Raw genomic sequence first — 226,282 nt, forward strand, 5'->3', positions numbered from 1 at the left:
ACAGGTAATCAAACTTGCCAAATCTCAAGTAAATGTAGGTTGGAGTGAGAGGGGATCAGGCTGGTTTCAGTCACACAAAAAGAACAGAACCCAATGAAAGCTTATGAATCCCTCTGGCTTGATGGCTTTACCTGCACTGTCACTGTATTCCTCATCCCGATTCTCTTTCTAAAGGAGGAAGTCAGTATTTCATTTGCATACCGGCATTTCTAGATTTGTTTCTCTAATCTGGGTAGGAAAAAACTTCAGCTCCTTTATCAATGCCTCCACCTTATTGAAAAAAGGGCAACTGATCATCCTTTTGTGTAGATGGTTGCAACATTGTCATTGGATGCATGAAGCAGTCCTGAAGTAAAGGACAACGCCAGTAGGTAACAGCTGCAGCTGTGCTACATTCAAGTGCTTTTGTATCGAGTTTAACCAGCTGTTATCAACTTGACAGGAGCCAAGTCTCAGGTAAGTTAAAGCTCAGCCGCTCACCTTTTGTATGTGCTGCTCTGGATGCTCCCACACAAGTTCTCCTTAATTTTCACTTCATGGCTATGAACTGCCTGGCATCAGAAGCGTGTGATCGCATTTTGTCTAGCATTAGTTCTCTACGTGACAAACTACTCCATTAAAACAGGCTTTACACAGCACAACCCTGGCAGACAGCAAGTTATGAATAATGTGACTTATTCTGCAATTCTGAGCTCTGTTCAAGATACCAAAGCAGAGAATACTTTTCTATGAATCCTCCTTGGAAACCTTCAGACAACCTCACTTGTGTTCTTAGAGCTCACCCAGAACTTCTTGACAAGTGAGCAGCTAACAAGCTTTGTAGGGAGTCTTTGCATAGAGGTGAAATCCATTCCCTGCCTGTGTTGTTTTCTTCTGTGTAACTCGCTGTCTCTAAGAGATGCCAAGAAACACACCATGAAACCCGCTTTCATTCTGGTCATCAGAATCCATAACCAAGTTTCAGGTGAGAAATTACAACCACATTTTAACAGAATGTGACCTCAGGCGTAAATTTCTTTGCATTAAATTTCATCAGTGATTGGAGGGAGGTGTGTAAAAAAAATGATGCTTCAAACATATGTTTCTGCCTAAGTACTGCTTCTATAAAGTACTGTCACTATAAAGGGAAGTGAACTAAAGCCCACACCATTATGGTTTTAATTTTGGGTGGTCCTGTGCAGAGCCAGGAGCTGGACTCAGCAATCCCTGTGGATCCCTTCCAGCGTGGGATATTCCGTGGTTATGGAAGAGTCTTTTTGATTAGGGAGTACAACAGGCGCTAATCACACTCTCAAATGTGCTGGAGGATGTCAGTGAAACAGAAAGGAGGTAGTCAACCAAGAAGCCAATACCTACACACCAAGAAACCAGATAATGGAGTGTAAAAAGCTTTAATAGAAGCAAACAAAACACAACTTACACTGACTGCACTGTCTGGTGAACCATGAAGAACATAGAAGGTTCCAAACTCATCATTAACGCAAATAAGAGAGGGATGTGAACAGCAGCAAAGCCTGTTTTTCCTTAGCTCTATCACTAAGCCAGGCAGCCCATTGCAGCTCCAGCCTCTACCCAGCAATACACACACCAAGTTCAGATTATAAGCTCTGAAAAAAGCCTTTCCGTACACAGTACTTCAACCCAGTCTGTTTCCTAAACCTACTGGAAGTACTTGGGTCACAGATGGGAGAGAAAAAGGGAGACACAGGAGAATCATTTTTAATCAAATATAACCCAAACGTAACGTTTAAGAATCAAGACTAAAACCAGGCTTCATTTAATGTATTTTAATAGCAAACTTACAGGAACAGCACAGAAGACAGACGACATTAAAAACATGTACTTGCATGTAGGACAACTCAGTTAGAAAAGTATAGTGAATGGATGGAAACTACTGTATGATAAAAATGCTACAAACACCATTTAGTTGCCATTGGTAAGAAATTGACTTGTTTAAAAAAATCCAAATGCTGGCATCGTCCAGAAAAATTTGACAGGCTTATTTATACTATTTTTTTTTTTTTGCCTTTGTTTTTTTATAAAGCTGAATTGTCGAAACTTGTTCACGCTGCCATTTTGGTGACCGCATTAATGTTTTGTCCCCTCCTTTATATTAAAAATCCACACACAAATGAAAATGGAAACAAACAAAAAAAAACCTTGCCAATACCCAATTCTGTCCCCCTAGTTTTCCATTTGCAACCATATACTCAGGTAACTTTGAACCCCATGGAAAAAATATCTAACGTTCATTACTACCAATAACAGGAAGAAGATTTTGCTTCGAGAATGACAAACCCATGGTGGTGAAGTTTAGGCACGCTCCCCACGGATGCGGCGTGCTAGCTGGATATCTTTTGGCATGATTGTGACGCGTTTGGCATGGATAGCACACAGGTTGGTATCTTCAAACAGGCCAACCAAGTAGGCTTCACTTGCCTCCTAGTATGGAAGAAAAGAGTAAAGAATATTTTCACTCTCCAAGAATGAGGAAAAGGAGAATTCCAAGTACAATGTAACGCGGTATTAAGTTTGAGCTTCTATCTCCATTAACACACATCTAAAGGTTGAGACTGTCAAAGAAAAGTCACTGTTTTCACATAAGGTATCAAATAGTGTCAAAGCTGTGGACTGACACCAGTTGGTGAGGACATCCTCTGGAACATGACTGAATAAACGCTGTGACAGCACGCTCATGAGATAAGGGGTCATCTTATCCAAAGATGAGTTTGTTTAGGAACTTCTCTTTTTAAAGGCTGGGTTACACCAGTTGAGTTACTCGTCTGCTCTCCCAGAGTAAGAGCTGCTGAAGCATCAGGTGCAATTGGCTGTTGCTAGGGAAAAGAGTAGGTGTTCTTTTACAAGAGGCAGTTAAGGCACACGGCTCCTCACTGCACGATGTGTGGCTACCAAGAAGGTTGCTTAATTCTTAAGTCACAAACTAACAGTAAGAACTGTATGGAGAATTATTAGATGTAAGGGGACAACACCTTTAACTAAGAAACTTCTTCTATCACCAAAAGCAGAACAGCAGTCTGAAAATCACCATTAGACAACTCTCCTCTACCTACAGTTACTTCCCCCTTGTATTTGAACCGTTGTATCACAGCCTAAACCACTGATTAACACCTGAAGACAAGACCCAATCAGCCCTGGGAGCGCAGGTGAAGGCAGTTCACACTGGGGTGGAGCCTAGCTCCACCTCTCCTGAACCTCATTTAAGGGCTGACTGCTGCAGTGGAAGGATCTCTTTCTGCAGGTCCCTTCCCTGAGGAGTTTCTTCTGTAAACCCAGATCCTTGGAGACAGGTGAGTAATCTTTTCCCTTCCTTTGTAATATCTTTCTACTGTGCTGGTCCTTCTGCCATTATGCTTTCTAAGCATCATTCACCTGTTTGGGGCACAGAGGGCACAGCCTTATTCATAGAGAAGGCTCTCACACTTGTGAATCCCAGGGCTGGCACCTTAGGAATGAAAAGGATAAACCCTGTCCTAAGAAAACCACAATCCTATCCCCATTACTGTGCTGGTGTAGGCAGGATCTGGGGTTAGACAGATGCTCAGTTAGACCTAATTATTCTCCTGGCTCACTTTAAGCTTGTTGCTAATTAGGCCTAGCACACCAATGGTAACTGTTTACACGTTCTCAGCTTGATTCAGAATTCCAGCATCTAACAGCCTCCTAAGAAACATGCCAGCAGGACCCAGCACACAGGGTGAGCAGGCAGAAAAGATGGGGCTAATTTCCAGAAAGAAGGCTGAGATCCACCCTCTCAGAATACATACAAAGCAACAGCTTGTGTAAACTGCAAAAAAGCAACTAAGTTACATACAATGCTTAATTGGAAGAAAAATATTTACTGTGGATGAGGACTGTAGTATTAAGTTATTTGATATTTCATGTTTTGCTAATCCACTACATGAAAAGTTAAGGAACTTCACCAAATAAGCCAGCCAAGTAATATGGTACTGAAAGGGTTAAGGTTGGGGTTGCTTTTCCTTTTCTGAACTAGGCAAGTAGGAAGCACTATGAACGTTCCACCAACAACTGCTTAATGCACAACCAGGAATGTTCCAGCCACTGTTCTGAAGATGCATCAGCTACAATCTACATGCTAGTAAGTAATTCCAGTCTAGAACAAAACAAACACACATCAATAAACCTCAGGACTGAAGAATTACCATATGCACAGCCAAGAGTGAAGCCAGAACACCAAGCAAAAGCAGCAACCTTGGAAATGCATGTAGTCACCTTTCAGAGCTAAGAATGCACTCAAGTATATGGGACCTCATGGTGCACATTTTGGCCCTTGTCTTGTAGAATGCCTTTCTTTTCTGAGGAATAGCTCTCCTTTTCTGATTATTGGCTTCTACAGCTATAACTAGGTTCTGGAATCGGGAATCTATTTCTATCATTCTCATAAGAACAAAGCCTTGGAGGAGACCTAACAAGACTGAACTATTGGTCACTTGATTAGGGAAGCACAACCACACAGCTGGAGTCTGCCAGTTTTCAGAACAGACAAAGCAAAGGGAACCCCCGTAAAACTAACTGAACAGGAATATCAAGTTCTAGGGAGCTTATACTAGATTCAGTTAAGACTGCCAGGAATCTGGCTCTGGAGGAGTAATCAATGCTTCACCCTCAATGTATTCTAAGTTAGTTAACTAACACAATAAAGAGTTATGCTTAGTATGAACCACTTTACACAAATAGCCATTTCATCAACCACTTTCAGATGTGGCTCAGCAAGTTGTTTTTCTTTAACCTGAATTTCAGGACATCAAGACCTTCATTTGGAAAGACTGGAACAAGTTCTACATGACAACACTTTCCATTATTCCAAAGGTAAAACTTCAGTCTGTTTTGAGCTTAGATATATATTAGATATTTATACTGCAGATAAATATCCATTGATGGATTTATCTGCAGTAGCTTATTTACTGTACTATTCTTTTGCTGGGGGAAAGGGCGGGATGGCCAGTTCAATGATATGTTGGCAGCTGTTCTAAGGAGCTGCTGACCTGTCACTGCATCATTTTAGCTGTGGCACCTGCAGACCAACATCAAGGCAACTGTAAACAGAGGATGCCCACTGGGGTGCATCCTCCATGTTGGAGCCCTGCCAGCAGAGGCTGTGCCCACCACAGCACGATGCAGCTGGAGCTAACAAAATAAAGCAGCTGCTCAACACGAGTGGGGGGCTGAGCCCTGCCTGCCGTTCCTGCATTAGGGTGGGTGGGAGCCTCCTTCTTGCAGCATTCACAGAACAGCTGTGCCCTCACAATGACCACTTTTTGGGAAGCTCTCCCAGTGATCTTGCAGATCTCTGGTAAAGCAGATGGGTGCGTGCTTTGGTACAGGTTCTTGAGGGAGCTGTTGAGTGCCACCTGGGTGAGGCGCTGCTCCCAGCACCACTTACCTGCAAAGCACCAATAGCAGCGCTCTGGAAGCGCAGGTCGGTCTTGAAGTCCTGCGCGATCTCGCGCACCAGGCGCTGGAAGGGCAGCTTGCGGATCAGCAGCTCCGTGGACTTCTGGTAGCGCCGGATCTCGCGCAGCGCCACAGTGCCGGGCCTTTAGAAATGCACGATCATAATAAAAAAAAGACAATTAGTATTCAAAACATAATTGTACATTGCCTTAACAGGGTTCGTGACCTAACCTGAACTAAACATCAAAAACACATGCAAACGTAGGGGTTGGAAGGGACTGCTGGAGATGATCTTGTCAGCCCCCTGCTATGAGCAGTTCCCCACAGCAGGGCGTGCAGGTGAGTGTCCAGGCAGGTCTTGAGTATCTCTATGGAAGATCCCACAGCTTAACCGGGCAGCCTGTCCCAGCGCTCCATCAATGTGTTGCTTTCAGTAGAAGCAGCCCAGCAGCAGCAATGATAACTCTGTTTCCCTTTCCCTGTTACTCACCACTCATCTGTGTGCACCCCCCTGCCCGGCAGCATCCCTCCCCTTGTGAGCACAGCATCAGGCCACCAGAGGTCCTGATGCCATCAATGTTGTGCTGTGCACAGCACACAGCGGCAGGCTCAGCGCAGCGCTGTCAGTCGGTGTGGGGACCCCAGAGCTCTCCCCACGTTCATCCTGACAGGGACCCGGCCGTTCCTGCCCGCTGACCCCACGTCATTCTGGGTCTGGGCCGTACGGCGCAGCCAGCGTTAGTAGCGCTGTTATTTCCCGGCCGCAGCCCGGCATCACGCGGCTGTCCCACTCTCAGCGCGTTCCGCGGCCGCTCCGTCCCGCCCGGCCCCGCTTCCCCCCGCTCCGAAGTTTCCCCTCCGCTCCGTCCCTGTCCCTCCTCATCCCCATCCCGCCGCCGGTCGTGGCGGTGCCGCCGGGGGGCGCATCGTACCGGTAGCGGTGCGGCTTCTTGACGCCGCCCGTGGCCGGCGCGCTCTTGCGGGCCGCCTTGGTGGCCAGCTGCTTGCGGGGCGCCTTCCCGCCTGTCGACTTACGCGCCGTCTGCTTCGTACGGGCCATGCTGCTGCTGCCGACGTCGCTGCCTTACACCTGCGGCGACAAGCCGCCCGCCTCACCCCGCGCCCGGGGCGCGCTTCCCCCCGCCCTGCCCGGCCCTGCCCCGCCGCCCCACCCGCTCTCGGGGTGCGGGGGGTGGCAGGGGGGGCCGCGCCGCCGTCCCGCTCCGCCCAGCGGAGCCGTTAACCCCAGAGCGCCCCCCCGCTCCTCCCCCCGCCCCTCCGGGAAGCGGCGGGGCCCGCATCCCCCCGGCTGTCGGAGCGAAGGGGGGCCGCGGTGCGGTGCGATGCGGGGACACCCCCGGGCTGCTCCGGCCTCCGTCGCCCGCCCCGAGCCGCCCGGCGCCCCTCCATCCGTCCATCCGTCCATCCCTCCCGCCCCGCGGCCCCGCCGAGCGAGCGGCCAACGGGCGTCCGCGCCGCGCTGTGTGCAGGGGAAGGGCCGGGACGAGCGCGGAGGGAGAGGGAGGGAGGGGGGGCAACTTCGGGGTGCGTGGGCCCGGTCCCCGTATCGCTCGGTGCGGGGTCGGCTCCCGGCAGCGCCCCGCTCCGCGGCGCCTCTCGCGGGCGAACTCCGGCGTCGGCCGCGGCACAAGATGGAAACGGGCGCCGAGCGCGGCCCCGCAACGAGCCACGACGGAGCCGCGGCCAAAAGCGCGGAGCCCAAACCCGGCGGCCGCTCCGAACCGCCCGGCCGCAGCCGGAGGGAGCGGCGGAAAAGTTTGAGCTCCCAAAGCCCCGAATCGCGGCGCGTCGGGGCCGATCCCGGAGCGCGTTTCGGCGCCTCGCGATTGTTTTTCACGCGATAGGGGGGAAAAAAAATATGGTCGGTGACCAGAGAAAAGAGACAAGATGGTGAAGCTCGGCAACAACCACGGGAAGCGGGGAAGGCGGCGGCGGCCGGGAGGTCCCGGGCGGTCTCGGTAACGCTCCGCCGCCGCTCCCCGGCTCCGATGCGGGGGGACGCGGGGCCCGGGAGCCGCCGAGGGCCCGGGGGAGGCCGCAGAAAGGGGACATGGGGGGAGGGGGGGTCCGGAGCGGGGCCGAGCGGGGAGCGGCGGCCGCGCAGAGCGGGGGGATCCGGCGGAGCCGAGCGGCGACGCGGGGATGGAACGGGAGGGAGGCGCGGGGCGGCGGAGGAGGAGGAGAACGGGCCGAGGGGAGAATAAAGTTTGCGGGGAGGGTCGGGGGGCAGCGGGGACAACGCGGGGGGGGGGGAGCGCGGGGCGCGGCGCCACACTTACCCCGTCCGCCTGGGCGAGCGGCTGCCGAGCGGGAGGGAGGAGGGAGGGAGGAGGAAGGAGGGCGGGCCGAGGGCGGGCGCGAGGAGGAGCCGGAGCTGCGGCGGCCGCTGCTGCTGGTGGCGGCGGCTGCGAGCACAATTGAAAGATGGCCGACACAGGGGGGACGGGCCAACGCGGGGCCGCGCCCCCGGCCCGCCCTGCCGCCAATGGGGCACAATGGAGGGGAGGCCCCGCCCCGCGCCCGGCGCCGTGTGTACAAACACAAAGACACGCCGCGCCGGGGGATTCCCGCTGCCGCCGGGCGGTAACGGCCGCCAAACGGACCCTGCTGGCGCGCGGGGCTCCGCCTCGGGCCGCGGAGCGGAGGGCGGCGGGGAAAGGCCGGGGCGGGGAGCGGCAGGACCGGCCCGAGCCGCCGCTCGCGAACCCGCACGGACGCGGTCGCGAAGCGGCCCGCGACTCCACGGGGCTTCGTCCCGCACGGCGCGGAGCCGCCCGTCACCGACAGAACGCGCGGCCGCCGCTCGGCTCGGCCTGCACGGCCTGCCCGGCCTGCCCGCCGCCCTCTGCCGCCGTCCGCCCGCCCCTTGTGCGCCGCCATTGGCCGAGCGCCTGGAATCCCGTGACGTGGCGGCGGTTCGCCCGGCCCCCAGCCCGCCCCGTGTGCGCCGCGGCCTCGCCTCGGCTGCCCTCAGCTTCCCCCGGTCGCCGGCTGGAGGAGATGAGCCGAGGCCCATGAAGCGATAAAGCGAACCGCTCCCGAGGAGAAGGCGTGAGATCAGAGCACAGCAGTTTCCAAACAGCATCGCTGGAGTCGTTAAGAAACATTATAGAAAGGTTTTTGCTCTAACCGACGTTGGCAGTTAGTTCTGTCACCACACAAACTCCAAGCAGCCTCTGAGCAAAGGAGACATCTTTGTTTCCCATCATGTATTTCTGCCTTTTGCAGGCTCTCGCAAATGGTTCACAAATATTGATATTATGTCCCCGCTGTTTAAAGAAAGCTCTTAAACACACTTAAACTATCAAGACCCTACTTAAGCTCTATTGACTTCGGTGGCAGACAGATACTCTTACATTCAGACACATACTGAAGTATCTTCCTGAAGATGAAGGCCTGATGACTTTGATTCAGCCTCCAGCTCTGTGGTTCCTCTCCTGGAAAGACTCACCCAGCGCTCAGTCCCCCTGAGCACATATATGGGCTCCTGTCTCTTGATTCCCTGCACACCATCAAGGATTCTCATATCATAATCTCATTTGTACTGCCAATTATAACATGCACACGCTGCTGGAACTCATCTCTTGTACTTCTAATGAGGTCCTATGGAACATGAAAGAATAAATAACATTACATAAAACAGCACTAATTCTTTCTTCTCCCTGGTCTGCTGAGTTTCCTTTGGAGGAAAGAGTGTTACACGGGAAGCCTGTAAGAAAAGACTATAATGACATCCCAAAGTTCCATGTTTGGTCATATGTTTTATTTACGATGGCCTTTAAAAGCTGCTTAGTATTTTAATACCCTTTAAAATATCGAGTCCATTACCTTTCACAGACCAGAAGTTAAAAACAGCTTTAATTGCCTGACGCACAGCTAAGAAGTTTCAGGTGTGTAATGGTTCATTGTAACTGTAACCATTGCCTCCATTCTTACTTATCAGCTTTGAGGAGCTTGTGTACAGCTGTTCCTTATCTTCACGTGGAAAGAGCACATTGAATACTTCACCCAAAAAACCCACTGTGCCAATGATAATGACACTATGAAAACCCTCAACAGAAACATAACTAGCCTTTCAAAGAGCTACGTTCTATTTTATGTTTTCTTCCCAACTCACACACTTAATACTGGATTATTGCACTCTCTTTTGTTATAACACATGGGACGATAAAGGAAAATGACAACAATACAGACTGGACTGCACTTTTACACAGTCATGGACCCCCCCCTTGTCAGCAGAACTTCCCCTCCTTGATGTCTTTGCTAAGCTTATACCTTTTTCCTTTTCCTAGCAGCGCTATGCTATTTTTCATGCACTTAAGCAGACGCTCTCAGTCTGGAGTGCACTGGTGGCCTTCATCCTAATGGCGACTACTGTAAAATCTTTTATGTCCCGTGTTCTGTGTTGATAGATTCATTAAAGCCGTCAAGGAGAAACAAGCTGCACAAGCTCTAATTGGTTCCAAATAAGATCCCCACCACTACCGTGATTTATTTTGAGCTCCTGTTGTAGTAGAGTTTCATCAGGATGATTTGCCCTAAGTCTCACACATGCTGGCAAATAAACCCCTGCAGGCTTGCATTAGGAAGGAGAAAAAAAAACAGCTCACTGTTTTCCACCACCCATTAGGCTCACATTGGCCTCATTTTGCAGGGCTGTTCTTGTAAAGGATGTCTTTTTCTTTCCACGCTGGTGCCGTATCTAGCCCATGCTGACTCTGTGTTTAAAAGCTCTTTCTGTGAGCTACTATTCTTGACAGAAGTAAAAGAGTAGTATTATTTATTCCATGTCTTTGCTCAGTGGGGTAATCTCACGAGATATGAATCTCCTCTTCATGAGGGCCCTGGGGATAGCAGCCAGAGCAAAACTCAGCTGTTCTTTAGTACAATGCAGACAACACTGAGCACAGAACTCAGGCTCCAACTGCAAGGCAAAGCATCTGGTAAGATGCCCGATATTATGCCTTATTTGTGACAATATTTTTTTTTGTGGAAGAGCTGCATTCCAAATAGATCTGTTTCTTCCATGTAAAGCAAGACTGTCTTGAAATGGCATTGATGCTTCACAAGCCCACCTTGTGAATCAACTGAGAAAGGTTCTCAGACATGAAATTATTATTGTGAGGTCTGATACTAACACCACTGTGAGGTGTTCCGCCATATCCTGTTTTTCTTCACAAGTACTCCCAAGTCTCAAAACCTACTTTAGGAATCCTGGTCTCCTGAGTGACAGCAGAAAAGGGAATGAGAAGGTGGAGCGGCATGCAGAACATTTTAAGATGACAGCAAAGAACGTTAATTAAGTTCCTTTCAGTCTTGGGAGGCTGCAGAGTTTGGGGGGTTTTAGAGAAATTAAAGCTTCCAATTTTACCAACGTTCTTTGTAAGTCACGTACTTTGTAGACTATACTTTACTGTGTCACATTTTAGAATCATCTTTATTCATTTCTCCTCCTTTTCTCCAATTTGCATCTCATGAGGCATCTCGGTGCGAACACTACAGTTGCTGTTAGCAGTGCTTGATGTTATTGCTGCTCGCTAGAATTTCCTAATCCTTAGAAACTTACCCAGCATAATTCACATCCGAGCCCTCTCTCAACCGACTCGTCCTTACTACACATTGCTGAGCATCTGCGATCCCAGCTGAGAATAAAAGGATTTGAAGCTATTGAGTGTTTAATCTGGCTTAGTATGACTTTAACTGCATTCCCAAACACAGGAACTACAGTTAAAAGCTATCTTAAAAAAATGCTTCAGCTATGCCCATATGCCTGGTGCTAGAGCACGAATTAGAAGTTCCAGGCTCCCAAACACACTCTGCCCACATATCTCCTCTGGCTGACACGTGAGCCAGAAGCAAACGTGCAAAGGAACAACACGGTGGCAATATGGAGTTCCTTTTGATCAAACGATGCCTTCCAAGTCTCCCTCCTTCTGTGGGCACTGCAAAGGCACCTTCATGGGGCCCAGATGCTTTAAAAGAGTTCTGAGTTCCTTGGTGTATGAGAAGAACTGTTCAGGCAGCCCCAGTTCTTCCTATATGACTTCCATGTCTCAGCTGGTTGCCGATAAGCCCTAAACCCTTGCAGACATGTGATAACATCAGAAGTTCATCTTCTATTTTTGAATGCTGAAGAAAACGTCAGGTAGTTGTGCTTGCAGAGACAGGTTTGATTCCCTAACAGCTCTAAAACCCACCAAAACAAACAAGCAGCAGAAAGCAAACACGAATGCACAAATTTAGCATGTTTCTGGCAAACCTTATGTTCTCTGGGGACTGACTACAGTTTTGTTATGCTAACTCCTGGTACTAATACTTGAAGCATACAAGCAATGTTATGATACTAGCTGAAGTCTAGCCACTAAAGTGGTGAACCCCTGCTGAGTTTAGCATGGACTGCTGGGCATGTGGCTCAAGACAAAGGCAGAGGAGATCCACTTAAAACCTCAGCAAGAAAGCTGCAGGAGGGGTTGTAAGCCCATTTCCTCTGGGCTATAAGGTTTTCAGGCACGGCTCCCATGCTGGCACCATGTCCTACATCCAACAGAGGGGCTGTGATTACACAGCCTGCTGAGGGAGGGAATAATTTATCCCGTGCTACTGAAGTCGATGCCATTACATCTTGAAGTTCCACCCTTTAGCCTGGCTCTGACCCACACAGGACATTCCTGGCAGATGCCATCATTTCCCACCTGCAATAAGCACAAAGCACCCTTCTTGCTTGGCTTGATGAAGAACGAACAGGCTATCTGGCACTACCCAATTTTGGTCTGTGGCTCAGAGGGCCACGAAGATCAGCCACATCCACAGTATTTAAGATTCTTGGTTATGAGTTCCCCAAGATCACTTTGTAGAGAGCCTGTGCAGACACAGGGCTGCCTTCTCACACCATGCAGTATCACTGTCATATCAGTTGTGTTCAAAAGCAACCATACAGGGGCATGGTTTTTCAAAGCCTCACATACATATGTCTTGAGAAAGATTCTCAAGGGGCATACTATTCTGTATGGTAAATTCCTCATAGATGACACATCATTATTTCTGTTATGGAAAGGATTAGAAGAAATACTGAGAGGAGTCCAGGATACACCGATGCTATTCCTTACACACCATGCTAAACTCAACAGCATGTGTAAGAGTTGTATAAACATGGCAAACTATTCCAATATCAAGCAAACAAGGATCTGCTCATGGCTGTAATGTTATAAAGTCAGTGCTTTCCACAATTAGATCTATTGTATAAAAGCAAAGAAAAGCATTTCCTCCCCCACAGAAAAACTCACTGTTTTATCAAGGGGTGAACAAATTGGTGATGTGAGCTGCTTTAAAATGAGATTTGTGAATACCCACAGTATGCCATGCCCAGCAAACAGACTGCTAGCACTCGTCATCTCTGATGATCGTAACTCAAAATGAGGGCCCACCTGTTTGAGGCACTACCTTAATTTTTTATCGTTTTAGGTTCTCTGTGCTCTTCCCTTTGCTGCTGTCCCCTTTTTCTCCTTCAGTTTCCTTGTAGAATTTCCCCAGGTAAACCGAAAGCAACCAGACGTGGGTGGGGTAATGTAATCTGGGAGCTCCTCCCAACTACTGGAAATACAACTTCAGTTTCAGCAAGGAACATTTCCAAATCAACTTCCGTCTCAGTGGAAAAGAAAATGGGGATACCTGACCTCTTTTCCTTCTTTCCACTTCAGCCGGTCATTTCAAGAGCAGTGTGATTTCTTTTGCTCTCGGAGCTTCTAGTTGTTGCAAACACCATCTCAACTGGATGAAAAGCTCACATTGAAAAGGCACACGAACATTCAATCTCTGCTGTTTCTTAAAGACTTTACAGTATAGAGGTGTGACACATTTCTCATGTACGTGGTCCTGCTCTCTCTTAGTTCTGGACTTTATTTAAAGCTGCCAAACATTCAGATGCCAAGTAAGAAAGCAGAATCCAGACTTTAAACAGAGATTAAGTAATTCGGCAGTGTCTCCACAGGCTATAATTAAAAGCAGTTAGCTTCATTACAGGGAGAGCAGAAGTACGGAGGCAGAGACCTACTTTTGGTATTGTTTTCCAGTAAAATCTACTGTAAACAACAAGTAGCCCGTACATTGCTCTCCCGCTGCATTCAGTTCAAATTGATCAGAACAGATCAAATTGAAGCACTAAAACTAGCAAGTAAGAGGATATACAATGTTAGTGAAATCCCAGCATCTCACTGGCAGGGAAACACCAACTGCAGTATCACCTGGGTGTCTAATGAGCCAATTTATTGCTGCCAAATTTGAACTTATCGTTGACAACACAAGCAAGGCAGGCTGTGGTGCTGATACTCGTGGCCAAACAAAAACAATCCCTGGTTTCTGGAGTTCAATATTTACATATGTAGAGCAGTACACGTTTCTCTGAAAAAAACAACCCACTTTCCATATTCTTGCATTGGATGGAGACAAAAGTATATACACAACAAGGGAGTGCTGTGATGGAAAAACAAACAAACAAAGCAGCTGTTTTTAACTCTTAACAAGTATCTGCATCATCACCGACCATGGTCTACAAGAATGAACACAGTTACCCGTAACAGACTTATTAGGAGATTGATACATAGGCTTTCACTGTGAGACAGTCAGTAGGTTCAGTAGTCACCACTGTACTCATAAAGGGTAATATAAGTAACATAATGTTTCTATCTCTCCCCCAGCTGCTACTGATGCAGTATCAGGTATCATAACACATGGTCTTGAGCCATTGTGCTGATGACACAAAAACCAAAGCAGTTGACTACTGATGTTGGCAGGAAGCTGCACCTGTGAATGTCTGCTTAGATTTGTTTGGGTTAATCACATTTTGTCAAGCACTATGATGTCAGTATCTGAAGTAAAAAGTGTTCCCTTGTGTCGCACAGTATCTTACTTAGTGTTCTGAGAACGTGCACGCACAGGTTTCTTTTCATGCTGTCCTGATCTTCGTGCAAAAAAAAATACGAAAATGCATAAAATGTTTAAGGTTTGCAAATGTACTACCTGTAACTTACACTTTGGGACACCATGGAAATGTTAAAGAAAATATAGGCAGGTGGGCCAGTCTCCGCATACGGTACAGAATGAGACAGACTGTCTAGCAGATGGAAAACCAGTTCTTAGAAGATAGGCTTTCAAATTCTTTTAGTGGCTTCAGTTCTTTAACATCTCTGTTGTACAATGTCGTAAAAGTAAAATACACGTCTGTTTCACATTAAAAACCAGAAACACTGAATTCTTATCAGAACAACTTTTGACTCAATGTTTGTTAATCTGGGTACCTTGGTGAACAACCTTTCCTGCACTCTTCCCTGCCACAGGCATCTTGTATGCACACATTTGAAGTGAAGGGCCAACGAATATCTCACAGCACAGAGTCCTGTAGAATGCGATCCTGGTCTTGACTGAGGCCATTATTAGCTGCTGTAAAGCGCTGTTACTACTATTAAAATGCATTATACTGGAAGAAATAATGAGGATGAGTGAATGAATGACCAAATAGCATTTTGATGGTTCCGGATAGTGAAAAAGAAAATCCCTCTGCTGCATGTTAGATGCAGTAAAGGATTTTAAGCAGAAAACAGTCCAACACATTGTACGTAACAGACCATAGGGCCACACTCAGTAACTCTGACATCACAGGCAAGGAATGAAACAAGAAAAGAATGGGTGCTCTGAAAATGATACCAAAATAGTACAGGACTTTAAATTCTAGCCTTGGTCCTGCCACTGACTTGAGAAAGCAGTATAACCAGTATGCCTGAGTTTCACTATTGAAAAAGTCGGAGCGCTTTCTTATTCCACAAGGACAGTGTCAGGTTTAATTAATTATGTCCGTAAAATCTTTTCTAAATGAAAAGTGGTAGGCATGATTTATTAATTAACTCTGAAACACCGCCGCACAATCAGAGACTGATCACTGTTTTATCAAGAGGATAACACTTTAATAAAATATATCTCCAACTGGAAATTACAGTAGCAGCCTTTTTGCCTTGTTTAGGTTTCTTTTGCGGAGAGCAAAGCAATAGATTTTTGATGAGTTCTAGGAGTAGAAGCGTAATCAAGAACAAGAGAAACAGGAACACTCAACCAGCCCTTCTACTGCCATGACTGTGGCAGTAGCTAAATGGCATTGCATAAATCATGAGAATAGGGACTATACACCTAGTGCTGCTGCCAGACCAAGCTAAAAGAAATCTACTCTTCTACCTATTAGATGTCACTTGTAGCCTGATGACTTGCAGGGACCCATGTGAGTCACCTACATATAGCCATCAAGAACTGCAGTGTGGCATTAACAGCTCCAAATTACCTGCAAGTGACAAAAATAGTTCAGACAAAATATTCAGACAAGACACAGATCAAATGACCTGTGAATGACACTGATTGAAGCATATCTTCTGGACAGTCCTGTGGCCCAACTCTTTCCTGGCCAGCCCCATCTATTTTTTTGGCCTGTGCTGGCAAGCTCCGCACTCTCAGTGCCAACAGCCCAACTTTCACAGGAGGAAATGAGTCATGCCCTCACAATGCAAACTGAAATCCTACAAGCCCAAAAAATGAGCTGTTCATCTGTTGTATATCAGTGTAACTCGTGTATTGACTATTATGTTCTAATCTGATATTATGTATGAATAAAAATGCCTCAAACTGGTCTAGTGGCTGACGACACTGTCCAAGGCAAAGAGGTTGAAACTGGGTGATCTTCAAGATCCTTTTCAATGTAGGCCATTCTATTATTCTCTGATTCTATGCAATCTATGAATTCATCATTAGATGGCATTCCAAAGATTAGGTACATGATTATAAACGAAACTAGCAGCATCAGGTGACTTGAAACTCAGTGTAGGCTGAATAGGGGCCCAATCCAGGACAAAATAATCACAACTCTTCATGGCTACACAGACATTGGGTTTGGACTGCTGCAACATAGCATATAATGCAGCAATACAACTTGCTCTAGGAAGTAAGATATAAGGATGACTCAGCTGAGCAGCACCTTGCTCCCCTGAGCAAAAACACAGTGGGACAGCCATGGCACCAGGCCTTCCAAAACAGCTGAGCAGCCCAGACATGAGTTTCATGTTGTTGAGGTACAGCTGGTACCGAAGGCATTGTGCTACTCCACGCTCCCATACGTGCACCCATCTCACTTCCAAGCCATCAGGGTGGCTGAAAAGCAGCCAGGGCTGGAGCAGGCAGATTACACTGCTGTGCAGTGCCAGATAAGCTGTGTCGGTTGCACCTAGAGAAAAGCCTCAGCCACACTAGAGAAGCAGGAGCACTGCGCTCTGCCAGGACATGTCGCAGCCTGCCTTCCTACACAGCTCACGGCTTCTGCTGGGGAGAGAACGGGACCAGTGCCACACTAACAGTGACAGGGGGTAGGAGGCCGCCTAACAATGGTGTCTGCAACAAGAGGCAGCGCCCTGCCTTCAGGTGTGCTCTCACTGGGTAGCTGTGCTGAGGGTGCCTAGGGGACCAAAGCCACTTGCCTGGGCCTCCATCCTGCCATTGCACAGACCCAGGGCGGGCTGGATGGGGCTGGGCAGCCTAAAGCCCCTTCTAACCCAACCCGTCCTGTGACTGCGCCATGGCAGCAGCCTTACATAACGCTTTAAGCCGCCGCTTGGGACGGCCTCCAAAGCGATAAGCTGGGCCTCTGAAGGGAGAGACATCACATCCACACTGAAGTAACACATACAGGGTGCTTGAGCCTCTAGCAGCTGAAATACGGAACCCGAGCCCCTAGGAAGCCTTTAGTAGCTCCTGTTAAATACACGCAGTGTATTATCTTTAGCACTCCGTCCCCAGGCTCTATAAGCACAGCACCACACGGCGCCGCCCGCCCCTTATCGCCCCCCCACAGACACCGCCCGTCGCCGCCTCTCACGTCACGGCTGCGCGGGGCGGCGGTTGGCGGCGGCCATTCAAGATGGCGCTGCTGGTGCGGGACCCGCTGTGCTCACGGGCGCGGCTGCGGGCGCTGCCCCCCGGCGGCGGCTCGGTGCGCGGCCTGCGGCGGGACTGCGCCAAGAGCCTGGTGAGTGGCGGCGGGACGGCGCACTGTGCGTCTCGTAGGCCGGCATCCCTCGCTGCGGCTTTCCCTATAATGGCGGGCCCGGGCCGGGGGTTCCGCTTCTCGGTCGTTCTTGTGACGAATTGTTCGTCGTTTGTATTTTTAGAACGTTCCCGAAGAATGTTTGTACGTGAAGTGCAACGGGCGGCTGGCGGACGGAGGAGACGCGCTGCGGGATGGCGCCGTGTACAGCCTGGAGCTGCGGCTGTGCGGGGGGAAAGGAGGTGGGCTCTGGTACCACAGAGTTACAGTGCTGATGTACAGTAGGCTGTACAGGGCATCAGTGTGCGGATACATTCCTGCTTCTGCCTTAAAAACAATGCTCGTTTCTTTCAGGCTGCTTAAAATGATATTAATGTTAGTCCACGTAGTGTCTCTTTCAGATGCTTGAGGGATTTTTGTCAAACTTGAGGTGTGAGGTGGGAATGAGTGAGTAAAGTTAGCAGGCTTGCCTGGGAGTGATGGCTGAGGAGTGTGTAGAATCACTAAGGTGGGAAAAGACTGCTGAAATCATCACATCCAGCCATCACGGTCTGTCTGGAGAAGCTCTGCAGCATAATCGTGGTCAGCTTGGTGACGTGGCTGGGGCTACCTCTTTAAAAATAGGTGTTTTTTTGTTTGTTTGTTTTTTAAAGGGAGTTTAAGTCTGATGGGAGCTAAGGGGGCACAGGGGAGAAGTATATTCTGCATAAATTGGGAGGGACTGAGAATGTTAAGTTGGTGGTGGAAAAGATTGCAAACCATTTTGCTGGGGGAGACCAGGAACAGGCTCTCATGTTTGAGTGCTGCACAGGTCCTGGTAACTTTGGTGCCTGACATCAGGAGAGCAGAAAGGACAGGAGTGATAAATCTTGGATGCTTTGGCTTTTTTTTCCTTCCATTTATTGTTAAAATATTGGTCCTAGTGATGTTCTGACATTGTAACATTCCAGTTACCCTGTATTTAGGTAACAGTGAAGGAAAGTGAAGCATTAAGTCGTCGTATTATATATTGTATGTATTTCCATAGGCAGTTCAGTTATGTACTAACTCATGTCAGTTTGTTTCTGTGTGTCTGATTCTTGCAGGATTTGGATCTATGCTCCGAGCGCTCGGTGCTCAGATTGAAAAAACAACCAATAGAGAGGCTTGTCGGGACCTCAGTGGAAGGAGGCTGCGTGATGTCAATCATGAGAAAGCGTGAGCATTTAGGCTTTTTCTTAGAAGTCAACACTATAAAATATATCAGTGGCAGAGTTTGCTGTTAACAGAATAGGTTACGTGACAGACTGTTATAGCAGTTTTTATTTGGAATACTAAAAGGTCTAAAACTGTAAGCACAGATAGATGAGAATCACGTCATGATTGCAGTTGGAAAGGTGGTATCCTGGCCCAACCCTGCTGCCCAAGCAGACACACCTGGGACAGGAAGCCAATGGTATCTTTTGGCATCATTATATTTTGTAAAATAGAGGTGATTGTACTGCAAACTTCTGAGAGAAGACTGAGCTGCACCTATTAGGTTCCTCATCTTGAGGGTCTGAGTTCTGCTTGAAGCTGTAAGACCATGGTACTAGTGGAAGGTGACCGTACTGCTGTTTGTGGCTTCCAGAAAGCACTTTGCTTTTAGCAGACTTCCTGTATCATCCTTCCATAGTTCCCTTGGGTGGTTTTATTGTTCTTTTCTCATTGTCTCCTATGCTAGCAAGTGCTAAAAATATCAGTAGTTGCAAAGTAATAAGCCAGTGTTATGTTCAGTGTTGGAGATGCTCTAATTTTCATGGATCTGTAATCTGCAGGATGGCCGAATGGGTGAAGCAACAAGCAGAACGGGAAGCAGAAAAAGAGCAAAGGCGCTTGGAAAGGCTGCAGCGGAAACTTGCGGAGCCAAAGCACCAATTTACAAACCCAGACTACCAGCAGCAGTGTCACGAAATGGCTGAACGGCTGGAAGATTCAGTTCTTAAAGGTACCACAGTTTAACCTCACTTTCTCTCCTCAAGAAATAAAGCAAGCTAAAAGCTCAGTTCATCAGGGAATTAAAGGAAAGAATATGGCTGACAAGAACTCTTTGAATTGAATTACATTTTAAATTCCAGTGAAACTTGTTGAATTTGTTTTTCCTCTTTGTCTGCTGCTTTTCTTAAATTGCATTTAGCAGCGTGACAAAGATCCAAGTGGTGCTTTGTCTGTGAAATATCTTGTTTCATTTACTATGCTTTGTAGCCGTTTTATTTACCTGCTAGATGTTCCCTTACTGACAGCTCATAATGGAACTTGAGGCTGATTGGGATATGGAAGCTAAAAGCTCATGTCAGGAATCCAATTGTAGGATTGACTCTTTGCCTTAAAGCAGTGTAAGAAAGCTTTTGCTGCTTCTGAGATTGCTGGATCTTTGAGTTTCCTTAAACATATACCAATAGCGATTACTTTCAGTTAGTGTTTTGGGCTGCATCTGAAATTAAAAGATAAATGGAATTCAGGGCGGACATGAGTTGTGTATCAGTGAGGTAGACTTCAGCTTTTCTTTTTAGGATTGCAGGCCTCGTCTAGCAAAGTAGTGTCACCAGAGACTGGCAGTGGGCGGAAGCGTCCGGGTGAATCTGGAAAGAAAGGAACAAAATATGGAAAGAAGAGATGTTTTTGGTGAGTATTAAATGTTTGAACACAGTGTAAGTTAGGAACATGAGAGTAAACAACATCTCATCTTAATGTAGGCTTAAATAGCGATCACTACATTCAGGTGATTAAATTGAAGAACTACAGCTAACAGCCATCCTTTCTTNCTACTAGCCCTCATTGTTCTGTTTTAATAATCAATTTAAAACAGAACATAAAGAAACAACCAACTTGAAATAAATAAATAAATCACCACTGTTATTTTTTTTCCCCATGTCATTTATCACTTCCTGTAACATGGAAGAGAAATCTTAATGATTGCAGTGGTGTTTCCAGTAGCAGTGGGCAACACACACTTGTATTGGGAATGCAAAAGAAGAAAAACAGAGCAAAATGTATCTGACTATTTGTAATGTACCGCTTGTGTCAGGCTGGGGCTGGAAGGATTGGATGATACCGACAGTTCAGATTCTGATGGCAGCAGTGAAGATGATTCCCCTCAGACATCTGATGGAAGCTGTCCGTCGGGAAGCAGGCATCATGAGAATGCTGGAAATGCCAATGAATGTTCAAGCAGCTCTGTGGATTCAGTAGAGCACAGTCCAGCTGCCAGTGCTGCTGAGGAGGAGGCAGCATCGCAGCAGCCAGAGCTTACTGGAATAGATCTGCAGGCAGAGACCCGCACAGGTGACCAACCTGAAGTTCCAGCCGATGAAAGCAGTGAAATGACAAAGGTACCTCTGAAGGAAGAGGCCCAACAAAAGAGTGAAGTAACTCAGACTCTGAAGGAAGAAGAGCAAGAAAATGGTTCTTCTAAGGCTCAGGAAACAAATCAATTACCGAGCACAGTAAGTATGAAGCGATGCAAAATGTAATACATTTTTCTTTTGCTTGTACTTGGATTGCTTTTTTTTTTTTCTGTGATCCACAAAGTGAAGAGGTAGAAAAGAGGGTATGTTATCATCTGAATTTAATGCGTTAGCTGTAAGTGCTTGAATTAGAATCAGTCTTCTGAAGAATTTAATGGAATCTTGAGAGATGGACTCAGACCAGACATCCCAAAGTTAAAAAGGAAAAGCAGCTCATCTGAAGATGTTGCATTATGGTAAAGGGAATGTAGAACTTAACAGCAGCTGCTGCTGGAAGAGGCTGTTGGTTGAGAGTCTCTTCACTGATCCCCATTAACTCCATGTGTTGAAAGCTGAATTGTAGTGAAGTAGCAGTCTTGAGAGATCCAAAGTAGAGCAGGTCAGGGCAAAACTTTTTAAGATGGAAGATTTGTAATTGTCTGTAGTTTCTATTAAGACGCAGTTGCCCTTGATTGTGTAGTGTTGTTTTTCCCAAGATCTGTGTTTCCACTGAGTTTTGTTGGATTTTTTTCTCCTTCCACATAAATAGATGATGCTCTCAGTATCACTTGTGGTTGGTGAGAGAAGGAAAATGAAACCCTTCTGTAGGATGAAAAGACTCCTACCAATGCCCTCTGAGACATTACCAAACACCTGCCAACTTGACTGATCTTGTTTATAATGTAATTTGACCATGATCTTAACTACAGCTTTTAAATTAGAAGTTGTGACATGTAGATGTACCCTAAGCCAATCAGCTGATTAATGTTTCTTAGTGTTTTATTTATAAAAGACTTGAGTTTAATTCCCAAACTGACACAAACTTCAGCTTTTATTTGACCATTACAAGTCAGAAAGTGGTGGTTCCTGTACTAGAGAATTAAGATTAATGTGTTAAGCTTCACCTGAACTTGCATAAGATGGTGGAACAATGATTTTTAAAACAGATCATCTCATGTATCAGCTATAGAAGCACTTCTGTATTGTTACCATACCATTAACCCTGCTGGCAGTTGGGGTTGGTGTCCCATCAGGAGCAGTGCTGACCATGAGATTCTTCCTCTGGCAGTAGCCAGGAGCATAAAAGGAAACAGCTTGTTCTAATATCAAACTAAAGAATGTATTTTTTCAGCCTTGAAGAGGTTGCTTGAGTTTTCTTCCGTTGTTCAACGTGAGCAGAAAGTCTCTCATCAGCTGCCATTGTCAATGGCTTAATTCTTTCTGAGTGAAAATTCAGTACAGTCAAACGGAAAAAAGACCAAGGCTGTAATCTGATAAGTTAGAACTTCATCATCTATTGTACCATTAAAACAGGGAAGCTTTGAACTGGGTGTTTACCATTCTCCACTGTTTACCTTTAGCTTAGTATTTGAGATGGCCTATTCTTAGAACAGGAAACTCCACCAGTGCTGTGGCAGATTGTTATTGCAGGTGGAAATATTTTTATAATAGTCCTTGGTGGATTTTTTTTTTGTTATTATTTTTAAAGTAGAAGTAGAATAATGTGACAGCCAGGGTTTTTGTTTGTTTCTGGTCAGCAGCACAGGTTTAATTCCGCTAGCACTAATGGCTTTTGTTGAGCTTGGAAGGGAGTGGTCTCACTCTGACCACTGGTGCTACTTGCTCTGAAGTCCCTTTGATGCAACCAGCATTATACTGACCTTAGGACTAATAGGTGCTCTATATACTGATCAATGTGGGGTTCTGTGTCCTGTTTTGGGTGTTAGTAAATTCCAGCTTTTGGGTTATCCGGTCCTTGTCTGTATGCTTCTGTGGGCAAAGCTCTGACCAACTGCAGCTGGTAGCCCCTTGTTACTGCTGTTATGGGCATATTGGTTGTATTCTGCATTAAAAAGGGTCTGACTGCTTTACCACGATGCTGGCAGCCAAGTTTAAGCTGCTAAGTATTATGTGGGGATATTGCTCAACTTTCCTAATTCAAGGGCTTTTGTGAAATGAAGCGTTTTGTCTGTACTTGTTCTCTTCCCCTTGAGGAAGAAAACAATGATTGTCATGGGATGTTTTTCTCTTTGCAGGATGTGGAACCAATCGACCTACTTGCTTTCAGCTCTGCCGCTGAAATGGAAGCGCTGGGGTTAGAGAAGCTGAAGATGCAATTGATGGCCTTAGGACTGAAATGTGGAGGCACTTTACAGGAGAGAGCAGCAAGGCTTTTCTCAGTGAGAGGTCTGTCAAGGGACCAGATTGATCCATCCTTATTTGCAAAACCTTCTAAAGGGAAAAAAGGGAAATCTTAATTTACTATGTTTCTGTGTATTTTAATTTTTCCTTATTCTACTGTCTCTCTGTACCGTCATAGAGAATTCTTTGGCATCTCTGGATAATTTGTTGTTCCTATTTTAATGAGGTTTAGTTGACATAACACAAAAGGAAGCCGTTAACTAGTGAGTTAGTTACGTGTTCGATATCAAAAGGCAGCATTTCACTCCTTTTATAAGCTTTACCAACAGTCATAACAAATCTGAGTGTAATAGAACAAACTCCCTGCAGATGAGAAGGAAGAACCTGTGTGTTTTTCAGATAATGAATGTCTGGCACCATCCTCACCTGCTTAAAGAAGAATATCAGTCCTTTCTTAGCTTTGTGTTGGATCTCCTTTAATGTATATTCCAGTTAGCACAGTTAAAAGACAAACATCAAACTTGTGGTTTGGGCTTAAAAGCTCAAGTTTCTACATATGAAAAGAACTTCATATGGAGGGGGTCCCATCTTAATAAATGCTGTTGTGTGAATGAGTGAGATGTCGGGCATCAGCACTAATAAAAATATTTCTTTTACAAGCAGTTACATAAAGAAATTCATTTTGCTCTTTAAAAGCAAATGAGTGAGGGGGAAGAAGGAAGAATTACATCCTTAAGGAGTTAAGAATAAAGTGCATTTGCTCCTTGCTGAAGGTTAGTACGTTACAGAGCATTTATCTGAACCTGAATGGGACATCTAGTGTTGGTTTTAACTTTTTTCCTGTGGCAAAAGCAATGCAGTAGGCACCTGAGGATTTGAGTATCTGCAGTGGTGGTGCTTTATCCCAGTGCACTCTGTAACCTCACAGATGGGTGAGTGGTGGCAAAGGCTCCTTTTGGGACAGTCGTGTGCTTTTATGACTGCAGGTACAGCTGCCACTTCTTCTGTTTGAGAGGCTTTGGATTGCTGCCTCAGACTTCAGATTTTGCTACCATATGCCGGCAGTCTTATATTCATGATCTCCGTATCAGATTTCCTTGAAGAGACTCGGGCCAAATAAAGGCTTCCCCCCTTTTCAGACACTGTACAATCTTTCAGACACTGCGTAAAGTTTGGCTCAAGTGAAGTTTTGAATTGCAGCACAGGCAGGAAATGGGTTTCAGCTGCTGGGGAACCAGTTCACTCGTGTGGTGTTTCATGTCTCGGACATGAGCAATGCTTATCTACTATTTCAGTTAGCAGTGACCGCTTTGCAATCTTGTAACCGTCCTTCTCAGCAGTTGATTTCCTTATACTTGGGAATTAGTTTTGGGTTGACAGTGTTAAAGCTTAAGTTATATTCTTGACAAACTGTACAGGCCAGCTGCTCCAAAGTGCTGCTTCATCTGACCATTTATACTCAGCCACCAATCAGCCTGTCACAGGACTTGCCAATATGCTGGAGAAAGTTAAGTCTGGAGAGTGGTGGTCACTTCTGCTCACACCTGATCCACTCAACATTTGGCCAAACCACAGCTCCCCTCTTGTTTTTTTTTGTTTATTTACATTTTTTTTTTTTCCCCCTGAGGCAGTTAGTTAGAAAATGGAGATGGAGGATTTATGGTTCTGGAGAGCCAGAAATTCCACCTGAATTTTCTCTGTGAGCAGCCCTGGAGTTCCTGCAGGTGTCGCTGTGGGTTTGGGACAGCTCAGATGGCAGCGAGCATCCCCAGCACACCCAGCAGCCAGGGCTTTTGTTTGCATTCATTCCTGTTTGTAGGAGATGGTGCTGGGTCGTACCGAGGAAAGGCACGTGAGCAGTGAAGTGCGATATTGGTTTATAATGCAGCCTCTGGTAGGCAAGTCGAAAGAGCTTCTTGTGCTTGTTTTTTAACTGTGAGATGGATTTGAGTCTGCTTGCTAATTGTAAGCGTGTGTGGTGCATCTGAATAAAACATTCCTTAGAAGTACAAGATAGTCCGTGCAACTCTTCAGCATCTTTCAACTGATCATCCTGAAGTTCTATACCAGCATTTATGAATGAATCTCATCAGTATCACAAGGAATTATGAAGAAGGTAGATATTTGTGCTGGTGGTAATGATACCGACATACACAAATCCAGTGCTCCTGCATCTGCTTGACACAGTGCTCTGAAAATGCAGATTGTGACACCTGGGACTGAAGTGTTTAGGCCTTTGTTTAGAGGATGGGAATCCTCTGCAATGTAGACAAATGAGTTCTTAAAAACCACTTGCTGTTTTTGGCACAAACACCGCTGTGCCTGCTCTGGCAGTAAGGATGCAGACTGCACGCAGCTATGTCTTCTTCTTTCTTAGTAGGGCAACTTCTAGGCTCGCTGCTGTAGGTGGCAGTGCACTAACAGGAGGATGGCTGCTCTTCCGGACTGTGCTGGTGGAACCCTCTGACAAAGCGTGATCATAAACGCTGTCTGACTTCTGGTGGGGTCCAGTGGGGAGTGAGAACCTCCTCAGTGAGCTGCCTGCAAGATCGGGGGAGTGGAGAGGTGCTCATCAGGCACCAGCTGACTCGTAGAACATCTGCTGCAGTTTAGTGAGCCTTTAGTGAGCGTGGTTCCCTGGATTTCTGGTGGTTACAGATGATGCTGCTGCAGTGCAAGGTCTTAGACTTGTTTGAGTTGGAGGGGACCCTTGAAGCCCATCTAGTCTGGCTCCCCTGAAGTGAACAGGGACACCTAGAGCTCCATCAGGGTGTTCAGAGCCCCATCCAGTCTGACCATGGATGTCTCCAGGGATGTGGCATCCACCACCTCTGTGGGCATCCTGTGCCAGTGCCTCACTGTTCTGATTTAGAAAACCTTCTTTCTTACATCCAATCTGAATCTCCTTTAGTTTAAAAGGATTTTCCCCTGTCCTGTCACAACGGACCCTGCTCAAGAGTCTGTCCCCTTCTTTCTTACAGTTCCCCTTTAGATACTGACAGGCTGCTCTCAGGTCTCCCTGGAGCCTTCTCCAGGCTGAACAGCCCCAGCTCTCAGCCTGTCCTCAGAGTGGAGGTGTTGCATTCCTTGGGTCATTTTTATGGCCCTCCTCTGGACACTCCAATGGGTCCACGTGTCTCCTGTACTGAGGACTCCACATCTGGATGCAGTACTCTAGGTGAGGTTTCAGAGCACAGAGCAGAGGGGCAGGATCACCTCTGTCACCCTGCTGGCCACATTTCTTTTGATGCAGCACAGGTTGGTTTTCATTTCACATTAAGTTAGTGGCAAAAACTAGATGTTGAGTCTATTAGATGGCTCCTTAAAAATATTAAGGTCTCAAGAGAAAGGGATCACGTAGTGGCCTGAAAAGCTCTTGACTCCCTGTCTGTTTGTGCTGGGTTCCCCCTTCCCAGCCTCCAGCTGTTCCCAGCCAGGGCAGAGGAGCTGCTTTGGTTCTCACCTCTGTTGGGATGTGGATTGGGAGTTTGGCTTTCTACTTACAGCAGCAATTAGGAGGCTGCCCTGAGAGGCCAAGTGTCAGACGCTATTTGTAGGAGTTTGTGAAATGCAAAGGGGAAAAAATAAAGAAGCAGAACAGAAATGAGGTCTCACCAGCAGGGCAAAGCTGCAACTTCTATACATCTTAAAAGAAAATAGAAGAGCAGCCTCGGTTTGGATGTGGAAGGATCAGGCAGGGCGATGTAGCTCAGCTGGCAGGGCTGTTTGCTGTGGCTTGAGAACTGTGCTACTCCTCCTTGCTATTATTTTTTTTCCTTGTGAAGCGTAAATGTTAGAGCAGAAACAAGCTGCTGTCATGCATGTAAGGTGTTCTGCCTCTCCTCAGGGGCTGTGCTGCTCCGATGGGAAGAATAACATGACAGCTTGACAGGCTTTGTGTCTGCTGCAGCTTGTACCAATACAAAAGCAGCAAGGCAGCATGTGCATGACATCACAGCAACCGCTGCCTGTGCTGGAGGTGGCGGCTGGGGGTAATTTCTGTGGCACTGGGGAATGGCTGAGGAAGAAGGGCTTCATCTGCAGCCTCTGCCTGCAAGTTTGTGCTATAGAAGCTATATATCCATTTTAGACCCATCTCCCACCCTGCTGATCTTCACTGCAAAGCCGGTTAGCGTGGTTCAGCAGAGATATGTGCTGTGTGTCTCGTGAAGCATGACTGCTGCACTTGTGGTATTTGGGCACGATGGGTCAGGAAGGTCAGCGCTGCCGGCCCTCCACCACCCTGACCCCCACAGTACAAGTTCCTCCCAGGCTGGGAGAAAGATGTGTGGGTTGGGCTGGAGAGACAACAAGGTTAATGCTTTTCCTCCTCAGGCAAACACCAGTTCAAACAGTTTCTTGCCCAGGAGCCAGTGGCGTGCAGGTAAATATCCTGCTTTGCTCCTCACAGCTGAGGTTCCGGCTGTGGCCTGTAGCTGAGGGTCAGGGGCAGGGTCTGCACCAGAGGGCGGTGGGCACAGCCCCAGTGGCAGAGCTCAGGGAGTGTTTTCTATGATTCTCTGTTGTTCAAAAGGAGATCACAGCTGACATTGCATGGGGAGAAGCACCAGTGCTGTGTGCTCCTCCCTGGCTCAGCCCCGTTCCTGCCTGCGTGAGCAGATAATCTTATCATTGGCAGGCAGAGGCACGCACAGCTGGAGAGGACTGTTGTTGGGTGCATGAAGGAGCTGGGCATGGAATACAGACAGAAATGTTACAGATTTTTTTCCCTCCGCTTTTACACCTAGGAATAATTATAAGCAAACAAGGCTATTTTAATAATCATATTTTATTGTTTACTTAATTTTGAAAGCAATTAAGACCAGAAAAATAGCTCTAAACTGAAAAAAAAAACAAACCCAACAACTGTAATACAGAAAAATGAGGACCTGATCCTATAAACAATTATTTGCAAGCAAACCCAAGTCCCAGTACTGGCTTCACATCTCTAAATGCTACTTAAGACTGTGCCAAATCCTTGGTTCGGGGCCAGCAATACAGTCCTTTGAGTTTGGACAATACTGTATGTACATGTATATCTACAGATATATGCATACAGTGCATACTTACATATATACATTCATTTAAGCTCTAGGCAGTATTCTATGTACATGTATGTATGTAGAAAATGCGTATATATACAGTATGCATGTATACAATATGTACATATATACGTACGTGTATTTGTGATACATGTGCATATGTGTATGTATACAACACATACATGTAAGTGCTTTTGCTCTGCTATCCACAGTAAACACAACTTGGGCAGACAAGGACCAAAACGTACAGAGCAGAGGGAACCAAGGAACTAAAGTCCAAACCCAAGTTGACTTCTGCACCTGGTTGTGATCACTGTCCTTGCCTTTCAGTTCCCTGGGGTGGGGACTGACATACCCCAGAGGCAGCCATACCAAACGCAGGGAGGTACACCTCCTCCAGGCCCACCAGCACCGTTACTCCCCTAAGCCAGCCCCTCACAGAAGCGCTGCACCATCTGCCATGCAGCTGCACTTCTCAATGATCATGTTGGGAAACTCGGTTGCCTCGATCTCGGTGTGGTTGCCCCTCTGGACCAGGTACATGATGGGGAGCGGGGAGCTCTCGGCCACAGCACAGACACGCTCCCTGCCCCCCCAGCGCTGCAGTGGGCTGGGAAGCTGCAGGCAGCCCCCCCGGCAGCTGTAAGCCTGGTATCCTGCCGGCTCGATGACCCAGTACTGTGTCCAGGAGAGCTCACGGAAGTTGATGTAGTGCTTCTGCCGGCAGCAGGTGGACTTCCCTGCTTGCATCCCATCCTTGCAGTCCCCAGGACCACTGCGTGCAATGGGAGAAATGTTAGGAAATAGGGAAGGCTGATGGCACTGCCCCGAGTCAGGAAGCTCAGACCACACTCAGGTTTCATTTGAAAACTCAGGCAACAAAGCGAGTGCAGTAACTTCAGGGCAAAACCGCATGGATGCAGGCTTTGTACTCACCCATAGTCCTCCAAGTCAAGGGTGTAGAGCACCAGCTCGGGTCTTCCCACGGCTCTGTCCCCAGCATCCTGCGAGGTGAAGCGCACCGCCTTGGCGACCTCTGCAGCATAGCTGCCCACCCTTTCCCCTTCGATCCAGACCTGCAGGACCATTGGCTCCTGCCTCTTGTTCCGCAGCCAGTAGTGCACAGCCTGTGTCACGTCAAAGTTCTTCCAGCCCGACTCTCTTATGGGAACCAGCCTGCCAGGCAGAGAGAAGCCCATCGTATAAAGCTCATGGTGCTTTTTTTTTTTGCTGTGGAATAATTTGCTTCCTGTGCATTGCCATGTGCCTTGATCACATGCTTGCTGAGCAGCTCTGGGCAAGTACCCACAGCAATTAACTCTTTAAAAGAATCATAGAACCATAGGGATTGGAAAGGACCTCTGGAGATCATCTGGTTCAGTCCTATGCTATAGCAGGTTCTCTGCAGCTGTCACACAGGAAGGTGTGCTTTGGGTGTCTCCAGAGAAGGAGACTCCACAACCTCTCTGGACTCACAAGGCATGCAAGGCTAACAGGCACCGAAGGGTGAAATAAAAACCCTCATGTCAAGGTATTCAGCCAGCTGAACTTGGCACATCCAGTACTTAAAGGGAGGTTATAATCAAGATTAAAATCAACCTTTTATATGGTCTGATAGTGATAGGACAAGGAAGAATGGTTTTAAATTAAAGAGGGTAAGATGAGTAGAATAAACTACTAAAAACTTTAAAAGAAATTGAGATTTGAGTAGAATAAATGTCAGGGGAAGGTATTCACTGAGGGGGTGATGAGGCACTGGAATACACTGCCCAGAGAAACTGTGGTTACCTCATCCCTGGAGGTGTTCACAGCCAGATTGGATGGGGACCTGGGCAGTCTGATTCTGTGCCTGATTTAGGGCATTGCTACCCTGCCTGCAACAGGACAGTTGGAACTAGATAATCTTTGAGGTTCCCTCCCAACCCAAGCCATTCTGTGATTCTATGATTCTACAACCAATTCTATGGTTCTATTATTAGAGATGCAGACTATCATCTAGCACAGAAATGCATCACTTGAACATCATTGCATACTTGCAGCCTTATCCTAAAGTGTGCTCTTACCGGGAGTCGATCAGCGAGGTCCTGTTTGTGCCGTCGTGTTGTCTCTGCACCCAGTAGATGCTGACCCTGGCATTGGAGACAGGCCGATGGGGCTGCCTGGCTGGCAGGTTCACCCTGTCCAGGGGCTTCTTGAAAAGCTTCAGTTCAGCCATTGTCACTTCGCTGTTTTTTGGTATCCTCCCCTCCATGTCAAAGATGAAGTTCTGGCGCATGGGGTCAGAGTAGAAGACTTCTGGCCATGATGCAGAGACAAAACAACAGCCTGTCATTGCCACCCTCTGCATTTCATCAGCAGTTATCACAGCACATTGCTTGCATGCTCCAATATGAACCCTTGTAGCAGGGTGCTCTGTGCCTGGGCATCTGGCTTTTTCTAACACCCCTCCTTTTCCAGGATCATGGAGTACAAGTATTTACTCCACTCTGCTCCCCCTCAGAGCCTGTCCCCAGCCCCACACCCCATGGCTTGCCCTGCCCAGGGTGTTAGTTACCTGCATTGCCGGGGATCCCCTGCAGGATGCTGGCCAGGCTGGGAGAGGCGCGACGCTTCCCCCTGTGCCGCTTCAGCATGGAGATGTACTTGTTCTTCACATGCTCAGGGATGACCAGGTCCACCAGGTCTCTCTTATGAAGCTTAGGGACTTCGGAGAGCCCCAGCTGCTTCAGCATCGCTTCCTTGAACCCTTCCTGGGTGAAGGCACCAGTCATGGCAGCCAGACAGAGAGCGTAGAGCATCTGGGTGAAGCTCACCTCCATTCTGCCCTGCTGGTGGCTCACAGGGAGGAACAGGGATGTCAGCGGGGCTGCGGTGCACTCGCTGGCTGCGGAGTGGGACAGAGGTTTTATAGCCAGCCTCATCCCACTGGCACAACAAATTCCACAAGTGGGGAAGAAGCAGGGGACTTAAAAGGCTCACCCCCGCCTTGATAGACACATGCCAGTTTAACACCTCCATGCACCACTAGGCTGACATTGGGGGCTTGGGGGAGCTCCCGGATTCCTGCACTAGGAAGACATTTCCCTGCTCTTTTAACTCCCTATAAGCTTCTGCCTAAAAATCCCGAGTGAGCAGCATCACACATCGATGGAGCTGCTGCCTGAAGTGGCCAATATCTATCAGGAGAATAAAGCTCCAGCAGAACATCCGCCTTTATGGTGGACATGACAAAATAACTTAAAATATCAGTGGGGAGAGCAGGTCCCACTATGATCTCTGAATAGATTATTGTAGCGTTGAATCAAGGTTGTTGAATGGGTTATGGCCTTTTGCATTTCCTATGGATCACAGGGAGGTAGGCGTAAGTGGCACAGTCCTGGCATTTTAGATGTAGGCTCAATAATGCCTGTGCTTAAGAGCAGATGGCTTTATGTTCAGGCAGATAATCTCTCAGTGAACACAAGAAGCCACTCTTCTTCTCCACAACCCCAATAACAACTGGTGGTGTTCTGAACAGTGTCAAAAACCAAAGAAAGCTGGCTCTGGAGAGCAAAGGTGAAGGGAAGCTGGGTGCAGGAGGCTGCTGTTTGCCTTGAAGTAATCTTAAAACCTGAAGTTCCTTGGCTCCCTTGGCCTGTACGCCTTTATCTGTCCATTTCATCTTTACTCAAGTGACTGGTCCCGCTGTATTGTGAGGGCTGCTCAAATAAACCTGCATGCAAGAGATGATAATGCCTGAGGACACCACAACACCCGGCACTTCTGGATCCAAGATGTGACTTGTCCTGCGGCTGATATCTGAACTACCAGGATGAAATCTCTTCCTTGACTTATGTGTATTGGATGGTGATTTATGGACTTCACACGTTAAAACAAAAAATTACTGAGCAAATGCAGTGGAAGTCCAGCTAAGAAATAAAACAGAGGATGTGGATTGTAGGCTTTTCACAGGAGAGTGATTATCTGGTCCCATTGGTGGAGCTGCCATTCTCCCTTTATCACACAAACAAGAAAAGGTCAGGAATTTTATAGTAGCTCTTTTTGGGTAATGTGTATTAGAGCCTCCGTGGTGCATTCAGGGTGTCAAGCAGAGGATTTATGGGGAGGGCTGCAGGGCATGATGTCTGAGGAATATACCATTTTAATGGAAGCCTGGATGCAGTGAAGAGAGAGCCTCCATATTTAAGCTTTAACTAGTTTCAAACAGATCTCTAAGACACTTACTGGGCATATCTATGCAATGACTTCTGGTAAATAAATCTAATGAGTTAAAAGAGAAAGTGTGAAAGGGTTACCCAAATTACATGGCTATTATCCTGTGAAACAGCGGTGGTTCAAACACATTTGCAGTGCATCAGTGAGGATCTGATTTTGCAAGAACTGAATTCTCATGAACAAGGTTCTGCTATATGATAGTTGGGTCCATAGCAGAATAGCCTTTGCTTGAGTGATGTGAAAGGCCATAGCTTTTGTCTGCTCCAAGAGACATCCCTAATTTGTTCAGCAGACTTTCCATATAGAGACTGGAACACATTTCTGTCCTGAGTTTGGTCTGTTGTTTTTTTTTAAACAAAATCAGTGTCCTTTGGGTCTAGAAGTATGGTTAAAAAAGAAAACCAATGTTGAGAAACAGGTGTGAACATGCCATGTTAAAGAAGAATACAAGCAGAAGTTCTGTTTCTGAGCAGTTTTTAAGTCTCAAGTCCCTTCATGCGTGCATGGCTGGGGGACAGCAATACATTTCCTGCCATGGAGGCAGCCCTGGGATTTGTTGTTGCCTTTATGCAGGGAGAGAAGGGCAGGGAAAACCTCGCTCTCCTCCTTGAGGTGTCTGGGCAGCACTGGGTGCAAGTGGTTTGGTTCTGGTGGGATGATTGCACAGGGTCTGCTCAATGACACTAAGAGGATCTGCAGCTTCTTTTTGCTTTCATCCAGGTCAGCGAGTTGCTGTGGGTCATGGTACAGCTCTTCCTTAAACTGGCAAATAGCAGTTCCCATTCTCAAAAATGAAAATGCAAGAAAATCTCGTGGTAAGCTCCTTTCTTCCCAGGCAGCAAAGGGAATGGCATCCCCTTATGCCAGAAGGGCATTTACCACACAAAGTATATAGTAGAAAACCCATTTAATTTGGGAGAGAAGTTGCTTACGTGGTCTGATCTTGAGCTCAGGTACATAATTCCCATTACTATGGTGCTATCCAACTTAGATCCCATTGACTTGCAACACATCTTCCTTAAGTAGGAAGCTTTCTTAAGCTCCTGCATTTACTCACGGGCTTGTCCTGGTCCAGCAGCCCTGACAAAGCCATCTGTTTGAAGAGGAATGGATAAAATGGCCAAAGTCCCACCATGTTCTGGTCAGCTGATGTCAGCTGTTCTGCTCACAGGGTACGTGTCGGCAGCATTTGCAGAGTGCCAGTGCTCCGGCACAAAAGAGCTCTCTGAGATATTTTTTCTTTCCTATGGAAAAGCAAACACAACTGTTTAAATACAGCTTTTTCTGTTCTTCCAGCAGCCTCCTCCCTGCTGTCCTCAGATGAGCTTTATTTCTAGCTGGGGCAGAGTGTGTGTTACCGCTGTGTTGTAGGAGAGCCACATACTTTTCTAATTAATGTATATGCTCTTTCTGAATGTTCTTTCTTCTTCAATTTAAAAATAATAATAGAGATCAGATCACAGACCTCCATCTCATTGCTTATCATCCGTTCTGTTAAAACAGAAAGAGCCAGGCACACTTGGCTGCAAACTTTGCATTATACAGCACTAACTGTTTCTGGTCATGAAGGGCTGCACAGTATTCCCAATGCATTTTAAAAGACTTTATCTCCGTTATAAGATTTCAAGTGGTTAATAGTAACTCATTCTTAAAACCTACCAAGCTCTTTACTCTTCGTGATGATTTCTTATTTCATTCCATTCCCTTTCTGTCCAAACTGTGGACAGCTTTGAGAGTCTCATAACAAGCAATACTACAATAGCTCCTGATTTCCTTTTGCCTTCAAACAGTGCTGCAATGCTATGAAAGGTGTGGGTGGGTCAGATACCTTTTTCAAGCAGTGACTTCAAGGCTGTTTCCACTTAAATATTTACATTACCATTGTGGTGTTTTTTAAACCCCTTTGGTATGTTGTTTCTTTTTAATGAAAAAGATTTCAGTAGGGAAGAATGAGAGAAAATACAGCTCTGTGTGCATTTGACTCCAAAGCAAAACACAAAGGGGCATTTTTCTTCATGGCAGAGGCTAAGTTATGTAATTTCCTGCCATGTAGCTGTATCTGTGCAATCAAAGGGTATAAAGTCTTGGATTTAACACGGCCCTTGTAAAGAGCAAAATAAAGCGGTGTGATCTGACTGGCTTTAATCCTTTTAGCATTCATACTGCAGGGCTCTGGGAGATGCATTGGATTCATTTGATTTTAAAAGGGAATCCGGCCACACTTGGCCAGGCCACTTAAAGCGTGAAACATGAACTTTGGGTTTCTGTTTTTTTCTTACTTAACCATTTGCTTATTTAAATACATTAATACAGGAAAGGCCAACATTTGCACATAACAACTGCATACATTTCTAAACCTTATTTTTGTGCTCAACACAAAATTCTGCAGCAGTCACCAGCACGGAACCCAGAGTCGTTTAGCAAATCATACACATGGAAAAGGGTTTTTCAAAGGCACAAAAAGGAAATTAAGGCTCAACTTTCATTGATTTGAGAGAAATTTGTCACCTAAGTCCCTCTGTTTTTGCTTTGACTTTAAAGTAGGCATATTTAACCTCTCTGACAACAAAACTAAACATTAATTACTGCAAGCAGAGCAGAGATGTAAATAACTTGGGGTCCTTTTGAAATACTTAGTTTGACCAGATCTGTTTGAACACCCCAGTGGCAGACTACAGGAAACTGGTGTTTTCAGTATAGCTCAAGTCCTACAAGTCCAGTGCAGGAGATGTGAAAATCACAGTGTGCAACGGGGTTCTAAAATTGCCTCCCCAAAAGCTTTGAAGAGTGCAGCACTCAGCTTGCTCTCAGCTTACTTCCATCTTCCCAGGCTGGAAAACTCTGAAATATATGCTGATTTAAATACACAAAGGCTCAGATACATGGTGGAACATGGAAATACGCGAGTGCCTGGACTTGTCTTGAAACTGGTACACAAAGCACAGCAATTGCAGAACACGGCTGTCTTGTTTCCTAGGAAAAGTGGATGGGAACTGGTTTCTTGACTTGATTTCTCATCCTCTGAGAAATACTCACACTGTGATCATTTGATTAATAAATCTGTGGTCTTATAGTGACATACCAAACCCTTCCTAATCATCACAGGAACTACAGCACAAAGGAACTACGATCACACTGCCTCGCTCTTCTCCAGAGCAGTCTGTTATTTGAGGCCTTCAACCATGGCTCTGTTCTCCTTGGGGCTCTGAGCAGAAGCACCAGCTTGCACTGACCCTCTCAGCTGTTTGCATACAGCTGTGTGTGGAGCAGTGCCAGGAACTGATTCAGAAAGTGCAAACTGAAAGGTGCTGTGAAAGCAGGAATAGCCTGCTCCAGTGCTGCAATGGGATACAGACCTTCCTCCTGCCCTGGGGCCTGTCTCACTCTGGAATCTACTTGTAACTCTGCCTGGATTAATTCTCACCACTGACCTCATTATAATCTGATATACAATCTTCACATATAAGCACCTGCTTTACTGTACAGAAGATATCAAGAGGAAAGGAGAATGGAAATGCTTTAGGCTTTCCTCCAAGTTGTGTCCCTGAGTCAGTATGTTGACCTTGAGCAAATTGCTTTGGCCAATATTGTCAAGTCCCTGTTTAGACACCAAAATAAATAACCTGATTTTCAAAGGTACCAGCCAACCACTGCTTCTATCAACAAAACTCTAATCACCAGTAGACTTAAGTTCTGTACACAAACTATATGTAGTTGTATGTATATATATTGTATGTGTACAGAACCTCCCAGCCAAGCTCTGCTCAAACCAGGCCCTGGCTGCAGGATCTTTCTATATGGATGTAGCCCTAGTGCCCTTGCTCATGGTTGTTTGTCACAGCAACAGCTTCACAGCTTCCTGCTTAAGACACTTGGCATCCTGTCACCAATTGGCTCTGCACACTTGCACCTGACCCCCTGCATGAGCTCACCATGATCATCCTGCTGCCAATAGTGCCCCCCACACTCAAACACCGTGGCATGGATGTGCAAAGGAGCCGAGCCGCTGCTGCAGTGCCAAGTGTGACGGGGTCCTTCTGTGCTCTTTGCAAAACCAAGCCCTTGAATTAACAGATCAGGCCTAATGGCTGAGTCACACAAATGTGCAGCGATAATTGTTGGTGCAAATTCCCAGGCAGGACAAAGATGCTGTGAAGTGCAACTCTCACTTCAGTTATTCAGCTTTGCTTTGAGTTAGCAAATAAGATCTAAGCTCTTTGAAATCCTCACAAGCTGTATTTGGATTTTTCTTTTTTGCTTCATATTTAAATCCAGGAGTTGGAAGGGGATATTTTTGCCCAAGGAAAATTAAGATCACTCATTTTTTTTTTATTTTGAAAACACACTTAATTATAACTATCCATATTACGACTGAAGATTTTGAGATATGTGGTCAGGATTTGTGTGGTCAGGACATCTGCTGAGCTCAGAGACAAGGACACTAGAACACCTCACAAAAGCTAACATACATTCTGTCCAGGAAAAGCAAGGCATTAGGATCCATAAATGGTTTGTAGTATTACACTGGGGATAAATACACCAGCCTTCTATTACACCTAAATCAATCCCCCCAGGTTTGGTCCTCTTCAGTGGAAAAGACCAGGTTGTGACAGATGGTTTCTCCATTCTCCTCTCTCTCTTGGAGCCACCTTAATTATAGTTTGTGCTACACTACATATGCATTAAATCCCTTCAGACAAATTAATGGATAGGCATCAACATAATGTGTATAATCATAAAACAACGATGTCATTCATATTTCAAGTCACCTCATCCTATTTTTATACCAAAATGTGTCACATCAACAGTAGTTTCATTTCCACGTGCTAATAATAAACCCAAACCTTCTATATATCAGGCAAAAGATTATCCACAGCTGTGCTGATCCACAATACAAAGGTCTGAAATCTCATGCTTCACTCAGGTGAGCAATGGGGAATTCCATGCATTGTCCATGGGCAAGTAATAGGCGTGTCTTAGTCCACACAGGGCTATGACAAGGTTTGGCAGATGGCATGGCTGGGTCTGGCAGTGTTCCCAGCTGAGGTATCATTACAGAAGTCCAGGAACACTCCCAGAGACTCCTGCTTCCAAATGATCAGGATGATTAATAACAATGAGCTCAATGAGCAAAATAGGGACAATAAGTCACCATTTAATAAATCCGTTTTAAATGAAGTGCAGCACTAAGAATTAAAAAGAGAGAAATCAAGTATAAGTTATTTTGTTACCTTAAATTTGCTTATTAGTATTATGATTAGAGTTCACTTAAATTCATCTCTCTGTCTGGGTTTTTCTGTTTTTATTGTGCACATATAACTGCTCAAGGTTTCATAGGAAGTCACCACAATGCCCAACCTGAATCCTTTGGTATATTGAGGCTTGTAAACAGATTGCAAGATGAAAGCAAAGATTAAAAGGTAGCAACGAGCTGCAAGGCTAGAAACCTGAATTAAATCCATTAAGATAGATTTGAATAAGCAAATAGGTAAGGAACAGCAAGCTGGGCTGATGGGTTTCTTCAGAGAGAGAAGCTGTAACCCTGTGAAGAGCTGCCACGCATGCTAAAGCATCAGGCCACCTCATACTCATGGCTCAGAGGCTATTGATGTCCTGTTGAAAGTTCACCCATCAAGGGAAGCCCCGCTGTGATAAATCAAACGGAAAGTGACAGCTCTGCTCTTCAGCCATAAGGACATTTAACGAAATACCTTTGCCTTATTCATGCAAGGCAAGAGTCCCACCAGTAAGTGTAAATACCCTGCACACTTGTTCGACTCAGTGCTAAAGAGCTGAGGAGTGGTTATGGAGAGTGGGAAATACAAGGAAGATGGAAGAATTTTTAATTCTGAGGACCTGCTCCCTATGTCCTGGGGCTGGACTTCCATATGCTCTAGCAACATAATGAAATGTTTGCTAACTAATGACAGTATGTGGCTTTTGTCACCAAGAGAACAGACAGTAGTAAACAAATCCCTATTTACAAGAGGTAGGGAGGAGGGAAATGTGACCCCGCTGCTGAAATTAGAGATAAACAAAATCGCACCACTTAGCTAAAGAGCCTGTCTAGACAGAGGAGAAGAGAAAAACAAATGACAAAAGCTTGATGCTATTCTTCTGAGAAAGTGAAATGATTTTGTGTCTGGGCACAAGTCTTCAGAACCAAGAACATCAGGACTGTGATGTCAAGTCCACTGAACGTCACCTGTTTTCTATCACAGAATAAGGCAGCCCAGCCATAGCGAGATCTTCATAACTCTGAAAAGTGTGACAAAAATCTACAAACAGCTAAGGAAAACAGCGAGAAAAATCAACCAAGTGGAGATTGGTTCTAAAAATATTAGAGCTGGAGAAGCAGAAGTAAGATTTAATTTCAAAAATAGTTATTCTGCTTTGAACCCCTGATACTAAATATTCTGTCCATGTAAAGATCTGTTTCAGAAAAGCCAGAATAGAATAATTATTCAGTAACGCATCAAACTTCCCCATCGCCTTAACACCAAGTAGAAAAGACTTTGCTTTCAAGCTGAAAGCTTTAACACCATCCAACACTAATTGAATTTCTTTATTCCAGCAGTGAGTCTGAGCTTTTTAAGCTCCCATTTACAATGAGGATTTTTGTTTCATTTTCTATCTAATATAAATGTTTATGGTCAGCTTAGAGTCCCAGATTGTGTACTATGCAGCTGCTGGGAGAATTAGGAAATAATTCTATTTTGAGATATCTCTTCATTGTAGTGTATAACTGGGACTTTTTCCCCTCTTGCCAGATGCAGTGGGAGAAGGCACACGGCAGATGTATAGCCACAAGGTGTCATACACTGAGCAGGTATCCCTGAAAAATGAGATGGGGACTTGACAAAGAAGCAATTCTTCTTGTATGGGTTAATAAAATGGCAGGGTAGTGGGCATGCATGCAAACACCAAAGAAATGCAGTATGAACACGTACACATGGAGAGGAAGGAGAGGGATTGCCAGCAGGAGGAGATGGTGTCTTTTAGGCAGCTCAAATGTTTATTTCTTTAAAACATAGAAAACAGTGGATGACTGAGTACTGCCCTGAGATTTTGATTGGTGTAAAATGAGAATGAATCTTTCAATGCCCTGATGGTTTGGAGTGTTTTTAGGGTGGATCACCACTGTGAAACACCACTACTGCTTCATCCCTGAGAGTGGAGGCAACATGCAGTTTCTCTGCATCCCTCTGAACGATTAATTTTCTTCATTACCTTCTCCTTCCTCAGGTATCTGCTGCCCACCAAAGTCAATCATGTCAACTGAGGGTGCAGAAATAGGAGACAATGAAGGTGGCAGTGCCAGGTATCAAATGATGGTTGAGGGAACGCTGAAATAAAGGGTAGGGAAGCAGCAGATGGCAAGGCCTTGTCACATTGTGTTTTGGTCTGCTGGCTGGGAGCAATTAACTTCTGGGAGGATAGGATGTCTTTTGTGATGGCTGGAAATCAATCTTATCCAAGACCTACTGCAGACACATTAACTTGAACTCCTTAGATTTCTTTCTTTTTTTTTTCCAGTTTACAAGATTGGAATGCTATTTCTGTCTTTATAGGTACACAGAGACAAGGGGCTTCAAATATATCACGGGACATCCATATCACTACTGTTATTGAGTTTATTTCACAGCTGTTCACCCCAGCATATGGACTGCTCCACCGGCACCTGTGTGCTTGCAACCTGGATCAGCCTGGGAGCTGGGAAATGCAGTGACCCTGTAGAAACCCCACTGCTTTCTTCTTTTGCTGCTAAAAACAAACAAACAAAAACCAACAAAAACCTTTAGGGATTATTTTTTGGGGGGAAGAAAACTAATACATACTGCTAATGTACATCATGGAGTCATAAAATGGTTCGCTCTGTACTTTAGAAAGAGCAGGGTCAGACCCCAGCCTCCACCTGAACGCCTTTAGCTGACCCTGCTGCCTGGGAATAAACCGAGTCCTGCGCTAAATAAAGCCTCTCTGAGTGAAAGCGGGTGACTGTATCTCCCAATTGCCGTGTCATCACTTTGGCACAGCTACAGAAGAAAGAGATCATGAAAGCAAGAGCAGCTTCCCCTCGTGATTCTCCCGCACCGTTCCTTCTCCGACGGCAGCGTTTCAGGCTCTGTAAGACAGGAATGAGGAGGCGGCCGCGGTCGGGAAGCAAAACCCGCCCGCCCGGCTGCCCTGACAGGGATCCCGAGGACCAACGGCTGCCGCCGCTCCCCGCCCCGCCCGTTGCCTCACGCCGGCCGCCAGCCGGGCCGCGGGGCGGCACGCATGCGCGGGGACCGGGACTTGTTGCTCGGGCCGGTAAGTCGGGGCTGTGCGGCCACGGAGGGCAGGGGGAGCGAGGACAAGGCTGGGAAGGTACGGGGGGAGGGAGGGCGGGTAGGGGCGGCGTGAGGCGTCCGAGGGGCGGGGGAGAGCCGAGCCTTGAGGGGCGGCCACGGGGCGGGAGAGAGGCCGAGCCCTGAGGGGCGGCCGCGGGGGTTGGGGCGGGTGGTACCCGCTGCTCTCAGCCCCTCGGGCTCGTTCTCGTGGGGCTGCAGGCTCGCAGCTCCACCTGCGGGAGGTGTTGCTGGTATCGTTATCTTCCCGACTGCTGCCTCGTTTAAAAGTAAAAGCTCGCTACATCGGAAAGTGATGCGCTGGGTATCTGATGAGCTGGGTGCGTCGGTCCCGTTCTAATCCCTGCAATTGATGTGATGGAGGGTCCCGCCGTATGCTAAAAACTGTCCTTCTGTCAGCACTGAGTTTCTTAGAAAGCGAGAACAGGTTGGCAGCACAAATCACATGTATGTATTTGCAGCGAGCTTGTCAGCTGGGGCACAGGCTGCCTCCTTCCTCCCAGCTTCATGAAGTCTGAAGTTTACACTGAGTACATTCTGGTTTGTGTGGAGCATTCTCTGTGCTAGCTGTACTATGGCTGGTGGCTTTTGTTTTGCTGTGTTTCTGTTTAAAAAAGGAGACCTTATGGTTAATAATATTCTTTCATTTACCTCCTCTAGAATAGCACTCTCATGCGTGGCCTTCTTGCGGTGGCATGATAACCCTGAAGTAGTGCACCTGGGCCTGTGATGAGGACCTGCAGTCTTTGATTTCAAAGGATAGAGCTTTTGGGGGTATGCTTTCTTTATGAATTTATCAGTCAGAAGCCTGTTCTACATGGAACATGTTTTTGTCCAAAGCAGATAAGAACCATCACGTTTATAATGTCCAGGAAAAGCAATGCTTGAAGCTGAATGGCTCAAAATAAGTGGGCAGTTGTATGCACTGATAAAAGAAGGAGTTTGTATCAGTAGCTGAGTCTTGTGTGATCTCATTGTCTACTAAATAATTTGAGCAAGTCAGTTAAATCAAATGGGGTGAATGGATGTTGACTTAGAAAAATGAATGTGAATATTCTTTTGTGTTAACAGCGTACTGTAGTTACTGTGTTGTTCTCTTAACTAAATTCTCCTGTTTAAAAGGAAAACATGCAATATCTAAAGAACAGAGGAATGTATTTGTGTAGCAATTCTTTTCAGGAGAATTAGTGACAATTTTGTTAATGATCTCAAGGCCTTGACATTTGATTTTGTAATTTACAAGCCAGTATGGTCTCACATGCTTATCAACTAGGAACAAAGTCTTTGAACGGCTATAATGTGTTAGAATGTCTAGTGCCCTGTCTTACCCCTGCAGTCAGAATCCAGCCTGAAATAAGTAGTTTAGTGTTATAGATTAGATGATGGAAAAGTCTGTGTGTTCTTCAGTAGCTTTTCTCAGGTGTCTATAGGGGGTGGGATTGGTTGTCAGTCGGGTACTACCAACAGCTGAGTCTATCAATTATTGGGAAAGTATTTCCCAGGTCAAGAGGAGTGATTGTCAAATATCATTGTTTTTCTCAAAGCAGTTTCCTTGTTGAATCTTCTTGCGCTTTCTGTTCTAGTAATACAGTACATCCTGCAAATAGCAAGCAGGCTTTTCACGTGGTTGCTTCTTTTCTTCTTATTAAGGGAAAGACAAGATGAGCCCTGTCTTCTTTCTGGGTGTTGGACATTCTCATCTGGACTATTTCTGGAAGAGAAGAGGACTTTTCAACTCAACAAATGAGACGTACTGCTACAGCACTGCCCGGGGCAGCACGGTGCTCCAGGGAGTAACTTTTGGTGGAATCCCAACTGTCTTGCTGCTTGATGTCACCTTCTTTTTTGTAAGCCTGGTTTCTATTTATTATATTGAAAATACTAGGTCCTTCTCAAAAGTATCAGGTTGTGCCGGATTCTGTGTTTATCGGGTAGTGATTTGTTTCTGAGAATCATCAAAAATAACAGATATGCTAAGGCCATCCTGGGAACTTTAAGGCACTTCTCAAGTATTAACAACAGTGACACTGTCATCCCACCTGCATGTGAACTGTATAAATGCATAAATGTAGGAAGCGTGCAGTATGATTTCTGTATTTAGAGTCATGGTCTTTGAAGTGGTAACTCGAACTTCTATGTTTTGTCTTAATTTTTCCCTTACTCTGGGTATATTTTTGGTAAGGGAATGCCATCGCCAAAATGCTCGTCTGGAAGGAAATGTCCTGGTTGTTTTGCAAGAGAAGTCACAATATGGAAAATCTGTCACTTCCCAAGTGTTTGAATTAGATTTCATGAGACGGACAAAGAAATAACAGAGTACTAAGAAACTCAGTCTGGATAAAAGGAAGAAATTGATTAATTTGCTAAGGCAGGCCTGGGATTCCCATAAGTTTCTTTGTTATTTTGATGAGTTTGGTCTCAGTGTTCTTAAGCCACTGGAAAAAAATAAGGGCTGTAGACTGGCAAATTGGCACAATAAATGAGGCTTCTGATCAAATCAGACTGAAGAGATCACAGTTCCCAAATTCTAGCAAACCACGTGAGGAAACTTAAAACTACCGGTGTGAGGTCTGAGCTGGTGGTTCTGTAGGAACTAGAAGATGTATTTAATAAGATTTTGTCAAGTTGTGGGGGGGAATTTCTATTTTTTTCTAAGCTGTGGTTGAATATAAAGGTACTGAGCCTCTGCATTGCACCCTCAACTCAAACAGGAACAACTAGCTGCAATGCAGAACACCTTTTCTTGTTCAGCTACTGAGTACTGCAATTTATTTAGCAATTCCTGTACTCCTCCTATGTTTATGACATGTTTATTGCAGTTCCCTTTAATAACTGCCAGTTGATGGGTTTCTGAATATAATTTCTAGCTTGGTTTCCTGGGGAAGTGAGGCTTATGTGTTGCATTATCCATCCATTTTGCCTGTTGGTTCCTCCTCCTCCTAATGGCTGGAGAACATATTAGCCAATTTAAAGCTGAGTTGTCTTGGGCTATAGAGGATTTGGAAATTTATGAACTGCATGAAGCTTAATGGACAGATAAAGGAAAAGGATCTCAACTCTTATTTCCTGCTGGGGAGATGGTTATTGTAAGAAGGCTTTCTTTATTGCGAAATGCGGAAGTTAGCTGGGTAATCTTGCCATGTATCCTGGCTGACCCTTCAGTACTTGTGTAGTGTGAGATAAGTTACATCACTGGCACGACTTACTGGCCAAACAGGTATGGGATGTAGGAGGGGCTGGAGGGTGAGAGCATACGTGTTAACGTGTGCATGGAAAATAGGCCTTGTTAGTTCTGCTTCTTACAGAACCAGTTCTTCTAAATATAATAATAATTAAAAAAATCAATGTATTTATCTCACAGATGTCTTATTAGTTTGGTTTGGTTTTTTTTTTCTTACTTAGCCTCTTTCAAAAAAGGAAAATGTTGGGAAGAAGTCAAAAAATAAACTGGAGAGATGAAATAAGCATTTCTGGGTTTTATGAGTTGTACAAATGTATTACTTATTACTGACTATAAAATATAAAGTAATTCCGGAGATAACAGTTAAACTCCCTACAGTCACTTACATTAGTGTTAAATGAAAAATAATTAAAAAACTGCATTGGAAGTCTTCCATCATAGTTTCGGGAGCAAGTAAAGGAGAACAGCAAAGAAGTGTATGTGAAAGCTTTGAATTTCTGTCTTTCACAAACTTGAATGTGTATTTGGTTCAGAAATACAACATTCAGAATTGCTTCATCAATTAGAACGGGAAGGTGGCTGTTCTGGTCCTTTGGTCCCAGTAGGTTGGTTTGTAGTGCGATCGCCATTGGGGCTGTTAACGTGTGATAGCTGGTTTAATATCATATAGCTTTTTTTTTTTTTGCTTATTTTTTTTACAGTACTTGTGCACCCAAGAAAGATGATTACAAAGTGGAATATAAAAATCTCTGTTTTTATTTTCTAGATTTTAATATTGTTGTTTTCCATTATAAGGAAGAGATTCTGGGACTACGGACGTGTTGCTCTTGTGTCACAAGCTGAATGGTAAAAAGATATGCAATCAGATTGATTTGTTGGAACCTACTGGGAATGTGGAAGCAGTGGAGTTAAGCAGGGCTTAATTTAAGTGGATTTGTATCAGATGTTGGTAATCACATACGTAAACTTGTTAAAAATATAATCCTTCTACTTTGTTTGAAATATGTCCTGTTACAAGTTCCTCTTTTTTTTCGTGTCAGTTTGAAAACTGCTTGTTTGCACTTATCATTGTAAATTCCCTTCTCCAGCTGTGGGTTAAGGAAGTGGATGTAAAAAAAAAAAAAAGAGAATAGGGTGTTTGTCTGCTGACAAGTCATGTGGTTACATATTAATGTTTACTGTGCTTCTGTGACAGAAGGATATTGACTGTTGTGCATGTCTTGATTCAGGCCCAGCATCTTCCCACAGCTCCCCTTTGCAGACTGTATCATGAAAGGTTTAAAAGAAATTTAAAATAGAATGTCTTCTAACTGGTTTCTGAAATTCCCCACTGATTTTTAGTGATAACTGCAACCAAACTTTTGATTTCTTTGCTTTTATTTTTTAATATTATTTCTACTAGGTGATGTCTTGATGTTAAAAAAAACTAGTCATCTCTTACGAAGTGGATAAGTTTTGCAAGTGAGACTCTTGCTCAGTTCATATAGCTAAGTTCATAGAATGGCCTGGGTTGAAAAGCACCTCAAATATCATCTAGTTTCAACTACCCTCCCACAGGCAGGGTTGCCAGCCACTGGACCAGGCTGTCCAGAGCCACATCCAGCCTGGCCTGGAATGCCTCCAGGGATGGGGCATCCACAACCTCCTTGGGCAACCTGTTCCAGTGCGTCACCACCTGAGTGAAAAACTTCCTCCTGATATCTAACTTAAATCTCTTCTGTCTCAGTTTAAAACTGTTCCCCCTCGTCCTATCTCCAAGCTGCAGTTAAGTCCACAATTAAGCAAAAGGAAATGGCTCAAAGTGTGTTTCTTGACTCAATCCATGTACATGTGTGAAGGAAAAAAAAAAAAGATGGGCAGTAATGGAGGCAGCTTTAATCTAGCCAGCTCAGGCAGCAAGAATGAAGATGCTCTAGTACAGGCTTTCTTGTGGGTTTGGGCTGTAGAGATCTGCATGGGACAAGCAGGTCCTTAAGCAGTCAGATGCACTGGAGTCTGTTAATATCCCTACAGCGTTGTGACATAGGCCAAAATTATTGTTAATACATTTACAAATCCCATAATTATGTGCATGTCACCATTGCAACATTTCTTTTTAGCAACAGGCTGAAAACAGATACTTTGCTGTTTTTACTGAAAGCTGCGTGCTCTCTAATTGTTTTTAGCCTTGCTACAGGACTGAATTTGAATGAGGAGGGCACCTTGCAGGTAAAGAGAAATTCTGAGTAGTGGCTCTAAGTTGAAGGGAGAGAGGTGAAGGGAAAGAAGTCGATCTCTTGTGATGAGGTATATCTGAGATATGTTGCAGAATTGATCTTGCCCAGACTTAAAAACCTGTTTTGTGTTCTTTTGTATGAGTGTGGTTTAATACCTCAATAAAACACTTTTATTTCTAGTTCAGTTACTCTCGTTTCAGGAGCTCACGGGTTCAAACTTTTTGAACATAAGGTACAGTACAAGCTTCTGTAGTTAGGCATGTACTATAAGGTGAAAACCACTGCCTTTGTAAGTAGAAAAAGTGCTTTAATATTATTAAAGGTAGTTACTTCAGAATTGTTGAAGTTGAAATAATTGTGTGAAAATCCAGCCTCTGTTATTAAAAATACTTGAAAGCATCATTTCATTTATTTCAGTGATGTAAGTAATACTCACTCATCTGCATCTTCAACATCACCTGAAGATCTTGAATATGACAGTGTAAGTATTTTAGGGTTACTGTAAGGTTTTGTTTGTTTGTTTTATATATGCAGTTATAATTTGCCATTCCACTTAGCCCAATGTACTAGTCCATACTTCTGTATATATATGGTCTTTCAGTGTAAAAGTTAGTAGTACATCATGTACTGTGGTTTTTTTTAGGACTATTAATAATCACTCTGTTTCTTGACAAGTTATTGTTATATCATGAATCAGTATCTTGAGTCAGTGTTGTTAAATAACTCTCTTAATTAGGAGAGGGATTATACGTTGTAATACTAAAACCAGTTAGTAGTGGAAGAATTTTTTGAGTTAAACTTAGCAATTCTATCATTAAAACAGCTGAGTAAAAATGTATCTTAATTGAATACTAACATGAAAGAATAGACCTTTCAAGGGAGATATGGTATTTTGTTTTAACCATACTAGAACACTGTGTGGGATGTGATCTGCTGTACTGTTTCCTAGGAGGGTTTTTAAATCTAGATGATTTCTAACTAGAGTTTAAGATATTAACTTGCATAAGATTCTCATACAGCCTCTCCTTGAAATTGGAATCTCTGAAGTGCTCTCTTTAGGGGGAAAGATCACCATTCTAAAGTTGTGCATTAGATACCAATTTTCCTAGTGAGGTTCAGTCTTGACTTTTCTTCAGTGAAGATGGGATCTGGACACGCTTTTTAAGTTTAAGGAGCCCAAGCACTAAATATACAACTAATCCCCCTCAAATCTTAAATATGCAGTGAAGGCAGACATACAGATTACCTTTTAAAAAGTGTGTAGAGCAATAGGTATTTTTCTATATGTATTTTCTATATTTTTCAGTTTCTAAACAATGATTTCAGAGTAACTGGCTGCCAGCCTTTTAGCTAAGAGACTGGCTTAATAGAAAAAGCCTGTAGTTTCTAACATGCTCAATTAAGTGAAGTGTTTCTGTGTTAACTTCTATGACTTCTTTCTTTACAGGGCTTTTGTTCTTGGATGGCGGCTGCTTTTCGGATGAAGTAAGTACAAAAAAATAAATAGTAAATCACTTTTTTTGTTGTTGTTTTTATTTGAAAAAGACTGTTTCTGTTCTTTTTTTAAAATTATTTTTATTTTTTCTTTCCCGGGTAGACAGAATTTGAATACAAAGAGCTGTACAGGTGCCTCCAGTGTGTGGGCAATAGTGGGTTGGAAAAAAAATATGAGAACAAGGTGACTATATAGGAATGCTTCTTCCCAGTACACTTAACCTTTCTGTTGACATTCCAGAGACTTCCTGATCTTGGAACAGGGTGTGAACTGAATTGAATCTGGGCCATCTGTATGGATTCCGAGCTAAAAACTTGGCTCTAGGCTTATACCCTTCAAAGGATACTGTGAAGGTGTTCCCCTGTTTGAGGCCCTTGATCAGGAAACATGGTTTCCATGCAAGGAATTCTGTGGAGGACTGGTGACTTAACTGGGGCTGGAATTACGGGACAAAGAAAAGCCCATCCCATTGTTTTCCAGAAAACGAGCACTAGATTTGTGATGTTGGTTCCTTGTGTCTCTTGGAGCTTACTAAATTATGGTTGTTAAAAATGCATTTCTAGCTTGGATACCTTGAAACAAGAAAGGAGTGCAATTGAGACTTTCTCCCCTTTTGCTAGTCTCTTCCTTTCTGAAGAACTCATATTTTACCTATCTGTCTTGCTGAAAATGAGTAGATGATAAGAGTTCTAGGGTTAAGGCAGTCCTGTTATCCTTGTAGGAAGCCTTTCTTGGGATGTGTGAACATTGTCACAGTGTGACCATAAAATTTGAGATCTAGGCTTTCCATTCTGGCTGTCCTAAAGCAAGAAGTTGTGACAGATGACTTTGTTCTCTTCCATCTTGATATAAGGAACTTGCCTGCATATTTTCACATCACTTGTTTCCATCTTAAATTCCATTGCATTTTTGTATGTTGATTCTGTGCAAGAAAAAGGCACTTCTGAAACTCAAAGCAATTATACTTATAGCGAGGAGAGCACAATGGTGTTGAAAACTAATAGGAGTTGATGGGGAAGTCATTGGGTTAAGTGAGAAAATAATCTATGTTCAAAAGCCACCAAACAAACAACCCCACAGGTATTAAGTAGATTATGATGATGTGCTTTTTTTGTCTATGATGTAGTGATGATGAGATCCATGACAGATGTGGTGAAGATGCCATACACTACCTTACCTTCCAGCGTCACATCATCTGCTTGTTGGTTGCTATCAGCATTTTGTCTGTGGGTGTCATATTGCCTGTCAACTTATCAGGTGATCTTCTTGGTAAGAATGGTTTTTTTATTCTGAAAGGAGTTAGCTTTAATGCCATTGTGAAAGCTTTCAGCAGCTTTTGTTTGTTTGCTCCCTTCTGCTCTGGTTTTGTCAAATTTTGAGTCGCAAATAATCTTGCTGAGGCTTTGTTGGTGCTGACTGGGCTGAAAGAATCATTTCATGTTTCTTGCGGTCTTAGTCCTGATCGACTGTTACTCAACAAATACAATGTGTCCTCTAGTCTATCACATATTCAGTAGAACATTAATGAACACAACTCTGACAAATCTTGTTTAAACATGTTTCTGTTTTTGATAACAAGCCCTTATTACCCATGAAAGGTGCTTATGAGCTGACTTCCTATCAGTCTTGCTAAGATCACATTTACAGGCTTCACAGTGGATCATCTTGGTTTACACTGCTATTTACCAGTTCATTTGATTTTTCGCAGGAGCTCTCAAGCAGAGTGCTTCTTTACATTTTGTCTGGTTTCTCTTATGCAGTGTTGTTTGCATGTTAGTTTGTGTACTGACTCGCTGACTTTTTTTTCCCCAGAACTTATTCTCTTCTACTGCCCTTAAAGTAACCTATATTTTGTTTTCGATTTGCTACTACCTACGTTTTAAAGAGCATTGTGACTTTGCCTGCTTTTGTAATTAGATATGTTGTCCCTGTGCCCTCAGTATTGTTTCTTTTCTAACGTTGCTAATTGGATATGAAAGGAGACAACGGGAAGGGGGGAAACATGCTGCAAAAATCCATCATTCAGATGTTTAAAGTTAGTGTTTCTTTAGATGAGCTGAAAGTGGGATGATACTGGGGTTCTTCTTTGTGAATTTTAACATGTAATACTGCCAACCAATATTGATTATGATTCTAAATTGTTTTAATGTTGAAGTAGATCAACATCTGAAAAAAAATTAAAAGAAAAAAAAAAAAGAGGAGAAAAAAATGGCTTTTTTCAGTTTGCAGGTGAATTTTATACCAGCTAATGATGCTACGTGGTTTGTTTCTTTTTCCTTCTTAGTTAAAGATCCATACAGTTTTGGAAGAACAACTATACAGAACTTAGAAACTGGGTGAGTAAATCTTGGAAGGTATTTTTATGCTTGTCTGCTTCCTGCCATAGTTCCTAGATACGTGCACTGATGATTGCAACATGGCTCTTGGGATAGGAATTACTTAACCATGCTTTGTCAACTGAAATTGGGATGTGTTCAGGCTATATGTTATGGCTCTGATAAGGAATCTATGAACTTGGCTTCTGCTCTCTCAGCTCTTACTTTTTTTTGTACTACCTGTTTGTCTTGGCTAACGATTGCACATCTGACAATATTATTTTCAGAAATACCTATGCTAAAAGAAACCATGCTGTGGAAAGGAAAATAAAACTGACAGCTTTACTGTAATGTGTAACTCAGATAACTTAAATTCTCTTAAACCAGATTTAGGAATGTCTCTCCCATTTGAGGTCACAACTGAAATTGCTACATTTAAAGAAGAAAAAAAAGAAAAATATGTAAAAATGGTTGCAATACCAATCTGTACAGCTTTTTTGTTCTTGTTGTTCAAAACTTCTCTATCTTCACTGTGATGTCCAATAGAACATTTACCAATGCGCTTTGCTTTTTTACTAACTGTGTTATGATTCCTAGTAGTTAGTGAGGATTTTATTGTTAAGCTGGGTTTTTATCTGCAAAACAGTTTCCTGTATTTTATGTTAACTTATTAATAGTACTCTTCACAAAACCAATGAGCTGCATACAGAACACTTTTCTGTTTTGAAGTTTGGAGAAATGAGCCATCAGAAGAGTGGAGTTTAGTCTCTGTATTAGGATGTTTCTGGTTTGGATAAGGATTGTATTCAAGGGGAATTCAGTTATGCATTCAACACAGTAACCACTGACCAATAAAAAATATCTTGGCTAATAGCATGGAGCTTCCTATTAGTCATCTGAATGCAAAGGTGTAAGCCCAACGTTGCCTAAAATTAGCTGTTTTTCTTGCACTTTCATTAATTGTGTATTGTAAAATGTATTGGATAACCCTAATGGCTGCCATAGAATCTGTATGTGCATGAGCATTTATCAGTTACTACCTTTTTTATTCTTTCGTGTTTAAAGAAAGGTTTTAATCTGCTTAGCATTTTGAAGACTGTGTATATTAGTAGGATAATTTTTTTTCCTGTTTCTCATATTTGTAACATTTTGTCCAACAGTAACAATCTTCTTTGGCTGCACACATGTTTTGCTGTTGTTTACCTGATTCTGACTGTAGTCTTCATGAGTCATCACATGAAAACAGTCACATATAAAGAAGAAAATATAGTAAGTTCCCTTGTTAAGGTTTGAAAAACAAACAAACTCTGTGTGTGCGTGTGTGTGTGGGAAGGAGGGTGGGGGGGGAAGAGGGCTATTTGAAAGTAGACCACGCTAAAAGCAAATTGCTAAGGTGCCTCCGCTTTGCTAGAATGATTTCTTTCAGTTATGTTACGCTGCAAATGTGAAAAGTGTCTGGAGGTTGGGATGGGTGGGGGTTGTAATAGGACCTTGTGAAATTGTCGTGCCTTTAAACAGTGCAGAAGGTGTTTTGCTATCTTGAATAGGTACAGCTCCCATTGAAATGTCCGTCCGTCCCCCCCTCCCTCCCCCCCCTTCTAAAACATAACTACTTATGAGGAAGGCAGCGATGCTGAATATTCTCTCTTTACTGATGCCATTTTTCAAAATAGGATTTTTTGCTGTTTTTCTTTTGTAGGTTAAGTGCACGTTGTTTATAACTGGTCTTCCAAAAAGTGCAAAACAAGAAGCCATTCAAGGCCACTTCACGTAAGTTTCATGCTTAATTAGGAACGAAGGATTTTGAAGTATCCTAGTAGTTTTAACTTTGCAGACAGAAATGTCTTTGACTCTTGCACTATTTCAAATCACATAAAGGTATCCATCTTCTAAAACTGTATTTCTATCCTTAGAAAGAATTGAGAATAGAATGAAAAATGCTTTATTTCAATAGAGCTAGTTAGTTAATCTTAAAATTAGAACCTAAAATATGGCTGTTTCCACACTTCCCATTAAATAATCCCACATGGCTTTTATTTGGGAAGAATTCTGCGCATCTCATACTAATGTAACTTTGAACTCCAGTCTCTATGGAAGACTCCTCTGTTTTACGTCATTCAGAAGTGACTGAGATACCATTTAGACTCCAGTGATGGTCTTTGAAAAAGTTTATTCAACGTACTTCTCTTGTATTGTTTTATTTTCAGTGCTGCCTACCCAACTTGCACTGTGGTGGAGGTTCAGCTATGTTATGATGTAGCCAGGCTTATTCATCTATATAGAAAAAGGTACTCATTTTTGTAATCTTTCTGAATTTAACATAATTTTGTAGATATCTTGCTGGTTCTTAATCAACGTTTCCTCTCAGAGCAAGGGAGTTGAAACTAGATGATCTCTGAGGTTCCTTATAACCCAAGCCATTCTGTGATTTATTCAGTGATTTTGACATTTACCATTAGTACTAAGCTTGCACATACTAGAAATGAATTCTGCTTTTAAGGTTCTGGTCTGCACTTCGGTCAGATTCAACTGTATTTTAAAGTATTTATTTCTAATGGCTTGGCTGGTAGCAGACTGCTGCTTTGGTCAGAGATCTTGGTCACGAGAGGGAAGGGGGTTTTCTTCTGGTCTATTAACAGCAACTTTTTTCTTCTGGAACCTCAGGAGTATGGACTCTTCGATAGTATTATGGGCTTGAAAGTAAATTGTACAAAGTAGCTAGAATAAGGTATATGAATGCCTTTAGTAATTTGCTTTGAGTCTTTGATGCTGTGTTTTCTCTTGGGGTTTATATTCTTTGTAAGCTTGTTGTTGATATTGTTTTCTTGCAAAATGTTCTGGATGTGTTTTTCCACCTAGAAATGAGGCAGAAAAAAGCCTGCGTTACTATAAACATCAGTATGAGAAGCATGGCCATGAAGTCAAAATCAACCCTAAGCCATGTGGTCACTTCTGCTGCTGTGAAATGAAAGGATGTGAAAGGGTGAGAGACTGTTCATTTTTACAGAGTCTGAGTAGATCATATCATGGAGTTTTTATGTAACAACTTGTGAGCTTAAAAAAAAATTGCTTATTCATTGCAGGGCACTTATCTTTCATGTTCTCATACAATAGAGAAAAGGATTTCTCCAAAACTTTTGAAATGTAATTTTAGTGCAAATCTAAATACAAGAGAAACTGTTTGTCCTCATGTGGTGACGTGGTTTGTAATTTGTGGCAGTAGTGTAAGGAAGAAGGACTTTGGTTTGTGTAGGCTCTATTTTAGTGGATGTAACAGTCATCAATTTCTTAACAGGAAGATGCTGTAGAATATTATACTAGAGCTACAAATGAACTGATGGAAGAATTCGCAAAAGAGGAACAGGCAGTTCAGAACAAACCCCTAGGAATGGCATTTGTAACGTTTCAAGAGAAATCCATGGCGACCTAGTAAGTTTTGTCTGCGATCTTCTTTGTTCTCTTTTAACTTTAATAGTACAACTGATCTTGTTTGTGTTGCTTGTCTGCTTATGTTGCTTCTTCTTCCTTTCTTCTTCTTTACCACCGTATGGATTTGTTCTGCTCTGCTTACTGGTAAGTTTTTCTGTAAGTTTGCATTTAGCCTCGGTACTTCAACTGAAGAACTAGTTGCCTAAGAGACTAAGTGGCTTTGGATACTTAATGGGATAAGAATCCCTACTCTGTGGGATCCGTTATTCTAGGTTAGTAGTAGGCCAGACTAGTTGGATCTTAAAGGGGTTATTGATTTCTACATTAGAAAATGGAGAAATGTTACTAAGCTATCACAGTGGGTGCTACTGAGTAACCTCAACAAAGTAGTGAGTTTGTTTTAAGGGTAGATTCTAGATGTTTGGTGCTGGCGAAGTACTGGGTGGAGTAAAGAGAAGAAACTTAACTTCCCAGTGTTGTGTCATTAAATATATAGAAAGAAAGCCTAATCACTTGGTCCATGTTACAGGAAAAAATGTGTGTGGACTGAACTTTTTATGTTGAGTATGTGCATATAAATGTGTGAGTATATATTAAAAAAACCCCTTCGTTGTGTTGAACACGCAAGGTTTTAGATAACCTTGGATAAGATGATTTAAAAGCCCTGTAAAATAAAATTTGTGTTGTAGAACTTACACAAGATACTCTAGATTTTGGTAACAGTTACTGCTTTTCAAGATAGGAGGTGATTATGTTGCACAAGCTGTTTTAATATTCCTTTCGCTTGCATATTGCTTATATGACCCTTAAGATCTTGACTTTATACAGATTTTACAGAGATGTGTATCTTACCTGATTCTATTGATACTTGGGTAGATTCAGTATTAGAAGTTAAGCCTCTTTTACCCCGTTGTTTATACAGAAGATGCATATAACCTGTCATTTTCTATTGACAGTTTGTGGGAATTTTTTACTAACACAAAGTTGAATAAAAGGAAATAATAGAATAATACCAGAATTGTTAATACAATACTAACAGAATGCTAGTACTAATAGAATAATACCTGTGTTACCAATGAAGCACATCATGCCTTTTTTTCTTCTTCTTTTCCCTATAGCCTTTCTATTTTTCTACATTCTCTGACCTTCCTCTTCTAATCTTGTCATGTTACACGTTGTGTTTGGGTATTTTAGAGCACAGAATAATCTTTCAATATGTGAAACTGAAAGAAGAAATAAGCACTGAGTTTTCTTTTCTGGCTGTTAACTTCCTGTTTATAATTTGGATGTGATAATTCCTCGGTGGATGCATCAGAGTTGCGTTACAGGCATCTCTGAGTTGAATCATGGAGGGCTGAAAAGATTTTTATTGCTGTTAACTCTGTTCTCTGGAAAATTAGATGTTGAAGCCATCAGATTAGAAAATTATGTGGTGTCACTAGTGGTCTCTGCTCCACAGAGCCCTGAAATAGGATGGGAGAAGCAGAAAGCCAGGAGCTGTAGAAGCTTGATTAGTGTTGGTGCTCATGTTTGTGTAGTGTGTCTGGAAGTGCTAAAGATTGCTCCTTATTTACTATTTAAAAACAAGCTATTGAATTATAATTAACTTTCTTAAATACTTGCTGCTGCAAGGTGCTGATGTCCCTGCTTCAATTCTGGTAAGAGAAAGATCTGTTTTGTCGTTTTTGCTTTGTTTGGTCCGTGTGTGTTTCTCTCTTTTCTTAATGCTATGAGCACAACTGAGGAACAAACATAACAGGAATTTTAGAGTCAACTCATTCAAATATGATATATTTCTGCTTCTGTGCTGATGTAGCAGAGAGCTTCTTTTGTACCATAGCATGCACACAATTGTACTGTGTCTAAATAAATGCTGAGCATTTCTATTGGTGTGTTCTGAGAAATCTTCAGAAGGATTTACTCTGGCTGTGTTTAAACTTAGTTTAAGTGCACTGTTAATCAATTCAGAAGAGAAGTATTGCGGATATTCTGGGAGTGGGTGAAATACGACATTTTTTATGTTGTTAGGTTACTTGCATTATAAAAATTGTGTGAAAAATCAAAATTAGTTACATTTAGTTACACCAACATCAAATCTGAGTGTAGAGTTAAGGATTCATTTGCTTTGACTTGAAAATGGCTGTAATTACAGGAGATGTTTGGGGTACTGGCTGCCTTTATTTCTAGTTTCCAATGCTCTCAGAGTTTGATTTTTAATATGAGCCGCTGGTGCATTGATTGAAGCACTGAACATTTTGATTCAAGGTTACTATTTTGTTTCCCAGCTTTGTATCAGAGGTATCAAAAGCCTCCATTAGTAACTGTATCTAAGGCTACTGCATGCATGAGATAAAGTTACAATGTTATCTAAATTCTGTTTTGATCTCTAGTTATTAAAAGGAAAAAAAGAAAAAAGAAAAAGCCTTTTTATTGCTATTGGCACTCTTCCTTCTGCATTTTCAGGTGTGGTAATTTGAAGTAATCCTATTGGTTTTCCACTTTACAGTATACTAAAGGACTTCAATGCCTGCAAATGTCGGAGTATTAAATGTAAGGGAGAACCGCAGCCATCTCCATACAGCAAGGAATTGCGCGTATCAAAATGGGAGGTTACATATGCTACGTATCCTGAGAATATATGTTGGTAAGATTCCTGTCTTTCATCCATTTGTTTATGACACTTTAGGTTCAGAATAGGGACAGGAGAAAGGATCTGCATACTTTTTTTTTCTCTAACCCAAAAATGAGACTGCTATCAATTTTGGTTTCTATTAGTGGTTCTTTGACCTTGAAGACCTCTCAGAGGCTGACTAGGGTTTTCTACCCCAAAGTTCTGGCATCTGCTTTTTCTGCTAAAATGAAATAAGTAAATAAATGCATACATAAATAAAAATAAAGCTACATCAGTCTGTACCTCAGCATTTCTTTTTTCTGAGGCTCATGTATACCTGTTGCTGAGGTCTGAGGTGAGGAACTTGATGTTAGAATGGAATATTTTCCAAGTTTGTATAGGACTGTTTTTGTTTGTTTGTTTTTCCTTTGAGGAGCTGCAGGACAAATATAGCTTGATCCACTCTGTGAGCTGTGGTCTGTCTGCCACCATCTTATATTGACCCAGTAACTTTTACCCATCACTTACAGGAGAGAGTATGGAAATGCATGAATTTGAATTAAGCTGTTTCTGTGCTATCTTCTGTTGTGCATACAGGTTAAAAATGACTATATGTTTTCTACTTGCTTAGGATTCAAAGTAATGCCCTGTTCATATGACAGTAGATTAGTTGTAGCATCTCTGTTGCAAGTTAGGCATAAACAACTGGGTTGTTTATTTTTTCCCTTGAAGAAGAGGAGAAACAGTGATTTGCTGTGGGTTCACCATGATAGTTGTCATCACTGGGGGTGATAAAGAGCTTCTCTGTCCCTGTTTGGTCTGTTTTGAATGGTTGGCTTTGGCTGAGGCTCAAATTGTTCTGGTCCTCTTGGGAACTGTTTCAGGAAATATTAAGAACTTCACCTGTGTAAGACCTTACTTTTTAAGTCACAAGTTCTTGGTAGATTCTGTCTCTGAGAGCTGTTCTCAGTATAGTTTCAGTCTCTTGTTCTAACTTTCTCAGTTTAATACATAGGTACAAAACAGAAATTGCTTCATCCCAGGTCTTAGCTACTGTGAACACTGAACAACCTGAAGGTGTTATAAAAGACTAAAAAAGTTATCCTGCTAGTTATGTTATCACTTAATGAAACCAGTGCAACCTCTCTTATTTCTAATAACAACTGGAACTTTGTTTATACAACTTGTTTGTATAAGTGAGGTGCTTTGTTTATATAACATTGAGGATATGAAAAAGCAGTGCCACCTGCTACTTGACAGGTAATACGTGCTTTTAGCAGCAAATGCTTACTGTTTTGTTTTTTTTTCTTTTTTTCCCCAGGAATAATCTTTCGGTGTATGGGCTGAACTGGTGGACCAGATGGTGGGGCATTAATTTGTCTCTTCTTATTTTGCTGTTTTTTCTTACTACTCCATCCATAATCATATCAACCATGGACAAGTTCAATGTCACTAAACCTATTCACTACCTTAACGTGAGTATTGCCATGTTTGGATATAGCTTTATGTAGGACCGAAATGTTATTAAAGGGATAGATGTATAGTTTAAAAAACTAAACATCAATGACCTTAAGCTAAATTTGTTGAAATTTTCAGAAGATGCTGACTTAAAAATAAATAAATAAAATAAAAGTACACCTGTATATACATATATATGCACAAACATGCATGTATGTCCAGAATCAGACACTGCTTCCTCTTTTATTCCTTGGTAAGCTTCCATTTCTTGTTTTGCACACAAGTGCTGAGCTTTAACTCATTCTGAACTTAATCAGATTCAAGCTTGAATCTGAAAAAGATATCCATAGTCTGACCTGCTACCATTTACAAAAAGCTAATTATTGCAGCCTCTGTTCTTCTAGCACAGCTGCATTCAAATGCCCTTAACATTTACATCCCTCCACCCCCACCCCCTTTTTTTCCTTCCCATCAGAATCCTATCATCAGTCAGTTCTTCCCGACACTCTTGCTCTGGTCCTTCTCAGCTTTGCTGCCAACAATTGTCTATTATTCAACACTGCTGGAGTCCCACTGGACAAAGTAAGCAAAATCTTCCTGTGTTTTGGCCTTATCATCTGAATTACTAGGGGAAGGGGTGTGGAAAAAGGAGAAACACTCAACTGTTTATGGTGCTTTGTTTTGTTTTTTTTAATCTGCGGACCTCTTGTAGCAGGGAATATCATCTTTTCGTCTCTTTCTAATACTGTAACCAATGTTTTGGAGTTATTCTACTTGTAGCATTGAGTACAAAACTGACCAGATGATTTACTTTTGCTCCACCTTCACACACACTGTGTTTGAAGCTTAATTAGAAAAAAAATGCCCCTTCAACAGGGGCATGGGTAGTACCTCAAATCTCCCTGAGGGATTCTTATCTCTGGGAAGGTAAGACTTGGGAGTTTTGATCCGCTATAAGCTGAGAACACTGGAGTCTCAAATCCTATTTTGAGGGCTTCAGCTACTGACACACTACTTACAAGAAAGCCATCGTTCTTGTTATTTTGCACAAAAAGTGATCTGGATGTAACAGTGCACAAATCTGTGCTGTCATATATTGCTAGTGGTGATCTGAGAAGACCTACAGAACCGCAGTCTGTCAGGTCTGTTGACATAAGATTTTCCAGATACAGTTGGGCTACTCAGAGGTGTCAAGTGATGTGTGCTGCTAACCTGGAAGAGCTCTGTATGGCCTTGATTAGTGTACTGGGTTTCATGCTCAGTTTACTTATGACACTGCATACTAAATCCCAGTTGTACTAGCCTTTGTTTAATCTTTCACCTACAGCCATTGTTTATTTTTTTTTTTATTTTAGGGTCAAATCCTTTTTATTTTTTGTACCATTCCCTTCCAGATGTTGTGTCTGGAATTTTCTGTAGATTTGTCAAAGTTGTGTGCATTTTATCAATGTTTTTTATTGATAACTGCACTTGGCTCATCGACTTTGAGCCATTTTAAATTGATTGCAAGTTGTCTAGAGTTGCTAGTGATAGCAGATCTGATTTCAAGCCTCAATATAGTTGTACTAACTGATATATCTCGTAGTACTCAAAGGCTATGTGATCCTACAAGGCCACTGTAGTTCCAAAGCCTAATTTGATACCATCTTTAAGAAAGTCTGTGTTATTTATGGCTATCTCTGCAGTTTTCTGGTGACAGTTCATCACTAGAAAGATGTTCTTGCTGCTGTAGGAGTGGTAACATGTTAGTAATGTATGATGTTCTCAAAGTGTTGATGTTTGGCACAGTAGCTTGTCTGAGTGTCTGGTTTCCTGAAGGTGGTGCCTTTCTGCAAACTGTCTAATCTCTCCTGGCATAAGGTTTGGAGAGAAGTTTGTTTACAAGCTGTTGAGAGATGAGTATCGCTGGATGACAAACCAGCTGTGTGATGGGTGCACATCTCCTTGCTTGCTGTGTAGGACTGTAGTCTTGTTAATCCAGCATCTGGATTAATGTTCTAAAATATTTTCTGTGCCCATGAAGATACTGAGAGCCTGCTTGGTCTGAATCAGTGAGTGTCTTGTTGGCATTTCTGTTGCGATTATCTTGTAGCACTGCGATATGGCGGGGGAAGCTGGATGTCATCTGAGTGCTGATGTTTTTTGGGCAAAATTTGTCATGCGTGGAAGGCTTTCATATTAATTTCTTATTGTTTTTTTGGTAGATCTGCAGAGAACAGGATAATGATGCATAAAGTCTACATATTTCTGATCTTCATGGTATTGATTCTGCCTTCCCTTGGTCTCACTAGGTAAAGTCATAATTTGGTAATGTTTGAATATTTTAATAATATTCCTATAATATTTCTGTAATATTCCTTTGTTTGCTAGTTGAGGTATAGATAGTGTACCCTCATCCTTTTTCAGAGTGTCTGCTGATCTTGTCATTATACATTAGATTTTAGTATTACGGTATCTCAATGTTCACCTTTCACCTGAGGATCTTTTAGCCCTTAATATCTCCAGAGTCTGATTTCTTGTAGTAAAGGGATCTCTGACAACAAAAGATAATTTCTAGTTGGAAGTTGCCCATACTGATACTGCCAAGAGCCAAACTTCCTACTCTTCAGTTAGTTTTTTTCTTTTTTTTTTGCACTTGTACAGTGGTTAACTTTTCCCCAGCTAATAGGGTAGCATGTATTTACCTTATCTATATGATGGCTACTAAAAATGAATCATTAAATCTAAAGCATGAAGTAGATGTTTGATTATGCATCTTTTTTTTTCCCTGCCAGCTTATGATTACCAGTAACTGTAAAGCTAAAATAGTATTCTGAACTACTGTAAGAGAAGTATTTTGACACAATGAATAACAAATAAACGCTGAATTAAATTAGTTGTCTTTTTTCAGCCTTGATTTTTTCTTCCGTTGGCTGTTTGACAGAGAGTCATCTGATTCTGCCATTAGGCTGGAGTAAGTATTAAGCAACTCCTTCTTGCATGATTATTTAAAGTGCTTTTTATCTGTGACTAACTTTGGTTAGTGTGTATTAAAGTTAGCACTGGGATGATGCTTTCAGAATGATGTTTAACTTCCAAATATGAGAAATAAGAGTAGGAGACAGTGCAAATGCCTTTGTTGTGAAGAAGTCCATACTTTTTCCTGCTTTTAGTGTGTGCAAAATTTCAATAGTTATTTTTCCATGTCCTCAAAAAATTCTGTAGAAGATGCAAAAAGGCAAGATGGGGTGAAGGGACTCAATAATGTAGTGAGGGTTGTTGCATATCATTGATGGGACAGTCTTCCTAAAGACTGCTGTGAGATAAAATAGCTGCAGCAATCCATCGACTCACTTCTGGTTTTAAGAACTACAGATTTTTTTTATGCCAGTACTGCAAACTTGCAGATATTGGTTATTAGAAGCTCTTGTGACTATGGGCTGGACACAGTGGCTGGTATGTGAGGTGACTGGAGGGAAAGAATAGGATGCAGTTAGTAAGGAATGACTTTTTTTTTTTCCCACTGCTATTTCAGATCAGTAACAAGAAGACAATTAGGAGTTTCTAAGCTGGCAGATAAGACTGCTATAGGATAATTTTATCTTGTCTTGTCTCAAGTTGCTGTTAACAGACATCAAATGATGTGCTCGTCTGCTATCAGCCACCCATCAGACTGCACTGTCTCATTTCTTGAGCGGTTTATTCCTTATCCAAACTGTGTGACTCAGCAAGTCTTCTTACAGGCTAATTTGCAGTAGCACTATAAAAGTATGCTTTTACAGTAGACTGCACTTACTGCCTTTATAGCTATATTGTATTCTTTTTTGTTTTTGTTTTTTTTTCCCAGCAAGATTATTAGACTTCTAGCTACTTCTCATGGTGTCCTGTGCTTCTCCTTATGGAGAGAGATTTCTAGAAGTGTATATATGTTCTTTCTACTTGCTTTTCTGCTTTCCAGTCACTGCCTGATGTCTTTCCTTGTAGATGTGTCTTTTTGCCTGACCAGGGAGCATTCTTTGTGAACTATGTGATTGCCTCTGCTTTTGTTGGCAATGGGATGGAGCTGCTGCGCCTACCTGGCCTCATCCTTTACACCATACGCATGATAATGGCCAAGTCCAGTGCAGAAAGGAAAAATATCAAACAGGTATTAGAGCCTTTTCCTAGCAATGGGAATATTGTCCAAAAGCTGTGGCACCTTGAGCTTCCTTTACTGCTAAAGCCAACACAGGGACCAGTATAGATACAGTGAGCTGTGCAGTGAGATGAAGGTTCTGTGTTTGGCACAGCCACTTTTCACCTTGTGGTTTCATGTAGTTGCTTCTTGTAATTTAAAACAATTTTGAGGAATTCATGTAAGGCTATGAAAGTAGTAATGTATTTTCTGTAGGTATAGCCATTTAAAACATGTAGTACTAGTGCATAATTGCTGTTAATACCTCTCAAGGAAATAAGTGATTTCTCCTAGGAGGGTTTAAGAGAAGGTGAAATGTTGCTTTAGTCTGTCTACATTAACTTCTGACATGTTGGTAGATGTCCTGAGAGATAAGAGTGCTTTGTTTCTCCTTCCTAGCAACAGGCATTTGAATATGAATTTGGAGCAATGTATGCCTGGATGTTGTGTGTGTTCACTGTCATCATGGCCTATAGCATTACATGCCCCATCATTGTCCCATTTGGTAAGTTTCCAATGAGCTGTGGGCCCTGCATAAGTGAGGTTGAGGCAGTTGGGAGCTACAGAAGACCCAAATCTGGGTTCTTAGCGTACCCTTCAGATGGTGATCACTCTTAGGACTTTCATCTACATTTCCATCCCTTCTTGTAAGGATAGAAGATGGCATATTACTTATTTCCTGTACTGTTTTGGGAAACTAAAATTGCATTTGATGAATATTAGATACTTGTTTTGAGTGCCAGCTTGTTAGCTCTGTTTTTTATCAGTTAAAATTTTCTGTTCTGATTTTTAACAGTTAAGCGTAGGATTTCAGATAGGCTTGGGGGTGAGGGATTTATTTTTATCGGTGGGTTCTTGAGGTCTTGCAGAAGCAAGCTGCATAAGGTATCTAGCTTGAAGGTCCAGTTAAAGCAGCCCAACTTGACTTGAGACATTCTGATCCCTAAATCCTTCAGATACATTTTAAGTAACAGTTAATTGTCTTGAAGTTTGACTGAAATATTTAAAGAAAGAACAAGAAATAGTTTGTTGAAACAGTAGTAAGAGACTGGAAAATTACCTGTTCTTTTCCATTGCTGCAACCTCTGTGTGTTGCCAACCATTTCTTTAAACTACATGTCCTGAATGAAAGAAGAAGTTGTGGTCATTACTGTCCTGTTGATGGTGGTGTGCTCCACAGTCCTGACGCCAAGGATGTGACCTAAGCTGTCTGCTTTGTTTGCCATGTGATCTTAGTCTTGCCCTTGGACGAGAAGGGGAATACTGTATTGCTCCCATAGCCCTGCTGGCTTAGGCTACCAGCTAATTAAGAGTGCAGGACTCTCAGAAGGTATCAAAATCTTTCAGTCACAGGCTACCTTTTTCTAGGAAGTTTCCTTTGCTCTGTATCACAAACAAAATGAAAATTTATGCCTTAAATTACTTATTTATCCAGATTTGAGTATTTCTTTGCTTTTTGTGTACCAGTCATTAAATCCAGTATTAGCATGCAGAAATCATACCACTGTCTAGAACTCTCAAATAGTTGCCCATTTTCTTTGGCTGTGATCTGTACTACGTTTCATTTTATTGCATCTCTTGTTCATAAAGATTTTTTTTTTCTGTATGAAGAACAATTTCAGCAGCTACATTTTATTTCCACTCTCAAGCATGTTGTACAGTCATTTGATAGTATTGGTATGGTCTTTTTTTAATCTAAAACTTTAGAAAGCTAGATGCAATATACTTAGCTAAATCAGATATTTGTCAGAACTATTTCAGTCTTACTGGGAGAGTGTGACCACTTTTTAAGCAATATGGTTTATATTTATTTGCACTTCTTTGTGTGCAATGTAAATATCAGAATGTGCTACTGTGTATGCGAGCTGTTGTAATTTGTAGCTGTCACATCTGTAAGTGTTTTGTTGAGGATGAAACACAGCTGATTTGAAATCAGTCATGAATTTATTGAAGGCTGAAGGGCAAACACAAAGCTGCTGTTAGACCTTTCTTCTTTACCAATACTATGTAAGGAATCACAGAATCACCAAGGTTGGAAAAGACCTACAAGATCATCCAGTCCAACCATCACCAATAGTTCTCACTAAACCATGTCCCTCAACACAATGTCCAAACATTCTTTGAACACCCCCAGAATCAGTGACTCCACCACCTCCCTGGGCAGCCCATTCCACTGCCTGATCACTCTTTCAGAGAAGTAATATTTCCTAATGTCCAGCCTAAATCTCCCCTGACTCAGCTTGAAGCCATTCCCTCTAGTCCTATCACCAGTTACACAAGAGAAGAGGCTGACACCCAGCTCACTACAGCTTCCCTTCAGGTAGTTATAGAGAGCAATAAGGTCTCCCCTGAGCCTCCTCTTCTCCAGACTGAACAATCCCAGCTCCTTCAGCCACTCCTTATAAGGCCTGTGCTCCAGACCCCTCACCAGCTTTATTGCCCTTCTTTGAACACACTCCAGCGTCTCGTTGACTTTCTTGCAGTGAGGGGCCCTTTTTCAACTTAGCCCAAACAGTGATTCCACGTGCCAGCACTAGGAAGGAGCTCTGGATGTTCCCTGAGAGCACGAGTGGGTGACGAAGTCTGAGCAGGGGGGGGGGGGGGATGGTGAGACCTTGGGGGTCTTGGCTCTGCCTCATGTGTAACTCTAGGAGCAGTCTGCTGTCATGCAGCTGTATCTCATTGGAGTTTGGCGTGTATCCACCATTAGTATTTGAGTTTTGGTTCACTTGTTTAGTGCAGGTTTCCTCACAGAATTGCTGCTTTTATTGCATTTGTAACCCCCCTTCTCCTTGTTTCTCTCTTTTTTTCCTTCCAGGGTTAATATATATGCTCCTGAAGCACATGGTTGACCGTTATAACCTTTACTATGCATACCTCCCTGCTAAACTGGAGAAGAAAATGCACTTTTCAGCAGTGAATCAGGCTCTTGCAGCTCCAATTCTCTGCCTTTTCTGGCTCTATTTTTTTTCTTTTTTGAGGTTGGGTAAGTATAACCTATTTTCACTGAGAAGGATCCCATATAATGTGTTTTACCTTCTCTGCTCTTGCAGCACTGATGGCAAATCAGTATGCTTCATAATGTTTTTCTAGCATACCAGTAGTTAAACAATACTGTTGGCAGACTGTCATTTGACTTTAGAGATAGCTCCCAGTGGATTTAGGAGGCGCTCAGAACTACTGCTTTTGGCTGTCCTTGGGTTTGAGCAGCTGTTGCTGCAGTAGTTGTATGCTTGAAAGCTTGTTTTTTCCCATGTTTCAAGAACTATTTTTGCAAGCAGGAGGTCTAACAAATTCATGTCCTGACAAACAACAGCAGAATTTCTAGAGCGTGCTTTAGGAAAAATTAGCTACAGCAATTGGTGTGTCTGTAATTGTAATGAAGGAAAACCTGACACAGTAAAAAATCTCTTTAACAGAGTTTCCTGGTTCTGTACCTGTGGTAAGACAACCATTCACCATGGAACTTAATGATGGAAAATAAAGACTGAGTTCTTATGTTTGGCTCGGTTTAGTATAGAAGTGATGGGAACTTGGAAGTTTTGATTTCACAGCTGCTGCTTGTGGCAAGGGGAAGGAAAGAGTGGGAAGAGTGCTTTGCTTCCTTATCTACAAAATACATGGCAGTGCTGTCTGCAGTCCAACCACTGTCTCCTGGGATCTTCATCTAAGTACCATGATTCTCTAGATCTGTTGACAGGGACAGTTTACAGCTGGTAAATACCATTGTAACATACAGTTATACAACCAACTCCTTCCAAAGAACATTCCAGAATACCCATAGGGAGTTTATTTTCACTTCCTTTTTCTGCTTGAACAGCAACATCTATTTTATTCTTGGTTGTTGTTGTTTTTATCTCTAACCAATCCATACAGATCTGTTCATATGACCTACTATGAACTTGTTTGTTCTGTGTCATTACCTATGCTGGTGTGTTACCACAAAAACAAAACAATAACAAAATATATATATATATATATATATATATATTAAATTTTATTAAATTATTTTTTTGGCCAAAGAAACTTAGAAACAGATGAGTTAACTTTTTTTCCTCTTAATGCTTACTCAGATAATCTTTTCTGCAAAATGTAATTTCTTCAGAACGCTTCCTGGGTGTACCTGGAGGATAATTGCTGTATTCACTGTCACTGTTTTCTTACTAGTCTCCTTCTAGATCTTTTTGTGTTCATTGCATGCTCCTACCACACCAGCCCAAAGAATCCCACCTTGCTTGTTCGTGTTTCCTCAGCTTTTTGTCTTCTTTTCCTTGGATTCTTCCTAGTTCTGTCCATACTTCTGGTGCAGTGCCTCATAGTTTGGTTTTAAAAGGCCAGTAGTACAGAAGAACTTTATTGTTTGGTATACGTACCTGAGACTTGCTTTTTTGGTAATAGGGTTGTACCACTGACTGCTAACCAGTTCGTATTCATCAGCTGTATTCAGTGGAGCTTCAGTCTTATTACTCGCCTGTAATCTGTGAAGGTCATTTTTCTCCTTTGGGTTATTTACAAGCCATTCAATTTAGTGCCATCATCATGCTTAATAAATACATTCTACCTATAATATTTCACAGATCATCAATAAAAGCATTTTAGAAGTGGATCCGGAATAGATGACTGAGGGATGAGGCAAAGGATGTGAGCTTTGGTGGTCTAGTTTTACAGCTGCCTTTCTTGACCGCTGGGAAAGTGGGTTGTTCAGCAGTTTTACCAGCCAATGAGATTTGTGCTTACCCAGGCTCTCCAAGCTGAGGCTGGAAGTGGATTGTCTGGTCCTCTAAGGAAAAAACATGAGGCTTCTGAAAATAGGGAAGACAGAATGTGTTCTTCTTGCTATGTATTTTTATATTGTATTCTCTCTATTTTCTAGGCTTTAAAGCACCTACAACAATGTTTACACTGCTAGTTGTCAGCATCACAATTGCTGTTTGTGTGGCTTATACTTGTTTTGCATGTTTCAAGTACCTGAGCCCACTGAACTACAGGGTAAGTGATGGTTTGGTAACACCTTTTGACACCAGGTTACACACATAATGTAGTACCAGCCATTTGTGTGGAATTGTTTCTTGCCTTGTCAGCAGCAATGCCCATCCACAGAGGTGCATTAGAGTGAGATGACCAACAAGGGCTGATCAGTAGAGGTGGGTTATTCTGCACAGTGGAAAGTGTGGCAATGTTAGCAAGATCTGAGAGGAAAGAGCAGTGTGGGAGTGAATGAAAGAAAGCTAGAGGCGAGTTCATTACGACTCTGCAGTAGAGAACCAGCACTGCCCAGTGATTTATTTCTGCAGGTTTTTAAATGCTTACCATTTCTTAATATTGTTTTGACTTCACAGTTTTATATTCTCTCACCCTTTCCCTCACCTGTTACTGGTTACAGATAGAAGAAGTGCAAGGTGAAATTGGAACCGCAGATGTACGAACCATTCCAGCATCTTCTGTAAGAAGTTAAAAGTTACTAACATTCTCTTACATTTCCTAGAAAAGCTTAATTTCGCACCCTGAAAACAGCTTGTGTAGGATGCATTAGTCTGAATGGACTGTAGGACCTCCTATGTGTTGGTGGGACCAGCAAGTTCTGCAGTTGGGCTCTTTGACTGTTCCAGATGGTGTTCCACAAGTACCTTCGGCTGAAACTTTAGGAGTAGTTGCGATGTACTACTTTACACTGTGTTCTGGGCCTTACATCAGCCAGTACCTAACCTCTGGACAGCAGTCAGGTGTAGGCAATTGCCACTGCTTTGTGACTTTGAAGTTGTGACGTGACCAGCAGGTCTTTGCCTTGATGCTAAAAAGGCTGTGGGACTGAGCTAGTAATAGAGGTCTTTGTGCCACAGTCTACACATTGTGCACATTCAGGTGAGTGCTGTACCAGGAAGCATCCTGTAGGATGCAAAAGGCCTTAGTTGTTAAGGTGAAGAATGGGAAATGGATGAAGAAAAGAATGGCAAGGGAAAAAATTGTCCCAAGTAGATTTTCCCAGTATACTCAGAGAGACTAGTAAAATCCTTAACGCTTGTGATTTCAGATGTACGTCCCTCGAGTTTTGCAGACTCATTCTACAGAAAGGACGATGTTTGCCCATGAGGAGAAGCAAACATACGGTACCATGGGCAACGATACTTCAAGTGCAGAAGTCAAAACCACCTACTCTGCCCAATCAGCAATTGAAAGAATAGTAGAAGGATCCATTTGAATACCAAGGACTAACACAAGATGGAGCACTTGATCCAGGGTTAGAAGAACTGATTCCCCACTATCACCTATTAAGAATTCTGATTCACAGATTACTGCCTTCAGAAGAGATACAGAAATGATTCATTGTGTGGTCTGCAGCTGTGCTTGGAGATTAAAAAGCAGATGTCTTGGGACTGATTGTTTACCCTGCTGACTACAAGCATTGCAAAATAAATATGTTGAACACGGAGCTGCCGATCCTCAGGGACTTCATGTCTGCTATTCCATTACTTTCCTCACAAAGATAACTTATGCTGCATATAGATAACTGATTACCAAAGCAAATGCAGCTCTATTACCAAATGTTGTTTATTTATTGAAAATGATTCTGATGGTTTTTTTTTTTAAGCTTTAGTATTTATAAACTCCTTGGTATGTGCTAAATCCTGAAAGCAGTATCACATTTGGTAAAAGTTCTGTTTGTGTGGGAGCTGAGGATGGTGTGTGGAAATCTTTCCTCTTGCCACCCAAAGTAGCTGGTATACACTTGAGCACTTTTATTTTCCTCAGATGAGATGAAGGAGTTACTGTGCACTTGGATACTAAAAACGCCAAAGCACGAGACTGGTATAAAGAAGGGAGACACCTACCTGATGCTGCTTTTATATGTTTTTGGAGAGCACTTACGGTATTAGGTTTTTGTTCACTGTTTTTAAGGACCTTCCACAATGATTGTTCACTTGCCAACAATAAAGGATGAAAACATTTTATCTTTCTTTTTATCTTGGTCCCTGGGTGTTTATTTATTTTTTTTTCTGATGCGAATATAAGCTGTAACATACTGAGATTTTAAATTAAATAGCAGGTGCCAATTTATTTCAGAGTCCATTGCATCAAGGTGTAACTGGTAATCACAAGGCAATAAAACACTGGGTTTAGAGACATTTCAGACTCATATTTTTTTTTCTTTGCATATTGAAAGAGTTGTTTGGTTGTTTTTGTTTTTTTGCTGTCTTCCAATGTGATCCGCACCATACGCTGTTCGTAAGAGCAATGGCACAAGGTTCACAATGTTCCATGAGAGATTTGAATACCTTTACTTTTCTTGAGGGGATGAACCTGTGTGGCTTGTGGGTAGGAAGATGATTTTGACATTCCAAAGCCCTGCTCACTGCTAGGTTATTAGTTCCTGAATGTGACCTTCATTAGTGTATCTGTGAAGCAGCAACACTGTATGGTTGGAGCAGAATTTGTGCCGCAGATAAATGTGTGCAGATGCTTATTGTCTTACAGGATGGCCTCTAATTTCTTGGGACCAGTGGTTTGGACAACTGCAGAGCAGGAGGCCTGCCATGCTGCCAGGAAGACCCTGCAGAGCTCTGATAACCCTGGTGACAATCTTATCCTGGTAGTTAGATGTGCGCATAACCCCTTCTTCATGAGAGGTAAGTGAGAAGCCCTGTCTAGCAATGGCACAGATTTGTGTCACTTTTCTTTTTGCTGTCACTTCAGTATTGTAATTAAGTGAGGGGGGACTTTCAGGGTGGTGTGGTTTGTTTGTTTCTAAGGATGTCTGTTTTTAGCAGTCATGGTCTTGGTGTACCCTGAATGCATACTGGCATGTCAGGCTGGGATTCAGACTACATTTTCTTGTCTCTGGGTGTTTCATGAAGCTTTGAGGACAGAAGGTGGAGACAGAGTCTGTTTCATTAATTTGATCTGAAGTCCAGTTGTTCAAATAGACTCCTGGGGTATGTTCTGTGGTAGAACTTTTTTTGACCAAATGGCCTTCTATATTAACTGTTAAGTTACATATATCATATGAAGGACAAAATCTCCTTGGCTATTGGATTTCCTTCTTGTGTTCAGAGGCTGCTTAGCTCTGGTGATCATGGTGCCTGTGGCTGGCATAAATTCAGTATGTGCAGAAGCAGTAACAGGGCCAACTCTCCTGTGAACTTGAATAAACTCAATTCCAGTCGCATTAACATGCTTCAGATCACAGAAAACGGAAAACCTATTAGGTAATGGAAAGTCTTGTGTTGCTAAATAGTTGTTGCTGGCCTTTAAGGAACCAGCTAATGTATCTGATGTGGAAACCACCTGCATGTTTCACCTGTCTTGCAGCAGCCACTTCACCACTGGAATCTGCAGTTAAGCTCATAGAAGTTTCTATGATGTTAGGACATGCTCTCATCCAAGTAAAGACTGGGATAGTCCTCTAGTAAATTAACACAATGCTTCCTTGTATAGCAGCACACAAATTAAGGGCTGGTCTATCAGATTTGTCAGGCTGCCCTTGCTTATGTAGTATCATTTGGGTCTCTGTTTCTGAGATCTGGAAGTAATAAACTGCACCGATCGGAATACATTCCTCCATACTGGTGGATATCTCTGAGAGGATAAAATTAGATCAGCAGGAGAAACTCCTTACATTCCTTACAGAGCTTTGGAGAAATGTGAGGGATAGAATCCTTGACAAATGTGGATATTGGCAGCACTGTATTTGAAATTCATATTTAAAGCCACTGCACATTCTTTACTGTGCTTTTTATAAATCCCTTTGGCAGAAAGCCTAAGCAAATGGCCCAGCTGGAGTTACTGATTGCAGCTCCCAGAAGCCATATTTGCTGAGATCCAGTGCCTGCTGTTTGCCTCGCTGTGCTCAGTTGGAATGGCTGCTGCCCCATGCCTCATCTGCAGAGCCCTTGCTTACATTTTGACAGAGCTTCTTTGGAATGTGAATCCTAGGCAGTCTAATGGTCAGTGTGAATAAGCCCTGCAGATTGGTTGATAGGATTCTTTGTGACACAGCTTATAGGACATAAGATCTGAAAAGCTGAAGAACTGAGCCCATCTGTGGTATTTGTGCAATTCAGTGGAGTTCTGTAAAGTCTAAGTTCCTTCCATAGTAGAGAGAACAAAAACAATAATACACAGCTTGGCTTCTTTAGATACTACCTAGCTCTGTGCCAGTTTGGGTATATGTACAGAATAAGCTCTATTTGGTTTGCCTGCCTGCTTACAACACATCCTCAACACCTAAATGGAGGTTGTAATTTCTCATTTGCATATGTTCATACCTTGTCTTCCTTTGGGCTTTTCCTGTGTCCTGAGCCAAGAGCAGGTCTCTGGGCTGAGTTTCTATGTGCTTCAGTGCAGCAGTAGGCTTTATTCTGTCTCTCTTCACAGAAATCCATTCCCTGAAGCTTTGCATACCCTCAGGTAACTAACAGCGCACTGAAAACTGTTCCAAGCCTTTTAAATAAATGGCTTTCAAGAAGCTGGTCTCATCTTAAGGCCTACAGAGGATCACAGATAATTGTTCCCCTGACTCCTACCAAAAGTAATTTAAGAAGCACAGGAAGATTTAAGGATAAAGGTTGGTTTTGTGGTTTTTTTTTTTCCTGTCACTAACGTGCATACTATTCCACTGAGTTCAGAGAAAATACTTTTTTGTCTCTAAACTGTAACAGTACAAGGAAACACACACTTTAATTCCATATGATGGCCAAGGCCATTGCTTTCTAAGAGGACAGGTGCCCATCTTCTTTAAGTGGCTCTGCAAATTCTTCTTCTGTCTAATCTGGACAAGGCTTTTTGGAAGGATTTTGCTTGTCACCTGTCTGTAACAGCTGCAAGTGCCTGTTTCAGATATTTTAGAGCTGCTGAAGTTCTTTCTCTCTGAGGGCAGCTGTCAGCCAGATCAGACTGGAAAGGAAACGACTGAACATGAAGACGCTGAATTTTGGGTCATATAATAGAACATTACTCTCTCTAATTTCTCACTTTGTTGATTATCTCCTAACTCTTGCTGCATATCTGATAATCTTACTGGTTAAGCCATAGCATCTCAGATAAAACAAGTGCAGCTTCCCAAATGTTTGTGCTCAGATACAGAGTTCCTGTGTTATCTTGACTTGTCAGCAGAACTGGTAAGAATCGGTTGTGTGGAGAGAATGTGTAGAAAGATCAGCTGTCTTTCTATCGAATATACTGTAATTAGCTTTTAATTCCATTGATTAAAGGATGAAACTATTGTTACCCCAACTGTTGTTGGGGTATTTGAAGCTGCTTTTCCCTGTTCAAATTGTATGTGTATGGAAATTCCATACAAACGTGAGAAAAATCATTGTGAGGGTGACAGAGCACTGGAACAAGCTGCCCAGAATGGTTGTGGAGTCTCCTTTCCTGGAGATATTGAAAACCCACCTGGACATACTTCTGAGTCATGTATTCTAAGGGACCCTGCTTGTACATGACCACCACAGCCTATTGTATAATATAGATGTGATAAGTGTAATTTTAGGGCCTTGAAATACCTTTATCTGTATGACTACTTGCTGTTGGTTTATATTTGGCTTTCCAGATCAGTTGCCTTTGTTATAGTCAGCTCTACTGTAACGTAAAGCACCGACTTGCTTCAAGTGAAGGTGTTTCGTGTCAAGACTTTGAATTTTACATTCTTTCTTGCCCAAGGCAGATCAGCTGTATTTGGATGGGTTTTTTCCCATCTGTATCTGTGGAGAAATTAAACCAGCAGCTATCCCAAAAATAGCACAGAAAGTGATTTAGAGAATTGCTAACCACAGTAATTTGGTTGGAGGTGCAAGTTTATTATTATTGTTATTTTTGATGACAAGGGTCTTGCTTTAAAGACTGGGGTAGGCTTTTCTTACTCTTCCATGTTTTACATCTGTCGTTTCAAAATGATTCCTCAAATAGGAAGAATTAAATCTACTCTGAGACCAGGAATTAGAACCTGCTTATTACTTGGGAAGCGCATAAATAGAGACCTAATAGTTGTGTGCCTCTAGGAGGACTCATTTGGGCAATGATTGATGTTAATTTTCCTAAAAAGGAAAAAGATGTAATGGTGAGGTTAAGAGAATCGATATCCATGTTCTGCAATGGGTTCTGCTGTTCAGTTTTGCATGAGATGTTACTTAATCCTTCTCTGTTTCTCTGGAACATGAAGGATTCTTTCTTATTACTATAATAAGCTTAAACAACCACAACCTGTGGGTGATATAAATAAACAGTGAGACAAAAATGTATGGGAGGACCTCATCTCCCTCCATGCTGCATGAGAATTCCTAGAACTCAGGAGGTGCAAATATATCTTCATCCCAGATCACCCCAACAGTGGTTGACTTGGTTGAAAATCAGCTTCATAACTGCTGGAAAATAAAATTCTTAGACTACATCCTGAAAGATTAACCTCTGCACTCTGAGCAGAGGTGAGAAGGCAGCGATGGTCATATAGCCCCAAAATGAATGGGACTGTTTAGGTCTAGCAGGAGTGGAGCTGCATCTGAAGTGTCTTACTCCTGAAATTGTGTTGAGGGAGGGCTGCTGTCCGGAAAGCAGAGAGAGGTGGAAGCTGGGCCAGGCCTTTCAGATCCTTTTGGACAGGGAGAGATTGACATTACTTGAATACCTCTGGGCAGAGCGTATCTGCATATCCTTTTGTGACAGGGGTCTAGGAGTGAAACAACTTGAGAAGGAAGGACTGGTAGCCAGCATCAGGAGGATGGGCAGAAGTTGGTTTTGCATTGGATGTGGACTGGATGCCAGTGCCAGATCAGGGATGGGAGGAATTTTGGGGCACTGGGTGTGCTTTTTTCACCTGCCTCCTCCACTGTTCCTGCCCCTAGAGCCTGTCCATCCCCAGACCCGGGGGCTGTAGTCGCTGAGCAAGGCAGACAGCTGAGTCCCAAGGTAAAGCAGTCTGCCCGGGTTGATTTCCAGACAACCAGTGCCAATCATAATGAGACCACATTTTCTGGTAGCATGGGCATAACACCACTAGAGCTGTCTGGGATACTTCCACAGAAGAGAACTCATCCTAAGCAAGATGGTTTTGGTGTGACTTATGTTCCTTCAAGTGCTATCTCAGCAAGGCAAACAAGTGACATCATTTATCAGTGTTTTCAAATAAGCAAGCCTGAAATCAATATGAGTTTACTCCTCGTATCTTCCTCCAGCAGCCAGAGAGATGTTTCCCCTCCTCTCACAGACAAGAATATATCTTCATTTAATGTATGTTATGTATTGTACTTGCTTCATAACAGCGTGTGCATTCGATTGACAGGCTTGAGCAGACAAATCCTTCCCTTTGCCCCTTTGCTGATGCGGTGGTGATGAATGGGGCCCTTTATGGACTGTGATGCTGGACTTAACAGATTTTATTTTTTACTAACTGATGGTCTGAATTCCTTCTTGGTGTAAACAGTATGGGGTCTATTCATACTGTTTTTAACTCACACTCTGAGTAAGCCTGACTTTTTCACTTGATGTGAACGAAGTCCTGTTTAACTGCATAAGGCATACAGACAGCATTTAGTGGCCCGGATTTTCAGGGCTTTATGATTTGTAGTTTAAAACATTAGAAGTTCAATTTGGTTGTAGTGGGAGTTAGTTTTGCTGGAGTGCATGAGTAGGTGATGATTTTAAATGCTTTTCTGTACCAGAAACAAATATATGCTCCATCCCCTAACTGAAGTTCTTTGAAAAGCAAGTTCTGCTTATTTTCAGTGGCATTGCTCTGGCTTTGGGATTTTCATCTGGACTCTTCACAGGCTGTAACCCCTGAAAAACAGGGCTTAGGTCACCTACTTCTGTTTTCAGTGAGGAATAGATGCTTTGGAGCAGCTTAAGGAGGAATGGTGATTTCATTCAGCAGGTACTTTAGAGGAACTGCTGTCCAGAAATGGTTTTACCAAGAAATGGCCCTTCAGCAGAACAAAATGCTTTAAATATCATCATATTCTGGGTTCTCCTCAAGGATGTAGCTGCTATTTCAGAGAGCCTTATTCCCCAGCAACAGCTCAGACAGCCCAACAACTGGGTGTTTTATGGCAGGGTATTTGGCCTCATTAGAGGAGACTTGCTGCTTGACCTGCAGATAAGTCTGCTGGCTCCCTGAAGTATCACAAAGCACAGGTTCTTCCTTACTACTTCTTACTACTGCAATAATATGATACACAGTGTTACTTGCAAAAAAGAAATGTTAAAATCATTTCTAGTTATCTGACACTCACTTTTGCACTGCTTGCTGTAGTACTGTCCCAAATAACTGTCCACTATTAAATAGCAGAGTGTGTATTAGAAGTGAGTCTGGGTTCACTAAAGGTGGTTATAATCCCAACCTCACTCTCCTGGGAGAGTTCCTGGCTGCAGGAAGAGATGCAGATGCTGTCAGTAGCCCACAAACACTTAATTAGTATTAAACCTTGTACCACAGGCAGTGCAATTAGATGTATTTTGCTAAAAAAAAAAGATGATTTTTTAAAAAAATTATTTATTTTCTTATTTTTTTTAAAGGGGAGGAGACTTGACTACAAGCTCTGTACTTGGCACATAGCTGAATTTGGCACTTGTGCACATTGCCACAGGATTCAGCTCTGTTTGTATTGAGGTGTGGATAAGCAGGTGATGAACAACAGCTGCTGATTGCTGTGGGTTTAGGGTTTGAGAGTTGTGACATTAGAATTCAGAGCAATTTTTGATACGTAACTTCCAAAGTCTATACCCTTTTATGTCCTTTTTGCTTTCTTTCTTTCAAGCAGAAGTTAATCAAACCCATATTCATTCTGGATTTAATTTCTATGACTGTTTTCTGTGCTAAGTCAAACAGACAGTGAGGACAGCTAATTTGTAGTTGGCTGAAATGCACTTACCTGGCGTGCAGAGTGGGGCAAGGACATGCTCGCTTAGCTTGTGCTCGTTACCTTTGAGCACTGTGAGGCACACTTAGAAGTAGAAGGGTCTAGGAGTGTAGGTTTTTGTTCTGTCGAGCTCTGACTGGTGCCTGAGCCTGGATGGTGCTGTAACATAATGTCACTAAGCAAGCCCTGATGTGCCTCTTTTCACTAATGCTGGCCCCATTCAAGGAGGTGTGCTCCAGAAAAGGAGACAGAAGGCAGAAAATGCCTTCTACTTGCATCTGAAAAAGGCTTTGCCAGGTATCATGTAGCCAACTTCCTTCCCACTTACTTTATCTGCACTGAAACTGAGCAGCCTCTAGGGAAGTATTCAGTTATATCTGTGTATGGCAGTGTTCCCTAGCAGCACAGCAGATGTCTGCGTGTGTGTTAAAGATGAGAGGGGATGATCTCCAGCTCTGAAATACAAGGCTGCACAGGAGAGAGAAGTAAGACACAAAAAAAAGTGGTCTGAGATGAAGAATTAGTGCAGGAGGGAGCTCAGGACCTATGGCTGTATGTCATTGTCAGAGATGGCCCATTCCTTCTGAATAAGCCATGTTTTGGTAACACTGAACCTGAAACTAGCTCAGGGATGGTCTTCTGAGAAGAGCTTAATTTAGACGGAGTGAACAACTCTGTATTTTCTTTCCTGTCTCTTCACACCAGCCCAAACCTCAATATTTAGCAGGTGAGAACACAGATTTTTATCTAATGAAATCAGCTACAAATATATGTAGAATTAGTGCTCGCTACTTATGTGGAAGCAGTCAGCTGCGTTAAAGAGTTCACGTACAGCCTGAAGGTCTAAAGTAGCACTGCAGTAAACCCTGCAGAGAGATGTGAAAGCTGTGTTTTTCTCTGCAGAGACATAGAAGGCTGGAGTACAGGTAGTGAGAGTTCTCATCTCCGCTTGGAAAAATGGCCATAGTTGGTCCACATGCAGTCTGCCATACCAAACAGCTGGCACTGAGCCCTCAGATTCCTGTGCCCAGCATCAGTGTTGCTTTACACATATCAAACCGTGGGAAGGAGCAGCAACTGTTACTTAACAGCTTCCATTCCTATTAATACTGTAAAATAAAACTAATCTACACAGGTGTTCTTAATGGATTATATTTACCCTGCAAGCATAAGGAAGGAAAGTATATAAGAAATGATGGGAGAACAAAAGCATTCTGAAATCAGTCATCTGCTTAAGAGTGCCTGAAGCTCAGCTGCACTCACTGGGGATTGCTTTAAGTGAAAATACTCAGCCCTTCAAATTCAGTTTTCTTGTAGCTGTTTGCCTTCAGCCTGATCTCTGTAACAGATACAATACAGACTCGATAGTTTCTAATTTGACATTTACTTTTGCTGCCACTAAGCAAAATCTCACCTGTTCAAAGGCATAAAACAAATGTTTATGTGCAAGCATTATTCAAAGTTTAAAGCCAGTTCCTTTTAATTTCAAATTAATGTTTTATTCTTCAATATGAGGTGTTCACAATACCCCGCTGAGGCAGTGCAAAGCTGCTGTGTCTTGAGCCTGTCCAGGGTTTTTACATTTTGGTTAAGAGCAGAAATTCAATGCAGAGGTAGTTTGGCATATAATTACTCCTATCCCTGCTCCTCCTTCTGGTTCAAGCTATGGGAGCCGATGTGGCTCAGGCACTCAGCTGATGCTTCAGCTGCTCCTCACACATTGTTTTCTTGGGAGCCCAGTGCAGGGAAGTGGAGCTTGCAGCCAGAAAGCTGCTTAACAGCACAGGCTGTAAGAGAAAGGCAGCCAGCTGGCTGGCTTACTGGGCACTGTAGATCAATGCTGATTAATGGATGCAGTCATTCAAGTTACATCTTGTTAGGCTGTTCCCATTGTTTATGTGAGGAATCTCTCACATACACCAACTCAATTTTTGCTGCAGTCATGGAGAAAAGCTGTTAGTAACAATTAAACTGAACATAATTAGTGGGAAGGTCTATTTTTCAATTTGTATGCATGAGGCAGTAGTGTTACAGAAAGGATTTTAGAAGTCTTTTCTGAGAGAGGAAAATAACCAAGCAACCTGCATGCTATGTTCTTAGCCTAGCTGCTAAAAAAATTACAACATTTTTAATATAAGAAGATTTAAGTTTCCAAAGCTGTATTTTATCCAGCTATCCTGCATTTTTCTTGCTGTCCTCTCACATCTGGTCGAGAATGTGATCTAATTATACAGATTACAGCAGACTTACTAAGGCTTGTACATGTGCTAAGCTATAAGCAATTACCCTCCTTTTCCTAAGGTGAGTTACTTTCTTTTCTTTGTCCAGAGTTGCTCTTTCTCTACTTTCCCAACAAACTGCAGAATATCTTCAGCAAGAAGTTCAGGTTCCTCCAATGCTGCAAAGTGGCCTCCTCGAGGCATGAAATGGAAGGAAACTATGTTGGTGTATTTCTTCTGGGCCCAAGCCTGGGGTGTGTGCATGACTTCATTAGGAAAGGAGGCGATGCCAGTAGGTACTTGTACTGTGAGCCTGAGAGAGAAGAGAGAATAATTTTATCTTCCAAACACTTCACTGAGCAAGAAATGGAAAGTCCCTTGGAAATGCTGTTCTTCAACAGTCAGGCGGACCTACTAAGCAATTAAAGCTGACTTCCAGGTCTTGAATTTGAATAGTAGACAACACTCCTGTTTCTGAGGGGGGAAATGGCAAAAGGCCGTAACTTTTGGCATACATTGATACAGATGGCAGTTCTGTAAGGGATCCACGACACAAGAGTTAGAAGCATGGAAACAGATCTCCGGGAGGCAATGAGGATCAAGTTTCCTCATGCTGCAATCAGGGCTCAAGAGTAATGTTCTGAGGGGAAAGCAAATTGACAATGGCTGAAGAGAAATTTACAGGACAAATTACAACTAGAATATGTTGAGCCTGTCAGGACAACGGGGGGGAGGGTGGGGGGGGTTGAAGAGAAGAACCTGAATGGTGGCTGCAAGGTGAAAGTGGGAAGAGGGGAAGCAGTAACAGTGAATCTGGACTAGCACAGAGGAAGCATTTCTTACCATGAGACTTTGTCCTGTAAATCGTCCTCCACAGACAGCTCTTGCTTTTAACTGGCATGAATGTGCTCTACAGAATATTTTCTACACGAAGAAGTAAAGAGAAGCAACTGCATTTGAAGGGAAAAGTACCTTAAAGTGGAAGTATCCACACTTGTTTTAAACAGAGTAATATGTTGAGGGCCTAAATATCCCATACATTTGAGCTGCTTTGTTGGAAGTGACAAAGATTTTAAGATTTAGATAGAACAGGATGCCTACTCTTATGTGGGTTCTTGAGACTCCTTCCTCTAGGCATGTAGAAGTTCTGTATAGCTCATCTCATGTAGGCAGAAGTGGAACAGGATACTGCCCACAGTGTAGCCACAACAGCTTCAAGAACTGTTCAAGAACTGAGTCAGCTTCCTGGGAGAATCATTTCACAGCTAAAGTAATACCATAGGAGTGAGCTGCGGTTGCACATAACTCAGGGCACATTTACCTCTGCATTTATTAACTTGCAACGACCACAAGACACAAACAACTTATCTGCAAACATAGAATTAAAGTCAAAACAAAATGTTTAATGAAAAAAAGCACTTACTTTTCATGTTTCTGTGTGCCTATTCCTTTCTGCATGTTTTCTTTGTAGAAACGCATTGAGGAGACGATGCAGCCTGACACCCAGTAGATCATGATGTTGGTGAGAAGATCATCCAGGTTAAACTTCCTGAACAGGTAAGCCCAGAGACTGCTTAGTTATTAAGTAGTGCAAAATGGTATTTAGTTCTAAGGACTTCACTTTGGTTTTGTTCAAAGAGCTGTTTAACTCATTATGAAAAGAAATGGAGAGAGGAAGTGTGTTAAATTCCTGCTTCCTGTCAGTGGCCAAATAAACATGTTAAAGGCTTTCAAACACAAACTGGAAAGTGCCATTTTAACTTCTATGTGGAAGACAGAGTCCAGCACAGCTGTCCCAGTCTGGGCGAATAGAAGCAGAAGAGCCCATAAAACAGACTGAACTATTATTCATAATTTAAAATGCTGCCATAAGCTTTCAGTACAGCAATTGCAGGTACTCCAACATATGCAATAAGGAAGTACAGCACTGTACCATTTGTAGTCTCTACAGGCTCCTTATGAGATGCGAGACCATCAGTTCAGATAGACATTCATTTAGCTTTGACTTGAGGCTGAAACACCTCATCCAAAATAGCACTTACCTCTCAAGTCCTCCATCTTCTAAGTTAAGGAATTCTGGGTCGGTCCACACAGAAAATTTCTCCAAGATGTATGCAGCCAGTCCTACAGGAGAGTCATTCAAACCACAGCCTGAAAAGCAGGAGGGAAATTTAACTAGAATAGAGATGTTCTCCTGCTGTTCTCAGACTGTTATAGATGCTGCTCATTATAGTACAGAGGAAATAACTTTATGTAGCTGTGTTCCAGCACCTGTGTTCCTAAGTAGATTAATAGAACAAGTCAGAGCCATTTATTGTTGAATCATTAACACAGTACCTGCAAGTCAGCAGACTCCAGATTAGCTCATGCTGAATGTTTTTAAAGTGATGTAACAGTATTGGATTTCTGCTGGTTTGGGTTTTTGTTTTTTCTTTTCTTTGTAAGCCAATAAGATTAAGCAGTATGTGCCAAGTAGGGCTTGCTTCCATTAATCTGTTAGTTGGCAAGTATTAAACGGTTTTACAGGGCCAAATCCCACATGCCTACACACGACCAGAAGAATTTACACCACTGTCTAATTGCAAAAACTTTTTAAGGATTATTAGAAAGTAATTAAAGAAGAGAATGGCTTTGTTAAAAGGTCCACCTTACACATTAGCAAAAGCAAACTGCCATAGTGTAGAACAAGTCTTAATACAACTTTTGCAGTTGTTTTGTTTGGATTGGAAAAAAACACACGTAATTGGAACGTTATTAATACATCCTAGTGCCATGAAACGGGGACTATAAACTGTTCAAGCTGCCCGGAAGAGTCAGTATATTTGACGTTCCACATGTGCAACCTAACTGTGATGTAAGACACTACAGCTAGCACGATTCTACCCATAACTGCTATTTAAATGTGTTAGTTGAGTTTCAGTTAACAAACAAGTAACACTTGTAACAGACAGACACTAAGTGATCCAAAAAGCTAATTTAGCATGCAGAATTGGACAAGCAATGTACTTCTCACATACTTCACTTTGATGGGAACAAAGGAGACTGCATCAGTTTACACACAGATAGAATTTACATTGATCCTCACAGTACTGTGAATACAAGCACTGCCTCTTCAATCATCTGAAAATGAACTCACACTAAGTGCAAGTAAGTATAAAACCAGATTCATGCAAGCCAGTCTGATCAAAAGCCAGCTCTGAAACAGCCAACGTACTAGTAGCAGCCAAGAGTCAGAAATGACTTCCCTGCTTAGGACAGCTCCATGTCATACTGTCATACCAGAACGCTCAGGAAGACCTTGGCAGCCTCCCTGGCCAGGCTTCTCTCAGCTCCTCTCAGCTTCCTCCTGGGTGTCATTTTCCCTGGGAGTCTTCCCCTCTGCTGTTCCCCCTCTCTTCACTGACCTCAGAATTGCTCCAGCTCTCAGAACATGAACTTGCTGCTGGTTCTCCATCTGTACAGTTCACACAGTCTGCTGTGACAGACCACAGATCACAGCTAGGGACCAGAATCAGCCAACCACAAGAGAGAGCCCACCTGTGACCAGGTACCTGCCAGCTTCCTCGTCTTTTCTTCAAGCAAACAAGGAATTAGAGATGTGTAATTTTTGGAAATCACAACTCAAAGCGAGCCAAGTTACCTTAAATCCATCAAACTATTATTTTGCCAACGTTTTTAGAATACACCCATTTCTGGAGCTAAATTTATAAAAGGACATTGAGAAATAGTTTCTACAGCTCTGCTTCTTATTAAAACCTACAGTGAGTCCTGCTGCACTAGAATGAAATATATTTAGTATTCTTGACTCAGTTTTTCAATTCAGCTGCAAAAGATGTTTTTAAAATAGGAGCACTTAATAGTTAAAACAGTTAAGCAATCTGAGCGATTAGCAGGACATTCATAGGTATTCACATTTCGTTTTTGTGAAAGTCTGCAAGTGATTCATAACAATGAGTAAGAACCAAATTTGATTTTACCTTTCAGGTATTATTTATGCCTACAAATAAACTAGCTTGCATGTTGAAACAGCTAAAAGCTTTTTGGAGTTTCCACCTTTTGACTGTGATTGATTCTCTGTGAAGAAACTGTCTTTTGTTCTCAGCATAGCTGCATTTGCAATACAATGACAGTCCCCAGCGGCAGCAGATGTGGAAAAGTTATTAAGCTATTTTTATTTATGAAAACTGAAAATGAGGTCAGTGGCACTTAGAGGGTGCTTGCTTTTGATGTACAGATGCATCCCTTTTGTATGTGAAAGCGAGATTCACACTAGATAACTACCTATCATAGAATGGCTTGGGCTGAGAGCTATTCCAAAGACCATCTCATTCCAACCCCACTCCTAGTTCTTTACAACTTGCATGCACAAGAAGAATCTTCTGTTTAAAACCTCTAACCTTCCTACTTCTGTTCCTGTGAAAAACACTCATCAGTTGCATAATTAAGTAACATGATTTGTTTGTATGACAGTACAGCTCAAGTTAAATAAGTATTTTTGTTTGTTTCTTTACCAACAGTATCAGGTCTTGTTGCCTGGATATGAGCGTAGCCAGACTCCGCCAAGATCCTGTAGAGCCCCTTCTTCAAGAAGGGAAACATCCGCCTCACATCTTCCTCGTGGAAACCAAAGAGCCCTGGAAGGTGGCGGCCCAGCAGGATGGAGAGCAGGTGGGTGAACCCCATGTTTGTAACTGAGGCTAGGTTTAAATGAAGACCATTCAGATGGCTAAAAGCAGAAACAGAGAAAGCCCCCACAAATTGCTGAAATACAATATGATTCAAAGGTGTTAAATGTGAAATACAACATTTTATGACATTTTGATAGGTATGTTAGTGTTATATTACTAATCACATATATTATAGATTAGTAATATAACAATAAAGTTGCATTTTTTATAAAGTTGTATATTTAAAATATACAGAAATGGGTGTCCTTTAACTCCAGTTTGCAAATTACATCATTGCTTATGACCTTGGTTGTACTTTGTAATGTTGCTTTTCACCCCAAAACAAGTCAAAGGGGCAGTTGCCAGTGGTCAGCACACAAACCCAGTCATTAAGTCCCAGATCCTCCTATTGATATAAGTACTCATACTATTCCAGTCCCTCTGGGACCATCAGAAAGCTACTGCACAACTGTTGGTGCAGGTGTCCAGTTCTGGATCACTGCTTTGCATAGAGCACTGAGAAGGAAAATGACACAGTACTCGCTTGTTTAAGGACTTGGTTTGGAACAGTCACATAGAATCACAGAATTGTAGGGATTAGAAGGGACCTCTGGAGATCAAGTCCAACCTCCTCCCAGGTAAAGCAGGTTCCCTGCAGTAGGAAAGTGTTGAGGTGGGTCTTGAATATCTCCAGGGAAGGAGACTCCACAACATCTCTAGGCAACCTGTTCTCTTGTTCTATCATTCCCACTGCAAAGTCCATGAGCAATAGCTATTTAAAGAATAAAACAGGTTACTACACCAGTCATGCAGCAGTGTATCAAATGAGTACTCACTTGGGAGCTATCTGGGCCAGATTGGTGCAGATGAGCCAGCCCCAGTCACCACCTTGTGCGTAGAACTCCTGGAATCCCAGTCTGAGCATCAGTTCGTAAAATACAGAAGCAGCACTTACAGAATCGAAGCCTGCAATTAATATATATATATATATATATACTATTGCATTAATTTCAGCTGTACCTCTGAATGTACAGCATTTGTTCTCCCTATCATGACAACAGTCAAATTCCAAAAAAGCTGCAAGTCCATTTTTCCTCACTTGTCTGACAGTATATGGGAGCCCTTGTCACATTGTCTGGGTAAGATCCAGGATAGCAAGCCCAGCCTTCACTACAGACTCCCTTAACCCCACCTGTTCTCCATGCATTTGGCCCACTAAGGGGTTGCTGGACTCTTTCTAAACCATGGTCATACTCCAGCTGAACCCTGTCAGAAGCACCTGGCATTGCCTGGGCAATTTCCATTTTGTCTCTGTGAGATCAGTCTTATCTTAATGATAGCTAGAAACTGTCTTATTCACAGATTTTCACTTCATAACTTTTTATAGTCCTTTCTAAATGATCTATATGTTACTCCTGAAACTAATGAATGGTGTTACCTGAAGTCTCACTCATCTTTCTCTCTCTCCATGTGACATGTGAAATCTTTGCTTCTATGTAGGAAGAGACAGAAGTTACCATCTGCCAGTAGAGTCTGTCTCGCTATGAGTCTGGACTTTTGTTAGTTTGGTTTCTTCTTATACATCTTACCTTTTTTGTGAGGTGCTTCTGAGAAGCCATACCCAGGGATAGAGGGGCAGATGACTTCAAAGACGTGTTCAGTGCTGAGGCCGTGACTGGCAGGATCCGTCAGGAGAGGGATAATTTTGTAAAATTCATAAAACGAGCCAGGCCAACCATGAACCATTAATAATGGCTTTGCAGACTGGCCTTCAGGCAAACGAGGAGGCTTTACATGAATAAAATGGATATCAATGCCTGTTTAAAAGAAAATAAATGGAAGAAAAGAATTAACATGCCTAAACTTGCTATGATGCTGGAACTAATTACACAACAGATTGAACAAATCTTTTATGATTGATTGATTGATTTGGTGAGCATGCAAATACCCTGCACCGCTCTGGATCCATGTTATCCAAGGAGCTTAAAGCACTTTGTGATGGACAGTTAAGCGTCGCAGCTCCTAAACAAGGTTGTCATGTTTCTGTTTTAAGATTAATTGGAAAAGTAAGACATAGAAGTGAAGCAATCTACCAGCGGTAACACTGTGACTCAAACAACTTAAAAGCAGACCTGGGACTATTACACCATCTAGACCAAGAGCCCTTAAATTTTACCCCAGTATCCCTCTATGGCACCAGCTACGCTTCAGTCAGTCACAGATTTTTCTTCCTCAAAGGCATACAGTTGCAACTTGAAGGCAGCAAGAGATGAGCAATCCATCATAAGCAGCAGCTGTTTGTTTGGGGCATTAATCACTTTCCTTATTTTATGCATGCCTGACTTCTCCTTTCAACACGTCTAGCTCGTGTCTCCAGCCATTGATCTGAACTTTAGAGCAAAAGGAATTTTAAAGGTATGCACTCTCTGATTGAGTCACACTTCTTAACTTTTGATGAACTAACTAAGCTGAATCAAGCATTAGAAAAATATGTTGCTAAAAGAGAGTTGAAGAGTTCAACTTCTTGATTCCATTCTACCTTTTATCCCAGCAGCCTTTCAGTATATTTTTGATAAATCAAAAAGGCCCACTTAGGGCTCTGCTTTCCAGGAAACAATTATTTGCTCTTAGTGGAGCCTGGATGCTTCATTTCATAGTGTGTTTAAGCACGTTTCGCCTGCTTCAGCTCACTTCATCCCAGCTTCTCTTAGCGACTGAGAATCTCCTTAACTTCTTTTCCCTTTCTTGTCTCAGGTGGTACTTTTTTTTCCCCCTCTTTTTTTTTTTTTTTGTCACAAATTTATTTTAAATACTATGGTCAACTGCCCCATTTCAATTAACGTACATTCATGGGGGCAAGTAAAAATAATATTGCATAATCTCAAGCGTGAATTTTACAGTCACGTAAAACAACTGTCTGCTTTGCCTAAATCCACAGCTGTATCACCAAATCACCCAAGTGAATCACCTAACTGAAGTATTTAAAACATCCAGTTTGACCGAGCTCCAATAATAACAGACCTTAACTGAATGGCCTCTTTCAAAATGTGTTTTGAATGAAAAGACAAAGCAGTCGCTTGGGCCTGGCAGCACATCAGCCCTAAGGGAAAGGCATTCTGCCTTCCTAGGACTAGGAGAGCCTGAAATGGTGCAGCAGGGCATATCGGCCCTGCCAGGCAGGGATAAATGTGAGCAGCCAGCACATTCAGCCAATGATCCTGCCAGACTGACAGTGTCACTGTGACAGCAGCAGCTGGAGAGCTGTATGGAACAAGAAGTGGCATCTGTGGGTATTTTTGTGTGATTGCATGCAAGTCAGGGAACACTGCTACATCTCAAGACGCAAATCCATTTCCGAATGCCTGTGCCTGGCTCTCTTTAACACGAACTGACAAACCATCCATGCACAAGGGAAATCTATTTGTCCTAAAGGTTTCAGTTACAAGGAGGTACTTTCTCACTTCTGCTGTCAGAGTAGCAAGGGTCCACGTTATGGAGCCACAGAGGGGAAGGTTCATGCAATGTGGCTGAGAATATTCTTACATTGAGATCCCTGTAAATGACATTATGTATTACTGTTTATTTTTAAGGAAAAAAAGCCAGACACCTTGAATCTTAGTTTTGAAGTGTGGGTACTTGTTGAGAACTTCAACCTGTTTCTTCCAGTTGAACTGGTTTTTCCAGTAGGAGACAACCTTCCTGAGATATGCTGAATTAATTCCATAATGGAAGCAACTGTTCTCCAGGGGCTCAGTGAATCTAGCCTGGTCAAGCCTTCTAAATAAGTCCTACAGGGAAAAGAAAAGAGAAATGTCATAAGCGCTTGCATCTGCTGCTGCCTTATGCTGCACTAGGTATGGTTTCTAATTATTTCCAAGTAGACAAAGAACAATGAAAATAACATCTCCAGTGATGACTGTGCTCTGTCCCTTTTATCAGTGCTTGCTTTCCTCCAGATGCCCTCTGTTCCTTTTCCAGTTCTGGCTGTTAACACTTTTAGCAACACTGGCTAATCTGTTTGCCAGGCTGACAGTCAGAGGATAGAACCCAAAAAGCAGTACTGAGCTATGAAGAATCTTGCTTATGTTATTCACCTCCATATCACATTACTACTATTTTTGTGAGTTTTTTGGTTTTCTTTTTGTCAGCTGAATACAAGACAGGGCACTTTACAAACTGATACCAGAAGTATCGAATTAACCTCACAATGCAAGTCTTCTTGCGTTTTCATGGTACTTTGTTCCTGGGGCTAACTTTGAGCCCAGTCTCACAGTGAATGCACAGATCTGGCTCATCGCCCTCCTTCCCAGACCAAGCTGCTGGCCTCCTTCACTGTGAAACACTGCAGATTTCACAGTTAGAGTTGGTGAAACTAGACTGGGGTGAACATTTCCAAACTATATGAGGTCACTGCTGCACTTTGTGGTCTTGGGGGATGCTGCCAATACTGCAAATTCAGTCCAAAACCACTCAGCAGGGAAGGACAGCCAAGAGCCCCTTCTTCCTGCAAGCAGAACCACCAAATAGTTGAGATCTGGAAATCCTGCCCTGCTCAGGCCTCTGTGGGGCTTAAACTTGGGCAGCACTTTCCAATGATTCTATGATTCTATAATTCCCAGCTGACGTAAGAGTGTATTTAAAAGCAGTTTGTTACCGATAGATTATGTTGCAATAGCTGTTATAAAACCAAACCATGCGTTCCACTAAAATCCTAAGGTTAGAAATGATGTAGCTTTACGTCTGCAGTATAAGGGGAAGCTATATTGGAGATCAGTGTCCGCTGCTATTACTAAGAAGGACAAAGTCCTAACAAATCCAGGCCTATCTGAGAAAATAAAGATGTAGAGACCCACTGTAAATGAATAATGTGAGCAGCCCCAGGAGTATCGTTTGAATGATTGCTCCATAGAGATCTATGAAATGGTGCAATCCCTGACAAGCACTCACAATCAAGGTCTTGTTATCTAGCAAAATCTGCAGTGCATGTGTTTTCTGTAATTAACGCTGTATTACTGTTGACCCAAGTAGATCATAAATTACAGAATTAGCATCCAAGGCAGCTGCAAACATAAGGCACTCAAGAAAATGAGATATTCATAATTATTCTTTTGTTTCTTTCAAAACCAAAGATATTCTTTGTATTCTGGTCTATGCAATCAAGCTGAGGAAGGTGCACAAAGAGGAGCACAGCTGAGTAATCTGTAATATGATTTTCATGTTCATTAGGCCTAACAGAGTAGGCTTATTTACTGGCAATCTTGAGACAGCCAGCTGAAAACAAAATAACATGGCAGAATGTGAAATCTGTCAATCCATTTCTATCTGCTGAAATGCTGGGAAATTCTCTTCCCCCAAATCCTCCACATTAATCTGTCATTTTAACAGATATTTCACATCAGTTCAATGTAAAAATTACTTCCAGCAAGGCCTGCATTTAACTGGCCATTTCTGACTTCTTTTTCCCCAGTACAGAGATTCGCTTACGCTCAGCTCTTCTTCTGTAGTTTCCACCTTGAATGGCCTAATTGTCGTATCTCCTTCAGTGTCAGGCTTCTGTCCCTTTCCCCACCATCCCTCTTTGAATGGGAGCCTCTCTTCTTTCTTTTTGGAAACAAAGAAGTAGATGACGATTCCCCCCAGAATCAGGAGTATCTCCAGCAGCATAGTGCCTGCAAGAGAAGAACAGAACTCTGATGAGCCCCATCAGATAGCTCAGAGACATGTGATGTACTTGGTTAAGACTATAAAGGTTTACTGGCTTTCTAAGATAGGATTTAGTCCTCTGCTGTTCTATTGCTGTTTCATGCTGCAAGTAGAAAAGAAATGGTTACTCATTCTCTTCTACAATTAGTCTTCGAGCATCCCTTTAAGTACAAGAAATGTTTGCTGGGGAACAATGCTCTCATCTTCTTAGTGTATAGTTTTAAAGGATGTCGTGATTCAAACACTCGTACGCTGAGGAACTGATAAAACATCAAGTACTTAAAAACCTCCTTAGAGCAGGCATTGTTTATTGATGGCACTGAGCAGCTCACGTTCTCTCCTGACTTGGGAGGTTTTGTTGCTTTTGCTGCTGCTGTGGAATAATTTGATGCTCCCAAATTGCTGAAATAGCAAATAGAACAGACCAGTTGTATAATATATATATGTATAAATAAGAACTGTAGCAAAAGTTACGCAAGTTCACATGTAACAAGGGTAAGAGCAACTTTATTTTGTAAGTACCTTTATATGACATGACATGTTCACTTCAGTTGAATTTTTGGAAGGTTGGCATATAATAAATGAGGCAATTAGATGGATAAAAGCATTGAAACAAGCACCCAATCAAACATCTGTAGGGAAGGCAGGCACTCTGCAGATACGACAGCAAGCTACAAAATATATATCACTTACATTACAACTGCTACAGCTTTAGAAGTGACCTGACATTCCCAAATCCTCAGGAGCCAGAGAAATGAGAATGATTGGCATTGGAAGAACTTGTTCTTTCTATCTGTTTCATGGATCTTTCTAGCCTTCTGTAATTTGAGAAAGTGCTACTTTTCCTCTGCTGGGTTCCCTGAAGTACAAGGCAAGTCTCTACACGACTCCACCATACTTGAACCACAGATTATCCCAGAATTAAAGAGCACTATTAACTTTTACAGCAGAACAGAACTCGAGGGACTTTCAGACACTTCAAAGCACTTTACACAGAAAGAATAACTACCACGGCATTCAGTAGATAGGATTTCTCCTGTTCAGTATTCACAGAGAACAGCAGTTTCCCCCTGATTGTGACATGATTCCTGCCATGTGTAGACTACAAAGGTTTGCCAGCCAAGCTATGCAAACACCACATATGAAAGAAAAAAAGAGAAAAACCCAACCAAAACGATAACAAAAACTCCAGGCCAACTGCAGTACCTTTACAAAGCCCCACTACTAACAGCTGTGCTAAGACAAGAGAGAGCTTCTGTCAGTGCCTACACCAGTGTCCACATGTCACAGAGTTCCCTCTAGAGCTCACAAGGAGGCCTGACCACGTGCGCTTTAGGAGAGGGGAGGGGAAGGGAAAGGGAGGGAAGGGAAGGGAAGGAAGGGAAGGAAGGGCAAGGGGAAGGGAAGGAAGGGAAGGGAAGGGAAGGGAAGGGAAGGGAAGGGAAGGGAGATTGCGATTGGGTCTAAAAAAAATGAAGGAGAAAAAAAAAAGTGATCTGAGAACGAACGGCAGTTTAATAACCCAATAATGCTAAACAACAACAAGAGAGTTTCAACAAAGAGAATACCAAGTCCCCAATCTCACTGATGAGCTGTGGAATAGCAGGAAGCTCCGACCGCGGTGTCTCCTCGCAGGGAGCCGGGCCAGCAACCCTGTCCCCTTCCCACAGAAAAAACTTGTCCCCTTAACTCCCATTATTCTGCATGATGTTCTGATGTGGAATACCAACACCAACCAAATTACAAAACCATAACATCACACAAGACAGCCACAGTACCCAGAATAATAGTGGGCTCTTTCTCATAGTCTATTAGCAATTGCTTTCTGATGCTGCATCAGCATCACAGCCCCAACCAACACAGACGATGGAGGTACTGCATCTAATACAGAACTGCTTTCAGCTAGGAACACAATCCAGTTCCATTCTCTGTCTGGAAACTGGTATATTCAAAGACACCGGGATACCTCAACTACAAGAACATTTCTTTTTCCCCCATTTGTCTCAATGAGAAGTCACAAGTTTTGCAGCAGAACACATGGGAAGGATTGTGCATGAATGTGCATTTTGCATTCACCCAGGTGTGTGCCTACAAACAACTCACTGCTTGAAAAGATATCAGTCCATTTCTGTGACTAATTCCAAATGCACTGTGGGATGATTTAGTTTACAGCCCAGCAGCATGTGCCAAAATCAGTTTTAGGTCGTGCAAAAATGTTGTCTCCTGTTGCAGAGAAATGGGGCCAGCAACAAATCAATTTGCACGAGTTGCTGTTTTGATTTGGAAGAAGCCAGCTCTGATAGCAGTGGGGCTACTTTTGCTGTCAGAAATCCCACGTTACTCTCTATATTCGATCCCTCTCAGTGCCCTTGGATGTCTCTATAAAAATCCTCATTGCAAAGAACACAAGAGAAGCTGGAATTTCAACTATGCTGTGTTGTTTTTTTCTCAGTGCATTTTAGACCATTTAAAAGAAAGCTTCAGAATTTCCCTACTGGATGTTATGTGGCTCCATGTTGAAAACACTTTTTTTTCCCAGCTTTTATTAATGTTTTTTTACTTCCACTCTCCTTTTGTCCATGCATCACCAGCAGTCTGAACAGCTACACAGGAACAGTAACATCATTAACATCAAAGCCCTGTCCTGTCTAATGCACGTCTTCATCAGTGTCCAATTACTCGCTCCAGAGAACAGGGCAGAGAACATTTGTTTTTTGGAGCAGCCATCTATAAGATATCGTACCACTAACATTCCTACCTTATTCTGCAAGTACTTACTCACCTGTGCCTTGCAGCAGTAGTATCCAGCTGAAATACGTAACTAGAGAAATAAGGAAGTGAAACACTTTCAACCCAGCATTTGGAAATCCCTTGCACTCAAGCACTGTGCAACTCCCACAGCTTGAATAATGTGCAGTACTTACACCTCTGAATGGTGCTATTAAACCCTATCAGTGCAAAGCAGCAAGAGCACGGGTGAAGCAAGAGCTCTACGAGACCATTCTGCTTTCAGACACACGTCAGAGATTATTGTGATTAGTGTTAATAATGTTTTTGCTCCCAGGTTGGTTTACTAGCAGATTGTGAGGTGGCTCAGAGCACTTAGAACACTACAACACCGTCAGATACAGGGTTTATTGATTAATAATTACTCTGCAGGAGAAATAATGGCTCCATTTAGAGATGATGTTTCAGTTTATTTTTGTTCCGTTACATAACCCCCCCATTAGGTTTTACTGAACACGTTCCCCTCTGCCACAGCATCTCTGTTTACAGATCGATTTGCCCAGAGAGCAGCAATTACAGGTGACTTTTCCCAGCAGATGTGGAAAGAAGAACCACTGCAGGACTTCATGATCTCACAGCACCTCTAACAGAGTCCCTTTGCACTGGCAGCCTAAAAGGGTTATACATACAGCTATATAATAGCTGTGGCACTATCCGTAAGTTTCACCTTCAGCCTGTTGTCCTACCACATTTGGGTATTCCATTCTGGCATTTCATAGCACCAGAGGCAAGCAATAATGAGGGTATTTGTATAAGAAAAGCTTCCTACTTATGTAGTTTATGGAGCACGATGAGAAACTTCAAACTAGGCAGCAGTGCAGGAACTGCTTTGCATAGCACTGATAATATCTCCCGGCTGAGCACAAAACGATCCATTAACATAGTAGGAAAAGAAGAGCGGTAGGCAGAGGGTGAAATAAAGCGTCCCACGCAGGAAAGCAAATCAAAGACAGGAAATACAAATCCAGGAGAGTTTCTGGCTCGTCTTGATAAGAAATGTAACATTTACATTTTTATTGGCACAGGGAGGTGGCACACAACGATACCTCCCGAACAACAGGAAGGGGTGATACAATCCCATTCCACAATCATTGTCTAGATTGTTTGCAGCTAGGAGTTGTGCAATACAGCAGGAACCCAGTGCCCAAGGAGAGACCTACAGACAAGGAAGGAGGTCACCTCCACATGAATGGGAGCTCTGCTGTCCCCTTGGGCCAGGGCAGCTGAGCACAACACAGGAATGGGAATGTAGGTGATGACAGGGCTGGGGATACGCCTCCAGCACCACAGAGGAACACCCAGCATCTGTGGCAATGAGGCTCCATAGCAGCTCCCCGCCCACCTTGCCCTTTGGACATCAGCAGCCAACAGAAGGACGGGTTTAAAGGTTCTGAATGCACCACCCAGAGCTTTTAGTTTGCTGCGCCTCATTCGGGAAGAGCATTTGAGTAGCTTTATAACACATTCCCACTTATTCTACCATCCTGCCATCAGACCATCAAGCAGCACATAAAAAGTGCCAGTAAAAAGTTTCTCAGGCCATTCACAGCCACTGTCCAGCCAGTTCAGTGACACCGTTCAGTGAGATGGACGCTAAAGCTTTACTCCAGTGTTTAATTTCTGCTGTGAAAAAAGAAATGATGAATAGCGCATTGTTCTGCTCTGCCTTCTAGTGATAATGAGCTTAACCACCTCTTTGTATGCCAGCATCTGCATTTTACAGATGGGAATGGAAAAATGTGCCCGTGAACCAAGAGAGTTTGATATAAACAGATAAGGAAATGAGACCGAGGCAATTGTTCCTCAGACCTCAAGGTAAGTTCAGGCTCTATTTTTAGCTTCACCAAATTCTCCAGCACTAATGAGGACAAGGCCACATCCCTCCCTGGCAGAGATGCTGCCAACTCTCTGCCCAGCCTGACCTGCAGGTCAGATGCAGATTCATCCTGCACAGCTGCTGCTATGGCCCAGCACATGGCCTGCTGCTTACAGTGGGATTTGACAGAGTAATTCTCTTGAGATTCCTCCATTAAATCAGGGAGATCTTCATTACCGAGCAGCTTTACAAGCTTTTTGTATTAGCACCGTGAGGAAACTGTTATTAAAACCTTTAATTACTAACAGATGCAGAACCGATATGTACATGGGGGTGCCTTGTGGAGGAAACAGTGGCAGCAGTTAGACATGTTGTGCTCCAAAGTACATCAGAACAAAGGACACGGTGATCTTACAGTTACAAGAAGGTTTAGAGGTGGAAATGACAAATATAAAGACTGACAGGAGATGTTTCTGGCGATCTATAAGGCAGTGAAATGAGGCATGTGGTGTAAATTAAATGAGGATCGTGACTCCAAGCAGAAAGGAGCAGCACCAAAGAGTGAATGAAAATCTATCAGAGCTTTAAAATAAGAGTATTTTTCTTAACTAATTGTGACTATGGAAACAGGAAGAGACAACAACTTGTGATCTCTCTATGAAGACTTCATTCTCAAAGTGAAAAGGAACTTCAGACGATGATGAGAGGCACAGATGGTAGTCATCATTTCTGTCAAATACTGCAACACCAAAAGGACGTGCCAGAGTAAACATGCAACGAGAACAATTCTTCCTTCTTCATCTCTCTTAATAACAACTAAATAGCGAAGTTCTCTTTGGATTTGAGGGCCTCATTCCCGAGTGCACTACCTGCACCCACCACATCGGAGCACTGAATGAAGTATGGAGAGGGCCGGGTCCTGCGAACACGACTTAGTTTGGATCCTTAACATCCAGCCACGAGGCAGCACAGTACGCTTAGCGTGCACAGGACAAGTGACAGAGCGGTAACAAAGTGTCTTCAAGGCAGAAAAGAAAGTAGAGCATCCACTGCAGCTACCAACAGAGCGATCCGCACAGACAGACACACAGCAGCGGGCAGAGAGCGCTCAGTCAGCAGCGCTGCTTCAATGTACACGGCAGCGGATCACGCTGCTCTAAACCAAACCCCGCGGCCCATCCCGCCCCCTCCCCGGCCCCATCCCGCACTACCTGCCGCGGTCGGATGGCGCCTGGCCCCGCTGAGCGCAGGGCTCCTCCCTTCTCAGACCGGGCCGCTGGGAGATGTAGTTCCGCTGCGGGACCGGCTGCGGGGCGAGAGGGAGGCGGGGGCTGCGTGAGACGGGGCGGACCTGCAGCCCTCGGGGTGGCACCGGGCGGGGTCAGCACAGAGCCAGAACTGCGGGATGCTGCCATACAGGCAATGGAGGGCGGCCACGTGGGGGGGACTAAGCCCAAAACATTTGTTTCTTTGTGTGCTGCCCTCAGCTGTCGGGTAGCGCTGCCATGGAAAACTGGCCACAAAACGAAGAAGGGCTACCAAGAATTTGAGGGCGGGCTGGATGGGGCTGTGAGCAGCCTGGTCTACAGGGGGGTGTCCTTGCCTATAGCAGGAGTTGGAACGAGGTGCGGTCCCTTCCAACACAACCCATTCACTGAACCAACTGTTAAACACTCACTGAGAAGGTCAGCCCCCCCCTCATCCTCCAATGTTAAAAGGTGTATTTTATAGCAGTTTAAAGTAAGGCATCAGCTTTTGCGCTGACATGCCTAAAGCATTAATTCATCCTCCTATCTGCTGACTCCCTAAAGGAAGAGATATCTTTGGGAGGTAACTTCTCTAAGGCTCACTGCAAACTTGGCAGAGCTCATTTGTCAGTGCCCCGAGGGAGGCCTTTCATCTTTCAGCCACATAATGATGAGAACTGTATTTTAGATGGCTCTATTTACAGGCATCAGCAACCCACTTAAACACATATTTTTTTTTTACTAGCCAGCGTGAGCAGTGGCTTCTCATTGCTCACTAACAGTCAGCAACTACTTCAGTAGGTTTCCAGAAAGCCCAACTCCCCTAAGAAAACAGTCCTTGAAACCTTGCTGCATGCGATGCTCATGGGGATACTTCTCAGTATCAGCAGAACTCGTCAGACCTTGTATGGAGATACCACTTCCACACAAGGCATGAACGCAGTGTGCTAGCACGGCTTCAAAGGACAAAGCAGCAAACCAAGCCTCTGCCAGGCCTTTCAGCATGACTAATATTTGAAGTTCTAACAAAAAGACTAAGAATCACCACAAAAAGGCAGACAGAACAATGAGTGCAAAATCAAACACCTCCTCAAAGCTGGTCTTTATTCAAATAGAAAATGGTATTTCATGAGCGCCATCAATTGCAATATAAGAGAAACAGTGTTCTTAGTTTCCTAATACCCAAATTCAGTTCTCTATATGGGAGGTGCTCCCGGGCTGAGCACTCTGGTTCTGGCTGGGAGCCTGGCCAGCTCTTGGACCAGGAGCCCTCGGAGGTGGCACTAATGACCAGAGATGACTTTATAATGTCAGAATGTCTTTGTTCCCATCAGAGCACTCCAAAGAACAACCACCTGTGACTAGGTGATAACTTAGGGGGCAAAAATGCATATGGACCACAAACAAAGATGATGTACAAAAACAGCAGCTGCACTTGCATGAAGGTAACTAGCTGTGCTATCACTTGTGTCTGTGCTGTTACAGGCTCAGTTCCCACAGACTTGTATTACGTGGTCCAATTTAAGCCCGTGTTCTCCTGCCAGTTTCTGGGCTTAGAGCAGCCACAGGCCCTACACCAACTGTCAGGGATTAGTGGGCTACCATGCTTTGCATTCTGCTGAGTAACTGCTCTCTGTCTGAAATGCCGTGGCAACATTCTCCTACCAAACCAACACACCACTTCTGGGGATTAAAAAGGCCAGATCTGCCCACAGCCCGTGGTAATTCCTCCCAGTGAGAAGATGGGGAGGCTTATCTGGAAGTCAGTCTGACTTTGCTGTGAAAGGAACAACAGATGAAAGGCGTTTCTGTGCCATCTCCACAAAGATGATTTCACTATTGCCTGTATTTAAACACTTTTCAAGGCCTGTGCAAAAGATAATGCGATTGTTGGCTTATGGAGATTTTGATCTTGAGTCGTGCAGCATCTACCTTCAAAGTTGTATCGAGGTCTGGGAATAGATCCCTCCTATCTTGGAAATGAAATCACTATTAGCTGAAGCAAAAACTAGATGTGCGTCATGGATTTAAACAACAAGTTAGAGGCTATCAGTCTTAATGGATCTTCACAGGAAGGCTTGGTAGATATGTTTGACAAAAGCAACTTCATTTCAGTCAGTGACACGTAGAAGTTCCCTCTGAAGCACAAGGGCCAACACACTTTCCAGATGATGTAACCCTTAAAATCAACCCAAGGTAACAGCGCCCATCAAAGTCTCACTGACAGCGGCTGGCAGAAACAAGGCTCCTCCACCTTTATTACAGGGAACGTTGCACAGTACCCACTGGTTTTTTTCCCCTTGCGCTGCAGGAAGGAACTTATGGAGATAAAATACAATTATTTTGACAAGTTCAAACATTGTTAAAGGTTTGGCTTCACTTCAATTCCCCATTTGCACGGACTCAGGCACAAAAAGCACCTAATTTTCCAGGGTAAGTCTGATGCTCTTGAAAGCATTAGCTCAAGACTTTGATGAAAACAAAAGCTTCTTTCATAAGCATCTCTAAAGCCATGACTTGTAACCGGTTCTCAGTTCTACAGATAATTAAAGGATCTTCCTGTAATCCACAATATGCTTACAGATCCACGGGCTGAGGATTAGAAACCCTAAAGGAAATAGAGGACCCTTCTTCTTCCTGCCTCTTTTTCTGGACGACCACAATTTAGTACATGTGTGGGAACTGTTGATCACGGCCTGAACCTCTGATTGACCACCTAAAGCAAACACTGAGTCAGCTGCAGGAGCACAGGTGAAGGCAATTCAGCTGTGCTACCAAACGGGTGGAGCCTGAATGCACCTCTCCCAGATCTCATTTAAGGGCTGACCACCACTAAGACAGGATCTCTTTCTCTGGAGATCCTCCTGCATGGAGTTTGCTGCAAACCTTCAGCATCGGTGAGCATTTCCCATTTATCATCATCATCTTTCTATCACGATGCTCTTTTGTATGAAACGTCTGTTTAACCTCTGTTTACCTATTGGCTGTATCGTTGTATAGCTGCACAGTACAGCTTCCTACATGCTAAACCAATGCATAAAATGGTCCAAAATCACACTGAGATAGCAGCAGCCTTTGCACCTGCAGTGTAAAGCTTCACTTGTGTGACTTCTATACAGCAACCACATGTATTGCCCAGCAGTAGTCTAGATTAAAAATGGCTTAATTACTTAATGTTGCTATATTGCAATTATTAAGACAATAATTTAGAGCACTGAGGAGAATTCTCACATCACAGCATCTTGTTACAGCTTAATTAGGAACAAACCATAGCCTTTTATCTGCATTTCAAAAGCCAATCAAAGCCATTACATGTAGGTCACTCCTACAGAGTAGCCACCGGCAATGTGGCACCCAGGCACTCTCCAGCTGTATGCAGCATTGCACAGCAGCTGGTTGGGTACCACCGCAGCAGCTGAGCCTGTGCTTTGTGTTAAAGAGTCCTCAGCAAGTGTGAGGATTCTGTTGCCTCCAAGTAGACTGTTTATATAATGCCAGTGACAACAGGTACCTACTGCCATATTTAAATGTTAGTATAGAAAAGTCTTCCTATGGCTCTGGCTTGTTTTCGTGGCTTGATTTTTAAGCCAAACCAGTATCTGGGCATACAGTACACCAGTAGCATATTTACTTAAAAAACAACATGTGGTTTTAAGTATGCATGGACCTGTATCAATTTCAGCTGCAGGGTCATCAAGCATATAAGTATTCACAAAAGACAGTTTTTAATGCCCTACCAGAGGTAACTGTGTGGAAAAAGTCAGAGTCTAGTGGGCATGGGTGCATTTTTGACAGTGGTATTTATTAAGCTGGTTTTCATCCATCTATTCAGTTGGCTGACAGCCGTCTGCCTCACGAAACATTTGAAAATGCACAGTTCACAAGTAGCTAAAATGATGACTGGACAGTGTTTGGTTGCGTTCCTCTATTAACATAACAGGCAAGAGCTTCTAGAATTAGTCCTGCTGACAGACTTCAGCTCTGCCTGAGGCAAGGATGGGAGAGGTTCCCCTTTCTAGTAAGCAACAGTTCAAGCACTAAAAAATGTTCTGCTATTTTTCATCAATATTTGCCTAACCAGGAAAGAAACTCTGCTGGAGTATTGCTAACTGCATGCAGCAAGTGATACTTTAACATTGCAAACAGAGAAGCTTAGTTACTTACCCAATATATGGGATCTACAAATGCATCTCTGATGTTACAGATGTGACCAAAATCAATACTAAAAGCTACAACGTCGCTAGGTGCAGAGCTAATAGACACTGGCAATTTTAACATTGCAGTTCACAAAGCATCCATTCTTCTAAACCCTGCTGCAGTATTTATCTAAATATTTATTAGATCCATTAATCACGCTACAGTATTATGTTAATAAACCTTCTCACTCTGAGAATACACCAGCATAACATACGAACGCAACAAAACCTATATGAAATTTTATTACAGCTTTCCAGAAATATGCTTGTGGCCCACCAAATTCACACCCAAGTACTGTAGATGTGTAAAGATTTCTCGTCTTAGCATACTTAGCGTGTAAGAATAGTTTCTTGTTCAATTCCCAAAAATAAATATAAGCTTTCAATTGAAAGCATTAATTTTTCTAGCTTTCCAAAGTGGAGAGTGGGAAGGAAGATGCTCTAGACTTTTCAACGGTCCATTTTGGTACGTGAAAGCATCTCCTGTCCCACTGTTTGTTCAGATCCAAGAGATGTGTTCTTCCAGTGCAACAGGACCGGAGCGCTCCTTTATTTCCAGCAGCTCAGTCTGTTTCCATGGCAGCACTGCGGGACTCCTTAGCCACCATCAGTCGCATCAGCTGACTGTGGAATTTCTCAATCTTCTTTACGTCTTGTGCCTGGTCTGTTCTATACAGCAAGCACTGCAAGAGAAAGTTGCTTAATGTCAGATTCCACTTGCGTGGTTTTGTAGCTTATAGCTGCAACAAATTTGTGTTTGAACCAATGAAACAAGTACTTCAACGCATCTGTTGATGTACATCTCGGCTCTTGTGAGGCCCGATCTGGAGTACTGTGTCCAGGTGTGGAGCCCTCAGTACAAAAAAGATATGGAGATTTTGGAAAGGGTCCAGAGGAAGGACAGGAAGATGATCAGGGGGCTGGAGCACCACCCCTATGAAGACAGGCTGAGGGAGTTGGACTTGTTCAGCCTGGAGAAGAGAAGGTTGCGGGGTGACCTCATTGCAGCCTTTCAATACCTGAAGGGAACTTACTCCCAGGAGGGGAGTAAACTCTTGGAAAGGGCTGACAATAGCAGGACACGGGGAAATGGTTTTAAGTAAAAGAGAGAAGATTTAGGTTGGATGTTAGGGGGAAGTTCTTCACTAGGAGAGTGGTTAGGTCCTGGAACAGCTGCCCAGGGAGGTTGTGGATGCCCCGTCCTTGGAGTGTTCAAGGCCAGGAGGTTGGACGGGGCCCTGGCAACCTGATCTAGTAAAGGTGTATGTTGGTGGCCCTGCAGGCAGGGGGGTTGGAACTACATGATCCTTGAGGTCCCCTTCCAACCCGGGTCATTCTGTGATTCTGTGATCTGTGGTATGTTGTTACCACGTGGCATCAGCAGTACACATCTACCTTCTTTTAAGATGCCTATTGGAATTTCTGTCATAGTTCTTGCCTTCTGTTTTCGAAAATAGTGAAGCTCAGTGTTTCTTGTTACCTCCTCTCTCAATGAGGCGCTAAAACTTGGCTTTAAAGCTGTCTTTAAGGGCACACTTGGTCTAGGTTTAATTTTATCTAGGAAAAGCAGGCTTTTGCTATCCTGTTCTCTGTATTCTGAATGCATACTCTGCTTTTAACAGTCTTTATAAGCACTGCCAGTGACATCAAATCAGTATTCCCATTGAACAGGATCCCTCCCCTAAGCAAATTCCATTTTTAAGATAGTTCTAATTAGGACAATAATATCTAATTAAGATAAAGGAATTCCTTCATGTGACGAGCCCGTAAAGGGAACAAGAGCAATATGTCAGTGACTAATCATAAAATGGCTGCTTAGCTTTCACTGCATGAGTAACTCCTTACACCTGCACAGCATCAGTGTGACTGCTCAGACCTAACAATTATGTTTTTACCATCAGAACTTGCTGCTGGCACGTACTTCTGCATGTAGATAATTCTATCTCTATCGCTGCCCTCTTCTAACCCCTTGGAAGTTTTCTAAGCATCTTCCAGGCTATTCAGACAAGAGTAGTAAGTAAATGCAGTTCAAGTGCTTTTGAATGCATAACAAATGGTTGTGGTACCATAATATTTCAGAAGGATCTCTGTGCTGCAAATGAATGTCACATTTCACTGTGATAACACTCCAGTGTCTCCTCATCACAAAGCAGCAGCTTACCCTGCGGATTAAACCTGTCACCACTTTGAGCAAAGCGAAGGGACCACGCTGAGCAGTAAATGTCTGTTTGAAGATGCTCCTGGAACACTTCAGCAGAAAGTACCAATGCAGTTCCATGACGATGGATTTTTGCAGTGCTTGGGTATCTTTGTTTCTGTAGAATCCTAAAATATAGGGAGACCTATATAGAGCTATATAAGTGTTTGTTAGAGCTTCTTGTGGACTAAGCAGAGCTGAACTACAAATGTCAGTTTTGGTCACAGAAGGAAACCTGAGCAAAACAAGGTTTTGGGAAGCAGTCAGGTATTCGAGGCAATGGCTGAGAGCTCACACTTGCAAAAAGCAAATAGTCAAAGTCCAGTAAGCCCTGAGAGAATGGTCTGTACTTACAGCTACATCATCCGTTACTTTGATACAGAGGTTCCCATCACAGTGTCGGTATTTGAGGACAACTCGCACCTGAAACAACAAGCATTTGAAGAATTAATATACTACAGTAGCATCAGGAGTGTTACTAACCACACTAAATACAGCAGTGACATGTGCAGGGACTTCAGGGACAGGTAAATAGATGACAAGAGTGCTGTCAATGTAAGATACTTCAATACCATACATCACACTTAAGGAAAACTAGATGGAAGCTTGTTTGTAGACAAGAAACACTTAGGAAAATAGTTCTGTGTGAAGACTTGAAAAGGCTTGGCTGGGATAAACGCAGCATTACTTTCTTTCTTATACAGCATCTAATTACGTATTAGGCAAGTATGATGTAAATGTTCTACTTCCAATCACTGCAGTTAACTCAGTAGCTACCTGAAAGCCAGACTTGAATCATTCTAATACTTTTCACAAGTGGAGAGGGGAGACATAGAAAAACAACACCAAACACAACCAGAAAGACTGCAGAGGGCTCTTTCAAATTGCTTTCAAGACTCACCAAGGCAAGGTTTGGAGTCAGGAAGCAAGCATTTCACTTCTTGCTCCTACCACAGTCACCTGCCCTGAGATTCAACCCATCCACAGCCCTCCTGCATTCTCCAGTTACTAAAGTTCTCAAAGCCACTGTGATAAAAATCAACTCTCTCAGCAACTGACTGAGCACTGAACGCTTCCTGCTGAATGCAGGACTGATCAAGGGGACTTCTATTGTTTCTGATCTCAGCTGGCATTAGTATCTATAAACAAAGCGACCTGTGCTTTTGAGAACATTCTGAACTAAGACAACCCATGCTATAAACAGGTCTCTGTTGACCTATGCTATGGTCAACAATCACCATGACTACAAAATATGCTTTGAGATTCCATCTCTGTGAGAGATCTCCTCACAGACTTATCTTTCTTGTTCAAGAAAGCTTTCTGACCACAGCACTTGTGTAACTACACCTCTCAGCCAGGCAGGCCCAGAAACACAACAGAGGCTGTTACGGACTGGACTAGGTAACATGCCTCCCACTAAGGACAAAGACCACTCACTATCCAGCCTCATCAGCTCCCCAAAAACCTGTCTCCCATAGTTCTTAGTTTTTTGATAAGTGCCATTACATACAAAAGCTCCTGAGGCAAGTTAGAGTATTCTAAACTGTGCCCTGAGCCTACATAAACTCTTTTGTACATAACCAAGGTTTGGTAAGCCACGGCTGAGTGTGAAGGAAGAGAGTGCCACTGAGGTCCCTTATGAAAAGAGGGGAAACAGCTCCTGGCTGCAGCAACAACCTTTCTAAACTCTTAACTGGATATCGCAAAGTATAATATACAAATTATTCTGTTTAGTTTCTTGTCAGTACATACGTATGGGAAATTGTTGATCACAGCCTGAACCTCTGATTAACCATCAGAGGCAAGCGATGGGGCAGCTGTGGGAGCACAGGTGGAGGTAATTCAGCTGTGCTCCCAGAAGGGGTGGAGCTGGCTGCACCTCTCCTAGATCTCATTTAAGGGCTGACCACCACTAAGGTAGCATCTCTTCCTGGAGATTGCTCCTGCATGGAGTTTTGCAGCAAGCCTTGGCATCGGTGAGCATCTATCCTTACCGTGATCATTAGTGAGCATTTGTTGTTTATCTTCTTTTCTATATAACCTCTGGTTATCTGTCAACTTTACAATTATAACTATATGACATAGGAAGCAATAGCATGAGAAGTGGTTATTAACGTTAATAGCAGGCATGCATCCAGGGCTGGCCCTCAGCACAAGAAAGAAGTGAGACTTGTGTTCTGCCTAGAGAAGGCTCTGGGAGGGAGACCTCATCGTGGCCCTTCAATACCTGAAGGGAGCTTATAATCAGAATGGAAATCAATGCTTTATGAAGGTAGATAGAACCTAACAGGGGGAATGGTTTTAAACTAAAAGAGAGGAGATTTAGGTTAGGTGTCAAGGAGAAGTTTTTCACTGAGAGGATGGTGTAGTACTTGTACAGCTGCCCAGAGAAGCTGAGGATGCTGCATCCCTGGAAGACCTTGAGACAAGGTTGGATGGGGCCTGGGGCAGCCCTGCCCACGGCTGGATGCTGAGAGTGAATGTGCTTTAAGGTCCCTTTCAGTTAATGTTATTCCATAATTACTCTTTCAGAAACAAAGCCCTTCCAATCTGAAGTGATGCTGTGGGCATCAATGTGACATGGGAGCTAGTCAGTGCTTTCTTTTGGCAGGTTGGTCTGGAACTCCACAAGTCCCTACCAGCAACTCTGTGATTCCTTTGATTCAAGCCGATACGGTCTCGTATGCTGTAGGCCAGCACTCAGTGTACTTTCATTCCAGAGAACTCCTTTAATCCCAGTTCCAGGATGAGCACCCGCTGTGCCGGGGTACCCACAGGCCCGGCACAGGTCAGCACGCACACAAGCTCTCTGAAATCAGCTCTTGCGGTCCCTACGTGTCACGGGTAACGCGGTTCCCTATACAGGTTACATGGGAACTCGGTTCTACCTCTCGGAGAATGGCGGTGATGTGTCAGCAAAGGAGTTCCCTTGTACCGCTCCGTTTTTAGCCCTGAAGGCCGCCAGGCTTAAACACAGGGGACTCCTCTCCTCCGCCTCACGCACAGGGGGCACTTACGGCCCCGCTTCCCTCACCGAGCGGCTGAAGGACGCGGCGGCGAGAGCCCCGTATGCGCACGTTACTCGAGGCCTTCTTCAAGAGCCGGAGGCCCGTCCCCCCCGCCAGGCCTACTCAGCCCGGCGCTGCCGCCACCACCTTCATGGGATCGGCGAGGTACAGCTTCTCGCGCGGCGCGAGTGAACTCCCCCAGGCCTGTAGTGCGGCATGGCGCGGCCACACGGTCAATCACGCCCGCCGCTACGGCCCGGCCCGCTCCGCACGGCAAGATGGCGCCGCGCGCGGCACCGCCTCTCCGAGAAAGGACGCCTCCCATTGGCCGGCGGAAAGCGGCTGGCCAATCACGGAACGAGTGACTCCGACATTGCGCCCGGTCGGGATGGCGCGGGAAGCACAGCGACCCCTTCAGGAGCGGCGGGCTCAGGACAGAAAGGCTCGAGCGGGGTGCCTCCGCGTCACAGAACACAAACCCAACTCCCTCACCTGTCCTCATAGGGAGGTGCTCCAGCCCCCGGATCATCTTTGTGGCCCTCCTCTGCCCTTTCCCAAAAATCTCCATGTCTATTTTGTACTGAGGGCTCCACCACCTGGACACATGTACAACAGATGGGGCCTCACAAGAGCAGAGTAGAGAGGGACGATCACCTCCCTATCCCTGCTGACCACCCTCTCCCTGATGGAGCCCAGGATCCCATTTGCTTTCCGGCTGCCAGAGCGCCACTGCTGTGCTCATGTTGAGTCTTTCATCCATATCAGGACCCCCAGGTCCTTCTCAGCCGAGCTGCTCTCATGGACCACTCCTCCCAGCCTGTACAGGTGCCTGGTTCATCTGGCCCAAGTGCAAACCTGCACTTTGCTGTATTACGAACCTACCATTAGGTTTACCCGACCTACCGCAGCTTTTCCAAGCCTGTCGAGGTCCCTCTGAATGGCATCCGTTCCCTCCACCGTATCGACTGCACCACTCATTGGCAGAGTGTGAACCAGCTGACCCAAGCACAGAACCTAACCTGGACGGAGCACTCCTCTACCACCTCACATCTGGGGCTGCCATTTGTAACTGCAGGGTAGGAATTGCTTTTGGTAGTTTTATAGACAAGAAGGACTGTAAATACATGAGAGTGAAAGGTGTGGGAAGTGCAAACCCTGCAACACAACCCAGTGCTCCACAGAACTGCAGCACACCTGGTTTGGAACCTGGTTTTCAAATGAGACGGGGATATTTTCTTTCTAGAGGAAGGATCCCAGGTTTGTGGTGCCTCGTCGGGAGTAACTTGAGGTTGGCTTTTAGAGGAATTCCTTCTTAGTGCAAATGGTCAAGATCCTCTGTACATTCTTCAACACAAGAGCTGGCTTAAGAGCTTGTCAGTGCTCAGTTATTAGCCTCGTTGTTCATAATTTCTTCAGTTAAGGCAACGTAGCAGAGAATGGTTAGGAAAAACACCACCTTGTGTTGGTGCTGTGTCCCTCTGTTGGTTGTATACAACGTGATGTGCAGCTCTACACAGCGTGTTCTTGGCTCCAGGTTTTAAGGATTTCCTGCTCTCTGCCACCACCACCTATGGCCCCACTCTTGTGCTGCCACAGCTGTTTGTGTCTCCAAGCTGGGGATCAAACCAATGACCTCAAGTGGATTAAAAGCAACAACATTTTTAGTAACACATTTTTATATTGAGATTGGTTTTTTCCATTTGACTCTGTGGCCATATGGGCTGTTGTGCTGACATAGCTGTTGAAAATGCACCTATTTTGGTGGCAAGGCAGGATGTGGGAATTCCTCCTGTTTTTGCTGGCTTGGCCCCAAAACCAGGGGGTTGTATGTGAAAACCTCTGGAAGAGAAGCTGTTTGCTGAAATCTCAACAATTAAAAAGATAGGCTATTTCTGGAACATGATGAATGTCAGAAACCAAGGGCTGGCGTGTTGCTTGGCCGTGTGCTCATGTTGCCTGAAGAACAGAACATTTTCTTGACACGTTGGAGAAGTAACCCAGACCGTTGCAGTCATTCATCTGTGAGCTGTATTTTATGTGCGTCCAAAAACTGTATTTTTCAAGTAAGTTCTGGTGAATGCAGTAATAGTAGGAATCTTTCAATGGGCTTTTTGTTTGGTGGAATAAAAAGAGCGGTTGTTTATCGCTGCGTGAAATATTTGATATTTAGCCAATAATAATTTAGCAGTTAGAAAGAATTCTGCTAAAACACACATACTTATCTTGCTTACTTTTCTTGAGCTCTGGCTTTCTTTCATGCAAGAAATCATTCCAGCGGTCTAGTGGCTATTCTGTCACTAAGAGAAATTTGGAATGCTACAAAACCTCACCAACCCTTTCCTCAGTCTACTTTTATATCGTTGCTATATTCCCCAGGCCACCTTAGATAATGTCTTTTTAGTTTGGATTTAAGGCCATAAAGAACTATGAAGCAATAATATAAGTACTTGCGTGATGAAGATTTTTTTGTGTGGTTTTCCCTCAGGCCTTTCCCCCTCATCCAGCGTGTATATACATGATGAATGATCTCTCTTTGATCGTGCTTCTACATGTATTGCCACTGCAAGTCCTGCTCTGTGTAGTTATGTTCAGGCACCTGGATTTCACATGGAAAGGTAGTTATGTTTTTTGTTTTTTGGTTTTTTTAATGTAGTGTCTTCCTTTGTATAAAGGAAAAAAAAAAAAAAAGGTTGAAAGAAAACAGTAGAAAAAGACCTTGCACTATGTCTTAAAATATCATCCACTGAGATATCGAGTTTAGAAAGATCATGGGAACTGAAACTGCTCAGCATCACTCAGAGATTGATATTTTGTTCCTGTTCATTCATTGATGCCTTTATTTAGTCTAAAGCAGGTGCTGTATTCCTATTTGCAAGTGTATTTTTCAGGTAAGTGTATTGACTTGCTTTAAAAAGTTCTCTATCACCATAGCATGCAGTTGGCAGTTCCTTCCAGCTGAATGTAGCTTTGTATAGAACACTGTGTGTTATCATGATGAATGATGGTTGTGATGGAAAATGATAGGACAAACTGATCTTAGATGGGTTGGGTTTTTTGTTTTCCTTTTTCTTCCTTTTTTCCCCCCCATATCTGTAACAGTTTAATTAAGAACAGAAGTTGGTGCTGAGCTGATGATACTGTTCTTGGAACAAGAGGAATATAAAGTCAGTGGAGTTATACAGGTCTAAAAAGTTTTAATAAGGAGTTAGTTACAAGGCAGTTATTACTGCCAGGAATGCTTAATGCTTTAAGGAGATACAGTCAGTTCTTTCAAAATATCTTCCCTTGGTGTAATTAAAGGAAAAGCATGGACATGGCAATCACACATTCTGTTCTTGTGTGTGTATGTTCTAAAACAGCTTGGGATTTGTACTGATGTAAACTTTAATTATATGGGCTCATTTATGTGCATACGGATGCAGGTAGATCTTGAGGACAGCGGCCTTTGACATCTCATTGGTTCCTGAGCCCCAGTACCCATGAGAACCAAGTCTGTAGTCAGAAGCAGTTGATGCTCTTGGATGGGTTTTAACATGTCAAGCTGAGCTACAGTTTTTTTACATTCTGCAGCTCTTGAAGGAGCCCAAAATACACTGCTGCTTTCTATGGGCTTTATGTTTTAAACAGCTTGGTTAATGCTTTTGCCAGGCTGCACAGTATATGATTAATTACATCAATGCTAACTTCCTACCTTTCTTGTACATAAGCATTTAATCAAGTGATTCAGACTCATCTTGTCTTAACAGCAGTGTAATTAAACATTGGTGTAACTGAGCAAAAGTGTGGCTTATGGTAAGGAAGGCTGTATGGGGATGACAGGATTCTGGGCTGTTGTTCATGAATCCATGTGCCTGTCCCAGCCAAGTCACAGCAGCTAGCAAGGATGAGGCCTGAATGCCCATTAATTTCCTTCCTTTTTCCCCAGTGGCCTTATTTCTGGGAAAGGAAACGCACTCCAATCAAATCCCTGGGTCACTGGGGAATCGGAAGCTTTGGCCACACTGTTGTCTAAGTTTGCCATACATTTTAGCTGTGGCCTTCCCAAAGGCAGCATTATCTGCTAGTTTGCTTTAACCATTTGAAAAAAGACACTCCGGGTGTTTAACATGGTTTAATCTAATCTTGCTCTATCTCAGGGTGTTTGTACAGGTACGTGTCAATAGCCATTGCACGAGCCAGAGGGCTGTCCCTACATATGGCCGTGTGGCCATCCTGGCCTTAATAGGAACTGCTGTTTCATTTTTGTATGCTGTTCTGATGCAGTTGTTGTGAAGTTCTTTGTTTCTGATAGCTAGACAGATATATCCCTTCCTGTTAAGTGGTCAGTTTAGTCCCCTCAGCATAACAGTGCATTTAAATTAATGTCTTGTTTTGCAATAGACATATGTTGGAGAGCAGACTGGATCTTGTCATAACGTTGACTGTTGAGATTTGAGAGTGAAATAGCAGTCCTTGCGATGGCCTTCAGGGTAAAGAGGAGCACATCTGGTAGACAGCTCATGGACCAGTACGTCAAACAGGAAGCAGAGGCACTCAGCACTAGCTGCTCAGATTTCGTGTCATCATTGCATACAGTTTCTGTGCATGTTTAGGATTGGGTTAGATCATCAGTTTGTGCAGACTGGAGGTGCACTGATGTCTTACATTAATCTTTTAAATAGAGGCATTTTCTACTTGATAGACATGTCTTAAGTCTGTTTTACCTGTGATGTTGATGCTGCCATGGCTGATAGGATTAATTAGTACAACAATAGACAGGTGATATTAGATGCTTATGGAGGTACCTTCTGAAGTCATCTGGACCAGAATAACTGCATAGGTGGTGAAAGCACTGTAGGTACTTCTGATTACATTGATTTCTAAGGCTAAGCTACATCTCAGTCCATAAAATGTTTTTGCACCGTAAGATTGTTTGAGCATCCTCATGAGTTTGCTGTGTTAGTAAAAGGGGTTGGTAGGCCCAGCCACCTGTCACTGCCTTTTCCCAGGATTTAATGCCCTCTCCCGATCTGTTTACAGAGATGCTTGTGTGAGAGCCCCTTAACCCACTTCAATCAAACTGGGTTAGCAAAAACCTCCCACTTAATCCATTTAAGCTAAGGCTGGCTCAGGTTGACCAAAAGTAGGTTAGGGGGTGCCCACACGAGCCTCTGCAGGCAGAACTGAAGAGGTGGTGATTTCCACAGGATGAAATAGGATGAGCTGAGCCAGGGAAGTGGATCTGAATCAGCAGCTTCTTCTCTTCCATCCCCTCAGCTGCAGCGGAAGAGGATGGAGTGGGGCCTGCTCCACACACAGGGCAGCTCGGCTGGCAGCATGACATCTGAAGCTGCAGTAGCACAGCTGTTATCCCGTACACCCATTCTCATCATCACAACAGTAAAAACAAAACACTTTGTGAAGACCAGCTGTTGCCTGCAGCGCTGAGCAAAGCCTCTGCAAGCTCCTGCACTTCCACTGAGTGCTGGTTCTTGGTCAAGAGCTGGTGCAGGTGGAGCTTGCAATTGAGTCTGACAATGTGTCAAAGTGGATGCTCAGTATTGGCATTGCCAGATCCTAAAACAACCACAGGCACACACATTGCTCCTCTGATGCCTACAGTATGGCAGCTTTCTATAAAATATATCTGATACAGAGCTCGTGTAGCTGTCAGGCTTGCAGGCCCACATAGAGCATATGCAAAAGCTGGGATCTGTGCTGGAAATGCTTCCGTACTTCCAACATATGGTGTTGCTGTTACAATCCCTGTCAAGGAAATAGCAAGCATTTACCTGGCCCATCGACTGGCTTTACTCTGCAGAGAGATTTTAACTTCAAATCTGTAAGTTTAGCATTTTCACAGCACTTGGAGCATGTTAAAAATAGGAAAGGGGATCTCAGTAGGGTACGGATGTGGAAGCAGGGAGAGTCTTGTATAAATGACACGTCAGGGCTGTGACTTTATGTACCAAAGGGCCAATTCCTAACAAGATTTGAAATGGGTCCTCACAACTGCGTTCTTGGTGAAGTATTTTCCTCTCTACATCAGCAACTTTTCGTGATCTTTTTATTATTGTTATTATTACTGTTATTACACAAATCAAATAAGTCAAAATTCAAGTGATCTGCTTCAGGAATGAATGAAAGTGTCCATTTCTTTCACGAGGCAGAATTTTAGGGAGTGCGCAGCTACCAGAAACATGTATTAAAAGGATTGAGAGTGAATGAGGAAATATCTGCTGCTCTCCTCATTTTAGGGCATGGAGGAAGATGAGAGGCCTGCAGGAAATGCACAACCTGGTGCTGATACTCCCTCCCTATCTCCCAGCCTTTTCCCTCCTGCTGGATGGGAGGGACAGGAGCTGGGAATGGGAGCTGCATGTTGTCTGAGGAATCTCTATACCAGATCTCTGTTTATCAGGGTTTAGTCTGTGTCCCCCCCTTATGTGGCACAAAGAGCTGAGGCAAGGCAGTGCAACTGCTCATACGTAGTTCAAATCCTTTATTCTTTTTCTTTTTCCACAGGGCTGTTTTTATTTTTCTTTTAAAGCTGTTAAAGAGTAAATCTCAGTGCCCTGAAGCAAACTCCTCTTCTATACAGTTTACTCTTGTTGACTTAAAAACAAGAATCATGAGGAAGATTTACCAGCATAGCATTTGCCATGCAAAATTTACATGCAGCTGCTTTGAACTAAATTCCCGGCAGAAGTGAAAGGATTTTCAGGCTTCCAGATCTTAGCAGGCTGCTGCTTTTTGCAGGCAGAAATCTGTATGATAGATACTTCTCTAGAGATCCCTCCCTGCCAGCTAGGACTGTACTATCCTGCTCCGATCCCACTGAGACATATTATCGGCTTACAGGAGGGATGCTTCTGGACCAAGAAAGTTAATTAGCTTTGCTCGGGAACGTTTTCTACTGAAGTAACTGATTATTTTCTTGAGGGGAGGAAAACTCTTATCTTTAAAGTTGAAAACAGCAAAAAACATGCTAATTTGTGCAAATCTTGATGCCCGTTTCCCTTCTGTGGGGCAGCATTCTTCTCATGTGCAGGGCAAATTTTCCAGCAGTTCTGCAGTAGTTATAGCTTGAATCATAAATCTATTCTTGCAGACTGAGGATAGGCTCAGGAGTGTTTGAAGGCCATTCTCAAATCAGGTGTTGATAGTCTGAAGTAAGATAGTCCTACCCTGCCTGAATGCACCCTCACAGTAGCTGAGAATCTGGTGATGCTGATAGCGGTTTTTTTGGTAACAAAACCATGATGTAATCCAGGATCAGTGGTAAACAGGTGGTTAGCTGTTTAGACATGCAAGGTAGCTAAGGCAATGAAGGTAATTTAGTCCACTGACTTCTCCAGTGTTGGCCCAGCGGTCTCTTCACTCTTCAGTGGCAAAGCTAACTTCAGTGTGTGGAAGCTCTTCTCCTTAGGAGCAAGTTCAATTAAGTGCCCCATAAATCTTATTATGTATTCCATTCATTCCTCAGAGAAGTATCATGAGGGTTAATTATTTCTCTGCTCTGACTCAGACAGTGATTTTGTGCCAGAGGATTCTGGCAGTAAGTATAATCCTAGTGATACCCTCTGTGAGGAAACCATTGTTAACGATGCTGGTGAGGAAGCGCTAATGGAAGCTGAACCAGAGCCTGATATAGAAATCGAGAGACCTAAGGCAAACAAAGGGAAGAGGTTGGAAACCTTGTTGTTTGCTGCCTTCCGTAGCAGATCTTGTGAAAAATAACTCATTGTCTCCTTCCCTCCCCACCCAAATGCAGACTGCAGAATGCTTCTCCTGAGGCTGAGCTGTGCTGGAGGGGGGGGATGTGCTGCACAATTCTCTTAGGAAGCTGTGCAGCAAGGAGCAGGTTTCACGCAGATTAAGTGTCTCTTCAGCAAAGCTGGGCTGCAAGGTGGGGGCTGAGTCCCCTGTCCTGCCCGTGTTCTGGAGCAAGGCATGGTCAGTCAGCACCGTGCATTATAAATACAGTAGTCATGTTACTAGTGCTGTGGAGCTAGAGGTTTCATGAATAAAGCGTATGTTCAACTCTGTTCTTCTCTATTAGCATTTTACAAATGCATAATGAGAGACCAGCGATATCTGCCTGCTGCACTGCTGTGCCACGAGGGGCAAAAGGGCTCTGTGTGAGTAAGCAGAGGTAGGTACAGCCTAGCCTGTAAAATTTCCATTGTCCCAATGAGATTATTTTCCTCTCCTACCCTCCTGTGGTTTCCAAGGCCCAGTTTAAATGCATACAATGACATAGTGTAGAGAGATATTTTCCATACATGGCATTGGTTGTTCAGCAGGAATCATTCATTGCTTTAAGGCAGTACTGGAAGGGGTTCTCTTCCACGCTCTAAAAGAGAAATGGGCAGGATTATCTTGGGTCACATCCTTCTTCTATTAGTCAAATGGTAAAACCAGACATCTGAGTTGTTTCAGTCTGTGACCTTACCCTGTGCTTCCTGACAGATCTCACAGCTTCTCTGTGGTCTCTAGTTTATATGCAGGATTTTTCAGTCCCTCTGGTGATCTGCATTCCTTCTTGAGCTTTTCCTACTATCTTGGGCCCGTGGGAGATCACAGACATGACTGCATAACTAACCACTTCTCTAATTCACTGCCTTTCTCTGGACCCCCACCTTAAAGGTATTTGTGGCCTTCTCCAATGTTTCCTGATGCTATTCAACATAACCAATATCCTTTCAACTTACATTCCTCTTGGGTGCCTCCAGAAACAGAACAGTAGTCTCTAATGTTTCTGGACACTGTGGCCCTTTATAACAACCAGCAGTTTACACATTTGTCATTCAACTCACAATCTGCTTTGCTGTTTCTGGCATCATACGGTTGCTCTCTCATTCTCTAACATGCTTAACCTTCTTTAGGCTCAGCAGCTGCTCTCAGAAGGTTCCTAAAGCTGGGGAGCTTTTCAGATTCTCCCTTACTCACTCCAGCAATGAATGTCATTAGCTCAGGTTTTTCTTTTTCCTCTGTTTCGTGATACAATGCATTTTTTTCCTCGGCATGTTTCTAAGTACTGCTGCATTTTCCTTTAGCACTCCATGATCTCCTGCAGAGTGTGTTACTCCCCATTAAATATGGACACTCTCTGACTTTCTTATTTCAAACATCCTTGTAAGCTACACCCTGCAGTTGTAGCCTGTCTTCAGCAGGCTGCATTCAGCAGCACTCCCTTGTTACTGAATTCCCCAGACAGCTGACTGCCTTCTGTCCCCAGTAGTTCTCAGCCTTCTCTGGCTTTTATCATCATCCTGAGACCCCCGTGCTTGTGTTTTGTAACACTGTGAGGCTTTCTCAGACAGCTCTGTCATGGTAGCATCTCTGGTTTGCTGTATCACCACAAGACCTTTCTTGACATACATCCCTTGTTCACCATCCCTGTTGTCCCACAGTACTACGCAGCCTTTGCCTACATCCTCAGCAACTTCCATGGTTCTCAGATGTCCCCTGGCTGCTAGCTGGCTCTGTTTGATTTTTTTTCCCCCAGCTGAACCACAAGCCTCAAGGTCTCCCTCTCTGTATCATCTACAATCTTTACAGGCACCTCTGGCTCAGTAATGGTTATTTCCATTGCTTATTTAAATGCTGATGTTTTCACTCATCTGGAAACGTTAACAATCATGCAGATGAAAAGGACTCCCTTGTAAGGCAGCAGATCAAGCATTTGCTTTGTTTTTGTTAGCAACGTTTTTTTTTCTTTTTTTTTTTTTTTTTTTTTTTGGAAGGAAATACCCGTCTGTCTCAGGGAATTTAGAGAACAGGATGTTGTTACAGCATTTCCAAGAACGTGCATTGTCAGCCTGGGTCTCTTCCATAAGTGACTAAGCATGGTGCCTTTGGTGCTGTATCACAGTGAGCTTACTCAGTGTGTAAGGACCCTGTAAAGAGTAAGACTGGCAGAACTGCTGTAAATCTGACCCATGATCTCAGTGCCTTTGCTTCTCTTTACGATGTAAATCAAGTGAGTAATATTTTTATGATACTTGCAATATTTGGATGATAGGTACTATAGAACCTCAGACTTTTGCTGTAGTTCCGTTAGACATCTCTATCCATAATAATCAATAAAAGCATCTCAGGTTGGCCCCAGTAAGGCAATTTTTACACAACCTGTTTGCTCAAAGATTTCAATCAGAAAGAAAGAAACAAAAGAAACATTTTGAACCTTACAGAGCTGTGGAATTGACTTCACTCTGTTATCACCCCTCTTGGAAATATTTGAGCCTGAAATAATACTAATTGCATTTCTTATTAGCCATTCATGCAGTAGCATCATCATTACCAGACTCATCTCTCCCAGTGTAATGTAAGCTAACAGCATCCGCTCTACATGGGCATCATTACAAAGTGAATTTTTCTTCATGAACGTTTGAACTCTCCATCGTGTTCCTGTATTTTGACTCTCTCCTCACCCCCCAGTGCTTTGATTCCAGTAAGAATCCTAAAATGAGTTTGTCCTTGTAGTTTGTCGTGTGCAAACATGCAAACTCCTTCCTGGTTTCCACTTATAAAGCTTATAAAAAAACTGAATCCATGTGACATAAACCTTGCAGTGGTGCATTATTGTTTTATTTAGTTCCTTAGTCAACCCTGCTTTTAGTTATTCCCAGTATTGAGTACCCTGTTTAACTATGTGAGGGGACGTGCTTGTTTGCTTACTTTATTCCTTTTGCTGTTTAAGTTCTAAAGCAGTCAACAGTACTTTAAATATGGATTTATTACTGTTTGTGTACCAGTGAACTGCAAGGGAGGAGAATGTTACTGAGAACAGCGGGGTCATTTTCTTTGTTGCACGAAAGCTGTTTAGCAGAAGGGGAAGAAACTGAACCTGGTGCCAGCTATTTCTGCACTCGCCAAGTCCCGTCATCAAAACTTCACAGGAACTGTGCTACCTTAACTCTTCATTAGGGTAAAATCAGCTTAAGATTGCAGACGGATGCTTCCACTGACCTCTGGTCCAGCCCTTTCCTTCCCTTTCTCCTCTCCCCTCAGCCCATTCTGAGACAAGGGCAGAAGCCATCACAACCAGGTGGATGCCACCAGGTGAGGTCTGTGATGGTCACTCTGTGACTGTCCTGCAGAAGTCAGTTCAGCACCTGACCCATGTTCAGTCACAGAATAGCTGGATTTTTTTGTAATGTGAAAGCTGGGCTGGACCTGGTACCTTTTCAAACCTGTGAGGTTTTAAAAAAGAGAAAAGCAACAAATGCTGAGTATAGTTTGTGCCGCTCTTGCTTCAGGTGGATGTTTGTTTTTCTATTTTTTCCTGGTAGGAATTTCTCTGGAGTGAAGGATTTCTTTGTGAGTGCTGAGGGGCACGGCTGGCTTCTTTCCAGGTACAGGCTGTCATTGTAGCACGGAGGCTGGAGAATAACCATAGAATAACTTGGGATCAAGTAGACCTCCAGGGAGGTCCAACCTCTACTCCAACCAGCTCCAATGATAGAAAACTGCTCTTTGATAATCCATCTAAGATAGGTAGCCCATGGAAAAAAAAATAAAGCCCTTGAGTTTACATTAGACAAACGTTTCTTAAACTTCTCGTGAGCATAAACCTCTACTGAATCATTTGTCTTCCCAAGAATTTCCTGAGCGCAGCACTTCTTCCTGAGCAGTGAACCACCTCTGATTGACAGCAACAGCTCAGACTGCTCCAAGGTGAGGGAGCTGGAATTGATTGCAATGTGCTCGCTTGCAGTGCGAATCTCTGTTTCTTGCCTTGGCAGAACCGTGCTGCAGTGAGCAGCTGGATGATCTTGCATAAGTGCTTATGGCCAGTGCTCATGGCCACAGCCTGGAAGAAATGGGCATCACCTAGTAAGCAGATTTTTCACTCTCTTCTTTCTGTACTTCACATTCTTTCTGTGATTGACCTCAGTTTATGGTTTATATTTAAGAAAGAATTTTTTTTTTCTTTTTTTTTTTTTTCCTCTGCCTTAAATATGACTGAATCCTCTTGCATTGGAAAGTGCATTCTGAGCTGCTTATGGTTAAGCACAGGACTGAAGGAGGGTGTGAGCAAGCAGGTTGAGCCATGACTTATTGCAAAGTTAAGTGTTTTATTTGTCTTGCTTCATAATTTGCCTCATGGTTGAAATAGCAGCATTACCTCTAGCAGTGCTTGCACTGCCTTCAGCCTCTCCATCAATACTGCTAACAATAAGTGAGCCATCTATTTTTGTGAGTGCCTTGTGACAACCAGCTCAAGTGACATAAGGCACCGGACGCATCTAGACAAGGCTCAGAATAATAATGTGGAGCAAGAAGTCTCCACGTTCAAATAGCAACTGCAGGTTAATCTGGACTGAGTGTTTGTCCTTCAGCTTCTAGTCTGTATGACAGCTATTCACCTAAAATAGCATTTCAGTGGGGAAAAAAAAGGTAAAGGAAGATGTCCCTCATGACAGTGCTCTCAGCCAACCCTTGGAAGGCGATGGTTTACCTTTTAATACAGAACGTGCAGCCTCTCTGAAGTACCCATCTCATCTGTCCTTGTTACCCGTAATGTTATGAAGTACTTTGGTGAAGAAAGTACAGAATAACTTCTCTGAATGCAGCTGAAGTGGAGAAGCGTTAAGGAGAGCTGGGTATAATTACCTGACTTGGAGCTCAGCCTGCACAGTGCTGATCCAAGGAACAAAAAAGTCCTGACTCTGCACAAGGGATCCAGGCAGATTTGAAAGAAATTGCAATAATACAAGTGCGATTTGAGTATCTGGGAAGGTGTTGGAGAGAGTGAATGAACCCCAGCTATGCCCTCTTGGGAGCATGACAGGAAAGAAATCAGCAAGATCAAGAACAGAGGAGTATAATAGCAGTGTACGTGGCACAGGCTGCCTCATATGCAGTCAATGCTACCTGATAAAGCTGTAAGAATTTAAAAGAACTGAATTCTTGGAGTTCATTTGACCCTCTAGCCAAGCCAAATGACACGAGCATGGAGGAAAACAAGACAAGCTATCTCTCTTGTGTCCTTAAATAGCAATGAATAAGAACTGAGTCAGAGCTGAAAATTATGGTACATCTTTAAAGGTAACACCAGGTTAATTAGCTGTCATAAAAGGAGAGCTTGTGCAGGAGGAAGAATTTCTCCCTGCTGGGACACTCCCTGATTGAGGAGGCCTGGTCTTACCTGGAAGGATATTACCTCTACCTCCACAGTCCTTAAAGGGTGATTATTCTACCACTTGGCCGCAAACTCTAGCCAGCACCAGCACCGAGCAAGCTTTTCATTTCTCCATTCAAACAAAGCCTTCACAAATCAGAAAACTGATACAAGCAACAGAAGGATGATAAGGGGTTTGCTGGCAGCTGCATTTCATTTTTAGGTCCTGCTGTGCTTTTCTTTGTACTTGCTGGGAGCTAAACATGTACTCAGGTGGCTGCCATTGATCTGATTGTCCACAAAGCTTTTTGGTGCTTCTGAACTTTCTCTTTCAGGCATTCTAAATGGTTTATAAGTTTTGCCAAAAAAAAAAAAAAAGAAAAGAAAAGAAAAGGAAAAGAAGTAGTGATTTTAAAAGGGATGCAAATGGGAAGGTGGAGAGCTGGTGGATGGGAGTAGGGAAGGTGGTTCAGAAAGCAGGGTGAAAAGAAAAGGAAATGAAATGAGGGGCTGATGGGAAAGTGGGGCATGAGGAAATCCAAGCAGGACAGCAGAAGGGATTTGAAACTCTGTGTTCTTCTCACTGGCAGGTTTTCTCTTTTCTTACTTTCACTGAGCTCTTTTTTTTTCCCCATCAGCTCATTTATTTTATGCCAAGAGGGTTATTTGTCTTCCCCGGCTTATTGGTAGCGCATCTGGATGTAACCGCCCTGATAAATCAGCTCCTCCAAAGAATGACATCTCAAAATGAAAATTAGGATGGATTTTGAGCTAATTTAAACTGATACACATCTGATGAAGTAACGTTATGCTATGTGCAATTCCAGTGCTTGAGCAAATACATAAACAATGAACATTATTCCCCATCAATGTGTCAGAAAAAGCAACTGTCTACTTCTTCCCAAGAGATTATTTGACATTTGAAGTACACACCTATCAACGTGTGTATTACGCAGTTTAGTAAATGTAAGCACAGGAAGGTGTTACGTTGACACATACTGGGCTCCAAAGGGTATTCTACTGAGCGTATCCTTTTTGCTAAGTGGGAAACCTTTCATTACTTGATAGTAATGAAACAGCCGGCTGTATTTTCTAAGTTGTGTTTGATTTGCTTTCTGGGTACTGCGTGTGCTTACTCTGCTTTAGCTGACAAATGTGAGCTGGGTCATAATGCAAGCTTAAACAATAGTCTGCATTTCTCAGCACCTTGCAGGATTTAGTATTTCAATGGTATTTTTTTTCCTCCTACTTATTATTGAACACAGAACGAGAATGCCAAACGAGAGGGCTACAAGTTCTCAGTGTGGCACAGAGCAGGCTGTTGCCTAGGTTGAATCTACCGCCTGCTGCTAGTGTAACAAGCAGTCATCAGCATTAAACATCTGGGGCCTGATGCTGAGCTCTGGGCAGGGCGGCTCTGGCTAACTGGTGTTCCTTCTTGCCCTTCAGTCCAGCTGGAGACCCAGTGTTTAGACATGTATTTTCACAGTTCGTTATTCAGTTTATTCCTGGCTACGAGCAAAATACATTTGTCCAGCAGGCTGCATGCAGTTGCTCCAGGAACTGCTGAGCTCCTGTCTTTTTGTTGTGCTGCTGAAAATCAAATTACATAGGTTTAGCAACAAAACTATAATTAGGGTCAATGGAAAACTGCGGGTAGGGTAATACTGTGGATTCTGCAATTTTTGCCATGTTGCTACATAGCAGAGCAGAACCTGGTAGTTTTATTGCTCCACAGCGCATTAACGCTGTCAGTAAAATGTCCCCTGCTTCCTGCAGTGGAACTGGCCCTTCAGCAAGCGCATTGCCCAGGCTGGCCTCAATTTGTGGTAATCCACCAGTGTGGCCCAACTGTGCTCCTCCTGAAGTCAATGGCAAAGCTCCTATTCATTTCAGCAGGAGCTGGGCAGGTCTAGACAGAGAAAATAGGAAAGGATTGGGAAGATGATAGAGCAGAGCTGACAGGAATAGAAAGCAGGCTATCGTGTTCCATTGTAATCTCTGCAGTTATCACTGGATTTCATACTGATACCACCGGGAGCCTTACTCATAGATGAAAATCACGTTCTAACTAATATTTAAGCAGTACTTTTTTTCTTCTTCTCCATCACATGAAGAAGATCTCTTCTCTAGGCTACTGCTGCTCCTGCCTCTGGGTTCCTCTTCTTCCTCCTCTGTTTTTCCTCAGCTTTTCCACCATCCTCTCATTTACGTCCTTCTTTCATCCATTTCCAGATTTTGCTTCTTGGCGGGATTCATCCTCTCCCCCTCTACCATTCCAACCCCTAGGTAATCAGCTGTCAGCTCCCTAATTACTGACTGCATCGTGCCATTGCTGGTCCTCTCAGGCGGGAGAGTTCAGCTCTTGAGATCATTCTTCGAGGATGTCAGCAAACTCGGGCAAATGTCATAAGACTGATGTCATGGTTGGAAGGCTGCCCACAAACCCTTCTTATAAAAATTTCCTTTTAAAAGAATCCAGTTTGAGCTCTTGTGACTGTAGAGGTGGTCTGAATACCTCATACAGGTACAAATGATTTCAAAGATAACGTGAGATCCAAGATTCGTTCCTCGTGACAGAAGAGGAAAATAAAAATGAAAATGGAAAAGGAAAAAAAGAAAGAGGTAATTGTGGGGAAAAAAGCACAGAAGTGGAAAGGAAAGCAGGCATGGAGAAGGGTGAGAAATACAGAGTGCTCACTTTTACTGAAAAGCGTGAAACTAAATGAAAGAAATGAAAGCCTAAAGACTTGAGGAAAAGAAAAAGAAAAGAAGACAAAGAAGGAAGACAAGTGAGATAAGCTGGAGATTGGGACTGAATTCAATTCCAGCACTGCAGAGAAAAGTTCCAGCTATTGAATTACGGTCTAGATTCTTTAGATTGCAGCGTTGTAAGTGAATAGATTGGCTCTCTTCTGTGCTTACACAACACCCCCTGACTTCGGGACTACCACCGCATGAATGCTTACTGACACCAAGAATAAAAGGTTGAGGTAATTCCTATGCACTAGACGACTTGGAGGAACCTCTGCATGAAGTGGCAGAAATAAAGACTGTATTAAAATGCAAGTGGTCCAAGCAGATGAGCAATGGTTGCGAGGTCAACGTCAGTTCCTACCCAGCTCTTTGTCACATAGCACAAGTTTAATCTGAGCTTGCCCATTCTTGACTGAACAAATGCAAAACGATTTTCAGAGCTTTGGCCAAATTGAAAGGCTCACTGCATGGACAGCAAATGGTACTTCCTTGATTCCAGCATTAGTGATCTCTTCATACTGTAGATTAAGGATGCACTAGGATTTCCTATGTATATGTATATATATATGTTAAATTTTAAAGGCAAAGTGGTATCTTTTTCTTCTGAGTTGGTTATTTTGGCTAGAATTTTCCAAAAATGTTGAAATGAGGTCAATATCCTGAACTACAATAATATTACAATTAATTCCTGCCAGCGTTCTAAGTAGCTGAAAGCAGTGACTTATAGGAAAAACTAAAAAACTCAGCTGCAGAAAGCCTAATGTTCATGATGGATAATGTCACAATGTACACTTCTTACCTCGTAAGTTCCAGCCAAAGACCACAGTTCATCCTAAATGCATTTGCCCTCTCTCAGCCTGCTGGGAGGGTGAGGTTACCACAAGGCACACAGCAGCAGTGCTCGGGACGTGGGAGGAGGCATTCAGAATCCCACAAGGGAAGCAGGAGGGAGCGGCAGACTCTGTGGTATCTTGGATGCCAGTTTCATGCTTAATGCCATCATTCTCTCCCTGCTGGTTTAATGAATTAGCAGGAACTGAAGTGCAGTGTGTACAGTTCCAGTTGTGCCAGGGAATGCAGCCATCAGCAAGGTCTCCCTGTGATATACATTGCGCAGACGCACACTATTATTTTCCCAAAGGCTTTCATGACTCGGGACTCCATTTACTGTTGTATCACTTATGCCAGCAATCAATTCATGCATGACAAAGCCCAGCCTACTCAGAGGTCCTGAAGACTTGGAGGATTGTGGCTTAAAAGATTAAGTTAAAAATTAACTCGTGGCAGTATTTGCTGAATTCACCTCGCCAATTGATTTAATATTTAGCACAGGATCACAGCTGTCTTTGATTTATGTCCAAAACAGAAGAGTGCTTTTTTCCAGCTGCTGTGACATCCCAAGTCTATGCATGTGTACATAAAATGTATGTAAAGCAGAGGAGCTCTGTTTTCCAAGTGTGAAAGGGAAACAAATCTGACTCGAAGCATACGTCATCAGCATCCCTTGCCCTTTGTTCCCAAACATGGTAAGGAGCAATAGAGCTCTTTGTGGGCTATAACGTGATGTCATGCAAGAATGCACAGCTCTCATTTTTTTATGCATATATGTATATAACAATCTCAGTGGAGCATCTAAAGAATTAAGGGTTATGAAATATCAGGCAACAGCAACATCTAAAAGGTAAATGACACAGTGGATAGGAATCTCCCTTCAAATTGCACAGCACATGCAACCGTTCTGGTCTGTGACAACTACATCACTAGATTTTTTCCATGTTTATCTAAAGTAGCTTAGTAAGCATATCATGCATTCCATTCACTGAGCCTGTGTACAAAAATACAGGGAATGATGACCCTAAGCAGCATCTGTAGTGCCTGCAAGCTTGTCAGAAAAGAGAATGGCTGATGTTGCTGCTGCTGTAATCTATTTCAATTAGTTTTTATGACAGAAGTGGTAGAAATAGCTCCCATTCAACTGCAGCTATGCAGCTGTTACTTCAGTAGAGCTGTACCTGTGTCATTTTGTTATAAAAAAGGTAAGAACCGCACTCCTGTTCTGTGAGCTAATGAGAAAAGGTTGTCAAGAATGGCACAAGGCTCATCTATTATTTTCAGTTTGGAACGAATCCATTTATCTTTTGTGTTTGCTAAAAAGGGCAATTTCAGGGTTTTTTCTGGTGACTGGAAAAAAAATAACGTAACGCAAGATGCAGGCTTCCTTCTGTCCCATATGTCTTAACTATACAAAGCTTTTTTTAGAGAATAGCTTTCTTCCAGGGCAAACTAGCTCTTACTAAAAATAATCCTTATGAGATCAGATAAAATGAGAGGAATGTTGCTGGCACATGCTGGTTCCTTATTTACAAGAAAAAAAAAAAAGAAAGAAAAAGAAAGAAAAAAAGGCTAAATTAACCTAACCTGTGCCTATAGTACCAGGAAGGAGCTGAAGAACTGTCCCCATTGCACAGGACACTGGTTGAAGGCTGAGAGCTATTTTGGTTGCTGTGGTCTGTGGGCATGGAGATGTAAAGGAGGAGTAACAAGGCCAGCACAAACACTCCTGCCTGCCCTAACCCATGGGACTGGCTGCAGAGATGAGTATGGCCATGTGCTGGAGATCTCCCAATACATGGGGATGATCCATGCATCCTTCTGAGGCCTGGGCCTTCCATCTCATGTGGCTGTGAATTTACTTTAACGCAGTACATCTCTGCTTTCCTACAACCATGAAGCTCAACAGGATCCCTTAGGTAAGCAGGGTCTCAGTTTGAATCTAAAATCCAGGTGCTTCCAGTTATGTGCACAGAGGTCATTCTCCCTCCAGTAGGTCTCGGGGCTGTGTGCTGTATGACCGCAAAACTAAGATGGCTTTTCTGTGTTTGTGTCCTCTTGACTTTGAACTTCAACATCGTCTCACCCACTTGTCTTTGTACAAATATCTTCTCTTGAGCCTTTTAGTACTGAACAGTGCCAGATCCCTTCTAATTTCTGTCTCGTGTAATATTTTCAATCAATTCAGCCCATTATTGAGTAGACTGCAAGCCCCTGAGACAGGGCTTGCGTCATCTATTAAACAAAATGCTCAGTAATTATTTATGATTTCTTCCTGGGATGAGATTGCAGTGTCTGTGTACATTATTTAACCTCAGATACGGGGCACAGTTGTGAAGCTGGAAGAAAGACCCATATTGTGAGGAGGGCTGAAGGTGATGCCTCAGCTTGCATGTGTTGTCCCATAACTGCGTCAGTAGGCAAACATACTGCACATGTATGCTGAAATCAAGCCAAAGCATACGAGTCACCTTTTCAGTTGCTTAAATATTTGTTCATGCAACACGTTGTGAACTGCATATCCGTACAATTACTGACTTGGTATCCAGCTAGCCTCCCTGTAGTGGTGTGCTCTGTTTTTGCACCTTGTTCCCTTCACTCCTTGCTGAAGAGTAAACCTGCAAGCTCTGCAAGCTCTGAGTGGTTAGACTCTTTTCCCCCAAATAATGTATTTTCTTATAAAGAATTCATTGACATACTGCATTAGAAAACCGTCCCACAATCAGGTTAATTTTATTTTCTAACTAGAAGAAGAATCCCAGGATCCAGTTGTTCATTTATAATTCAGCACTATGCTAAAAAAAAACGAGAGTAGAAAACGTATAGTTGTAAATCATGCTAGCAGCCACGGAACAGTGCAATGCCGAGCAGCCATTTTAGGTCTTTGGTTGCTTTATACCCTTTCCACATAATGAAGCCTGTTAAATGAGTCCTTATGGGAATCATTCACAAGGTTTGTGTTTTGTGCATGAAATTCCATGTACAAGAGATTAATTTGGCAAAGTAAATGGTCTGTATTCTGTAAGAATTAGTTCAAGGTAGTTTCTTCTGAAAGGCTTGTTGCTTGCTAGATGTAACAATAGTATTATCCTTTTAAGAAAATTTAAACCCATTCTCTCTGGGGAATAAAAGAAATTAAATGCGTATTTCAGGGTGATTGTTTCAGTCCGAGGAAATACAGGTAGCAAATTGAGTTCTTGCTGGTTTTTATTCAGAAGACGTGGTCTCCCATATCTTCTTTTGTTTCCGAAGCCATAGTCTATGGCTAGATACGTGAAACATATTCTGTCTTCTCCTCTATTACAGAAATGACCCGTTGCTTTTTCATTTCAGGCTTTAAATTGAAGCCCTAACAATGGATTGAGTAGAGGATCTCCCTAATAAATGTGTGCAATTGTAGTCCACATTTTTTCTGGTGTTCTGCTGCTGAAATCACCACTTCCTCTCCTCCCCAAATTTGCTTGTGGACAGATGTTTCATTTTTTATCAGTGAGAAATAATCCAGGTGTCCAATCGACCCAAAGGTTGTGCATTCATTATTTGAATTTAAGTCAATTAGAACAGTGCAGATGCCTCTTGTGTTTGATGAATTACTTCCAGAGAAAGAGTAGAGAATTAATTAAAATACACAATCTAATTGAACTGAAATCATAAGATTTTGTTTCTAGGAAACATCTTCTGAGTACAGATGAGTCTGGAGTTTTGTGCTTCTGTCTAAGTATAGAACGTATCATTTCAGCCCGCACCACCATACTTTGAATCTGATGTTCCTTTGCAGACTGCTGGTCTGATTTCATTTCATTTCAGAATGGAGTACAGCTTAAAATTCCCCAAACCCAGAGACCTGGGTGGGGGCGTAGAGGGGAGACATGTGATTTTGATTTCGGTTAATTTTAGATTTATTTCTGTTCAGGAGATCGGTTGTCTCTTTCTAAATGTGTTTTAATTTTGGCAGACTCCTCAGATGAAAGGCTTATTTCAAGATATTTCCTGTTGAGTAACCGATGTTGCTGCTGCTGAGAGGTAAAGGAAGACATACACAATGCTGAAGGGAACGTATGGTAGTGTCATGGTAATGACAGGCATGAAACCGACGGGTGCCAAGATCTGTCCTGCTGCCTCAAGCAGCCCAGCAGGCAGTGTAGGGAGAGAACATAGCATACAGTATCATCAGATCTATCCCTCCAACCTTTTGTGTGAACTCTGTCGCCACGCATTCAAAACACAGCTTATTACTAGTATTACGTGTAATCACAGCTTCTAACTCTTGCCCTTTCTGGTACAAAGATTCCCAGTCAGTTTCTCAAATGATGTTTGGTTGCACAGGCACTCTTTATCATTTATTTCCAACGTGCTAAAGATGCCAGGAAACTGCAAAGCAGAAGTCTATATGATACTCCCATTTGGAAAGAATGATGGTAAAGTGAGATAGTGGCAAAGGTTCCTTCCTTTGAGGTGACCACTCAGAAATCTTGGTGGTTTGATGAACTCTGTTGTAGAACCTGGAATACCACTATTCCCATCCAAGTATTCCTTTTGTTGTCTTGCCCTACTAATGGCCACTGCTGTGCAATTACTCTATAGTTTCTGTTCCCACCTAAGACTCCTATCCAATTTCACAGCTGTAATAATAAATACGATGGTAAATAAGTAAGGTTTAGGATTCTTTTTAATGTAGTGACAGGAGAAGAGACAATGAGATGGAGCACTGTACAGTTAAGTAAGGTGGATCTTTTTTTATTGTCTTGTGGATGATCTGCACTTACATTCAAGTCCTTTGAATATACAGAAACCAGCTTTTTTCTGGTTCTTACAGGTTCTTCCTATAGCTGCTGTAAGGAGAATGCAATAGCTGGGTAGAAATCATTAGACAAGAGAGGTTAGAATCTCAGGAGAGTATGCCTGCAGAACTTGGTGAGTGAAAACAAGGTCAGAGAAAGTTATTAGCTTTTGAGGAAAACCTCTCGTAAGGGTTGTAATAAACATATATAGTAGGATATAGGAACAGAAACATGCTTATGGCTTACCAGTGTGCCCTCATGGAAACCACTTAGATATACCAAAGGTGAAAGAGAATGTGAAGGAGAAATGTTTATGAAGTTCAGCAATTTTATGAATTGCAGCTAACTTCACAATATTCTTAGAGGAGGAACAGAATCTCCGGGGCAGTCCCTTGTGTGCTTATTTAATTTAATTAAGTAATGCATTTTCAAACCACTTTTTTCCATGCAAAGGGATCTTAATTATAGCATGAGAATCAGATGTAATTGATGTTAAAAGATCTTCATGTGAATGGAAATACTGCGCTGCTGTGTCTGAAACCACAGGAAAGAAGAAACGTCCCGCTGGAAGGCAGGTGTTTGTATGGGTCAGCTCTGTCTAATTTTGTATGTGCTGAAGATCTGGCTCATTCAGAAAACTCATGTACATACAATGAGGATAATTTCCTTGTTTCTATGAGTTCAAAGATCCATCAAAAAATTTACCTGAAAAGAAAAGCTTTCTAGAATAGGATCATACAAATGCCCAAGCAGAAGTCTGATGTCTGAGACCTTCCTGCAGTACGTACCAGCTTGGTCTTCCTGAAAAAAAGTAGCCACTTCAGGCCTTTCTCAGGGGTCCATATGTAAGAGGAAGGAAGAACACCTCTTAGTTAACATACAAATGCAACCAGTAATATGTTTACTAGGAAAAAATGTCTTCCTTCTCTGTAAAAGCTACAGGCAATGTTTCTAAGGAATCATTTTGTCTCATTTCTGCACTGGTCTCACCCTACTGATCACCTCATGAAAAAGAATCACAGAAACACCAAGGTTGGAAAAGACCTACAAGATCATCCAGTCCAACCATCCACCCATCACCAATAGTTCTCACTAAACCATGTCCCTCAACACAATGTCCAAACACTCCTTGAACACCTCCAGGGTTGGTGTCTCCACCACCTCCCTGGGCAGCCCATTCCACTGCCTGACCACTCTTTCAGAGCAGTAGCATTTCCTAACATCCCGGGCAAGGAGAAACTTATCTTTATTTTTTTCTTTGATCATGTTCTCTCAGCAGCACATCAGCTCATAATACTGATGATTTTATGAGTACATCATCTCTATTAGATGTTAATGGTTATGGTTGCTTTCAGTGCAGGGAGGTTCTAAAGCACAAACAGGTAAGAGAGGGAAGGCTTGTCATTTCTTTGCAGGTATGCCAGTATCCTGGCTGTAACGTTGTGTTAATAATTTCAAACATTACAAAGCTGGCACTTCCCCTCCACCCACTGGCGTAGTCACAGCAGAATGAATGGCTCATTGTTATGAGAATCATTTCACTGCACAAGGCAACCTCTATTCACAATTAAAGGGTTAGAAATGTTCAGCCAATCATAACAATTAAATAAAATGATTGTCTGAGCCTCCCTTCGGGCCTTACCATAAATCAGCCTTTCTTCATTTCACACAGTCGGTGCAACCTGCTTTTCATTATATACCCACAGAATTTTTTAGAGTAGCAACAACCTTAGTAGAAACGGTCAAGTCAGATGTGTTTTCTGTTTGCATATTCAGGAGCAAAGCACAGCTGGCTGCATATTGAATGAAGAGGCTGGGATTTTGCACCCAGGACCAGGAACATGGGAGGGAGCTTTGAATAATGCTGCAAAACTGTTATGGAGGCCTTGGAGAAGCTGAGCTATGGGAATGCTGACAGGTCTTATTTAGTGATATAGAGTGGTTGGTGCTTTAGGTACAGGTGATGTCTGTAGAAGCCCAACGTATGAGTGGCTCAGAAAAACACTAAGAAATAGGGAACAAGATGGTTCTGTTCTGTCCGGGGCTGGAGGAAGCAGGAAAACATCCATCACTGTTTATGTGATTGTATTTATGAAACATGGGAGCTAAACTAACAGAGGAAATGGAGAACAAACACACAGCAGAGACAGTGAATGTTGTTGGTACTGACGCATAGTCCTGAGAGTGTGACTTAGGGCCAGTTGTAAGGAATTCCTTCTCACTGGTGTTAAGATAAGAGCGTATCTTAGTTTTGAAATTGCTGCTAACTAGTTATAGTAATAATAACGGCATGTGTTAGTGTTGTAATCTCTTAAAAGCTCATTTCTTGTCTTTTTATAGAACTGTTAATTCATTTGGCAAGAATTTCTGTGATGTTCTTTCTAAAATACTGAAGAAGAATATCTTTGCAACTGCTGCTTTGTATATTTTGAGTCTCATGCATGATTTATCGCTTACTAAATTTGAACTCCAAATTATGGAGTTGGCTTTAGCTATTGCCAGAAAGCATAATCTGCAGTGCTGGAAAGGAGTAAAGAGGTTATCATCATCTTACTAAATTTCTACCTTTATTGGAACAATATTTTTAATGTGACTTTCTTCTAACCTCGCAGTCAACAGATGCTAACTCACAATAGCAAAAGTGCTGTCATTTAACTATAATCGGGACATTATTTTTGTTGCAAGTTATTCCAACTTTGCCGTCAGTGGAAAGTAGCAAGCTATAGTAAAAGTGTTGTCATTCATCTATAACTGGGACAGTACTTTTATCGTGAGTTATTCCAACTTTGCAGTGAATGGAAACTAACCAGCAATAGTAAGTGAGTTGTCAGTCATCTAAAATAGAAGGGAGGAGAGAGGAGAAAAATTGTTGAAAGACAGAACGCGTTTGCAATGAAGACAGAGTTGGATATTCCCACTGTGTCACAGCATGTACTGCAAATATCTTCCTTTTGTTTGTTTGTTTGTTTGCCCATTGGAGATAAACTACAAAGTAGCTTAAAAGTGATGAAATTTGATACAGGCTTCTGACTCCTTTGGCATCTGTTTACTTAAACTGTGACAGAAGGACAGGGAATGGTGAAGCCAAAAATGCCCTGCTAAGCCAAATCCCAGGCAGCATTGGGGCCAAAAAGCAAGGTAAGCAGCTGTTTGCACACCTCAGTGCTGTTTCAGCTAGAATGTAGCAGGTAACTGACAGCAGCTATCTGATATAAGTGTTTTAGAAGTAGCTTGGATATGGAGGCAGCAGTGTAGACAAACCTTTCAGAGTAATAGTTCTTCTAGGCAAGAGGCGTGTCTTTGTTTTCTTTGTGCTACAAGTGCACTGTAGGCACTTAGCAATTATTAATAATAGCTAATTAATAATGGTTCAAATCCTTGGCTGTAGTTAGGGAACTTAAAACATAACTCATACGGAGTTGTAAGAAAAGATGGCTCAAAACCATCTTAACCAAACCCTGGGCCAGCTTTATGCCTGGACTTTCCTCCAGCATAAGATAAAGCAGCAGAGTACAATTTGTTCTAAGACATTAGCAAGGGAGAGCAGAGAACATAATGAATACATTTTATTGGTAATGCATAAGGAGAATGCAGACTGGTGGCAAATAAGACCATTAGGGGATAAAAGTAGAAAATTAGATGGAAAGTAAGAGATGAGATTGGTCTGCCACAGTCGTCCTAAATCAGCACATCACCTCACAAGCCACAGAAGTCAGCAGTGGAGTGGAGGTGAATGACAGACAAGGGTCAAAACAAAGATAATAATTCATCTGAATGTCAGAAAGGCATTTTTACGCTTAGTACACAATGCGTTGATTTACATTTGATAGTCCCTACACAAAAAGAGGCTTCAGCCCTCACTGAATAGCCTGCAGCACAACACAAAATCTTTCAATGAGAATACTAGGGGGGGAAAAACAAACCCTTTTAATTCAAGGAATTCTGGATTAAATATTTGAATATACTGGGAACAGACCGAAAGACAGATACCATACTCCGGGCTCACATCTACAGAGGTTTGTGGTTGGATTTGATGATGCTGTTTGGCAGTATAAGGGGCACTATAGGGAACCCTGGTGGAAAAGCACTGTGAAAAGCTTCAGCTGCTGTTTTTGTTCCTCTTCAGATGTGCTTGATGGAAGATCTATAAATTGTTTACTTGTATAACAAGGAGCAGGAAGACTGAGAGTCACATTCAGGATTCAGAAGACTGTGTCTGATAATGAAGGATTTGATTCCTTTTCCAATCATAGTCAAAACCAGACTATGATTCCATTAGGGAAAGACCTTGCTGACTACTGCTGCATTTATCTGCTGAGTCATCCCAGTAATTGTAATTGTTTATTTTAGCATTCTGAAAGAATTTCAGAAGTAGTTTACTCCCTTCCCACAGAAGATGGCTGAGAAATACTGCAAAATGTCATAAATAAAATAGAGCTGAAGAGTTTTAGGTTGAAAGGCTTTTCTTTAATGGTGTGCTGTGCAAGACTGCAGCAGCCAGCAGACATGTGGCAGCCTGAGACTGAAAATGACTTGGGGGTAAGGGAAAGAAAGAACAGGAAGAATGATACCAGTCAATATACGTTATCTATCCTTTAAACAGTCTGGTCCTCATCTTGTTCAGTCCCGTGGAGTTGGTACAGACATCAGCTCCGCGTCTGATCTAAAGCAAAACATGCATTTTAAAATTAGATTAGCATAATCAGTGATGAGAATAATATGTTAAATCATTTAATTCACTTATGTTTTGATAACATTAACAAGACTGTTAAGAGGAGTGCGTTGTCAGCCATTTTCTTTTAGTTGACCATTTATTTCTGGAAATCCCATTGCTACCACCAGAGAAGGCATTAGCTTTCTCTCTGAAAGTGCCTTGTTTTTGTAATTCTCTCACTTCTATTATGCAGTAAATTGCATTTTCTTTCTATATTGGTTCTACAGAAAATAATTCCAGCAAGCGAAGTAGAAAAACTTTTCCTATGTCTTCAAAATCCAAACACTACAGACACATTAAGTAAAATGAACAATAACCTTCAAAAAACCCTAAACCACCGAGAAAACCACTTCCTCCCACTCCAGAAACCTCTCTGATGTGCATTCTGCATTATGCTATTCTCAGAGCATTGAAAAATGCCAAAGTGATCTTGTGTAATCTCTACTGCCTTAGGATACTGGCTGTCGTGAAAAACGAAGATCTGAAGATCTGGGCTGAGTTTTTGTCTTAAATACAGAATTTCCGGAGAAACAAAGGCTGCAAAATGGAAGGCAGTTTCAGAGACGATGGGGAAACCTCATAGTGAGAGGATGCATTATTCTGCTCTTTGAAGCTTTTGGATTCCTCCAGTGTCTCCAGAACATTAGTCACGCATCCTCCTCATCCTGTATTGAGGGTGATCCATGCTGACGATATGAGACCAGCCTCAGCTGGGTTTGCTCGGGAGAAGCCTGCCAAACCTTTTGCATCTGACTGATGCTAAGCAGAAACACATTCTCTTCTGGTTAATGCCTGGGTGAGCCATCTCTCTAGAATTCAGAAAGCCTCCACTGAGCTGCTGGGAGCAGAGGCACAACATACTGCCCGACCTGAGCAGACACATTTAATTCCAGTCCTCAGTTGCAGCTGAGCAGCAGAAAATGCAAGAGGGAAGGATACAGAGTGGCTTGTGGGTATTCTGATCTGCTTGGATCCCAGCGATGGAAGATACAAACAGCACTGTGACACAAATCATAAGAGCCATTATATGCTTCTGCTTCCTGAGCCATCAGTGGCCCTACATTATTAGTAATGACACCACCAGCTACCGAGGCTTTCTACCACATCCTTTTTGTCACTGCAATTAGGGAGAGAGGCGGGAGGTGCTGTCAAGGGCATGAACACCTACGTTCTGCCACTGGAGGATCCCACCAGTGAGAAAGATGATTGGTAGGAGTGCACAAATTGACTCGGACGCATCTAACGATCACAGCTTGGGAACATGCAGGCCAGTAACAAGAGATTACAGATTCCTCAGGGCATAATTCAGAACCACAAGGACGTACACGGTGCTAACTCACTCTTCTGCTAAACTGCTCTAATTTCTTGACCACAACATTGCTAAATGGGCCTGGAAACAAAAAGACACTCAACATTTATAATTGATTTCTATATTTTTGGTTCCCTTCCTTCTCATATAACTGCTAATGTGAGCTTTTGCAGATTGAATATTCCGTCACAGCTTAATTCAATGGGATTTCTGACTAGGCCAGCACGCAGCATGACTTCGCACTCGGTGACACGGGTGATGCCGGCACACAGAATGTTTCTTCTGGCATTTTTACAAGTTCTGTTGTACTACACTGCATGTCTTGAGAAATCAAGCTATGACCAATATCTGATTTGGCTAAGAACACCAAGCATGATAACACAAATAACGCTAATAGGTTTTTGTTAGGTTTTTCTTTTACTTTTATTCAGTGTGTAACAGCTTCTGTCTCTCTTTTCATCCCCTCTCAGGCAGACTTGTTGCTGAGGCACTTTCAGTGCTTTTTATACACCTGTCACAGCCAAAGTTCCTTTAGATGTGACTAATGTGACCAAACAGTCACATCAGAACAGCTGCATTACCATCCTGATATTTTCTAGTGTAGAGCAATTGGGATCTCTGAAAAGACTCCTTTTTGTCCCAACATCTCTGCCATTGTTTCTACCGATGTATCTCCTACTACAGCCAGCTGGATATAGATCTGGCATATATCTATATGGATGCTTAGATATATCAGTTAGATATAGATCTTCACGTTTATATTTGGCTGCTTCAAGTTATCTTTCACCGTCAGAATGGCTTACTTCTGAAACCTTTTATTTGGAGGACATTCTGGTGATACAGTAACCACAGACCTTAGAAAACTCCTGACTCGTCAAGATTCTTATGATCCACAGTCAGTCCCCAGCGTCCCGAGTGCTGAATGGAAACAATGAAGAGAAACGCATTTAGCAGGATTCATTTGAGTCCCCTATTTCAGACTGTGCACACATTGTTGTCAGAAGTACCCACTCAATTTTTAAGTGTATGATGCCGCTTTTCTTCTGATTACTCATCTGCCTTTTGTGATTCACCTCTACAGATACATTTTCATTGACATCATCCCTATGCCAGTAAAAACATGTTCATTTCCTTCACAAAATCGGTATCCATCAGTTTGAATTTCAGAGCCTGTCCTTTTTTCTCAAGTAGTATTTCTAACTACCGACTTTCTTTCTCATATCCTATATGTTTTTAATAACTCAATCCTAGAAAACAATGGCAGTTGTGAAGGAAAGATCAAATCAGTGATGCAAAAGCATCGCTGCTGCACAGGGCGGCACACGGGCGGCCTCAGAACAACGACACCCACCCATCACACCTGGACGCACCCCCGGCGATAGGCGGCGCAGCGCCCCGGGAGCCGTAGCCCCTCACGGGGTGGGCGTGCCCGCCCTCGCCCCGCCCTCCCGCGGCCCCGCCGGTGTCTCCGGCCTCCCCCGCGCTGCCGCCCTCCTCCCCTCGTCCCCCCGCCCTTCCCGCTCGTTGGTTCGCTCCTCTCCGCCCCTTTCCCCCACCTCTCCGTCCCCTCCCACCCCCGGCGCCCCGCGGTGGTCTGGCCCGGCCCGGCGGCGGAGGGAGCGGCGGAGACGGGCGGGTGGGAGGCGCCGGCTGCCGGAGCTCTCGCTGTCCGTTGAGGCGCCGGCCCCCGCGGAGCGGCGGCGAGAGGAGCCGAGAGAGACAGAGCGCGGCGGGGCGGGGGACAGCGCGGAGCTGAGCGAGGCGGCGGGAGCGGCACCATGAGGTGAGGGGCCGGGGCCGGGGCCGGGGCCGGGCGGAGGGCGGCGGGGCCCCCTCCCTATAGCGGCCGGCGCGGTGCCGGGGCTGGGGGCTGAGGAGGGGGGGATGGCGGCGGGCCGAGGGGAGCCCCGCGGGGGAGGGGCCCATTGTTAGCGGCGGCCGCGGCGGCGGCGGGGGGAGGGGCGGCCCCGGCCCCCGCGGCGGCGAAGTTGAGGGGCCTGGGGGGGGCGGCGGGGCCGGGCCGGGGCGGGGAGCGGCCGGGGAGCCCCGACCCTTGGCGGAGCTGTGCCCGCAGTGCCCTGGCGGGGCGGCCCAGCCCGGCGCCTTTCTTTCTCCGTGCCTTTCTGTCGTTCTCTTTTTTTTTTTTTCCTCCCCCCCTCCTTCTCTGCCCCTTCCCGGCGCGTGTTGCATTGCAGCAGCTGGGCTGCACCCTGCGAGATCGATACGGAGCGGGCGGCGGGGAGGGGGAATCCCCCCTCGGGGGATCCGCGATGTAAACAGCGCCGGGCGGGGGCCGCCCGCTCCCACTCGGGACCCGGCTCCGTGCGCCCCATTCATTTGTCCCCGCGGCGCTCCCGCCCCGTTCCTCCTCCCGTTTCCGTCGTCCTCTCGTCGGATCCGGCCCCAGCTGCCCCGCAGCCCCCAGGGGCTTCCAGCCGCTTTGTGTTGCCGAGGCCGGGGGCCCCTCCGAGTGCGGAGAGGTCCGCAGGGTGAGAACGGGTCGATCCCTCTGTTGCGGCGCTGTGTCCGTTCATGCAGAATCCTAATTACGGGTCTGAACTTCAAGGTTTTTGCTTTTGTTTTGTTTTTCCCCTTTTCCCCGTGTGCCTTCTATGCCAACGGTAGCACTGCAGCTGGAAGCGGTGGGACGTGGTTTGTCCCTGCCGTTCTGTTGGAAAATGCTTTCCCGTATTTCCCTCTCACTCTCTTTGTTAGCCGTAAGCATTCGCATGCTCCTTTCGCCCTCGTTTCGCGTTGTGCTGATTTATTTTCACCCATCTGCATCGCTGTAAAAGCGGGGTGCCCCGCAAGTACAAACTTACAACTTGAGCTCCCGGCTCACACCCGGACCCTTCAAACATGGGGTGCCCCTGACTCCCTTGGGCAGTCCTTAGCACGGACTTCCACCATAAACCTTTGGAGAGGGCCATGTATTAATCCAGTTTCTATGCTGGCAAAGTGTGGTCGGCGCGGAGCAAGGGAAGGTGTCCCAGCACCTTGCTGCTGCTGAAGCGTCTGCCTCAGGACCTCTGGCAGCTGAGAGGCAGTGCAAATACTTCCCTTAACCGGCATAACCGGGAAGTGCCTAAGTTGAACCTACCCTTAGGTTGCTTATTTAGATGTTGGAGTAGTTGTCTTCAAGCTTCTAGTTAGTGTACGCTAATGATCCTGTGCCTGAGTGCAGAAGGTGAAGCTGGTGGAAGGGAGACGGTGTTGGGAGTTGAATGGGCGCGCTGAGCTGTCATTGGGTATTTGGGAAAAATCTGACTTTAAAGGCTTGATTGCAGGGCTCCTATTAAAAAAAAGCAAGCTGTACCAATTAAACTGCACAAGTTAAGAAAATGATGTGGTTAAAGCAGCGTTTTCTCTCTATAGAGGCACTATTAAATTGTCTTGGTTTTGTTTAATTGCTCCAACTCCAGTACAATAGCAGGCTTTCACTGCACGCTCTCCCTTTGGACTTGTTTAGACTAGGATTGACGCTGTATTTCTGAGACATGTTCAAACCAATATCTGCACACCCTGCTACGCTTGGGCAATGTGTTTTAATGGGTGTTTGCTGGTCAAGGTAAGTCCTGATGGGGAGGAGCGAGAGAGTGAATAGGGAAAGCAACCGGTGCTTCAGATATAGGTTCTGTTCTTGTAGGTGTTGCTGAGAATAGGTTTTTACATGATGTTGATGGTTTCCTGAAATGCATAAACTGCATTCTGCTATTGCTGTTCTGTAGGTAAGTATGCAGTTGGTGCTCCGGTTATCATATAAATAAATACCAGAAGTAATCCTGTGGTGAGCTGCAGCCCTCCCCCAGCCCATAACTTTTGTTTCTGTTATGTCCTTTGGCCTTTTACATATGTGAGGGCCTAATCTTCAGTCATCTCAAGCCTGAAATAATTATGATGATTTGATGTTCAGATCTCACATTTTGTCTGGGCTGCTTAGGTGATCAGTTACCAAAGAGCAAACTAGTTTTCCTTGTGTTAGATCCAACTAAATATAGTTGTCGAGAGCTTCTTCATAGCATGAAGTAACCAACAATAAGGTAGGACGCAAACATCCATCAGCACATGTTGACCAGAGGAATTCCTGTGGTAGTTTGTTCTCTATCTGAATTAAAATGAAATGCTCTTTGGGCAGTATCTGCTGAGGCTTCTGGTTGCTGACGAACTTTTAATATTAGTATTCCAGTTAAGAGATGAGGAACTTGATATGAAGTTACTTGCTTTGGGACACAACTTGACTAGCAGCTTCCCCCCTAGCTTTGAGTAAACAGTTGATTTTCATTAACACTTGTTCCTCTTATTGTATTGTAGTTAGCTGAGTACTGCCCTGAAGATAGTTTCCTGAGTGCACAGTACAATAGGTGTCCAGGGATAGGTATATTTGGTGGGGTTTCAGCTTTGATCCAGCTGGGTTGTGGTGATGGTGTGGGAAAAAGTAGTTAAAATATAAATAACAGCAGAATTTTGTGCCCCGGTTCTAAGAACAGTATAACTTCCCATCATATTTATACAAGAAGCTCATCTGTAAACAAGATGACATTGAAAGATGTGTGGAAATCTGCATTATGGAAGCTGAGGAACAAAATGGTGTAGAATTGGGATTCTGCAGCGGAGGTTGACAGAATGCTTTTAAAGATGCTCTCTTGTTGTTTGGCGTCTTGCTCATTTTGTATGCTAACTCCAATAAAAATAAATGAGCTTTCCAAGATGCTGACTTCTTTTTTTTAATCAATCTGTACAGCTTTCTCTTGGGGTTTCCACATCCATTTCTTTGTGTGGGAAAGAATTGTTTTTCATTAGTGTGCTAGTCAGAAAGCAGACTGCTTAATCTGGTTTCATTACTCAAGTTTCGGGAACTGGGAAAGAAACAGCATTTTTTTGTTTAGAATTTTAAATCCGAGCGTTTCCAGAGCTCAGTGTATTCATTTGTGTTTACGATGGGCTATTATGCGTATTGTATGTGTGAATGTTCGCTCTATATTTAGATAGGGCAGGCAGCTAAATTACTGCACATCTTTTTTTCTTTCTAGAAAATGGTGTCATATCCTCAGTTGTGTTTTCAAAATAAGAAGTGAAATTTGTGGGCTTTCATATTGAAATTTCTCCTCGCATCGAGTAGCTTTTCTGCTCAAGTATGTTGCTCTAGGATATAATTAATGTTATTTAAAAGTCAGCCTATTTAGTGCCTGGGTTAGTAAGCCTTCATTATGCTTTAAGTGTTGTGCTAAGATGTCTGATACCATGCTCAGTATCATCTTTAATATACGAGTGAGAGCGCGTGGCAGAAGTAACAACACATGTACCTCCATTAGAGCTGGGAATCCTTCAAGAATCCCGTGTACATTTCATGGGGTTTCTAGAACAACAAGCATATAAGAGCACACTATTGGTGGTGACAGTAGTATGTCGTTCAGTCTGCTACAGCAACTGCTGTTACTTAAGGTAAAATACCAGCGTGGAAGAAGCCATCAATCTGAATGTTACACATCACAATGTGGGGTCATACTTTGGAATGTTGCCTTTATTGTAGCCTCGGTGCTTGCACAAACAGTGTATTTGAAGTAGAAATCTTAATTTGCTTCAGAAATTCCTGACAAAATGTTGGAAGTGGGAGCAGGCAGTTGATTTATGTTGGGTGCACATAACTGCAACCAGTGCAGGTCCTAAAATCGCTTGTGTGTCAAGATCAGAATTGGAGGTGTGGGCAGTTTGATTCAGGTGGATACAAGAATTCAGGTTTCTTTCCTTGTTCTTAAGTAAACTACCAGATGGAGTGAGTCATCTGTCTGGTAGAAGTGCAGACGGTAGCTAGCACTTTATTAGTGACAATAGAAAGTCATCTTTGGACTGGTTGTTTCTGCCCACCTGATATGGGATCTGACAATTGTTTTGCCCTCAAGGTCTATGGATCGAGTTCAGTGAATTAGTTTGATAGTAAAAGCGTAAGTCTTTAAAAGATTACTGTGTGAATGGAGGATGCATGAATCAGAATGCAGGGTTTTTTTCCCCTCAAAAAAGCTATTTATGACCATCTTACCAATTATGTTGTCAGTGTGTGAAGATTAGGAATGGTCTTGGCAGTATGTAGGACTCAGGAATGCTCTCTAGAAGGGAACAGACACAAGTCTTGTCTTGACTCTCACTCAGGGCTTCCTCTTGGCTCATAGCGGAGACCAGGTCGCTTGGTGTCCTACTTCAGGCTGGTGTTGTGTGGAAGCCTTTCTTCTACTCTTCCATACAAAGAATTATTACTGTTTCAGAACCTGTTTCAGTGAATGCCTTCCTAACACGCTTATGCCCAAAGTGATGTATCTGCCCTGCATTAGGCATGGGATTGGAAGTACTTAGTAATGAGGAGTGCTTCTTGCCATGCCAGAGCAATTCATGCAGAACTATAGTAGAAGCAGGTTATTGAATTGCTGGATAGAGTCATTTGCTTTCATTATTAGAGAGCAAATGTATTTTCTGAGACTGATATTATTCTCTTCTTTACTGTGACCTTTCTTCAGGAATTGCTCTTGACGGTTCGTGCCTGCTTCCGCTCAGCGGGGTAGAAATACGTGTGCCAGCTCCCTGAGCAGCCACACAGGTTTAGGTTCTAAGAGTGCTTTAGTGCTTAGAGAATGCAAAAGATATCATCTTTTTATGTTGGATTGAAGGGTAGCTAAAAGTAAATGTATCGGAGACAGAAATCTTACAAGCCTTGTTGAGTAGCCTCAATACATTTAAGTAACTTTTGCTGATGCCTGCCTCCACTTGAGCACTCGCCCTTCCCTTTCCCTGCCAGTCCTTGTGAATTGTACAGCACTCTTGTGTTCTTCGGCTGCTGGCATCTGCCTTGGGACTGATACAGGGGCACAGCCACTTTTCTGTCTGGCACTGCTGAGATCTGATGCTGGGTCTTCAGTGTCTCTCCTTGCCTTCGTTTCCCGCGTGCTCTCACAAATCTGGAGAATAACCAATGTTGTGTATAGCTCTATTTTTGTTCAGTAGCATACAGAATCTTTTTTTCCCCCTCTTAGAAATGACTGCAACACTATTTTTGCTCTCACGTTTTCTAACTTAAAGAATAAAAATGCCTATCTCAGTAATGGACTCAGTTTTGCCTTGTTTTAAAGTGCTTTATGCCAGTGCATGCTTTAGATGAAAATGCTCGGTTTTATTTCAGCTAGTTCTAATTAATCAACCTGACAATTGGTAACCCCCCCCCCCCCCCCATCCAAGTGTCAGTTGTTCCAAGTATTCCTTTCCTACAGCTGTTTATCAGTGGGCGAAGACAGAATTTCTCAAGAGAACTGAAAATCCTACATGTTGCTTTCTGACAGCGTCATGCACTGCTCTGAATCTCACTATTCTGTGGGCATTAGATTGCTTGTCGGTTTGCTTTAGATGGGGTTTTCCTGTGGAACTGCTAGTTTTAAGTACGTCTTGAGAATCAGTGTGTAAGTCAGCACAAGAAGCTGAAGTAAAGTCCCATTGCCCACCATGAGTTATCTATAGACAGGGTTTACTTTATGGAGACAAACAAAATAACCCAACAACAAACCAACTCCAAGTTCAATATTCAGGCCAAAAAAATCTGCTCTTAGTGTCATGTATTGAGCATCCTGCAGGCTAAGCTTACTTACTGCTGCAGTCCAGTCCCAAACTAGGATGCTGCTCTGTAAAGTTCATGGGTTGGTGCTGTGGCTTTTGTTTTCTTGCTTTGTTCATGTTCTTGTTTTTCAAATGATGGTGAAGGTGCTGATACCCGGCAAAGTATGGGGGAGGGAAGTGGAAGCTGATTGCCCTTTGGAGCGTGATACAAAAACGTTATTTTGTTGGACTGATGAGCTGCCAGAAATAACTTTCAGCTCCCTGTTTGCAGCACAGACAAAATTGGAGGGATTTCGTTTCAAATGTTCTGTTATTCTTCTGTTCTTCATGAACAGGAACCTCTTTTCATTTTCTGGAACCAGACTGCAAAGTGATCTATTCCTATTGCAAATTACATAAAGAAGGTGAGCTTTGCTGGCTCTGTGGTCTCAGCATATTAGCCACCTACTTCAGAAAGAAGAAAGTAGCAGTTTAAAAACTGAATTCAACAGAATAATGTAGTTACAAGAGTAATCATTATTGCTGAAGCCTTTGTTATACCTTAATTACGGTTTTATAGCGGCTAAAAGAAGTATTTTATTTCTAAAAACCAGGTTCTGACTGTGTGTTCCTTAAATGGTATCCTGAACTATAGTTTAATACTTAGATTTCTTTAGACCATGTGCTGCTGTCCTCCCTTACTTTATTGCAGGTTACTGTACGCGGACAACAGGTTTGTAACTGAAACGCTTTGAAGGTCGTGTAGTTACAGGAGTGTTTTATCTTGGTCTCATCAGGCTTGAGCTGCTGGTAAATGCTTTAGTATTTCAGTTCTGTAGACCAGTGTGTCTACACGCTGGTTCAATCTATTAGTGTTGTGTATATGTGGAGACTTCCATTTAAGTTGCATGGTTCTTACTGTATAGCATCAGAAATGGAAATACACTGAAATGGAACACAGTGAAACTTTGCTGGAAGACTTGCTGTTAATTACATTTGCAAAACACATTTTCTTTTTAGAAAACTGCAGTTAGCTACTGTTGATTAAGTAAAAATGAACTTTACAGTTTCAAAATGAACACTGTTATCCATTGTCTGAAATAAATGGTCTGGCTGGACTTACAGAACAGTGAAAGGTAGTCCAAATGAACCTCGTTATGGCAGAGATGATAAAGTAGTGAATGACAGCACTGATAAGAAAGTGCTGCTGACTCCTGCAGCTTTTGCCTGTGTAAGTCCAATCCAGTAAACTCACTTAGATTGGGACATGAATAGTTTGGTCATGGTTGTCTACTTGTCTAGTAAAAATACTGATTTGTTATTGGCAATTAAGTTTAGCGGTTTTCTTTTCTCTCACAATATTCCTGCTTTCATAGAAAATATGAGGCAATAGTTGGAATTTAAGAAACTATTATTGTATCACATTTTGTAGCCTTGTTGAGGGACCTCTGAGGATGTGAAAGGCCTGTCCAGTTCACTGCTCTTCTGGCCGGTGGAAGGTCAGAGGAGTACATTAAGAGGTTAACCTTGAAAAGATAGCTGGGAATCTGTGTCTAAGCGGGAGTAAAAGGAAGAACAGATGAATAACTAGAGCGCGTATAAGTTATTGCTAATAAAATAGAGCAGAAGTTGTATCTAGCACTTCACCTGCTTCTTCAGTGTCGCATATTTTGGAGCATATTTGAGAACGAGGCCTTTAGATGCCTTGAATTACCTGGTTAGATTTTTTAAACTACTGACTAGGAATGCAATCATGGGTTTTAGATGAAAACTTTGGCATTTTGATGTAAGATTTAGGATGAAGAAAAGGAAGAAATAGTACATAAAAGGTATATTGCGTTTTGCAATTTCAAGGTCCTGTGGTATGTCGTGAGGGATTGTGGCAGTGCCATTGTTCCTTCCTCCTTCTGCTTTCCACAGTACAGCATGGTGAATCTTAGTAGCCTTTTGGTTAGTGACCAACTCATTTAACTGCTTCATATGTGCATTACTCCCAGACCCATTGCTGCTGGACCTAACATCTGACCTTAGACCTATGCTATAAATCGAGGGAGTTTCTACTTTTGTATTCTGGGATTTCACTGTGTATTTTGCCAGCATCTTAGACTAGTCCTTTTATAGAGTTTGGAAGAAAAGCATGTCTAGGCCTTCTTGGTTTGATGTACTCTAAAGGCAGCTTTGAAAATGCTGGATACTCCTGTACGTTTTCTACTTGCTTTACATTTCTTAAGTGATAGACGGTGCTGCTGCTGCCACTGTTTCCAGCAATAGATCATCCACAAATGGATGGCACTAAGATAAACACAAAGGTTGTTCTGCAGGTTGAGTACTGTTGCTGTAGCTGCGTCGCTCTGAGTGTATAAACAAGACAAAAGGTTTTATAAGGAGAGGCAGTATCTTTTATTAGGTTGACTGCCGCTTTGATGGGCAGTGGGATGCACATTCAAGTGCTCTGTTCTTGGGTAAGTTGCTCAGTTCTTTGGAGACAGCATGAAGAGATCTTGTATTGTAGGGGTTGTTGCAGGAACGTTGCAAATACAAGTAGACCATTGTGGTCTTTGGTGGTTGTTTTTTTTTTATGGATAGCTCATAATTTTGATGCAAAACCTCATAGCAGTATTTAGTGGAGTTCTTAGATAAAAAACATGAAAAGCAAGTAAGCGTCTGTAGTATCCTATTGAAATTATCATTTGTTTTTCCAATTTCTCTGCAAACAATGTCTGCATAAAGGAAGTGGAGATGGTATTCCAGAGATGGCCACCAGTATGACGGCATATATATAAATCTGTAAGTTGCAGGTAAAAAGGAGTGGATTGTGTTGCAAGGATTGGATCTTAAGACTTACCTCATGGTTAATAATAATTATTTTTGCCCTGTATTGTATGAGATGTCCTTAGCTGTTATGAACTGGTGAGGGTGTATAAGCTTGCTTGTTAATGGTATGTTTTATGCTATCTAGGCCTGGAGGCCTTGTTTCTCTTGAACTCGTAGGTAAATTGCACTTACTTTGTAGTAGAAGACAGCGCTGTTAGCGTAACTTCTAGGAATCCTTTCAGTTTGGATGATTTATTTATACCCTGTCAGCATCCCTATGTTTGAACTCTTGCATTTCTTCCTTCAGCGTTGAGCTGAGCTCCACACATGTCTGCAGTTTGGTTTGTAACTCAGGGGAGCACCATGGCCTTTCCTCAGAAGGGGCAAGGTTGTTTAAAGAAAACAAAACCTACCACCAGCACCAAAAATACCAGAGGAAATTGTTTTTCCGTAGCTTAATATTCCTTATGAGGTTACCATTTCCCAACCAGTGATCACAGTTTTCCCACTTTTAGGGGAGGGGGAAGAGATTTTATGCAGTTCATATCATCCAAAACTTCAAGGAGGAGCACAATGTAGAGATGTTTGCACACAGTTTTGCTTCAGAATTCATAGCAGACCTTAAGAAGGCCTTAGTCTGAGTTTGTTTTCATCTTTCTGAAAACCAGTCCCGCAACAAACAAAAACCCCACCAGCAAAATGAAGCAAAGCTATTTGGAAATAAAGCTGTCGGCTTTTCTTCTAGAACTTGAGAGCTTTTATTTTTGTATATAGTAGGGCAAAAATCTGACATAAAGTGCTGAGAGTGTTCCATGCTGGAGAACAAAGGTCTTATGCAACTAAAGAGCTTTTGCATGGACACGACTATGGAATTAAAATACTGCTTTGCCTCACACTGTATTTTCTCTCGGCAGTGCCATGTATTGCATTTGAATACACAGAGTTGCTTTGATGTAAAAGAGACCTGGTGCTGAGTCTCATCTCCTTGGTTAGATTGGTGGCGAGGGCCGTGTTTATGCTGTGGATGTTCTGTTTCTCAGAATGACTGGGGTTAATTGTAGCTTGGCAAGTAAAAAAAAAAAAAAAGTTCCATATTGTTTTTCTGCAGTGGATTCCTGTTGCTATGCAACAAACAGAATGTCACTTAGTGCAGGATATATTAAATTTGTATTCCCTGCACATATCTCCGAACGCTCATTTTTGTACTTTAACAGGAGGGTACGTTTCTGACTTCCTGTAGGACTGTAGTATGAAGCATATATTTGAGCTTCTATTCTGGTGCTTGCTGTAACTGTGGATACGTCAGCGTGCTTGCATAGCCTGCCTTTGTTTTTAGATGCATGGGGCACCTGTGCAACGCAGTCAGACAAAAAGGGTGATGGTTATGTTCCCGGGGGTGGGATGATATTGCCAAGCAACATGCTAAGACTTCAAAAGGGAGAAATTTCTGCTGTGGAAAAACCTCAGGCTATGAATTCTAAAAGCCTTTAAACGTGATACAGAGAAAGTTAGTGCAGGTAGCACTACACGACTCTTCATTAAAAATGAACTGTGTTTTTTTTTCCTTAGAATTATCTTTGATATTTAAAAATGTTGACACCCCCCTTCCCTGCCACATCCACGTTCCCCCCCCTCCCTGTTCCATCTGCAGCACTGAGGCCAACCAGTTCCAGCATCTGGCCTCTTTGCGTTCACTCTGGATGGATTCTGGAATAAATGTTTAAGATGTGCTTGGCAAAATTATGTTCTATGACCGAAAGCAGTAATTAAGTAATGGGTAAATGACAACAACTGGTTAGATGCTTTTTCATAATGAAGTTAGACTTTCATAGTGGAAAAGAAGTTAAAATAATATTTGAGAACTGGAAGGATGTTAATTTTACCCGTCCTTCTAAATTCTGGGAATTTCGGTGTAGATCTTGAAAGCGAGCTTATAAAATCTGAGCCCGAAATTAAGTTAGATATTAAAATAAGCAGGTCAAATAGTGTCCTTTCTGCTCTTAGGATTGAAATATACCATTACCTAACATCTCTTTAAACTGTCAGTCCGAAGCAGGTTTGTCAGTGCGTGGTTTTTTTATTACAGACTTATGTATCTGGCTTCTTGATAAGTGCAGAAGTCTAAATGAAGTTAGGAAAGATCAGAAATACACTGCAGTGCTGTTCTGTCTCGTTTTTCCAAGGAGGTGCCTCTAATGGAGCAAGCGGCCCCTAATAATACCATTTACTTCCTTGTAGACCACTGCTTAATTCAGGGCTTGGTGCTTGAGCGTTGCGGTTGTGTTCTCAGGCCAAACCATTTCTTCGTGTGCTTCAAAGAGAACATGATGCAACCTAAAACACTCTCATGGCAATCTATATTTGGTGAGGCTAAACTGGAGCTCTTTCATAGAGAATTGATGCAACAGCACAAGGGGAGGTGCTTCATTTTCTTTCTTTTTTACTTTTGTTGGTCTTGTTTAGGAAGATAAACCCTTGTTTCTGTTCCAGATCTATCTGATACAAGTTGCAGAGCTAGCTGTGGTTTTTAACATTGTAATGGCTTTTTTTTAGTGGTGTCCTTTGGCATGAGAAACTGTAGGAACCTGTGAAAACTGCCTCTTCTTCCCGAGGATGCAGCGTGTGTTATTGTGTGGGGGAAGAAGTTTAGTTGTGATCTACTTGATCTGTAACTTTAATGAAATTACTTCATCTTAACGTGTAGGATGGAGAAGGTCTCCAGTACGTGCAGGAGATTGGGAAATGTGAGTTGCAAGGTAGGTTATTTAGGAAACTCTTAGAGGAACTCCAGTTGGGAAATGGGTCTACTAAAGCTACTCTCGGTGTATAGACAATAATAATCAATAGACAGCACTTGAAGTTCAATGGACTCATGTTTTGAAACATTTGTTTTAATCTTGAGGCATTTGAAGCACCCCTCTAGTATTTGACCTTGAATTTAACTATAATGTTGTTGAGATAATATTTTAACTGCTGTCATTATGTAGCCCACCCCTCTCCTTTTTTCTCTCTATGACTATTGAAAGCTGTGATTTGTGCTGATCCAGGAACTAAAGAAAAATTCCACAGGAATTTTCCAGGGGTAAGTTTGGGAAAAGGACACAAACAATTGAGATTAAGAATTAACAACTAGGAACAAATGTTGTTCAAAATCAGTTTGTTTTTTTTTTCCTTTTGTTCCCTCAAATGTTTTTTTCCCCTTGTTTTCTGCATTGAGATGTTTATAGTACCATGCTTCATTGTATAATGGAGTAGCAATCCAGAAGGAACACAAAGATGCAGCTGTAAAGCAGCTCAGCCATTTGTTTGTGTATTAACGGTTGCCAGATGAAAACAGAGTATGTGTGGTGCATACTATTGTGGTGTTTTCCTGCAGCTCAGGTGCTGTGCTGCTCTAAGTAGGGCTCTTACAAAACAGCTTTTCTATCTTCTCTCTGATAAGTGAAATTACATTGAGACAGGTTGGTAGACTTGATACAAATAGTCTGAAGTTCTCTTCAGCTGTTGAAAAGAAGGTGGGTTCTTTGCATGTTTGTGGTCTGTCATGTTAGCCTACCAGCTCTTGTTTGCTAATACTAGCATGCATATACAAAACTGTGTAAAAGCAGGGCTGAAGCACATGAATGTTCCCCCCACAGCTCCCACTCCCCCCAGCTGGGACTGGTTTCTGGAATGCAGAAAGAAATAAAGGCTGTGGTTTGAAGGCTGCTTTTTTGCCTTTATTTTTTATTTTAAGGCTGTCTTCTTATGTTGCAGAGGTTGGAAAGTCTGTAATGAAAGGGGACTGCTGGAAGAGAGGATGATTTCATGGTCTCTGCTCAGTGTTTTCTGGAAGAACCGACTGCTGCTTCTGCATTAAAGAGATTCTGTCCTTTGGTGTTGGATGGATGAGTTGTTCAGAGTTGTCAGGATGCTCATTAGTTCTGTCCCGACTTCTTTACTTATTGACTAACTTGAGGCTGTGGGGCCTAATCTTTCAAAGCGTTAAATAATTTAGCATGTTCTCTAGTCCTTCAAAGCACAGAAAAAGTGATATAGCAGAGAAAGCATTATACAGCCACTGAAGGGAAAGAGACCAAGAGCATCCTCGATTGATTGAGAACAGAAGATTGGTGCAGTTACCATCCTTTGGCTCTTCAGTGCTGGCAACAACTTTCTCTCCCAACCTTTGCTAGCATTTGCTAGCATAGCTGGGTTCAATTTAGAACTTTGCTAATGCAATATTTGATGATGCTGTGTGTAACCCACAAATAAATGTTGAATTTGGTATTCGGAATGAGGTTTGGCTAATGTGGAATAAGTCACTACACACTGAAGCGGTGAAGAGAAGAAGCAGCGTAGCTGTTCACTCACTCGTCAGTCCGTTTCTCCTTAGTGAGAGGTAGTCTGTGAAAAGAGGTGGGAAGGGCGAGAGGAGTAAGTATGTAACTAAGACTGTATGTGATTTTACAGCTGTAAATCGCTCCTTCCTCTTACATATACACAGCCTGAATTTCAGCAGTTCTCGTTTCTTGTACTTTTTTTAACTTTGGAAGTGACTTTTCAAAATACTGTATTAGTGTGATTTCTCGGGCTCTTGAAAAATAGGACTAATAAGCCAAATACAGCATGCAGGTTGCCAGGAGGTTTGGAATTGCTTGATATACACCCCTGCATGGTACCTGATATCAGCATAACTCTCAGTAGTCCTTGTTTAGTTTGCAGACAGTGCACTTGTAGGAAGTTGAAAATTGTGATTGTACAGCAGTGTACGCATAGCAGAGAGCAGTACTGAAACACAAGGAATTTGTGTTCTGCTCATGCTGTGTATAATTGGAGCTTGAAGCAAACTAAAACACGTCAATGTTTACTTGTCAGTGTTTCTGGGAGGGCTGGGAAGAACCTTGGCACTCGTTCCCAGTGCTTGTGTGGGTCAGGCCACATGGGTTTATCTGGTGGTGCTTTGAATTTGTCTATCTTGATCTTTCCTTTTGCCATGTAACTGAAAGACAGATGTAGCGTTCATGTGTCTTATATAATGGAACAGTCCACTCTGACTCCTAGATAATTAGAGATGCAACTGCTCTATAATTAATGATGGAGTGGGTCGCTTTGCATGTGTTTTGGCTATCTGACAGGTGCAAACATGGTTATTAAGGGAGGGAGGTGTTGTGGTACTCTCAGTGCAAGAAGGAATGGGTTTTCAAAATAACACTGGCCTTATTTTGGGAGACTGGGGAGAAATGATGCTGGGGGCAGTCTGGGCAGGCAGTCTGCAAGAAAAATCAGTCTGGCATGTAGACTGTAGTCTGGGCACCGTAGCTAAATACATGTTATCACCTTTATCAGGAGTTTTTCCTCTTACTGCGTGGCTTAAATCACTTTCTGTGAATTAAGCTTTCTATACTTGCTAGCTGTAGACATAGACGACAGCTTATTCTCTTTTAAGCTACCTCTAGTGTACGCTAGGGATTGTTTTCCCCTAAGTCTTTTCAAGATTAAGATAGCTGGTCTCATTTATCTTTCCCTGCAGGCTGCTTTTCCCCAAGACCTCCTGCCACTTTTGCTACTCTCCTCTAGGTCTGCATCTCCTCCGAAGCCAAGTCTCATTGTCACCCGGTCTGTCCTATTGCTATCTTACATCTGTACCCTGGGGTATACATATGTGTAGAACTGAACAGTTTTTTCACAGAGTTATTTTTCAGTTTGTTGGTGTCATTCAGTGTTTTTTACTCCATCCTCCTTTAAGATCAGGTATTTTCTCAGCTTCTCTCTTTGGAGGTAGGAAGGCATATTATTCCATTTCCTCATGATTCTGATGCAGCACAGGCTTCCCAAAATGGCACTTGATACATTTGTTTCCAAGTATTGTGTCTTCTATCTGAATTTATTTTCTAAGACTGCTTTCCTTATAGTTATTTCTGCATGCAGGACGGTTCATGAGAAATAAAATACAGATGTTAATTCTGTTAGGAACCAAGACATACTATGGCGTCTGCTACTTCTCTACGGTAATTAGTGTAGGACTACAGAATAGAAAAATACTTCTTTGATACTATTAGTTCTTAAGTAACTTTAAAGATTTGTTTGTTATGTTAGCAGGTTATTACCAGTAGTTTGTGCTTCTGTTTTTTGAGGGGGATTCTGGTTAAATTCAGGAACCTTCCAAACCTGACAGCTGAATCCACTTCTTCATTCAGTGCCTCACATCCTTCCTGACCTCAGAGAGGTAACCACAAATGGATCTAACACATCTGCACATCTTACTGGCACTTGGACCATGGAAGAATGAGGTTCTGAACACCAGCTGAAAATACAGCTGTAGTGATCTTGGGTAAAGCTTTGCCGAGTCTCTGCTCAGGTTGGAATAGAATCTGTTCAGCATGAACTGAGCAAGTACATAGTCTTCTGCTCACAACTACCATGTTGGGGTTTTCTCACTGGGGACAAAATTTTATATATATATATGAATATATATATATGTGTGTGTGTGTATATATATATATATATATATATATTTGTGGGTGTATATATAAATATATATATATATACACATACAGATGTGAAACTTACGAAACTGCAGTCTGTTGCAGTACATCATTTCAGGAGAAACGTCAGGTTTTCATTAAAAAGAGGTGTATTGCTGTAACAACCAATGTGGTTAAAAACCTTCCAGGAAGCCTAGTGTATTGAAGAGTATAGTATGACTTGCAGTCAGTATATTCTTTGCAAGCAATTTGAGCTAATTGTTCTTAGAGCAAAATATTTTACTTGAAAATAATTTTCTGATTGAAGCTCTTTTGTTTTGTAGCATAAGAATTAATTTCACTGCGATGTAATTAGCAGTAGTCATGGCTTCTGTGCCTAGCAGAAATACTGCCTGAAAAGATAGGAGCAGCTTGTCTTCTTTGTACCTGGCTTATTTGCATTTCATAGCAGGCTGAAAGTGTTGGAAGTACTGCTGCTGTGTTAGCAAACTTTAATGTTCTGCATAGCTAGTTGGTAGACGTGGTAGATAAACCTGAAACTGATAATCATGGATTACCTGCTTCTCCAAAGTTGCTGAATTCTCACTAAAAATTGTCAGCGTAGCAACTGCTTGCTGCAGAATGGTCCAAAAATGTGGAACCCTTTTAGTTTTGCTTATATTTTGCGTTGCTGCAAGATAATATTCTTTTTATTTTTTTTCTTGGTGGAGTTGCTTTAATCTGCCTTACACTGCTGAGTACCTCTCTGAGTAACTTAATGCTGCTTATCTGTCTATCAGATGTTAAACTTAAAACTTCAGATAACAAAGAACATAACAGAAAGGGAATGGGAGTGGGGTGGAGCGTCCATTCTTTTCATCGGGCTGTAGTGAACGCTGTATGGGATTTGCCTCACTGCACTGAGTAAAATTCAGAGGTGTGAGCAAAGTGATGGTGGTGGTGCTGTGTTTTTTTTCCAACAGCATGGCTTTCCATTCAGACTTGCGTTGCTTTTGTGCTGTCACCTGTGTTAGGGCCAGCAAAGGGAGACACATGAAAATATGAAAGACACTCTGATTTTAAACCTCTGTCAGTGGAGTCATTGACAAAACAAATGCTTTGGTTTTGCTTTGTGGTGAATGTCAGCTCTGCCTGCCGAGTGCGCTCTCCTGGTGATTGTTCTGGGATTGGAAATGTCTATAGATGATAGAATCATTAAGACTGGAAATGACTACTGAGATCATCTAGTCCAGCGGTCAACCCATTCCCATCATGTCCCTCAGTGCCACATCTCCATGGCTCTTGAAGCCCTCCAGGAACCTTGACTCTACCACGTCCCCAGGCAGCGTGTGCCGCTGCATCACTGCTCTGAGAGGATATATTCCCTAATATTCCAGCTGAACCTCCCCTGGAGCAATGTAAGGCCATTCCCTCTTGTTGTAGGTGATCTCCAAACCATGCCAAGGTAATCTCTATACATAGGGTTTGTAGCCCAAACATCATGAAAGTTCTACCAAAAAATGTAATTGAATCAAGACAGCTTGATTGTCACTGGGTTCTAAACATCTGTTAGTGCATGCAGCCATTCTCCCTGTTTTGTGTTTTAGCTTTTGGGATTTGGGAACTTCATTATATTTGGTCGAAAGAAATGTTGTTTATGGAGCTTATTATCTGATGCGTGCTGTGTGAATTGCAGAAAATAATGACAAGTGATGTCTAGCACTTGCTAAAGCTGTGCTTATTGCAGTCTTGATGGAAATTAGAAGCAGAATCAATGTATTTTGTCTAAAGCTGCGTATCTGATTTTTTTTTTTAATTGTTATCGTCTTCAGTTCCACAGTTAATTGAATGTCATTTTTGAACAACTGAATATTACTTTTCAGAATGCTGTTATGATTATGAAGATACTGTTCTGTTCTTGTAAAGATTTTTGGGGTGATTAAGTGGATAATTGCCAGCCAAACTATCCATGCTAAGTTTAGTTGGCATGTTAAAATTTCTTGGTAGGCCTCGTTTGCAAAATAGGTCCTAAAATGGGAACTTCTGTTTTCTAGCTTTATATCTACAGTAAGAATCTGTCAGTGTGAACCACCTTAGGATCTGTATAACTTGAACACATCTTCTGAGGTTGTAAAAAGTGGCTTCAGGAAGCCCCTGGATGAGCATTCCTGCAGTTCAGGGAAGACTTGTGACGTGGCCTGTGCGCTGCATGTGACTGTGGTGAAAAATGCTCGGATTATTTGCAGCTCTATTTGAGATGTGGAATGCACCACATCTATTGTTAGCTCTCCAGCTGAAGCGAGAGCAGGATTGTTTTTTCTCTCTCGATGTCAGCTAGCCAGACCTGCTGTGCTGCTGTGCAGTGCTTGAGTAGGTGAAGGTGCTGGCACTGGGGAGCTGCCCCAACTTCAGTAGCTGTGATGTGGGAGAGCAGAACTTACAGGCTTGGTTTTGGCTTTTAAATTCTTAAGAGGACTGCAGGCTGTGTGCTGTTAGAAGCCTGTAGAGTTCACTGTGCTCAGCTCTCCTTCTCAGTCTCTTGGAAGTCTGAGTGCTCTTCTTGGCTAATTCCCACTGCTGAGATTAAGCACTCACTGTCTGCATGTGTGCGTGTGCCATAGGATTGAGGGCAAGCTTGGTGCCATCCAGCCTGTAAATACAGCACTTGCTAAACCAGATATTAATGCTGCACTGCTGCTGCCTGTAACAGGAAAAAATAATCATGTCTTTTTTTTTTTTTGACTTTGCAGTTGAAATACTGAGCTTAGAATTTCATTGTGGAGTGTGCTGGTCAAGTAGCTGTCGAAATAGTCTCATTCTGTGTGGTTATTTTAATTTCTTCTATCAGATAATGTGCTATTAGAGGGGCATGAAGTGGTGGTTTCCTGATGTTGCAGAGACCAGTGTTTTCAGGGACTTGCTTTAGGTTAGTTGGTTTGGTATGAAATATTAGTTAAGAATACATCAAAAGCAGTATAGCACTGTGTTACATTTACAATCATGCATATAGGCTTGAAAGCTGTTATATCTAAAATTAATAGCAGAAGGGGGGATAAAAAGCTTGCTAAGATTTGTGCAGTGTTGGTCTCCATACAGTGTGAGTGTTTGTTTAAACTGTGACTTCCTTCTTCTATTTTAAGCAATAGAAAACAACTGTTAATCTGAAAGACTTTGCTTCCTATCTTAGATGCAGCTCCCTTGATAACAAAGCAAAGCAAGCAGGATGTATAATGCAAACCATGCAGATGTCAGTGCTCTAGGTTTCCCTGTCTGCAGACACAGCAAGGTTCTGTGTGAAGCAGCAGAGATTGCAGCAGCACAGTAATGTCACAAAGGAGACAGGTCCTGTGCTCTGTCCTGGTGAGCATACCAGGCCAGGCAATGGAAAGGCTTCAGGCCTTTGTGATTGCATGTTCCCTGTAGGTCTTCCTTTACAGGCAGACTGTATCAGCCTAAAAAACTTTCTGTAGCAACAAATGCTGCGAATTTACTCAGTAAGTAGATCTCTTTAACCTTCATGGCAATAGGAACTGATGTTGATTGGAGTCAGAAGTTCACAATTGGTAACTAGCTTCTGTGTTTCCCCTCATGCATTCTTGCTCTATTTCATGGTATGTAGCACAAAATCACACAGCTCTTTCTTTGCTAGGGAAATGAAAAGGGAGAGCGATCCCGTTGCTTGTCGTACCTCAGGGCCAAAAGAGCATTAACTTCCCTCAGCATAGATTAAGTGGATGTGCAGATTAAGCAGTTGAGACTATCCAAATAGCACCTTCCCCTTTATTCCTTTGAGCGAATGCAGGTTGGTGGTAGGAAGTAAAGATGTTTCTAAACATTTTGACAATTATTTGACAGGTGATCGCTCCAGCAGTTTGCAGCATTTTCTTGAGATCATGTTCACAGAAGTATTCTTTGTGTATGCAGCAGAGAGGCAGTATGTATTCCATAATTTGTATGGCTGGAGGGAAAGTCTGAGCATTCAGATTTGTACAGCTCCTGTGTGTGATTTATGCTGGGCAAGAGCAGAGCTCGCTTGGAGCTGTTACTCCAGGTCCCCATTCTGCTGCTGTACCACATTACATTCCTTACTCGTCTCATAGGTCAACACAGCTTTGCTTTTTTCTTCCTCTTAGAATGTAACTGGGTGGCTGTGTTTAGAACAAAACACACAGAACTAAAGTAGAAATCCTGTGATATAGAGCGGTGCTGTATTTGTGGGGTTAGTACCTGTAATTCAGAAAGCATGTTACAAAGTCTTCTCTAAACGTCAAGTTCAGATTCCTCGCCTAGCAGGAAAAAACAGGTTTTTATGGTGTAGTAGAATCGGTTAACTCTTCTGCCTTGCCTCTCTCTCCTTATGAGGGTTATTAAACCAACCTGGAGGAAAAAATTGACCTCAGAAAATGGTTACAGTGGCAGCACTAAAGCTGTTGTGAATTTGGTAGCATAATTGTTTTACTTGAGATTTTCAGTACGAGTGTTATTGCCTGGAGCCTGGGGGAGACAATGAAGCACACGTTGTGGTTTGTAGTATCATAGTCAAAACCTAGTGAAATGCTTGAAAATCACTCCTCTTGCGAGTTGTTTGGTGGCTGTTACTTGTTTTTTTTTACTGCAGTATTTGTGGGTTGGCATAGTTTGTGTATTATTAATGTGAGAGTTACTTTGGGGAATTTTAACATCAATTTCTGTATATTTTAAGTCTTAATTAGACATCAAGTCTGAAAGCTTCATTAATTTATCTCCTGTGTCCTCCTTTGCAGTGAATGCAAGTAGTGCTTCAGTGATGGAAGGTGGGAATGTGAGTATTACAGAGGTTAACGGCCTAAGGGGGGAAGTGATGAGTAACCCTTCCTGCTTTGCTCCAGGGAACCATAAGTGCTGTTTTAAGAAGTTCACATCTTGTGGGCACACAGGAGGTGCGCTTACTTGCAGTGCACTTCTCATTTTGGTCTGGCAGTTGGTAGCTGTAGAAAGTGAATGTAGCTGTGTGTAAGAAAATGTAGCTGTGTTCTAGTTCATTCAAAATTAAATCAGGTTTCCATGTCAGGATCAAAAGCTGTCTTTATTTACATTTGTAAGGCTCCCATAGAAAGAAGCTGTGGTTATATGATTTAAATTTAGGCCAAACACTGTTCATTTTGATGGTGTGGAGCAGCAAATGATGCAGAAAAGGCTTTGCTTGTCTTGTATATTGGAATCAGGAGGAAGTGCCATATAGTGGGAATATATGCTCACCATCGGGGGTTGTCTTTATAAGAAACTTGAGTAGAGCTCCATTTAAGGAGGATGAATTTCTTAATGCATTAAAAAAAAAATCTACCTGTTCCTTCATTTTAAAACACATTGCAAGTAATAGAGGTAATTCATTAACTCTCATCCATTTAACATGCTTAAATTTAGCTATTATTTTCCTCTGCAGTTCTTTCCAATCAACTAGCTGCAAAAATTAGCCTACATTATGAATTTAATTTATATGTTCTTGTGTTTTTTTTTTTGCCCTGGGGAATCCAACTTTGTGTTCCTGTTGTGTTTTGTTTTTTTTTAAGATGTGAATGGGCTGTAAGTATTGTGATTGTTTTCATCGGCATACATAATGCCATCATCTAGATTAAAATACAAAGATATCGCCATAAATCAAAGGTCCTCCTAACGTGGTGGTGACTGTAAATGAGAAATGAAATTCTTTTATCGTAATTGAATCATTTGGGCTTTGTGTCATCGCTGGAGTGCCCTGGGTTGGGTATTGGTGGAGGCTGGATGTAGATGTGGCTGTCAGTGCCTCATAAATCTCGCAGAGAACTCTGTTCTTGGCTGTATGGTGTAGAGAAAACACATTGGAAGCAAACTGTTAAAAACCAAGAGGAAGTATTTTTCCAATAAAAATCAGACTGGTGGGATTGTAAGATGGATGTAAGTTTAGAGACTTTAGGTAAACTAAGTCTAGACTACGGTACTATTCATTACATAGTAACTTCGTGCTGTGGCCTTCTCTTCAGAGAAAGTGCTGATGCACTGAAATTCTTCCTTGTAAGAGTTCTTCGCTGTTTGCAGACGTGTTATCAGCCAGAGAATGGCTCTGGAGGGAGCTTTCAGCCCTGCCACACCCTGGCTGCTGGAAATGGTTTCAGTGGATTCCTCAGTAACTCACCGTTAGAATAAGACACTTATTAGCTCTGTAGGAAGCATTGTAAAAGGGTAGAAGTCCAGGTTTACGCTGAGTTCTAATGTGGTAGATGACTCAGAGACATTAGGAACTGAGTGTAGCTCTTTAAGGTACAGGACGTAAAGTTATAAAAGTGTAACTTTATGCAAAGTTATTCTAAATAGCCTCAAAATCAATACCCCAGGGCTTTGCAGTGTGGCTTTCCTCTGCCAGACTCTTACAGTTTTTAACACGGGAGACTGCTTCAGCATAACGAGCAAAGTCACAGTACCAAAAAGTATTTCAAGTACTTCTAAAAGTTCTGTTGGCAGGTATGGTTACGCAAACTCAGGCCACGTACCCAGAGATGGTAAGTAGAAGTCAGTGTTCTAACGGCAAGCACCTGTTGCCTTTCAGGTTGTTCCTTGAGTCAGATGGCTTGCAAGGGGCAGCAACCTGAGCAGGCATTGTGTGGGCAGCCAGGCCCCGTGTGCCTTCCGATGGGTTTTGGAAATTGCATTTGTTGAAAACATTACCCCTTTGTGTATGCTATAGTCAACACTTTCAAAGCCTTAACTTTTCCTCACGTATCTTGCTGTCAGGAAACATTGCAGATATGGATGCAAGTAACAAGTCTGTCTAAATTTGGATCAGACAGTGTTTCTAAAAGCATGACTTACACAGAAGGAGAGCATGGGTAGTACATAGTTGATTCTGAGACAAAGAGCTGCCCTATTCACTTTCCTGTGCAGTTCTCTTCTCTTGCAGACAGATTTGGACCAACCTATTACAAAAGGAGATTCTGCATGCTCTTTTCATCTTCTATGTGCGTTCCTAACACGTGTTGTTCATGGAGGCTGGAAACCTGGAGAGCAGAAAGCAGATCTTGGAATCAACTCCAAATCCCACCAATGCAACCTGTCACAACGTGTGTTTTTTTTCTCTGGGAAGAGCAAGTTAATAGTTACGCAGCCTTCAGTGAAGTGTCGTTTGAATCTGACTATTGGGGTTGTCACAAAGTGTTCGTGATTTATCCAGATACAGCAGCATTTCAGTGGAGAACTGATGTTCAATTTCTGGAGACAATGGTCACATTAATTGCTTAAGCATTTGTTGTTGCTTGAAATAGCTGTGGCAGTAGGGGCAGCTCGAGGATAACTGGCAGAAGTTAGTTGTAACTCAGAGTGTAACTTCAGTGTGAACTGCAGGATCTGCGAAGCTAATGCGTGTTTCAGCTGTGCTGGTGATGTGAGCAGATACTGAATTGCCATAGTTGCAGTGCACCTTTGTATATTGATTCTGGCTGAGGTCCTTGGTTTCATGTGACAACTGAAATACAGCAGCGTGTTGTGAGGATTTTAGTAGCTGCATTGCCAGCGTACTCCATGTGAAGAGAAGCTGTGTGTGCTCAGTAGTTTTGGAGCTATTTCTACTCCAAAGCTTTAAAAGGAGCAGATAAAGATCCAGGCTGTTTTGAGGCTAAACCTGATTTTCCTTATCAACTGAATCAAATCTCATTTGAGTAACCACAGAGGAATGAGTTTCGCTGCAGATCTTTGTAATCTGAAGCAACTGAAACTTAAACAGAGTAATATTGAAAGTAAAACTTATCAGTTTTACTGTATTGAAAAATGTTGGGAGCTGCAACAAAGCACCCATTCTTAGACCATTCAGGGATTGGTTATTGCATTTTAAGGAAAGTTCTATCAGAATGGTGGTGAGTTCTAGAAATTAAGGTTTGAAGCTGGTGACTCCTTGTCACTCTCCTCTTTTCCCAGTCTTTCCTCTTCTGTGAGGCTCATCTATAAGGATATGGTGAGGTGTGGAGCATCCTGTGGTTCTTAGTCATGCAGGTGCCTCCTATGATGGTAAAGGATTTCTGTCTGCTTCTTCCCCAGCAGAGCTCCCCTCTACATGCATTATACCGTGTAATATTTGAAACTTGGAATTTGAATGGTTATCTCTGATAGCTTGTTTGAAATCTTTTGGGCTAATATGCTGCTTTTTTGACCTTGAAAATACACATTTTAGTCTCTTTGTCAGCATATGGGAAATACTCTGGAGCATTAGGTTGTAAATAATACCCCCTCTTCCCTCCCTCCCCCCCCTCCTCCTTTTTTTTTTTTCTTGATTTGCCAGCATGTTTGAAAGTCTTCAGTGTATTTTCTGGCAGACATATCTAAGGAGGCAGCACATCCTGCTTTCTTAACCATAAAGAGCTCATTCTATAACTTATTATCCTGGGACTCAGCATTAATCGGTTGCCAACTTGTAATTTACCGGATACATTTCAAGGCATGATTGAGTTTGAGGGACTGTTTATCCTGGGCAAATATACCAAATATCAAATCAGTTGGAGAAGTGTGACAGAAACAGTCTTCTAAGGTTATAAAGCTGTCTTGTGTTGACAAGATATTCTGAATTCAATGTGGAATTTTTTTTGCAAGTACTCTTTTTCTGTTTCCTAAGCATTTATTGTGAGTACTCAGGTCTTGTCTCAGTTGATTTCTTGCATTTTACCTCTGTGTCTCAGCTGCTTAAAGGAAGCTGGGATATTCTGATCGTGGAATTGTGGTGGGTTTTTTGTTTGTTTTTCTTTTAACTGCTGCAGATATTGGGGTGCTGTGGCAAAGAATGTGGTTTGGAGACTCAGCTGATGCAGTGCCCTGCTTTGGGTCACTAGCCTTGGTGTTCCTCAGACATCAAGAGTGGAGCCATGGCCTGGGAATACCTGAGCCACCTTCGCAAAACTCATTTGAAACATGAAATTCATTTGCTTGGTTCTTGTTCCATGTTCTTCTAAATGATAACCTGATCAGGAAATGACATAGAATGGTAGAGTTGGAGGAGGGCCCATATGGATCACTGAGTCAACTTTTGGCTCCAGACAGCGTCAGCCAAGATCCAAACCTTATGTCTGAGAGTGCTGTCCAGACGATCCCTTAGATCTGGTGTTGGGACTGTGCCCGCTGCCCTGGGCAGCATGTAAAGAACATTTCCATGATCCCCACCTGATCCCCATCTGATGCAGCTATCGCATTTATGTTCTCTATAGTTGTTATCTGGATGTGACATAACCAAAATTATTTTATATAAGTGATGCAAGTTAGCATTGACTGGAGGGATGATGTTCCATACGAAAGCACTGCAGATGTGATAAAAAGAGGTACGTGCAGCTCCTGACCAAAAATACTCTCTGATGTTTGCTCCAGGGCTGCCTACGTGCAGAGACACTCCTGAACTACAGAGCTGAGGAGCAACACTCAGATTTATCTTGACATGCTTAACTTTCTCAGAATCTTCTGTGAGAAGATTTCACAATTTTTCTAAGTAGTATTTTCTAATGTTTCATTGCTGTTACTGGAAGGGGAATTTTTCTATTGCTCACTGCTCATTCTTCTGTCCAGAGGGTACTATGAGCTACTCTCTAGAAGGCTAATGGCAGTTCTTCCTTTTCTTTTATCTACCTCTGTTTTACTATTTGCTTACACGATACTGTTTTGGATACCACAAACAGTTAATTTTTTTCTTTTGTCAGTATGAGTTGGGTAATGATGAAAGATAGTCCGTATCTATTCAGTGTGATCTCCTGTCTGTCCTGATAGCAAGGTACTTATTTGTGTATATTCTCCTATGTGCCAGACTGTTACAGTTCCCATATGACCACAAGTCCTTTAAACTCTTTCTTCTCCAGTTGCTTTGAATACAAACTTGCACAAAGTATACCTAATAATTTCCTGACCCTTATTAAGTAGGAGAGTGAGGATTCCCTGCTGTTGCTTGTATTATTTTCATGGCATCATGTAGAAACAAATAGTTGTAGGGGTTGGAAGGGATCTCTCTGGAGATCATTCAGTCCAGCCCCCTGCTGAAGCTGGTTTATTGCAGTAGGTTTTAATTTTGATATATTCTTGAAAACAACTGCTGAAGTTCAGTTGGGGTGGAGATGCACAGGCAAGGTTCACTATTATCTCCATGAATGTCACCTGTGACAAAAATCTTGGGTGGCATTGGCCCAGACTAAAGGGAGCTCTTACTACTGAAACCTACCTATGTCTGTGTGCCACTACTTATTTTAACATATATTAGTTAAAGAGTGTTCCCTGATGTCTCTGTCTGCAGATGGAGCGGCATTGACACATCTAGATTTCAAAACACACAGCGCCCTGCTCTGAGCACAGATGCTGCTGGGCCTGCCATAAGGAGGGCAGCTACTGACATTTAAGCTACTGTTTTTAACGAGGCCTGGATTGGATTAGTGTGCCTATGTCACTGGCAGCCTTTGATGGCAGGAATGAAAACTGAAGTAACCAGTTCCTAAACCAAACCAGAAGTTTTCTTCTGGGTTATTCAGTGGATTCTGCTGACAGCATGGCTAGCCGGTTAGCTGGGGCTTCTTTCTGCTCTGTGAAACAGCCTTACTGTATGTTTTTGTTTTGTGGATTCCCTCCTGGTAAAAATAACCTTCAGTTCCCCCATCTCATTTGTTCCTGCTATGAATGTATCTGAATTCCAGTTCTTGAAGGCTGCGTAGCTCTTGTGAAGCACCTGTGTGTGAGGAGGAGAAGCTGAAGAGCTGCTTTGGTGTAGCGTGTGCTGCTAAGGGCCTGGGTTGTGTTATCCTGACTGGCCTGCTGGTGGATGAATTCACAAGTATGCAGTACTTGTGAATATACTAATACATATACTTGTGAATATACTAATACATATATATACTAATACATATACTAATACAGAGAAGTAAGTCTCTACTTACTGTATGTGTAGCATGTAAGAGGCCCTGATGCAAGTCTTGAACACCTTACTTTCACCAGTCTTGCATGATGGTCTTTAGGAGCTTTATTTCCAAACCAAATGACTCTGTTCATAAAGGCATTGAGTGCTTTCCTTTGTGCATGGGAGGAGGGAGAGCGATCAGTTTAACTTTTTGCTCTTAAAGATACTGATAAATGTAATAAAGAGAAAAACCAAACAAAAAAGCTGATATGCTGGCTGATGTGTATATGTTGGAGAGGGTCATAATGGGGGAAAAATGTTTAAAGGAAATCATTTGCCAAAATACATAATGGATTTTTCTAGGGTTTTATGGAACATTACTATTTCATTTTATGCTCTGTAACTCCACTCTGTTAACTTTGGTTCATGTTACAATAACCAGATCTCACTGTCACATTTCATCACATGATTTTTCAAAAAGTGTGCTTGGAGGATGGTTTACACATAAGATGGATTATAATCTACCGGGGACCAACAGAATGAGTTGTGCTTGTAGCGTATGTCTACATATGGCAGAAAGCTGGTAGAATTCTTCTTCTGTTCTATCTTTATCTGTGGACATGGTTGGTAGCATAAAGGGAGAGTCCACCTGTTTTGTTTGCTTACCTATGGAGCATCAGTAGGTGAAATAATATACAACATAATCTGGTTGCCAGTGATAGAACCCAAGGGATCAGAATGGAGCTGTGGCTGGGGACCGTCAGGTTGTGTATCAGGAAGATGTTCTTCACCAGAGGTGAAGAGTCAGCTGTTGGACTCCTTAATCCTTGTGGGTCTCTTCCAACTCAGGGTGGGATGCTCTACTCTAGCAGAAGATAAACACTTAATACCTATGGTGTGGGAGCTGATGGAGGGTGGGCTCTTTTAGGTCATGTGCAGCAATAGAATGGGGGGTAACAGGTGCAGACTGAAACACAGAAAGTTCCATATTAACATAAGAACTAATTTACTGTGGAAGTGATGGAGCCCTGAAACATGCCAGAGAGGCTGTGAAGTCTCCCCTGGAGATATTCAAAAGTCCACTTGGCTGCTGTCCTGTGTGACCTACTGTATGGAACCCACTCTAGCAGGAAATTGGACCAGATAGTCTCCAGAGGTCCCTTCCAAATCCCACAGTTCTGTGATTCTGTGAAAATGCAATATTTAATGGAGCCCCTTGTCTTGTATATTGCTTACCTATGAGGCAGGTAACAACCACACCTTACTAAGTCTGTAGCTGTTGTCAGACTGATGTATGTCTCATAGAATCACAGAAGCCTTAGGGTTTGAAGGGTCCTTTAAAGCTCATCTAGTCTGACTCCTCTGCAGTAAACAGGGACACCTACAAGCAGATCAGATGTTCAGAGCCCTGTCCAGCCTAGCCTTGAAAGTCTTCAGAAATGGGGCATCCACCACCTTTCTGGGCAAGTGTAGCAGTTTGTAACTGTAGTTTGAGTTTTAAAAAAGGCAAACAATCTAAAAAGCCCTAAACCCCCCAGCATTTAATAGGCAAGTATAACCTGCCAATGCCAGTGATATTGCCAGTGAGAACCACAACAACTCTTCTGGAACCACCCTCAGGGGAGGGTAGGAGTCTCAAAGCTTTTTAAGGAGGGAAGATACAAGACACTCCCTGTGTGGTTTAAAGATTAAACTTATGACAGTTAGAAGGGTATCATTGGAAAAACCCAGCCCAGTAATAAAGGCTGTGAAGAGCAGAACTTTGTCCTGTGGCATGGAATCTAAAATATCTTAGCACTTAAACAGCTTCAGAGAGTAATGTTTTAAATTAAAATTATGCAGGACTGCCTGGAAAAGGTGGTTTCTAAAATGAGGTTGGAGCTGCAAAGGAAAGATAGAACAGTGACTGGTGTGATCTACAATTAGGAAAACCATATGAAGTTTCTTGCTTCATAACAGCCATCTTGTATGATGAAAAAGTCATGTGGGATGCCTGCTGGGTTGTACTGCTTTCATACTGCAAAATATCACTTTCCAATAATTACTGCTGTGTTAGCTGAACCAGTGGAATTGCTTGTGCAGATAAAGCTTTTTGGCGCTTTAGTTAACACAAACCTCAACAATGAGGGCGCTGATAAGGAGCCTTAATTTTCTGGCAAAATCATCCCTCAACTCACCTTTGCATTATAATTATAATGCCAGATACCTTATTAGAGCAAATAATCAGTGGATAGGTAACGTTGGCTTTGCACATGCTTGTTGGAGTTGGTGAATGAGTTCTGTTTTATTTTGTTGCTGGAGAATAATGAATGGCACAGATCTCCAGCTTTTATACTTGTGTATTTTTAATACTTTCAGTATTACAAGCTCAGAATAAAGGCCTTAACTGGCTATTAGCTGGCCTATTTGTGTGATGTTTTCTGGGTTGAAATTATACTTCACATTTAATGAAACGTATTTACTTTTAGGGTAAGAAAAGATTAAAAGGAAGAAAAAGTGCAAAGTACTATTAGCCTGTGCAGTACTTTGGGTTTACATGCTGCTCTCAATGCAGTTTAAGGTATAGTGAATTCCACTCCTTAAATATGAGGGGATAGAATAACTAGCATTTGTAACTTTAGTATTAGAAAAAATGGCTGAACACCTCTTCCAGTTCTGACAGTAGCATAGTAGAAGTGCCCTCTCTCTGGGCCTGTTTTTTATCTTATTGCTGTCTTGAGAACTTTATTTTCCTGTTTTTCTACTGAAGGAAGCTGGCAACTAGTTTTCTCTGTGCCTTAATAGGGAAAAAATACTTTAGTCAGAACGTTAGGGGACTTCCTGAGCGGTGTGAGTAATAACCATTGTGTAGAGCAGATTGTTTTATGCTATGCAAATAATATAAAAAATCAAAATATGTCGTCTTTTGAGTAATATTGTCTGCGTGCGTAACCTGTTCTGAAGCTGAATCTCGAGCCCAGATACAATTGGAAATTTACATGCAGAGAAATGGATTTGGTGAATAATTATCTGTGCTCGTGCATGTAGATGTACTCAATAGAGATATAACTTGTCCTGACTGAAAGTTCTGAATTGAAAGGACTGTCAGGAAGTATATTGTCCTCTTGCTGCTACCACATCACCAGTAGACGTGATACTGTTGCTTTTAAAACTTGGGGGTAGAAGTGGGTATTGTAATGGAACAGAAGTTCACGTGCACAGGAGTATGCCACTGGATTGCTATAGGTCTTGCTGCTGAACAGGTAAAAATGTGTGAGGTTAATGTCATTGTGAAATGGATGCAACTTTCTAGTCTTAACATTCAGATTCTGTCTCAAAACATGAACATTTGAAAAGCAGAGAGGACAGCTGGGGAGGCAGGTGGACACCTACAAGCTGGGAGCAGTTGATGGCAGACAGTTTCTCATTGCTTAACTCAATAGCTCTCATTCAGGTCTGAAGGCAGATCTAAGAGACCTGCTAGGAGCCAGCAACCGCCCTCCTAAAATGAAACACTGCAGTCTTAGGAAATAATTATGTTGTCAAGTGGTTTTCGTGGTATGAAATAGTAGAAGAGCTGCTTTCTGTGGAAAAGCTGTGGGTGATGTCACAAAGGTGTTGAGGAGTTTTAGCAATTCTGTTGATTGATTTTTAACTAGAGTGAGCATGCGTCGTGTCTCAGCTGCTCCATGTGTGTGCTTTGTGCTTCTAGTAAGGTTGTTCTTTTTTTTCTGCAGGGTAACCAGCTTTTGTTGAGTTTTGATAATAGACCTATTTGAGGCAAGACACATTGAAAAATAGTCTGTCTTTCTCAGACACGATAATTCCAATGTCAGTTTATACTGGTTCTCAGTGTGGATTAAAAAAACCCAACCCTTCAAATAGGTGTTTAGAGCGCTGGTATGCTTTAGTTAAGGGGGCTGAAGAGCTCCTGCTGCTTCTCTGTAGCTGCTTCATCTTTCTTCCAAGAGACACGTGGAATAGCTGACATTGAGAAAATCAAACAGCTTCTACTTAATGGCTCGTGGTGCATCGAGCTCAAACCTATTTCTAGGACAGAGCGTTACATGCGCTGAATGCACAATTGTTAGTGTTAATTATTAACTAAATTGAATTAGTTACTGCAATCGTCTCTTGGTGTTCAAAGCTAAAAGTGGGTCAGAGAAACTCAAAATATTTTTACAATGAGTTCTAGCATTGATTTCCATATTTCTGCTCATGCTGTTCATTGCCTTTTTGGTGAAGAAAAGGACGTTTTGCACAGAGCCTCCTAGAAGTAACCTGTCTTATTCTGATGGAATTATAGTAGTGCCTATATTGCAGGAGAGAGATCTGAGTCCCTCCAGCAGCTCCTGACAAAGGATTTTCCATTTAAATCAAGCACAAATACCATAAAACAATGGCAGAATTTTTAAATCAAATCACCTTTTCTACCTGCCTTCAAAATCATTGACAGTTGAAGCCAAATGTCGGATTATAGGAGATGCTGGAATTTTTGCTGTTTGTTAAATAGCACTATATGAAGGGTATTCAGAAGAAAAATGATCACAGGCCTGGCTGATTTAGAGATTAGTTTAAGTTGAATGTCATTAGAGTATAAAAATGGGTTTATAACTAAGAGATTGGATTTCAGAAAGACAAAACTTTGTACTTTGATTGAAGTATATTGGTAAAATTTGCTGGAAGAAGTGAGGAATTGGGAAGGAGTTGAAGCAGGACTTATAAATTAGGGACTGAAATCTTGCCTGTTTTGAAGGGCTTCTAAAATGGCAGTATGAGTTAACCCCTTCAAGAAGGACATCGGTAATGTCTAGGTTATAAGAGTGAGAAATAATCAGCTGTTTAAAAGGTGATGTTGAGAGCTTAAAAGGTGTAGGGAAGAAATAGGAGTTGCTCAAAGTAAGGTTAAATTAGGCTTGCCAAAAAGTAATTTGAATCAAAGAAGAGTGTACTGAGAAGTGTGTGTGAGGGGCAGGGAAAGAATGAACTGGCCTGAATGCTAGAGCAATTCACCCTGCTATTACCATAGATCAGGGAAGTTATTTCTGTTACATTTTTGAAGTAGAGAAGATTGTTGACCATTACATGCACTTCAGCATACACACTTGTTGCTTTCTAAAGAGAAGAAAAATCAGGTAGATTAAATATAGCACAAAACGAAGTTCCTAGCAGTCCATGCGTTTGAGGGAGGAGATGGTATTTGAAGACTGACTTCAGAAAATTGCTGTGTTGCTTTGTCTTTGCTGCTTTGTTACTGCTGTGCTGTACCATTGTGCTGTATAGGGTATACATTTTCAGAACATTATGATTACTAATGTGATGGATATACTTACCTACTGGGAAAAGAATAGCATAATTTGAAATGGGGCCTTCCTTGTCTATTGTTTCTCAGCTTAGAGAGCTGATTTCCCATAGAAATAGGCTGTGCATTTTCTTGTGAGCTGTACCTTTGTGGTCTGCTGTACCTGTGTGGTTTGACCTGAGGCCAACTCAGAAAAGCAGTAGAGGATGGCAGTGTCTTGCTGCTGATTGGTACCAGGGATAATGTGTGGTAAGAAGATGATTGAGAGGCAGAAGCAGTGACTCTGGTGAGGAGGATGAATTAGTTCTGGACTTGGCCTAGGGAGAGGTACCTCACCTGGAAGCCTGAGAATAACACTTGTCTGTGGAAAGGGAGTTGGAGGAGTCAGTTGTGTTAATCATAGAATGGCCTGGGTTGAAAAGGTTTCACAATGATCATCCAGTTTCAACCCCCCTGCCATGGGCAGGGTCAGCAACCACTGGACCAGGCTGCCCAGAGCCACGTCCAGCCTGGCCTTGAATGCCTTCAGGGATGGGGCATCCACAACCTCCTTGGGCAACCTGTTCCATTTTGTCACCACCCTCTGAGTGAAAAAATTCCTCCAAATATCTAACCTAAACCTCCCCTGTCTCAGTTTAAAACCACTCCTCTTGTCCTGTCACTATCCACCCTTTTAAGCAGCTGTTCCCCCTTCTGTTAAGTAATGTTTGTGGTGGGAACGATGTACAAGCAATTGCTGGTGCAAGGAACTGTAATCTAGAGGGAGAGGAACAGGAGAGAGGAGGTAAAAGAGTAGGATGGTTGCAGCAGTATAGCTCAGTAGAAGTGAAATAGGAGAACTTTGGATAAGGACAAGAGGAAGAGAAAATGGTTGTGAAGTACTTTGGCTTACAGAAAGGTAGGACTGATGTAATCACTTTCATTGGAGCAATGAGTTGAAGGCTGCTGTGATCAGCCTTGACAGGTATTTCTATAATCTCTTTTTGGACAAGAATCTCATGTGAAAGGGAGTTCTACCAACTCCTTTGTTAACTGTCCTGGTGCATAACTGCAGCTGTAACTAATTTCTTCTAATGCTCGACTAAACTTCTTTTCTTATAACTTCCTAAAACTATTTTTCTTCCTTCCTTTTTCTGAACTTGCAGAACAGTGACTCACCTGCCTTTGCACATTTCATTTTTCTTTCCTTATTTGAGTAGGAGTACCAAATTCCCTGTGTGTTTGCTGGGTACTTTTAGAACAAGAAAAAAACAGAAAGGGAGAGAGAGAAGCACTTTGGATGTAAATATGGTGTGTGAGATGTTTGAAGGAATCCTTCCCCTTTATTCCTGATTAGCAGAGTTTCATTTGAAACGGTGTGCCCACGTTTCAGTCTCACTTCTTTATACCTCTGATAGTTCATATATATTTAATAATAGAATTACAAAAAGTTGAGGAAGACCTATAAATTGACAAAGACCAGAAAGGTCTTTTTTTGATCTAAAAAGGAAAAGCTTTGTGATGTTTACTTTCCCTTGGATCTTCCCAAGTCCTTCAGTTCCATGTTTCTTGATGTTCTCTCACTTGTTTCATCTCTAGTTGAGAACTGTAGTGTGTTGTTTCCCTTTCAGACTCACTGAGTTACTCTGCTAATCATAACATTCTAAAATAGCTTAGTCAGATGCTGTATTAAATATACAGACATCTGTTTTATAGAACAGGTCGGTAATACAAATGCGCAGTTCATTTAAACCTCCTAGCTTTAGACACTGAGCAGCAGGGCTGCTGGTGTTTAAGGTCTCTCTTTGTGTGCTACAGGAGAGGCTGGCTGAAACTCCAAGTGTGAAATGCACAATGTTATTTTTGGGAAGAACATTCCAGTGAAATGAGGTGTTGAGGCAGTAATTGTCATAAATAAGGTACTTCTGATGATATGTCTGCAAATCAGTAGGACCTCCTCAAAGGAGATTTTTTCCTACTAGAACTGTAGCATATTTAGTCACGATGGGAGTTGTGGGAGTTCCTCAGCTGTAGTCCTGAGCTCAATGCAGGCTGTCCTTGAAGTTAGGTTGGGTTGCTTCATGGCCTCGTCCAGCTGAATTCTGAAGTCTTTGAGGGTGGGGCTTCCGCAGCCAGCTTCTCTGGCAGCTTGTTCCAGTCATTAACTGCTCTCCTGGTGGAACTTTTTCTTACCTGGTTGAAAGCTCCTTTGCTGTAACCTTTGGCTGTTACCTCTCATCCCTGTGCACTTCTGAGAAGAAGTGATATAATGAGCTGTGGAGTAGTTGAGAATGGCAATTTCGTGCCTGCCTTTTAGCTTCTTCTAAGACTAAACACACACAGCTGTCTCAGCTGCTCCTCATGCATCTTTTTCTCTAATCCCCTTAATGGTTTTCTGTCTGGCTTGCTCCAGTTTATCAGCCTTTCTTGTACTCGGGAGCTTAAAACTGGACACGATGCTCCAGATATGATCTCAAGTGTTGAATAGGGGGGAATAATCACTTTCTTACAGACAGGTGATTACTGTATCCCAGGTGTAGTTTTTGGCCCCTGAGGTTTCTCTCAGCTGGTTTGTCCAGCCTGCAGACTCCTTTAGCATAGCTCTGCTGTCCTACATATCTACTCTCCCTGTTTGAGACAGCCATCCACAGACTTGCTGAGGCTGTTTCCTGGTCATTAATGAAGACATTAAACTGTATCAGCTTTTGACCTGGGTCATTTGTCAGTAACAGCTTACCAGTTAAATTTCAAACTGCTGGCTGTAACCCTTTGAGCCTAATCATCTAGCCAACTTTTCTCTGTCTGCTTTGTAGCCCATGCATTCAGTCCCTGTTTAGTTTGACTTCAGGTACTGCAGAACGCTGTGCAGTAGGCCTTGCTGAAGACAAGTTACATGACCTTTGTCATCATCTTGCAGCAGAAGGCAATTGACTTGATCAGGTACCATTGAGTATCCTTGTTGTCTGTGACCAGCTGTCTTCTTGACTTCAAGGCAGTTGCACCAAGACCCTATCATTGAATCATAAAGTGGTTTGGGTTGGAAGGTACCGTAAAGCTCACCCAGCCCCAGTCCCCAGCTGTGGGTAGGGATGCCCCCCCAACTCAGGCTGCCCAGGGCCCCATCCAACCTGGTCTTAATGTCCCTTTACACAGGCATTAAGTACTCCATTCCTCCAGACAGCCATGAAGCTTGTGGATCTGGGAAGGCAACTTGCTGATCAAGACTGGGGCTGACAATTTCTAGCTTTTTCTGTGGACTCTGCTGCTAGATACTTCTTCTTTCTGTAGTGGAGCCCTGTTTTCTCTAATTCATATTAATATCAATGCGGTATTTAAAAGCAAAAGCATGAAGTATGCTTTTCACTTCTGTATTTTTAGGTGGAAGTAAGTTTTAAAAAGACACTTCCTACAAGAATCATTGTAATGAGCTGTGAATTGCATATCTATGTATTAACACTGGGGCTGTAATGTCTCAATCAGAGATCAGCCACATCCCCTTTACACAGCTCTCTACATCGGAAGCATCCATTATATTAAATAAGTAATGTAGAAATGCTACTATCTTACTATTCCAGGAGGAACAGAGTATCCTTTATCTGGAAGCGAAGTGAGTTAAGTGATCCACAGTGATGGTAGTATAATGATGGATTGTGTTGCAGAGTGTGTTCAAGAGCTCTGATTGCACTGGGAGCCTGGACTCTGGAAGCTGTGATTTGTGCCGTATGTTGAAAGTTTTTAAGAAACCATGTAAGGTCATTTCTGTTAAAATATGTATAGAAGATGGGAAATGGGTGTTAAGTGGTTGTTTTTTTTTCCCCACAGGAAATCATGAGCAACTGTCAATCTAGTTGCTAAAGATGGTGGTGTTCTTCATGCCCACTTAAAAGCTTCCCATGGTACAACTGGGCTCAGATTCATGGAACTGGAGCACTGAAAGTGACAAACCTCCAAAAAACTTTATAGGAAGGAAGTAATGCAGCTGACTTTTGGCATGGGTCTTAAGTCAATAGACTTGAACTTTTAAAGCTGTGGTCGTTCCTTTTCAGTTAATGTATTGATTTTACGACTGTTAGCTTTGCTCTGTCACAACAATATCTGGTGCTTGCAGATGGGTTTGTCCCTAGATTGTGTCATGGAGCTTGTTATCTGTTTGCTTTGTCAGATTTTTCAGAGTGATATGACATAATAGGTATTTTTGATTTAAGAAAAGTCTCAAGTTGTATAAAAGATCATTGGTAGCAACCTTGTGCTTCTGTTCCACCATGAAGTAAGACTGCCATCCAAACAATGCTTGCCAGACTGTAGCAGAACTCTTGGCTTGTAATGCCACTGCGTTGAATCATTGGATCTACACTGAGGAATCTTAATCTACTTAAATTACCGCTTAGATTCTGCGTAACCTTTTAGTGTCAGTAAACTCATGAAATGTGTGAAGGAAGTGTGGGGGAAAAATAGCTTTGCTTTTAAGAGTGGAATATTTTCAGAGGAAAAAAAAACTCTGGATGAATTACCGAAAGCAGCATACTTCAGAGAGCACCTTGTGTAAGAGGATAAAAGAAAGCAAGAATGTGGGTGAGTTCACAGCAGAAGTGTAAACTGAATGATCCCATTCGTGGTTCTCTGGAGTCTAAACGTAAGATCTGATTTTAGCAGTGTAAGAAAGGCGTCTACAAAAGATTTCATTCCTCCTGCAAAGAAGCCGTAATGGTACAGGCAGCCAGCACACGGTTCAGATAACGTTTCAAAATGTCTGTAGGAAACAGTCAGCGAAAACATTTTAATGTTCTTGATAGGAAGAAGGTAGAAAATGAGGGGGAGAAAGATTGCTTTTGCTGTTTAGAGGTTACTTCATTGAAAAATATTGTCTCAGAGCTAAATGATGAAAACTGTTAATGAAGTATTTCCTTGAAGTTATCTCTTAAGCTTGTATACAAGGTGAAAAGCAAATCTTGTGGCTAAAATTCCAGTTTATCCAAACTCTTATTTCTTCACCTCTCAACCTCCAATTTGAAGTAAACTTGCTGTTTCTTTTGGTCATGGGGCATGAACAAGTGTACAATGCTTAGTTGTTCAAAGTAAGTTCTTCATTGGGATTTACAGCCTCGCCTCTTGAAAGTATTGTCTGTATCAAGACTGTGCTTGCATTTTGAATGCATAATGGTTCTAGTGCTGTATTTTTTTTCCCACTCCAAATTATTTATAAGGAAGACTTTGAATCTGAAGTGCAGTTTATGACAAAACTGTTCCTCCTTTATAGCCCCAAATCACATTAACATGTGGATACTATTTTAGCACAAATAAGGGAAAAAATGAAGGGAAGTAGTTAACCTGTGGAGGGTGTAGTGGTGCATTCGGTGTGTTGACTTGGACCCTGTTTTTAGCTGATACTTGCAAGCATCTCCAGCTTTATGGCATGCAATGTGTACTATGGATGATCAAAATTAAGGAATTTTCCCTTCTTTTTAAGAAATAAGACATCAAATTGTCATTCCTTTTGTCTGCTGTAATAGTTTGCTTAAGAAAGTGACAAGAGGTTTCTTTTGTGTACAGAGCAGCTACAATTTCTTTTACATTTTCATGCGGTTTCTGTGATGCTTTTCACTCCCTGCAGTGTCTGCATTCAGCACACATTCATCATTACCATTTCTCAGTCTATTTTTGCATGTACTTTCTCTATTATTATCAATTAAAACAAACAACCATTAGTACAGAAATTCTCACATCTGGTATTTCTGAAATATTATTCTGAACTGTGAGCATTTGCCTGACTCAAGCATGTGTTTTCAAACTTAAATAGCAGTTTCTAATGAGAATAATTGTTGTGTTTTTATGTGAATCAGCATAGGACAAACCTAGAGATGGTACTCGATTGCCAACTCAGTGACTGCACGGTCACTTTATGCAATATTTTCATGTTAAATGTGGTGATGTGCAACAGTATTTAAAAATAGAGAATTCATAGGCTTATAAATTAGTAGTTCTATGTGAAAAATATTTGCATTCGAGATTAAGCTGTTGTTTTAGATGATACTTTCTTCCTGCAGCGATTTCCTTAACCTCTCCAATAGCCACCTGCTGCCAGGGAATGGTCTGTTGATAAAACTGTGAAAGAACAGATCTTTAGCAAAATAGGAAGTTTATTCTGTTAGTTACTATAAAAGCAGGCTGCTCTTAAATTAATGTTAAATGATTTCATATGGAAATTTAGAAGCAATTTCCGTTGTTGAAAGCATTTATTGAGAGGAGGAGAAAAAAAAATGCTGTACAACAATAATTTTGGAATATAGCATTGCAAAATACTGTGCCAAAATAAAGCTTTGTTCCTTCGCATGCTTGCAGTGCAAGCAATTAGATTCAGCTTCCTTTACTCCTCAGTGGTAGTAGGTTTTATGTCTAGTAGAGGCTTTCCCATGGAGATTTGTCTGGTTTCTGATACTGCAGCTAGTCTGTGATCTAAGTAATTCATGAGAAAGGAAAAGTGGGGGAGATGAATGAATCTCTCAGTTATCAATCAAAAGTTTTTCTGAGCGAAGACAAGAACTAACACGTTACAGGGGAACTGTTAATGAAGCAATCTGGAGCTGCTCCCTCTGCTTTCACCTCCCAGTTGAATGGTAAATTTGTGGATGGGTTTGACCTGCTCTAGGAAATCAACAGCCACTCTTGTCCTCTGGGTGATCAGAATGTCAGAAAAAGATTCTGCGTGAGAAGCCAGCATTAAGTGTGTCAGCTGGCTCATATCGCTCTTACTCTAAAGCTTAGAAGGTGAGTTAAATGCTGTACTGTCTGAAGTCCTGGAGTGGCCAAGCCATGTTAGTTGAAGTTGGATGCAAGCAAGAAGATGACGTGTCTCATTCTGCTGTACCAGGCACCCAGTGCTTCTGTGGAGCAACATATTCAGCTAGGTTAGTAAGTTAGAGAGAAAAGTAACTTAAGGGCATTAGAAAGATCTTATTAACATTGAAATGCTAGCAAATAGCTACTGAATTAAACCAAATGAACAACTTAGAATACATGCCAACTTTTTGGATTATCTGTTTCAGTTGATAGAAAGTAGTGCTGCAGTACCTGGTGTATTTTCTTTTAATAGCAAAGTGGAGAATGCTCATTCTCACTGTATCATACCAGTAGGGGTTCAGGAACAACCAGGGAAAATCATCTTTTAAAGCTCCACCTAGATATAGAACTGGATATTTGGACCTGTATTGTGCTGCTTGTGAAGTTCTATTTTTAGGCATCAGTATTAGAAATGTTTGTGGTTTTCTAGCTGTGTGTTGCAGTTTGAAAATCCTCAGTAGGCATTTGGTGAATCAGCATCTTTCCGTTCCTTTCTGACCTAGAGAGACTGCACATTTGAGAGTGTTGTTTCTATGAATTGGGAACATAGCAGCCAAAAGAAGCAGTGGTGGATATGGCTTAAAAAAGCAACAAAACTCCACAAGTCTATTGTTATATTGTGAATAGACTAAAGCTTGAGAACCTCAGCAGTCTCAACTTTTCCTTGCTTTTGTTGGAATATTGAATTATCTTTTCTGTGGCTGCAGTCCTGTACTTTTCTGTATGCATTTGGTCATCTACAGCCGTCATCCTTTTTTTTATCCTTTAATGGAGGGAAAGCAAGCATCCCCTTTGCTGGGGGAGGCTTAGCTCAGCAGGCGGCTGGTGTCACTGTGCACCGAGCTTAAGAACTTGGAATGTGAAAGAGGGAGCACATTCCATTTGGGCAAAGGAATCATGTCTGTTAGGGGTCAGTTTGCTGTGGTTTTTGAACTTTCCATATGATCTCATCACTGGAGGAGGAAAGTATATTCTCCCTTAAGAACAATCTTATGATTCATTACTACTATATTTTTCTGTGTGAGCTTTTTGAGTGCCAGACCTCCCCTTACTTTCCCCCACCCCCAACAAAAACCAACCCCCCTGTCTTCAGCTTTATATAATATTGCTGTAGGTGGATTTATCCAGAATAATAGTTGGCTTCAACAGTCACAGCTTTATGTCTATAGAACTGTTGCTAATGTACATTTATCCAGCTATTTGTTGAGTTTGGATTTTGGGAAGAGGGCTCGTATGCTTTGTTTCCTAAGGTTCGGTAAGCGCTGTTTAGTATGAATCTTCCCTCCTGTGGATATAGTTTCACATGCTTAGTTCAGTGAGTTTACTTGGAAATAGATAATCATTTAATTGAGTGAAGATTTAGATTGTCACTTTAGTTCTGCAGCCCACTGGCCCAGTGAGCTGGCAGTCGGCCCCTGGAAACAGCTGCGTGTTTTGGCAGCAGCCTTTGGAGCTGGAGGGAGGTGTCTTGCTTGTCTTCCCGCATACCCGGCAAGAGCTTCTGTTGCAAAGATGTAGGCTGGCCAGAATGTAACGGCTCCTGGGGATGTTACACCAGGAAATACGCCAGAAGAAGGAAAAGCTGTAGAGATGTGAGTCAATGAAGGATGCTCTAGAAGACATAGAGACATGGTGAAGAGGTGCTGAACCTTTTCCTTTTGTTCCGCAGCATTGGAGAACTTGCTCATTCCCAGTCTGTCTGAAAGTGTGTCCTGTAATCATACCATAGTGGCTCTTGCATGGTGAAGGAAGTCGTCTCCTTACATCAGACAGTAAGGTCCTGCAGTGAAAGGAAAACAAGCATTCACAGAGCCTCTGTGGGCTATAAAGGGGTCACGTATAAATTCCGAGATGAGTGAAGACCTTCCTCCTGTTGGAAATACAGCAGGGAAGTGAAATAAACATGAAGAGCAAAGAATACAATAGAAGGCACTCTTCTGTTTCAGTTGGCTCCTGTCCCTTTTGAACTGAAGATTGTGTATAGTGGAGGAATATGAAGAGTGTGGGTGAGGTGCTGGTTAACAGCCCTTCGTTAAAACTTGGAGCTTTCCTTGGAGAAGGTAAAACAAGGGAAGAAAACAATGCCTGCCTTTTTTTTTGTTAGACCTGTCAGTGGCGTGATGCTGAGGTACACGCATGGCTGTTTGATTTGCTGTAGCCTTTTGAGGACAGGAGCTCAGCTATGGCTCTTGTTTTAAAAAATGAGATTCTGGGGAGGGAGTCTTACGTATTTATAATGCTCATTGGCTGCTATACTCAAATAAGCATTGAAGAGAAGGCCTGAGAATCCGTATGTACAAGAGAACGTGCCTTCCTGCTGTTCTTCAGAATAAGTAACAGTCATTTTAGAACGTAGAACTTTTACTAAGAGAAAGAAATTGAATTTGTCTCCCTCCGTGTAGTAAAGTGCAGTTATTGAACGCTGAAAAAAGAACTAGCACGCTGTGATGCTTTAATTTGTTTCTGATAGCAATGGTTTCATTTGTCTGTCTTAAATGCTGCAGCCTGGTAAACAAAGTGATGGATGGTGGGAGCTGTTAGCGGGAGGGGAGTTTGCTGCCTTCAAATTGGTACCTGGATAGGAAAATTATAAGCAGGGAATGTGAAAATTTTAGTTTTAGGATTTGTGTGAAATGAAGGCAGAGTGCTTATTTTGTAATAATCAAGTAGGTCAAATGGAAATGGTTGGTATTTGCCTTTTTTAAAGGATGTGAATCATCCTGTATCTTTGTACGGGTAAGAATTACCCACTGCTATTAAGAAAATAATTTTATTTTAAATGGAGTGTAAAATATTAGTGATCGAGACTTTTGCGTAGTATTTCCAGTTGTAAGGCATAGCTTGAGAAGTGGAACTCAAAATAATTAGGACAGCTGCTAAAGAAAAGCTGGGAGTAGCAGTGAAGGCGGCTTTGTTTGTGCTTTAGATTGTGCCACTTAAATTCTGAGTAGTTGTAAAATAAGTAGTGTTTTTTCTTATGTTGGAAAATAGAAATTGTGTAAAAACGGAGCTTTTCCAGAGCTTAGACATGTGGAAGGACTGTGATAGGGCAGAGGATAAGAAAGCACTGAAAAAGAGCGTTTGACTTTGGTGGTCTGTCCTACTAATTAAGTCTTCTGATCACTGTACCATTACCTAATCATTCTCTGATACTACCTTACTATAATTGAAATGTATCAGCTCATTGTCTCAATTTTTAATAGAATCTAAATGTTTGGTTTTTGTTTTTTTTTTTGTCTGCTGCATGATTGTGAATCTGAGGTGAAGTTATTTTTTGACGGGAACTCTGCAGGCCACGTGGCTCTGTTTCCAAATCAGTATCTAGGCGCTGTCACTTATGGTTTATCATGCCTATGGTGAACCCAGATTCAGACTTAGGAAAACTGTTGTAGGTTCAAACTTCTCTGTAATGTGGAAAACCACTAGTTTTTACTTTGTGAACAATGCTGAGTATTTCTGGATCTGAACATTGGTAAGATTGTTGCCAAAATAGTCTAAATAGGGAAATCTAATATGTTTTTGAATTGCACTCTGCTCAGATGAGGGAACGCCATCCTACCTGTGCTGTGCTTTTTAATACGACTTTTGAAGCTCCTGAGATTAGATATTTTATTCACAGGAGTAGGAGAGTCTTTGCGGCTAATGTTTCTCTCTGGACCAGATACGGACCAGATGTGGTCCTTTAGGTCTAAGTGGTAGATTTTAAGATGTGTATACTGTACTTCTTTTCCCAGTATAGTTCATATGTTATAATTTTACTCTACCTGTATTTAAATTATTTCTGTCTGGAAAAAAAGGTGGCCTACTGAAAGGTTGTTCTCCTGTTATGAGCTTAGATTGTGAGACTAGAATAAATGTCATTTTAGAGTTGAGAGTGTATTTCTTCATCTGATCTTGAATCTGTTGCTGCTGTAAGAAGCGTGATTTCTTTATTCTCTCTTCTCCACTATTCTGGTGTCGAGCATTTACTCTGTTTGCTGGAGAGCTGTGGGGGAAGTGTGGTGGAAATTGTGTTTTGTCAAAACCGTTGTCATTGAAAGCTAGCAAAGCAGCTGGATGTGTTTCTGTGTTTTCTTGTGTCTGGAGATGAGATACTGGGAAATCTCTTGATTCTTGTCTTTTTTTTTAGTAGGGCTGTGTGGGGAGTTGTGTTCTCCACTTTGATATTTTATGGACAAATATTTCATGACTATCCTTCTGTGATTCATTTAAAAAACTAAATAAATGCATGTCTCCTCAGCGTTCTCCGTCCTCCAACTGGGTGCACCACATTCTTTGCAAGCCAGGCATCTCATGTGTTTTCTGTAATGCTGGGTCTGCTGGAGTGCAGTGTTCAGAGAATTTGGCATACTGATAAGAAATCATTCCTTTCTATTTTTATGTCCTGTCTGCATCTGGACATTTCCTGCAAAGACAACTTGTGTTGTCCCATCCACACCCCTCCAATAAATCCTGTTTCCAGTACATTCTGCTTTCCTTAGTTTCATTTCTGTTATGATGCCATTCATGGTATTCTCCCTTTAACTTTAGGCTGTGCCTTAGCTTTCAGATGACTGCTGTAATCAGGATTAGCTGTGGACGTCAGTAAAGTCCCCTGATGTTGAAACTGCAGTTTTCAGTAATCAACAGAACCTTTCCTTAGGGAGGAAATGTAAATTCCAGGTGCTAACTGATGTAAAATACATCAAAATGGAAAAGCATTTTGTTTATGAGAAGATAAACTTCTGTGCGCTGAACCTCATCTATGTGTGCCTGCATGCATTTGTATTTGTTTCCTCATATATGTTAACAGGAGCCGGGGCATTCCAGTCTTCTTGTAGAAGTAGTTGCCCTTTGGAAAATGCAAGTTGTATGAAGCTAGTACAGCTCCAGATTCTTTGTTCTTCACTGTTGGTCCAAAATGTTGTATATTGCTTTAGCATTTGATTAGAAAGTTCTTAAGTGGTGAAGAGGACAAAAGAAAATATGTAAAGAAAACTGCTAAGAAAAGGTGCAAAGAAAGGAAATGCTTTTTTTTATTAGTAGTTGTACTGTACTTGTCTATACTGCACGTGCTCAGAAGATTGCCTGTTAGCAAATTGTCGAATGATAGCAGTTTTGAATTAATGGAAAGTGAGTAAGATGCAAGGAGCGCTACCTTAACTTTCTCAGTGAAAAGAATTTTAATGTTCTGATCCGAAATACTTGTATTTTAACAGTGAACAGAGTATCTGCCAAGCACGAGCTGCTGTAATGGTCTATGATGATGCCAATAAGAAATGGGTACCAGCTGGTGGATCAACTGGATTCAGCAGAGTTCACATATATCATCACACAGGCAACAACACATTCAGAGTTGTGGGCAGGAAGATTCAAGATCATCAGGTAAGTGAATCTCTGAAAAATTTGAATAAGAACTTCAAGCTAATTTTTTTGCTTCTTGTTAACACTAAGAAATACATCTTCAGAAATTTGGGAGCTACAAATAGTAAATTTACTTTCATTTTTAACTTGAATGATGAAACTTTATTATAACTTTTCCCCATAAAACTAAACTCTTTGTATATCTTTAAAGTGATTCTCCTTGTGCAGTCTTTAGCATTCCGTCCTACAGGAAATGCAGGGAGGAAGAATAGTAGTGTAGATATAGGTTATGTGGTTCTCTTTAAGCCAAAGTTTAAATCTAAGGACTTCTATTCTTGCTTCTTGCTTCTTCTTGCTCATTTCCTCAGGTCAGTTTATTCCAAAAAACATCTACTACCCTGAGGACTGGAGAAGGGAGCAGTAATGATTAAACTGTGATTCCTTGCTGAGGAATTTAATAGATCTTGATTAAATAACAGTCTGGCACTCTGTCTTAAAATTTGCTCTGCTTGGAGTTATCTTTTTGTTTGAGGAAAATTTCTATCTATCACTCCTTTCCCAGCATTTCATGAAATGATTCTCTTCTGTTGATCTTCTGTCATGTACGTGAGGTGTAGTCTGAAAATACCTTGTCTGATTTCTCACTAAGAACTTGTTGAAATAAATAATACCTGTGTATTCATCTAAGGACAGGTTTTTTTGGTGTTTTTTTTTTTTTGTTAGCAGAAAATACTGAGAAGATATTGTTATCCAAGTGCAATGAGATCTTAGTGGATGGCTGATAATAAATGGTTGCTGTACTGGTAGAATTTATCACCTTTTGTGTGAGCTGTAACAGTCTTGCAGGATGATACCTTATGATGTGTAGTAGAAGTCCATGTAAGCTGCTGCTGAAAGCACTGCAAGCTAAGGGATGCAGCATCCACAGGAGGAAGGTGATAATTTCATGAAAAATATACATGTATTCTAACAAGTACTCTGAGATTAATAGAAAACCAAGGCAGTTTCTGAAATCCAGATGCATTTTCACAACTACTTTGCTACTAAAAGTCAGAACTCTTTATATTGCTCCGTAAAATCTAAATGAAACTTGCAATGAAGCAGCAATTTTATTTATTTCGTTTGTTAACTGTTATAGGTGGTAATAAACTGTGCCATTCCAAAAGGGCTCAAGTACAATCAGGCTACACAGACCTTTCATCAGTGGCGTGATGCTAGACAAGTGTATGGTCTGAATTTTGGCAGCAAAGAAGATGCCAACGTCTTCGCAAGTGCCATGATGCATGCCTTAGAAGTATTAAATTCACAGGAAGCTGGTAAGTCTTTTAACTTCTTTTTTTTTTAAGTAGAGATCAAATAGGGATGGAAACATTTGAATGTTTATGCAGAAAAGTCAGTAGGTCTTGTTTCTAGTCATGATTAAGCCTCTAGTGCATTTACTTCTTTGGGTGTTTTGTGCTGCTGATTAACAGCGATTCTTAATCTGATGCCATCCATGTGGATGCAGCTTGTAAAAACAAAATCTATTTTCATGGTATCTCTTATACGTAGAAACTTACTGACTTCATGTTTTTTGGGAAACAAAAAAAATTACCTTATCAAGAAACATGTAACTCTTAATCAGGGTACTTTTCAGGATTTCTAAAACTATTCAGTGCTTTAAATGCGTGTCAATGTTTTTTCCTTCCCAGGAGTAATTGTTTATTATGAACATCTTAGACTTTTTTTTAACCTCTGAACTTTGGAATTGTCCTGTTGACAGTGAGATAATGTTCTTACCATACAAATTTTTGGCTTCAAAACTTTGGATCCTAGGAGTAACGTTGAGATGAGCACATACAATTTAGACAACGGATCTATTATTTAATTTGCTGTCTTTCAGTGGGAGAATAGGCGATGCTGAAGATTTAAACTCTTAGTGGTGAATTTAGTGAATTTTGGTCTTCGTGTGATATCCATAATCTTTTCTAGATGCACATTACAGCAAATTGATCAGTATAGCATTGGGACACCCTCAGATGGAGGTTTTATTTTACAAGACTTTCTAGAGACTTTTGTGTTCATGTAATCAAATAGAATTCTTTTGTCCTCATTAAATTTTCAAGTTTGCCCTTGTAACAAGAGAAAGTACTTCTGTGCCAGGTTTCCCTTGTAGAAGAAATGCTGCGGGTAACCTTAGTGCAGCTATCTTGACTACAGCAAAAAAACCAAAAAGGTGACTTTTCAGCTCCTTTTCATTCTGATAGTCATTTCAAGAACTTGCCTTTTGAGTCTAAGCTGTCTGCACTTAGAGGGATGATGCATTCTGCAGTGCTTGTATATGAGGTCAAAAAATAAATGGTAGTTAGACTTAAGATGTCTTTTGCCACCTAAAGTAATTCAACTGTGTATCCTTTTCTGCCTGCATATTTTCTCCTCTTAGAGTTGTTTTTTCCTTAAGGACTATCTGATTGTAAATGTTTTATATGCTTCAGGTGTTTATTATCAAACCACCAAGCTTTACAGTGCTGCTTGTAAAAAGCATTCACATGCGTACATATAATTTGTTTTAGTACATGAAGGTCAACACGTTATATACTGGTTGGTTTTTTCTTCTGATTCAACTGCTAGACTTGTAAAACATTTGTATGATGTACAGTCTTAGCTGTTGTGATACTGCTTCAGAAATGTGTACCTAAAGAAGAGAGCTTGTCTCTCCTCTAAAATAAAACAAAGGAAACTGCTGTTTCTTGGTGTATCTGGAGGAGCATTTAAAATGGGTGTAATAAAATCCAGCATAGATAACCTCAGTTCTGCAAAAATTGCTTACAATTGAGCTATGATTCTTGCAGTATCCTTATTTCCCGCAGTGTTTTCTCATTTTGGCAATTCCTTTCATTAGTGTGGTTATATTTATTCATAGAAGGAGATCAGTTTTAATGCTAGCTGAGTGCACTGGTAAGAAATTCATAAAGATGTAGCTGAGTTTTAAACTTTGTGCTAAGGTTCACAGAAATCTAAATGACTTCTGGGGAATATTAAAGATTATTTTGATTTGCTTTTGGTTTGCAAGGGAGCTGTTAGAGAGCTCTCTCTATTTTTAAGATCATGTAGTCTTCATCTCCTTCTCTTGCATGTATTGGAAAAATGTCATTGTTTTCTACTCATAGTGGCCTCTCTGGAAGCTTAGTTTAGGATCTCTCTCCCTCTAGTGGACCTGCAGGAGTAGACAGGGTGAGTGCAGCACTGAGCACAACAGGCTTTTTGTCATTTGAATGAACGTGTAGAACACTGAGTGAAAGCGTTGGAAGTTGGAGTAAAAGAAAAACATTATTGCAACCAGCAACTTTCTGATTTATAAAAATAAAACCAAAGCATTTTCCTTAAAGCTGCCTTCCTTGTTAGCAAAACTGTTTGAGATGTGCTGCATGTCTAGCTTTTCTCTCTGCCTGGAGTGCTGATCATGTGATTGTTGCAATTTCTCTTACATTTGAACGTTGGATACTGGAATAAATGCAAAACTCAACGTGTTCTCACTCGATTTTGCATGGCTGCAGTAGCTGTGCAAGCAGCCCCTGTGCTTCTGCTGACCAGCTGAGCGGACCACCGGCTCTCTGCATGACAGAACAGAAGGACAGCGTGTAGGGAGGAATCCTTATCCTGGGATTTGAAGGCAGCCTACTGAGGCTATAAACTCCAGCTTGGGAGATGTATTAAAAGTAAACCAAAAGTTGTTCCTGGCCCTCACTTGGGAAATTTTCAAAAGACTTCATTTCATTAAAGTAATTGTTGCAGGCAGTCAAGAGGTACTACACCTTATCCAGATGACAAATATGTCATCAGTTTAAGAGGTCATCTGAAGAGGATTTCTGGGTTAGAGGTTGCATGCTGTGTGTTCCAGGTATTCAGTAATTGGTCTTAATTGTCTTGAGTAAAGATAAGTGCTTGCTGTGTAATGAGTTGCACTACAAATACAAAGTGATTCTGGAACAAGAGAAGAGTGGCAATGAAGGAAAGCAGATGAGTGAGAAAAGGGAGTTGTAGGTTGCAAGAAGGAACAGATATCATTCAGCTTTACTGCAGAACGTGCCTTCCATTGTATTTGGAAGTAGTATTATTTTGGAGCACCTTTGTCTTTAGGCCCAGGAAGGCATTGCTAAAAGGAGAAGGAAACAAATATGGGACTGATATTTGTAGTTTGCTTCTTAAAGTTGTTAGCAGACAAAAGCTGCAAAGAGGTAACTGGAAGATGTACAACTGTCAATAAGCCCATACTGATTCTTTCTGATATAATCATATGCATGTAAGATTCGGTGTGTTTGTTGTTTTTTTGGGTTTTTTTTTTGCCTTACATGATGTGCTAATTCATATGAAACTCAGGAAGAAAAGGAAATGCTTTCCCTCCCAAGATATTCTTATTTTGCTGACCCAGCAGTAAAAACAAAGTGGAAATTGCATTTATTTAAAGTGGTTAGTAACCCCAGGAGTTAGATTGTTTAGTTATTAAATAATCAAACCTTTACAGAGAAAAAATGCCTGCTTTACACACAGCTTTGGAATTACAGCTACATGTGGTTCTTTCTCTTTTGGCAAAGATAGTTAATTAAATCCTTGAATGGATTTATTCATATAATAGACTGAATAGTTTAGCATCTTTGGGAAATACAAACTGGGCTGGAAACTGGAGTTGCCTCATGATATATAGAGATCATAGAGGTGTAGAGATTATAGGAGACTGAAATGAGAAGTACATGAGAAGTAGGGAGAAGGAGAGCTTCTCCTCTTGTTGTTGTGTTTCTCATCACACTGGAACTTGTATCAAGAGAAAAATGATTCTGTTGCAGTGGAGTAATTATTCTGTACCTGTCCTCTTGGCAACTCTGGAGCAGGCTGACAGCACTCCCTGTCAGAATGATAGGAATGTGATGTGGTATTACCTGTGTTGTCAAGAGCAAGTTAATATTTCTTTTTGGTAGCAAGCTTTTCCTCTTGTTTTCTGTATATTGGATTCATTAAAGAGATCTTTTTGTGTGTGTGTTTTTAGCTTCCGTAATAACTAATCCTGATTTATATGCCAAAAATATTGATACAAAATAAGCTTAACTTCTATTTAGACAAAATATTTCCATTTGAGTTCCACGTAAGATTATCAAAATCATCATCAACTTCTTAATATTGAGAAGGGCAGGGAGGAGTTGCTCAATTTTCAGTAATATGCTCACCTTTAAGAATTGCCTGTGTGATGTTTCTGATTTATGTGGCTCTTGAGGATAAGTGTTGTATCAAATTGTTAATTTAAATTGTTGAGGTGTGGCTGTCAACCCAAAGTATTTCATGAAAAACTGATGGTTGGTCTTAACTGAATAGTAACCATAGGTAGAAATATATTTTATGGATGAAATTCTGTTTAATAAACATTGGATTATAATATATTTTTCTCTTGAGAGTTACATTAAATATTCCCAGTAGAATTTGTAGCTAGACTAAATCTGAAACCTTTTCTAAATAGTGTTGTCATGCAGTCATGAACGTAATTGTGGAAATATCACTTTGTTATAAAGGTTCATTTCTTTAGCATTATACAAAAACAGTTATTGTTTATAAAATAGATACTTATAGAAATTTCCACAGAATTGAGGAAAAATGTAATAAATACCTTGCAGTAGATTGATATATTTAACTTTTGACTTTGCTTCTTTGTAAAGATGAACATTGTTATTTTGTTAAGTGACTTTAGCACCACATTCTAGAAGCTTTTGTCTCTGTTTCTCATATGTAGAAGGGTGGTAGAGAAGCCACAAGCTTAAGGTCTCCAAACAAGCTTGTTCCCAAGCCAAGTGTAACACCCAGCAGTTTTATTTTCAGGGCTGTGCTGCTGCTGATAAGGAGGCTCTGCTAGCTTTGATAGAAGGCTTATCTCTACTCAAATTCAAATGTATTTTTAAATATTTTCAAAGGTCTTTTTTTATTTTTGGCCCTTTTCTATTACCTTGATCAACTAAAAGTATCTCTGAAGTGAAATTAAAAGTGTTGGCTTTCTGTATAAAAAGAAAAATATATTTTTCTGTATAAAAAGAAAAGTAATCTAATTACCTTTCTGCTAAAATAAATTTTAAAAAGTCTATTAACTCAACTGAAGGCACTTATAAAATGGGAGCCACATATGAGGATGTAGATAGAGTTAGAAATGACATACAGACTTGAGTTTCAACAGGGCCAAGTTGAGTTTCTATAGGGCCAAGTGTCGGGTCCTGCATTTTGGTCACAACAACCCCTACAGGCTTGGGGAGGTGTGGCTGGAAATCTGCCTGATAGAAAGAGACCTTGGCTACTGATGGGCAGTTGGCTGAATATGATCCAGCAGTGTGCCCAGGTGGCCAAGAAGGCCAATGGCATCCTGGCTTGTATCAGGAATAGTGTGGTGAGCAGGAATAGGGAAGTCATCCTGCCCCTGTACTCTGCATTGATGAGGTCTCACCTCGAGTACTGTGTTCAGTTTTGGGCATATTTTCTATTTTGGGGATTGGTAGTAGGAAGTAGAAGTCTGCTTTCCATTCATTTAAAAAAAGGCTAAGCATTTATTTTATAATCATATTATAAAAGTTCTTATGTTCTACAGCAGAACTGAATCTTTTTGTTCTGTTTTTGAACTCTTGTCTGGTGTGTGTTCTTTGCTTAGTAGATCTATTCAAGTTGTCTTTTATAACCTTTTGGAAAAGGCTTTCATTACTATTCTTAATGCACTTACCTTTATAGCATATGCCTATACAAATTAAGTTGCTGTCTTCTTTCATTCCATATGTCCTTGGAAAGTCATTCCTACTTGGATTGGAATATTGGACTACCTAATGGATATGTTATGTAGTTTTGGCTCTGATACACTGAGAAATTAAGCAATGGGAATTCTTAATTACTGTGTTGTTTTTATAACCACTTCTCTGTATGTCCTCACCTCAAAATAAAAGTGCTTCATTTTTGCACATTTGTTGGCTTGACCCTACCCCTGTATGATTAGCTCTGAAGCAAGTCTGTCCCGGTAAATGAAGAGGTGCACTTGTATAGACCTTGTACAGGTCCTTGAATAGCCTGTAGTTCATGGATTGTTCCTATATCAAATAGCAGATACCCTGCTGTTTTGTAGGGTTACTGTCTTACAGGAATATAATGTCTTCAGGGGCTTTGTCAATGCTACTAACGTAAGACAAGGGGCGTTAAAAGAGGCAAAGTGAAGAGTTTGAAGTAAAACTCCAAAGCAGGACAGCATAATTGCAGAGATGGGGGGAGAGGTGGGAGATTTGGGGGAGGAAACAGACTGAAAGACATTGAGAAAATCACGTGTTTCTGCTGCCAACTTGCTAACTGTACCTTCCTAGCATTATGCAACTGGAATTAATAAATTCGGCTCTTGAACAGTCATATGGAGTTAGGAAGTCAATTTTAGAAAGGTGATATTGAGGATGCTTAATTTGGCTCATGCAGCTGCCTGCGGCCTGATGTCCTGCTTTAAGTGGTGCCAATAGAGTCATCTGTGGGAAGAACCAGGACAGATCGTGACCTAGCGGGGGGAAGCAACTTTGGCAGGCTTTTCCCTTGAGGGGATTCCTGATGCATTGGATTTCCAGTCCATCTCTAATTAGTCAGTTATCCAAACTGTTGCAGAGGAAAGGGGATGCAAAGGTGAGAACAGGCTGGAAGGTGGAAAGTCTTTAAAAGGAGATGGTTGTGAACAGATGAATATGAAATCATATCCTCTGTTAAAATATACCAAAGTGTATTATGTGTACATTCTTGAGAGATGGAAAGATGTTAGGTTTTCCTTGCATTCCAAATATGTGGACCATTAAGCCTCATGTTGTATTTGGCTTGTACTGATCTTTCAAGGTAGATTGATCCTGTAGCTGCTTCAGGCTTCTTCCATGCAGGGTCTGTGAGTGCATCACTTCAGGCTTGGTGTTGCTGATAATTTGTTTCCTAAAAGCCTTTGTTATGCTCAGGTTGCATTTTCTCATGGCAAAAATATGAGGTAAAACCCAACTGTGTTAATTGTTAGCAGGTGTCTGTGTTGGGTTTCTTGCATGTATATATGCAAATGATGTACCAGAACTTTCTAGGGTGGGTTGGTTCGATTCTGCAAGCTTTGCTTGTGTGTTTCGGCACTGTGTGTTCTAGGAGGAAGTTTGAAGCAGTGAGACATGAAGCTGTGAACCATGGTAGAACATAGTGATTTTAAATACGAATTCTATGTGTAGAATAACAAAAGCAAGATACAACAACTGGTCTGTGTTACTTCATTTCCCTCCTTTCCCTTCTGTCTTCAGTGAGCACTTAAAACATGGGTAGGCTTAATGACGTTCTTTCTACTATTTTAGTTCCGAATAGTTCCAGTTAGTGAATGACCGTAGCCATCATCAAAAGCTGTAGTCTTTTTTTCTAACTTCTGTTCTTTGCTTTCTAATGCTCAAACCTATGTAGTTTGTTCTGACAAATTACAGGTCTCTACAGCACTTAGTGGCATCCAGTACCTTCGTGCAGCCATACAGCTGCTCCTGGCTAGTGTCTAATTCTCACAGGCCATGAAAGGCTGCAGCATGGTGCAGACAGCCAGGCTGCTTCCTGGGCTGCCTGAGGGCTTCAGTCACAGCTTAATGGGCATAAAAGGCTGGCAGCTGTCATGCAGGGGAGACGAGCAGAGAAATGTGTAATTTCAGAAGTTTTAAAGCACAAAGCTTTCCAGATGAGTGGTATATTTCCGCTTACTGACAACTTTATTATTAATTATCATTATAGGTAGATCTTTTGCATTAACAATAATATAGATTCACATTTGTTGAGAGCTCTCAGTGATGGTCCGAGCTAAAGTAAAGCATCGAGGGCACTGTTGTGCACTTAGACATGAGGACCTGATGCTTGCTGAAAAGAATAAATAAGAAAGGTAACCTCTGTAATACACTTCCTGCTTCTGTATTTTGTAAATAAGTTTATACGCTACACTCTTAACTGTAGGATATAGAAAGTTTTAGCATATTCAGTATTTATTGTCTGCATGACACAGTGGAAACAATACAGTGCTGTTTTGAGTATGCAAAGCTTGTTGTGTTGCCTTTGAACAGGTCACTTGTTCGCTGAATCTAGGGCAGATTAACTGTCCTTGACATCTCAATGTGTTGCACATGGTCTCTTCATGTTTTGGATGACTTTCCCAAGTTCAGATGGCAAACAACATCTACATTTTGACATTTGAGATGGATGAGATCTCATTACAACCCCCCCACTCATAACTACTTTGGTGGAATCTTGGCAAGAAATTCCTGTTTTGCTCTGGGACCTCCTCGGAAGGGGATCGATTTTTATTAGTTCTAATTCTCTTTGATTCTAAGTTCTGTAATCTTAGATGTAGCTGCCATCTAGTTGATTTCCTGTTTTACCAACTATTTATGCAGAAAAAAAATGCATGTACTATGTTCTGTATGTAATTCCAATTTTCTGTCCTTCAATTTTGTTAGTTCTTAAATAATTTTGTACTCTATAGGTGTTTGCAAGCAAATAGGAAAGCTTCTTTGCTTTTAGAATTGCCCGCCAGTCAGAAGTCATGGATGAGTGATGTCCTTCTGGTTTACATCTCTGGTGTTTAGTAGAACGTGCAGTTTTTGCAGCTGTTGTGTGCCTTTTTCTCTTGACACAATACTTGACTACCCCAAAAAGGGAGTTTTTCTGATCCAGGTTGAGAAGCTAAAATTGGAGTGAATTTTGGTGTGATTTGTCAAAACATATTTTATTTTCCTTCTTTCAGTATGGCGATAAGCTTCTGATGTTTTTTTTCTCCTGTTCTTTCTTTCTTTTTCTTTTTTTAACTTCCAGTGTTCTATTTAGGTGAGTGCTATAGTTTTTGAGCCTTTTCTATTCCTCAAGAACATTTGTTCACTGTTGTAAGAAAACAGCAGACTTGGGTGCTTTTCAAAGCTTTCGTTAAGTCCCATCATCTAGAAAAAATTTGTTTTGCGCTTCTGTGAAATTTTCATCCATGTGAAATAAATCCATTTTGCAGATCAGGTAACGTTTGTTGCAGCTTTTATTTGCTGTATTATGTTGTTGAGCTTGTTTGGCTTATAAAGCAGGCAGTAGACAGCTTCTATGTCATGCGATGGCTGTCCATGTTCTTTGATTGTTGCACCTTTTTTTCCCTCCTTCACAAAATAGAAATCCAAACCATTGATTTATGATCTGTCCTCACTTTTAGGTCCTACATTGCCTCGACAGAATTCACAGCTTCCCTCTCAAGTACAAAATGGTCCATCACAAGAAGAATTGGACATCCAGAGAAGGTATGGTACTGTAAGTGAGCAAGCTGTTCAACTGAAGGATGTAGTAGCTCTTCACTGATAATGAGAAATTAAATGATGAGGACCTAATGATCTCTTCCACTAGAGCAGCTTATGCTGGGGATTTTCAATAGCGCAGCTTTGCTTTATAAAATCTTCATATCTAGATCACTTGTTCTTGGTCTCCAGCCATTAAAATATTGCAAGGCTTGATGCTGTTGGCCTGTCATGAAGGAGCTGATGTTCAGATTGGAAACCTTGAAAGATTTCACCACTGTTATCCTCAGTGAGACTGTTTTTTTTTTTTTACCAGTGACTGTTGTAGCTTCAGGTTTTTACACCTGCTTCTAAAGAGGAAAGCAAAAAGCAAGCAAGGAAGTAACTTTTAACCTCTGGAAATAGATAATTAAATAGCCAAGAAGGGGAATGGGTTATTTTATTTCTACTGGGTGTATGCGGTAGATCAAAATATCATATAGGAAAACTAGAAAATTTGTTTCCTTTATACTATCTTTGACAACAACAAAACACCCTACGGCCTTCATTTTCAGCTTCTAGTGTATGAATTCAGAAAACCATTAGTGTAAATTGCAACTGTAGCAATAGAAGTCTGTGTTCCTCTGGCCAGGTGGCAATCCTATAAGCAGTTTTCTGTTCAATGAGAAACCTCTGAGCCTTGTCCTTTGTCCACTTTGTCAGACCTGTAACATTTTTGACATGTAGGATTTTTTTTTTTCCAGTTTGTTTTCATGATTAGTGTGTCAATCATTTGGCCACATTCTGTGAACAAACTTCCAAACTGTCATATTTCTGCTTTTATTGCCTGTCAGCACAGATTAGTGCTGTCTGTAGAGCGTGTGGGATGGTGGTCTGTGAAATGGCAGGGTATTCTAGGTTAGTGGTATCACACTGAGTTGAAAGTGAAAAACAAAAGTCTTGGAGTGTCTTCACTGCCATTGAAGCAGTCCTGGATTATCTTACCATCAAACCACTCCCAGGAGATTAACTGTTCCAGAAGGGTTGCTGGGAATGATTTGGGTTACACAGAGTACAGATGCAGGGAGTGGGGTCCTTGAATGGAAAGTAAGTGGCTCAGATTGACAGTGTAATGTATGTAATAGTTTTCAGTGCTAACAGGAAAAATGTTAATGCACTGGGTATTACTGGCAATGGTACTGAAGATTTTTCTGTTTTTACACTTTTTTGCTTAGTTTATGTAGAGGTGAGTGAAAACAGATGGCCAATTTACAAACAATTCATATTAGATAAATTCATTACACATGTGGAAAAAAGTATTGACATCAATATTGGTCACAATTGTCCATGTCTTTCCAGCAGGATGTAACACTTCTTAAATCTGAGGAGGAATTGTTTTATCTGACAGTTCCCTTGTTTAAAAATGAACATCAAGAAGCTCATTACAAATCTGCCTGTTTAAGGTGTTTACGTGTAAACCTGCTGTCATGGTAAAGGTCTCTTTTCATGTTCCTTTCCTTTTGACAGATTTTGAAACAGCTGTTTTCTTTTGATCTTTTTTGTTCCACTGTAATGTTTTTTAATGTTATTTCCCTTTCTGTTCCTTTAGAAGGCTTTATTAATTGAAATTTCTAGTGCTGGAAAACTTAGCAGAAAAACATTGTAGATGGGAGTCACCAGAAGGAAGTGCTTCCCTGCATGAAGAGCTCTGAAAGTCCCTTGAAAGTTCTTATGCATAAAGGCCGTATTATTAGGTGCCATTCTTATAGCTTCACTTTTTATTTGATCTGTGTGCTCTACTTGTTTTCATCTAGCATAATGTCCTCTTTGAAGTCTGGTCCTGGTTTTGATTTCTTTTTTTTTTCTGCCCATGAAAAAAGATAGGGAATGACAATGAGTACTTACGTTCATCGCCAGATTGTGGAAAAATACTGCTTTTGTGACAACAAGCCTAAGAAAAACACAGTTTTATCAAAACATATCACACATATTCTGCTGTCTTTCTGGGTTGTTTTTTTTTTTTTGTCCCTGTAAACATGTAGCTATAATACAGTTCAGTTAACTTTGAGCTACATCTTTTGCACTAAGTCTTTCAGCATTTAGACTGTAATAACAACAGCCTTCCTGTGATAGAGAATAGTAAATAGTTGGGAAGAAAGGTGCTTATGTATTTATTATTTTTGACAGGTCTGTGAGTGACATTTCTAGTCTCAGTAGAGGCAGAGTGGGCAGAATTGGGTACTGTGGGGAGCAGAAGAACATGAGGGCACAGGAGAAAGGGATGAATGCCACTTTGTGGAAAGGAATATGGAGTTGAGATGCATCAGTAGAAATGCAAGCTTTGCAGTCTATCACTTGTGAAATATGTCTCTTGGGATGAGGGGTTTCTGTTTAACATTTGACTTGATAATAATTCTCAGTGCTGGTCTCATCTCTCTTATCTTAAAAATCCCTCAATCCAGGAGCATTTGACCAACTTCCACATTAAAGAAGTTAGGAAAATACATTTTAGATGATTCTAGGTTTGAGAATAAAAGATCTGCTTTCATAAAAAGTGAAGTTGGAAAAGGACCCTGTAAAGATCATCCAGTCCAACCTCCTGCTTTTGAAGTAGGGCTAATTTCAGTGACTTGTAACTTCAGGACTTCCCTAGACACAAATAGACACAAGTATTGCCTCACAAATACTTTGCCACAGGAGTGGCTGGTGAGGAATGGCATTTTAAAGGGAGATCTTCAACTCATCTGATGTTATACTTTGCTTTCATAGCTGTTGAAGAATTTCACTGAATCCAGGAGCGGAAGAATTGAATTAAATCTTTGTAACAGAAGTGTCTTATTTTTTTTCAGAGATTTTTGTTTTAGATGTCTTACCTCTTGAATAAAAGTATTAAAATACTAATTGTACTTTGCAGAATGTTTGCATTAGTTAGTATGCACTGAACAACAGTTCATATGGCCACTAGGACCATATATGCAGTGTGAAACACTGAGAGTTTTATAAGGCCAAGATTATAGATTGAGTGGTTGATGAAATGACTACACCTGGTAAGTTTTTAAATTGTTATTTTCTTAAAAGAAACCTTAGCACAGATGTGTGCTTTCCATATCAAAATAACCAGGGAGTATTTCAGGCTAATTTAACCTTCTTTAACTTGCAGTAATGTAATTGTAACAATAATAAACTTTAAAACATGTAAGCTTCTATTTGATCCTCGGAAGTGAAGGCTTTCTTTTGTCTTAAGAGTTATTTTTCCTCTTGTCAGAATGTTAGGCAGCATATACAAATTCCACTTGTTATTTGGTAATGAGCAACCTCAGTTGACACAGGTATTTGCTAATAGCTTCAGAGTTGATTAACATTTTAAAATACAAGATGAGTTCATGGCATGCCTCTGTGTGCTACTCGTGAGTATAAATTTACCTTCTCTTCTAGCCATGGTAAATATATTGTCAGGAATATGATTCACTGAGTTGGAATCTGGTATGACACTGAGGAATTTATTGAGTTAATGTTTATAAATAACTTCAAAATCATCGCTGCTTCATAAATAAAGAGACCAGGAGCATCAGAAACAGAGGAAGTGTATAGGTTGTAAGGAATAATGAAGGTGTACAAGCCACCTGTTGTCTTTCAGGGACGTAATGGACCAAAAGTTGACCGCCTTTTGTCGTAAGTAATCAAAAATATTAAAAGTTCTCCAAACTCAAGAGCAGAATAGTGGTAGGGTTTTCTTGGTAGTTGTTAAATACTTGAATTTTGCTTACAGCTTTTATTTGTATCTTGGATTGCTTTGATGCTATTAAAGAGAACTTGGCGTGTGACTGCTAGAAAGTAGCATTGGTGTGGTGCTGTATTCATAAAATCTTTTGGGAGACTTCTGGCAGTGGATTGCAGATGTTTAGAGGCTGACAAGGATAGCAGTTCTTATCATGTTTTGAAAGGCTTAGGTGAACAGATTGGATCTTACATATAAAATGTATATATATATTTATTTTTTTCCCAAGACTTGATGTTAATTTATAACCACCTTATCAGGGTCTACGTTTCTGGTAAATTTATCATTTTGAATATAATTCCAACTATTTTAAAAACGTACGGAGATACTGAGAAAAATACACCTGCATCCTGCAATTAAGTAGAAATCTAGTAGATGCAATGTAAAGAAAGGAAAGTTTGCCCATCACTTTCTGTCCTGATTGCCTGCTTTCTACTGTTGGTTTTCTTTTTTTCCCCTAATCTGTGACCTTTCTCTAGTTAATAGCTATATATATTGTTTCCAGTTCTCTTTTGCCTTTGAAGTTTATTTATCTGACAGCTTATTTTGGAAAAGTAGTATTTCTTTAAAGGCACACAAACTGATTAGGTTTAACTGAACAAATGGTTATGTGTGTGAATTAAGTATAGTAATTATCTTCCTAGTTTAGGTTTATAAATGTTCAGTGGAATACTACTATGTGTCTTATAAAGTCCGCATGAAGTTTACATTGTGAAGTCATCATTTAGGTGGAGTCAAAGGGTAGGTGTGGTTTTTCTGTGATCTTTTTGTGGATTCTTTCTTGAGCAGCACATAGGCACAGGGTTCTGGGAAGATGAAATTGTAGCAATACAGCTTAGTTCCCAGGTTGAGTTTGTTGAGGTAGTTTCCTGGGCCATCCTGAGGCAATCTGGATTGTAACAACTTCTGCTTTGCATAGTGGGAAGAGAGGAGAAATAGTCAAAACCAAAGACCCATCACGTCCTAAAGGCTTCAGGGTTTTTTTGCCCTCAAAGTTTCTGGAAAACAGAGTTCTGATATGGTAATGACACTTTGTTTTTTGGTGCCTCATTTTATTTCCATTCACAATTTCCATTCACAGTGATATTTTTGTTAGATCTGTCAAGTCTGACTGGCTAGAGACATAACTGATTTTATGTAGAGGTAATGGGAGTGCAGGCTGGTTACAGCTCTGAACAGTTGTGGAGGTCAGGCAACACTCACGTATTCAGCAGACTGAGAAAAGCTCTCTTCCGTTAAGCAGTCTTATAACTACATTTGCTAAATTACAGCCTTAATTGCTGCGATTATGTATGCTGCTTGAAGGATGGTTCTGCAGGTATGTTAGTTGAAAATGCCTCTTTGAAATCTTACTATTTCCGCAACTTCTTCAGTTCTCTGGGCTTTATTTTTCTGTTTAATGCAAATTACGAAATCGGGGTAAGAAAATAGTCCATATCTTTTCCAAAACTTTAATTTGATTCCATTTTATGAAGCTAGTTCTGTCCCTTCCATGCTCGTGGAAATACCACTGACAGTTTGCTAATGAAAGTAGCTTTTTCTACTATTTGAGATTCTTACTTTTTATTAAAATCTGTTATGCACAGAGGACTTCTTTCAATCTGGTTTCTACCAGTTATGTTCAAGTGTTTTAAAAAATTATGTTTGTTTACTTAATAGGTTTAAAAGACCAAGATGAAGAGAACTGTGCTTAGGCTCCACCAAAGTTCATTAATAGACTGCTTTCCTTACTGGGAATTCTGTATCTAATAATCCTTTGGTTTGTAGTTGCCTTCACATCTTACATTGTGATGGCTAGTTACCAATTATTGCTTGAGTGATGAAAAACTTTGTTTTCCATCTAATTCGTTTTGAAAAGCTTATGACATAAAAGCTCGTTATTAGACCTTAAATCTCTTTTGATCAAGGAAATGAAAGCTGATTAGTTTGACTTTGGTAATGTGAAAAGCCTTAAAACTGCTTCTAAGGAAAGAATAATTAACCAGATAAAACAGCAGAGTGAACTATGGCCAAATAGTGTTTTCTTTTGTGAAAGACAAAAGCCAATTGATGCAGTGTTCTTTAGTGTAGAGCATTTGTCAGACACCAAAAGGGGAAGCTTCTAGTTAATGTGGAAGGATGGAGGACCACTAAGGAAGTGTGAGAAGTAGCAGTTTCTCCTGCATCGGATTGAGGCCAATCACATTTTATCTAGTTTTCCTGAAGAAACCTGTCCTGCTGCTGATGGGAGTTGAGGTACATGAATACAAAGGAGATAAGGAAGAAATGGATTACATTGTGAATTTTGATCAAAATGGAATGAGAAATAACTCATGGCTTCTGCCCTGTTCTTGGACGCTTTTGGAAGGAGTGAAAAACCACTTAAAAACCTGCTTAAATATTGGAAATAGCTGTGATGGCAAATAGACTAGATTAGTGTTTCAAAATCATGGCACGAGTGTGCAATTAAAAGTCCTGTATAATTTTGCATTAAATGGTGTTGAAGTGTCAGCTGTTCTTTGCAAACTTCAGGGAGAAAAAAACAATCACTGAACAGTCACCTTTCTTTACTGTAGATCTCCAATGTGTGTTTCTAGCAAATATTAAGGGCTAAGGAAGGCACACCTTTTTCCCATTCTAATTATTCTGAATTCCCATTCAGTTTATTTCTCTAAACAGCTTAATGGCGATAAACATGGGTTGACTGTACGTAGTTAAACTTATGTTGAGACACTGGGTTGCCACTCTCTGGTAAACTCCAAAAGCTGTCATTGAAAAGCTGAGGTTGGTCCTGCATCTGGAGCTAAGCCTCATGTTGCCTGCTTGCAGCCAGCTGCTCTGTTTCAGTAACTCAGTGGTGAGAGGAGGCGAGGATCATATGTGATGCATTCTGGTAGGTAGGCAGGGACTGCTGGATTAGATAATGGTATCTCTGCTCACATGCTTAGGCTTTCAGCATTTCACAATAAAACTCCAGATGTTGTTGTCTTTTGTATGTTGCTCCATATACTGAGGCAGGGTTAGTGAAACCAGTATAAGAGCTCAGAGCCCTTAAAACACGGGCTTCTTAAATTGGTAAATGTGCTTCAACTTAATGGTCATGAAGCTTAATATGAAGTTTTAGTGGATGAAGTGATGTTTTTGGTGTCTTTGTTCAGTGCACTCCTCTTAAAGTGGTTCTTCCCTATTCTCATTTGCCGTGACTGTCACAGCATTAAACAGACCAAAGAGGGTTGGTTTTACTCTTCATATTCCTCAGTGACTCGATGCTCTCCTTGGACTCATAAGTTACTCAGCGAAGAAATAACAGAATGTGAAATTGATGCGCTCATAAAGATGGCAAACAAATACTAGGCTTTAGCTGCATGCAACTGACCACTTAGTGCGGCAATCTATTCAGTCTGTCCTCAGTGTGCGCACACACACACACACACACACACACACGCACACATATATGTATTTTCTGCAGCTTTTGTCTTGATTCCTTGTTTTCTACAGTGAGGCTTAAAAAAAAAACAACTTCGAGTTATTCTCCGATTGGCTTGGAATGTTGATCTGCTCAATGCCTGTTGTATTGTGATGTGATAATAAAGATTCTTCTTTCTGTACTGCTTATGGGAATACCTGTTTTTAATGTATCTGGCTTCATGATAAGAAGTCCTTCAGGTTTGTGAGTGAATTCTGTTGTTTGGGCGCATACATGGTGGTCTTGGTGCAGTTTTGTCACCTTTCTAGGAAGAATTTTAATGGCTTGATCCCACAGCCGAGATCAAAATAACCCAGTGTTAGAATATTCAAGATTTGCTGGGACATTTTCAGTGCCTCTTCAGCTCCATTAAAAGTTATCTACCAACCAGGACAATGTACTTTCTCTGTGACTGAGGAATTGTGTATGATCATGAATGTTTGTGTGTTTTAGATCTACCGAATTCCTGGCATCTCAGAAATGCTTTAATTGAGGTGTAAGCATTCTTGTTAACCTCCTAATGCTTTTGCATACTTTTTTTTTTTTTTTAATCTTAGAGGATTTTAAGGTTGTTATGACGTGATAACTAAAGAAAAAACTGAATCATAACTTCTCTGTATTTGCTGAGTAAATGGAAAATTAAAACTCCTGTATGAAAATAAATTGGTAAATGCTGAATCACTTGCTGTTTAATAATGATAATTCTTCAGGTTGCAGGTAGATAAAAATGGTTGTTTTGTAGGTCTTTTTCTGGATCTTGGTAGGCAGCCAGTATGGTTTGGTGTGTGTCCTTTGCTGACTGAAGTATTTTTTTGCATCAGATAAATGTTAAAGCATTCAAAGGCTTAAGTACATTTTGTTTTGACATGTGAACGCTGTGTATATTTGTAGCTCTCTGAAGAGGACAAAAGCCCAGGTAAGCCTTAGGAACACATTCACATGTATTGGGAGAACAAGTCAGTCTCTAACACTGTTTAATTTTGAAGTGCATCTTACACTTAAGCTAAAATTGCATACAAATATATGAAGTATAGAGACAGTATACATTTATGTACAGTTTCTCTCTTGCTATATGTGCACACACACACACCTACATATATGCACACAGCCCTCTCAAATAGTCAAAAAGGCTTTAAATAAAGATAACAAAGTCTACCCTACTGGGCCTGAGCAAGTGTCCATCTAACTTAATGACTCAAACAGGGCAAATATCCAGAACACTTCCCTCTACTGCTCTGCCATTCTTTATGCATTTTTGGTTACAGTTTCTTGTGCTTGACTCAGTTTCTAAGTGCCTTTCCATAGATTTATATTCTTTTGGAATTCTTTCTTCAATTGTTCTGACAAGGAGTTCCATGTCTCGTCTGTCTGATGTGGAGAGTGGGGCACCTCACTGTTTCTTTTCCAAGTTACTTAGGAAATACAAAATGATACAGCTCTTGGTATGGCTTATCACATGGCTCTTATGTGAGAAGGTTATTTTTATAACCTTATATCAAGGTTATTTTTCTCTTTAAAAAAATATCTTGCAATTGCTTGATACATTAGTAAGCTCAATCCATTGGTGATACCTTCTAATTTCATACTATCATGAGTCTAACTTAGTACCTTATCTACATTCTAGTTTTTGGATTGACAATGTGTAGCTTCCTAGATAGACTATGCTAATTTAGAGTGAATGAGTTAACAAGACGAGTGAAGCTGCTTTAGAGTGTGTAAATGCTGATTCCTTCTCTGAATAGCTTTTTTTAGATAGGAAAATGTGTCCACTTGTCATTTATAAAAGAGCCTAAGATGGCTGGGCTGAAGGTAGTCAAGATGAAAACCCTGTTTATCTCTGATGACAGATATTTATCTGAGGGAAGGAAAGTACAGAGGAAAATAAGTTTTGTACAAAACATAGGAAGGTACGAATGTAATGCCAAAAATCTATTCAAAGTATGACGTTTCTGTGGTCTGCATTGTATCCTCTTGATGTTTTATGGAAACCCTCTCCTGGTACCAAAAATATGTTAGTGTAGTTTTTGGTAAACTTGAGAGGTTAAAGATCAAGCAATTAAAATGCAGCATTAATTGCTTTCTAACTGCCATTACAATTTTGTTGTGTGGGAGTGCAGGAGCAGAGCTATTTTGCAGCTTCTCAGAGTATTGAGTAACAAATTCAGTGACAAAGAGTCTGTTTTCCTGTGCATAACTTGAACTTCATTGCTTGTTGTAACAAACTGTTATCGTGTTAGTGGCTTTTTTATATATATATATATTTTTTTTTTTTTTAAGGAGGATCATTCTTCGGAGATAAGATGGACCTGAATAGTAACAACACATAGGCTGGGCCTTCCATTTCTTCTAGTATATTTTGAGCATGAATAGATGTGAAATAGCTAAAGTTCCATTCATTTTCAGGCTAGTTTTACATGGCTCTAAGCCTGTGATGTAGGATGACCAATGACCTTCTTAAATAAAATTGGCCAGTAGCAGTTTATAGACAACATATGCCATAGATTAAGGTGTCTAATTTTAGGTCTCCTTTTTTTTTTTTCCCTTGTATATTTAAAAAAACTGTCTGTGCTTTGTATTTGTTGAGAAATCTTCGGTTTGTATCTCAAGCAGAGCAGAAAATGTCTGTGTGCTTAATATATAGCTTTTTCTTTATAAATGTAATATTTTGGTGTTCTTTTAGTTGAGAGTTAAAATAGTGTGTGATAACTAACGTGTTTTTCAGTGATGTTTACTGACAGGATCATAGTGGTCGCATCTCTTAGGAGGAGGGCATGCCTAATTCTTCTTGTATATTGAGTTCCTTTATTTCAGTTGACTAGAAACATGCATCTTAGTTGACTGCTTAAAAAACCCACATCAAAAGAAAACACCCCATAACAACAACAAAAAGCAACATAGCAAAAAGCTAAAGTGAATATTAAAAAAAAAGAAAAAAGAAATGTAGCTTTGTACAGCCCATGGACTTCCTACTCCTAGGGAATTATTTGTTTCCTCTGCCTATCTGCTTTTGTTCTTCCTCCCTGCATCTTGCACCCTCCTGCTTTCCTTTGCTAGGACATTCAGGAGCTGCAACCTATGCTAAGCCACTGCACAGCTTCCCTGGTGCCTACTCCCAAGATTTCTTACCACTGCCTGATTTTCCCCTGAAGGGTGTTCTCATCAGGATGATAGCTGAAATGCAAATATGTGTAGTATGCAAGTAGAGAAGCACACATAAAGTGTGCACTTTGACACATCTGTAACATTTGGATAAGTATTGGTTGACTAGTTTGTATGAAAGTTTGTTTTTGATTTTTTTATGGGGTGTTATTGCTATTTCACTGTTCTTTTATTTACTATTTCAAGTATAAAATACCATGCAAAGAGCAAATGTAACTCCATATCCTCAGCTCATAAGATTGTATCAGTGACTAAAATATTGCCAGTAGCTTTCTATTCTTAACTCTTGAAAGCTGTCTCTCAGAATGCTACATTGGCTAGAAAGAAACAGCCTATAGGTTCTTTTTTTTTTACAGTAAACATAATACCTTTTACTTAGCTGTGAAAAGTAGCATGCAAAGTTCAGACTTCTATATAGGTGCAGATGTTGCAGTTTTATTCTCACTGTTGCAAAGCCTGTTTGTTATTTCATCCCTTGGTTTTTTTTTTTTTCCTTCCCTCTAACAGTTATTTGATATTTCTGGTTTTCACTTTGCAGCTCAGACTTTTTCCTTTTTTTTTTTTTTTTTATGATTGTAGACAGTTGCAAGAGCAACAAAGGCAGAAGGAGCTGGAACGGGAGAGGCTGGATCGTGAACGAATGGAACGGGAGAGGCTGGAGAGAGAGAGGCTAGAAAGGGAAAGACTTGAAAGAGAGCGCCTAGAACAGGAACAACTGGAGAGAGAACGACAAGAAAGGGAACGACAAGAGCGCCTAGAAAGGGAGAGGCAGGAAAAGGAGAGGCAGGACCGAGAAAGACTTGAACGACTTGAACGGGAAAGGCAAGAGAGAGAACGACAAGAACAGTTGGAAAGGGAACAATTGGAATGGGAAAGAGAGAGAAGAATTTCAAACGCTGGTAAGAAATTCAAAACTGAGTGTGTTCAAGTACCATACTCCTTATGTGTTTGGGTGATGGAGTGAGAGACGACAAAGGGCAGTGAGTATAGTTGTTCGAGAGTAGTCAGTGCTTGACTTGCAGTTGCTGGAATTGCTTCATTTCCTATGGGAAGAAATCCAAGATCTTTGACTTGCCTGTCATAATTTTCCATTAACCCTGAAATAAAATATTTAAATTGTTTGTTCACTCCATTGCTTTACTTATTGGTTGCTTAAAGTACTTGAATCATATTGGGCATCTCCAGCATTGGTTAAAGTATGATCAGTTAAGATTTCTAAATATTTTGTTGTTGTCTGCTCTATTTAAACAAAGTGTGTTCTCAGCACATAACACGACGAGAAAAGATTAGGTTGAGTATGTTAATGTACCTACATAAGGTGAATTAGTACTGTGAGAAATGCCTTCGAGTATGAAGTCTTGCTTCATTATGATTGTAGTAAATTTCAGTGGGATGTATTTGTAGATAATATACTGCCTGTGGAAATGCATCAAGTGACAATTGGAAGCTTTCTCACATTGGTAATACAACGGAACATTAGTGAAGCACTTCTTGGTTGTTCTTCAGTAGCTACCTCAATTTTAAGGAAGTGATCAGGTCATGGTAAAAATGGACACATTGTGTGAAAAGCTAAACATTTTAGAAAAGGGATTTTATTGGTAGCTTTATTCCAAGTACCTTGAAGTTTGTGTTGGAGTGTTTTGTAGGGAAGAGAAAGGTAATGTTTACATGCTGCCTATGGTATGAGTTTGTATTAGTGGAATTCTTTAAAAAAGAAAAAAGTTAAGATCACTACACTTGCTTGCAATTTGCAACAAAACAAGATGGTGAAAGCTGATAAGACTTGATTAATCAACCCTGTGTCTAATCCATCTCACAGGTGGGATTTGAGAAAACTTATCCTAGAACATGCTTGTAAATTCAAATGTTGGCACAAAAATAGTTGGTAAAATTTAAAGGAAACTGTTTATGTTATGTAAAATTTTCCTAACAGTATATTCACTTGTGCCTAATCCTCTGGTACTAACTGTAGTCTACATTTATACATTTTGTTTGAATGCTGGTTTTGTTGCTTCATTAGCTCCCTTTTTCTCTTTCTCCTTTTTTTATCCTGCCTTTGCTGCTGCTTTCCATCTTCTGTCCAGCTCCATCTTTCGACAACTCCCCGTATAGCACTCCACTTCCTGAATACTCCAGTTGCCAGCCTCCTTCAGCACCTCCTCCATCATATGCAAAAGCAGTCTCAGCACCAATGTCAGAGGCCACACCGGAGTATGCTGTAGTGACTTCTGCACCACCGACTTCCACTCCCCCTACACCGCCTCTAAGGCACTCTGCATCACGTTTTGCTACATCTTTAGGCTCAGCTTTCCACCCAGTTCTTCCCCATTACGCTACGGTTCCTCGTCCACTGAACAAAAGTTCTCGGCCCCCTTCTCCTGTGAATGCCCCGGCGACGTTACCTCCAAACCCAAAGCCAGTTGCCTGGTCTGCGCCCAGTTTTGCCCCGCTTCCCCCATCACCTCCAGTAATGATAAGCAGTCCTCCAGGCAAAGCCACCGGTCCGAGACCAGTCCTCCCAGTGTCGGCTTCTAATCCAGTGGCTCAAATGCCCACATCTCCCACAGCTTCTAATGGGCTTTCTGAGAATGTGACTTATGCGGTTCCTTCACCTTCTACCTCAGGTCCAACTCCACCTCCGCCGCCTCCTCCCCCACCACTGCCTTCCTTTCCGCCTCTGTCACTCTCTGGACCTCAAGCTTCTCCTTCTCCAAACTCCCCTAATGCCTCGACTCCCTCATCCAAGCCTAGTGTTCTCCCTTCTCCCTCTGCAGCTACCCCTGCCTCTGTTGAGAACTCTCTAAACTCTGTGCTGGGAGACTCCTCTGCTTCTGAGCCAGTCTTGCAGGCAGCCTCTCAGCCGATTGAACCTACGACCCAGCAGGGTAAGGCTTTCTGTTATTGCTACTAATTCACTAATGAGGATTGCGGTCCAAACCAATTTGTTTCAAAGCCCTTAACTGCCCTGAAGAATTAATGAAATGCTTCAAAAGTTGCAGTGATCTTAATACCACAACGAAATATCATTTGGAAACTGGTAAGGGACAAGAGCCGGCAAACTGATCTATCATAAATAAAATGTGGGTTTCTTAAACTCTCATTGGTTGAGAACAGAGCTTGTTGGATACTTTCTTGGTAAATCTTGCAAGTTCAGGTTATTGAGATCATTGTATTAATAGGCAGCATTGGTAGTTTCCTAATGGCAGTTGAAGCAGAATGTGTATGTGGTTTTTGGACATGTGAATGACCTTAAGTGGGGAATAATTTAACTCACTTTGATAATTGTAGTGTAGCTTAAGTTTTTGAAAGCAAGGTGTAACAACTGCAGTATCTCTTCTGTTTTGTTGTTATGTGCTGTGTGCACACTTAAGGTGGTCTTATGGTGTTCTACCAGCTTAGCAGGTGACAGTCTTAAAAGCTACTCTGCAAGTACATGTGATTTACATGGAGTAAATGTCTGTGTTAACCTGAATCCTGTTTTATATTAACAGACTTAGGTCTTACATACGTAAGTCTGCAGTAGACCAGCTGAGGGTTTGGATAGAGAGGATCCAGGGGAATAAGTAGCTTCATCATACACAGACCATGCAGAGTCGATCCTGTTGATTCACTGTTGTCTTGCATTAAGTTGTGAGCTGCTCTGTGATTGAGTTGGCAGTAGCGTGAGTGGCCTTGGTTTTATTATGGGATGAAAGCAGGTATTCAGATGGTGGGTGACTGCTAAAGAGTTTAAAATGTGTTTAAATGTACACAGAGGTTAGCATATGAGGAAGCCAGGGAGTCTCACATGTGGAATTCCTGCCGTTACAGATTGCAGTGTGCAGAAGGAATGTGTGGGGCTCTTTTCTTAATCATTGGTTCTGAAATTGTTCCTATAATATAAGCACTTCAGCAGTAATCAGAATATTCTTTCCTCAAAACACATTTTGTATGTGAATTTAAAAGATTAAAGGACTCATAAATAAAAAACGGAGGAGACTGTCCCTGTCAGCTTCAAATATGTCAGTCTTCTAACTCACTAATTGGTGTCTGTGTTTAATAATTGAAGTTGATTTCTGAGGTTCTTTCTAGAGGAAAGATTTTTATGTGGGCTTAGAAACAGGTGTGGAAACTCATGCATTTCCAGGGTTCAGATGTTTGGGTGGTGCGTGAAATGGTGTTGATAAATGAGAAGTCATTTTGTTCAGCGGTATTTCAAGAAATAATGCATTTCTTCTGTAGTATTCTTACTTCACTTGACTATTTATAAAAGCTTTGCCTGTTTCCCTTCAGAAGGTTCTTGGTTGCAGCACAAGACCTGACTGGAAGGTTATTGTTTTTTAAATGGCTCTGAAGTTGTCTTGTCTCTTACAGCGTGCTATGTAATACTTCCAGTGCCTTAGTAAGAATGGTCTCCCCTGCTGAAACTTGCAATTTTTTCTTACCTATTAAAAAAAAAAAATTAAAAAAAGATACTGGTATTAACTCCTCATATACAAAGAACCTGTATGGCAAGTGAATTATCTTCAATATCCTCACTATAGGCTGTTTTTTTTTTTTCTCTTTGGCATTAGGTGTTGTCCAAGGACCACCTGCACCTCCTCCCCCACCCCCGCTGCCCCCAGGCCCAGCCCAGGCCTCAGTAGCAGCCCCACCACCTCCCGGCCCACCGCCACCACCGCCACCTCTCCCTCCATCAGGGCCTCCACCACCACCACCACCTCCTCCGCTTCCCAGCCAAGCTCCCACTGTTCCCCTCCCACCTCCTGCTCCCCCCCTTCCTGCTTCGGGGTTTTCAGCTGGATTTGTGTCTGAAGAAAATCGCCCTCTAACTGGACTAGCAGCTGCACTTGCTGGAGCCAAGCTTAGGAAAGTATCACGGGTAAATGCAATTATTTTGTTTCTTTTTCTAACTTGTATTTCTAATTTCTGTGTTCCTGAACTGGCTGTAGCTTTTGTTTCAGATTAATAGCAGTATAAAATATATTGTGGATAAGCTTAATTTGTTATTAAAAAGCATTGCAGGGCATGCTATTCACCCTTTGTATTCCTTATTCAACTGTTTCTTTCTAGTATGCCAGCTTTGCTTATTTCAGCTTATATTGTTGTCAGCTGCAATTTCATTTACACATATTTTATGTCTTACAAAGGGTGAAGACTCCTCCAGTTCGAGTGGAGGAGGAAGCTCTGCTCCATCTAAAACAGACAGTGGCCGTGGAAATGGGCCGCTTCCCTTGGGAGGCAGTGGTTTAATGGAAGAAATGAGTGCCCTGCTGGCCAGGAGGTAGGTAACAGTTTCTGTGCTGGAGCTGCGTAATCATCTTAGAGGGTAGGATTTTTGGTGTCTGTTTTCAGCCAGCTAAAGATCAAACAAACATCTGCATGCTCTTGTGGTTGTTTTGTGAAGTTGAGAACATTTTGTGAATAGCTGTTTTTATTCAAGTACAAGCGAGTACTTTTCTTCTCTGTAAGTCTTTGTGCAGCAGTAGGGGACTTCAAAAGGATAAGGAATTGCAAAATCACTTTGGCAAGAGGGCTTTGTCCCTGAAAACATTTTTGGAAGTTGTTTAATGTTAATATTCAATTATCTAGATATCAAGCTGTTCATATCTTTAATATATCTTTATTTACAATGAACAACACTCTTTCATCTTAGAGCCATGATGATCTTGGTAACTCTTTTCTCTGCCTGTAGGAGAAGAATTGCTGAAAAGGGATCAACAGAACCAGAGCAGAAAGAAGATAAAACTGTGAGTTGAGAAATTTTATCTGCTTCACCTTACTTGATATTTGAAAAAGATCCTAATGCACACAAGATAATCCTTATTTTACCATAATTAGTATACATTGTCTGTTTTGTGAATTGTATGTTGTGTGCTCGTATGTAACGTTACTGAGCAGCACCATTAAACCTCTATAAAAATTGCTCTAAGTATTGAACAGTTGAGATTCATTTGCTAAATTCATGAGAGTCAGAAGTATTTATTTTTTTCTTTGCCACTCACTTCTGCTTCTCTTTTTCATCCTTTTCTCTTCCCATTTAATCAGGAAGAATCAGAGTCTTCAACCTCTAAGGCTTCTTCAACAAGTACACCTGGTAAGCAGCATAGATTGATGAACATTGTGACTCTTAATACTAATTTAAAGATGAATCTCAATCAACTGTGTTGCATTTTTGGAGTCTGGTACTTACCTCATGAGCACTAACTTGCATTTTGCTGTAGAATGACATCTGCTGATGCTCTGTGTTTAATATAGCAGCCTCCTGTGTCTAACCTCTGAGGCTGGTCCATGGAAACAGCAATGAATGTGAAAGTATGCTGTCTTTTCAGTCATGGCAAAACACCCTGGGAAAATCCTCTTGCAGTGTGTAACAGTGTACTTGACCTTCACTGAATAAGCTGCCCAGGCAATATTAGAGGTGCTCAGTAAAACTTTGTCCAGTATCATGTTGTGATAAGTAAGCTTATAGCTTTCTGGATCCATGTGTAAAATGTACTTTTTTTTGAGTTAAAATTGAGTTAATTTTGAGTCTTGTTTTGAAAGAAGAAATTACGCATTGGAACTCAAGGCTCATCTGTTTTTAGGAACAGACTTTGGTAAATAAATATCTTGCTGCCAAAAGATATTCTAGCTGTGTGAAGTTGTGTATTGCTTTATTGAAACTGACACTGAATTATTGTTACATAATTTGTTAACATGCTAGGAAGATTCTTAGTTTAAAAGCATACTCAGCCAGTATCTGGAGCTGACTGGTTATGGTTCCAAAATTCCATGTTTCACATCAAAGGCAATAAAGTACATTAAGTAAGGCAGACTATCTTCCATCTGGTTTGATTCAAGTGGCATTTACAGTGTGTACAGCTGAAGTGAGAAATAAAGGTGCTATCACAACATAAAAGGTTGCAGGATTAGAGCAAGATGAGGTAGCTTAGTGTAAAGGAACTAAGGCAATTTAATTTTAAACAAAAGATTGACTTTGCCAGATACTTAAGATTTCTCAAAAATCTATACAGTAAATAGAAGACAACAATGTTTAATCTTTTTTTAAATTTATTTTTTACAGAATTAACAAGAAAGCCGTGGGAGAGAACAAATACAGTAAATGGAAGCAAGTCACCTGTTATATCCAGGTACTCCTTTTCATACCAGTAGCTGTTTAGAAAGATATGTTTGCTGTCCTTGCTCATGCTGCTAAAGATCTTGCGCTGAAGTAGCAATAAAATAATCATATTAATATTATTAAAGCAAGATTTATGGGTTGAAGAGTGCTACTATGAAACTGCTTTTAGAAATGCTAAGTATAAGGTGTTGCTTTTGAGGAATACTGATAAGTGAAATTTTGGTAGTAAAAAATGAAAAGCCAAAAGATCACTTAACAATTGCTGTGGTCTATCTTTGCCTACAGAAATGTTTTAATTCTATTCCCTTACATTAAGTCTGAAATTTCCTGCAATGGAGTCCAAGTTCAGTGCTATCATTTGTATGTTCAGTAATAAATCTGCTGAATAGCTTTTCTCCTTTCTATTTCTGTGCACACTATACTCCAGTAACTTACAATGTCTTTGAGCTTGAAGCTGATAACTTTGGTGATGTCCACTCTGCTGTACTGCTTTACAAGCCTTGACTTGGTTTCTTCCAGCTACTCCCCACCCTCGTAGATTTTGCATGCTTTTAACAAAGCTCTCTTATTTTCAAGCACATAAAGGTATAAAAGCATTGTGTTGGAGGAGAAACTTATCACAGGAAAAAAAGAACTTGTGAAAGGAATCCTAGAAAGAGTGTTTTACATTTCATTCATTTGAGCCATTGGATGATATGACTCTTTGGACATAGGTTCCGTGTATATTCAATTGAAGGGAAAGTGGTAGTTGCCCTAATAAATAGGGCAACTTTCCTTATCAGGTTGCTTTGGGAAGTCCAGAACGCCTTTATCTCTTCATTTGGCCTGTCCTTACAGCTGATTTATTATACTATTGCATTGCAGCCTATTTCTCTGATGATTTTTTTCAGTTGGTTAAATGGAAAGGTTACCGTAGTCTGTTTTAATAGGTTTTCTGACCTAGAAGACATTATAGACGTTTCAAGACTACTTCAGATACATTAAGAAAATCTCTACAAGCTTTTGTCTTTATCACCCAATGGAAAATGTTGATAGAATGCAGACTGATCGGAGACTCGGTTAATGTATTCTCCATAAGCACTTAAAATTAGCAATTCCTTGTTGACCAAATATCATTATTACTTTCCAGCACTGGCACAGCCTACCAGTAGGTGCCATAGCATCCATTTTAGAATTGCTAGTAAAGTTTTCTAGGCAGTGCTTGGTTTGCTATACCAGGCTGAGGACTCTTGCCTAGGAAAGAAAAAGGTATCAATAGCTATTAATAAGCTGTTAATTAAAGTCTCTCTGAACTATCTTTACATTGTTTTCAAAATCTGCTACAATTTACATGTCTAACTTGAGAAACAGGTTGTTAAAAATTCCTTGAGTTATTTAGTGAAAAGATAGTGCTACTTAGAGCTTGCCAGAAAGCGGATATCTTTCACCTGTTAGCCTAGAAAACCTGTTTCTGAACTAAACAGAGAGAATGTGGTCTTTGCCAGGGATTACTGGCAAGTAATCAGAGTTTTCTTTTGAGAGCTTCCAAACAAAAAGACATTAAAGGATTTGTGATTCAGAATGAGTGTTCTAAATATTTCGAAATAGATACTATCCTACTTCAAAGTAGGGCTTTTTATTCTAGCACAGATTTTTAAGACTTGAACGATGTGCTTTTCACATGTTTTGGTACATTTAACATAAAGCTATTGGAACGTAATTGATGAGACTCCATTGTTTTAAAACTGAATGTAATTAAGTTCCATTATAGCTTGTTAAGGTAGTGTTTCTCCCCCTCATAGACGGGAATCTCCATGGAAAAACCTCGTTTCTGAAAACAGGTTCTATGATTCATTAAACAGGTATCATCCTGTTGGGACTTGAGACTTTGTAATAACTGTTATGAGCACTTCAGGATTGGACTTTTTGTACATTGATTGGTAATCACCACCCACATTATGAGGTTCCTCTTTGCAATCTGATTGTCCAGTTGAGCTCTCTTTTGGAATGATTAAAAGCAGGTTGTTCCAAAGGCATATTGAGGTGACTGGAGAACCAATTTAAAACTCATAGTAAATGCTGGATTTCCGGCAGTCACCTAAGAAGTTGTAATTTCTGTTGGGTGTGCCATGATTTGGGCAACCTGCAGTATTTTGAGATGCAGCTTTTCAGAAATGTTATTTAGATACTTGGGAAAAGTCAGTTTTTCAAGTGACTTTTCATTTCTGCTTGTCACAGATCAAGTAAAAGTAGCAGATTTTACCTGACCTAAGCAAGTGAAAGAATAAAGAACTCATTAAATATAAAAATATTGCTTCTTTCAGGGGAATATTCACAAGTTTTAAAATATCATTGTATGTTTGTAGCTGTAAATTTCAGTTTCTGTAGCACTGATCATAAAACACTGATGTTGAAAGCCTTTGGGTGTTTTAAAAGCTTTCCACAGTTAAACTTCTTATAGAGTCCCTTTAAATTATTTAGTCAAATTTCTGGCTTTGTTTTTCATCAAAGCACTCAGTGTGGTGAATACTTCATCTTTTGTATAAAAAGTTCGACTTCTAGCTGTTCTCCTCTTGGGTGGTGTATTCTGCATGTTGGCACGGAATGTCATCTTTATCTTGCATGTTTGGTTTAAGATGCTTTAGGGACTATGAAGATTGCTTCACTTTCACTAGGCGATGCTATGAAAAACCACATGGGAGAGCTCTGTAGCCATCTCAGGGCTAATGGTTGAGATGTTCTATTTGCTAATATTCGTAGCTAACATGTGTCTTAATGGCAGCTGCGTTCACCATTTATCTTTCCTCTGAGCAAACAGAAGAATGGAAAGAAAAGGATAATGTGTGCAGGGGGAAGGCAGATATGACTGACAAGTAATTACTAGTTTACGAATTACGGTCTTCTATGTTTGGTAAAATGAAGTCTTGCAAGACTTCTCAGAGAAAGTTGAATATGTTCCTACAACTGAGTGACAGAGTTTATAAAGGTGTTTACCCATTGAGCCTATTGACAGATACTTATAGGAGTAGATAGCGTACAATTGGCAGATCTACGTTTTTATTGTAGAGATCTGGGGGAGAAGAGTAGTAGATCCTTGTTGTTCCTTGATCACTTGTTAGGAATTGCATTTGAGAGGAAGTGGATTGCTGGTTTTGGGTTTGTTTTTGGTTTTTTTTTGTTATTGTGGTGGGGTTTTCAGTCTAGTTCAGTAAATGGTATGATGCTGGTAGTATATGGAAACAAAATGATAGTTAATCATCAGAAACAATATACCAGGAATCTGAAAGCTCGTGCTGTTCTGCCTGGAGTCAGACAGTGTTTGAACTGTCAGATATTAACTGCAGAAGTAGTTTTCTGAAAGTCAGATGTGTTATGAAGCATCAACTGACAAAGTTTTCATCTTGATAATTCTTTTTTATTCATAATTCAGGTTATTCTTTCATAAGGAACTTAGCACTGTCAGCACCTAGAGATTTTTGTAAGGGATTTCAAACTGTGGTTTGTTTTCATAGCATTAGCACACACTGTAGATCTTCTGGTGGCTACAAGGTGAAATCTGTTATCCAGCTGCTTCTCCTGTAAAGCTACAATGTATTTCATTTTCTATCTTAATCAGTGGATCAGATATTTCATTTCAGTGTGTTTCAAGTCAGGTAATGTTATCAGTGTCTGTTTTATAACTCATGTTTATTCTGATCTGATCCCATCTGAGGAACAGAGCTGGCATAACAACATGAGATGTTCCTGCATATGTTTTGATGCAAAGTCCAGCAGCGGAGGAACAGTTAAACATTGCTTCTGCTTTCTGTATTGTTGGGTTAACTCTTAGTAGTTTTCACCAGGGCTGGTGCCACTGGGCTGCACACAAGCAACTTCTCAGGGCACAGAAATAGACATGAAACAAACAAACAAAACTGCTGAGAGAGATCCACCGCTCACCTATCTGCACTGCTGTTCTTACTTTTATTAGCAGTACAAATGGATTCAGATGTGCAGGTTTAAAATGTTGTATCGCCAGCATTAGTTGGTACCTATGAGCTTGTATGAGAATGGTGCCGGATCATTCAGTAATTAATGTTACCCTGTGCAATTTGGAAGGGAAAAAAATCTGCAACTTTTGTGCCCCGTGTTGTTTCTTCTTTTTATTTTTTACAAAGGGTAAAAAATAGGAGGTGAAAGTTGGAGGATGCAGACACATGGGGAAGGTTTTATAGTACCAAAATGAGAGATTAGTGTCATTGAGTGTGATGGTTATGAGTCACACTTCAATTGTTTTCCTTTGATTAGCAAATAAGAGAATCTGTCAGACTTTAGGTCATCAAGACGTTCTGTTAATGCTAGAAAAAAATAGTGTAATTAGACTGCTTCATCAGGGATGAGCTACTGTATTGTAAGGGGAGGTGAATGACAACTGAAGGTATTGGCTTTGTTTTAAAAATATAAAGAGGCTCACTTCTTTTTCTTCTGAGTGAGAGCACGGCTTGTCTGCAAGCTGAATTTTTTCCATTTAATTAGGTATTTTTAAAGCAGTGGGTTTGCTGCTTGTGTTCATCAGGTTTTGCTGTATTCTGGAAAACAAAATAATTGTGTGAAAGCAAATGAGATGCAGAACCTCACCTTTCTGTTTATCTTTTGCTGTGCCTGATCAACTTCCACCGGAACAAATATGGTTCCACAAGCAACAGATCTTGAAAAAGGCAGTGTTTGGTGATTTCTTCCTGTGTATGAATGAGAAACTGGGCTTAGATTATGATTTTTTTGTCCAGTGATGCTACATACATGGACAGTGGAATAGGACCCGGTTTATTCTACTAAATACCTTATCCTTCCTTAATTATAACATATTAAGGTAATTCTGGTGTTGGGGAAGCATCTTGAAATTAACTGCCAGCAATTCTTCTAATTGGTTTTTTGTTTGTTTGTTTGTTTAACGTTTTGTAGACTAACAAAGAATGTTAGACAGGATGTATAAAGTAATTCAGGACGGCAGAACATTCTTCCCCCTCTTGTCCCGTGCCATCATTCAGCCCTGTTTTAGACAGCCATTTCTGTATTCCTGCTGTTAGCCGCTAGCTTCCATCTCTGCTTCTAGATGTGCATATACAAGGCCCTTTGAAAATATATTACATACATGAGTTGGAGAGTTGCACGTTGGGCAAATGGAAGAGATCAGGAAAACAGAAACGCCATGATTGAGAATTCTCTTATTGTGGAATTCTGTGTTTTAATAATGCAGAATGATCTCTGTAAGCAAATATCAAAAGTCTTAGAGTGTTTCATATCCTAAACATTCCAGAGACCTAAAAAGGAGAACGTCATCTCAAATATTAGATGATTAAACCTGCTGCTATTAAAATATTTGTTCTTAGAATCTTTAGAAAATGATTCATGAACTAATACAGAAACCTTTGGAAGCCAGGATCCTGCTCAAGGAAAGAATTAGATGAGGTTATTCAGTCTTGTCCTTTCAGGGGTGATGCTTTCAGTTTGCAGCATCATTGGGTCATGATTAGAGGGAGTGCTTCTTTGACAGCCTCTTCTGAGATAAGCAGGTAGTTTTAAAGGGGAAAAATACAAGTATTTGGTAAGGAGGTACAGTTTTTCATATACATTATAAGAAATCAGAAACCACTGATAGTGAAATATGTCTGCTACATGAATATTTCTTGTTTTCAACTAATACTCTATTCCTATGGTAATTAATATTTCCACTGTGTGGAAGATGTTCCTGGTTGTTGATTCCCATTCTGTGTGGTATTCTGGGTCTAACTGATTTTTTTTTTTTTTTTTTCCCCACTCTTTTTTCATTATGGATATTTAATATTGGTTTGATGGGTGAATATTACTAAGCTTGATGAAGAATTATATATGCCTAATAATAAATGACCAGTAATGCAATGATTTGGTTTTTTACTGCAGACCAAAATCTACAACAACGGGGCAACCCAGTGCCAATGGAGTACAGTCAGAAGGTCTGGATTATGACAGATTGAAGCAGGTACACATACAGAAAGAAAACTTGGGTGTTAGGACTTGTTGCTTTCAGATACCAGCTTTGTACTGCCTTATTAACTAGTTTCAAATTTCCTTATTACTTAGTAGTTACTTTACCTCGAAATTACAGAAAATGATGTCTGTACTCTTAGGAACTGTAATTGTATGATGTCTGCTTAATACAGCCCCATTTTTTTCTCCTAGATGCTTATTCCAGCTTTTTCAATACATGGTGTGCAAAGTGGTGTTGATACCACGGGTGGTCACAGGGAAAGCAGTTTGGTTGGTTAACTTTTTCTCTCTGAAAACAAACAAACCAAAGCCAACAGAGCAGTTACAGGAGAAATGTCACTTTTATTTTTAAATCAGACTTGAACGCTTCTCCAGGGCTTGGCTCTGTAACAGCATCAAATGGTACCACCTTTTCTATAGATACATTGTCAAGAGCTTTTTCTGAAGAAGGAATCTGCTGTTAGATTGGTGAAATGTTACAGGATGGTTTGGAAAATATTTGGTAAGGGCTACCTGTACGTGACAGATACTTTGAAAGTACGCTGTAATCAGTATACTGTAGCAGCAGATCTGTCACTTGTGTCAGGGCAGGTGATACAAGTTAACAACATTACTGGTACTTGAACTGACCAAGACCTTCTGTGGTAGAGGGAGGGAGCTCCTAACAGAACATTCCACTTTGGATTAACTTTTCTGTTTTTCTTTGAATATTCTGCCCAATTTTTTTTTACATTTTATTTAGCAATTATGCTAGTGCAATATTCTGTCTTAACTACTTTTCTTTCTTAGTGAGCGCTACTGGAATCAATCCATAGGACTTCTATACTTTTTAATTGTACCTGCAGTGAGAATGCTGTAGGCGTGTTTCAGGTTTAGGAGATGAACTTCTCAGACTGTGGAATGTAAATTTCAGAATGGTTAAAGGCTTATTGAAGACTGGAATAATTTTGGATTTCTCTTAGTAAAAAACTAAAGGTTACGAAGCTAATCTATTACTCTTATGTTACAGGATATTTTAGATGAAATGAGAAAGGAGTTAACGAAGTTAAAGGAAGAACTCATTGATGGTAAGTATCAGTTCATTGTCATTGAGTCTCAGAGCAAATAAAAACGTAATCTTAATTTGTTTCTGTTCTGATAATTAAGTATTGGTAAACATAAGTTTATCCATGGACCTTCTTTCAATTGTTCATGTGGTGATTTCACCCTGAAGGTTATTTGGACTCCACAGCACCTCTCCTACTTCACCATCTCAAAGGAACAGGGAGAGGAAATGGGAGGAAAAAAAGGTTCACAATTTTAGACAATACAGTTTACTAAAAGTGGGGGGGGGATTGAAAGGCAAAGGCTATGCAGAGGCAAAGAGTGTATTGGCAGCAAGGGTTGTCTTTTGAATACGTGCTGTATTTGAATCACTTGCAGTTATCATTAATGTCGTGTGATTGTAGATTGGGTTTTTTTATAATTAAAACACTCCAGAGCTGCTGACATGTGTATTTCAAAACTGATAGCATTCAGGCAATGGCTGTGTTTCCACTGCCTACATTTCTCATGCTCAGTCTTCAGCATAAGATTCAGATATGCTTCTTGATATCTCTGGCATGTCTACCATTGAGATACAGGATGGAAAAATAAAATGTTAATGAAGACCACAGAGGGGAGAAAGGCACTGCCTAGCTGGGAATCACACATGTCTTTAACCATGTGAAGCTGCATTACATATGGTTATTCACTTTCTGTGACTGTTTTAGAAGGCTGAGCTTTCTTTAGGAGGCTGGTTACTGTATGTTGGTTTTCTTCCTTGTCATATAACATATGATTTGTTTATTTTTCTTTCTCTGTAGCTATCAGGCAGGAACTGAGCAAGTCGAATACTGCATAGAAAGACTAGTACTAAGCTGATGTGACTCTTTAACTTGGTATAAAAATGACTACGTTTGTGAGCTGTTAGAAGAAAATGGAAACAGACACTTGGAAGGAGGGAGAAACATCGTATTCTGAAAAGCTTCAGATGCATCACTCTGGTGATATGCTATTTCCCTCCTGGTTTGCAGCTTTTTTCTGACCTTTACAGCAGGGTGGAAAAGAGTCTTAAGGTTACTGTAATGATTGTGCAGCAATTCCTACACCTTTCAGACAAGATCACAGTGCTTTGAAGTATACTCTCATGTCAAAATTAAATTGCACATGTTTCAGAATTTGTTGTTTCAAAAAATAAAACAAAAACAGGGAAAAGCTTGGGAAGGCTTTTCAGAGAGGTTTTCTTTATTAATGAAGGATTTAGCAAGTTATACTGTTGTACTTCAAATGTATCTCAGGTTTGTCTTCCTATCATATCTGATGTTTCCATGAATAATTTAAAAGATCAGATGTGTGTGAGTTCAGTTCACAAGATATGAAACAATTAGAAATATGTACTTTTAAAGGGCAATATTTGTAAGTGAATGACCTAGACAGTGTTCACGTGCCAAGGCTTTGGAATGTTATGATAGGAAGCCTCTCTAGTTAGCCTTCATGCAATTTTATAGGAAAAAAAGAAAAGAAAAGCAATTGCAGTCCAGAGTTTAAAGATGTAGATGCCTTCCTACATTGTTACAATGCTTTACCAAATCTAAGACTTCTACATAATGCGAATCAGCAGTCAAATGTAAATCATTAGTATGTTGTAGATTTACGGTAGATTTTTGGGCTTTTTTTAGATTTATGCATGTGGACATTTTTGTAATGTAACACAACACAGCTTTTTAATTAAAAAAAAACAAAAAAAAATTGCATGTCACAGATATTAAGTAGCCTTTTCATTTTTAAGGCTTAATTTATGCCCAGAAAAAATGTGGGATGAGGGAGGGGGAAGGTGACACATTTTTATTGCTTTCTACACTTTTTCTTCATCTTACATGCATGTGTAATAATGAGGAAAACGTGACTTTATCAGTAACCATGTTAATGGAACCAGGTACTTAATCCTGTTTTGTATCTTTTTTTTTTTTTTTCCAGTTTTATATTTGAAATTCAGTAACGCTTCCATAATGGTTCTGAAACTCCCATGAGAATCTTAACTCACTTTTTGATGAGAGAACAAACATTTAGACATCTAAATTACTGAGGATGCACCTGTACCAGTGCGTTAATCTTTACCTTTTTACCTCTGCTTCACTGTTTTCTGAGACTCCTTTTTTGGATTGTTTAATGAAACAAGACAGCAGTTACATCAGGAAAGATGGAGCATCAGATCACAGTAAATCTTCCCTTCTAATTTATCTGCCATCTTCCTTCCAAAAGAAAAGGAGGAAAAAAAACCAAAACCCTACCAAAACTACCACCAACAAAAACAGCTGCTCCACAGAGTCCAAACTGGAAAACAGCAGTGCACTGGACAAAACAGCTGTGCTGTGGGTTTCAGTCAATAATTTGAGAATCATTTTCAGGGAGGATGCCACCCTTGTTCCCCAGGTTTTCAGACTTTGTTTGTAAATAGTTTTGATTTGGTACATTTTGGTGGCATAGAATTCCCATGAGTTGGACCTATAGTGCTTTGGGAAAATAATGCAGATCAAAATCTTCCCCTTTCCTTTGCACTGTCAGTTTTTCTGAGCCATAACAGTGCCATGTTTGCTTTGTGATCTGTGCTGATCTGAAACAAAAGTTTACTTGCAACTTTTGGAGAGAATAGTATTACAGCTTAAAAGTACACACGGCTCCATCCCTTGGGCAGATGCTTTCAGTAACACACTGTCTTAAGTGCTGAACACCGAAGCAAGACAGCACTTAACTGGTTTAAAAAGGCTTAAGTTGGATTCTTTTTCTCCAAACGTTTCTTGTTTCTATAGATTCAAATCCGGAGGGAAGACTACAGTGGGAATATTGCTTAATTCAAGTCATGAAACCATCTTCCTTTTTTTTTTTTTTTTTAAAGAAAAAAACAAGACAGTTTTTCTGCATGCATTTCTTGGAGGCATTAAGAAAAAGAACCCGTAGTAACCTTGTAAAGTACTGTTTTTCTCAAAATAAGAGGAGGCATTTTCATCTTTGTTATTGTAACTTTGTTTTACACTGACATTTTCAGCATTAAGGAAGTTTACCCTCGTCAGAAATCATGTTGGGTTTGTTTTTAGGAGAGCTGAGGAGTAGCGTAGTGGGATAGTGTGAATGGATATAAGTGGTCCAAAATTAAACGAGAAGCGACTAGGTTGTGCAAGGAACTGGCTTATGCACTAAACGTTTTGTGCCTTGGTCTAAAATTAACATGATTTCTGTTCAAAAGAAAAGGAACAGATGTCTTCTTTCGTGCTGCTTCTACATGCATACTTTCTATAATCCCAAATTGTTGAATTGGTTCTTTCCAGAAAATCTGATTGAATTAAAGTTTACTGTAAACATTTCCTGTCATAGTGACAGATGCACCATTTCCAGAGATTTCAGTATTGAAAATGAGCTACAGAAGCTAAGGTTATTTTGCCTACTGGTAACTAAGTTCTTTGATAACCATATTGTGGTGGTTCTGTGCTTTTGTATAATGGGTGTCTTAAACTGAGGACAGTTTAGGGGATCCTTTCTGATTCCAGGAAAGCGTTGCTTTCCTCAACACTGTGATCTAATCTGTGATAAACCTGTACTATATACAAGTGGCTAACAAGTCAACCACAAACAAACTGAATGTAAAAATCTTAGTGCTGGTGCTGAAATCTCTTCAGACAGTCATAATTTCCAGTTCATTGTTTTAAAAAGTTATCAAGCATCAAGTGTCAATCGAAAACTGAAGATGATCACTAATGAATGTTGAACTTTCATGCATTTAGGTTTACCTTCTTTTTAGTTTCTCAGTTCATTCTCTGCTATTTTTACCATATTGTGTCATTTTAAATTTCTTACATGCTAACGTTTTGTTTGAGCGAATGAAATAAAATTGCAATATATACATGTGGCCACCATTTATTTATGGAACTTCATGGAAGAATCTCCTACGTTTAATACTAAAATTCTTGAACACTTTACCAACTGCTAATTCCGTAATCCTTGGTTTCACCACTCATTTTTGGTTTTCCTTTGAAAGAGCTGATAACGAATACAGAATAGCTTCCATAGAGTGTAACTGTAGGGACAGTAACAGTCATGGATGATAATGTACGCAAACTCCAATTCATTTTCCATGGGACTTTATTTATGTTCTAACATGGCACGCGGTTTGGTCTCTGTGTCCACAGAGAATTTGGAGGGAAGGGAGAGGGAAGGCTGATGGTAATTTCTGGAGTGTTTACAAATTTATTTTGGTTGTTCTGTACATTATTCAGTCCTCCAGCATAGTTTTAGGTCATCCTCGTTCACCAGGAGTTGGAGTCAAAACGCAGTTTCAATGCAGTACTGGTAATACAAGTCCTGTGCTGTGTTTATGTGGAGTCTGAAGTGGATATTTTATAAATAAATGGGGTAATTCAGCCTCATCAAACATTGACACCAGTGCCTGGTTGGACACCAAATGTAACAATTGTTCAAGGGTCGGGCTGTTTTTTGTTTGTGGGCTCTTCCTTTGTTTTAGTCAAATTGTCACTGGATAATAAAGCAGTCTGCTAGAACTGGGGCAGCATTTTGGCAACACGCATGAAATTTGTGATTTAAATTTCTGAATGCTATTGTGAAATCTGTCCATCGATGTCTAGAGATGTGTGATGCCTGTTCTTTGAAGTTGAGAAGTGGTCTGAAAACCACTGAATCAAACTGATGACTATGGTGTTTTCTACTGGTGATCATGACATTGTGACATCTTTAGAATACTTGCCAGGATGCCTCAACAACAGTCACATGAAGCTTGCGGAATGATAAGAAGGTGCACTCCTTTTCTAGTAGGTGGGCATAAGGAAGCTGCTGGGGAGGAAGGAAAAAGCTTCCAAAGCTATCTCTATACCCAGGCTTAACAGTTCTTTGAAAGACTATATTTTCCTGACCTCATATCTTCTCATTGTTGGGTTTTTGATAAAGAGCAGATGAAAAAGAAAGGGGTTGGTGATTTCAGTGAAGCTGGGGCCAGAGCATATTACTTGTACAGATTAGCATTCACTTAAATTGTTCAAGAAGTGTCTTTGGAGAGACTGAGGGTTAAATAATCTAAATCACGTGCTATCTAAGAAGGTCTTAATGGAGGGGGAGAAGTCTATTAAATCAGCTGTCACAACATATATTACTGCTTTGACGCATTTGAAAGAGTGTTTCTTTTGTCAGGCATTCATATGGGCTGATTTCGAGTTAACTGTTTACTTCAGTTTTGGGGGATGGTTACCTACGAGTGTTGGAATTGATATATGACTGGCAATATGTTAAAGTTGATTTAGGTTTATAATCTCGATTTAAAAAAAAATAAAATAGTATAGCTTGCTGTAATTGTCTGATAGGAAATAAAGCTTAGTTTCTAAATTCTTTGAAAGCTCTGCAAAAGCTTGTGCCCAGGACCAGTGCCTGCTTGTTACCTGGTAATCAGCACCTTCAGGTAGTAAGGTCAGCACAGTGCTGCCAGAAATCAAGGGGTTTGTAGAATTGTCTCAATTTTATAAGTGGATCCCAGTTGTTACATAAATGCCTTTTCTAACTGTTAGAAGCTTTGCTGTCCCAAATCTTACTCGATGAGTATTCTTTACCTTCTGTCCTACCTTGGTAAACTCTGAGTGATTACTGCAGATGAACTGTAGCTGTTCAGCTGCAGGGACCATCTCCTCCCTTCCCACTTTTTCTAATGAAAAAAGCTCTCCGTTGCTTTCAGTCCTGCAGGCTGATAACATGCTGAAGGGTCAAAAGTGGAGAGGGGCTCGTGTGGATTCCAGTCCCTATGGAGTTGGTCCATCATGAGATTTCACAGGGTAAGTGTAAAACCTTTCCCCTCATCTGGTCACTGGTGACAGAAGAGGAGTCCTCTCTGCTAGCTCAGCATGGGAAGTCATTGGCAGTCTTAAAGGGCTTTATCACCTACACTGATTTTGTCAGCAGGTCTTCAGGAATTGAAAGTGACAAAATAAGTAAGAGAAGAACATCTTGCAGTTCATTCTGCCCTTTGGTAACAGAATATTTGTTTGCTCAGAAGGCTTTCAGGCTATGTGCAAACCATCACTTGCATTCAGTTCCTATGTGAAAACCATCAACTGCATTCAGTTCCTTAACGATGGACCTGCTCTTTGAGTCTGGAGCTATACATGTGAAGTCAGGCTGGTTGTGGGGAGGGGAAGGGGTGCCTCCACCTCCACCCTGGGCAGCCTGTGCCACTGCCTTGCAATTGTCATAACCAGGTGTCTCTGGAAGTACCCTGAAGGTGCAGATCTGTTGCGGAGTTCTGGGTTTTCCAGCATGTAAGAAATTGTTCACTACGTTCTGTGTGAGCTGAAGGTCAGCTTCTTTTTGCCGTGAAGTCACTGGCCCTCTGGAAGGAAGAAAAAACTTCAGTCGGCAACTTTTAGAGCAGATGGGTCATTGCGTATTTATCCTTTGTGTTGTCATAAAGGCAGTAATACCATGCTTTAAGTGGACCCAAACTGCAGAAATTCCTCTGTGTGCTCTCAGCTACGATAAAATGCTGTACGAATTCAAGCCCCGAGTCTTCCCAGCTTCTGTGAAGTAGATACACACTGTGTTACACAGTTTGGTTTTAAGTCTCCAATGTTTCCAGACATCAGATGTAATTCTTTGAATATTAGTGTTTATACAGCCTAGTAAACACTGTCCATCTTTTTTTATGCATCCGTGAAAAAAATAAATATAAAATGCAAGCAATAAAACATGGTATGAATTGCAGGGGATGACTGTTTTTCTTTAAACTGGAGACTAGGAATGCTGCTGCTCAGACCCACTGCAGGCAACAGAACGGCTCATGCTATTTTCAATTGCATACTTAGCATCTCTATGCTCTGGACTTGCATGCCTGGTCTGTAGAGTGTTGCATGTGATGGATATTCCAGCATCTTCAAATGCTGTTTGCATGACTGTGACGTAGCACCTGTAGCATGCTGTGAGTAACTAATAAAAGATATTTGACAGCATTTCTTAAACTAAAATTGAAGTCAAATACAGATACTGAATAAATAAGTAGGAATTTCTCACGAGTGATAGATCCTTTTTGAATAAGGAGCTTGGTAGCCTTTACGACTGGTGCAGCTTGGAGCAGGAGTTACAGGACAAGGCAGTGATTACACAACTGCTGGGAGTCTTTGGGCTCTGTCTGCTACTGGGTTTCCGTAGTACAGAGTTTGATGGAGATCCTGGCTTCAGATGGGTGATATTCCACATAGCAGTTCAGTGTCATGGACCTGTTCCCTGGAGGATGTTTTTAGTCTTAAGTAGCTTCAGAAAAGGCAGAGGCTTAAGCATTAAGGATGCTCTTTGGCTGATGGCTGTGAGTTTAATGCATGTTGAAGATGCTTTATGAGCTTTAAAAAAGAAAGCAAGTAAATGAGCTTACGCCTGGCTTCACAGTGGTGTTTAGGTACTGTTAGGTACCTGATTCCCAATGATATTAAGTACCTTTGTACTTAGTGTGGAGTTCCATGTTTTTCTGCTGTCGCCTCAATTGCTCTTCTTGCATAGGATGGTATTTCCTTTGTGTGGTGTGTGTTAACAGTTGTATGTTTGGAGGGATAAATTCATGTGGCTTTGTACACAGAGAAGGATTTTGACTCAGTCTAGAGGCACTTCTATGCTACAGAACATATATATATGAACTCCAGAGTCTGTCTCTTTATATATAGAGATATAATAGAAGATGCATTCTGGACCAAGGGATAGAATCTCAGTGTGACTGAGCTTGCAGCAGCTGAGATGTTCTGCTTTATTCAAGGCAGAGTCTAGAATCTATTTTCTGGCAATCCTCATTTGAATCAAAGGATGTCTCTATAATCAGGAGCTCTTTTGAACATATCTGCTAAGGTGACTTGGATTAGACGGTCGTTGGATTCAGGTTCCAGATGATCAACACCTCACCATAGTTTGTTGTGAGTTAAATACTGATCGTGTGCTGCTGTAGTGTTGGTTCCCTGCAGCTGAGAGTTCCACCATATCAAGATATCCTGCAGTTATATCTTAACAACAACAAAAGTGATGTTAAAGGAAAAATGGTCTGTCTGCAGTCATAGAGGATGCGGGGAAAGGGGAGGTGATGTAGCCTGTGCTGCTTGATGTAATGCTGTTTGCTTTAAGCAAGTAAAAGATATGTAAACCTCAAGATGCATTGCTACAAATACTCAAGCATTTACAAAATGCCTCAGAGAATGCTCGGTTCAGGCTGGAGCCTCAGCCGTGGGGCTGTGTGTTAATGAGCAAGTAGCCATTTGCTGTGAAGTGACCCAGAAAAGGCGGCTGCCCAAGCAAGTCGTGGGGCGGTTCTACTGCGGATACAATGCCCAATATTGTGCTGTGTCATGGGAAACATGTAAAATAGCTGCAGTCAATGAAGAGGAAGAATGCGGCCTGTGGGAACAGAGGTATTGCTTACGATGGAAGGGTTACACTGTGCTAACTACAGTGAGGCAATTAGGGGAAGACGTGTATGATTCGCTATCCTTATGTATGTAAAATCTTGTTTAAAATGGGGGGGAAAAAAGGCATTTCCAATGGACAGTAATGGAATTTGTGAGATGACGTTATTAAAATGTGATTATAGGCATCTGTAAGGTAGGTAATTTGGCTTAAAGCAAAACAAATTGCAATCACAGACTTGAAGAGAGCTAGCATGTCCAAACCATTTCCTTAAATGAGGTCATTTGCTTGGTTGATAAGGATGAAGACATCAAGATTATATCTCAGCTTTAACGATGCTCTGAGAGCGTCCCACAGGACCACACAGGAGTGGAAAATGATGTGTCAATCTCACTCACATTACAGTAATGGCTCAAACCAGTTCAGAGGATGCAGTGAAGATGATTTCATAGTTAGAGTCTGAAATAGTTCACAGAATTCTTGTGTCCTTCTCTGAAGGGTTTTATGACAGGATCTCAGTGATGTTGGCTGAGGCTTACACAGTTATGCCTCATTGCAGGGGTTTGGTTGGATGATGCCTGGAGGTCCAATGCATCCCCACATTTCTGTTACATATATGGGAACTTTGCTTGTAGAAATTCTGTGTGGGAACACAAAGCAGCCTGTGGTGATAAAGAGGTTTTTGAGTAGAGGATCTAATCCCTCGGTTCTCCTCCCAAGATGAAGCTTTCCCTGGGCGAGTTCTGCAGGCTTAGACTTTTTAAAAGGAGTTTTTCATACTTAGGATAAATATCCCAGCAAACAACACAGTTGGTATCGCGGGGAACTTGCCCCCGAGTTCATACTGAGCACACACAGATAGCTGTGTTACAGCAGAAGCTATTGAAATGTCAAGTGATGATGGCAGAGGGCTGTCGAACACTTAATAGTCATTGGAGTGAAGGGGGAGGGGTCTGCAGCTGCTGCTTCCACTTCCTTTTGTCAGATGTGCAGTTGGTGCAAATTAGTTGTATTTTTACACAGGTTCCATTCATTCTTCTGTGACTTTATTGAAGAATCCCTTTTTCTCCGGTGACTGAATGGCTCTTTCCTTGATCTCAGCCTTTGATCACGTTCAAGTGAGAATAACATCCTCCAGGGGGATGCATGGTGTTAATCTAGGCAATTCTTCATGTGTTTCCTCATCAGCCTTGGGTGCTGTGTAGTAGGAGATGAGAGAAAAAGCACAGGCATTCAGGCTTTACTTGTGGTAGTGGTATCTTGTGCCAGAAGAAAGAAACGAGATGCAATAAGTTGTATTTAAAAAACTGAAAACCTGACCCTGGCTGACACCGCTGTATTTCTAAGAGCTGACCCTAAAAAGCTGCTACTGCAAGGAAAGGAAAAGAGAGAAGGAAATGTTGGTTCTGCGGTTTGCATTATTTCCTTTGCTGTGTACCTGCATTTAATCTAAGCACACAAAAAAAATGCGTTGTGCAGGGCAGCTAATCTCATCGATGCATTTTGAGTTGAGGTGTTAAGTCTTACCATGCTGGTAAGGCAAAAAGCTTTGGGGGTTCGTAAAGTTGGGCGTTGCTTAGAGGAGCCTGGCAGTGCAATTTGTTCAGCTGAACGCTGGGCCTAATACACCAGTTGCTTGAACGAGGGGGGTGCTGGGCACCTGTTGCATCAGTGTGAACACTTTTTGGCGTGGATGTGGTCTGCAGCCTCCTTAAATGCCTTTCTGTTTGTGGAACTGTCTTCAGAAGTGGCGATGTGTTCATTGCTCTGTGATTTGAAGGTCCAGTTCTATATTGTTTGTCTCGTTACAGCGCTGGCTCCACATCTCGTCTCTCCTGCTGTCTTTACACACCCTTTGAAACAATATTTTCCTTCTAAAAAGCAAAATAAAGGCTCTCTGCCACTGCAGGGCGTGGTGGAGCCTGGCTCAGTGCTGTGGGGAGCTGCTCCTCGGATAAGTGACAGCCCACAGCTGCCAGGCCTCAACACGACTTATGGGCCTTATCGGGCTCCTCAGGAGCACAGCTGGCAGACATCTTGTTGCAGCATATTGCTCACCAACTGTCTCTAATATAGCCCAAGGCATTAAGGTCAGTTCATCCACCCTTTCCGCACAGGAAAAGATGCTGAGACACAGTAGGCTGCCTCAGTGCCAGCAGGTTGCCTGTGACTCAGGGAGTCCCTGCTTCCCAGTGCTCTACAGTGCCTGCTGTTGTCCACTGAGCATCCCTCAAGGTGGGTTAGAGAAGTGCCTGCATCTGCCACACGCAGCCTTCCTGCTGGCAGCAGACAGTACCTTCACTCTTTGCAATGCTGTGCTTCTGTTTCTGTACTGCATTTGAGAACACCCCAGTCTCTGGGAGGGATGGCAGTGCTGTGGGATTTGGGGGACTTTATTCACACAGAATCACAGAATGACCCGGGTTGGAAGGGACCTCAAGGATCATGTAGTTCCAACCCCCCTGCCTGGCAGGGCCACCAAACATACACCTTTACTAGATCAGGTTGCCCAGGGCCCCGTCCAACCTGGTCTTGAACACCTCCAAGGACGGGGCATCCACAACCTCCCTGGGCAGCCTGTTCCAGGGCCTAACCACTCTTCTAGTAAAGAACTTTCCCCTAACATCCAACCTAAATCTTCCCTCCTTCAACTTAAAACCATTTCCCCGTGTCCTGCTATTATCAGCCCTTTCGAAGAGTTTACTCCCCTCCTGGGAGTAAGTTCCCTTCAAGTATTGAAAGGCTGCAATGAGGTCACCCCGCAACCTTCTCTTCTCCAGGCTGAACAAACCCAACTCCCTCATTCCAGTGACTACTTAGTGATTTAGGTACTTCTGTAGAGTTTCTGGGTAGGTACAATGTCTAAAACAGATGTCTTAGATGTGCTAATTAGCACGGAGTTTTCATTAATGCTGTGTGTTTTATAACAACTTGACTGCAGTGGCATCTGCTGGCAAGACCTACAACTGCAGGGACTGCAGCGATAACAGATTGGAAATCCATGTGTTGGTGCAGGCATTCACGAATGTTTTCTTGAGTTATTTAAAATACCATATCAAGGACATCTAAAGCCCCAAGTGAGCAGGCCTGGCCTTACAGCTCACAGTGCTGTCAGCTGCTGCTTGGTCCGGGCTCCTCAGCTCAGCTGGAATTACCCAGTGATGCATTTACAACTTCAAGCCTTTGTTTTAAATATCATGCAATATGACATGTTTGCTACGTTTTATTTACTTATTTGGAGGATTTGCTTTCCCTGAGATGGCGTCAGGTCTAGAACCTCTCAGACCTGTTGAAATCATCTTTCTTCAAAGTCCAGCATAGATGGAAAACATGCCCCGTGGGTACGTGCTTTCCTACTCAGGCTGGATAATATGAGTGTCTGTCATTGCAGTGCTCTCAAAGAGCACAGTTTGTCCTCAGAGGGGAAGAGGCTCAGGAAGTGGGGAGGAGTGGGAGGACCTGAGGCCTACTGAGGGTACAGCCCATCACTGGCTGTTTGTAAGTGGTTCCCTGGGGCTTGTCAGTGCAACGTGTGCAGCCCGTACGTCAACATGTGTCATTGATACAGATGTGTAGAGAACAGACATAGAACAAGATACTCTTGAATTAATGTTGCTGTAAGACCTCAGGTGTTTCTACTTGGGTCTTTGCTAACTTTAGTGCTGAAGAAGTTCCTTTTCAGACAAACTTTCAAAGCTAAACAAGCAATTGTTTCTTCTTCCATTTCTTCCTCCCAAGACTCTCCACCAGAAAAGATCTCCTCAGTTTTACTCTTCTGAAAGGACACAATGTGGTGGTGGTTTGTGGCTTTTTTTCCAAGCACAATAGGGATCCAACCTTCTGCAGGTAGTGCAAAAAGATTTGTTCAGTTTCAGTTCATAGTTTTAGAAGTGATGGCATTATATATACACCTACACAGATAGCTGATAAGCATAGCAGTGAGAGACTCAATAAGCTACACGGGCCTCCTCCTGTACAACGTGGTAACTCATCAAGAAAGTGTGTTGTTGGTGTATAGATCAGAAGCATATAAAAAGAAGTGTTGTTTAACTCCTTTCTGCAGGTTTGCAGGAGCCACACGTACAAGTAACTTATTCTCTATGGTAGGAAACAGTGGATAGATGAGGTACAACAAAGATCTGTTCAAGCTTTTGGAAAGGCTGTTGTGCTTAGTCTTGGTGCCGTGTAAATGAAGCTGTTTTCTGAACTGCTGTTCTACGTTTCAGAGCTACAACAACATAAACTGAGAAAAAACTGCTGTGATTTTAACTGAGTGTAATTTGATTTTAAGTGGTTGTGGAGGTCTGGGGAAAACTCAGTGAGGCTGATGCTCTGATACAGTATATTCCACTCTGAGGATACTACGATCCTCACTTTGTTGTGAGAGCTTCATAACAGCACAGAGAAACTAACGGGCAAAGGCAGTGAGCAGGAAATGATCTGAAGCACAGAAACCACACTGCTGGGGCAGTTATGTGTGTGTGCTGCTGGAGGCTTTTGTTTGTCACGGTGGAAAAAAAAGAGAGGTGAAAAACAGAACCACCCCCTGCTGCTTCCTCCCCACCTTTCAGAAGGCATTTGGCTCGTCCTGATGGCAAGCAAGAATGGAATGGGGTTGGAAGCACTGCTGCAAACCTTCACACCGTGTCATAAGCATGTGTGTCTGCTTGGCACAGCTTCAAGAACCCAAACAGATTCATTTCCTTCTGAAGGACTGGACCGTGCATTGAGTCTGACTCCACGTGAAAATGTTAATCGTGTTTTCTCTGAACTTTCATTGAACCCAAGCCGTAGTTCTCCCGGTTACCATCTCCACCACTTGCAGTTGTAGACAAATCCTTCTGTCAGACAGAGCTCTGTGCAGAGGTCTGACCTGATGAAGCCCACGTGCAGAGATGAGTACGCCAGGCCAGGATGTGCAGCTGGTGCACAGATACAGGTTGTGTGCCCCTCTGATTTCATCCAACTTGCTGAAATGGAATCTTGCTGTTCCCAGAGGCAAACTGAACCTAACAGGCTTCCCTGTAATGCTTTTCCTAAAACGCTGTATGGCAACTGAGGAATAATGAAGAAGCTGAAGAGTGAAATGCTTTGCTTCACAATGCAAAAATGGCCCAAGAAGGATTCACATTTTGAATGCTGAGTGTTACGGAGTGCTGTGTTTTGAAGTATTTCTCCTGAAGTTGAGTTCTGAACTGAGCTGAATCAGTTCTGCAAATGAAAGCGTATGTGGGTGGACGGGAGGTCCACTGGGATTTGAATTGGACGCAACATTAAACATATAGATTATAGCTGATGTCGATCCTGAATCAAAAGAAATGCCAGTTCGATCCCCTCCCATCCCAGTTCTCTTCCTACTCCTTGAGACCTATTTCAGTAATAACGCTTGTTGTTTCCCTCTGAGTTACTGTGTGCTGGTATTGTTCTTATCTATATGTTCCCCTGATTACACGGCTGTGTGCTGAGCCTGTCATTGCTATTGTGGTTCCATTATGTGCTTAATTATTTCTCGGTGGGCTGCCAGAGCTGCTAATGATGCTGCATCAACTGCTGCTGTTGTGAGAGCCGAGGCTGCGTGTTAACTTCCACAGGGCATAACTAAAGGCAGCGTCTGTATGGAAAGAGCAATGTGGGTCAGTGTGTTCTCAGGATTCACTTCATTGAGGCACTGCCAGAGTAGGGGGTTTTGCATCGTGTTTCCAATAATGTGCTCCATGAGGGACCTCTGAGTCTCCTGTACTTCTACAGTGAGCATCTTCTTGGTAGCTTTTGGTTGTGGAAGAGTGGTCCTTTGGGGTTTTTAAAACCAGACTCCTTGAAGATGGAGAAATGGAGTGGCTTCTTTAAGGTGGAGTGGCTGCTTTAACATGAGGATGTACCCTTTAGAATATAACACAACAGCAACACTGACCCAGGGTGGCCTTTTCAACTCAAGCCAGTGCTGCAGGCATCATCTCAGAAGTGTGACAAATCCTCAATTCCACATAGACCATGGAAGAATAGGTTTGCTAAATATCATCCCTCGTGTGTCTGTCCCTGTGTGAAATGTGTGTTGTGCTTGAGATCACTTTCAAATGGCTTCCTCAAAGATCAGAAAAAAGAAATAGGCGTTTTGAGATGCAGGGCTCAAAAAGCCATTGTACCATGCAGTCATCTCATCCTGGTTTAGCTCACAGGTTAATACTGCACTCACTGGGCTGTGTTTCTAATCACCCCAGGCCACCACCCTGCAGTGAAAGAGAATGAAAGCCCTTTAGGTGTCACTGAAGCTGTAACAGACTGAATTTGCCACTGCAATTTCAACAGGCAATGAGAATTTAGAGGGAATTCTTCATAAGCACTGGACAAAAATGTTTTCTTCTCCCATTAGACAGCTCTCATCAGCTTTCATCAGTTCAGGTGGAGCTCTTGCTCTAGTTGGCACGTAAAGGTTACTCCTTAATGTACTGTGCTTGTTAATTTTGCCCCTGATAGTTTTATTCTTCTGCATCAGCCAGTTTTACCAGGTACAGTTTAACTCTAGAATTCGTTTCTTTATGTTACAGATGTAATGTATTTATGTATTGCAAATACAGTAAGTATAGACTAAGTATATGATAACAGGGCACACCTATATGCAGTTACTAATTATGTACTATGCAAATATTCAAATGAGGTGCAATATGTGAGTTTATATGTGTCTCAGGTACTTGTATACACAACATCCTCGTGTTTATAAACACAAGATGTTTATAGTTAATTACTGCCAAAATCACTGATCTGCTTGGCACCATTTGCCAACTACTGAGCCAGATAGGACTCTGGTATAGTTATGACTCAGTTCCTCTGGACCTTTAGGATTTGTGTTATCTTGTCTATCTTCATGGACTGCTGTTCTCTCTCAGATTTGCATGTCTGCTAATAATAGAAACACATAAAAGAAATAGGGTAAGTATGCTGAAATCCACAAAGATAAAGTGGACTCTTAGAGGAATATTGCTGCAAATCACCTTCATTTATTCCTGTCTCAGCACTGGGACTGACGAGGAAAGCAAACCCAAAGCCGAACTCCTGCTCCTCATCATATGATGAGGCCAAACAAATGACCATTTTGCTCTGTTTTGGTCTTAAACTTGTGGAAGTTTAAATAGAAAAACAGGGGGATAAGACAGGCGTGTTGGGAGG

The 226,282-nt window shown here is 41.8% G+C and overlaps 7 protein-coding genes and 2 long non-coding RNA genes across 26 annotated transcripts; 4 read left to right on the forward strand and 5 right to left on the reverse strand.

Moving 5' to 3' along the window:
* Positions 1–1,772: 1,772 nt before the first annotated feature.
* On the reverse strand, positions 1,773–7,938 carry LOC107311030 (histone H3.3A). The gene is given in 5 exon segments (XM_032443808.1): positions 1,773–2,442; positions 5,423–5,641; positions 5,787–5,790; positions 6,366–6,523; positions 7,734–7,938. Coding segments are annotated over 4 exon segments (480 nt in total). The 5' UTR covers positions 6,494–6,523; positions 7,734–7,938; the 3' UTR covers positions 1,773–2,313.
* A 9,428-nt stretch (positions 7,939–17,366) lies between these two features.
* SDE2 (SDE2 telomere maintenance homolog) lies at positions 17,367–23,799 on the forward strand. The gene is made up of 7 exons (XM_015857227.2): positions 17,367–17,509; positions 17,652–17,769; positions 18,613–18,724; positions 19,324–19,493; positions 20,059–20,170; positions 20,574–20,991; positions 23,028–23,799. The coding sequence occupies exons 1-7, from the start codon at positions 17,402–17,404 to the stop codon at positions 23,247–23,249; spliced, it is 1,260 nt and encodes a 419-aa protein (XP_015712713.1). The 5' UTR covers positions 17,367–17,401; the 3' UTR covers positions 23,250–23,799.
* Positions 23,800–27,918: 4,119 nt separating this feature from the next.
* Positions 27,919–31,164, reverse strand: LEFTY1 (left-right determination factor 1). Its single transcript, XM_015857246.2, has 4 exons — positions 30,730–31,164; positions 30,239–30,470; positions 29,112–29,351; positions 27,919–28,950 (listed from the first exon to the last, which is right to left on the reverse strand). The coding sequence occupies exons 1-4, from the start codon at positions 31,094–31,096 to the stop codon at positions 28,611–28,613; spliced, it is 1,179 nt and encodes a 392-aa protein (XP_015712732.1). The 5' UTR covers positions 31,097–31,164; the 3' UTR covers positions 27,919–28,610.
* Positions 31,165–40,009: 8,845 nt separating this feature from the next.
* TMEM63A (transmembrane protein 63A) lies at positions 40,010–68,723 on the forward strand. Of its 7 annotated transcripts, none has more exons than XR_004306740.1 (26): positions 40,010–40,703; positions 41,402–41,515; positions 42,392–42,588; positions 44,689–44,768; positions 46,556–46,619; positions 47,586–47,623; positions 48,760–48,902; positions 49,918–49,969; positions 51,109–51,217; positions 51,648–51,718; positions 52,156–52,236; positions 52,808–52,931; positions 53,244–53,377; positions 53,527–53,533; positions 55,010–55,035; positions 55,884–56,021; positions 57,310–57,463; positions 57,922–58,028; positions 59,651–59,737; positions 60,337–60,399; positions 61,410–61,572; positions 61,999–62,104; positions 64,418–64,585; positions 66,473–66,588; positions 66,939–67,042; positions 67,631–67,695. XR_004306740.1 is itself a non-coding variant. In XM_032443803.1 (26 exons), the coding sequence occupies exons 3-26, from the start codon at positions 42,403–42,405 to the stop codon at positions 67,796–67,798; spliced, it is 2,445 nt and encodes an 814-aa protein (XP_032299694.1). In that variant the 5' UTR covers positions 40,018–40,703; positions 41,402–41,515; positions 42,392–42,402; the 3' UTR covers positions 67,799–68,723. The 7 variants fall into 7 exon arrangements, 6 of the variants coding, with proteins under 6 accessions (XP_032299698.1, XP_032299694.1, XP_015712725.1 ...); XM_032443803.1 differs by having other exon boundaries at positions 40,018–40,703; positions 66,983–67,042; positions 67,631–68,723; XM_032443804.1 differs by having other exon boundaries at positions 40,697–40,760; positions 66,983–67,042; positions 67,631–68,723.
* Positions 68,724–76,585: 7,862 nt separating this feature from the next.
* Positions 76,586–93,986, reverse strand: EPHX1 (epoxide hydrolase 1). The gene is made up of 9 exons (XM_015857238.2): positions 93,853–93,986; positions 87,820–88,004; positions 85,943–86,123; positions 83,925–84,152; positions 83,172–83,301; positions 82,180–82,394; positions 79,711–79,819; positions 79,092–79,217; positions 76,586–77,981 (listed from the first exon to the last, which is right to left on the reverse strand). Exons 2-9 carry the CDS (start codon positions 87,997–87,999, stop codon positions 77,756–77,758), a joined length of 1,395 nt encoding a protein of 464 aa, XP_015712724.1. The 5' UTR covers positions 88,000–88,004; positions 93,853–93,986; the 3' UTR covers positions 76,586–77,755.
* Positions 93,987–96,119: 2,133 nt separating this feature from the next.
* Positions 96,120–103,499, reverse strand: SRP9 (signal recognition particle 9; the record flags this gene model as incomplete). Its single annotated transcript, XM_015857159.2, has 3 exons — positions 96,120–98,767; positions 100,636–100,704; positions 103,437–103,499. Coding segments are annotated over 3 exons (252 nt in total), but the record flags the coding sequence as incomplete, so codon positions are not given.
* Positions 103,500–105,881: 2,382 nt separating this feature from the next.
* On the forward strand, positions 105,882–214,588 carry ENAH (ENAH actin regulator). Of its 12 annotated transcripts, XM_015857211.2 has the most exons (16): positions 132,402–132,572; positions 175,781–175,946; positions 177,064–177,241; positions 185,763–185,774; positions 186,142–186,226; positions 197,161–197,480; positions 198,666–199,466; positions 201,135–201,442; positions 201,711–201,844; positions 202,256–202,310; positions 202,609–202,657; positions 203,627–203,693; positions 205,465–205,524; positions 209,582–209,660; positions 210,678–210,735; positions 211,513–214,586. In XM_015857211.2, the coding sequence occupies exons 1-16, from the start codon at positions 132,568–132,570 to the stop codon at positions 211,548–211,550; spliced, it is 2,415 nt and encodes an 804-aa protein (XP_015712697.1). In that variant the 5' UTR covers positions 132,402–132,567; the 3' UTR covers positions 211,551–214,586. The 12 variants fall into 12 exon arrangements, with proteins under 12 accessions (XP_032299192.1, XP_032299195.1, XP_032299191.1 ...); XM_032443301.1 differs by lacking the exons at positions 132,402–132,572; positions 205,465–205,524 and adding an exon at positions 105,882–105,904 and having other exon boundaries at positions 211,513–214,588; XM_032443304.1 differs by lacking the exons at positions 132,402–132,572; positions 205,465–205,524 and adding an exon at positions 105,882–105,904 and having other exon boundaries at positions 199,356–199,466; positions 211,513–214,588.
* Positions 129,204–132,433, reverse strand: LOC107311027. Its single transcript, XR_001553835.2, has 3 exons — positions 132,346–132,433; positions 131,644–131,707; positions 129,204–129,429 (listed from the first exon to the last, which is right to left on the reverse strand). It is a non-coding gene; the product is annotated as an uncharacterized LOC107311027 (long non-coding RNA).
* On the forward strand, positions 132,825–145,454 carry LOC107311028. The gene is made up of 2 exons (XR_001553836.2): positions 132,825–144,260; positions 144,935–145,454. It is a non-coding gene; the product is annotated as an uncharacterized LOC107311028 (long non-coding RNA).
* Positions 214,589–226,282: the final 11,694 nt, after the last annotated feature.

The sequence above is a fragment of the Coturnix japonica genome, chromosome 3 (assembly GCF_001577835.2).
Source record: "Coturnix japonica isolate 7356 chromosome 3, Coturnix japonica 2.1, whole genome shotgun sequence".
Taxonomy (NCBI): Eukaryota; Metazoa; Chordata; class Aves; order Galliformes; family Phasianidae; genus Coturnix; species Coturnix japonica.

Excerpts from the sequence above, each read along its gene's own strand:
- TMEM63A (XM_032443803.1), top strand. The coding sequence starts at position 42,403 with ATGAGCCCTGTCTTCTTTCTGGGTGTTGGACATTCTCATCTGGACTAT. Across the intron at positions 59,738-60,336 it reads CCTTCCCTTGGTCTCACTAG|CCTTGATTTTTTCTTCCGTT; the intron begins GTAAAGTCATAA and ends GTCTTTTTTCAG. Across the intron at positions 67,043-67,630 it reads GAACCATTCCAGCATCTTCT|ATGTACGTCCCTCGAGTTTT; the intron begins GTAAGAAGTTAA and ends TTGTGATTTCAG.
- LEFTY1 (XM_015857246.2), bottom strand. The coding sequence starts at position 31,096 with ATGAGGCTGGCTATAAAACCTCTGTCCCACTCCGCAGCCAGCGAGTGC. Across the intron at positions 30,471-30,729 it reads GGGGATCCCCGGCAATGCAG|AAGTCTTCTACTCTGACCCC; the intron begins GTAACTAACACC and ends CATCATGGCCAG. Across the intron at positions 29,352-30,238 it reads ACCTCGCTGATCGACTCCCG|GCTGGTTCCCATAAGAGAGT; the intron begins GTAAGAGCACAC and ends TCTGCCTGGCAG.
- ENAH (XM_015857211.2), top strand. Across the intron at positions 186,227-197,160 it reads GAATTGGACATCCAGAGAAG|ACAGTTGCAAGAGCAACAAA; the intron begins GTATGGTACTGT and ends TTATGATTGTAG. Across the intron at positions 201,443-201,710 it reads AGCTTAGGAAAGTATCACGG|GGTGAAGACTCCTCCAGTTC; the intron begins GTAAATGCAATT and ends TGTCTTACAAAG.
- SDE2 (XM_015857227.2), top strand. The coding sequence starts at position 17,402 with ATGGCGCTGCTGGTGCGGGACCCGCTGTGCTCACGGGCGCGGCTGCGG. Across the intron at positions 19,494-20,058 it reads GGAAGATTCAGTTCTTAAAG|GATTGCAGGCCTCGTCTAGC; the intron begins GTACCACAGTTT and ends TTTTCTTTTTAG. Across the intron at positions 20,171-20,573 it reads GGAAAGAAGAGATGTTTTTG|GCTGGGGCTGGAAGGATTGG; the intron begins GTGAGTATTAAA and ends CGCTTGTGTCAG.
- EPHX1 (XM_015857238.2), bottom strand. The coding sequence starts at position 87,999 with ATGCTGCTGGAGATACTCCTGATTCTGGGGGGAATCGTCATCTACTTC. Across the intron at positions 86,124-87,819 it reads CTACAGAAGAAGAGCTGAGC|GACTTATTTAGAAGGCTTGA; the intron begins GTAAGCGAATCT and ends TTTTCCCTGTAG. Across the intron at positions 83,302-83,924 it reads AGAAGCACCTCACAAAAAAG|GCTTCGATTCTGTAAGTGCT; the intron begins GTAAGATGTATA and ends TATTAATTGCAG.